This window comes from Periplaneta americana, chromosome 3, assembly GCF_040183065.1.
Source record: "Periplaneta americana isolate PAMFEO1 chromosome 3, P.americana_PAMFEO1_priV1, whole genome shotgun sequence".
Classification (NCBI taxonomy): domain Eukaryota; kingdom Metazoa; phylum Arthropoda; class Insecta; order Blattodea; family Blattidae; genus Periplaneta; species Periplaneta americana.
The window spans coordinates 132,731,361-132,988,707 of record NC_091119.1 but is presented as its reverse complement, the minus strand read 5'-3'; the positions used below and the strand labels follow the sequence as shown (position 1 = coordinate 132,988,707).

Sequence of the window (257,347 nt, the reverse complement as noted above, 5' to 3'; positions counted from 1 at the left end):
ACGAGTGCACCTCAGCACATGTGTGGACTTCGGTCCTATGTTCATAGACATCTATGACGTAGTGCAGAGGGCGGCCACTAGAGGGAACCCAAGAGTTGGAACTCAATCAGAGACAATTCTGTCCGACGTCGGGGTTGTATCCGGTGTGGCTTAGTGGATAAAGCTTCAGCACGTAGAGCTGAAAACCCGGGTTCAAGTCCCGGCGCCGGAGAGAATTTTTCTCCGTTCCATTACTCTTTCATCGTATAATTATTATGTTATTGAAACTTATGAGGATGTTGCTACTCTAACTTAACTTTTTACTATATATTTTTTTTAATTTTTTAACTTTATACCTGCTTGGTATTAAGATTATTCTCTTCAGAAAATTTCAACTGTTCATAATAGATAGAAACAGGACAGCCCAATAAGTTCAAGTCTAACAGTCATAATGTCCGAGGCGTATTTCTTCAACGCATTGTCATAGTTGCGAAACAATTGAAAATTAAATAGATATAAAATGAAGAGAAGGTAAAAGTGCGAATTAGAAATGAGGCAGTAGAACAAGTGCATTGCTTCAAATACTTGGGGCGTACTGTAAGTAATAACATGAGCTGCTGCCAGGAAGTTAAAAGAAGAATAGCAATGGCAAAGAAAGCTTTAAATAAGAAAGGAGCGTCTTCTGCGGAGTGTGGTATTGTATGGGGCAGAAACATGGACATTACAACGAAGTGAACAGAAAGGACAAGAAGAATTTGAAATAATATGGATACGGAGAAGGATGGACATTATGTAATGGACAGACAGAATAAGAAAGAAAGCTGTACTAGAAAGAGCGGGCGAAGAAAGAACAATGTTCAAATTGATCAGGAAGAGAAAAATAAATTGGTTGGGTCACTGTCTAAAAAGAAAGTGCCTACTGAAGAATACACTGGAAGGAATGGTGAATAGGAGAAAAGTTCGTAACAAAGGATATCAGACGATAGACAACATAAAGATATATAGATCGTATGCGGAAACTAAGAGGAAGGCAGAAAGTAGGAAAGATTGGAGAATGCTTGGATGTGTTGTGAAAGACAAAATTATGAACGAATAAACAAACGAGTTAGAAAGAACGGGAACTCCCAGAAACATCTTATTAAACTTCCGATATTACCTATCTGCCACAAGCATAATTTATATCAGTTTTTTAAGTTGGTTATTTAACGACGCTGTATCAACTACGAGGTTACTTAGTGTCGATGAGATTGGTGATAGCGAGATCGTATTTGGCGAGATGAGGCCGAGGATTCGCCATAGATTACCTGGCATTCACATTACGGTTGGGGAAAACCTCGGAAAAAACCCAACCAGGTAGTCAGCCCAAGCGGGGATCGAAACCGCGCCCGAGCGGAACTTCAGGCAGGCAGACAAGTGCCTTAACCGACTGAGCCACGCCGGTGGCTATATCAGTTAATGCTGGGAATCAAACATGAGTCCATGGAATTAATCCACACTTAGAATAAAGCCACGAGAGGAATATCTAACATTACTATCTGGAGTACTTTTCATTTGAGTTATCTTTACTTTTCTTAAAAACATCGTGTCATATACCAGAGAAACGCCATTTACTAGTCACATATCTATACGTTATGAAAGGCTGTAGTGCAAAACGAGAAGGCATCGGGTAAATATTTATATAAATTAATTGACGTGTAACGTATAGGTAGGCTACACCTGACGTACACTAATAGAAAGAAGTGAAAGCATTTTGTGGAACGGAAATTCGACTACGATTACCTACGAGCAAATGCTGGGTAACTTTCGGTGCTGGACCCCGGACTCATTTCACCGGCATTATCACCTTCATATCATTCAGACGCTAAATAACCTAGATGTTGATACAGCGTCGTAAAATCACCCAATAAAATAAATAAAAACTACGATTACCATAGAAATTCTTACGTGATAGAATGGTAATGTGAACGAGTCAATTCCTATACACAAGGAGAGTACGCGTATATAATAAATTATATACTTGGAAGAATTTATTATATTGATTAGGGGTTCCTATTTATTTTAAAAAATAATATTATTCAGTTGTGCTATGACATTTATGCGAAACAGACGCGAGCATAATGTATGCGTAACTATAGAAAATGAATATAAGCCTGGCATTACATACAATAATAACATTTACGGTTTATTCTTATGTGCTTATGATTCCTTAAACGCCGTAAGTAAATGCGTAAGTAAGTAACTTATGTGCTTATATATGGTTTACTTCTTAATTATTTTTAATTGTCTCTGGCTCAAAAAACGTCCTTTACTTTTCCTTTGCTTTAATTACTGTTATGATTATTATGATTATTATTATTATTATTATTATTATTATTATTATTATCACTGCGGGCTAAAGCAAGGAGATGCACTATCACCTTTACTTTTTAACTTCGCTCTAGAATATGCCATTAGGAAAGTTCACGATAACAGAGAGGGTTTGGAATTGAACGGGTTACATCAACTTCTTGTCTATGCGGATGACGTGAATATGTTAGGAGAAAATCCACAAACGATTAGGGAAAACACGCAAATTTTACTTGAAGCCAGTAAAGCGATAGGTTTGGAAGTAAATCCCGAAAAGATAAAGTATATAATTATGTCTCGTGACCCGAATATTGTACGAAATGGAAATATAAAAATTGGGGATTTATCCTTCGAAGAGGTGGAAAAATTCAAATATCTTGCAGCAACAGTAACAAATATAAATGACACTCTGGAGGAAATTAAACCCAGAATAAATATGGGAAATGCCTGTTATTATTCGGTTGAGAAGCGTTTGTCATCTAGTCTGCTGTCAACAAATCTGAAAGTTAGAATTTATAAAACAGTTATATTACTGCTTGTTCTGTATGGTTGTAAAACTTGAACTCTCACTTTGAGAGAGGAACAGAGATTAAGGGTGTTTGAGAATAAGGTCCTTAGGAAAATATTTGGGGCTAAGAGGGATGAAGTTACAGGAGAATGGAGAAAGTTAGACAACACAGAACTGCACGCATTATATTCTTCACCTGACATAATTAAGAACATTAAATCCAGACGTTTGAGATGGGCAGGGCATGTAGAACGTATGGGCGAATCCAGAAATGCTTATAGAATGTTAGTTGGGAGAGCGGAGGGAAAAAGACCTTTGGAGGATAATATTAAAATAGATTTGAGGGAGTGTGATATGATGATAGGGAGTGGATTAATATTGCACAGGATAGGGACCGATGGCGGGCTTACGTGAAGGCGGCAATGAATCTTCGGGTTCCTTAAAAGCCATTTCTAAGTAAATAAGTATTATTATTATTATTATTATTATTATTATTATTATTATTATTATTATTATTATTATTGGCTGACTTAGGTTGCTCTTAGCTTATTTCATTCCGTCCATTAGACACACTTAAATCTTAAAGAAAATTACATTTATTTATCCAAATTCCATTACCATAATATACCTTTATAGACATTACATGCAATGTTAGGAATTTTCTCAATTCGCCTCTCTCTCTCTCTGTCTGTCTGTCTGTCTGTCTCTCTCTCCCTCTCTTTTTTCTTCCTTTCCATGAATATTTTGGAACACATTTCGAAGTATGCGTAACTTTTTTTTAAGTATGTATTTCATTATTTTGACGAAGACCAGCACTGGAATAGGATAACAATTGATATTTCATTCAAGAACTTTCTGTTTATTTGTCTTGGGCAGATGACGCAATTCCTGGACCGTGGGTGCAGTGAAGCGATGGGAAGAGCTTCCTCGGATCTGCAGAAGATAGCGCAGGTTTCCGAGAATCTATTCAACGGAGTTATAATTGAAACGGACGATTGCGTAACGGCCGGCAATCCAACTGACCACTGCGGTTTTAACAAAACCTGCGTTTAGAGGCTGAATTATTTTAATCCGGGAATTACAGCAATTGATTGTGAAGGCCAGCCTCCTTTCAAATTTAACTCATTTTTATCTTCCATCTACGTCTTTTCTGAGAAGAATGTGAGAACAGACGAACGATCGGATATTTAACGAAGTTGTATCGGCTACGCAATTATCTAACTAGTCTATGAAATTGGTCAACTGAAGACCTGTGAATGATAAGTGGGTAAAGACCATATTTTTAAATGAAATTTGGATTTTAACGCGAAACGCAACTATAGCTCTTACTTCATCTATTCATGTGAAATGGTAGCCAAATACTTGGTACAAAGAGAACTAGATAGCTCTGAATACTATCATTCTTTAGATTTTCACTTTTGTTGAGAAGGAGAAGTGGACAAAGACCAGACAGACTTATGCTGTTCTCACTCTCAGCGTGACACACAACATTCTCGTATCTGACACTTTTGTTGCCATGAAGAAAGGAGTGCATGTAGACGAAATTAGTTTGGATTTAGTTGGAAATCTATACGATTCGCCATTGCCAATAAGTATTTATTTTAATGGGTTATTTAACGACGCTTGTATCAACTACTAGGTTATTTTAGCGTCGATGAGATTGGTAATAGCGAGATGATATTTGGCGAGATGAGACCGAGGATTCGCCATAGATTACCTTGCATTCACATTACGGTTGGGGAAAACCTTGGAAGAAATCAGCCCAAGCGGGGATCGAACCCGCGCCCGAACGCAACTTCAGACCGGCAGGCAAGCGCCTTAACCGACTGAGCCACGTCGGTGGCTAAACTGGGTGATATTTTAAAGCTTGAGAAGTTCATTCCTCCGTTGTATAAGCAGTGGTATGATCATATTCGTGAAGTAAGTGGGGATATTAAAGGAAAGGACACAGATATGGACTCAAAGTGACAATACTAGCATATAAATATGATATGTTTCCTGGCAGCAGACATTAATATTTTACTAAATAGTATTTATATTAATATATATAGGGTGACCAGAAGTTCTCTTTTGTCCGGACATATCCTCCTTTTTAGGCCTTTATCCGAGGTCCGGGCGGAAGAAATGTCCTCTTTTTCGTAATTTGTATGCCTGATATTTTGAAATTATGTGATTTGACGCCTTTTTCAAGTAATTTGTCTGTAGGTGGCAGCAGCATCGACGGAATATACTGTTTGTCAACGATCATAACTGTCTTTGCTCCACATTGCTATGGTCGTTGCTCATAGTTAGCTAGTAAATCGAGAGATCGTGGTGCGAATATAAATCTAAATAAATATTTTCTATTTCTTTTAATAATTATAGTTCCCTTGACTTTCGTATGTAGCTAATTGTAAAATCATTATTATTAAGTTTTTCGTAATTATTTTGTAATAAAAAAGATATTAACGTACTTTGAAGCATGATATAAGCCTAAATCTGTACAGTAAATATTTTGTGATTACGTAATTTAAAGTATAATATAGGCCTAAGCCTAAATCTAAGTCTAAGCTTATATTTTCTGTCCTCTTTTTTCGAACAATGTCCTCCTTTCTGAAGCTTTCTGTCCTCTTTTTTATCGATGTGAATCTGGCCACCCTATTTATATACATATGTTGTCTTTAAATAATTTGAGTTTTTTCCTTGAGTGTGAGAATTGAATACGTGTATTGCTTATATTTGTTAAAAATAATATAAAGGGAATTAGTAATTTTTACTACAATGGCTTGAAATTATTTATTTTTTAATGCTAAAACACATTTTAAGTAAAGTTATTAAGTTAAATAGTGTTTTAAGTTCACATTTTTGTCACTTTGTATTTAAAGAAATTCAGAATCTTGATTGAGAATGAGAACTTGACAACTCCATTGTCATTTTTATTAATAATTCATTTCAGATTCAATTTATATTTACTTTAGTGATATAGAATGTTAAACATTATCCGATATTTTTCAATGACTATTATGAAATTGATTGAAAGATGAAAGAAAATAATGGAATTAGTATTTCTCGATTATCTCAAAACTAAAGTATTGGTCTTTATCCACTTATCATTCTCAGGTCTTCAATTCAGCGTTTGATTACATGAGACCCGCCTTAGAGTTGAAGAAAAATACAATAAAATAACAAGTCAAAGGATAAACCCAAATGAAGTTCGAACCTACACCCGAGAGCAATTTCAGAACAGCAGTGACATAAAATAGAATATAGAGATGAGAAATTAAATTAATTTTACTGTCACGTCTCTCAAACTGGACAGGGCTAAAATAACTGAATAGTTCTTTTCTTCTGTTATTTAACGAAGCTGCATCGATAGTAGTAGTAGTAGTAGTAGTAGTAGTAGTAGTAGTAGTAGTAGTAATAGTTGTGGTGGTGGTAGGCCTAATAGTGGTAGTGGTAGTGGTAGTGGTGGTAGTAGTGGTAGAGGTCCACACCTGTGGAGTAACGGTTAGCGCGTCTATCCGCGAAACCAGGTGGCCAGGGTTCGATTCCCGGTCGGAGCAAGTTACCTGGTTGAGGTTTTTTCCGGGCCTTTCCCTCAACCCAATATGAGCAAATGCTGGGTAACTTTCTGTGCTTGACCCCGGACTCATTTCACTGGCATTATCACCTTCATCTCATTCAGACGCTAAATAACCTAAGATGTTGATAAAGCTTCGTAAAATAACTTACTAAAATAAAATAAAATAAAGTAGTGGTGGTGGTGGTGGTGGTGGTGGTGGTGGTGGTGGTAGTAGTAGTAGCAAAGATTCAAGGATTCCGTTCGATCTAATATGTTTAATTGGAAAATCATATTAAAGAAATCACTCCCAAACTAAATTCAGCAAGATGTAGTAAATATCAATACCTTAAAAACAATATACTTTCCATACTTCCACTCGGTAATAAGTTTTGGAATAATATTCTGGGAAAATCCTACAGATAGTAACAGAATACTCCAACTGCAAGAAAGGGTAATTAGAATAATAGTAGATGCCAAATCTAGGGAATCGTGTAGGACTATCTGAAAAAAAAAACTACAAATAATGTCCCTAGCTTGTCAGTATATTTTTTCATTAATAATCTTCCTCGTATGTAATCGTGAAAACTTTGTAACTAATTCAACAGTTCATAGCAAAAATACTCATCAAAATGATTTTCATATTCCATCGGCAAGTCTATCGTGCTATCAAAAAGGAGTGTCTCACAACGGATATAAAAAATCAAAATCAAATTATAAGATTATTTAGGACCAAATAAAAAAAGTACCTAATTTCTCACGCCTTCTATTCTGTAGGTGAATTTTTGATATTCAACAAAGCTGCATGAATATTTATGTCTTTTATTAACCTAACCTATTGTGTTGTACTATTATATTATAAAACTCTTCTGTAGGACTATATATTTCAATTAGACTGTGACTATAATTAAGACTTTGTAGTACTATTAAGATTTTTTGACATGTTTCATATTCTAGTTGTGAAGCGATGTACGAATACCATGAAATGTAAATAAATACAATACAACACAAAACAAAACAATACAATACAATACAATATAGTACAATACAACAGTAATGACACAGGAATTGAACAGATATTTGTTTTCAGGTTCTTAATGTGTAGTATGTTTATGTAACAAATGACTTAGGCTTACGAAATAAACCCGAAGAATTTAGTATATCTGTGAAACTTTAAAGAGAACACTAAGCATAATGAAACAAACATAACAAATGACTTTTAAGGAACCCGCAGGTTCATTGCCGCCCTCACATAACCCGCCATCGGTCTCTATCCTGTGCAAGATTAATCCACTCTATATCATCATATCCCCCTCTCTCAAATCCATTTTAATATTATCCTTCCATCTACGTCTCGGCCTCCCCAGAAGTCTTTTTCCCTCCGGCGTCCCAACTGACACTCTATATGCATTTCTGGATTCGCCCATACGTGCTACATGTCCTGTCCATCTCAAACGTCTGGATTTAATGTTCCTAATTATGATAGGATAGGAATACAATGCGTGCAGTTGTACGTTGTGTAACTTCCTTCATTCTCCTGTAGCTTCATCCCTCTTAGCCCCAAATATTTACCTAAGAACCTTATTCTCAAACACTCTTAACCTCTGTTCCTCTCTCAAAGTGAGAGTCCAAGTTTCACAACCATAAAGAACAACCGGTAATAAGTTATACTGTAACTGTTTTATAAATTCTAACTTTCAGATTTTTTGACAACAGAGTAGATGACATAAGCTTCTCAACCGAATAATAACAGGCATTTCCCATATTTATTTTGCGTTTAATTTCCTCCCGAGTGTTATTTATATTTTTTAAATATAATAACCTGATACGATCACGAAACGAGACTAATCCTGAATACCGCTGCTAGCCACCGGCGTGGCTCAGTCGGTTAATGCGCTTGCCAGGCGGTCTGAAGTTGCGTTCGGTGGTTGCTGACTACGTGGTTGGGTTTTTTCTGAGGTTTTCCCCAACCGCAAGGCGAATCCTCGGCCTCATCTCGCCAAATACCATCTCACTATCACCAATCTCATCGACGCTAAATAACCTCGTAGTTGATACAGTGTCGTTTAATAACCAACCAAAAAAATACCGCTGCTGATGATGGTGGTGGTGGTGATGATATTGCTTCATTATCACCAATTCATGTCTCTGAATGGGCCTTATAATTAGAATGGCGCTAATTAAATTATTAACAAATAGGTTAATTTTATTGTATTTTTCTGTAAAACTACTTTAAAAGTTGAATAATTTCAAGCGAAAAATTGTTCCGGGGCCGGGTATCGATCCCGGGACCTCTGGTTGAACGTACCAGCGCTCTACCACTGAGCTACCCGGGAACTCCACCCGACACCGTCTCAATTTTTCCCTTTATATTCACACAACTCGCGTGGGCTGACGAAACGCCAGACGCCAGAAACCCACAACGAGTGCACACAATCTCTGTGTGACTTGGAATTGTGGTTTTTGTTAACGTACACAGTAACGTATATATTATGCAAATCTAGTCTTTCAGGTGAAGCTCCCTGTAAAGCAGATTTGAATAATTTCAAGGGAAAAATTGTTCCGGGGCCGGGTATCGATCCCGGGACCTCTGGTTGAACGTACCAGCGCTCTACCACTGAGCTACCCGGGAACTCCACCCGACACCGTCTCAATTTTTCCCTTTATATCCACACTTTAAAAGTTAGTCCAAACATTTTGGTTACATCCTATGCATTAAACTGCATACACTAAAATTATCCTGTGATTCGGGTTCTGACTGATAAGTACATCTCACTTTACAGTATGTCAGAGGAAGAACAATAATTGTTGCATACTTCCCAAGTCTTATTAGTGAACTATGTTACTAGTCAGCAATGTATATGCAATGGAGGGCAAAAGGAATCGGCTACCCTACCCCCATTATCTCCTGGCTTAGTTGCCTAATTAGTGATGCCTTATTGGTATTACTTATGAGGTTCCAACCAGTCGTTGGACTGCTGGTTAAACATAACTACACTAAAATTACAGAGTCAATAGTCTCATCATATTTTGATGATTTGTATAATAAGTTACAATATAGGAGTTTCAATTATAATGTTTTCCTTCGATATTAATTCATTTCTTGAAGGAAGATTATAAATGTTGAAAGATAATTCAAGGGTGCATGATGTAGAATAAATTAAGGAGTCAGGATGTTTGTGTGTGAAGATATATTCTTGCTGAGAAAAGCAAAACAACCAGCGATGCTATTGACATTCATTGTTCAAATAATACCATTTTATCTCAAACGACTCTCACCTTCTTCCTTCCCCTTCTTCCTGTGTACCTTACCTACATTTGTCTATATTTTCTTTCCTCTCTCTTCGCTGCAAAAATATTCCTTTGAAATCTTACATCGCGGCTTCCATCCTACAAAGAGAACGTGGATTGCTGTTAAAAAATCAACTACACTGTTCGTACATCTATGGCGACATCGAACACAAGAGAATTGTTGAGTTAACGAAAACCTTGTGCAATGTACCTCGTGAAACTCTATATAAGCAGCATATTTTCCACAGAAAATTAATTCGCATGAATATTTGAATTCTTGTCTGCATCATGAAAATATGTGCTCCCGTCGTGACCGACGCTTTTGAACGAATATAGGATGAAGATAGTTGTGCACATAAATAGAATAATTAGATAGGCTATTTCAATATAAATACGAGTATCGTATTGACAATGGCTTCATTTACTGACGATTAGACGATTTAAAAAATTCAGAACATTTTTACAAATTCTTTTGACAGAATTCAGTAAAACAATGTGAGAATAGAAGTTGTATAAGGCTAATACGCACTGTTAGTAAGGATGAGTTCAAGTGAATGTCCCATCACTTCATACATCGCGTCACCAAGTGCATGGAATGTAATAGAGTGTTAGAGAACTGTTATGAAATTTAGTTTACATTATCTCCACTTCCTTACATAAATGAAGGCGTGAATTGTTATAAATCCTAAGCCATAAAGACAACATTTCAGAGGAGAGTATATTAAGAGTTTAGAGTCCAATGCTATTAGGTGCGTTATGATATGATAATAATTCACCTGTTACTCGAAAGATCATTTACTACCAGTGATGTCAAAGCAAACTCATTTTTCTGACCTTGACGTCGTGCGCGGGTATCAAGCGCTAGGAATGGAAGGAGGAATAAGCAGCCTGCTGGTTTAAGAAAACAGTGATGCACAAACTTCAAACGGAACGTGAAATTTTATGTCGTTATTTTCATATGGCTTCTTTCTACTTGATATTATCTATATTGCCTGTAAAACAAAAGTATTTACACCAATTTCTTAATAATTCAGTTTTGTTTTAAAAGTTAATAACATAATAAAGAGTTATGAAGGAATATTCACATAAATTTCATAGTACCTACAACTATACTGTATTAGGTGAATGAAACACATCATTCATAAAGAAAGTGATATCCCAAAAAATAGAGATTCAGTATGACATGATAAGTTGGAATTGATCTTGTTGATATCTTTAGCCTTATAAAAGTAATCAGTGGACTAATCAGAATAATATATTAGTACAAAGCAAAGTTACCTAGATACTGTATGTGTTTTAAGTGTAACTAATATTCCATAATAAAACTCTTATCGCATTATGCTTTGAAGGTGATACAGATGCGCAACTTCCTGTCATCAAATATTAAATTGTTTTCTCGAAATCTGCTGAAGCTATAGAGCTGACTTTTTAAAACACATGGGCACATATCTTTTGCTTATGATGTGATAGTAGTTGCTTTGTTAATTCATTTCCTTACAAACATTAATTTTCCATGCGAATATTTTCAAAATTTGTAATACACTATCTTCAGTAATATGTATTTACGGTACGGTATATTAGATTTTACGAAAATATTGTTTCAGAACCTGTAAGATTACTAAATAAATAGGCCTATATCTGAAAATTTCACTTTTCTATAAAAAAAGTTGAAAAAAAATATTCCTTTTGAATAAAAAAAATTGTGAAAAATGAGCATTAAAATTGAAACTTACATTTTTATAATTCAGTTATACTTCTCAGACAAATCAAAAAATTAACATGGCCACAGTCTTAATAAGTTCTCTTCCTTTTGTCCATTGAATCAGTGCTGGCCATCCCTGGATATAGCTCGACCATGAGGCATATACTACCTCACTCGTCTGTCTCTTTCCTTCCCGGTGTAAAGCGCTCAGGCTCTCCTGAGCTAAAAAAGCGCGTGCTTGGGCCTATGGGCATCAATTGACATGACTGTACTACACTATAGTACCGTAGGACGGGAAAAAACTATCCGCGACTGCTGGCGATATACTTGCCGAACTGTAGTGTCGAGAGACAGCGGGATTGTCGGTCTCTTATGATGAACTCGCTTTCTCTCTCTCTCTCTCTCTCTCTCTCTCTCTCTCTCTATATATATATATATATATATATATTAATTAATTAATTACTTCATTTTTCAGCATTCTCCAGTTTTTCCTATTTTCTGTCTTTCTCTTAGTCTCCGCATATGATCCATATATCTTAATGTGTTCTGTCATCTGATATCTTCTTCTGCCCCGAATTCTTCTCCCGTTCATCATTCCTTCCAGTGCATCCTTCAGAAGGCAGTTTCTTCTCAACCAGTGACCCAGCCAGTTCCTTTTACTCTTCCTAATCAGTTTCAGCATCATTCTTTCTTCACCCACTCTTTGCAATACAGCTTCGTTTCTTATTCTGTCTGTCCATTTCACACGCTCCATCCTTCTCCTTATCCACATTTCAAATGCTTCTACTCGCTTCTCTTCATTTCATCGTAATGTCCATGTTTCTGCATATGTCTATATAATATAATATAATATAATATAATATAATATAATATAATATAATATAATATAATATAATGTACAGTACAGTAACTAGTCTGCTGTCAAAAAATCTGAAGGTTAGAATTTATAAAACAGTTACATTATCGGTTGTTCTGTATGGCTGTGAAACTTGGACTCTCACTTTGAGAGAGGGACAGAGATTAAGGGTATTTGAGAATAAGATGCTTAGGAAAATATTTGGGGGTAAGAGGGATGAAGTTACAGGAGAATGGAGAAAGTTACACAACGCAGAACTGCACGCATTGTATTCTTCACATGACATAATTAGGAACATTAAATCCAGACGTTTGAGATAGGCATGACAAGTAGCACGTATGGGCGAATCCAGAAATGCATATAGAGTGTTAGTTGGGAGGCCGGAGAGAAAATGACCTTTGGGGAGGCCGAGACTTAGATGGGAGGATAATATTAAAATGGATTTGAGGGAGGTGGGATATGATGATGGAGATTGGATTAATTTTGCACAGGATAGGGACCGATGGCGGGTTATGTGAGGGCGGCAATGAACCTCTGGGTTCCTTAAAAGTCATTTCTAAGTAAGTATAGGCCTAATATAATATAATATAATATAATATAATATAATATAATATAATATAATATAATATAATATAATATATGTGTATATATGTGGGCGCTCGCGTGTGCATGTATGAGAATCACAGCTTACGAAAATTAAAAGCCGAAGCTTATACTCGAATGTTCTTGGAAAGGCAAAAGTAAAAATAAGCTTATTTATTAAGGAAATAAAAAAAGAAACAAAACATGTGCATTACAAAATGAAACTGGATTAATTACAACATACAAATTAAGACAATTTAGAATCTATTTTTTTGCAAGAGAATAATTTGCACACTTCCTTTCTAAAATGAAAATTATTCATTAATATTGAATGTGCATAACTGCTGATAAAAGCTAGTACCAAAACTAGAGCTATGTCTCATGTCAGATTCGATATTACATTTAGGTTCAACTAATGGGACAGAAATAGCTCTTCTTCTTTAGAATGAACACAATCACTTGAGAAACACTTTGTTTTGATTTGTGGTAATATGTTAATATTATGTATCATTAATTCTTTTTAAAACTTTAAAATTTATATTTGATTTGTTGGATAATCTAAATGCTTATTTAAACAATATTCATATTTAATTAATTGTATTTGTTTGCTATTCATTTCCGGATCCTCGTGGTCATCCTTAATTAAGGCCGGATGAGTTTCTCTCTCTCTCCCTCCCCTCTCTCTCTAGTAACTCTCTTATTAAGCTGATTCAAGGGAAAGAGCGTTTGTTACACTTTCACAGCCTAATATTCCATAATGAATAACCAACTTGATTAGAGCTAAATAAATAGATCCTATTACGTTACATGTCAGAAGAGATCGCATGTGGTGAAATTTATATGTAAAGTATTCATGTCTGTGTGGAAATTTGACTAATGAGAATCATTGTCTATGTCTCTGTAGAAACTTGACTAAAGTGAAGTTCATATCTCTGTTGAAATTTGTCTATAGGGAATTATTGCTTGCAACTCTGTGTAAACTTGACTAAAGAGAATTATTGTTCATATCTATGTTGAAACTTGTCTATAGGGAATTATTGCTTACATCTCTATGTAAACTTGACTAAAGTGAATTACTGTTTGTATCTGTGTTGAAACTTGTCTATAGGGAGTTACTGCTTACATCTCTGTGTAAACTTGACTAATGTGAATTATTATTTATATCTGTGTTGAAACTTGTCAATAGGGAATTATTGCTTATATCTCTGTGTAAACTTGACTAAAGTGAATTATTGTTTATATTTGTTGAAACTTATCTATAGAGAATTGTTGCTTACATCTCTCTGGCAACTTGACTAAAGTGAATTATTGTTGTTTATATCCGTGTTGAAACTGGTCTATAGGGAATTATTGCTTACGTCTCTGTGTAAACTTGACTAAAGGGAATTATTCTTTTGTTTAATATATTTGAAGAAAATTATTTTAATTGTGTATCTGTGACAATTCTTCTAAGATGAATTAGTTAGTCTCTTTGTAGTTTGTTGACATAATCGAAGGAGATTTTCGTAAAGTGTTAAACTGTAAAAATATATTTCTTGTTAGTAAAAGGTATTAGCAAGACAGGAAAAATAATAAATACAAAACCTACAACTCTCTAAGTAGCGTTTCACTAAATGACTGATCGGCAACAGGGATAATACCTTTAACTCTCCACCATATTACTATATTGATTTGTACTGTACATCTGTAAAAGCCATCATATTTTAGGGGATCAAAGTAGGCGTATATAAGAAGCATTAACGTTTACCAGCTCTACTGAAAATTAAATACCATAATGGAAGAAATGTTTTGGCAGCAGATAATTTATGTTATTTTTGTCAAATACGCATCACAACAGCAAAATATACTTTCAATGTTGTTGACACAAACGCTTTTCAATTGTTTGTTATGTTTGAATCTGAACCATGATTAAGTCTTGTTTGTTATGCAAATGTGAAAGTTCTAAAACTGCCAACGTCATTATAGAATCTAGAGTTTAATGCAGTTCAGTGTATCTGTATTCATGTGCTTACCATAAAATCGACGTCCGCACAGTGGATCCTATTTAATAGCTGCATTTGACATTAAAATCCTGTCAGTAATTTCAGTCAGTTTCTGGAATTAGTTTATTGGAGTCTGGTATTTACAGAAAACGGAATTTTCTAAGATATCATTCCTCTTTTAATTTTCTAGTTCTAGAGGCAAATTTTATTGTTGATATTGTAGTTGGAACCTCCTGGTAGAGGGGCAGAGAAGGCCTGACGGCCTTATCTCTACCTGGTTAAATAAATAAATACTAATACTAAATACTTACTTCTTACAAACTATGCTCAGGTGAGCTGGAATGAAATACTGTATGTAGAACAAAAAGTTAAGGCTATGTGTCTAGAAACTTACAAGTATTTCATTGTTTTCCAACATCGATTTCAATTGCAAATTAAAAATAAATATCTTATGTTATTTCTTTAACGTTAAAGCCTACTTATACAATTACTACCACTATGCCAACACCACTAATATATCGCTATCACCACCATAAAAATGTTACATCCCTTCCAGCACCACTACCATCATTAAGCCTAACAGGATAAAAAAAATATCAGTCAATACTCAATCTTCTGATAAGATTTATTTTGTAAATTTAAAATATTTCCCAATAAAATCTGTGTTACTTGTCTTTCACCAATCCATAATTTGTGTGAGCTGAAACGAAAAGCTAGGTTAAATGCCAATTAACTTGTAAGTATACCCAAATTACCTCACGTTTATAAATTGTAATTTACTAACAAGCTATTAATGGTATATTGATGGATTTACTAAAAACGTGATTTAATATGTGTAATGTACACATACTCGTATATGAATTTGGTTACTATCACATCTACAGGGTTATTCCCGATCTCTGATAACGAATTTGAATGACATCATGTGCGTCAGGAGTCACACGACAGGAGAACTGTGGCGCGAGGTGACAGACCAGTAGTGAGTGATTTCATAATCAGAGTGTACGGTGTATCACAGTAGCAATTTACAAGAAAATCGAGCCTTTTTTGAGAGGGGTACATAACAACACTTTCCGATGCCAAGTACAGTTAAGTGAAAATAAAAGAAGCCTGCAATAAACGAGGTTTCGTTATTTCCAAGAAAGACATCTTCTGTGTACTTAATAAGATTGGTAAAGCTCGAATGGAATTACAGTAGAGCATCTATTATCCGAAACAACCGATCGGATAACCGATCATTTACGAAAACAAATTGTACTGGTGTCATAGGAGCAGTCTGAAACAAAGAAATACTGATATTAAATACAAAACTGTACATACAATATATATTTTGTATCGCACGTCTTAATAATAACACAAAGAACTGACTACCCTAGTTTGCCAAGTTGAAAATGGCTATTAAAGTAGGCCTACAGTTTAGAAAACAAAAAAGTCCAATTTTTTTTTTTTTTTTTGCTTCAGGCCTGAGACTCCTTTTTTGCCGCTAAATCTCGCAAACAGCGCTAGCGAAACTTCTACATGGCTCGCGTGCAAATTTGAATTTGCAGTCTGGAACGCTTTCGGTTAACCGATATTTCGGTTGATCGGTATTCGGATAATCGATGCTCTACTGTAATTTGTATCATCTCGTGAGGTACTGCGACTTGTAACGGTGGATTTGCCTCTTTGGAGCTTTTTCCACTCTGGAATTAATCTTATCCGAGCTTTGCCAGTCTTATTAGGTACACACAGTGGCGTATACTGGTTAAAGGGTTTGGGCTACCACTGAACCTATTATTACACAAAATATATCTAACAATTACTTTAATTTTAATTACTATGGTAAAACTAATAATATGAAATTATTACATTATGTTATATTATAAACTTTTTCTTTTGTAGTTTCCTTGGGCTACCGCCGGTAGCCCGGGTAGTCCGCAAAATACGCCCCTGGGTACACACAAGATGCCTTTCTTAGAAAGAACGAAACCACGTTTTTTAAAGGCTCCTATGATTTTCACGTAACTATGCTTGGCATCGGAAAGAGTTGTTATGTACCCCTCCCAAAAAGGCACGATTTTCTTGTAAATTGCTACTGTGATACACCGTGCACTCTGATTATGAAATCACTCACTACTGGTCTGTCACCTCTCTCCGCATTTCAGCTGTCGATGTGATTCCTGACGCACGTGACGTCATTTAAATTCGTTATCAGAGATCGGAAACAATCCTGTAGTTCCCCAGCATTATTGCTTTGAATGTGATGAGTCATTTCACAGATTGGTAAACAAAAAACACATTTTTTATCAGGCAGTATTAGTGTCATCAACACGAATTTTAACACTCTATGGCAGATAATTGTGAAATATACAATATATATTAAATTGGCGTGTGTTTGAAGATTAGTTGAAGTTTCATTCAATAAATTGTGACCTAAATTACCTCGCTTTGCTCAAATTATCCCGACCCACCAAACACAACATACTATATCAGTAAGTTTTATCTTGACGTTACTTTATTTTATTTGTATTAGTGACAAAAAAATTCCATTCTAAAATGCATATTAATAATCCGTGGCGCTACAGCCCCTGAAGGGCCTAGACCGACCAGCCGGCTGCTGGCCTCACGCCCACATGCCGAAGCAAAGGTGGACGATCATTCAACCAGAATGGAGGTATCGTGTGGTTAGCACGATGATCCCCCCAGCCATTATAGCTGGTATTCGCAACCAGATTTCGCTACCTATCGTAGCTCCCCAAGTGCATCACGATGCTGGGTGGGCACCGGTCCCATACACTGGCCGAAATTTCATGAGAAAACTTCTCCCAAAATGCATATTACTTCACATTATTGTAAGAGAAGTTCATGTATATTATAACGATATGAAAGTTGTCGCTTTCTCCTGAGCCCTGTAATCTGTCACTTTACCGATAGAATCAATTCGGTTCTATAAAATTGTTGTGACCTATTTGATTGTACAGTCATGGTATTTTCTGGGAGTCTGAGTACTTTAGTATGAGTAAAACGGTGCAGTAGTAGATGTGGGGCAAAGCTGAAAGAGAAAGAGAGAGAGACATAGAGAGAAGCTAAAACTTGAAGTAGTGGTGAAGGACTCTTCAAACGTCGACCATCAGCGGTATTCAAATCAACCCCTCGCCTCCCCTCCCCACACCTGCGCAGTGCTGTAACATCCAACGCAAGGCTGAACCCCGTGTCGGAGTCCTCGGCAGTACGAGTGTCCTACTACACAACCAGCAGACCCAGACCTGGTTTTACACTCCACATTCATTACGCGTGCTACATTCGTTACAAACTACTTTACCTGCATGTCTGTATAAAGGATCATCAAAGAAACACAAACATATTAAGATAATAAAAAAAAACTGAACATGCAATAAAAAGGTATACTTCCGTAATTCGAAATTGTGTAATACGTAGGCTATTAGTTGCACGAGTATACATTACGTAGCATACTTACATAATATTTATATTCGATTATGTATGGATATAATTTGTTTCCTTCGTTCTGAATTTGTACATTTTTTTTTTTTTTCCGTTTTGAATTAATTATAACTGCAAGCAATATTTTGAAAATGGCTATGTTACAGCCTGAATTTCTCTAACGTTGTTTTCAATTAATTAATTTGTTAATATTCTTATAAATTTAGAAATTGTAACTCGTCAATTAGTAGTTTAATTACAGACCTACCTAACTTTCATGTATAATACGAGAGTAATCCGTAATATTAGCTAATGACTTTTGTTTTACCGCAAGGAAACGATAATCTACGGAATTTAGAGATGATTGCATAATTTTCGTGTTTCATGTTATGTTTTCATTCATTCATTCATTCATTCATTCATTCATTCATTCATTCATTCAGTGTTCTGCCCAAGGGCAGGTCTTTCACTGCAAGCCCAGCTTTCTCCAATCTTTTCTATTTTCTGCCTTGCTCTTTGTTTCCTCAATATTTGCAGTTTTTCTTGAGAAAGTTAAATGCGGTAGCTTCCCGTTGCTTTCCGCACACCACTCTCTCTTTCCCAGGGAGCCCCAGTGTGGAGGTGAGGAGAGTGGATTTGACTAATTAGGGCCTCCGGACTTCACCGAAATTGACCGCAAGGGTTAAATATCAGTTACATCAGGGTTTTTGACCCGATCAGAGACAGGGAAATCCCAAATAGCCTTTGCCCCCTGCTATTATTATTATTATTATTATTATTATTATTATTATTATTATTATTATTACTATTATTATTATTATTATTATTATTATTATTATTATTATTTTATCCCCTACTAAATTTCCATCTCCCGCATTTCGTCCTCATAGGTTGACAGGTCTATTATTACACGCGCTATGCGATTGTCAAGAATGACGTAAGTTGTTTAAGTCTGTGTTTTGTCGATACGGCTGAACTCTTGGTTGCAAATGTCACTAAGAACATTTGTTTATTAAAGTGAAAATCAGTTCAATAGTTCAAGAAGAGAGTTACGTGACACAAATTCACACTGATATACGTTTTGTTAATTGCAACCTTTGATATTTTTAAGTACAATTTCCATTTAAAACTGTTTCTGAAATAAGAAACTATGTTTATAAATTTTCCTTTTCTGGAAGGTTAAAAGTCATTGCGTCACAGGAAAACTGTATCATCTAGATAATTCTATTGTAGGCCTATTCGTTTAAAAATATAGCTACAAATGCAGAATCATGGAAGAGATAAGAATGCAGGGAATATTTATATAGTATGGAGGAAAGGTCAAAAGTAATCAAAGAGCGTAATAAGAGACAACTTTAAACGATGTAGATATATTTAGGTTATTTGATATATATATATATATATATATATATACACACACTCACACCAATGGAAACGTTTGTTTATTAAACTGAAAAGTTACGAATTAAAATACTTACACAGTAGATTTTCAAAAGATGTATAAGCATTCTATATTTATCAACTAACAAATACGATAAAATGTAAAAATAACGTCAGTAAATTACCGCAATTTCTCATTGAACTACTCAGTTTCCTTGTCGTTCTCATTCTTATTATTTTGGTCAAATAATTAAAAGTACATTGGCCCTAAACTCCTCGTAAGAATTAACATCAGAGAGGAAATGGATGATCTAACATGAATTAGATAGGAAATTTGGAGGTTAAGAAACAGAAGGAGGAACATCGGAAAAGATATATTCCCGTACAGCAATAAAAGACGCAGAGGCGATACGTATTCTACAATCTTGGCCGGAAAATGAGGAGATAAGAAAAATATTTATTGACGAGTCAATGCTAAACCTTAATGTAAGACTAGAACAAAGAAAATTATGTAGGCTACGGTAGATCATTAAATGAAGAAGTTAGGAAAACTTTTATATGTATTAAAGAATAAATGGGAAGAGAAACTGAGCTACAAGAATATAGGCTACATATTAATAATGACTACTTATGTAAGGTAAAAGGGGTAACGGTTAAGATATAGCTAAGACAAATATTATACAGTGCGATCGAAAAGTCCCTCCGCAGTGTTTGTGAAGCCATGAATCCACTAGGCACGAGAATTTAAGTGGTAGCATTACTCCATTCAATTCCATCAGGGTTATAACGTGATTTATCTTGCAGTCGCTAGATGGCATCATACAGAAATTGATATAAGTTGTCTTGAAATTGAATTAGGCTGTCATGTGTGATCAGGGCTACAACTAATAAAGCTGTAGAGAGAGTTTAAGATTGCATTGTATACAGTATATAATAATAAATAATGGGACACGTATTATGTGTCTTTCACGTGTTCAATTTGACGTTACCTTGTTAACTTGTTTCGGCCTGCTATTGGTCATCATCAGAACTCTGAAACATGTTAACAAGGTGACATAAAATTTAACACGTGAAAGACACATAATACTTTTCCAAAGTGATATAGTGTTAAAAGTTGTGTAATCAAGATGAGTCTTTGATTGAGGTGAGTACCTGGAAAACAGAAAAGTAACGGGACCACTGATGGATTATGTATACAATTTATATAATTTGATGACAATAAAGATTCTTACATAAACTCTTTGAACAGGCCTATATTTTTATACAATCAGTTTTATCCTAGAAAGGGAAGTTAAGTTACAGCACAGTCTAGTATATACAGTCACGAAGTTTGAATAGTTGAGGGTACTAGGAACAATAGACTTTGCCGGTCTATTTCGCATTGTCTGTGAAGAGGCGATAGTAGCGATCCCAGTAGTTAGCAACTATCTATAGATGCATATTCCCTACGTATTGAGCTTCTTGACTGTATATACTAGACTGTAGTTACAGGTTTTTAGACTATTTCAGATTATGAACAACATAGTAAATGCAATCGAACATTTCAGAAATGCATACGGAATACTTTTATCACAAATGAAATAATGGACATCTGTATATCTGAATAATAAAAGCGTCATTATATTATTTATACTAGCCGTACCTGTGCGCTCCGCTGCACCCGTTAGAAATAAATATAAAGTAATTACATAATTAAAATAGGACAGATCCAGGGAACATTCGTGTTTGATAGAAGGATAAATCGTTTAATATGTTACTTAATTTAAATTGCATCCAAATAATTAAAATGCGATCATTTTGGTCCAGAGACACTCATTTGGTGCAATGACAATTCCTTTAACATGTTTCTTAATTTTTATTACATGCAACCATAGTTTAATGAAGATTGACATCATTTAAATTTAATATGTATATTTTATTTTACTTGTTATAGGTTTCCATTGAATTATGGTAATAACTTAATTTTAACCCTTGTTTTCTACGTATTCAGTAAATGGCGCTTGGCCCATTATGGTTCTGAACCCTTCAAATAACTTAAATTATATTATATAATATTACATATTATATTATATTATATTATATTATATTATATCAGAAGTTACTGTAATAACATTATAGCATTATGCCCATCTAGAGAAACTACACTTTCCAATGGTGAAATAATAATTAATTATACAAATCGGTTAATTTAGTTTCCGATATTACTTCATACAAACACAGAAACATTCTCTGTGGACTATCTTTTATAGCTTTCGATTGTTGCTGTCCAAGGCCTCTTATAAACGAAGTCATTTGTTTTTTAATTCATTACACGGCCTTAGATGGCAATTATTTTAATTTTAAAACTCATTTATCTCATTAAATATCAGTCCTATAAAACTTTTTCAAGGGATAAAACGTATCGCAAATTATTTTTAAAGAAACGTTTGTTATGTAACATTTTCCACAAAAATCAATAATAAGCGAGATATTTCGATTTATTTAATTCAGGCCCCCTTATAACCCTCCTTTTAAATAATGTATTTTGAATGCCATATAGCCTAAAATCTAAGTTACAATGAACTTAATTTATATTCCAATTTTCATCGAAATCCGTTCAGCCATTATCGCGTGAAAAGGTAACAAACATACAGACAGACAGACATACATACAAACAAAAATTTCAAAAAAGCGATTTTTGGTTTCAGGGTGGTTAATTATATATGTTAGGACCAATTATTTTTGGAAAATCGAAAATTACAAGAAAAATTTCGGCTACAGATTTATTAGTAGTATAGATTGTAACGTTACATACAATTATGATGTAAATATCAAATTTTAGTGAAGTTCGAAATTTATGCTTTGTGATAAATAATGTGCTGAAAATGTAAACAAAAAGAGATTTAAAGATAATTTTTATAAATCTGTACTTAATTCATTGTTGCTATGTACAGCAAACTTAGACATTAAGGACAGTAAAACATTTTATTACGAATTAAAAAGTATACCATGGAAAATTCCTTAATAGCTATACTTTTTGCGATATTATTTTGCAGTGAAAGTAGGCAAAAGTAGATGCAGCACTAACAGATCGTCATTTAGGGGGGACAAGATAGAACATTTACCTTCTTCTATCTGAGATTAAGATAAAAAAAATAGTTGAATATTGTACTACTAAAAATATGAGAACTATACTTCTAATGCTGAAGTATTCCTCTGTCACAAACGCTTAAGAAATAAAAGATCTAGTTAATGACTTTGCCCAAATGAAACCAAGGCAGTTACTCTTTGTTGCATTAGTGATTGTTTCTTATTGTAAATAAAAGTACAGTTTCTTTTGTTAATTTAATTAAAAAATTCTTTACCAATAAAATTTTGCGAGTCTATTATTTGTCCGAACCTACATCATATTAACAGCAAGCACATGCAAATTAGGTATCATATGTATAGGTTAAGAACTTAAAACTAGATCTATTTGTGCAAACTGTGTGGAGTGTGGTATTATACGAAGCAGAGACATGGACATTACGATGAAGTGAAGAGAAATGGCATTTGAAATGTGGATATGGAGAAGAAAGGAACATGTGAAATGGACGGACAGAATAAGAAATGAAGCTGTGTTGGAAAGAGTGGGTTAAGAAAGAATGATGTTAAAACTGATCAGAAAGAGAAAAGGAATTGGTTGGACCACTGACTAAGAAGAACCTGCCTACTGGAGGATGCACTAGAAGGAATGGTGAACGGGAGAGGAGTTCGGTGTAGATGAAGATATCAGATCATAGACGAAATTAAGATATATGTATCATATGAGGAGACAAAGAGGAAGGCAGAAAATAGAAAAGATTGGAGAATGCTGGATTTGCAGAGAAGACCTGCCCTTGGGCACAACACTATGAATTAATTAATTAATTAATTAATAATAATAATAATAATAATAATAATAATAATAATAATAATCATTTTTATTTTAGTGGGTTATTTTACGACGATTTATCAACATCTTAGGTTATTTAGCGTCTGAATGAGATGAAGGTGATAATGCCGGTGAAATGAGTCCGGGATCCAGCACCAAAAGTTACCCAACATTTGCTCATATTGGGTTGAGGGAAAACTCCGGAAAAACTTCAAACAGGTAACTTGCCACGACCGGGAATCGAACCCTGGCCACCTGGTTTCGCGGCCAGACGCGCTAACCGTTACTCCACAGGTGTGGATAATGATATTAATAATGATAACAATAAAAGAGTAATAATAATAAATACAAAACAAGTAAATATCCGCCAAAAAGCAAATGTCTACACTTTCCTGGAGAGATCCTGGTCTGCTAGGGTAGATTTTCAGTTGAAAACACTGTCAATCGAGCCACAGAGAAGAACTATCAATAACAAATTAATGTCCTAAATGGAACAAATTATTCATCAACAAGTGAATCACCGATCAAGTTGGGATTGAAACTCTATTGCACCCGTCCACTCTGGACTCTGTTATATCGCATTAAATATTCAATAAACCGACACTCGAAGTAAAGTCTGCAACAACTGTAAACGTTTCGAGTGGCTTGTTACATCGCGGAATCGTGACGCAGAACGAGAGACAATTAAAATTTTGTTACCCGCATTTTATCCCCATTTTAACGAACCAGCGGTTTCGAGAGTAATCTAACCTCGTTCGACTCGTGCAAATTAAGCCAATTCTGTTTCACAGTGCAAAACTCCGACGCAAAAGGAAGCAAATCAGCATGACTCAGCATGCCATTGTCCACAAGTACATCATTTGCGACACAAATATAACAGCACATACATTTACTACTCGTTAATCATGTCATGAAGTTTTACAAAATTCATATATTATTTTTTATTGCTTTCATCATATTTTCCTTCCAGTTCAAAACTCAACAAAAAATGAATATTGATATATATGTTAGGCTGTTGTCGAACTCAAATTTAGTCCATAAAACGCGCTGCTGTTAATTAAAAAATTAATAATAATACTAATAATAATAATAATAATAATAATAATAATAATAATAATATATTATTATTATTATTATTATTATTATTATTATTATATAATCCGTAGCGCTACAGCCATTTAAGGGCCCAGATCGACTAACCGGCTGCTGGCCTTACGTACCTATGACAAAGCAGAGATGGACGATCATCAAACCAGAATACAGGGATCGTGTGGTTAGCACGATGGTCTCCCTAGCCGTTATGGCTGGTTTTCGTAACCGAATTTCGCTACCCATCGTAGCTCCCCAAATGCATAATGTTCCGGATGGGCACCGATCCCATACACTGGCTAACATTTCGTGAGAAAATTTATTTCCCCATCAGGACTCGAACCAGCGTGCATTCCGTAACGCGAGTCCTAGACATAATGCCTTACTCCACTACACCACAACGCGGGATAATAATAATACTTACAAATGGCTTTTAAGGAACCCGAAGGATCATTGCCGCCCTCACATAAACCCGCCATCGGTCCCTATCCTGTACAAGATAATCCACTCTCTATCATCATATCCCATCTCCCTCAAATCCATTTTAATATTATCCTCACATCTACGTCTCGGCTTCCCCAAAGGTCTTTTTCCCTCCGGCCTCCCAACTAACACTCTATATGCATTTTTGGATTCGCCCATACGTGCTACATAATAATAATAATTATTTATTTATTTATTTATTTTTATTTATTATTGATATTTGTGTGCTGAACAACAGCCAGAGGCCAATTATAGTTCAGCACAATACACAAACAGAAGATACAAAGGTGCAAAACAAAAATAAATAATATCATAAATAACAAAAACATACATGAATACAATTGAGTACAAACAGTAAAAACTAATAATCAAAACGAAACTAAACCTTAGAAGGATCTAAATTGTGCCCATGCAAATTGGCATATTTTATGCATCTACAGACTGGAGAAAGTGATTTTGAATTTCGGTTATAAAAAATTTTTTGAAATCTTAAACCTTTTGTAGGAATACGAAGGCTGATATTGTTTATGATAGACTCACAATCAATATCACCCTTGATAACTTTGCAAAAAAATTGATAATCAAGATTTAGACGTCTAGCATAAAGGCTACAACAGTTAAAATATTTACAGGTAATATCATAATTTGACTATAATTATATGTATGTTTACCGCCTTTGCTTATCATACAAAATGAATGAGTTAATTAGTCATATTTTCCTCATTAACGTTTTCGGTACGTAACTTGTACCATCTTCAGATGTTTGTATATTATTTTAATTGTAAACCAAGCCTGTGGGTGCATGTATCTGGACTGAAATGGTCAGTGTTTTTGTATGCTGTGCGGTGTCGGTGAAGTGTTGTCATGATTACACAAATGATCACCTTAACTCTTATATGCTATTTGGTACCACACTTTATCAAACTTGAATTGCAATGTTTCTGTCGTTGTTTAAAACACTATGTAAGACACTGTTTAAAAACTGTTTAAAACGATTTAAAATATTTAAAAGCACTTAGTTTTTACATCACTTTGACTATGTGAAGTATGTGATCACTGCTGGTTGAAGTATGTGATCACTGCTGGTTGGAAGTTAGATGAGGCACTTGTGGTGATCTTGTTTAGCGTCATGACAACACTTCACCGACACCGCACAGCATACACAAAAACACTGACCATTTCAGTCCAGATACATGCACCCACAGGCTTGGTTTACAATTAAAATAATATACAAACATCTGAAGATGGTACAAGTTACGTACCGAAAACGTTAATGAGGAAAATATGACTAATTAACTCATTCATTTTGTATGATAAGCAAAGGCGGTAAACATACATATAATTATAGTCAAATTGTGACAGCTTATCGGTATATCTTCAACATGAAATTCAGGTAATATCATAGTTAAAGTCAGTGGAATTGGGTATATATCGAAAAGCACATAAGGAAATAAATTTTCTTTGAATATTTTCCAATTTAACCGAATCGGTTGAAGTAATGGAATTCCAGGCTACAGATGCATATTCAAGTTTAGAGCGAACCAAAGTAAAGTATAGAATTAATAGTGACTGAGGAGTAGAAAAAGAATAAGTTATAGACCTTATTAAACCAAGCATTCTTATTGAATGATTATAAATATATTGAACATGATCGTGAAAGTATAATTTAGAATCGAGTAGTACACCAAGATCTTTTATAGAATTTTTCCTAATAATACAGGCGTTATTAAGAGAATAATTAAATTTTATGGAAGTAGTTTTTCGAGAGTACGAAATGACAAAAGTTTTTGTTTAATTAATTTTCATTCCATTAATGTCAGACCAAAGTTCAATGGAGTTAATATCATTTTGAAGAGTTTGGCAATCGGCAGAACTATTTATTGAGCGAAAGATTTTGAGATCATCAGCAAATAACAGGTAGTTTGAACTTATTCTTTTACATATGTCATCAATAAATAATAAAAATAATAGAGGGCCCAATGTAGATCCTTGGGGAACTCCAAATAAACAATTAAATGGGTCCGAGAGAGAATCACCAAGACGAACACAACATTGTCTATTAGTTAAATAGTTTTCAAACCAGCTCACGTAGTTAGAAGAGAGACCAAAGTTTTTTAATTTATTTATCAGAATATTGTGAGGTACAACATCAAACGCTTTGCTAAAGTCGATATAAATTGAGTCAATTTGACCTTGGGTTTCAACAACAGGCATAACAAGATTAAGGTAGGATACTAAGTTTGTAGTTGTTGATTTACCTTTAGTAAAACCATGTTGTGCTGAATTAATTTTATTCTTAACATAAAATGAAACATGTTTGTGGATTATTTTTTCAAAAATTTTTGAGAAATTGTTTAATATTGAAATAGGTCTATAATTGGAAACAACATTTTTTTTACCATTCTTAAAGATAGGAATAACGGACGCTTCTCTCCAAAGCATAGGGTATGTACCGGTTAATAAACTTAAATTAAATATAAAGGTTAAAACGGGTATTAGAATATTAGAACATCCCTTAATAATAAAATTAGGAATGCCATCAGTGCCCTTTGATTTATTAGGTTTAAGCTTTTTTATGGCTAATGAAACGTCTTCAACTGTAATTTTAGGTAAGGATAAGAAGTCAGTAGAATTATACTCCAACAAACAGAGATTAGAATTAGGCTGTTTTTGAATCGATTTGAATTGATTAGCAAATGCATTAGCAATTTCTTGCTGATCAGTAATGTGAATCCCATTTATTAATAATTCGGTGGGATAATTATTGGATTTACGAAAAGATTCTACGTATTTCCAAAATTTCTTAGGTTCATTCTTCAAATTTTCATCAATGGATTGTAACCATTTAAATTTGTCAGATTTAATCATAGCTTTAACTTGTTTTCTGTAATTGGAAAAAATTTGATAATGGTGATCAGTTTTGAATTTCTTAAAATTTCTATGTGTTTTGTTCTTTTTCCTAATAAGTATACGCAAGGTATTTGAAAACCATTTAGGATAGTGCGATTTTTTTACGAAAGTGACAGGAACAGCAAGAGAAATAGCTTTGTTCATAATCTGGGATAACGCGTTAGCAGCAACGTTAACATCAGTAGTTTGATATATGGAATTCCAAATAATAATGGAATAATAATAATAATAATAATAATAATAATAATAATAATAATAATAATAATAATGGAATAATAATAATAATAATAATAATAATAAATCATCATTATCATTATCATCGGCATTCTGTTAATGATTTCGACCACATTATCTTTTCCGATATCGCAGCATTTGTTTTTTTTCTTCCAAATTTTTCCTTTTAATTAAAATTCAAAACTCAACAAAAAATGAATATTGATATATATGTTAGGCTGTTGTCGAACTCCATAAAACGCGCTTCTATTAATGCCATGTCATAATAAATCATCATCATCATTATCATCGTCATTCTGTTAATGATTTCGACCACATTATCTTTTCCGATATCGCAGCATTTGTTTTTTTTCTTCCAAATTTTTCCTTTTAATTCTGACGAACGTTGGAACTTTTCTGAGAACTATGTTGATGCAGTTAATTCATTCTGTCCTTTACTTAAAAATAAAATTTGTTTTTAGTAATAGTATTTTATTTAACACATTAAAATATTAACATTGCCAATGTATCCTCGGCAGTAAGAGAAACTTTAAAGAAATGTAGGAACTTTGTCCATCAGGGTTATACGGAATGTGTATTTAAGAGTTGTCAATTCGTTATAACAAGTAAATCTGATACAACGTTAATATAGACGGTGTATCATATTATAAATGAATAAATAAATAATTATTACCTTAAATTCTCCAGAAATATGGTTAATATTTTAGCCCTTTTCAAGGCGTTGAATAATATTTACTTTGTCAGAAATACTCAGACGTGGACTTGTTTGTGACATGATGGCTTGTCGGTATGCGGGCGCTTGGATTCTCGTCACAACAACAGACCATGTTTTACTGTATTGCTGCTTTCTTTACACTCAAACGCATTCTACTAAATCGGCGGACCAGTGTAACTAACTAGCTACAGATGGGTCACGCAACCGCTTCATCCACCACATATATTAGAGTATGTTGTCGGTTGAAGTCTTCTCCTTATCTTAAAAAATGTTTGCTTATTATTCTGCAAGAGATCGAATTCTTGTCAATTTGGCATAATCCTGTCATTTCACTGCGCCTCGACTGAACCTCGAAGTGGGGATCGGATAGATAAGGATTTTACGAGTACTTCCGCGGCGTTGTTCATTCGCCGATAGTATGGATCGTGAAGCTATTTCGGTTTATAACGAATTTAGAGCCCCTGTATTTGAGGATAAGGATTGCATATGGAGTTATTTCAGTAACAGCAGTCGTATCACTGCTTTATTGTCTGTTTTCAGAGGAGAGCATATTTGGCATATGAATGAGAATGTCTGCCGACTTCGGTTATGCACGCAAGTGGTCGCAATTTATACCACAAGGTTAGGAAATTAAATCAATTATTCCTGTTAATGAGCTATTTAAGTACACTTCTGTAACATGCAATGACAGCGTGCTTCTGCTTCCCAAGAAACAGGTACACGTGACCTGACAAAGCACTACTTATTAACTTTTTTTATTTGAAAGAGATAATTGGCGAGCTTGGAAAAGTGTTTCAGCATCTCACATTTTATTCCTTGGAAACACGGAGAAGAAACATTTAGTAAAATACTTAACGTATCTTTCAAACTTATGAAACAATCAAAGACGACGAATAATAGTAACTCTACTACTATAAAAGAGCAGTTGATAAATTAACTATGGTCAAGGAAATAGGAATATTAGGAAATAACTCGTCTTATTCACCGTAAACGATTCAGTGAAGTTCGCAGAGATTGTGAAGGTGTCAGTACTGTAGTTATTTGTGGTAGTAACTAACTCAACTGTCAATACCAACATCATCAACATTTCTACATTACCAATACTAGACGATCACTACCACTGGCAAAGTTAAAGCCAGTTATACTACCATTACAATACCATATTATAACTAATAATTATTAACAGATAAGCCATCATCGGTATAGTTCAGGCGACAACGAGTTTGATTAAAGGTCTGGAGCTACATTAGGGCGACGGTTCGATTCCCGCTTAGGCTTATTACCTGGTTAGATTTTTTTTCCAAGATTTTCTCAACTGTAAGGCGAATGTCTGGTAATCACATGGCTAATCGTCGGCCTCATCTCGCCGAATACCATCCACGTTAAATAACCTAGTAGTTGATATATCGTCGTTAAAATGAAATGAAACTATCAGCACTATCACTTTTACTCTCAAAATAAGCACCACTACAACTATCATATCAACATCTAGATCAGTAATCGTCAGCACTCGCTGAAATGTGCAAAGGGTAAGCGGAGCCGTCCCGTGTGCCCCGTCGTGCAGCAGGAAGAGGTAGAGAGCATACCCGCTAGCAGCTACGAGTGAACCATGGTGCATTGGGTTTTCCGCGGGTAAGAGACGCTAGCTCCAGGGTGCTCTGTGCTGACGACCCCTGACCTAGATCACATTATTTATATTATCACTACGAATAGCACAATATTACTATTACCACAGTCTAGTATACACAGTCACGAAGCTCAATACGTAGAGAATTTGCATCCATAGATAGTTGCTCACCACTAGGATCGCTACTATCGCCTCATCAGAGACAATGCGAAATAGTACCGGCACAGTCTTTTGTTCCTAGTACCCTCAATAACTCAAGCTTCGTGACTGTATATACTAGACTGTGCTATTACTATCAGTACCAATATCAACACCACTGTTACTATTACTATGAACTTTCAACTCCAACATCGAAAGAGAAATTAAAATTACAATCTATTAACTTTCAACTCCAACATCGAAAGAGAAATTAAAATTGCAATTACAATTACAAACTTAGACTCAGGAGATTGAAGTGGTTGAAACACTCAGAATTAATTGTAATAGAATTTCAAACACCATTCTGGAAAGAGAAAAAATGACAGCCCAAAAATAACGTGACTAGATGGTGTATAGGAAGACCTAGCAAATGTAGGTACGAGGTGGAGATTGAAAGCTTTAGATCGGTATAACTGCAAGTTTGTAATTAGGGAGATAAACGTTAAATTATAAAGGCAGTTATGATGATGATGATGATGATGATGATGATAATGATTACCAATACCAACATCACGAGTATTACTGACACATCTACCAATGCTATTTCCAATATCCATACCACTATCACATTGAATGCCAGACGCTATGTCCACGGATATTTCGTTCATTGTTTCGTATATCCCTTTGATATTCTGTCCACTATATTTTTTCGTTCTGTGGTGATAAAACACCTATTTTTTCCTCTGAAAGTTTGGTCCACATTTTATTATGTCCTACATTTATCTTTATTCTCTTTATTAAGTTGTCCATTTTATTGTCTCGTCCAGTACAATGTGTCCAATATTCCTGATTGTCCATTTGCATAAATGGTTTAAAACTAATACACTATTACTACTATACAACTGCCACTACTATAATAATAATGATGGTGATAATAATAATAATAATAGTAATAATAATACCGGTAATAATAATAATAATAATAATAATAACAATGTGAATGAAAGAGGTAAGTATAATTGTTGTGAACTAGCATGTCCCGTTCTCTTACGGTTGTTATCATATACTTACTTACAAATGGCTTTTAAGGAACCCGTAGGTTCATTGCCGCCCGCACATAAGCCCGCCATCATTCCCTATCCTGTGCAAAATTAATCCAGTCTCTATCAACATATCCCACCTCCCTCAAATCCATTTTAATATTATCCTCATCTACATCTCGGCCTCCCCAAAGGTCTATTTGTCTTTTTCCATCCGGTCTCCCAACTAACACTCTATATGCATTTCTGCATTCGCCCATACGTGCTACATGCCCTGCCCATCTCAAACGTCTGGATTTAATGTTCCTAATTATGTCAGGTGAAGAATACATTGCGTGCAGTTCTGTGTTATGTAACTTTCTCCATTCTCCTGTAACTTCATCCCTCTTATACCCAAATATTTTCCTAAGAATGTTATTCTCATACACCCTTAATCTCTGTTCCTCTCTCAAAGTGAGAGTCCAAGTTTCACAACCATACAGAATAACCGGTAATATAACTGTTTTACAAATTCTAACTTCCAAATTTTTTGACAGCAGACTACACGACAAAAGCATCTCAACCGAATAATAACACGCATTTCCCATATTTATTCTGCGTTTAATTTCCTCCCGAGTGTCATTTATATTTGTTACTGTTGCTCCAAGATATTTGAATTTTTCAACCTCTTCGAAGGATAAATCTCCAATTTTTATTCTATTTCGTACAATATTCTGGTCACGAGACATAATCATATACTTTGTCTTTTCAGGATCTACTTCCAATTCTATCGCTTTACTTGCGTCAAGTAAAATTTCCGTGTTTTCCCTAATCGTTTGTGGATTTTCTCCTAACATATTCAAGTCATCCGCATAGACAAGAAGCTGATGTAACCCATTCAATTCCAAACCCTCTCTTTATCCTGATCTTTCCTAATGGCATATTCTAGATTGAAGTTAAAAAGTAAAGGTAATATCATATAAGATATTTAAAATGTTTTCACTTACTTCAAAATTTAACACTGAACCAATGAACTACATATTTCCATAGAAATGAACATTATTAATACATTTCCATAGCAAACCATTCTTTTTTAAATTGCATATTGGAAGCACTTGTTACCCAAAAACGAACAAAATATTCGAGGACAAAATATTTAGTTGGCACAGAAACTAGTGGACAAAGAAAACTTGGGAAAAAAATTATGGACACAATAATTCTTGACCGAAATATTAATGGACAAATTTTTTGGTGGACGAAATGTTTGATTGACTAATTTCATTACACTGAACACGAACGCCAACACTACTACTATCACTACTAATAAAATAAGGTTAATAATCAATAATCATTGTTTGTTAAATGATGCATTAAAACACATGTAGGCTACCTAAGTATTAGCAGTTTTTTATATCATAACCTATTTGAAATAATCATGTCATTGAGATACCATATCATGTTTCCTAATTTGAAAATTATAGCTAAAATAATTTATTCAATGTTTAGGAGCAAAATTGCTACGACAGATGCAATATCGAGCAATTGCATGACAAAAGGAACATAACCGCAAGGACTTGCTAACCTTGCAGTCCATGGCAAACTCACCGCGGAATTTTATTGTTACCCAATACGTGCAATTTTTCTCACTGTTTTTACTGATATAATTACGGTGGGTGTGATGATAACCGTAAGAACATTGATGACGGAACCACAAACAACTCCACAAATCGTTTTATGCATTTCTTTACGATTTGTGGTCTTTTAACATTTGAAATTGCATGTTACGATAAGTAAGTATGCTATTGACAGTTACATTTTTTTTTTCAATTTCCTTGCTGTTTCAGCGTCTTCATATTGATATTTCACCGTCCCTAGATAAAGTTTGAAGTTCAATGTTATGAATTTACTGTCAATTGTAGGAAGTAACAAAGAGAGTCTCAAAATCAATATATTTACTTATATAAAAGGATATGACGAGGTTGCTCTATTTCATTAACATCGTTCTACATATAGGTTAAAGTTGCCCAATACCGTGATACCCCTAATCCCGTGATACTTTTCTTAAACTGAATGTAAGTCAAAGCTTTGCCATTCGATCATAGCGTCAGATATCTTTCTCGAAACAATGCATCTTTCATCTACTTTTGAGACATCGGTGAACTTCCAGACAGGATACCCAATCCCGTGATATCCAGTGAAAAAAAGTATCACGGAATTAGGCGTATCACGGCATTAGGCAACTTTATCCTACAGGATGTTTCAGGAGAAATACTAAATATTTTAGGAGGTGGTAGTATGAACTATTCCGAGTAGAAAAAAGATCATATAAACATGTGTTCAGTTTTAAATGGGTGTTGAGATATAGATGTTTGAATGTCACGCATAAAAGTCAGCTATTTTCACTAATATTTTCATTTGCTCCTCGATTATATAAAGGAAAAATGTAGATTAACACTTCAAGCTATCATTTTATTCTTCGTCTACCAACATTCACTTCTTTACCTCACCTACGCTGGTTAATGCCTACATTTAGTTAAACGCCATCTCGTCCATCCATCTCATTTTGCCAACAAATAGCACAAACTTTCTTCAAATGTTATAATGATGAACAAAAACGCTACGAACATAATTAAATTGCAAAAGCCATCATAATTATACGGTAAAACCTCCCTAAAACGAAACGCCATCGTTCCAGAATTTTTTTTCCGTTTTCACAGGTTTTCATTTTACAAAGGGTTGAGTTTTGGAAAAACTAAGAATAGACTACTGCAATATGCTCACTGTAGGAAGAACACAATGAAGAAATAATTTGAAATAAAAGTTACTACAGTACATGCAAAGTGAATTTTATTTTCATAATTATTAACTTACGTAATTGCAGCCTCTCTCTCTCCCTCTCTCTGAGCCCTAATTTCTTGGCCCCACATTTCTTTTAAAGTGCATTGCCGCGACGATTTTTGAAGGAAACGTTGTAGGATCCTTCGCGTCCTGCATCAATTCAGAATGTAAATTGTGCCCTGATCCATCGGTTGTGTAACTGAAGTTGTGTTTGGTGGAAAAAAAAATTGATTGACTTCACGTTAGATAAATCAGTCCTTGGATGGCAGGTAGCATTGTCTAAAAACAGTATGACTTACGACCTTCCATGATAGAACTTGTCATCTACGCTTTTTATTAAATCGCACAGTTTTACTTTATTCGCACTGTTATTTAACACTACATTGGCATATTAACACAAAACTCAAAATAAATAAACGGAAATGTAAAACTAAATTGACACTACACTACAATTATTCACAGTTTTATTTTACTCGCACTGTCCTTTATCACTGTATTGGCTTGTTAGCACAAAACTGAGAATAAATGGAAGAAAATACAAGAGGATTGGAAGAAATAACGGTAAAGTAGGTCAGTAACCTGCCCGAGTCCTTGACAATAAGCACAGAATAGTGGTGTGATTAGAGAAGCTTCACCCCCATCGCCTGACAAAGAATAGCGAAAGTCTTCCAGATCATTGCTTGTACAGTGACACAAAAAATTATGTCATGTTTCGTACAGTATTTTCGCAAAATTAAAAATGGTTTGAAAGAATTTAGCGACAGTTGCGCTTAAAATTATCCGTTTTAGTCAGGTTTTTTACCTAAATGGTGCCCAAAAATAATTCCGTTTTCGCGTTAGACAGTTTTTCGTTTTAAAATATTACTTTACATAGGAAATCATTCCTTTCCCGAATTTATTTTTCGTTTGTGCAGGTTTCCTTTTTATAGAGGGTACGTTTTAGCAAGGTCTTACTGTATTTAATTCCATCATTTTTCAGTGACATCATTATAATCACAACTTCAGTCTCTTACTATACCATTTTATTTTATTTGTATACAAACTACACCCTCACTAACATTCATTGATCTTATCTAGACATGGAAAGAGCCTGTTTTTCCTCGTTCAAAAGTCAACAGAATGGAAGTATTTTCGGACTTGCTTTACAAGTTGTACTACAGCAGTAGTGGCTTTCACTATCTTCAAGGAAAACGAAATTCGTATACAAATCATACCCTTACCAACATCATTTTATCTCGCGTTATAAAAAAATCTGTGCTTCCCCGTTCCACGGTCAACAATACGGAAATAGTTTGGGATTTGACTTCCAGTGTTACGTGCACGTAAGATGTCAATGAGTCACACAAACAAAACAGGAAGAAATGGGAGCGTGTCAACGTAAGTTTACTTCCTTCCTCACAAAACCCCGATTCCTCCATCTTATATCAGACAAAGGAGCTTCTTGTGGTCACTGAGTCTCATCTTTGTAAGTTCCTCGTTTCGAGGAAACTAGGGTTGAGATAAAGAGAGAGATGTAGGAGGAATATTTTTATCGTATTTCTTGGAAGATGACGCATTTTGTTATTGACAACGCATATTTTATGGACCATCTAACAAGTAATATTAAGTGTATTCAGTGATCGCAACATGTTCATAATTCGTGCATTCGTTTCATTTGTAATGTCTGTTACTACGATTAGATCTTTTTTCGGTAAATTATCATTGCTCAGTTTATACGAGAGGAGAAAATAACATTATCTTTCTCTCTTATACCGAATTTTGCACACATCAGCCTCCTATTACTTATTTATTCGATTCCACAATATTTCTCTCTATCATAACTAAAATACTTCTAATGCCTTAAAGAACTGAACTAACATGTTCTTTTCTTGCAACTTGAATTTTTATGAAACACATTTGTTAGCACGTTGAGGCCTATATTGTTTGCTATAAATCATAAACAACCACTGTATTTACAAAATATGGCTACTTCGAGACTTTAAATATTGCAAATTTATGAAACAATGGCTGCTCTAATACGTAATACAAGATTTCAATGGTTACCGCTAGGAGCACTGATTTACAACATTGCTGCCATTACTTATCGAATGCCCTAGTATTTAATTTGGACTTACATTCAGAAATCTTAAAAATGCGTATGATATTCAGTGTTTGTAAATATAAATGAATTGTTAAACACACTATTCCGTTTATATGACGTCAATCCATTTTCGACCAATGAAGCGTAATGAAATTTTGAACTCTAACCAATCACAATCATATATCGCGATAATTTTGCAGCTAGATTTATCATTATCATTTTATCGCTTGGTCGTTCTTTGTTTAGTCAGTGTCGCAACCGTTTCCCCGTAAATCGATGAGCATGAATTTATTGTACTAAATGAAGTCCGAAATCCTACTTTCACATATACATCATGTTATAATTCCATTTCCATTGTATATAAAGAAAACGATACTCCTTCATAACAACTGTTCACTTAAATAATGTATTAATCATGCTATGTGTAATTATATTATAAAATTATAATGAAAATGTATTTCTGTTATAATAACAAGAGAAAAGCGCAGTACATGTAATTAACATTGTTAAACCTGTATTTCGCTTTTCTCAATTGGCATTACTGAATAACAACCAATTTCTTTATTTCAGTAATCGACATTCATCTATTCAACTTCACAATGTCCGAATAGGTTAAGTATTCACAAATATACAATTATTAACATTTTGTGAGCGAATTTTAAGGATACATTATTTACATTTTTATTTTATTCACGAATTAGTCTTAATAAATGTCACTCGAGGTCTGAGATTTCCCAGGTAAATCTACTCGCTTCGCTCGTGGATTTATCGGGATATCTCAGACCTCTCGTGATATTACTGTAGAAATGGTTAAAACAATGAGTTAATTGAAGGATATAAAAAGTACCGATTGCAATGTAGCATTCCTTACTTTAAAGAAATAGTTTTGAAACAATCATCCAACACTTTCAATGTTGAAGTTGACGTGAATGAAGCATTACGAGCTCTCATGTTGAATTACCCTGAATTTCCATCTGCTGTGTTGAGATGTGTCTGGGTTCCTTGGGTATCTGTAGACGTAGAATGATTTTTCTCAAAGTATAATTTTTGTTAGTGACCACAGGCGCAGAGTGAAAGAAAATATAATTATGACTTCTGCTATGCTTTCATTCCACAAATAAAAACAGCAGCTGCTACATAATACAATTTTTTTCAGTGTTATAAAGTTGCGTTTAATTGTAATATGTTGAATAAATTGATGTATGAATTTTTTATCATTATTTTAACGCCTAATATGTAATATAGGGTTATTTTTCAGGTAAAAAACCTTTCTAATTTATACGAAATTATTGCGACTATCTTACAACTAATTAGCTATAAAACGCGAAGAATAATATTTCATCACGATTTTTTCGAAATTAATGCGAAATTCTGTGGTCTCTAGCCCACGATGTAAGCCACTCGTCGATTGCAACACAAAGGAAACAAACAGCAAACCACTGCGGTGACTCCGTCTTAAGAACTAAGGCACAGTAGTTCAACGGGGCACGACTCACGCCGCCGTCAATGGTACACTGGCTCGCAAAACTTTTGTCTTATAAAATAATGTTGAAGTGCACTTTGTGAGATATTATACTGGCAATATGTCTACATACCCCACTCCACATGTCCTGGGAAGGGAGGTACTTGCAGGTATATACCTAACTATAAATATACAGGGTGTTTAAAAATACGGGGCATAATTTCAGGTATGTATTTCCCACATGTAGACAATCAAAATAGTTCATTACAACATGTGTCCAGAAATGCTTCATTTCCGAGTTATAGTCTTCACAACATTGAAATTCCAAATCAGCACCGGAGACGAATAAACCAATGATTTTAAATAGCCCCACAAGTAGAAATCGAGAGGGTTCAGATCAGGTGAGCGTGGAGGGCAAGCAATTGGGCCACCTCTACCTATCCATCGATCAGGAAACCTTCGATCCAAGTACCGGCGAGCCATACGACTGAAGTGTGCAGGAGCGCCATCATGCAAGAAGTGAATGTGTTGACGATTGATCAGTGGAATGTCTTCTAAAACATGAGATATGGTGTTTTCCAGGAAGTTTGTGTACGCCTGCCCCGTAAGTCTGTTTACAAGTACATGGGATCCAACTAATCGATCACCAATGATACCGGCCCACATGTTGAGGGAGAACCGCACCTGGTGATGAGATGGAACAGTTGCACGTGGGTTTTCATACGCCCATACGTGCTGATTGTGGAAATTTGTTATGCCATCTCGTGTGAACTGTGCTTCATCTGTAAATAATACTAAGGCAGGAAAGTTCGGATTTACACCACACTGCTGCAAGAACCACTGACAGAACCTAACTCGTGCAGGGTAATCTGCTGGTGACAGGCAGGGCCTGTACACGTTGCAAATGATAAGGATGCAATTGATACTCTTTCAACAGTCAAGAGACAGTCGTATGAGGAACATTGACTTGCAACGCTACCCTTCGTGTGCAGATAGAAGGAGTCATGTTCACAGCCTCCAGAATCTCCTCCTGTACTTCTGGAGTTGTAGATCTTGGTCGTCCCCTTCCCAAACCAGGAGAGTTAAATTTTCTATACTGGCACAGACGGTAATGGAGACGTACAAATGTCTTCCGATCTGGACATTGTCGCTGTGGGTACCTCTCCTGGTACAAACGACGAGCCAGCGCAGCATTGCCGTCCGCCTTACCGTACATGAAGTGTATCTCTGCCAGCTCTTGATTTGAATACATGTCGCACAGTCTAACGCCTATGCAACACTGAATGTAACCTTCGCCTCGGAATGAACTGTCAGAGTACCCTCTTAATGTCTTCTTTGACGGCAACGATCTGCGGAAAGAAAAACGTTCCGGTGAATTTCAATGTTGTGAAGGCCATAACTCGGAAATAAAGCATTTCCGGACACATGTTGTAATGAACTATTTTGATTGTCTACATGTGGGAAATACATACCTGAAATTATGCCCCGTATTTTTGAAACACCCTGTATAATATTAAAAATAAACCAAAACAATAAATTCTAGACTCAATAAACCAAAGACAACCTTTTAGAGCAATAACGGTATATGTAACCGACAGAAATATAACATTGAGTCTATTTTGCACCGAAATATTAAAAACATGTTTATTTCTCTTGAGTATTATATAACAGGCCTATTCCAGGAAAATTTTTCATCTTCCCTGCACGTATAAATACCATGTTGGATCATAAACATAGAATATCCATGGGAAAATGTATTATTTTCAGATTAAAAAACTTTCCCAAACACCAGTCATGAGCCTATTCTGGTATTTCGTCCTATTGGGTCCACAAGTTCCAGCCAGAGCATGTAACATCACACAAAGCAGTGGACGTATTTCTGTCGCTGTTTGGTGATGGATTTCCAGGCTATGATGAGGAACTCTGTGTAAAATTGAAGCGAATTTGACTTCCAAGCAATATATCCACATACTGGAAAATACTGTTTGCTACCTAGCATGCGAATGTTGCAACCTGATATAATTATATTTTTTCAACAGGACAATTCCTCCATCTACACATCTTTGTTACATCAGATATGGGTCCAATATCATGTTTGGTGTTGAAAGTACAGAAATTTGCTATTTCTATATGCTTTACTTATTTTTTAGTTCGTTACATCCACATTTTCGGTTAGTTACTATCTGAAAGTAATATGTAAACCTTTCTTTATGTGTGCAAAATATAAATTAAACTGCTGTATCCTCGGGATACAGCAATCAATCAAGTTTTAAATTATGCACATACCCATAAAAATTTGTCTTAATAAAATCATTTATCCGATTTTTTAGAATATTAATCTACTGATTGTTAGTGCCACCTTTAATCAATGTAATTTTATTACCATGCTTCGAGACTTTGGACCCGATACAATAAGTTTACTGTGCATGCACTATAGGTTGTTGACTCGCTGCAGGTAGATAGAGATGTGTTGAGGTAACAATGTTGCTATTTAGAGTAGAGTACGGTAGTATGGGGAACACACACATATGTACATTCTGAAAGTAAATATACATTACACAATGACAATGTCAAAAGAATTTGAAAAGCATTTATTCTCCTGTCTTTTATAAACATTTGTGTTTAATTATACACAGTGTTAATGGTGGAAATAAGCATGTAGCAATTTTAATTTTTTCATTTATCCTATTGGTCGTCTTTAGGAAGTGCAGTTACAGTACCGAATTGCAATGTACCTAATACAAGATACATTCTCAGTGTCTCAAACATAAACCTTTTTCGGTTATCTGTCAAAGTTTGTACTGTAGAAAGCTGCGCTGTACGTCGCATGACGTGATAGGAGCAAAACGAAGAAACCTAACAACATTGCAATCTCTAAGAGACAGTCCTTTATTCTCGGGTGACTCTATGTCCACTAATTTGCTGTTTATGTTACACAATGTTCCACAGTGGCGGCTCATACATATTTAATGCCTAGTGCCAAAATCAGTGGTAGATCCAGGATACCCTAAGGGGGAGGGTAATTCTTTTTCCTACTATTTCCTCCCTGGATCCGTCTATGATCTAAACCAAAGACAAGAAATAAGCAATAATAATAATAATAATAATAATAATAATAATTAGAGACGAGAATTCCATGCAAATGCATGTTTTTATAGGAACATAGGACATAGCTCAAACTTAGTACTTATCCAGTTCATTACTTTCCGGTTCCAAATATGTGTACTTTTCCCGTGCATATTTGCATATTTTCGACTTTTTAGGGATAAAAACATGCATAATGCATATTTAGGTAATTTTTAGCTTAATAATGCATATAATATACATTACATTCAGTTTAAATGCATGTTTTAATGGTTTTGTGTGGACACCTCAGTTTCTCGATTTTATATCCCATATTTTAGCTCGGGAATCAGGATTGAAGAATAAAAAGAAAAAAAAAACTAAATAACAGAAAAATTAAATAAAATGTTAAGATTTTTACAATAAGGTGTTAGAGGACCTTTCCCTGGACGGAAGTCCACTTTTACTACACTTTACCGACGACCCTCTATACACTGCGTGTCATAAATGAATTTATTACGTTGGATATTTTGAGAATAGTAAGTAGAGAGGAAATATAGAGGGTTCAAGGAAATTGCCGACAAATAACTTAGGTCAAAAGCATCCTCTTTCAGGGAGGTTGTAAATTCTCTTTCTTTTCTAGTACTAGTAGCAATTTAGATTATTCTAAAATTGGAATCATCGTTAAACTGTGTTTGTTGTGTGTGAATATCGTAAGTTGTTAATGTGCTTGTTTATTCTGTTTGCGCGTGTTAATGTGGTTCTAATATGTTTCCAATTTAAAGATTCCAAAAGTGTACTCTTTGCACAGTGGATTACTGTAAAGGAAAAGATTTTATTAGATCAGATGAGGATGTCGTATTTTGCGACTGTTGGAGTAAAGAGTTAAGCAATGCTGTTCTGTTTCCGAACATTTTATATGACAATTGTTCTTTGTAAAAAAATTACAAAACTTGTTTAAAATAATTATTAAATTACGATGTTCGTTTTTAAATCGTACCTAGGTAACCGTAAGGTCTATTATAATTTCGGATGAAATGTATTAAAAAATTTCAAGTCGACCAGCATGTCGCATCTGTTTCACATATTGTAAGAATGGAACAAAAGAAAGAATCTGCAAAGAATTTCATAGATCCCTCACTTATGCCCGTGGGAAAGTGAATGTAGCGGCGAAAAACAAATTGGACAGGGTCATAAATGCTAACCCGGACTGCGGATTCTTTTGTTCAGTGAAGAAGGTTATTTGTGGCGAAAACTGAATGAAGAATTTAACCTGACACTGTCACAAATATGTTCATTCAAGTTTAAACCCGTAACTTCTTGCAATATAGAGAGGTCATTCTCTGCCTACAAAAACATATTGACTGACAAGTCCAGGAAAACCAATTTAAAAATGTTGTTATGTTTTTAACTGTGCAAAAAAAGTGAAGTGAAATAAGACATTTGAAACAAAAATAAAAGTGCATATTTTAATGTATTTTTCGCTTGATCATGCATATTTCATTGTTTGATAGTGCATGAATGCATGCATATTTTGGAATTTTATAGTGCATGAAATTCTCGTCTCTAATAATAATAATAATAATAATAATAATAATAATAATAATAATAATAATAATAATAATAATAATAATAATCACTCACCAAAATTTATACAACTGGAGCACTTGAGCACTTTTGTTGACCAGGTTAATATGCGCGATAGATAAAACCCATTCGCCGATTCTTCTGACTTGAAAATAAATCCATCATTTTTTGTTGAAGTTGTCTATTTTGCAAACAAAACTCCTCAGATTCATCGTGCCCTGTTAGTGCTAAATCTAGTGCCCCACAAAATCGTATGCAATTTATTATTAAATTTAACACATATCTGTTTTTATCAACTTGCTCATTGTGTTTTGCAATCGCGAGTCTGTAGTGTGAATTTAACTGATTTTCAGTGTTCGCTTTACCCAGCATAGACAAACTGAAGACGTTATTCATATTAACCTTTGACTTAAGATGTGTTTTTATTTTACCCCATAAATGTACTAAATCTGTCACACCCACTTTTGGCCAGCTAAGTTCACCTCGGAACAGAACACACGGGAAACAGAAGAACGCATTTTTCACATCACATCCACACAACCAGTTGTCTTTTAAATAAATATATGGGTTGAATTTGCGAGATCTATTAACTTTAGCACTTTGCTGCTTTTGATGAATATTTAAGTGCGGTATAGGTCTGCCTAATTTTTTAACACGAAGTTTGTATTCATATGTTAATGTTGAAAACGGAGATTTCAATAAAGCGCCAACCGAGTTCATTTTTTCACAGTACACAACACGATAACACGACCACTATTACGATGACAACCTCACGACTTAACACGATCACACTACAATTGGTACTGTTGTAGAAATAATAAAGTGAAAACTTTCTCAAGCAAGTTTTCAAGAAACCGGGAGAGATTTTATTATCTTATTGTTGCAGTCTTCGCTCTACGAAACTTGTTCCGACAAAGTGAGGTAGTAAGGGATCGGCGTAGTAAATGGGGATGTATACAATTTTACAAGCATTGCAAAAGCCAGCGGCAATTTGTGCCTGGCACATTTTAGATCATGCTTTAGATGTTGAAAAGGACGAGCTAACATGAAGACTGCGCGCGCATCCCATTATATTTCTTATGGGATGTAGTGCCTGGCACAGATCCATCCTCCAAACACTGGTTACAACGTGTTTCGCTGCAAAGATCATATTGACGGTAGAGATTGTATAAGCGTAACTTGTTTCTCTCAGGTTTTGAGCGGAAAATATAAATTCTCCTTTTCCTTCTGTATTCTGGTAATGCCATGGCACAACGGCACTACCTCTAAAGCCGCCCCTGATGTTCCATATCCGTTATTTTTACATAAAATTAATTTTCACTTCTGTTTTACACGTTCAGTAACCGGTGTACTTGATGTCTCATTAATTTTCTGCATCATTTTCTAAATTAATTTGAGGGCTTCTGACATATCTTGCTCTGACTCTTCTAACGGTGTAATAGTTTCAGACACAGTTTGTATGAAAATCAAATTATTCGTCAGAACCTTCAAATCCAGAGCGTTTTCCTTTGCGTATTTGTTGGCACTCATTCTACAGTACCCCCACTACTTATGCTTTACCACTATACTCAGATCTAGAGACAAGATGGCGCCAAGTGAATGTTGCCTGTAAATCTGGTGTTCTCTGATCAGTGTTTGTGCGCGTAATTGGCTCACTAGTGTCTGATATAGGTGTTCAGATTGAAGTGAAACATGTAAAGAGTGTATGTTTGTGTTAGCGTAGCTCGAGATTGTCTATTTGACTGTATAAACTGCAGTAATTGTGAGTGAGAATCTGGGAAACTTCACTGCGTACTGGAGCGAATCAGTTGCTGGAGCACAAGGCGCTCCCAACCTGCGACGCAAGAAGCACGGCTTCCTCGATCGCTGCGGAACGTGATACTGCTGGGGAGAAACTGTATTGATGCGCGAAGAGCTTACCAACGGGGTGTCAGAGAGAGAACGTTGTGGTGCTAGGTCTCACGGAGAAGCTGTGTTCCTGCATCGTAGTGAGCTGTGCACAAATGTCGTCTACCGTTGTGGTGCTAGGTAGGAAAGCCAAGAAGTTTGAAGGTGTAGAACACGCAGAACTGTAGAATACAAAACCATGATGGCGGAAGGTATTGAAGACGCTATCGATAATGCTCTCAATACTGTGGTTAATACGATTGATTTAAGTGGGAATGTGAAGAAAGAATTGAAGAAGATGATACATGAAACTGTGAGTAAACTCCGTACATTGTTTGTAGAACTTAAGAAAAGCATAGAGGATAAAACAGCGGAAAATGACAACCTGCAAAAGGGGTTAGGTGAAGTAAGAGCAGAGCTTGAAGCATTGAAATCTACTTTCGGAAGGGGACATGTAGCGCCAGCTATGGATGGCCGGCGGGACCAGCGGACGAGGGGAGCAGCAGGACCAGGAGAGGGGCCGCCATCTTCCATCGGAAGGCAGAATCTCTACTCCGAAGTACTCGCAGGCAAGACCGAGAAGAAATTCAAGCTGACAGTGAAATCGAAAAAAAATCATCCACCAGAGACAACTAAGCAAATACTAAAAGCCAGCATAAACCCAGCTGAAATGAAAGTCGGAATTAACACATTCAAGTCCCTAAGGGACGGCCAAGTGCTTATAGAGACTAGTAGCAAGGAGGAATTGGAATCCCTACGGACAAGTATAACATCAAAATGCGGTGATCAGCTGGAAGTAAACACTCCTAAACTTAGAAATCCAAGACTTATAATCTATAATGTCCCGGAGGATATCTCGGCAGAAAGCGCAGCGGAAAGAATAATATGCCAGAACCCAGAACTGAACCTGAATGATGTCGATATACAAGGGAAGTATTGCTACAAAAACAAGTTCAACAAGAAGAATATGATTATAGAAGTAAGCTCGCAAGCTAGGAGAGAACTTTTGAAGACCAAAATAAAATTAGGATGGCAGATCTGTAACGCTCGGGACTACTTAGTGGCTACTAGGTGCTTCAAATGTTCCAGGTTCAATCATAGACAAGGGGACTGCAAGGGTACACAAACATGTCCACTTTGCTCGAAAGATCACACCTTGAAAGAATGCACTGCTTCCAGGAATGAATACAAATGTGTAAACTGTGTTACATATAATAAGTACTGCCGTACCGAAAAGAGCTGCGAGAAACACTCTTCTCTGGATAAGAACTGCCCTAGCTTGCAAGCAGTCCTGGGTAGATATGTGCTAAATATAAACTACTAAATCATGGCTCAACTAAAGAATCTCATAATGAAGCGAACTGAAATGGCGCCTCCATCCATCCACAACAGCACCACATTGCAATGCAATAGGAACTTAAAACCGGAAGCACAAATCAGATGTATTCAAATCAACCTACAGCACTCCAGAGTTGCAACTGACAACCTAATGAAAATCCAAGAAAACAATACAGATATTATATTTATACAAGAGCCGTACATAATTAAAAATAAAATAGCTGGTATTACAAAAATGTTCAAAATATTTACCTCGGGCGAAGGAAGAAGCCGTGCAGCTATAGTTGTGACTAATGATAAAATTGACGTCCTATTAATAAAACAACTGTCGGACGAAGATACTGTTGTACTAGACGTAATAGCAGGAAACCTAAGGATTCTCATCGCAAGTATGTATTTAGATATAAACAATGAATTGGATTCGAGCTTGGAGAAAATGAAGTCAATACTATATCACGCTAAAGGAAGAAGAGTCCTAATAGCCATGGACAGCAATTGTAGATCCACATCCTGGCACGACACACTGACAAACACAAGAGGCAGAATTCTTGAAGAATTTCTCATGGGAAATCAGATGCACGTTGTCAATGAAGAGAGTGAAATGACTACCTTTTGGACTAGAAGAGGATCCAGTAATGTTGATTTAACAATAGCCAACAACCAATTGCTAAGAGAAGTTTGTGAGTGGGAAATTAGTAGTGAAGAAAGCTGCTCCGACCATAGGATCATCAAATATTCCATAGGTCTGAAGAAAAACAACTACCATGATATAGATTGTAATCACCAAGGAGTGAAGTATATAGTCAAAGAACACAACTACAAGAAATTTCATGAAAATCTTCTTCGATGGATGGCGATAAAATTTAATCACCCAAACTGGGAACAACAGGCAGAAGAACTTGACAGCATACTATCATCTCATGTAGCTAAAGAAACTGACATTGAAAGTTGCATTGAAATATTTCACGAGGCTTTGAAATCAGCTTGCAACCGGTCATTTAGGATTAAGCTGGGCTCAAGAAAGACATCAGGAACTAAATCCGTCCCTTGGTGGACAGATGACCTCACCTTATTGAGAAAGAAAACGAACGCATTAAGACGGAGGTACCAAAGAACAAGAAACAATGAAGAATTGAGGGAACAACGTAAAATACAGTATATCGAGGGGAAAACAATGTATGAAGTAACAATCAAAAAGGAGAAGTTAAACTCCTGGAAGGAATTCTGCAATATGACTTCATCAGCTAACCCATGGAACGAAGTATACAAATTAGCAACCGGAAAAAGAAGCAACAAGACAACAATGACAACACTTCGCAAGCCTGATGGATCTCTAACAGCTGACATACGTGAAACGATTGAGTACATGTTGGAGTATTTCACACCAGAAGACAGCGAGCAACAAGAAACTGAATACCACAAGAAAATAAGAACACAGTCTCAAAAACCTATAGACACGACCGATGACAAAGGTTTTACCTTAGATGAAGTCAGAAATGCAGTTGAAAATATGGAAAAAAAGAAAGCGCCAGGGGAAGACGGGATTACCTGTGAGATTTTTCAACAAACTTTCAAAATATTTCCTAGACTCATAACGACTCTGTATGACGAGTGCTTAAAAAGAGCAGTTTTTCCTAAGATATGGAAAAGGGCGAAAATGGTTCCAATTATAAAACCTGGAAAAGAGAACAGTTTGGAACCATCAAAATTCCGACCTATAAGTCTTCTCAATATCGGCGGAAAGATACTAGAAAAAGTACTAGTAAACAGAATAAATCATCATGTATTCTCTCGTGATCTGATGAACAGCAATCAGTATGGCTTCACACCACAAAGAAGCACAATAGATGCTGCAATGGCAGTGAAGGACTTCGTAGAAGAAAGCCTAAAAGCAAGAGAAATTGCAGTCGTCGTAAGCCTAGATGTTAAAGGTGCTTTCGATTCCGCGTGGTGGCCTAGTATCTTATATTCTCTTAAAGAACTCAGATGCCCAAGAAATCTATACAACTTAGTTAAATCCTATTTTAATGAAAGAACTGTAGTAATGACAACCAACAGCGTAAAATTAGAAAGAGAAGCCAGTAAAGGCTGCCCACAAGTATCGTGTATTGGGCCGACTCTGTGGAATATTTTGTATAATTCATTACTGAACCTTAACTTCATGAAACGAACAAAAGCGGTAGCGTTTGCAGACGATTTAATATTAATAATCAAGGCAGACAATGTAGTTGAAGCAGAAAATTACACGAATATGGAAATCAAAAAAATAGCTACATGGGCTGAAAGAACAAAGATAATCTTCAATGAAGAGAAATCTAAGGTAATGTTAATATCGAGAAGGAAACGAAAAGAAAAAAAAGAAATCAACATCTACCTAAATAACAAACGGCTGGAACAAATCACGAAGATGAAATATCTAGGAATAATCCTCGATGACAAGTTTAAATTCAGTGAACATGTAAACTACGCAGTTGAAAGATGTGCTAAATTAATCCATACTTTATCCAGATCAGCCAAAATAACTTGGGGACTGCAACATAAAGCTCTGAAGACGATATATAAGGGAGCCATACTACCTCTCTTGCTATATGGAGCACCAGTATGGGCTGAAGCTATGAAGTACGATTCTAACAAAGCGAAATATACTAGAGTCCAAAGACTAATCAACATAAGGATATCAAAAGCCTTTCGCACAACATCTACCGAAGCTCTGTGTATGCTGTCAGGAATAACTCCCATTATCATAAAAATTGAGGAGGCACTTAAATTATACAACATAATGAAAGGAAGAGTAAAAAACCAAACTTATACCATAGACCGAGAAGTGGAAATCAGAAACTGGCCTCACCCAGCAGACGCTGTCAAGATCAACGAGGGATCAGAAGATAAGGACTACACCCTTCAAATATTCACGGATGGGAGTAAGAGTGAGTATGGAGTTGGAGCAGGTATCGCCATCTTCGTCAGAAATGAACTCACCAACCAATTAAAATTCAAACTAAATTACAGATGTTCCAACAATCAAGCCGAGCAGGTAGCAATCATTAAAGCACTGGAAGCAATAGAAACAATTGACATCAGGGACAACAGACCACGCACAGCAGCAATCCTCACAGACAGCAGAATAACAATAGACTCCTTAAAGAACAATCACAACCACAAATACCTTATAGAAGAAATCAGGAAGAAAGTCTTAATTTTGGAGAAAGTAAACTGGACGATAGAATTCTTCTGGATCAAGGCCCACGTCGGAACATACGGTAATGAACTTGCGGATCGACTAGCGAAGGCAGCGGCACGAAACAAGGATGCAGCAGTATGTTATGATAAAATACCAAAAAGTATCATTCAAAGTGAAATAGAGGAAGAAGGAAAACTAAAATGGCAGAAAGAATGGGACGACACCACAAAGGCAGCGATAACAAAATCCTACTTTCCTACTGTAAAAGAGCGGCTTAAGATGAAATTAAATATTACAGGCATCTTCACGTCAATGGTGACAGGACACGGGATGACTAGAGCCTACCTCCATCGATTCAAGTTACTGGAGAGTGCAACATGTCCTTGTAATAGTGGAGGTCAGACTGTAGATCACTTGCTGTATGATTGCACAATATTAAGAAAACAAAGGGGAATTCTAAGAAACAGCATCTCGAAGACAGCAAGTTGGCCACCTAACAAATATCAACTTGTAAAATTTCATCTTCAACCATTCCTTGCCTTTATAAATTCAATAGATTTTGAACAATTGTAGCAATGCATTTATAACTAGGATACACACATTTATCATTCAATTTTTATACAATTATCAATTTGTTAAAAAAAACCAATTGCAATATTTCCAATCATGTATATATACTTTCTTTTCTTTTTATTACGGTTAAGCCATATATATGTATTTGTATTAATTCTCTATCTTCCTTAGGTAATATCAATGTATCAAAATGTATATTTATCGTAGGAAACGGAAAATCTAAAACATGTAGTATTACTCTGTAATGGAGCATGTTGTTCAATTAAAAAAAAAAAAAAAAAAAAAAAACACTATACTCAGTACGCAGTTATGCGCATTTCCCACTTAACTGCTCTACTGGGTCCGAAGTCTCGAGGCCTGGTTATTACCATGACAACAGCCAAAGAAAAATAAGCTATTGGCGCATTATAACGCAAAGAACCGTGGCGTGAAGAGGAGCTACAAAATGCCGTGTTTATTAAATTTATCTATATCACTAGACTACTAAGTAAACATATTGTCTTTAAGTTTATTAAGTAGCTTAGTTCAAACTTACTGCTGTGAGGAGGGGTGGTTTGTTACCTGCGGGGAGACTACCTGCCGCCTGTCCTAGAGTGAGTACAAATACCAACTTAAGAACGAGAAAAACTGTACAATATCGGACAAAAGTTTTGCGAGCCAGTGTACACAGTAGAGGAACTCTAGAACACAATTAACCTGAAATCACCTGGCTTTCTCCCTTCGGGCACTAAGTTTCGCTGCCTGGTTATCACACACGAAGAAACTGTGCATGTATTTTGTTTAATCTGTTATTTAACTACGCTATATCCATCCCTTTGTTATCTAGTGCCGATGGACCTGACTATAGCGAGACGATTCTGAGAGCTCGCCATGGAATTACCCGACTTTTTTCCTTACAGTTAGGGAACATCTCGAAAGTTATTACGAGTTATTAAAGGGATTTGGTATTGCTTAGGGGTCAAAAATATAATTTTTTATTTTGAGCTAAATAGTACAAAACTTGCTCTTTAAAAGAATAGGCTATATAAGTAGGGATATCTTTGCAAATAAGCCTTTTAAATGGTCTCTTTAAATATGCCTGTGCATGTAATTAATACATCCTTTTTTTAAAATGCAGATTTCCGTAAGTTGTTATTTTTCAAACTTAAGTGCATTTTTCTCTGAAACTAGTGAATCTATTTACATGAAATTTTTATAGTATTTTCTGCAGTCTGTTTTCTATGAATATCACACACATAACACGAGGAAAAAATATATATGCATTGCAAAAAAAATGGCAAATATTATTCACCCAAGTTTAATACTTTTTACGTTTCATTAAAAGTGAAATATTTAATTAAAGTTTGCTTTAGAATTTACAATATAGCCTACATTAGTTTATAACTTTAAAAAATACAAAATAATGAGTGAAAATTGTAGCAAGTACCTTATGTACACCTAAAGTTTGAGGTACATTTAGCAAAGTGGGAAAATAGGTTATAAGTTACGGCATTTGTTTTTCACTTGGATAAGAGACTATTTTGGTCAAGGTATAGTATCCACCGGCCACTGAACGAATATATAACACTTTTATCACTGCCAATGTTACATTATAAGCCAATTTTCGGCAATCTAATGTATAAGACTGCCTACAAATATTCGGAAAGTTTCAAACAAAATACACAAATTCAATCTTGTAACACGATTTTTTTGCTTTTAAATTCGGTAATTTGCTGGGAGACATCGTTAGATATAGGCCACTCTTACACTAAACCTGGAGTAATTTGAGCTTATTAATCAAATATGATTCTTCTTACTGTTTTTTATATGCTCACCTGTATGTAATTTCTATTTTATACATATTTCATTGTTATTTTCCATCCAGAGATGATTAAGAACTATGAATATTACTTAATGACTCGTATCTTTCTTCAAATAGTGTTTATGTGCCATGTTAATTTTCATTTATTTTGTTTTCATAAGTTAACAATGATGCACACTAGGGCCAATATATAAGAAATTATTTTCCTACACATTCCTCGTTATATTCACGTTGTTTCAAAATGGTTAAGCGAAGGTGCTTTGCTTATTGTTTAATACAGGCACATTTGTGTGTAATTTATATTCCTTAGGTTTTTTTCTATCACAAGATCATTAAGAATGGTGAATATCAGGGGCGATTTCTCAGGGCATGCTATGCTTGCTGCGCAAGCCCAATATTTTCGTAGAATGTGTATTTCTCAAAATGGCGTTATGTACATTAAACTTTATTTTGAGTTTGGAATACTGTATAGGCGTAATACCATCCGCAGGTTGCACACCGCAAATATCGCAACGCTTGCTCGTTTGTTGGAGCTACAGGAAAGACGTAGAAATAGCGAGAATATGATGCGCGCGCAAGTGCCTTCCTCCTTGGCCCGTCCTAGGCGCACATGCTTCTATTATGTGTTGCTTGAAGCTCTGGTCCGAGAGCTACACAGACCAGTATTGGCAGCCGGAATGTGCTGTGATTTGCGAGTGCAATGTACTGTAATTGTATGAGCGGAATGCATATGTTAGCTGCTGCATGTATTATTAATTCTTAAACATTAATTTGAAGAATTGCAATGAGTTCGGAATTGTGTGTCATTGAAACCTTATTATTAAATCCATTTTCTTGAAGGACTATTCAAGAGAAGACAGACATTATAGAGAATATGTGCGCTCGTTCAGTGCAGCTCAATACAACCATGTATATTGGTTGGCAGGGTTGAAAAAACTAAATAAACTGTTTTGTTGGCCATGTTTGTTATATTATATCGAACTTCTACATCTGATAAGCGAATATGATCCATGACTCATAATGATTTCATAATTATAAAATAAATTATTTATGTGGGTCTGATTATTTTTATTAATTATTAATTATTATATCCTCCCATCTTCCCCTATGAATAAAAGAGCAAGCCTAACTTTCGTGACTAGCATTCGCCCCTGGTGAATATTAATCATGCTTGTTTTCTGTATTTCTGAAAATAATGTTATGTAGTATGTTAGTTTTTATTTGTCGTTATTTACGTAAAAATGAAGCGCCAAACAAGAAAAAATTGTAATAATTTCGTACTCACTCTACGTCCTATATTAACATTTGTTTTTCAGTGATTTATTAAAGAATGTACCGGTATTTAAAAGACTAATTTAGAAACATGTTACATAAATCATCCTTGTACCAAAAGAGAATGTTCCCTGGACAAAATTATCGTATTTTGCAGTGATCGTCAGTACTCGCTGAAATGGGTAATAATATAATAATCTAGGCCTAATCAAGTCGAGTATATAAGGACTGGCGCTCTTAGAGGTATAGGCCGGGGTTTGGGACGACTCACAAGCAACAAGTCATGCTAAAGATGTTTAGGATTAGTGTAAAACTGGCCTATGTCTCCTGTAGTGATCGGGACATGTGTAACCTTCACCATTTAGAAATATCGAACCAAACTTTTTGTACTGAATTTTTTCAATCGTACAGGCATCACTACCCACTCCCCTTAAGGTAATCAGACCAGGCGGAAATCGACCCTAGCCCGAGCGCAGCATCGGAGGACGAGTTACGCGAATGTAAAGAAAAAGTGCCGTTGATTTTCTATATCATTTTGAAAGGCGTTGCAGATTCAAAACCGGAAAAATATTTGAACAAAACTCATCGCTACTAATTGTTAGTTGTTTAAGGTATACGAATAAGATTAAACAATTGGTAAAATTTACTTCGTTGTGGTTTCACTTCTCTTTGTTAAATTTTATCGAGTATGAACTGGATTTTCTGTTTTTGAATACTTTCATTTATTGACTCGTGCATTATGAAGGCTTTATAATAGATTATATTTGTATATGTTTGTGTATGGTTAGTCTGGTTTCATGAAATTGAGGCTTCTCTAAATATGTTATCATGAGAAAAAAAACACTTGATTAAAGAACCTTTCACTCTATGTACAAAACTGCTTGAAATATTTTTTTTGTGCAAGTATTGTATAGATTCTTCTACAGCGAATAATATATTATTTCAAAATATAATTATTTAGTGCTATGTTTGGCACATTTTAATATGTAACGTTTGACCATGTATTCACAAGTTCACAGATTTACAAAAATATTACATTCAATAAAATTCATTCAAAGCATTACATTTTTTTAAACATCTCTGCAAACTGGAAATCCTGTAAATACAGTACAATGAAACACATTTCGTTATCGCTAAAAAATTATCACTTTATTTGTAGTTTAGGAGGTACTTTTTTAAAGTTATGAACAGAAAACAACCGCTATGTATCGATAAACAATGAAACTTCTGTATGATAAATTAATAATACAATTCTGCGCCTGCGCTAGAACAAAACAATTGACTGCTCACTACAGCAAAAAGGATGGAAATTCTGTTTCTTTCATTTTCTGAAACATAAATACCTAACGCGTTTCTGTTTTAAAACAGAAAATAGTAAATGAAGATCGTTCGTCAGAACTAAGATACTGAAATAGTTTAACGTAAAATTTTGAAGTTCTTATTTCTTCCATTCTTCTTGCAATGAATTACATATTATTTTCGATAATTAATCTTTGCTTTAAGAACTATTAACCTTGCAGACAGATTACGAGATCAAACCTTGGGGGACAATTCACCGGGCTTCTTTCCACATTAGTACGTCTATCTCATTCTACTAAAGATTCTAAACAAAGTGAAGTCTTAAATTATCACTAATCTAAAGAGGAACAAAACTTTGTAACTGGACATATTATGTACACACAATACCTGTTCATTTTTCTTAAAATTTTCCTGGCGGTAATTCTTTCAAAACTCTACAGAGAGTTAGTGTCACGTATCTACATTTAAGTCTCCATTCATTCACTTCGATGACAATTTTCGTTCAAAAATTGCATCAATATTTACCGAACAAGTGCAAATATATTCTATAAGATTTCACCATTTCCCAAATGTAAAAGAGTAGATTTCGCTCGTCAATGCACTTTTTCTTATATAACTGTCTTTTTCACTGCTCAAACTCCATCAATCCTCAACGACTTCATCATTTCTACTTCCTGATGACGAAACAATAATCTTATCAACTATTAGTGATATGTACTTCGCCGCTAATTAAATCATTGTGTCTTATCAATGAATTTAAGATGGAAAGATATTGGAGATAAAAACAAATATTTGAAAATAGACAATACACGAAACAGCACATTAAATTATGTTTTAAAATTTTCATGGTGTTCAATATAATGCTAGATTTTTAGATTTTCAGGACATTAATGAGTCATATATTCAGAAAAATTAAATGCATAGACTCAAAAATAATCAGGGGAAAACAAAGAAACAGGAACTCATCTGGTTGCCATGTCAACAAATTTGGAGTTATAGTACCGACTTTCGAATTGTATTGATAATAGAAACAAGAGGTTTGAATCATATTTTATATAAAATTAAGAATAATTGTTTGGTTCTGGTATAGAAAATTATATGATGTAATTGAATTAGAATAGAAAGAATTTTCACAAAAGACTTTCCACAAGTAGCATACATTTAGGCTCTCTTGTTTACTGCACATGCGCAATGCGTTTCATCTGGAACAGTAAAATTAGATGGTCTGTACATTGGCAAATGGCTTAAAGATTTCAAAGTAAATATCTGACGGTATCCAACTTTATTATTATTATTATTATTATTATTATTATTATTATTATTATTATTATTATTACTCATTTAGGTATGTTTATGGATATTTTCTCAGTAATATTTTCTATCGTCATTCTTCACATGAAATGAAAGGAAAGGCAGGAATTTTCTACATGTTAGGTTATGACGCGACAACCAGCGCCTCGTAACGGCAGTAGCAAAAACTATGGTGATTATCCAAAGTTCCACGCAAAATCCAAACAAACAGAAGAGCGACAAGTCACATGATCCTTCACGCAGCGTATTCAACTGTTGCCGCATATTTAGAACTAGTTTAACTTTCTTTTGTTAATAATAAGATACATGGAGTTTACCATGAAAATATTTAACCTTTAAAAGACAACCAACCACAACAAAGTTTAAAACTTATGGTAAATCCAATTAGTGCACATTTAGTAAACCACTGTAATGTTTGTATGTAAATGTAGTAGATAATTTTCTGAAATAATTTTATACAAATCTATATTCTTTACTAACTTTTTGGTTTGTACTACGTATTTCTACGATGTTACTGAATGTTTAAATATTGATTAAAGCAAAAGATCATATTGTGACAGATTAATAAATAAATAAATAGTGGAACTGCCGTGGGAGATACTGGAGTGTCCTGCGAAAACCGATAATCAAACACCGTATTTATTCACATCATAATGAAATACGGAGTGATAATATGCAAGTCCTTTTTTTAAGAATATATAACCAAAAATATAATTAAAGCTAGGCCTATCATTCACAACCGATTATTAAAACTATGAACGTCTAAAACAGTGCCCCTCACACCTCTTTTACCCCTCCGCCTAAGTAGGTACTTCTGGTTTGCTGCGACCATATGTCGCACATATATATATATATATATATATATATATATATATATATATATATATATATATAGGAAGTTTCAGTGACTTAATTATCAATGAGCAATATGAATAATTTTCGTATAGGAACTCATATCCAGGAATGTTTCTTTTGATAGTTACAAGCCTTAATGTATGTATTCGGGTTGATTTCTGTATAATTTGTAAACCTTTTTATTGCCATGGTGATATTTGTAAACATTACAAAGTCCAAGCAAATACTGTACGGAACCTTGTTTGGTCCGTAATATATGACAGTTAGCTGGAATCAAACTGAGGGATAGTGCACGGGAAACCTTGCCGCAATTTAAGGGTGGAGGTACATCTTTCACCAGCATAATTTTATTATATTTCAATATATATTTTTTCTCAGAATCTATAGATCCTCTGGACACAAAAATTGGCATGCTTAATATACACTATCTGTACATCAATAAATAATTTTAATGTTTTTGAAAACCCAATAGTTATTCTTTTTTTAAATTATTAAAACTTTTTTAGATTTTTTGCAGCGTTTTAATGATCAATTACTCAAATATTTGAATACTGATGTAATTCTTTCTTTTATCTATTTTTAGCAAACATGTCTATAACATATACTAAAATCTCTAACGTGTTAGTTTTAAAAATATTTTTAAATTTTTATTTCATTTTAAAATAATTTCTTTTCGTAAAATGTTGATAAACATTATTAAAAATATGAACTATTCTTCTATCTTAAAGATTTTACTATATGTTGTTCAGCCCGGCTGAACAAATTTCTCAAAAATGTTTCGTAATTAAAAAAATAACTATCGGGTTTTCAAAAACATTAAAATTATTTATTTAAATATATATATATATATATATATATATATATATATATATATATATTAAGCATGCCAATTTTCTTTTTCCAAAGGATCTATAGATTGAGAGAGGGGAAGAGGTTTTTGAAATAATAGTAAAATTATACTAGCGAAAGGTGTACTTCCCCCCTGAAACGTGTGTAAAGTTACGGTTATTTGGCTGAAGTATTATACACATGCCGTGTGTTTTTCTTTGTGTAGGACATAGAGATTTATCATTTCCATAAGAAATATAGTGTAAAGGTTGGTAACATTGTGATATGAGTAATATTGTGATAGTTCTTTTTGAAAATTTATTACAATTTTAGTGAGCGAGAGGAAGATCGGTTTTTTTCGTAAACGAACTAAGGGAATGTTCGTGGAAAAGTTGCTGCACAAAACCGGTCCTCCTCTCGTTCAGTAAAATTGTAATAAATTCTCAAAAAGAACTATCATAATATTACTCGTATCACAATATTACTCGTATCACAATATTATCAACCTGCACCCTATGTATAAAAAGTAATGAAGAAATAACTTATCAGTGGGCCACATTTACAGATTAGCAGGTTTTTATAAGTTGTAAACTAATAGAACAAGATGATTTGAATTTAGAATCATAAATGATGTTCCCTTGTTTTATATATTCTGAATTCTAAACATGGCCCGTTGACTAAGTTATTTCTTCATTATTTTTATACACAGGTTTCTTATGGCAATGTTAAATCCCTATGTCATCTATCCAGAAAAACACACGGTATTGTAATTTATGTCTATTTATTTTGCTGTTACTATGACAAGATTCACATTAAGAGAACTTACTATTATGTAATTTATATATAACATATAAATGCCACAGTGTGAGTTTCGTGTTTGGATGATTCGTGGCGACTCTGAACGTTTCTCATCACGAGCTGACAGATATTTATGTTTATCCTCTTCTGCGAATTGATATACCGGTGCCATGTCTTATATCAACAACATTGATTAGCGCGGCGAGTATAAGAAACACACTCTGAGCAATGTTATAGTGATGGGTGGGCGCATATATTCTCCCAAAAATGTTCTTGAATGATTAGGTGAATCACTCGTGGAAGAATTTAGCGAGTGCATTGTAGCTTGATTACCAGAGAGTTGCTGACGTTAACCTTTTGAATGGAACGAAAGTTAATTAGATTCCATTTATGTTGTCCTTCAAGTTAATCTTCCGACCTAGAAGTTGTCTGTACTGTAGACCTCTTATATATAATGTACATCAGCTGTCATCTTTATGTGTCACATATCGGTCGGAGATGGCGATTTCTCGGAGCTGTGAATTTGGAACTATAGTCACAGTCGGAAGCAGCGTCAAACTTGTTACAGCGACAAAATCACAGGTCTTCAAATCTTACCCAACCACTATACTGAAAAGCAAATGTATATGGAAGAAAGAAACCTCTTTTACGACATATCGATCGTACAGAAAGAGAACACTGTAGCAAGGATCATAATTGCCTGCGGTTCCGTTAGAAACACGCTGAAAAGCTGCAAACAGGTGCGAAGTAAATGAACGGTGTTGTAATTCCTGTACTAAGGTTGATGGAACACATTTTGAATCCTTGCTATAATGAATATTAATCGATATTATTTAAATTATATTATCCTTTAAGAGAACCAGGTGGTGATTAGGGATCAAAAATCCGGTTTTTTATTTTGTGTTTTAAAAAAAGTACAATATTTGTTCTTTGAAACAATATGAATATTGTGGGGGTATTTCTGTAGATAACCCCTTTAAATGGTCCCTTTAAATTTGGCGGCGCATGTAATTCATATATAATTCTTTTTTTTAAATGCAATTTTCCATAAGTTGGCATTTTTCAAACTTAAGTGCACTTTTCTCTGAAATTACTGCATCAATTTACATTAAATTTTTACAGTGTTTCCTGTAGCTTGTGTTCTACATAATAGGCTTACGGGATTAAGAATATCATACACATAACACGAGAAAAAATTATAGGCCTATATGCATTGAAAAAATTACAAAAAATATGTTTAGATTGAAAAATATTAGAAAGATTAAATTATTTACATATCTCGAATACATATTATCTTTTTTCGATGAAGTAGACATTTCACAGAAAATTTTTAAATACACCAAAACAATGGGAATAATTAACAACATTATGAAACCTTCCCTAGTACAAAGGCATACTAGAATTCGCCTATTCAAGACCTTGGCGAGACCTGTACTTTGTTACGGCAGTGAGGCATGGACATTGAGGAAGAAAGACGAAAGCAGAATAAGGCTAATGAAATGAAATTTAACAGCTAGCTATACAGCGGGATATACGGAATGGGATCAGAAACGCAATGAAGATGTAATGGAAGAATTACAACTAGAATCTCTAATTAATCACGTAAAACATTATCGGAACAACTGGATAAATCATCTGCATCGCATGCGTAGAGATAGAATCCCAAAAGTCATGCTCCCCTATCGTCCAAACGGGAAGAGATCATTCGGTCGTCCAAAGAAGCGCTGGATTGAAAATTCAACTGTGAGATCGTAACAGGCTATATGGCCTAATACTTGAAGGGAAGAAGAAGAAGAAGAAGAAGAATTACAAAAAATGTTAAACAAAGTTCAATATTATTTCACTAGGGGTGAAATATTCAACTAAATTTTGCTTTAGAATTTACAATATACATTACTAGATAACTTAAAAAATACAAGGTATATGAGTGAAGACTGTAGCAAGTAATGTGCACCTGAAGAATGAGGTACAAGTAAGAAAATATAGGGCCTTTCTTTTGCACTTGGATACGAAACTAATTAGTTGTCTTTCATACCACTGATTTGAGAATAATTGACTGTAGAGGCATGGAAATTTTTATTCCACTCTGAGCACTAAAAGTCTAGAAATATTGAACTAAACTTTTGAACTGAATTTTTTTTATCGCACAGACATCATTACCCACTCCCCTTAAATCAATATGTATTAACTGAAAGTGCGTAATGGTTAATTAAATGTTTAGGTTATTATTCTGCATCGTTACATAGATCGGTTAGCACTCACATCAAGGCTTAGAACTCTCAAAGGGAATGTTTTCGGATAAGGGATCCTCTATGAACATTATTCATATTGATCACATGTTCCATTTCTGAAAGCTTGTACCAAAATTACTAAAACACCCCGTAGAAAATTTTCGGCTCAATCGAACAGGTCTTGTGTGTACGTTCATTTCCAGTTAACAAATTTAACACACATCTATAGCCTAATTTACATTTCTTCACTCCATCCAAGGGCTCCAAGTATTATTAAATTTAGTAGGATCGGCGCCATCTACGTCGAAGGGGACGTTTAATTGACGGACAAGAGTTTGTCTCTGGTACACTAAACGGTTATAAATATTTGTTGCAAGATTTTTATTGTAATCAGCTACGTTCTTCGTCTCGCAAGGATCTGAAAGGACATTAAACAAACATGGCATTTTATTCAATGATGGATTGCAGTCGGATACGCGTTGGTAGCTTCCGCCTTTACTGCAAGTCACTGAAGCCAACTTCCTCAACTGTTGTATTTGGTTGTCAGAAACTGTTGACTGCGATGCAGAGATGGATTTCCAAGCTTGGCTATTGACCAATGACGAGATGTTATAAACTGGGTTTGAAGTGCTTCGACCATGTTCTCCAAAATATTCGTCGTAAGAGCCGTTCTTTCCAAATGAACCTGCAACATAACGTAGCAGTTTAACTTACCGAAAATATATTTGCTTGTAAAATCATATTATAAAAGCAATAATTCACTCAGGATATAAATGGCTTTACTCCCTGCCTAGTATTTTCTCCTCTTGACGTTATGAAGCAGTAAACATCCTTATTTGCAACTTTATTGTGAGTCACAGTGAATTATATGCAACCTTCTAGAGTTAAAGTCGCCGTCTGTCTGACTTCACAACTTTATTATACTCGTTTTTAATTTTTGAAGTAGTTTTAATAATTTTAATATATTTTAAATTGTAAATAAAATGTTCACAGAAGATAGAAAAGTGTGAAAATTTGTCTGAGGTGGTCAAAAAGACTGCAGGAGGAAGTGACACTAATATGTTTCATAATACGAACGGGAAGAGTAATTCTGGAAATATTTTATTGTAGGAGTTTAGATAATCGAGAGACACTTGGCGCCAATTGGTCACAGTGTTCAAAAGCTGAGATTCTTAACACAAGTATGAAATGCACAGGAATCATAAGTCACGAAAATCCCAAGAATTAAATAATAGTAATGATAATAATAATAATAATAATAATAATAATAATAATAATAATAATAATAATAATAATAATAATAAATACAACATGACACAGATCTATATAATACTTACGCACATCAAAAAACACATTTTTATTGATTGAGGAAAACATTTAAATGTGACAAATAGAAATGTACCCTGGAAATTTCAACCATTTGCATACTTTCGCTAGAACCTTTCCCAAGTCATTAATCTGACTTCGAACATTCCAAGTACTCTATCCCAAAATGTTCTATACAGCAGCCCCTATTTCCCTTTTATTTTTTTCGCAATATTATTAAATCACCCTGTATATGTAATTACGAATATACCCATTTCTACACCAAAAGAGCAAGAAAGATCTTCAGGAAACTTGAAACTGAGCGAAGCGAATCAGCGTTATGAATAATGCAGACTACTCACTTCACATTACGTCATTTGTTCTCGCATGGTATTATTTCTACTGCGCAACTAGTTTTCGCTCGGATTCTTAGATGTTGCTGAGTTCACCGTACAAGTATTTAAGTATTTTGAATAACATACATGTAATGGGACGGAGTTATGCAATAAGAGTCCAAGCGACAAAAACCTATTTTCGAGATATTAACTACTGAAGTATATCTGGTTATTTATTAAACATGTTACACAAGAAGTATTGTATCACTCATACTATTACAAGAATAGCACAAATAATAATAGAAAAGGCTAACCTAAATAATGAATTTTTTTCAACAAAATAATTTTGTTTATAAATGTCAGCACAGTGCAGATTTTTTCCGAGTTAAATAATGAAGTGAACAACAGATTTGTGAAATATCTGCATTTTTTCAAATTGTCGGTTGGTCTATTATTGCAAAACTCCGTCCAATTAGTATTGTGCGCAAGGTTCGTAATCCTCACCTATAACCAGCTTCCACTGGCCAAATCTGTAAGCTGCGGTTTTCGCCTTCTCGTCGATGTTCAGCAATACTTCTGTGCGCGGTGACTCTGTATCTTCCACAAGGCTCCTCCATTGGTTAACTCCGTCCATGGAGGTAAGGTTTGAAACATCACCACCTGCGGCGCTATACAGCGTGGGTAACCAATCTGACACGTGCATCATCTGTTGATAAGCATACATGTAGTAAAACAGTAACACAAGGGGCTCATAATTAATGTAGCAAACAATGTAGCTCGTTGGTCTCCTCTAAGCGTAACTTTGAGGCAGGGGCGTATTTTGCGGACTACCGGGGCTACCGGCGATAGCCCAAGGATATTACAAAAGAAAAAGTTTATAATATAACATAATGTAATAATTTTGTATTATTAGTTTTACCATAGTAATTAAAATTAAAGTAATTGTTAGATTTATATGCGCTCTCTGCTTTCGAAAAGAAACAAGTTGTCAAGGCGGCATCGCTGGAGAAACCGCTTGCTACGTGAGGTAGCCTGTGACCGTTTCGCTCACGCTGTCCTTCGCACAACTGCCCGTCCCCCCCGCTCCATCATGTTTCCATCGTGCACTGTAGAACGGGCGAGTTGCCGCTCTCGTGATCGGTTTCTTCGAAGGCGCGAAGCAGCAATACGCTTAGTACGCTAGCAATTGATGTGATTGTGTTCTTGCAGTGCATTATTTTAAATTTGTGATTTGTTCGAGTGTCTAAGAGTTATATTAATTGTGAATTATTAAGTTTTTAATTTCCCAATTAAGTGATATTGTGAAAAATATGGCAGAACAAGTTTATGGAGAGGTTTGTGTTGAAAATGACTGTGTAATAGAAGGTTTATTAAAAGTGCCTTTTAACCGTCGTACTTAACAACGAGAAAGTTGAAATTGTGAAAATGGAAAGACCAACTCCTGAGTTAAATTTGTCCATGGACGTAAAAGAAAAACAGCGAGAGTACACACGCCATTTCACTTCAACATCATATGGTAAGTGGAATTGGTTGTGTGGTACTTCTAAACTGTCTAAACTATTTTGCTGGCCATGTTTGTTATTTAGCCGCGAAACTAATGTGTGGTCAAAAGAGGGGTTTTCTAATATGAACTCCCTTCGAACGGCAGTCCTAGAATACGACAAATCAAAAGCTCATATTTGTAGTAGCATGAACTTTGCAAACTTTGGGAAGACAAGGATTGATTTACAGCTAGATAAGCGAAAAGCTCTACACATCAACCAACACAATGCTCTTGTGAAAAAAAAATCGGGAGATTTTACTGCATCTTATTAACGCAGTCTGCTTTCTAGGAAAACAAGAATTGACTTTTCGGGGTCATAACGAGAGTGTGGAATCAGACAATATAGGAAATTGTATTGAATATTTAAGTTCCTTAAGTGAATTTGACCATTTACTGGCCAATCATCTTGAGAGTTCAACAGTATTTCGTGGTACTTCTCTCGCAATTCAGAATGACTTAATATTTGCTATAAGTGGGGTTATGATAAAGAACATAAAACCTTTTGTGGCCATTATTGTTGATGAAACAAGTTACTGCTCTAATCAGAGTCAATTGTCCATTGTTTTAAGATACGTCGACAGTGCTGCCAATGTCCAAGAACGGTTTATAGGATTCACAAATGTCAGTTCGGATAAAACTGCTGCTGCTTTGTTTCTGCATGTGGAAGGTGTTATAGCAGAATACAATGTCGGCAATAAGTTAATTGCATAGACATACGATGGTGCTTCAGTTATGGCGGGAAATATTAATGGCTTAAAAACAAAAGTTCAAGAAAAGTATCCTCAAGCACTATTTGTCCATTGTTATAGCCATGTTCTCAATTTAGTTTTGCAACAAACTACTTCATCCATTCCAGAATGCCGCATTTTTTTCAAAACACTGTCGGGTTTAGCTGCATTTTTCTCATCATCTCCTAAAAGATCAGAAAACTCAAGGAATTTATGAACAAGAAACTCCCAAAAGTAGCACCAACTAGATTGAATTTTACATCTCGGCTTGTAAATACAGTAAAGGAATACAGAGAAAAACGGACTGCTTTCTTTAAAAATATCATTTGTAATGACTCTGAAGAAAACTGGGATGATGCTGTAAATGAGCAGGCTCAAGGATATTTGAATTTTTTCACACAGTTTCAGTATATATTTCTTCTTGAAGTCTATGCTAGAGTGTTCGCACATACAGATGTGCTCTACAATATTCTTCAGACAAAAAGTCTAGACATAGCATACTGCTTGCAAGAGGTATCAAAGTTAAAACATACTATATCCGAGTTCAGACGTAGTGGGTTTCCGTCCATATGGAGTAATATGGAAAATGAAAATTCTTCAGACAATACAATGGAACCACCATTAAAGCGAAGAAAAGGAGATGATGAATTGAAATACAGGCAGCTGTACTACAGCATACTAGATCGTATGCACATGGAAATTACTGACAGATTTTCTGATTATGGAAAGCTTCAGTTCACATATCTTCTAGATTCTCAAAAATTTTCTGCTTATAGAGAAAACTTCCCGAATGAGGCACTAAACAAATTATTTCAATCCTATAACAGTCACTTTGATCAAGTACGTTTGAAAAATGAATTAAGTGTAATATAATCAGCAGAAGTCTTTGATTTTTCGAACAAACCTACCCATGAAATATTATCTGCCATATATGAAAACCAGCTGAACCAAGTTATTCCTGAAGTCCTTAAATTGGCAACATTAATTGTGACAATACCAGCTACGTCAGCAGCGGTAGAAAGAACATTTTCTGCGTTGAAGAGAATAAAATCCTACTGTAGATCAACTCATACATAAGAACGTTTATCCGGCTTGGCACTAATATTCATTGAAAAGTTATTTCTACAGAAACTTTGCAAGTGGCCCAACTGTAATTTCAAGGACGAAGTCATCAACGTATTTTCGTCCCAATCAAGACGTCTGGAATTCACATAAATATGTAAGGAATTTTATTATAGGGATTTAAAAATATATTTTGTGTAATAATAGGGTCAGTGGTAGCCCAAACCCTTTAACCAGTATACGCCACTGCTTTGAGGTTAGGTTTCCCTAATTGTTGGTATCCCCCTTTCAAGAACTTGGTTGCAGGCGATTCCCTACGATCTCTCTCTCTCTCTCTCTCTTACAATTTTCGTATTGTATCTTCCACAATGTCCATTATAGTTTTAGAAATAAGTTCTGCAATCTAGGATAAATTGAAAAGCACCTCCTTAAGTGGAATCTCTGTGAGGACAATTTCATGTTGGTGGAAGAAGGATATTGGGGGGGGGGGAAATATTAATAAAATTTCCGAACTTCACGGAGGCCATGGATGGAAAGCAATGTGTATTTCAAGTTAACGAACCGTGGTATAAAGAGTTAGCAGAATTTCTGCACGGAAGTGTTATATGTACTGAAGTACATCGTAATAATATATATGCGAAAAAAATCACTTAGTGATTTAAAACGACGCTTACTCCGTCGGATCCCGGCCACTTAGTCACTCATAACGAGTGCACCTCTTCACATGTTGGACATTGTGCCACTGTCATACATATATGACGCAGTGCATGAGGGTAGGCCACGAGAGGGAACCCAAGAGGTGGAACTTAAACCGAGTGTTAATTAATTCACTTAAACTGAGAGGATTCAATCCGGCATCGGGATGGGAATCCGGTGTGGTTTAGTGGATAGAGCGTCAGCACGTAGAGCTGAAGACCCTGGTTCAAATCCCGCTGCCGGAGGGAATTTTTCTCTGTTCCACTCATCCTTCTTCGTATGATGACGCAGAATTTCTTCACGGAAATATCATATGTACTTCGGTACATAGTAATAACATTTCTTACAGTGTTTTGGGAAAATCATTGATTTTATTCCCAATATGTTCAGTCAATTTAAGAGAGCAGTGTATTGTGATAATAAATACGCAGAAATTTGATTCTAACAAATGTAACGTTTTAAAATTCCTTTTCAGAAAGAAAATTTACATTTGTTCAGTTGAAATTTCTGCATAGCTAAACGACAAAAACTAAATTTCTTTTGGTGATAATACATTCCTCTCTTAAATTGACAAGCATGTTGAGAATTATGTTAATTCAATGGCTTTCCCAAAATACGCTTTGAAATGTTTCACACAAAATAATTTTTTCCCGAAAATAAAGCAAAAACGAGCAAAATTGTATTAAACTTTATTTGTTTGAAATATCTCAAAGAATAACCCTTTGAAATTAATGACATTAATCGCGGTTCACTCTGTAAAATTCAGGGTATCCTTAAACCAGCGTTTCTCAAACTATGGTCCACGGACCACTTGTGGTCCTCGAGGTCTGCCCTTGTGTTCCTTCAAAAAAGACAGGAGACAAAATAAAATTCTAACGAATTGTGTATTACAATTTAGCTTAAAATCTCAGAGTTTGGAAGTGACACATGGCAATCGAATTTCACTTTTTCTCCCAGTACAGACATTTTACGAAATTTATTACCCTACCCGTCTATCGACTTCCCAGTCTACTCTCAGCAACGAAAGAGGGATTTAAAGTAATATATACGTGGTGTTTCTCGACATCTTTTCCCTGCACAACTGACGCCGCGTCTGTAACTCAGCCAGGGACCACCCGAATTTATAACAGAGGACCGAAGTAACGGACCTTAATTCAATTTTAAAATATAAGTGTACTGGTATTAAAATTTGCTACGAAAATGATAAATTTGCTTTCGAAGAGAACAAGAGTAAGGTGGTCCGTGGAACTGTTCTGACTTTAAAAAGTGGTCCCCACTTCAAAAAAGTTTGAGAAACGTTGCTTTACATCAAGATCTCCTCTGAAAAAGTATTCAATTTTGTTGCAGACGATGCCATCATAAACAAAACACATACGTATTCCGGTAAAAGTTAACTCAATTTCAATTTTCGTCGCGTCGTGACGTCATAAAATTCTGATTTCCTATTGGCCGTAATTTATGTAATATCGCGTCTCTCTGTCGTGTCACGTGTGTCCCGTCATTGCAAACTATACATTATCGTAATTTTATATTTATATGTAAGACTATTTCCAGTAGAAATGTTATTCTTCCTCTTTTATTGTAAGTAAAATACTCAAGGGAACTCAGTTCCCACGATATTGCATTATGTACTTTTCGGAGTACATTATTTGAAAGCCAATTCTGACCGCCTCATAGTCCAGTTGTAACAAGTTGCTAAATTGTTTACATAAGACTAGTTTCTAAGGCCATGATCAATAATAAAGAGTTTTGGTTACCTTTTCAGAAACACGACCAGGATCAGAAAGTAGAGGGCTCCATATCAAACCCACGCCACGGACACCTCCTTCCCACAGCGTCGCCTTGATCTGGAAGCAAGCCACGTCCAACAGGTTATCTTCAAAGGAAGCACATTAAGCTTCACATTATAAGGCGGCGAACGCGATTCGAATTCCACGACTTGCTACGGGAGCCAAGCAGCTCATCTCCAAACATATCGAAATGCTATTTGTAGTAATACAGTGGAGCAACAGCTTTATTAAGCTGGTTCATACAACCCTCCAGCACTGAGTGTATGTCAGAATAACAGTCTCAAAGCGAGTGATGATATTGGCTGAGTGAGCGGTTGAATGAGTAACAGAAATTAAGTGAAATATTGATTGTTGCTATGCGATTTACTAAGAGAATCAGTCACAGTTGTTAAAGAGTCAAAAAGTGACTCACTGAAGGAGAGAGTAGCTTACTCTACTGACTGACTGACTGACTGACTGACTGACTGACTGACTGACTGACTGACTGACACACTGACTGTCAATTGATCTGACTGACCTAACCTCTCTGAAAGAATTACTTAACCTGAATTACCGACTGACTCAGTGAATAACTGACAGACTGACAGGACCTGGCTAACTGAACCTGACTGACCGACTGACTTGGCCTCTCTGAGGGAATTATTTCACATAAATTATCGACTGACTTACTTTACCTGACTAACTTGACCTGACTGACTCACTTGATCTGACTAACTTGACCTGACAGACTGACAGGACCTGGCTGACTGAACCTGACTCACCGATTGACTTGACCTCTCTGAGGGAATTATTTCACATAAATTATCGACTGACTTACTTTACCTGACTGAAAGACTTGACCTGACTGATTGACTGGACCTACCTGACTGACTCACTTGACCTCACTGACTAACTTGGCCTGACTGACTGACTAACTTGACCTGATTGGCTGACTGGACCTACCTGACTGACTCACTCGACCTGACTAACTTGACCTGACTGACTAACTTGACCTGACTCACTTGACCTGACTGACTGACTTGAATGATTGACAGACTTGACAGACTTGACCTGACTGACAGACTTGACAGACAATCTGGCTGACAGACTTCACCTTACTGACTGACTTGAAATACCTAACTTACTGACTTGACCTGACTAACTTGAATGACTGACAGACTTGACCTGACTGACTGACTTAATGGACCTGACTGACTTGACCAGACTTGACCTGATTGGCTGACTGACTGACTTACTGGACCTGGCTGACTTGACCAGACTTGACCTGATTGGCTGACTGACTGACTTAATGGACCTGACTAACTTGACCAGACTTGACCTGATTGGCTGACTGACTGACTGACTTACTGGACCTGACTGACTTGACCAGACTTGACCTGATTGGCTGACTGACTGACTTACTGGACCTGACTGACTTGACCTGTCGAGAAAATTATTTAGCCTGTAATACCGACAGAGTTACTGACTCACCGATCTGACTTCTATTGCTTCCATAATAGCATTGGACCAGCTGTATCCTAACATTTAGTTTTAAAATCATAGCTTGGAACTTCAAAATTCTTAGAAAAATACATTATTGACTCATTAATGTTTTAATCAATTAAATTGTGGCTATGGAAATGCAAAATGTAACAAATGAAGATCACAATAATTCTTTACTAAACATAATGATGTTTTTTTTTCTCTTTTATCTGAAATATTATCATATTTATAACGCTTTAAAATTTATATGAACTTTGAATAACCATACACTTCATGATTTAAGACCTTTATGGAATTCAATGTGGTGTGAAGGTTTTTAGTTTTTTGACCATGTCATGTAGTACGATTTCCGAAGCATACACAGTGTTAAAGAATGTAATAGATAGGTTTTCCTTTTCTTGTATGGTGCAGTCGATAGTATGTATCTCCGAAATGTTAGTTCTTTTTCTATGAACTATTAAACACTGAGTGACATGTAATAGATAATTAATGTCCCAAGGATTGAGTGAGTGAATTGCCTTAGTGAACGATTTCTGTTAGAGGTAAAATCATAGGAGACGTGTCCATGTGCATACGTCGGTTTTGTTTTAAGTACTACAGAAATTCTGTTGATTTTCCTTCTGTGGTCCAGGGTAAAAATTCAACAAATAATTTATGTTCATTGGATTCAAATAAATTTTTCTAGACCAAGGAGTTTAGAAGCACTTTCCATTTTAGGTTATTTGGTCCAGAGCGCATGTATTCTTTGTTGAGAATCAGCCTACAATTTTCTGCACAAATTAAAGGAATAACTATTTATTTTCTTTGCATTCAAATATATTACCTTGGGCCAAACAAAACTGAACTCAATAGAATTTCTTTATTACTTCAAGGAAAACCGAATATATACACATACGGAATTAAAAAATGGACCGGGTCTTGGTAACAGTCCTCCCCTGTGTAGGCAACAAGCTTCGAAACACTGTCCACAAGTAGCATACATTTAAACGCTCTTGTTTACTGCACATGCGCAATGTGTTGTATCTGAAACTTAGTAAAATTAATATTAGAGGAGAAAAATTCGCTCCGGCGCCGGGCATCGAACCCGAGTTCTTGATTCTAAGTACCAAGCGCTCTAATACTGAGCTACGTCGAAGTTCAATCCACAGCACCGGATCGAATCTGTCTCCTCTAGTGTTTTTTTCCCTCAGTGGTTTTACTCCATGTTCGACATATATCTTGACATATTATGTTGAGTCAACTGCCATTATACAAGGAGCGCACTCAATTGAGTGACTTGGTGGCCGGTATTCCACAATATATGCACTGTTGGGCGAAGAATCTACGTAAAGATTAATTTTGGTCCTACAGAATCTATCTGTTATGGTTACAATTGATATTAGAGGAGAAAAATCACTAGAGGAGAGAGATTCGATCCGGTGCTGTGGATTGAACTTCGGCGTAGCTCAGTGTTACTGCGCTTGGTACGCAGAACAAAGGACCGGGTTCGACCCCCGGCGCCGGAGCGAATTTTTCTCCTCTAATATCAATTGTAACCATAACAAATAGATTCTGTAGGACCCAAAATTAATCTTTACGTAGATTAGTAATATTAGATGGCTCAAATTTTATTTCTGGTTCTGTACGTGGACACGTCTCCAACGAAATTATCCTGTAATGCAAATACCAGAGTATCTATCATTACAATCAACACTTCAAACCATTTATCAAGATTAAATTTTTTAATTGATTCGCTCTCCACTAAACTCACCCCTCTGAAAGGAAAGTTCGACCCCCAGTTCCGGAACATTCCTACAGTAGGTGCACCGTTGTCAGAGATGAAGACAATGATGGAATTGTTCAGCATCCCGTTGTCCTGCAGAGCTTCCACCACACGACCCACTGACTCGTCCATTTTGGAAATCATGGCTACAATCAGAAAAGATTTTAATGGCCTCGTGTATCAGTAGCTTGATATTGTAAACACCGCTTAAAATTGCCACATAGCACATAGTTAAGCACTTGCAAGGTGCATCAACCTTGTTTAGGACTTAAACAATCTCTAATCTGTTAATAGAGCTAACCAGTGACCAGTTGTAAAGTAAAATAGCAGCCAGATCGCAGCTGATGATTTCGAAAATTTATTACGCCACTTCTACAGAAGAACTAGACCAAAGGCGGCATTACTTTTTTAACAGTTACGTACTACGAATACCTATATAAAGAGTACTACAGTTTATACAAAACTATAACTTCGTTCCATAATGTCTGATAGGAGAAGAAAACATTGCCGAAAGCGGAGGAGAAAAGTATAATTGCTACTCAAACAATGGAAGAGGTGTTATTCGACGCTTATCTTGAAGTTGGGCGGGGTAAAACGCTCAAGTCCGCCCTACTTCAACACAAGTGCGGATTACAATTGTGAAACACTCTAAAAATATATTATTATACAGTAAAGAATGACAATTACATTCAAGCATTCCAGACACCAGAAGTAAACTGTAACAGGAAGGTACTGAAAATTTGACGCTATCAGCATTGAAAGCGGATATGTGATGGGTGATGATGTAATAAACAGCATACAAATGTACGCCACGCGAGTACTGGAGGGTTAAGTTGAAATAGATTATAAATGCCATAAATTCAGAAGTGTACAGGGGCCTATATTTTTTTATTTGAAATCGCTGGTTTCACTTGTGTCTGTGATTCTTCAATACGGCTGGAAAAATAATCAAAGCTTTACAATCAGGTGGTAGGGACGTTTCCGCCATTCCTACATCCAGACGCCACATACCATAAGTTTCCCTCCTTCAGCAAATCCACCAAGATATTTGCCTAGGGAAGAGGTTGCGGCAATGATACGTGCAAGTGAGAGCATTAGTATTTCCCAAAAATCCTATACTAACAAAACCAATTTCATGAATTATTTCATGTTGAAATTGCCATACGTACCGGCATAGGTTCTTCTGTTTGCCTCAGGAATATGCCTGAACTTGTCCACCTCCTCCTGGGGCGCCTCCAGCAGTTTGCCATCATTGCCTGCGTGCGCTGCAAGATGACTTAGGTACAAGAACAGCGGTCTGCTTTTGTCGTGTTCGTGGATGATCTTCACGGACTCGTCGGTGAACACGTCCGTCGCGTATTTGCCGGAGAGATCCCAGGCCACGTCCATGTTGCGTCTGAAGTCGTAGCCGCTGAGTACGCGGTTGCCAGGATACTAGAAAATTGTGCCACAGTCTAGTATATACAGTCACGAAGGTCAATACGTAGTAAATATGCATCCACAGATAGTTGCTAACCACTAGGATCGCTAATATCGCCTCATTACAGACAATGCGTAATAGTACTGGCACAGTCTGTTGTCTCAAGCACCCTCACAACTCAAGCTTCGTGACTGTATATATTAGACCGTGATTGTGCCATGAACGTTTCAAGATGTTTTTCTGCAACTATTTTCGTTACATAAAATACATCAAATACAGACTCTTGTTGTAAAACCTAGCTTCACACTCTAAACAAATTGCGCTAAACTTTGTCGTAATCAAATCTCCCTTATTATTGTGATTTGAAGTTCGTCACCCTTATGATATACAATACATGAATTCATTTTGATCTACAGGGACGTCATTTTATGTTTACTTACATTTCTAATATTAACCTCGCTATAACTTTGGATTAACGGTTGAGAACCGGAAACACCATTTTCTACCCCCTTCCACGACTGAGTTCGATGATACTGGCGTAAAATACAAACAAATCACTTTACTAGGTATAGGAGGGAAGAAAAGTTGTTCATCCATTTATGTAAACTAGGAAATATCGCGATTTTGAGTTTGATAATTTTCATTAGGTTTTTGTTTAATCAAAATACAGTACTGTATTAACAATAAGTGTTTTCACTCATGAATTGAGCTATCCATTCTGACGTATTCATTATTAAGTGTATATTATACTGTCTACAGCACATTAGAATACAATATAGATAATGAAGTCAAATTGAAAAGTAATCATAATACGAATATTTAAACACATTTTTGAAAATCCTGGCCGTTCATTTCGATACAGGCTTTAGTTCTTTGTGCATATTATCGCACTATAGACTATTGTACCTAATTCCAATTACCAGTTTCGGCCTTCAACTCATGTTGAAATAATTCTGTACCTACTGCATAAAGAGTAGGCCTACCTTACTAACTGTAAATTCAATCTTCACTTCTGCACGATCCGAAAAGATAAAATTACTCAGATATGCTATCTACTGTCCGTCCAAGTGGTTTTGTCGCAGGTTCGTAGAAAGGAGGGAAATCACGTGATAGTTAATTACTTAACGAGGCCCTTTTATTTAAGTTATTTTAAAAAGTTGTATATAATATTACGTAGACGTTGAATTCCTAACAGAAATTAATGTTTTCAGAAAAGAGTTAAGATAGCCCAGCCACTAGTCTTTAAAGAGGGGCGAGCAGAAGCTAGTGGGGGAACGGGGATGCGACGTAAGCAAACGGACGACAGTACCTGTGCGAAAATATGATTCAATATTGAAAGCTCTTTCGTCACTGGAAAACGCGAACTTATTTCTGGAATGTGCTATATTCACTAATTCAGTACTGTATATTATGACCGTAAGGCGTCTTTGACTGTATACGCAGCCTTGGTTCTGTGTGGAGGACCGGTTGAAAGTTTACTAGTAGAGGGGATGGTAGTGAACTACATACAAAAACTAAGCTATAATAAAAATTGAAGTAAAAATAAAATGACGTCCCTGTTCATGCATTGAAGATAGGGAAACGTTGATCAACATAATGGAAGAGCTACCTTAGAGGTCGCAGTGCTCATGCTTACAGTGTCTTCGGTGATGTGGTCGTAATAGCTTGTGAATCCAGTCCAGTAGCCGACGTGAGAGTCAAAGCCGCGATATGTGGGAGTGTACTCCTTCTTGTAAAAGCCGAGATGCCACTTTCCTACAGCCCTCGTCACATAGCCCAGATCCTTCAGGTATTCAGGCAGAATCTTGCCGAAGGGGAGACCTCGTGGCTCAGCCGCGAACATCGGAACCCCCTGCATGCCTGGAAATAAGTCATAGGGACAGGGTTTAATAACTCAATTTTGATCACCTATGGTTGAAAATAGGGAGTGGGGATGGAAATGTATCAGTATAAATGTCATAAAATCCGTCGAACATGTAGTCAAAGTCCTTACATAATTAGTTACTTAGCCGCTATGTCTGAGTGAGTGTAATTTAGTGTAATACTCGAACATGGCAATCAAATACAGTTATTATTATTATTATTATTATTATTATTATTATTATTTGTTTATTTATTTTAGTAGGTTATTTTACGACGCTTTATCAACATCTTAGGTTTTTTAGCGTCTGAATGAGATAAAGGTGATAATGCAGGTGAAATGAGTTCGGGGTCCAGCACCAATAGTTACCCAGCATTTGCTCATAATGGGTTGAGGGAAAGCCCCGGAAAAACCTCAACTAGGCAACTTGCCCCGATCAGGAATCGAATCCAGGTCACCTGGTTTCGCGGCCAGACGCGTTAACTGTTACTCCACAAGTGTGGACAATAATAATAATAATAATAATAATAATAATAATAATAATAATATAGTATTAACAATAACGATGTCTTGCTTTACCACATCATCATCTATGTTAGGAGGTGTTTTCTAAATGGTTCAATAATTTGTGAAAGAGTAGACTTACTCGTATGTTTACTCCTGGACCTATCGCACATTATGTTGGAGATTAGTTTAATAATAAGATCTAATATTAAAATGTATTTTGTCTGACAACATGAAATTCATTGCTTTGACCAAGAGAAGGCCCTATGGCCTTAACTCTGCAAGAATAAATAAATAACAAACGAACAAACAAACACACAAAATAAATAAATTAATTAATTAATAAGTAAATAAATAAACAAACAAACAAACAAACAAACAAATAAATAAATAAATAAATAAATAAATAAATAAATAAACCGTTTACGATTCACGACACCTAACCTAAAAACGTATTTTGTTTGATTAAGTGAAATGATTAGTACAAACTCCGAAAACAGAATGCCACTTTGAAATGTATGCTTAAGAATAGGCCTACTTACTCCTAATAATTTTGTTATTCTAGTTATGATAATTGCTGTCTCCATACGCATAATTTCTTCTTCATTATCTTCTTTTTTCAGTTCATTATACATATGGAATCTTGCTCTGAATGGCACACACTCTCTTTCTTGGAGGAGACACTGCCATGCTATTTCCTCTCTTTGACATTATTGTAATAAAAATTTGAACATGAAAGGAATTAATTGAAATGTGAAATGGCATTTCTATCGATCACCCAAATGGATGTATTACATGGTGTATTATATTTATTTACACTTAATATTAATATTTATATTAGGCTAATTATTTATTAGTATGTTCAAATTTCACTAGCTTCCAGGAATCGTCTCACAAATCTAGAACAATTTGAATTTTCAGAATTTATTTTACACTACCGACAACTGCTGTCATTGCAGCCAACATAACAGCTAGAAAATCAATACCAGTTCTAGTATTTCTCAGTGCTGAAATTCGAAACTAAGTTGGCAAAATAAAATTCCAACCTTCAAACTAGAAAATCACCATAATCCACTAGCATATATAGCAATTGGGGGGGGGGGGAGCGGAAATGATTAGATTACACTCTTAGGGTATTACGTAAGCTGATCCGGACAATAATAATAATAAACATCATATCATAATTTACTACAAGGATTAAGCCTGAAGGCCTATTCCGGTTTCATAATGGTTTAATATTTGTCTGATCAGCGTTTTGTCCTTCCATCTGGTTTGCAACGAAGCAGTTCATACCTATTGTATCCTGCATGGCTACATTCGTTCTACGTGTTCTTTTCATTTTCATTGTAATTTATTCCTTCTGTTTACTACCACTATCACTACCACTATTACTATTACTATTATTATTATTATTATTATTATTATTATTATTATTATTATTATTATTAGATTATTACAATAATCCTTCATGAATACGAGAAGTGGACCTATTTCACAGAAACATTTCACAAAAACATGGACAAATAACTATAAATAAATTGTTTTTAATCATAAAATTGTGTTGTTGCTCAATAATAATGACATTAATAATGACAATAGTAATAATAATAATAACAACAACAACAACAACAATAATAATAATAATAATAATAATAATAATATACATCATTAGTAAAGATAGTCTATATTTTACTTACATTATTTAGTCCATTCTTTTATGAAATAGGCTCAACCTCTCTATGTGAAGGATTATTATTATTATTATTATTATTGTTATTATTATTAGCCTATTATTATTATTATTATTATTATTATTATGCGAGAGATGAGATGTAGTTCAAAACAATGTGAAACAATGATTTACAAGAAAAATTCTCTTGTAACTAATAAAATTGTGTTCAACAAAAGGTTATACGGGTATAATACTACACTTAAAAACTTTCGAATAAATCCAATTATTACTAAATATGGAGTGGTATTACTGTACTTCACACGCCGTTCGTGTAATATATTGACATTACTCGGAAACTTTTAATATTTTTAAGATCTAGAGATTTTCCTGTAAGTGTAAGTGAATAAAGTTTGGTGAAAGAAAGTATCATTATGGCATTGGCTAAATTTATAATGCCGGTTAACAGGCACTCAATTCAGGGCCGCCTATAAGGGGGGGACGTACACTATTCTAGTGCGGGGGGGTGCGGCTCGATTTTCAGATAGTCACAAAATATTCACAAAACATTCTGAAATAATTAAACAAATACATGTTTCAGATTTAATTAAAATGATTGACGAATGGTCGTTCGTGCATATATGTGCATTTGCGCATATGCCGACATTAGGAGAGTATTTAATGTATAGGTGTACTTAATCACTCAGGATTCTGCCCAAGGCCCGGTCTTTCACTGCAAACACAGCATTCTCCAATCTTTCCTATTTTCTGCCTTTCTCTTAGTCTCTTTGTACGATTCATGTATCTTGATGTCGTCTATCATCTGACATCATCTTCTACCCCGAACTTTTCTTGTCTGTGGAAAAGGACATAACACAGGTTGTTTTGGCCCATCAGTTCTTGTTGACGAAATATCTGAAATCATAATGCATTGTGTTTGTTGCTGCTTCATATCACATTGAGTGTTTTCATCCGAACGTGTATCAACTCTCATATCTATTGAAACTGCAGTATCGTGATCATATTATTTACTGACGTCACTGCCATATTCTACTTGTATCATCACTGTGTTCTTCTGGACACAGTACTGAAGAATTTTCACTCTCTTCGTTTCACTTTATAATTCGACACCGCTGTTTAGTGAACTTGAATCCAACATATTAGACTATCACACATTGTTTATTTTTTGCTTTTTTTTGGTGGTTGTGAAAAGTATCGAACACGAAACGTTTACCAGACATGACGCACTGGAGCTACTATAAATTTAATTCATCCTATACTGTAGTAATAATAAGTAATTTAAAATATCACTCACATATTTGTAATTTTATTACAATTATAGTATGAATACAAGTAGGTCTATTGTTTAGTGTACAGTTAACACGCAATTCTAAGCTTGAAAACAAACTGTCAATGTAGGACCGACTATTGCTGGCCACTAAATAAATCTCATAACAAATTCGACTCGTAATTTCAAACCAATTAATGAAAGTGACTGTATTTATCACAGGCGTGGCAGCGTCGAATTGCAAAAATAGTTAACTCTACTGGAAGAAAGGTGATAAAAACTGACGCAACACCTTTTAACTATAAAGTTCTTTATATTGATTTGAATGAAAGAAGTCGTTATTAAATTATTACATATTTTTCCGTAAACTTGATTGAATAATATATAATAATTGAGGGGTTTGCCAGAAAAAAGGCGTATACGTCAATATGGTGAATTGAGATACAGGCAATCTAAGATTTTAAACCGCACCTGAATAAAATGTTATACAGATAGTGAACAAAATTATGCATTAAATTTAAAATCTTAGCGAGTATAAATGTTTTGTAGCATTTAGGCAATTTATATTATTAAATTTCCTTATATTTGTACCATATAAAACTTCGATCTATACGCCCTTTATCCATATAATGATTTGCTTAGGGGATTTAATGTAGATTTCAGATTTAAATTTCACACGGAATTGAAACAAAGATACATTTTATGACATTTATTATCTACTTCTAAAGTAATTTACATCATTTCAGATATACTGAGTAGACATTAAGTACGCAAAGCAAAATCTCTGAATATAACAGAAAAAGAAAATCTCCATTTTGTGTGAACATAAATAAATAAAATTTATTCTTTGTATAATCCTGATAACAATAAGCCCAAAAATCTGAATATTGTAACAAATCTCTTTATAGAACATAAAATATTTCCTTCTGAATCTACGAGTTTCATGAGTTTGTTTACTCTTAAAGCAAGGACAATAATGAACATAAAAAGTAGTCAAAGGAAACAACTGGACTGACTAAATTGAACTATATATATTTGCTTAGTCTCTACCAAGAGAAAACACACAGTACAGTATGCGGTAACGCGCAGCACTAGCTCTACTTGTAGACTGACTGACTAATTCGCGCGCGCACGCAGCCCTGTCCTGCAGGTATGTACAGTACAATCAAAACAAAATTTCGCTACTATAATTATTCACTACATTTTAAACCGTTTTCCCAAAGAAGGGCGTAGAGGTCTATCCGCCTTTCTTCCGGCAAACCCCTCAATTATTCATATTATATTTATTTTCATGTTGGAAGCTTAAGGGTGGGCTCAAATTAATTTTGGGTGGGCTCCTGCTGGCGTCGCCACTGCTTCCACTCCCAAATCTTTACCCACTCTCAATTCTACTACCACTGTATTGTAAGCTGTGACTTAGCGGCAAGTATATAGGAAGGTTACTGAAGCACCAGTAAAATTTAATATTTTACGTAATTTTCAAAGGAATTCTCGTTACTATGTTACATTTCATTTTCACAGCTAGCTTTTATAGGTTATTTTTTATTACACTATTTATAAATGTGAATATTTTCGAGGAGTGCTTCTATCTAAAGCTGTCAAAAGTTTCGTAGTTAGATTGAACTACACAAAATCTTACGAGACGCTGCTTTCAACAGCCAGTTTCCTTGAACTGATTTCTATATCATATGAGGTATCGACCTTAAACCGAATGTTGGTACTGTTAGTTTGTGATGTGAGAGCATGAACACAGACCGCTGCGCTGTGCGCTCTGATGATCGAGGTAGTTAAATATTATTAGAGGAAGATATGTCCACAAGCATCGGCAGGAGCAACCACCTGTTCTTAGAAGTATATGCGTCAATTGACTGATCTGCGGTTGAAAGGTTTTCTAAATAAAAAAACTACGAGTTAAGGTGGGCTACGTGTATTAATGAGAGTGTTGAACGTGATTGAGAATACCCTCGGCATTGCAACGGCACGCCGCGCCGCTTCAAGGTGAACAGCTGTTACGTTCCACTGACTCACGAGCGTGGCAAATAAAATGGCCTCGAGAAACAGGTACAATGCACTTGACAGTTCCGTCTGAAAGAGGGTTCCCCGATACTGCATCCTACATCCGAAGTATTTATTTTGTAGTAGTAGAAGTAATAGGTATTGATAGTAGTAATGGTGGTAGTGGCAATAGTAGTAGCAGCAATAGTAGTAATGGAAGTAATGATAGTGACAGTGATAAGGCTGATTCATAATAAACCAGGAACGGGAACGACAACGAGAACGAGAAAGGAAATAATGTTAAAATAGATGTATTTAAATGTGAGCATTCACAATAGTTAATTGTGAATGCTCACATTTAAATACATTTATTTTAACAATATATCCGTTCTCGTTGTCGTTTCCGTTCCCGGTTTATTGTGAACCAGCCTATAGTGATTCATTAATGATCGACAATTCATAGTTACAAATATAATGTCATGTCTTCACGATACTAACACTCAGCTTTATAATTTTAATAATTATTAAGCCCGTTCTCATAGAAGTTGTTTCGTAGCATTTAGGCCTACAGTTGTTTGCTTTCATATTTTCAAATCTTACTGTTACAATTTTGTGGTGCACGTGTTTATTATTGTAGGAGAAAGAAATTTGAGTAACAGTCAGTTATTATCTGGTGAAAGGTATAAGAGCGGTTAGCTAGAATGCCTAAATTCAGTAAATCACTTAAAAGTAAACATTATGCTTGCGTTAGTGAATTTGGTGCCCATGTGTTTTCAACCGATTGAACAGTTTTGTTATGTAATGTTTGTGAAAATATATTTAATCACGAAAAAAACTATTTCATAAGTCAGTATGTGTCAACTACGAAGTAAAAATGTGAGTTATGTTGGTATAATTTATATTTATTGCTAAAATGTAAGTATATTATACCTTTTTAAAATTTATAATGCCTTTTTTTTAATTCATTGCGCTTTTTAACGTTTTTATTGCTTTTTTGCCTGTCTATTTTAACTATTATAAATGCCTAAACATCCGAGCTCTACTTATTATACTCGGCAAAGGCGAGTAGAGAAGCGGCGGAACTTGGAACTACTATGCATAGGCTCTTGCGTTCGACGGCTCAACCAGTCCTGTGTACAGTCGTATTCCCTTTCAATTGTGGATTGTAGCTAAGGATCGGAAGCCTAATAATAAGATTCACGAACAAACTCGTTGTGTTAATTTATAATGTTACCAAGTTTTTAGAATATAGATTAGGGGAAAAAAATCCCCGTTGATAAAAACCAATGAAACGAGCTGTGGTGGTGATTGGTTGCGGTAGATTAACTATTTGTGGAATACGAAAGAAGAGCCATAACGAAGAAAGTGATGGCAGCAAAATAACATAATACTGTATATTAGGAAGGAAGGTCCATTCCCTGCTAACAAGACTGAGATAGACGACATGGGCGTAAGTAGGTACTCGTATCATAAGAAGGAAATTCCAGGAATATTAAGAAATTCGTAAAGAAATTCCAACTTCGCGTAAACTAAACTCGTTTTGGATTACAACGCTTGGTTTTTATAGAAGTAGAGAAGCACTTCAAAATATTGTGAAATCTATGGGGTTTACCTAATAGATGTCAGAGCCTACAGGGGGACCAACATAGATTCGGACCATTATATGATAATGACCAAAGTACAGCAAAAAATATCAAATTACAGAAAATGTCAAGAAGTAAAAGCAATAATTAAATTTAATATAGGTGAATTTAAAAGAGATTAAATAGTCATGAATTATAACCGAATTGATGATGAATGGGAAGCGACAAAGGGGGTTATTACGACCGCGGCTGAAGAAGTCCTAGGTTTTATTCCTAGAACGAAGGCGAAGGAATGGTTTGGTGAAGAATGTGAAATGGCGACTGCTGAGAAGAATAAGGGATATTATAATATGCTTCAGACATGTACCACAAGGGGAAATACAGAGATATACAAAAGTAAAAGAAGAGAGGAAAAGAGAATACGCAGAAGAAAGAAAAGGAAATTTGAAAATGACCGCTTAACTGAAGTGAACAATTTTAAGAAAACTAATGAAGTTAGGGATTTTTACAGGACTGTTAACCATGACAGGAAATGTTTTAAACCACATACTAACCTATATAGGGACATTAACGGTAATATTTTAACTGGGAAAGAAGAAATTTAAAAAAGCTGGAATGAACATTTTTGCCATCTTTTAAATAGCAATGGGCTCCACAATGATGAGCAACCTTCAGAGGAAATGGAAGTTGAAATGGAAATTCCCGATAATGGTAGCTATACAGTGGGGGATGAGGACGGCATACCAACAACTGAGAAGATGGATGAAGCTATAGAGGAACTTAAAAATAATAGAGCCCCGGGCATTGATAACATTGCCACCGGCGTGGCTCAGTCGGTTAAGGCGCTTGTCTGCCGGTCTGAAGTTGCGCTCGGGCGTGGGTTTGATCCCCGCCTGGACTGATTACTTGGTTGGGTTTTTTCCGACGTTTTCCCCAACCGTAAGGTGAATGCCAGGTAATCTATGGCGAATCCTCGGCCTCTTCTCGGCAAATATTATCTCGCTATCACCAATCTCATCGACGCTAAATAACCTAGTAGTTTATACAGCGTCGTTAAATAACCAACTAAAAAAAATTGATAACATTCAGGCTGAACTTCTGAAACCTGCAACAAAGAAACTAAGACAGATGATATATGAACTATTTCGAAAAAAAAATGGAAGGAAGAGACTTTACAAATGGAGTGGAGGATGGGTTTCATATATACATTACATGAGGGGTCTAGTATCAAAACCGGCCATATCCATTTTTTTTAAAAATCGAGTTTTCTTATGTATTTTGGAGTACTTTCTAACACCTACCATATGCACTGGCTGGCTTTTTCAAATTTGAAGTACAACCCATATATAATACATGGTAAAAATTGGAGTTAGTTTCAAAACCTGCCACATCCAAGGAAAATACTCGATGTCTCACTTTCAAAACCTGCCACATCCATTCACTAATGACTGGAAGTTATTTAATCGCGTTATCTCAGTTTTATCGGTTCCTCAACATTACATGCGAGTCAGTTGTTACAGTATTGTTGTTTAAGATGTCACCTGCACTAACTACACCGAAAACATCACGGGAAAAGGCTGTTCGGCATTCAAAATGGAGCACGACAACGAAGAGGAAGCAAAGATAAGAAAACGTTTCTTTTCACTGGTATACGATAATTGAAAATATCAAGTCACGTGCCATGTTTAGAATTGTTATAAACTGTTCCATTGTTGATGCTACAGCATGTCATTTGTGAATTGTAGGTACACATTAAAACCGCCGACTTTCCAACAATGCGACCATAAAACAAAATCAAAGGCTTTGAAATGTTCTGAAATTTCTGAGGCTGATATACTCAGATTAAATTCTGCATTCTATTCCAATAAAGAAAAAAGAGGCCAAGATGCATTCATTTTGAACCATGTGTCTGTAAATAACTGCATTAGACGCAAGACCACAAGTGAAAAGAAGAAGGTTTCTTTACACCACTTCATAAAAAAAGACAAGATCTGTGTTCGTGTTTGCCGCAAAAAGTTTCTGGCAACTCTGTCTGTTGGTAGATCACGGGTGGAATCAATTGTTACACATTGCCATCGTACAGGGCAGATAAATATTATTAATAACATTTTTCATAAACTGTAGCTTTGAAATAAGTCTTGTAGGAAGGAAACTGTCCATGGCTTAAAGGTGCTCACTGTCTACGTTTTTTAACGAAAAACTAACTAATGCAATTACAATATTGTTATTGAGTCATTAGAATTAGCGTAATAATTGGTAGACGATTAAAATATGAAATTAATATTTATATGCTTTAAAAGGTTTCCACATTAATGACAATATTACAGTTAGGTTTATTACTACATACAATTCATGAAAATACGCTATAAAATCACACAGAAGGTAAAGTGAACAATAATATTACAGGAGAAATATCGTACTCTTATGCACAGTATTGTTAATTCTTTCACGAACACACACATTTTACGTATCAATAGTGGCATCGTACTAAACATGACGATAACATTGCAAGGTCAATTTTGCCTGCGTTTTAATTTCGAAGACACTCTGACTCCTACGCAGGAACATTTCGCTGGCACATAATATGTATACTTCCTTGACCCTAGACCAGCTCACATAAACAAAATATTCAGGAAGTTCAATACAATGCACTGAGAGGTGTCCAATTTGGAGGAAACATAAGAATGATAATACCCATTGCATTGAAAGTATTAGTTCTAATGAACTCATTATTTTCTTGTACAAAGTTAATATTTATCTACTTCTACCCTATTCATAGGTCCGATATGAACACCGTTGTGATAATCAGAAGGAAGAGGTTTTTTCTTGAAAAGCAGCTGCAATCAAAACATTTATACAGTCATTTAAAAAGGATGGAGAGCCATTATTGTCGAGGATCTTCAAAAAAGAAAGTCTCTACCGCCATCTTTGAGTAGGAAGAACCTGGGGCGGATGTATTCCAATGATACCGCTGTAAAAGAGTCATATTTTCGCAAGACCTTCAATACCAATTTCAATGTTGGATTTGGAAAACCAAGCACCGACATCTATTCAACCTGTGTAAAACTGAAGAATCAAGCAAAAATGGAAAAAGATGAAGAAAAGAAGCAATCTTTTATCCTTCAGCTCAAAGTTCATAAGAAACGAGCAAAATCTTTCCATCAGTTGCTAAACAGGATCACAGATGACGAGGTACCTTTGGTGTTGACTGTGAAAACTCAAAAATACCCAAAATAGAGGATCAGTCAGCATAGTATAGCAGATAACTTTACCTACACAATTTCGCTTTTGTGACGATGCTTCCTAACAAACAACTAGGCATAAACAATGTTAGGTGCTATGTTTGGACTGAAAATGAGAGGTGTAGAGGATCCAGTGAAATAGCTTCAGCCATTTATGACAGCTTGCAGAAAGTGGATTCAGACAAAATACGGAAAATACGAATCTTTTCAGACGGTTGCACTGGTCAAAATGAGAACATGACTATGGTTTCAATGGCAGCAACTTGGTTAGTATCTAAGTCACTAGAGAACATCACTGAGATGGAACTTCACTTTCCCCGTTACTGGCCATTCATTTTTACCAGCAGATAGAGTGTTTGGTTTCATAGAAACAGCAGTACGGAAAGAACAGGAGATTTTGAACGCACAACATTATAACAACATTATCGGTAAGTATGGCAAGGTGTGCCGCATTGGAAGAGATTGAAATGTTTATAATTGGAAAGAAGCTGCTGCAAACGTTGTAAAATCCTCTCAGAATCTTCACTTTCAAATATCCACTGTAAAACGAATTAAAATACAAAAGATAGACAATAGAATTGTTATATGTGGGGAATCGACGTACATGACTGGCACTGGCATTGGGAAAACTATAGTTCGTCGTGGAAAAAGCCTCTCACAACTTCAGCCTATGGTGGTAAATATTGGTGTACCTGTATGCGCTAGAAAGATCACAGACGTTGCTAATCTGTTGGAGAAACGTTTTGGAAGTGAATGGCAACAAGACGAACGCTTGAAATTTTATGCGAATGTACTAAATTACGGAGCAACTGAGGAAGAAGCAGAGGAAGATTACTGCGAGACTGGGCAATTCATTAACCCCCATGATGAAGGCATTGTGTGAAACCTGTGTTTTTAATTTCAAAAAGCCTGAAAATGAACATTATTTTATGTGTAGGCCTATGTCCAAATTCTGGAGTAACTGAGGAAGAGCCAGAGGAAGATTACCGTACTGCGAGACTAAGCAATTCATTAACCTCCATGATCAATTCATTGTGTGAAACCTGTGTTTTTAATTTCAAAAAGCTTGAAAATAAACATTATTTTATGTGTAGGCCTATGTCCATATTCTGGAGTAACTGAGGAAGAACAGAGGAAGATTACTGCGAGACTGAGCAATTCATTAACCCTCATGATAAAGGCGTTGTGTAAAAAGCTATTTTTAATTCAATAAAACTAGAAAAAAAGCTTATTCATGTTAACAGTAAAATTATTAGTTATTTAACACATGTTCTTATTTATGGGTGATATATCAAAATCAACCATATCCATTATAAACTGTCAAAAATACAATTATTTAGAGGGGCACGATTTTCTGAATCTTATTATTTTAGTAGATTTCCACGAACCCCAATCATATGCTGAAGAAGAGCCACATACATCTTATATCAAAGTAACTGCACGTTTTTCTCATTTTTCTCGAAATATAGCAAAGTGGATGTGGTAGGTTTTGATACTAGACCCCTCACATAAGAAAGGGAACCAGATGGTATGTTAGAGGCATTGTAGTCTTTAACATGACTTACAAGGTATTCTCCAAAATCTTATATAAAAAGTTATTTCCTTATGCTGAGAGAGTCATAGGCAACTATCAAACGGTCTTTCGCAAAGAGAAATCTACGATTGATCAAATATTCTGTTTAAGGCAAATATTGGAGAAAAATATTGAGAACCATCACTTATTCGTAGATTTTAATACAGCCTATGATAGTGTTAATAGAGCTGGTCTCTATAGAGCGATGGGGGAATTTGAATTCCCATGCAAACTCATAAATCTGATTAAGGCCACAATGACGAACAGTCAATCTATCAAAATTCAGACTGATATCTCTGACCCCTTGGAAAAAAAAAAAAAAAAAAAAACGATTTAGACAAGGTGACTCTTCGGCGCGTCTGTTGTTTAATCTAGTTCTGGAGAAAGCTGTTCGAAATGCAAACATCCAAAATCTTTAATCTAGTTCTGGAGAAAGCTGTTCGAAATGCAAACATCCAAAATCTTTAATCTAGTTCTGGAGAAAGCTATTCGAAATGCAAACATCCAAACTTTTTAATCTAGTTCTGGAGAAAGCTGTTCGAAATGAAGGGTACACGGGAAAAACGAACAATGTCACAATGCTGTTAAGGGTGATGTCATTATCTAATTCACTGTATTACTACAAAATTTAGTGTTATTTTTTACCAAAATTGGTAAAGGAGAATTAAAACCACGGATACATTCATCATTTTCTTCATTTCAAGTAGAAACACCAATAAATTTAGCAGTAATATACCGAAATAGATCAATATCTCAACCTTAATGGAAATGTGACATTGTTCGTTTTTCCCGTATACCCTTCATATGCAAACACCCAAACTCTTTAATCTAGTTCTGGAGAAAGCTGTTCGAAATGCAAACATCCAAACTCTTTAATCTAGTTCTGGAGAAAGCTGTTCGAAATGCAAACATCCAAACTCTTTAATCTAGTTCTGGAGAAAGCTGTTCGAAATGCAAACATCCAAACTCTTTAATCTAGTTCTGGAGAAAGCTGTTCGAAATGCAAACATCCAAACTCTTTAATCTAGTTCTGGAGAAAGCTGTTCGAAATGCAAACATCCAAACTCTTTAATCTAGTTCTGGAGAAAGCTGTTCGAAATGCAAACACCCAAACTCTTTAATCTAGTTCTGGAGAAAGCTGTTCGAAATGCAAACACCCAAACTCTTTAATCTAGTTCTGGAGAAAGCTGTTCGAAATGCAAACATCCAAACTCGTGGGAACATATTCTATAAATCTGTTCAATTATTGACATTTGTTGACGACAAAGATGCCAAGATCGGAGAGAGATATCAGGCGAATCTTTAAGGCTAATAAAAATTCAACGGAAGCACTGGGTCTAAAAATTAAGGAACAAAAAGCCAAGTATATGGTAGTAGGTAGAAATTAGAGAACAAGTGAGACCCACATCATTATTGACGAATTTAAATTTGAGAAAGTACAGAATTTAATCTTCCTCGAATCACTAGTAAGCAATACTAATACCACTACAAAAGAATTTAAGAGGAGAATCCAGCTTGCAACGAAAGTTATTTTGGTCTACGGAAACATTTCAAATCAAGTTTGCTTTCTCGCGGAACTAAATGTGGAATTTATAAAACGTTAGTTAAACGCGTCCGAGACATGTGCCATGATAGAATTTGATATTGAACGCTTAAAGGTATTTGAGAGGAAGGTCTACGAAGAATCTTCGGACCCGTTAACGATGATATATATGGAGGATGAGGAGTAACAGGGAGTTATACAGCCTATACAAATCTTTCGACATGATACGTTCAATTAGGGTCTCCAGACTAAGATGGGCAGGACATGTCAAGAGGTTGAAAGAGAATGAGATACCAAAGAGAGTTATGGAGTACAAGGTTGAAGGAAAGAGGAGAGTTGGGTGGCCTAGACTTCGGTGGGAGGACTGTATCACGAAGGATATCAGAAAGCTTGAAGTTACGAACTGGTGGACGGTGGCCAAGGATAGGGACTCATGGCAAAGAATTCTGAAAGAAGCCGAGGCTCGACTGGGCTGTAGAGCTACTGATGATAATGATGATGATGATGATGATGTTTACATTTAAGAAATCCAAGAATAACAAAAGTTTCCTAATGAGCGCCCCGACATAGTTGCCCACAGGGCGCTGTATCTTGAAATACTGAGGAAAAATAAAAACGGAGGAAAAAGACCTATTGTGTAGGTCAAGGCTGGGCACCAAGAGTGAATTCTACTCTCTTACAGGGAGCCATATGACTTCTCTTCAACCCCTTTCTTTCCCGCCGAACATCTCGCACGTTGATGCCGTGACGGATGAATACGAGTATTAAGCGTCCCCGTTTAGAATCTGGATCCGCTCCCGGTGCGCATCCCTGGACTATAGGCCTACATGGATGTGTAATAATAGAAACATGGGCATTAATTTCATTTAGTTTGATAGTCTAACATGTTATTTCATTGACTGTTGTTATTTTACTCTAAATCTCAATTAATTAAATGAATCAGGGATTGCAGAAACAGCACATATCACTATTTGTGGCGAAATGAGTTTATTCGAATTTCATGGACTATTGATATAGGGCTATCATTCCATGCAGAAACCACATATGTCAGTATAGCCGTCTCACATTTGGAGACCTATGAAATCCTGGAAACGCACAGAAACAACTCATATCAAAGACATGTGCCGACTCATTGGTTCCGATTCCAGACGGCAGATATCTACGACACAAGGATACAAAAACTGATCCCACTGAATGACAAATGTCTCAATTCTGGTGGTGAATACGATGAAAAATAACTCAACAATTGCCATATCTGTTCCAATAAAACGTTCCCTGAAATTTTGTTCTCTTTCTGTAAACGGCCCCAGGGAAACTTATTTTTACGGCCTTCGTAATTGCGCTCGAGTGGCCAAAATTTGTGTAAGAACTTCTTTTGACATTATTAAAATGATGGAAGAAAAAAAGATTAATATTTTAATCTGCCCCCATGAGAATGTTTGATTGTAAGTACAACGGAGAATACCATATTTACCTTTTCATTGGCATATCCAGACAAAATCGTGCCAATTCAAAAAGAGAAGCTTGACGATATACGCAAACGAATGCGTTACATAAGCCTACCACACTAATTCAAGAACTTTACAATAATATTCTTCAGTGGTCTATTGTGGAAAAATAAGTTCATTTATATGCTGAACTTATGTATTAAGTACACAGTAGTCCTATGCATATATTATATCCCTAATTTGACAAATTTAATAAACTTTAGTTGTACTGAAATTATTATACTACAATTTTGATTCCTTGTAGAAACAGCACATGTCAAGCTAATATATATTGATTTAATTCATTAACAATTCGTTAGATTCCAATAAATTTGGGGCTGGCAGACAATAACCACTTTCAAGAAAAGGCTAAACGATTTCTTACGGGCGCAGTTAAATTGAAGTTATAATTGTGATCGAGTTTAATAATTTAATTTAATTTAGGTATGACTATTATTACTATTACTATTATTATTAGTATTATTATTATTACATAATTATTTTATTGGTGTTGTCAAGATAAAAAGAATTGTCATTGTATTATATTAATTATGTATTATATTGTCTTGTATTGTAGTACTGTATTGCTTTTAATTGTATTGTATTCTATTGTATTAATTATGTTATATTCATAGCAATGTAGTAATTTTCTATCATACTGGTTGAGTGGAAGAGAAGGCCGAATGGCCTTAACTCTGCCAGTTAAAATAAACCATTATTATTATTATTATTATTATTATTATTAAAACGACACATCTATTGGGCTTCTGTCTGAAGAAGCCAGTACTATAACCAATGATGTGATCTACCACCAGTAATACCGTTTTTTATGTCTACTAAAAATTTAGTTTTCATGACGTGTTGTTTCTGCAATCCCCGATTCAAATACTTCAGAGCGTTCGGCTAGGCTCCCTATCCAGGAACGCGACAATGTCATATGCGCCTATTTTGTCCTGAACCGAGCCGAATACCATTATCTGTTATTATTATTATTATTATTATTATTATTATTATTACTATTATTATTATTATTATTATTATTATTATTATTATTACCATCATATTAAATTTGTCGCCCTTTCCCATTTTGAGGTATCTGCAAGCATTGTTCAGTAGTGTCGTGTGCTTCAGTTGTCTTTATAGCCTGACTGTACTATATGAAGTTCAGTTTCAAATGTCAACAGTGTGGGTAGCGACTTCACATTCAGGATTGTACTCGCCTTTGTCGAGTAATAGGCCTACTTCAGGATTTTTTTTACTTATTTACACAATAAGTTGAAGTTACTTAAAAAACACATTCTTCAAGCGACATCTGCTACTTGCAACACATTGTTGAAGTCGCTTCTGGAAACTTGCCATGACACGAACACGTAACTCCTGACCAATGTGTTCAATTTCATGCCAAATCTTGTTCTTCAACTATTGAATATAATTTGCCTTTAATGAGGACACCCTCTTTTCAAAGAGGCTTGGAGACTTTACAGAGGTACTTCTCAGGACGCATCATCTCCCGATGTGTAATTCTACTACAAGGACTTTCCAGCTTTGTTTCTCTCCCGAAGCCATGCTAAGGACTTTATACTTACTTACAAATGGCTGTTTAGGAACCCGGAGGTTCATTGCCGCCCTCATATAAGCTCATCATTGGTCCCTATCCTGAGCAACATTAATCCAGTCTCTACCATCATATCCCACCTCCCTCAAATCCATTTTAATATTATCCTTCCATACGTCTCGGCCTTCCTAACGATATTTTCCCCTCAGATCTTCCAACTAACACTCTATATGCATTTCTGGATTCATCCTTGCTTCCTGGATGATCCTCATAATTGCGCTCCAGTGGCCAAAATTTGTATAAGCACTTGTTTTGACATTATTAACATGGTGGAAGAAAAAAATTGCTTCCTTTATCTAACTCCATGAGAATGTTTGCTTGTAAGTGCATGCCGTTTTATTAATTCAACTTTCAAAGTAAGTTTTCACACTATAATATTTAATATGGACAGCTAATTTTTTCATAGTTATCTATATCTATCTGTCATGGAGATATATGTACGTAGTATGAGGGGAAGTTTGGATATGAGCTCATTAACTGTCCCCTTGTATAGCAAGCCTGCCGTACTCCAGTCTTGTCCTCCATATAGTTCAGAAAATCTTTCCGAGAATGAACCCGGAGCCCTATAGAACAGCGCGTGTAGACACAGTATGAAACATGAAGAAAATTACACACGTAATATACTTACGAAGGCAATTTTGTTCTCATTACAAGTGAGCAGAGGAGTGTGCAAAGTGAGAGTAGAGCGGCTGCTATTCTAGGTCAGGGACGTGCAAGTCATTTGTATTCCTCTCGCGTTAAGATCTGATCATGACCGAGAGCGCTGTACCCATACGTTTAGCTGGACAATTGCGTAACATCTGGGACTACAGAAACAAAATAACACCACGCATCTCAAGGTCAGGATATCCTGCCCAGAAATCCTGTTACTGGGAAACCCTGTAAAAAAAACCGCAAATCTCCCTTCGTTTTTTATCAATTTCTATTTTTCTTAAGACACTTTTCTCACCATTCTAACTTAAATTATATTTCGGAATAAAACAATTCAAATCTGATCTACCAAACTGGTTTCAAAATGATTAATTATGACTAGATATCGGATGTTCAGGAAAATTCCTATTTTACTTGAATGTTAATATTTAAAGGCTGTTAGTAAGTGTGCACGAATCATGTGAAATAAAGCATTCTGATGAAGTTGGATTTTACCTTCGTTTGGTCTTTTTTGTCGTTTACACTTTTTTTGCTTTAATAAGTATTTTTTGCCCTTTTTTTCTTTTATAAGTACTTTTTTGCCTTTTTCTTTATATTACTATTCACTCAACAATACTGCATTTATTTCTGCGTTCGAAAATAAGAAAATTGCAGTTCTTATAATAGTCATAGAAAATGGATGTAAATATTTCAGGAAAGGCCCATTTTTTATGTTCAAAAGAAGTACAGAAAGCAAATTCTAAAAGTACTGCGTATTTTGTTAATTCGGAATTGAAAACATTATATCCAAATGATGAAGACCAATGAGTACTGTTATTGTTAACAGATTCAGCGGTATATATGATTGCAGCAGGTCAACGTTTGAAGCCATTTTACCCCAATCTAAAAAAATCTGAAAGTTAGAATTTCTAAAACAGTTATATTACCGGTTGTTCTATATGGTTGTAAAACTTTGACTCTCACTTTGAGAGAGGAACAGAGGTTAAGGGTAGTCGAGAATAAGGTACTTATGAAAATATTTGGGGCTAAGAGGGATGAAGTTACAGGAGAATCGAGAAAGTTACACAACGTGGAAATCCACGCATTGTATTCTTCACCTGACATAATTAGGAATATTAAATTCAGACGTTTGAGATGGGCAGCACTATGGGCGAATCCAGAAATGCATATAGTGTGTTAGACCTGTATTACACTATCAAATTTCTGTGTCACAGAATATGGCACAATTTTTTATCAAATATATATGATCAAATGTAAGATTTTGAGTATATTACACTACGTCAAAGCTTTTATCATATCTTTCATCACAGTTCTAATAATGGATTCACAACAGTTCTATGCTTGTTGCAACTGTAAATGCAGTATTGGTTATTGCATTAATACTAGAGAAGAAATCAAAGCAAAACGTATTTCGTCGGCATAGAGTGTAAACCTGTTAACTAACAAAAAGGAAATTTTACAGGGAAAGCAAAAAACTGAGTACTTTGAAACTTTAGGACCAAACCCAAAGTACAGATGATGATGTTTCAGAGTTAATTTATACTCAGTTTTTTTTTAGCGGGTTATTTTCAACGCTTTATCAACATCTTTAGGTTATTTAGCTTCTGAATGAGATGAAGGTGATAAAGCCGGTGAAAAGAGTCCCAGGTCCAGCACCGATAGTTACCCAGGATTTGCTCATATTAGGATGAGGGAAAACCCCGGGATAAACCGCTACCAGGTAACTTCCATCGACCGGGAATCGAACCCTGATCACCTGGTTTTGCGGCTCGACGTGGTAACCGTTACTCTACAGATGTGGACTTTTTTTGTTTTCATTGTAAAATTTCCTTTTAGTTATAGGTTTAGACTCTAAGCCGACGATTTGGGTTAGAGATTGGGGTAGGGAGAAAAGACACAAAAGGAATCCAGCAAACTCTATTGAGAGAACTTCAGTGTGAAGATGTGAAATCCTATATATACCAAGTATTTAATAATGGACGATGAAACATTTTATGTGACTCATAATGTGATATTAAAAGTGTTGTGGTTTTCACAGACCATGTGTACTTAATGTGGGCCATTTTCTTTCGTCTCAGTCACAGATTTTATCAAAAGTATGATGATGACCATAACTTTTATCACAGAACTATGTCACAGCTAGATGTGATCAAAGATGCTACATTACACTATAAAAGATTTTATCATATATATTTTATCAAACTTCTGTGACACACAAATATGCTAGTGTAATATAGGCCTTAGTTGGGAGGCCGGAGGGGAAAGACCTTTGGGATGCCGAGACGTAGATGGGAGGATAATATAAAATGGATTTGAGGGAGGTGGGATATGATGGTAGAGACTGGATTAATCTTGAGCAGGATAGGGACTGATGGCGGGCTTCTGTGAGGGCAGCAATGAACCTTCAGATTCCTTAAAAGTCATTTGTTTTGTTTGCTTCACACGCTTAACTTGTCTTGTCCATGGCCTGTATCTAGTTGCTGAGGAAGTAAGGAAGTTGTTTCCATACGTTATTTTCATCGATTAAGAAAGTTTTTCTTAAATCCCCTTCAAGGATTAATGTATTCAGAGAGAAGTTACCTGACACTCCCCTACCCCCTCAACCAGTAATTACGAGGTGGGAGACATAGTTGAGAGCAGTAAAATACTAAGCCAAGAACTTTGAACAAATAGCACTAGATTAGACGGCATTTCGGAAGGCGGTTAGCTTCTATATGCGCCGTAGCATTTCTGGTATGTGACGTCACAAGCTTTTACAGTGGAACCAATCATAATCAGTCTATAACAAGCACTTCCCGAGTTCGTTTGTTCACGTGCGAGTGTTTCAATTCATCGAATAAGTAAAACTAGCATTTACTGTGTGTATGTAAGGTAAATAAATGTAAGAAGAGACTGTAAAAAGGCAAGTATTACACAAGCAGGCGCGGAAAATAGTGTTTAAAGTGTATAATTATTTTAAAAACGTTAACGAGCAGAACGCTGCCGGCCATCTTGATGCTGGCAGCAACGTTGGCAATATGCAAGAAACGACTGCAAAAGCATGTGGTGTGGGATTGAGAACCGTGCAAAGAATATTGTTAGTGAAGGAAAGAGGTTTGTTTGGTGTCATGCTTACAGTAATCAACGGATAAAGTCATTATTGTCTTTTGATAATTTAAATTCTCTCCTGAGCTATTTGTATTGCACGTGCTATTTGAGTACGATGTGGCAATGTTGTACGCTGCCTTGCTCTCTCTATCTGTCTCTCTCGACGCAAACGCTAGCAGACAACCGCCTTCCGAATTGGCGTCGACTCTAATTGTGAACGAATTTCTGAGGAGGATTCCCTATCAATCAAAGCATCGCAGTGTGTGTTTAAAGAAAATGAACTTAAAGAAGATTTGGCATATATCGACGCACATTTCACTTTTGTAGTAGACACTGTACTGGAAGCTAGTAGTCTGTCCTTGTGTGAATCCATGTCCCTATTTTTGTAAAGCTAAACAATGTTATGGTACTTCATATATGGGCATAAAGCTCAGATGAAAAGGATAATTACATTGCTTTTTTGTTATTATTACCCCAATCCATCGTAGTTTCCCAGCCTGAATCCATACTTGTGCTGCTTTCTGTGAAGCTAACTTGTTGGCAGTATTACAACTGAATTGCATCACGAAAACAACCATCAAAGCATTTAGACTATTCTGCCTCTGTTCTCTTGAGAGTAGGTGTTGTACATAGCATATGACAGGACCTTCTTCATCACTGCATTGGAATTTCTACATAATGTGCAGGCCCCTTGGGTCAGTTTATTGTGCATTTAAACGCATGCGATTGTATTTGTGTCCGTGGGGAACGTTTCAATGGGCTCAGTGCATTTATGACGCTATGGCACTAATGAGGCATTGTTATTGTAGTGCGTCCCTATACAAAAGCGAACTTCAATAGACCTTTTGCATTTATTGAGGCCCTTAACACGCTAACGTTGTAACTTTCTATTGCACACAGATTCCGAAAACGTGATTGATCGTTTTGTTTAAGAACTTACTATCTTTTCGTAACCTGAATCAGTGAATAATTATTCCATTTGTAACAAGATATTCGCAAGATGAAATTCATTATTCCTCATCGTAGAAGTCATGATGAAAATGATAACGATGATGATGATAGTGGTGATGATTAATAACGATGGAAAGTTTATTAGGGTGATGTGATAGAGATTATCATTTTAATGACATTTTGGCGAACGATTATGTTGCTGCTGATTGAAATAATCATGACCATGTTAGATACTAAAATTGATTATGATAACGGTGATGATAGTGGTGGTAATGACAACGACGTAAAGTAGTGGTGATGATGATGGAGATGATTATGAATACATTAATTATGATGGTGGACATAGCTTTGAGTATATTAATGGTAAACATAGGGTGATAATGTGACGACGAATAACTCTGTGATGTTTATGACAATAATGACTATGAAGATGGAGGCTGTGATCACTGATGATGTTGACAATGAAAGTAAATTGGTTTTAGTTTATTACAGAAATCATTATGAAGATGAAAACTTTAATGAATGAAGTATAATTATGGGGTTACTGATGATTAGGATGACCAGACGTCCTCTTTTATCCGGACATGTCCTCCTTTTTAGGCCTTTGTCCGGGGTCCGGGCAGATTTTAAAAAAATCAAGAAATTTCCTCCTTTTCGTAACTTTTATGCCTGATATTTTGAAATTATATGATTTGACGCCTTTTTCAAGTAATTTGTCTGTAGGTGGCAGCAGCAATAACGGAATATACTCTTTGCCAACGATCATAACTCTCTTTGCTATTTCTTATTGTCGTTGCTTTCATACATGTAGCTAACTGTAAAATCATTTTATATTATTAAGTTTTGTCATAAGTAGACCTATGCTGTAATAAAATAGATATTGACATAATTTTAAGTATAATTTAGGCCTAAGCCTAAATCTAAATAGATATTATCTGTCCTCTTTAATAAATGAATCTGTTATTTCGAAAACTTAACATGTAGACTACTGTTCTGCGCAAACTACTTCAGTAGTATTTACATTAACCAAAATAAAAGTCAATTTCTTATCTATTTCTATAGATGAAATATGTGACTTTTTTATGATTTTCAACAAATATGTTACAGAAAAGAGTAAAGGGCACTCCGGTTAAAAAAGTAACAAGCGCGAAAATGTCATGTTACGTTTTCAAAATAATCGATTCAATTATAGTTCCCTTGACTTTGATATGTAGCTAACCGTAAAATCATTATCATTAAGTTTTCATAATTATTTTGTAATAAAATAAATATTAATATACTATTAAGTAGTATGATATAACCCTAAATCTATACTGTAAATATTTTGTAATAAAATAGATACTGACGGAATTTAAACTACATGTATAATAAGCCTAAATATAAATACATATTTTCTGTCCTCTTTTTTTCAAACAATGTCCTCTTTTTTTTAATTCTGTGTCCTCTTTTTTTATCGATGTGAATCTGGTCACTCTACTGATGATGAGGAGAGAGATTTATGAATTTGCAATGATATATATGATGAAAATGATGATTATGATGAGTAACCATAACAGTACTAATAAAGATGTGGTGGCTGATTATGGTGACTGATTACGAATATGTTAGCTTGTCTGACCGTACAACGAGCGGGTCCAGGTTCAAATTCTGGTTGGTACAAGTTACCTGGTTGAAGTTTCTTCCGAGGTTTTCTCTCAACTCATTAAGAACAAATGCTGGGTAACTTTCGCCGTTGGACACCAGACTCATTTCATTGGCATTATCACCTTCATTCATTTCAGTCGCTAGATAATCGCAGCAGTTGATAAAACGTCTTAAAATAACCAATTAAAAATCACGAATATGGTTATTATGGCTTATTAATGATGATGAAGATCGAGATTTTGATGACTAATTTAATTATGAGAATAATAACGAGGATGGCGGTCACAAATAAAATTATGATTATTGCGAATATGGTTATGATCCACTGCAATGTTAATGGTCATGATGAAGCTTTTTATGACTATTTATGATATGATAATAAATACCGTATAATGGGTATAATTACGGAGATTTTTGTGACAAATGATGATGAACAGTATTGTTATTATAACTCATAGGCCTAATGATAATAGTTATGAATATGGAGATTTCGATGACTAATTATGATGATAAGTAGGCCTATAGTTGTGTATTCAATAGTCTGAAGACTGGTTGCAGCCTCATTGTGACATCAACAACACATCACTCATGAGGCAACTAAGCTAGGAGATAATGCGGTAGAGTGGCCAGTTCCTGTCCCCCTTCAGTGTATACATCACTGACTAGTAATATAGTCCACTACTCTGAAATAAGATGTATAACCTATAAAAAAGATTTAAGATGCAAATTTTGATAACTGGTTATCATTATTAAAATTTGCCCTTAAATTCTGAGCACGGGTCTTTCAACCGTACGTGGTTTGCACAAACGGTCCTACTTCGTAGATTTCTCCCTCTTCACCTATGATTAAAATCCAACTACTCTCCATAAAACACACATTAATATGCAGGTGGTACCTACAAAACACATTGTATCATATACCCTAACTTTTTAAGAAAATAATATAAAAATTTATAATTCAGTAGATGATAAGTTCGATCGTGATTTTGAATATTAATTATGGACGTAATAAAGTTTGGAATGATGGTGACAATGATGATGATGATGATGATGATGATGATGATGATGATGATAAACAAAAATATGTTTACTATGACTTTTTACAATGACAATGATGTGAAGATGAAGATTTTTATACCAAATTACGATAACTTTTACACTTTTACTACGTCATACTATTTTTGACCAATAAAACGGTACGAAAGGACGTGTTTCAACCAATCATGGCTGTTTATCGCTACAATTTTATCACTTCACTAGCATTTGTTTATCACTCTCCAAGCATCTATTTCTTTGTTTGCCAACATTTCAAACTGAAAATTCTTTACGGTATTATAAAATATGCCTTGAGATAGTCATTTATTTCCCGCATATATAGTCAACTGAAAATGGCGGCTCCGTTCAAACGTTTTGGTGAAGCTAACATTAATAAAATATAATTTCAGTAAGCCAATTAATATTTTATTGTATTAGATAATATGTTACTATTTATTTCTTATAATTTTTATATTATACTTTCTTCTAACCGTGTAATAGTCAATTAAATTCCACTCGAGTTTTGATTTTCTCTAGATAAATCAAAACCTCCAGTGAGATACTTTTGATAAAAGGCCTGTGATGAAGATGGAAATAATAATTAACAATTCTCTAGGTAATAATTTTGCACATGACGGTGTCCAATTTATTACGACAATGAATATGGTTACTATGAAATTTTAGATGATATTGATTATGACACTACTCCTGCTCATGTTAAAGATACAGATAATAAGATGATATCGATAATGACGACAAACTTATCTAAAAATAAGGGGAAAATTATCAATTTAAGTTGTCCGAAATCCCTGATTTTTCATGATCTGAAAAAAATTACTTAGATGATCCATTTTGGTCCATGGTAATAGACAATGATCTATTTTAAATTATGTTGAAGATGGTAGTGTTTGGCAATGATCTCGTTTCGTGACGGTTCACAATCATTTAGGATTAAATTAATGACGTTCGTAATTATTCGACTGAAAGTGGTGTGTTGTGCCTGGTATGAAATACTACGCGCTAAAATTATATAATCCTTCCTTCGTTAACTTAAAGCGTAATTAATTATTCATAAACCCTTTAAGGCCCTTAACAGGGTTTTGTTCAGAGGCAATGAGATAGGTTTGTCAGTAGATACTTATAAAATGACAAGAGAAAATAAAACGAAGCGTTTGGGGATAACCTCTTACAAAACAGCTTCCTGTTCCTAAAGAAAATTAACAGGTTCTGTCAATTATCGAATCTGATTTTCTTCAGTTGCAGCTACATAACTGCTTCAAATTCGAGAGAACATGTTACTTATATTCGACCTCAATGTCGTTGCATTTAATAGTCAATTTAAAAATGATTTTCAGTTTTATGAAGGCAAGACTGGAACTCAAGGAGTCGGAACCATCTGTAGTTTGTAGTCCATTATGCTACATTAAGTTGAGCTAACAGATCCAGACACACGTCCTTTGAGGAAGATGAAGTACATGACAAACAAACCTTGATTCCAGGCAGATAAATATAAGAACTCTATAGAGTGTCCCACAGATTCCCACAGTCATTCAAAATTCCAAGTAGAAACTTCTTTTTAGATTTAGATTTAGATTTATTTAATAGTAATATATACATAAAAAAAGGCTACGTGTAAATACCCCGAAAGAGCAAAGCTCGTATTCGGAGACAGTTTCGTTTTGATAGAAAGACTTGAAAATGATATACAATTTTACATTGTTCACCAAACATACCTATTTTTTCTGAATTAAAATTTAAGATTCTGATTACACAGATTATACATACCGGTAATTTACAAAAATAGAAATCTCTACTGTTTCTAAAATAAAATTTAAAATTCTTGCACTAAGATCACTTTCTTAACAAGAGTAGATAGAAACATACATAAATATAAATACTTTGTAGACAAAATACTTAAGAAAAAAGGTCACATAAAGATGATAATACTAAAGTTAATAATACTAATACTAGTAATAACCGAGTGAAAAGGAGACGATGTTGAGATTGGTGATGGATTAATATTAACTTATTATTAGTAATATAATTAATACAGATCTTGTTGATATATTAAAAAAAAAAGATAGAAAAAATGTTCTTAGGATAAAAATAAACTTATTTTACAATACATGGTACATACAAAAACAGAGAATTCTGTCATATAAATTGTTTGATTCTGGATCTGAAAATTTCATTGCTTAAAGTAGTCAACTCTGAATGAAATTTTATTATCGAATTATATAGAAGTGTACCATAACTTGTACTGTGTAGTAAAGCAGCAGATATGAAGCATTTAGGTTCAACTAAATTAAGAATTTCATTTCGTCTTGTATTATGATCATGTGGCTGAGCTACAAATTTCATTCTATTTTTATGACAGAATCCCATTAAAGAGTATTTATAAATTTGGTCAATTCTAAAAACATTCAATTCGTAATGGATCAAATTTGTTGGATAATCCGGTCGCCTTTTCAAACAAATTTTGATTATACGTTTTTGCAACATAATTAGAGGAAGAAGAGCAGTTTTAAATAATATCTTTGTTTATATGAACTTCATATTCTTTCTATCGACATTTCCTACCATAACTTATTAAATCTACTCCATTTACGATTAGAACAGTAGGCCTATAAACAATTAAAATTATAGGAACATAATTCATAATAACGAAAAAGACTATATCTGGTAAATAACTGTCTAACCTAAGGAGTAATCTATCCATTTTTAAGTTATTAATTATTCTGCTTCTTTAAGGCTGTCTAAGGATACTGTCAAACCATTTTCTTTATTTGCATCTCATTTACTAGTATTCCTGTTCAAATGTGTTCAATTGATGCTCAAGCAAAATTAGCACAATGTTTTAATGAAAATAGAAGGAGAAAATAAATCTGTTGAATAATACATTCCCACAGTCTCTGTGTTAATCACAATATGATAGTATCTGTCCATGTTCGATCCCCTCTCTTTCTACAAGAATACATCCGCTAAGTGACACTGCTACTGCTGTAACTTACATCTACATGACTGTATAAAGATTATTAATTTTTGGTCCTACAAAATTCTCTGTTATATTTATGCTCTAATAGTGCAAACAAGCTATGGAGTTCCGGCCGTACAAGTCACTCATATGAGTGCGCTTCTTGTATGATGACGTAATATGTGTCGAATATGGAATAAGGCCACAAAGGGGAAGAAACCAAAGGAGAAAGATTCGATCCGATGCTGTGGATTTAGCCTCGACGTAGCTCAGTGGTAGAGCACCCAGTGCGTAGAACTGGGAATCCTGGGTTCGATCCCCGGCACCGGAGCGAATTTTTCTCCGTTATTAACAAATCTACGTGACTGGTTATATGTACTGGAATGACTGTACTGCACCAATTGGACTGGTAGACCGTCTGATCAAAACAACCGGACTATTTTATTAGACTAATTTATTAACTGATTAATTTAATGATTGACTGACTTACTAATTAACTGACTCTGACTGAATTAACTTTTGAAATCATTGATTTGACTAACATTACTGACTGAACAGAGATTTGTGGGTTCACTGGAATTACTCACTGAACTGGAATCACAATCACAGTTTGACTGAATTTATTACGTGCCTGAAATGAATGATTTGTTTGTATTACCGTTTTGTGTGAAATTATTGACTTGATTGAATTACTGAAGTAAACTGGATTACTGATTTCACAAAAATTACTGACATAATTGGATTTATAGATTTGGATTAAATTACAGGTTTAATTACAATTATATATTTGGTGTAGGGTACGTAATTACTAAAGATGGGAATTTACCCACAGACACTATAAGGTTACGTAAGCATAGTGCGTTTGTTGTTGAAAGAGAGAGTAAACATAAATAACTTCTTTTATTTGAACTACTGATTTAAATGTAATTTACTGATAAATAGGTGTGCCTATTGATTTGAGTGAAATTGCCGACAGAACAGAAATTACTTACTTTATCCTTCTGGGTCCTCGAGTATAGTATACTATACTTCGCACATGCATTTAATTTAGAATTTGTCACTAGGTGGAATCGTTATCGATCACTTATTTTCTGTGTTTGTCAAGCTCCGGACATCTCTTGGAACTTACAGGGAGCACAAGAAGATCGATTCAATCACTGCAATGTGTGTTTCAACTATTTGTAAATGAAAATGGCGACCAGCAACTCAATACCATGTTTTCGAAGTACACAGAAAACGTCATATTTTAAGAGTAAAAAAAAAATGATATAAGATTATGTGCAGAGACCCGAAGTATAGAATAATATACCTGCATTTGTGCCCTAATTGTAACTTGCAGAAATTTTTCAGCGTTTTCCTCATGTCAGTGACTTTTTTTGAAGTGTAGAATTGTATTGAACTTTAAAAATAAAACAACTAATGTCTCAGGACTTAGGAGGTTATAGGAGTTACTTGTTTTTGAATGGAATTACCGACTTAAGTGAAATTACTGCTTTCACTGCAATTACAGACTCAAGAGAAATTACGTACTTTATTGGCATTACTGACTTGAATTAACTGAATTACTCACTGAACTGAAGTTAATAATATGAATAAATGAAATTATTGATTTGACTAGAACAAATTACTAACTGAACTGAGATTATTCATTTTCTGGAAGTACTGACTTGACTTATATTACTCATTTGAATGTAATTACTGATTTGGCTGGAAACGCTCATTTCAACGAAATTACTGAATTAACTGGAAGTGGAAGTATACATAATGACACAGGCATTTGGGATCGCTGCGGCTAACTGTCTCATGGCGCCAAAGAAAAAAATTGACGGATTGAATCTTCAGGAAATACAGCGCCTTCAACTTAAGACGCAACCCTGCCCACGGCAGGCGGGCGGCCGATAGACTGTTCTCTATAAAAGGAAAACCAAGCGGTGTTGTGCGGCGACAAGCAGGCAGGGGGACGGGCTGATAGGCCGGTATTTCAAGCGGGAAAACCCAGCGATGATGTGCGACCCAGTTTGCAATTAGTGTTAGTTTGTCTTCCGTAAGGTGTGAACGTGTTTGGTCAATTTTAGTTTTCATTTAACGTGATTGGTGAACTGTGCTCTGTTTAAGTTTGAATTTATCATGGTGTTTATCACCATGTGACTTTCATCTTTATAATACGTTAAAACATAAAATCTATGTGAACAATCCTCATGCATTAGAGGAACTTCAAGAAAATATTCGGGCCATGATCTCCAGCATTTCAAGACAGGAATTGGATCACGTATTTCAGCATCTTCTTCGCCGGTGTGAGCGTTGTATTGAAGCTAGTGGAGGTCATTTTGAATATCTTATGTCTCAAGCTAAGGAATTAAACACAATTAAATTAGTTTTACGGAATATAAACTAACACTAAATACGAGTAGAAAGAATGCATGCCGGGCCACTTAGCAGTTCAATTACCGCACAGCGCCGCTGGGTGTTACAGCTTGAGAGTACTTCCCGTCTGCCGATACCTGGGTTGCGTCTTAAGTTGAAGGCGCTGTATGATACAATAAGAGACTAGTGAAGTGCTTTATGTGGAGTGTGACATTGTATGGGGCAGAAATAGGGGCATTACGACGAAGTGAAGAGAAACGAATAAAAACATTTGAAATGTGGATATGGGAAGAATAGAGCGTGTGAAGTGGACAGACAGAATAAGAAATGAAGCTGTGTTGGAAAGAGTGGGTGAAGAAAGAATGATGCTGACACTGATCAGGAAGAGAAAAAGGAATTGGTTAGGTCACTGGCTGAGAAGAAACTACTTATTGAAGGATGCACTAGAAGGAATGGTGAACGGGAGAAAAGTTCGGGGCAGAAGAAGATAACAGATGATACATGACATTAAGATATGTGGATCATATGCGGAGACTAAGACAGGGATACAGAACTGGCGAGAGAGGGGTGGAAAGCATGGGAAAAGCGTTGGTTCACCGTCCACAGTCCACCGACGTTGTTGTTGATGTTGATGTTTATTGACTTTACTGGCTTTGAGCCAGAGGCCGTTTTAGGGTCTTATACGCGCAGGATGCCCTCTCCAGCCATTGTACATAAATAACAATAAATATATATTTACATACTTGTACACTATTTCTGGCATAAGTGCCAGTAGGTGTGTGAGTGCAGTGATTGGCTTTTTATTTATTTTATTTTATTTTTACTTTATTTTTTTTTGTTTTAATTATTTTGGTGTAGGCCTAATTTGTTAATTTGGGATGCTTATGGAATGGTGAACGGGACAAGAGTTCGGGGTAAAAGATATCAGTTGATAGCATTAAAGTATTATATGGGGAGATTAAGAGGAAAGCAAGAAAGGGAAATGCTGGGTTTGCAGTTAAAGACCTGCTCTTGGGCAGAACACTGTGCATACATACATACATTTTTAAGTTTCCCCTTCCGGTGGCAGAAGCGTCTGAATCGTTATGGAGACTTTCATGGTGTGGTGTTATTTTATTCATCTGCCTCTCTGTTGCTGTCGTGTGTCCTCTCAGACAGTATTCAAATTTCCAACAGTGTTTGCGGTTTTGTTTGTGTGTTTTAGTTTGGTGGTGGGGGCTGGTGGTAGTTGTAGAGGAGTTTCTCCAGTGTTGTTCTGTTGTTTGTGTTCGGGGGATTTGCGAAGATGTGTTGTGTATATACGCGATTTACTGCCGAATGTGTGTATTTCCTGTTTATGTTGTTTAGGTGTGTGAAGAGTGGCTTTGCTTTTGTGGTAGTGTAAACTGTGTTATTTCTTGAATGACGTATCTGTGGCCCGTACGCAATCCCATACGACAGACACTGAATACAAATCCTCTCCCCTATCAAATCAATGACGCGCGAATGAAAAGAAGGGGGTGAGTGACGTATTCGATGAGTGACGCAACGCCACAATTGTCGCCCAGTTCTGCAAGCCTGGACTAAGAGAAAGACAGAAAATCGGAAAGATTAGAGAATGTTTGACTTGCAGTGAAAGATCTGCCCATGGGCAGAACACTTATGTATATATATGTATACTAGTTTCCCACCGCTCTCTACATAAGATAATGTTAGATACTATTATGACATGTAGAGATGATAGCATTACGTGTAGCGGAAACAGATCCACCCTTAGAAAGCTTGCCTCAACAGTTTTTGTTAACAAAATGACAGCTTTTCTTAGATACTCGAATACTCGTAGTGTGGAGTGCTAAAGCCAGGGTTGCCAGACGTCCTGGTTCCCAGAATTTTTCTAGATATTAAAAGTGTGTCCTCTTGGATTGAGTTATACGTACATATTTGTGCCGGAATATAAAAAAAAAATGAAAAATTTAATTTTCTGCTCATTTCTACCAAATAATTTTTAAAATTGCTTATTAATTTTTTCTTCAAGATCTGTCCAACCTACGTTCAACGTCATTGTCAATGCTGCCTGGCGTCTCCTATTGGGCTGTATTGAAATAGAAATATGTATTTGGTATTATACAGTATCTTCAGCCTTTACTATCTTCGGAAATTGATTTATTTTTGCTAAGATTTAAGCACTATATTATGCATTTTTTTCTGTAAAGATCAGACTGTAATATAATATTTTTCCAGACTTTATAATAATTCACAGAAAATTTCACACTCTAGCAAAAATGTAAAAAAAAAATAAATAAATAAAAGTTTAGGCTCTATATAATTATTACGGATTTTATTAATTTGTCCTACAGAACTGCGGAATCCCGGCTAAATAAGTCACTCAACTGAGTGCGCTCCTAGTATAATGGCAGTTGACACTAGACATATACGTCAACATATAAGCCTAACTTGGAGTCAAGCCACAAAGGGAAACACTGAAGGAGGAAGGTTCTATCCGGTGCTGTGGTTTGAATTCGGCGTAGCTCAGTGGTCGGAGCACTTGGTACGTAAAACCAAAGATCCGGGTTCGATCCCCGGCGCCGGATCGAATTTTTCTCCTGTAATATGAATTGTCTATATAATTAGTTCAAATACATAAAACGAATAAAATTAATTGTAATGCAAAGCGAATTAATAATCTAATGTGCAGTCACGTTAAGGCCTATGCAGTATCATCACCCGTCCTGGATTCCTGATGAGAGAATCTGACAACCCGGTTAAAGCTCTAATCATTTGGACTCATGACCCCCAGTTTGCCAAATTATGACATAAAATTGGAGCAGTCACATTGCAAGCGATGTTCTGCCGTTTACAACACGTTGTCAGTATGTTATACGATCCAAGGGCAGATTCCAGACGTCGTAAAGCGAACTGCGGTACACGACCACCGACAACAAACTATTGTGAGACTTCGTGCAGAGGTTTTAGTGCCGATCTCTGCGACAGACAATAAAATGTCAAGCGTATTTTGAACATAAAAAGTCTTCAAATGGAATCACAACGCATAAATGCAACAACGACCGTGTCCCACTTCGTTATTGACGTATTTCCGCCAGGAATCTAAATTAATTTTTTGAAGTAATGTCATTACTACTTATTTTTATTTCGTATAGTAACCAAATATTGAATTACAACACCGGAATTTTAATTATGTAGGTCAAAGACGATATACCGAAGAGAGCAATTAATTTTAAAGGTCTATAAAAAACCTATCATGGTCTTGTCCGGGAAGGAAGTAAAGCTGAAAGCCCGTCGTAGATTTATAGAAAATGAAAAAATTATGTCTCTGATAGAAGGCTCCAAGCAACATTTTTCGACCATTTCTCGCTCACTTTGAATTTTGACGTTGAATACAGGCTTGTTTCCGATCTCTGATAATGAATTTGAATGACATCGTGTGCGTCAGGAATTACACCGACAGCTGAATTGCTGCGAGAGGTGACAGACCAGTCAGTAGTGAGTGATCTCACAATCAGAGTGCACGGTGTACCACAGTAGCAATGTACAAGAAAATCGAGCCTTTTTAGAAGGTGTACATAACAACCCTTTCTGATGCCAAGTACAGTTACGTGAAAATCTTAGGAACCTGCAAAAAAACGTGGTTTCGTTATTTCCAAGAAAGGCATCTTGTGTGTACCTAATAAGACTGGCAAAGCTCGGATGGGATTAATTCCAGAGTCGAAAAAGCAAGCAAATCCACCCCCCGTCACAAGTCGCCGCACCCCACGCGATGATACAAATTAACACATTACATTGTTAGTGATATATTACGGGCAGATGGTAATTTAATTTAATTTAATTTATTAATAGTTCACAAATATAGTACATACGCTGAATAATTAAAACTAATCTATACACAATTAGTAATTTCACACAATAAATAGGCCTATACAATTTTATAACGCAATTTCTATAATTTAAATATTTAATTTATGTTGTCTTATCCTGCACTTACGTCTAGTTTTAGTGCAAGATTCAACCATTAAAGCTTAATATTTATTTACTTGCTTAAGTTGTATTTCTCTTTTAACTCTACAATGTGCAGTCAATATGAATATATATATATATATATATATATATATATATATATATATATATATATATATATATATAAATCATACATTATGCTATTTTCTTCCATTCCTCTTTCACAACAGAAATATTTATATTGATATAAGCACTCTCTGGTTAGCATGCCTTCATTTCTTACTTTAATTTCACAGTATTATTTTGACATTGCTTAAAAACTATTAAATTTAGAAATAAAAAGATTGCTAAGTAATTTATAACCAAGTCCAAAATGTAATCATCAGTTAGTGTTGAAAATTAGTTTCTGCAACATTTGAATTTGTTTGTTAATTCCGTGACTTACTATCATTTAACAACTCCTTTATTTTATTTCTTATTTTAGCTATTTTATCTGGAACTTTTGTTTCTGTATATCTGTTCAATATAAAGAGATGCTGGCTTGCCTCCAATTTCTCTATATTGCATCCCTTGATTATTTCTTGAATGCAAATTCTATATCTATAATACAGAACATATTATATTAAACATATTTGTATACGCAGATGGTAATAAAAATGGTCAAAAATAACAATAATTTTCTTTTAATTATAAAAAAAAATCATATAAGGTGATCCAAGTGTCACAGAAAAAAAGGTCCTGACAGTCAACTACTTGACTATAGGGTAGACGACGATAATTGTAAACACTTTTCACTGATTTCAAATATATTTCAACATTACACAACCCTCAGTAACGGTAAGCATGACAAGTAAACATTATGTTATTTTTAGACTTTTCTTTTGCCTGAAAAGGAGTTTAAAATAATAAGGTTGACTTTTTTCATCTTTTAATTGCTGATTTACATTTACCCTACCTGTTTACATTTACCCCTTTGAGAGGGGGTAATTGTAAACACCAATTTTCGCACGGGCTATCAGACACTAAACATTTTTTATTCTGTTTCAGAAAAAAGAGATGTACTCCTTCCAACTCCAATTTTAGTCACTGGTACATTTCGTCCCTTTAACCTATGATGTATGACGATGACGGAAGGGCTCAGGACCTCTCCTGAGCTTCACGATAACTGTAGTTACTATTTTTCACATCTGTGACAACCCTCTTTAAATCCGCTACAATGTAGCTGGGTGGGGGTTTCTTTGATTACTGAAAAGTACGAAATGTAACCATAGTAAAACATGTTTACAAATACCTCCAAGCAATTAAAACTATGGGGCAAATGTAAACACGTCATAAATTAATAAACTGAGGTTATGAGAGATCTCAAAACCATTGCAATAAATGTTAACTACTATACATTACTCATAAAAACAACATAGTCTTAAAAAATAGCACTGTACGTTTATTTACAATGCCAAAAATGAAGGTGAAACAAAATTCTTTCTCGACTTTTTCTGTAAACTCTTACAAAACATTCGTTCACAACTAAGTAGTTACTCCTATTTGACGCCAAACTGCTTTCTAGGTTAGCCAACATGTTAATTTAAATATTCCCCCAATTAAAATGTTTATATTGACAATTTTGTATTTCTCACAGCATTTGTTTACAATTACCCCCTGTTTACAATTACCCTCATCTACCCTATATGAAGTATGAGTGTATAAAATTTCATTTAGTTACCTTCATTGGTTCATCATATCCAAATTTCGTAAGCTATGGCACAAACCAAGGCAGTAATGAAATTTTTAGCAGCAATTTACCTACTGCACTTTCATTAACATTCCCCCTTACCATATGGCATATATTAAGATCCATTTTCTAGAGCAGTCCTGGACTTAAGAGGGGAAGTGGGAAGGACGCAAAATCTCCCGTCCATGTCCTTTTTGCTTACACTGCCTTGTAAACAAACACAGAGCAATGCTCTGTGCATCAGTGGTGGATTTTAGGCGACCAACAAGAACCGAAAGTTCGTAAAAGCCTGATAAAATCCGTCACTGACCTTTCTGTCCGCTGGTACCGAACCAAAACATATCTCAGCCTGGGAAGGTGGAGTGAGTTGACTGAACATATTGGGGATTAATTAAATAGCTTTCCCAAAATACGCTATGAAATGTTCCAAATAAAATAATTTCTTTTCTCAAAAAGGAAGCAAAAAGTAGCAAAACTGTATTAAACTATTTTATTTCAAATATATCAAAGAATAACCCATTGAAATTAATGACAAATGACATTACATACGATTCAACCTGTGTAAAGTATAAAGAATAATGGACTTAAAATTGATTCTAAAGAGTAAATTAAGCCGATGAATTTCAACAGATCTAATGATAGTCTATAGAGTTCACTGAAATTAAATTTTACATGCCATGAAAGGATTTTCATGAATAGATCACAACCGGAACGAAGAAATAAAATTAGAGTATAGAATATCAACGAAAAGGAATAAGTTTGAAAAAGCCAAGGAATGAAATGGAATATTGAGCTGAAACATACAGTATGTCGTGTAATCTACATGAAAATAACAGCAAGATTGGCATCTACCTTACTTTTTTATCACAAATCGACGACAGGAGTGGTCTAAGGGTAGCGAGTGAGACTTGAGTTCTAAGGCAGGACAAGGACGTGGGTTCGAGTCCCGCTTGAGCTGATATTTGATTTGAATATTCCAGGGTTTTCCCTAAATGTAAGATGAATGTCAGATTTTCTTCATCAACACTTAAGATGGAATAAACATATAACTATTTATGTAATAGATTACGGAAAACTATTCACAACTTTGTAACCCTTCATGCATATAAGCCTATGTTCTTCGTGTTGTTTATCTAGCCTTGTTTCAATTAGTCATTCAATACGAAATAATAGGATGGGGTGGAATGATAAAGACTGTCCTAACTGCATTAATATTACTACAAAAACGTATCATCAAAATTTGTCTGCATTAACCACTTTATTATTCGACACAATTTATTTATTCTGAATTTCAAGTACTAAAAATTGAGAAAATATATAAACATACATTACTACTTTATTTTCACAAAAATTGAATGAATTTTATAACTGAAAAACATAATCATAACACCAGAAGAAATGTCCAAAATCTTTTGGCAGAACCTAAATGCCCCACTACAGCTGGATTAAGACACATAGGAATTATGGACAAAGATTATACAATTTACATATTATTAAGTTTAAAAATAAAGTGAAAATGTTTGTATGATATATATATATATATTAATTTTATTATTATTTTAAGTGTTACTAGCATTATATGTTCCTAATATTTATTGTATTTATCTGATGCATGTAACCTATAAGATAAAACATTGTAATAAATATAAATACATCATTTTTTTAATTAATAACAGTGTATGTTTGCACATAAATGATTTCATGGCATCACCACAGATACAGTTGATTGTATTTGTCACTATCTATTTCACTAGAGAGTCCTTAAAATTTATATTTTCCCCACCATTCATAAAATATTTTTATATGATACCTCTTGGACCTAAGGGGAGATCTATAACTGAAACTTTATTAATTTATTTCAGTATTATTAGTATTTATCCTGGTAATAATGAACGATTTGACTCGTAGACACTTTTGTTTTTCAGCATTAACTTCCTATGACTGTATGATAGAAGATTCGAAGAGAACGTCAGGATGTAGACCTTCGGCTCCCCCCCCCCCTCCTATCAATATTGCATAGCACAATATCAATACGGCGGTTGCTGTCGTCTGCGATACAATGACAACGAACGTTTTGTTGATTTCGATTTCTTTATTTTTTTTTCTGGTTATTATATGCTTATATAAGTTGTGTTAACTCTCGCTAAGTGGTTTTATATTTTATTTTATCAGTCTTAGTTATTATTTTATTATTGTTAATATTTTTGTTTTATTATTATTATTAATTAATTAATTTGTATTACTATCTTTGTATTATCTCCGTCACTGTTATTCTTTTATTATTATTATTATTATTATTATTATTATTATTATTATTATTTCTGTTATTATTCGGTTGAGAAGCTTTTGTCATCTAGTCTGCTGTCAAAAAATCTGAAAGTTAGAATTTATAAAACAGTTATATTACCGGTTGTTCTGTATGGCTGTGAAACTTGGACTCTCACTTTGAGAGAGGAACAGAGATTAAGGGTGTTTGAGAATAAGGTTCTTAGGAAAATTTTTGGGGCTAAGAGGGATGAAGTTGCAGGAGAATGGAGAAAGTTACACAACGCAGAGCTGCACGCATTGTATTCAACCGACATAGTTAGGAACATTAACTCCAGACGTTTGAGATGGGTAGCGCATGCAGCACGTATGGGCGAATCCAGAAATGCACATAGAGTGTTAGTTGGGAGGCCGGAAGAAAAAAGGCCTTTGGGGAGGCCGAGACGTAGATGAGAAGATAATATTAAAATGGGATATAATGGTAGAGACTGGATTAATCTTGCTCAGGATAGGGACCGATGGCGGGCTTATGTGAGGGCGGCAATGAACCTTCGGGTTCCTTAAAAGCCAGTAAGTAAGTATTATTATTATTATTATTATTATTATTATTATTATTGTTGTTACTATTATTTCTATCATCAACATTATTATTGATGTCTGTAAAATTTATGTAGACTCTACTGGACTGTACCCGAGCACGAAGATATGCTCATTTCGGGTATTTATTGAAACGTACCATTTCAAATGTAAATTATGAATAAATTTGAATTTTTATTAGATAATTTCACGACAAATTTCGGACAAATACCACGTTACTACAGTATTATCAATTTTCAACGACACTAAAAACCGTACAGTTGATGCAATGTCGTTAAATAACGCAGTGAAAAGAGCCACGAATCGGAAAATCTACTAGTAACCGAACTCTCGTCTCTTTGGTAGAAATCAATCTTCTAAATAAGTCAGGAGTGAGATTATATGTAGAAGGTATTTTTAAAGTCGTTTTGTCTTTTAAGATTTGTATGTTCATCATTTGAGAAGAAAGTTCAATCTTGTTTGTAAATGCTACATTGTGTACTTGACACCTAGTCTACGCCTCTTCAATGAAGCGAGTCTTCCGCACTAAAAAAAACCACGTGCACGTATTTCTCAACTAGACTTGAGTGGCCGGAGAAAGTTAAGACGTTAAAAAAGAATACTGACAACAATTACGCCTACCTCTCTCTTCAACAGTGTTAATCTTTTATGTGAGGTTTTACGAGGTTGGAATGCATTTATTTTCCCCTTATCTCATGTTAGACATGCACGAAGGTTCTCGCTGCAAGAACAGTAGCCTCCATTCTTTGCAACATGTGCGCGAGGTCTTTGTCTTCCTGTAACCGCTACTCTAACTACATGGACTGGGAATCTGGGTGAACACTTTTTTCGGCAAAGAGAATATTTAACATCGGTTTTATATTGATGCATACACAGTTCATTGAACAGCTGGAGTGTCGGTATTAGGTACATTTAAGACGAGAGCTTTCTCCCGTACATGTTCGGATGTACGTATGTTTTCAGAAACGTTTGCGTTTTTCTACTTCAATGGAAACAGACAAAAGTGTAGCCTTGGTTTTTCTGAACCGACGCATGCGAGAGGGCCTTGCACAAATCCGGACTACACGAGAGACAGTGAGTGGTTTCTATAACTGCGAGGTGCGAGGTCTGCACATCTGCTGATAACACCTCTTAAGTATGGAAAGGTTTCTATACAGGGTGTTCCAGGGGGAAAATTAAATATTTTAGGGGGTGATAGTATGGACTGTTCTGAGTAAAAAAAGTTCATATAAACATGTACCCAATTTTTATTGGTTACAGAGATACAGCTTATGCAAATCTAGTCTTTCAGGTAAAGCTCCCTGTAAAGCAGATTTGATTAATTTCAAGGGAAAAATTGTTCCGGGGAAATTATTCAGAGATACAGCTGTTAGAATGTAACCCAAGAAGGTGTTGCACAATGGCAAATGATTACGTTCAATGCACTTCTGTTTCGTGTGTTGCTACTCCGGTTGCTATGGGCTTATTTATCGATTGTCATTTTTGTTTTGAAAGTCAAGTTGTGAAGTTGTGCTTTAGTTTACATAATTTAATTTTTCAACTGTGATTGTGATTTGTTGGCCAATTCTACTGAATCCTTTAAGCATGTCGCACGCATTTACAAATGCTGAGTATGCCGATATGGTATTTGTGTACGGGTTTTGTAATGGAAACGCTGTTGCTGCTTCAGAGAATACAGCAGACGATTTTCTAATCGCAGAGTTCCAGATTCAAGAGCGTTTACTCGTATTTTCACTAAACTGCGTGAGACTGGTGCAGTGCCCAGCAGTCATATTTCATCTGAACGTGTAAATGAACAGAATGTGGATGAAGTAGAAGACATTATTCAGTTGGTATAACGTAGTCCTGCAACAAGCACACGCAGAATTTCTGCACTTATTGGTGTTCCACATACAAAAGTATGGCGGACATTACGTATGCACGGGTTCTATCATTTACAACGGATTCAACACCTTCGAGCAGGAGATGAAGGTAGACGATTGGAGTTTTGCCGTTGGCTACTTGTAAATCACCATGTAATCCCATTCTTACTCTTCACTGATGAAGCCACTTTCACTCGTGACGGTATCAATAACACTTTTAACTCATATCAGTGATCCGACGAAAACCCACATGCCATTGTGAAGACACATTTTCAAGAACGCTTCTCTGTAAATGTGTGGTGTGATATGATAGACAATCAGTTGCCTGTTCCTGTTGTGTTACCTCATCGTCTTACAGGACTTTCTTCAAAACGAGCTTCCGGCATTATTGGAAGAGGTTCCTTTGGCTATAAGGTGCGGTATGTTCTTCTAGCATGACGGAGTTCCTGCACATTCTAGTCGTCAGGTGATACATAATCTAAACCTAACATTCCCCGGAAGATGGATCGACAGATATGGTCACGTTTCTTGGCCATCAAGGTCCCCGGACCTTACCCGTTTACATTTTTGCCTGTGGAGATGGTTGAAAGGCGAAGTCTACAAAAAAAGTAAACACAAGAGCCGATTTATTTGTTCGGATTATGAATAATACTGCCCTCATAAAAAAAGCCAAGACGACCTCGGAATAGCTACACATGGCGTTGTCAAGAGAAATCGAAGGTGCATTGAAGTCGGTGGTGGAATTTATGAAAATAAACCTTGAACTTAATAATTTCCCTTTGCTTAACACCTTCTTTGGTTTACATTCTAACAGCTGTAGCTCTGTACCCAATAAAAATTGGACACATGTTTATATGAACTTTTTTACTCAGAAAAGTCCATACTATCACCCCCTAAAATGTTTACTATTCCTAACAGTTGTTAGCTGTGGTGTAAAATGAATAAGTCATCATTTTGCTCTTTTGTGCAATTTCCTCAAATGGAGTTACGAGTTCTTAAATATAAGTCAACTATTATTCGATGATTGTTTCAGTCTGACAGATGGCTTTGGTGCCATTCATGATTCCGACACTGTCGAGTAGGCCATCACGCCTCAGCCCCGGCAGAGCCAGGTCCAATCCTCAGAAGAGCACCTAATAAACCCCAGAGTCCGGAGTCCCAAGTCCTCCTTATATCAGCATCGGAGAACTACGCTACCCTCAAGACTTCACCCATGTCTATTTGTAGCTACTGCGGATGACAGATAAAACAGGGCTGGGGTGAAAAGTGTTCGTGGTATGAAATAGGGAAACTGGAGTACCTCCAGAAAAACCCTCCTCTATGTCTGCTTTGTTCATCACACATTCCATCATAATCTCTCTGGGAATCGAACCCAGGCGCTGAGCTACATTTTTTGTTTCAATATCAATCAGTGCGCGACTTTTGAAGAGGGTAACGATCTGATGATTTTGGAAGATTCTTTTGTGAAATAAAAATCGATACATTTGTAACTTCAACCGTTTGGGAATAAGAGAGAAATTAGTTAAATGTGTGTGTTGTGTGTCTAATGCCTACCAGGGGCGATTTCTCAGGGCATGCTATGCTTGCTGCGCAAGCCCAATATTTTCGTAGATTGTGTATTTCTCAAAATGGCGTTACGTAAATTAAAATTTATTTTGAGTTTTGGAATATTGTATAGGCGTAATACCATCCACAGGTTGCACACCGCAAATATCGCAACGCTTGCTCGTTTCTCGGAGCTACAGGAAAGACGTAGAAACAGCGAGAATATGATGCGCGCAAGTGCCTTCCTCCTTGGTCCGTCCTAGGCGCACATGCTTCTGTTATGTGTTGTTTGAAGCTCTGGTCCGAGAGCTACACCAACGACTATTTAACGTTACATAGACAGCGGGAATGTGCTGTGATTTGCGAGTGCAATGTAATTGTATGAGCGGAATGCATATGTTAGCTGCTGCATGTATTATTAATTCTTAAACATTAATTTGAAGTATTGCAATTAGTTCTGAATTGTGTGTCATTGAAACCTTATTATTAAATCCATTTTCCCGAAGGACTATTCAAGAGAAGACATACATTATAGAGAATATGGGCGCTCGTTCAGTGCAGCTCAATACAACAATGTGCACTGGTTGGCAGGGTGGAAAAAACTAAAAAAATAAACTGTTTTGTTGGCCATGTTTGTTATATTATATCGAACTTCTACATCTGATAAGCGAATATGATCCATGACTCATGATTTCATAATTATAAAATAAATTATTTATGTGGGTCTGATTATTTTTATTAATTACTAGCCGTACCCGTGTGCTCCGCTGCACCTGTTAGAAATAAATATAAAGTAATTACATAATTAAAATAGGACGTTTGATCCAGGGAACATTCGTGTTTGTTAGAAGGATAAATCGTTTAATATGTTACTTAATTGAAATTGCATTTAAATAATTAAATTGCGATCATTTTGGTCCAAAGAGCACTCATTTGGTGCAATGACAATTCCTTTAACATGTTTCTTATTTGTTATTATACGCAACTATAGTTTAATGAAGATTGACATATCATTTAGTTTTAATGTGTAAACTTTATATTACTTGCTATATGGTTCCATTGAATCGTGGTAATAACTTAATTTTAACCCTTGTTTTCTACGTCTTCAGTAAATGGCGCTCGGCCCACTACGGTTCTGAAACCTTCAAATAACTTAAATAGTGATACAGCATAAACAGTGATATGTAATTATATTTCTTTCTTTCGAAAATGTAAGAATTCACGATATCCTATGTACCATTGCCACGGAATGAATAAATATGTTTTTTCTTCCTACTCAAAAATTTTATATTTTGCACATGGGAATTACTGCAGGAACAACAACGCTACAATCTGAGGCGGCGGTGAAAACGTATTGTATTGTTATTTTAAAAGTCTATCAGACCTACCAAATTTTGCATAGAATAAAACTTATCGGAAATCATTTTTAAATAAACTTTTGTTATGTAACATTTTTCACAAAAAAGCAATAATAAGCGAGATATTTCGATTTAATTCAGGCCCCGTTAAATGAAGTATTTTGAATGCCATATAGCCTAAAATCTAAATTACAACGAACTTAATTTATATTTCAATTTTCATGGAAATCCGTTCAGCCATTATCGCGTGAAAAGGTAACAAACATCCAGACAGACAGACATACAAACAAAAATGTCAAAAAAGCGATTTTCGGTCTCAGGATGAATAATTATACATGTTATTATATTATATTACATTATATAAAAAGTGCGTTGATAACGGATGTACTCCGATAAGAAAGTTTTTAATTTGTTGTGGGGGCTCTTGAATCTCAGAAGCAACAACTTTTACAACAGCGCAACGTAATCTGCTTGGCTCATTACCCAATTTTTTTTGCATTGCATTTATTGCATATATAGTCTATTTTATGTATTTTAACACGATTCGATTGAGCATAGTTAAAATTTGAATTATAAAATAATGGATTGCTAAGCTAACATACTATTACTGCATACTAAATCAATACACTCTCTTTGTTCGTTAATTCTCTGAGATTAAAATGAGTGTGTACATAAATATTATTTTAAGAAACACAGAAAACGAATGTACAAAAAAGCCTATCAAATTTTCTGTGCATAGGAAGCTATTTTAATCTTACCTGTCCTCGATTTTCTAAGAAGTTACTGTAATAACATTATAGCAGTATGTCCATCTAGAGAAACTACACTTTCCAATCTATACTAATAACAAATCTGTAGCCGAAATTTTTCTGGTAATTTTCGATTTTCCAAAAATAATTGGTCCTAACATATATAATTAATCACCCTGAAACCGAAAATCGCTTTTTTTAAATTTCTGTTTGTATGTCTATCTGTCTGTCTGTCTGTCTGTATGTTTGTTACCTTTTCACGCGATAATGGCTGAACGGATTTCGATGAAAATTGGAATATAAATTATGTTCGTTGTAACTTAGATTTTAGGCTATATGGCATTCAAAATACATTCTTTAAAAGGGGGGTTATAAGGGGGCCTGAATTAAATAAATCGAAATATCTCGCTTATTATTGATTTTTATGAAAAATGCTACATAACAAAAGTTTCTTTAAAAATAATTTCCGGTAAGTTTTATTCCTTGAAAAAGTTTGATAGGACTGACATTTAATGAGATAAATGAGTTTTAAAATTAAAATAACTGCCATCTTAGGCCGTGTAATGAATTAAAAAACAAATGACTTCGTCTATAAGGGTCCTTGGACAGCAACAATAGAAAGCTATGAAAGATAGTCTACAGAGAATGTTTCTGTGTTTGTATGAAGTAATATCGGAAGCTAAATTAACCGATTTGTATAATTAATTATTAATTCACCATTGGAAAGTGTAGTTTCTCTAGAAGGACATAATGCTCTAATGTTATTACAGTAACTTCTGAGTGAATCGAGGACAGGTAAGATTAAAATAGCTTCTTATGCACAGAAAACTTGATAGGCTATTCTGTACATTCGTTTCCTGTATTTCCTAAAATAATTTTTATGACCAAATGAGTGGTCTCTGAATCAAAATGATCGCATTTTAGTTATGCAAATAGAATTTAAATTAAGTAACATAATAAGCGATTTATCCTTATATTAAACACGAATGTTCCCTGGATCAAATGTCCTATTTTAATTATGTAATTACTTTATATATATTTCTAACGGGTGCAGCGGAGCGCACGGGTACGGCTAGTGGTGAAATAATAATTAATTATACAAATCGGTTAATTTAGCTTCCGATATTACTTTATACAAACACAGAAACATTATCTGTAGGCTAAGTTTAATAGCTTTCGATTGTTGCTTTCCAAGGCCCCTTTTTCGATTGTTGTTGTCCAAGGCCCCTTATAGACGAAGTCATTTGTTATTTCATTGCACCGTCTTAGATGGCGTTATTTTAATTTTAAAACTCATTTATCTCATGAAATATCAGTCCTATCAAAATTGTGTAAAGAATAAAACTTATCGGAAATCATTTTTAAAGAAACTTTTGTTATGTAACATTTTTCACAAAAATGAATAATAAGCGAGATATTTCGATTTATTTAATTCAGGCCCCCTTATAACCCCCCTTTTAATTAAATTAATTATTTTGAATGCCATATAGCCTAAAATCTAAGTTACAACGAACTTAATTTATATTCCAATTTTCATATAAATCGGTTCAGCCATTATCGCGTGAAAAGGTAACAAACATACAGACAGATATACAAACAAAAATTTCAAAAATGCGATTTTCGGTTTCAGGGTGGTTAATTATATATGTTAGGACCAATTATTTTTGGAAAATCGAAAATTACCAGAAAAATTTGGGCTACAGATTTATTATTAGTATAGATGAATTATATCCTCCCATCTTCCCCTATGAATAAAAGAGCGAGCCTAACTTTCGTGACTAGCATTCGCCCCTGATGCCTACCCACTTCACTTTGCGTGATTCGAGTTCCGCATACTGCAGAATAGATGGCAGCACTGTGACTCATTTTCAAATTGCATACCACTTCGGCGTGCCACGTTTAGCATTATGTGTATATGTGAAGAGTTACGTCGTGTAGAAGGATGAGTGTATGTTAATTGTTTATGTCAGTGTAGTGAAGGCAATGGGTGAGGATGATGATGATGAAGGTGAGGAAGGGAGAAGGGGAAACCCGGTGCCGGCACGTAGCCTTCTCCTGTCGAATAGCACCAAGGAGGCCATCAGGCTTAATGTCCCCATCCGACGGACATTTGCCTTCCCTTCATATGCACTGCGGAGAGATTTGAGATTTAACTCAGGCATATTGGTACACAATCTAATGATTAGAAGTTGTGCACCGCATCTCCCTTAGTCTCGAGGTGGAAATTTTACAAGGAAATTTCTAACCCCACCGGAAATCGAACCCGGGCCGGCTAGTCTGAAGGCAGACACGCTCCACAGAGCTAACTCGGCGGACAAATTAGTTAAATGTCTGCAGGTAGGTACTGAGCCTACAATATTATACAGAAATTGCTCAGAGTGTTCCATAACGGTCACTAGACATTACAGACTATATCCATTTACTAGCAGGTTCCATCATGACTGGTATCACGACCTTCCCCAGTAAACTATTTCTTCTCACATGCTGGTATCTTCGACTGGCAGTGATGCACGGTCGTGAACATTTAGCAGAGATGTAATAATATGGCTGGATATTCTGGCATCATAGAAGTTCGTGCGCTATTCTGATCCAATTTTGTTTGAAATAATTTGAAGTGAGATGGAAGGGATTATGGAAAGTGTTGATAGAATTAAGTTTGTAAAGCTTGGGAAAACGGAAGAACTTCGAAACCACCATCCTCCCATCAACTAGTTACAGTCAACGTCGGAGATAGAACATGAAGCCACAGAATGATGAGGCTGCACTCTTTAACAAAGGACTACCGGGGGGGGGGGGGGCATCACGAACGTCTTGACAGTCACTCTGTGGTCTGACAGGCGAAAAGTATTTGATAGATGTATGTCCTGTACCTGTTCTTATAAATAGATATTACATATCTTGGAATAACACGAATGTAAAGGTAAATAGATAGTCGTTTTCTTCACTGTACTTTATAAAAGCCTATATGGAGGATTTTAAATAATGTAACATTTTTAGACTCAAATATTACACGTACCGTACTTCATCTATGTATACTAACTCTTTCTACATATCTCCCAAATTTTTCCTTCATCAATAAATTATAACTTTGCAGCGAAGTTTTTTTTTTTTTTTTTACTTCATGTTTCTGTGATAGTACTATGTTTTTATTTCTTCCATACGTTTTGAATTGTGCTTATGTCATGATTGAAGTGTTATTAATACTGGACAACAAATTTAAACTTTATTTCTGTCCTTTAGATGAAACTATGTAATTTTAACTGAATGTGAGTTGCTGCGTTCATTTCTGAAAACCAAAATTTTCTAACGCAAACTATTTTTATGGTACATGGAATTCACTTATTTATATAAATTTGTTACACTAGCACAAAAAGGAACTTTTGTTTGGCCAAAATTCACAAATTAAAATGTCTTTTTTTATCTTTTATGTTTATAGACAGCTTCTGCAATCTCTCTGAGGAGTGACCAGCAATATTCAGCCAGCATACTTGCATTCCATCTTCCACTGAAGCGCTTTTCGAAGGTAGATATTACTTGATGACACCTCTTCCCGTGTTCATCGTTTACAGCACCAAGGTTTTTTTTTAAAAAGAAGTCCAGGTGGCTGTCATGAAAGTGTACTTTCAGTGACATGTTGCATCTCATAAGGTGAAAGTAGTGCAACATTTCACTAACATTAAATAACTTTTTATTTTAGAGAAACAGTACGTGCTGGACAAAAACTAACTGCAGATTCGTTTTTACGACCAAAAAATACATCGAATACACATATTTTCTATAAAAATTACAAATTTCATGTTGGACAGTGTAATCATAAAATAAATTGTTAATTGCCAGTGCTATAATATAAATATATACATTACTTTTACTTTCACGATATTTCACCCTGATAGCCTATATTATAATATATATTGCACGAGTAGAAACCTTAACTTGCCTTTATTCTCCCCGTCTCTACGAATGTGGCTCAAAGAAGTCGCTAGTTCCGAGAAGTTATCACTTAGTTCGTCAGAGACATCCAGAGTGCACAATAGGCGGGACAACGGGCGTAGCTCAGACGGTAACAAGTTTGGCTGCTGATCCGAAGTTGCGCTTGGGCGTGGGTTCGATTTTCACTTGGACCGATTACCTGGTTGGATTTTTTCCAAGCTTTTCCCCAACCGTAAGGCGAATGCCAAGTAATCTGTGCAAATCCTCGACCTCATCTTGCCATATGCCATCTAGTTATCATCATTTCAATCGACGCTAAATAACTCCATAGTTGATACAGCGTCGTTAAAAAGAAATAAAAAAATTACTTGTCAGTAGACCTCGTATTTTTAAGTTCTAAAAATATTAGGCTACTCTAGATAGCTAAAACTTATCAGAAAAAGAAAAAGGAATTGGATGGGTCACTAGTTGGGAAGAAATTGTCTACTGAGACATTGCAAGCTATAGAGAAGTCAAAAGAAACAACATCCGACATTCTTGTTGCTATTTCTGAGCATGAATATTCGAATGTAAAGCGCAATAGATTGTGATTCAAAATGTGTAATTTGAAGACGCATTTCCGCTATCAACATGTCCGTCTTTTTCATGTTCGTGAGTGAGGTCCACTACCTTCTAGAGATGAACAAAACTAACTGCCGCTCTCGCTCGCTGTGTTCGTTGCATTTGTCTTTCGAGTCTCGTCTCGTTATTCTCGTGCACTTCGAGTATCGTTTATCATTCTCGAAATAGCATTTGGTCGGTGTGGAAAGATTTCGTAACTTTGAATAACATACATGATTGAAATAAATAACATTATAAATGTTTAAATGACACAAAAAAAACAAAACAGAACAGTATCTTAGTTATCAAAATGTTCTGGTTCTATTATATTTTACCTATGATTATATAAATAGAAAAAAAATTATCAAATAAATTTGCATTTCTAGGAAACATAAAACATAACGTTAATATTTTTTTTACTTGAGATTGCACACTTGATCTCAAACATATGAAAAGAAAATTCCTAGCCTTTTAATAAGGGCCTAGTAATTAAATAAAGATTGGGGAACGAATTATTATACACTGAAAAGTATAAATGATGTTTCAAATAGGCTACTTGTTTGTTTATACATATATAACAATTTCCAAAGTAGAAAAAGTTTAGTCAGGTATAAACAACTGTGGGACTTCGGGAGTGATCAATCTCTGTGCCTCGAAACACTCACAAGCAGTCTTTACGTCAACGACGCGACGTATAGAACATTGTCGTGCGGGTTTTCGGCTTTGCGGGTGCTGTTAGTCTTGCTTTCTCGATCGTTGTTCATCTCTACTGCCTTCCTTTCGCTGAATTTATGTGTTTCTCAACTGTACGTGCACGGACGGAAAATAATCGTATTTCAAGCCCTACCTTACTTAACTATAACCCTGGTTTAAATCGCGGCGTGTCCGAACGAAATTTCTGTCGCATTAACACATTGCTGGGAAAGGGTTTTTCGGATACTTCAGTTTTATCATAATTTCATCATTTTTCTACAATTTATCATCATCCTTACTACCTGCAGATAAAATAATGGAAAACTGTAGCAACGTATCGCCTTTCCATGGAACCAATGAACGTTCGCCGTAACAGATAGCCACAGGAAATTCCAACCGATCGCGTTTGCTAATGAGTGTCTAGCTTCAACACGATAAAACGATACAAATGTTTGGTAGCGTAACGTTATGATGCAATTTTTAAAGAGAATGTAAGTAATAACCGAAATATACGTAATATAACCATTAAAATTCCCATACAACTCTTCAAAGATTGATTGGAGGTGCTCAGTTGTTCATTTGATAGCGATTGTCGTATGCAAATGTCAGTATGATATGATGATATGGTGAGCAGGGGACAGCTGTTGAGTGAGCATATCTATCTACAGCCTTCTTTATCCTCCATGGATCTCACAGAACCTACTCGGAATCAAAGTCAGATCTCTTTTGGAGGAAATACGTCATTATTTAACATAGTTATGATGGAATTAAAGGAATGGGACCCCGGTTTTATTCATCATTCCATTCTGAACAGAAGAAAAAACTATTTTGGGCAACTAATAAATGTACATAGGCCAAGTAGAAAATGATCGCGACGATATTCAAATACAAGAAGAAAAAAACTATTTTGGGCAACTACTAAAGTACATTGACCAAGTAGAAAATGATCGCGACGATATTCAAATACAAGAAGAAAAGACTATTTTGGACAACTACTAAATGTACATAGGCCAAGTAAGTGATCACGACGATATCCAAATACAAGAAGAAAAAAACTATTTTGGGCAACTACTAAATTTACATAGGACTAGTAGGAAAATGATCGCGACGATATTCAAATACAAGAAGAAAAAACTATTTTGGGCGACTACTAAATGTACAGTTACCCTTAAAAAGAATGAGACGATTCTTGGTCGTCGGAAGTTAAAGTTCTACAGCGCGGTTCACTCGATATCGACGTAACGATACATACCATGACAAATAGTACAAGAATTGTTACAAGGACCACAACAAGGACAAGGACCAGAATAAGGATCACGAAGAAGATAGCCATTTAAGGCCAGGATTTCACAACATAGCTCGAGTCACAAAATATCATTGCTTCACTGTACCGAATGGCAAATGCCTGCTAAGGGATCTACATTCTGGACTGCTGCTGTCACTGTCTTGTCTCGGTAGCTCATATAGTAGCGTGTTGGTTCCACTGTATAACCGAAACGTCTCGTGTTCGATCCCGGATAAAACTTTTTCTTATTGAGGTGTAATTAATTTGTTCAGAGTTCCTCGACTGTCTAATTTGTCGAAAAATATGGAATAATTTATGCCCAATTTCTGGGTTTTACAAGTTGGCTGAACCTCGTCAAAAAAAAATAAAACTTACTTGGAAGTTAAAAGTATTCTTCCTCAAACAAAAATCATAAGAAACAAAAAGAGACCTGTTAACTTAAAATCTTGTCCACATGCCATCAGCTTCTATTACAGCTCTAAGTCGATCCGGCATGGATGTCACGAGATTGTGGAATAAGTTCTGATCCCCGGCGAGATCTTCCCAGGTGTCAACAACTTGATCCCACAATTCGTCTCGATTTCGAGAGCGTCGGTGGGCATAGATGGCTATCCTTCTCTTTTTCAATTATGCCTATAAATTTTCGATGACATTCAAATCAGGTGACTTCGGAGGCCAATTAATGATTTCGATCTCGGGTCTCCTTTGAAACCATCTTTGAATGCTTGCAGCATAGTGCACGGGATGGTTATCCTGCTGGAACAGCAATGTTCCTTCGGGAAAACGATCTCGGGCGGAGGGAAGGAATATATTTTCCAGAATGTGCTCATAAGTTCCCGCATTAAACCGGCCATAGATGCGTTCTATAACGCCAGGTCCATCGTAAGACATCCACCCCCAACACGATATGCTAAAGCGCCCCGATCTTTCACGTCGGTGCACATAGCGCTGGTCATGTCGGAGACCATCCTCACGATAGACACGGACAGGACCTTCGTAATCACTCGAGATGGTTGTTTCGTCGGAGAAAATTACATTTCTCCAATCGAAATCCACTCGATTGGTAGCGAAGGCAAGACGGTCGACAGCTTGTGCTTCCCCCAATATTTCCATTTGCGCAGCCCTCCGGCTCCTAATACCGCGGTTCCTCAACCTGCTGATCACAGTCTGTGAAGAGCCGGGAAAGTTAGATACTGCTCTTATTTCGTTAGCAGTCAGAAAGGGGTCCTGTCGAACTGTCTCGAATAAGAGAGCATCCTCTTGCAATGAAGAAATCCGCGGACGCCCAGGAATAGGACGATTTTCGAACTCCCCTAAATTTTGGTAACGATAACCCACCTCGCGGCTGTACTTCCAGGAACACCGACCAAACGGCCAGCAGATCTAGCCCCATATCCAGCCTCAACTAGAGCTATAACTCGCTGTCTCATGTCACGTCGGTTCGCCATTACGATGAGAAATGAGGGATGACGATAATACTTTAGTGTAGACAATGACTATTTAACGTGATATAGAATTATTGAAATAAGAGGCATCTTGCATAGTAAGAGTTAATAAATCAACCCTAAATTAAATATCTAAATAACAGGATATAACAGGAAGTCCAATTGTTGCGAAACTGATCAAATTAAATGTAAGCCGAAGTAGCACAGCCATTGATAAATGTTTTGTATACAGAATTAGACTGAATTCCTATCCTACAGAACCTATAATCAATGGCTTGTCTGAACATGATAAACAAATCCTATGTGTTTCCAATGTCACTGAACAATTTCAAAATATTAATTTAAAAACTAAGAAAGGATCGTAAATGCTGTATCTAGTGATTATTTACATTTATGTCTACAAAATGAATCTTGGAAAAACGTATATGATACTGGTACTACTGATATTAAGAGTTAATGTATTGCATTTTTCACTTAATTTCATAATCACTTCAGTGGATGTTCTCCACTCAATGTTGTGAAAAAATTCAAAAGTAAAAACATGTAGATAACGCAGGGACTTCAGAATCTCATGTATTAAAAAGAAGAATCTATATGTAATGAGTTGCAATGTAATGATCCTCATGTTCTTAAATACTGCAAGGAGTACAGTGTAATTTATCAAACATTATGAAAGGGAGAAATAGAATATATTTGGATAGAAAAGTACAACATTCAGATAATGCAATTAAACCTATTCGGAATATTATTAAATTTAAACTTGTAGATATCCTAAGAAAGGAAATATTTTTTTATTAAAACCAATGATTATAAAGTAGAGGATCCCAAATCTATTGCAAATTCTTTTAACGTATTATAGTATATAGTACAGAAATATTATTGACAACTTAAACATTCAAGATTTTGCAAAAGATACTGCAATTGGTTACTTAACAGATGCATTTAATAATTAGTATTAATATATGTAATTAGTCAATAACTGCAACATTGCTTTTCCTTTCAATCATAACAGAAATAAAATGGAATGCATACTAAATTAAACACTATTGCAAACACGTAGATAAAATAGTTAAAATTAACTGAAGGTGTGAGAATTAAATAATCCAAAGCCATACTTTTAACAAAAATTGTTTTGTGCGAGTGCATTTCTTACACGTATGGGAAAGCTATTAATAAATTATTGTAATAATTACTAAACAAATGACATAGCCTAAGGACTCTAAACCTTTGTAAAAGTTTGTCTATTATTATATACTTACTTACTTACAAATGGCTTTTAAGGAACCCGAAGGTTCATTGCCGCCCTCACATAAGCCCGCCAGCGGTCCTATCCTGTGCAAGATTAATCCAGTCTCTATCATCATATCCCACCTCCCTCAAATCCATTTTAATATTATCCTCCCATCTACGTCTCGGCCTCCCTAAAGGTCTTTTTCCCTCCGGTCTCCCAACTAACACTCTATATGCATTTCTGGATTCGCCCATACGTGCTACATGCCCTGCCCATCTCAAACGTCTGGATTTAATGTTCCTAATTATGTCAGGTGAACAATACAATGCGTGCAGTTCTGTGTTGTGTAACTTTCTCCATTCTCCTGTAACTTCATCCCGCTTAGCCCCAAATATTTTCCTAAGCACCTTATTCTCAAACACCCTGAACCTATGTTCCTCTCTCAAAGTGAGAGTCCAAGTTTCACAACCATACAGAACAACCGGTAATATAACTGTTTTATAAATTCTAACTTTCAGATTTTTGGACAGCAGACTGGATGATAAGAGCTTCTCAACCGAATAATAACACGCATTTCCCATATTTATTCTGCGTTTGATTTCCTCCCGAGTGTCATTTATATTTGTTACTGTTGCTCCAAGATATTTGAATTTTTCCACCTCTTCGAAGGATAAATCTCCAATTTTTATATTTCCATTTCGTACAATATTCTCGTCACGAGACATAATCATATACTTTGTCTTTTCGGGATTTACTTCCAAACCGATCGCTCTACTTGCTTCAAGTAAAATTTCCGTGTTTTCCCTAATCGTTTGTGTATTTTCTCCTAACATATTCACGTCATCCGCATAGACAAGAAGCTGATGTAACCCGTTCAATTCCAAACCCTGCCTGTTATCCTGAACTTTCCTAATAGCATATTCAAGAGCGAAGTTAAAAAGTAAAGGTGATAGTGCATCTCCCTGCTTTAGCCCGCAGTGAATTGGAAAAGCATCAGATAGAAACTGACCAATACGGACTCTGCTGTATGTTTCACTGAGACACATTTTAATTAATCGAACTAGTTTCTTGGGAATACCAAATTCAATAAGAATATCATATAATACTTCCCTCTTAACCGAGTCATATGCCTTTTTGAAATCTATGAATAACTGATGTACTGTACCCTTATACTCCCATTTTTTCTCCATTATCTGTCGAATACAAAAAATCTGATCAATAGTCGATCTATTACGCCGAAAACCGCACTGATGATCCCCAATAATTTCATCTACATACGGAGTTAATCTTCTCAAAAGAATATTGGACAAAATTTTGTACGACGTCAACAAAAGTGATATTCCTCGAAAGTTACCACAGTTGGTTTTGTTATTATTATATATATTTTTTAAATTTAATTTTAATTGTTAGTTTTTAATATATATGCATTTACATTGTGTATGTTTGTGTATAAATGCATTCATTAGATTAACGTTTATAATATTATAACTTGTAATTTTGTATTGCTTGTGATCATTAACACTTAATCTCAGGACTTTGTAAAACTCTATTTCAACGTTACTTAGCTATTTCAACGTTATTTAGACAAAAAAAATCGTTGTGTAGAGTAAGAATCGAACTCGCACTCTTCTACACAACACGCAGAAGTCTTACCGTCTGAGCTATTGAAACGACATGAAAGCTTTCCTTTCTGTGTGGAGTGTCGATCTAGTCATGAAGGTCCATTGTCGATTTAACTACACGATTTATGTATATATTTATCTTTCATTTACGTAATATTATCATATTTTTTGCAGTTTTTGAAGTGAATTTCGGAACGATGCTAGTAACAAACCAAATAGTCTGAATTTAAGTAACTCAATATTCGTTATCTTGTGTATCAGTGCTCTGGTCTCCGATCATGCGCATTGTCTTACATCTGAGACTTAGGAACATTCAAACGTCTCATCCTTTTCAGGAAAACTGTACATAGGTCAAGTAGAAAATGATCGCGACGATATTCAAATACAAGAAGAAAAAACTATTTTGGGCAACTTACTTAAGGGGTTAGGTACAGCTTACAACAGTAAAAGTTTTGGAAATATTCAACATTTTTTTCCTCCATTAATGTATCTTGTACAATAATGAAAATTGGTATGTGTAAAACACTGTTCTTCTGCTATATGAAAAAAATATTATTACGATTAAAAAAATTTATATATATATATATATATATATATATATATATATATATATATATATTTCAAAATTCAAAACCGTGACAGTTCACTGTGCAGTGATGAAGCGTTTCCCTCATGGCTCATAAACTTATTAATTTTTTCACGTTCTCTTTCTTTTATTTTATTGCTGAAACTCATGTTTACAATATCATCCTCTCTCAACTATATTCCTTAATAAAAGTATCTTTTTTATTTTGTGTTAGAAGAATATACTGATATTTGACCATTTTTAAAAATGAATTTATTTTTTATCAGATAATGTATCAAAGATAGAAAGAAGTGATTTGGCATCATATTGTAGATATGGCATGCATAAATACACACAGAAAATTTCATCACAGAATGTTGGATACGTTTTGAGTTATGAGGGAAAAGCTTCATCACTGCACAATGAATTTTGAATTTTGAAAATATATATAAATATATATTTTTTAAATCATAAAAATATTTTTATCGTATAACAGAAGGACAGTGTTTTACACATAGTACCAATTTTCAATAGTGTACAAGATACAGTAATGGAGGAAAAAAATGTTGAATATTTGCAAAATTTTACTCCTTTAAGCTGTACCTAACCCCTTAATGTACATAGGCCAAGTAAAAATGATAGCGACGATATTCAAATACAAACTGCAGGGCCACTTATACCCGAACCCACTTTATGAATTCGAAATTGCGATATAAAATCTGAAAAAGTACAAGTCTCTAGGTATCGAAATTAGAAATTTATCCTTTGAACAGGTGAAATAATTCAAATATCTTGGAGCAAATATAAATGACACTCGAGAGGAAATTAATTCAGAATAAATATGGGAAATGCCTGTTATTCGATAGAGAAGCTTTTGTCATCCAGTCTGTTATCAAAAAATCTGAAAGTTATAATTTATAAAACAGTTATATTACCATCGTTCTGGACGATTGCAAAACTTGGTCTTTCACTTTGCGAGAGGTGTAGAGTTAAGGTGTTCGAGAATAAAGTGCTTAGGAAAATATTTGGGGCGAAGAGGAATGAAGTTATAGGAGAATGGAGAAAGTTACACAACGCAGAACTGCACGCATTGTATTCTTCACCCGACATAATTAGGAACATTAAATCCAGACGTTTGAAATAGGCAGGGCATGTAGCACGTATGGGCCAATCCAGAAATGTATATAGTGTATTAGTTGGGAGGCCGGAGGAAAAAATACCTTTGGCGGGGAGACGTAGATGGGAGAATAATATTAAAATCGATTTGGGGAACATATGATGGTAGGGACTGGATTAATCTTGCTCGGGATAGGGACCGATGGAGGGCATATTATGTGAGGGCGGCAATGAACCTCCGGGTTCACTAAAAGCCATTTTTAATTAAATAATAATAATAATAATAATAATGATAATAATAATAATAATAATAATAATAATAATAGTAATAGTAATAATAACAACAACAATGACAATCATTATGATCAAATATTCAGACATTCATTTCTTTTATTTTCACTTGTGTAATAAACCAACATTAGTTATTTATGTAATTGGTCCCGCAAGGCCATCACTTAAGGGGAGTAGAGCGTAACACGTCACAAAATGCCTTTCTTAATTGCATGTAGGTGTGATAATGTAGAGATAGTGCATATTTTGCGATTTTAAAAATCCTTTATGACTTTTTAATGGATATTTGTTTACACTCTGTACAAGTTTATTCATTAAAACAAACTTGTTGACAATTACGTATATACTTTATCACAAAACAACACAGCTATTGTCTTGAAATTTTCGCTCATTAGGAACAATACAGTACTGTACGGAAGAAAAGCACTGGGTAATTGTTAACACCACATGTCAAAATGATAAACGTATTTGGAGTGTGTTGTAATAAGAAATTAATTTAATATTCGAATTAAAGGTCACTCGATTATATGGTCTTAATCAACCTTTCAGCGACGGTAACAATTTCTGTTTTTTTTTTATGCGAAGAATTCGGTAAGCCATCCCTTTTCAATGGTTTCCAAGTTTTCAAAATTTCTTCCACGTAGGAAAGAAGTGACCATGGTTCGGAACAGATGATAATCTGAAGGAACAAGATCAGAGCTATACAGAGTGGAAGTTAAATAACCTTGCAGATTAAAAAGGACGATAGGGTACGCGTAAATAAATAGGAACCTTTGTTACGTTTTGTGATTAAATGTACGGTTAATTACAGAGTTAAATTTGAAATTTGAGTAGTCCGGCAACATCGTCGCTAATACGCTCTACTCAACAGACAGATGTAAGAGGTCAAGGAACTTGGTAAGTCTCCGTACGTAAGTTGCTGTCTGGCCGAGACATTGCCACAAGCTCGCTTCGTGCAATGCCTTGAATTTAGAGGGTTTTAAAATTAAATTTACACGAAAACCGTACACGCTATTGAAATACGCCAGACAGATAAATTATTCTTTATTAGATTTCCTATTGATATGGACAGAAATCACGATTTTATTCGTAATAGTTACCGAATAAGAGATTGTTAAACATTTGGGGGGGGACATTTTTTTTCTGAAAAATCTATGAACTTTCCACCAATATGATATAGTTTTTTGTTACATACTAGTGTCCTGCAATGTTCGAACATGAGAGAGACAACCAAGACATTACAAACTTCGTCTTATTTCATGTGAAATTCTAATCGTAAGATCTGTTGTAAAATCCTTAAACGGTCAAAACATAAATGTTTGGGAGTGGAGGACAGCGAAAATTTTTATAACAAGGCGAAACGAACATGGCAGTCTTCCTTCTGCAGAGCGAACATCGACGAATATCGAACTTGACCATACTCGACAAACTGGAACCGAAAATAACGTCTGTAATCCACGACGCTATTACAAACAAAATGAGTTATTCGCTCTGGAAATCTGCAAGACTATTTCACTTCCACTCTGTATGCCAGGTGTGGTGGTAGCACTTCGATTTTTCCCAGTTCCTGAATTTTTTTTCCATGGTTGATCAAGCGTATATGGTCTTGTAAGAGCATTCTATCTCTGATAACGAATTTGAATGACGTTATCTGCGTCAGGAATCACATCGACAGCTGAATTGCGGCGAGAGGTGACAGACCAGTAGTGAGTGATACCATAATCAGAGTGCACGGTGTATCACAGTAGCAATGCCCAAGAGAGTCGAGCCTTTTTGGGAAGAATACATATAACCTAAGCTGTTGATAAAGCGTCGTAAAATAACCTACTAAAATAAAAAAAAGAATACATAACAATTCTTTCCGATGCCAAGTACAGTTACGTGAAAATCATAGGAACCTGCAAAAAACGTGGTTTCGTTATTTCCAAGGCATCTTGTGTGTACCTAATAAGACTGGCAAAGCTCGGCTGGGATTAATTCCAGAGTGGAAAAAGCAAGAAAATCCACCTCCCTCACAAGTCGCCGCACCCCACGAGATGATACAAATTAATTCCATTCGAGCTTTACCAATCTTATTAAGTACACAGAAGATGCCTTTCTTGGAAATAACAAATCCTCGTTTATTGCAGACTGATTTTATTTTCACTTAACTGTACTTGGCATTGGAAAGGGTCGTAATGTACCCCTCCCAAAAAGATTCGATTTTCTTGGGAATTTCTGCTGTGACTCCCCGTGCACTCTGACTATGAGATCACTCACTACTGGTCTGTCATCTCGCGCCACAGTTCAGCTGTCGTGTGACTCCTGACGCACATGACGTCATTCAAATTTGTTATCAGAGATCGGAAACAACCCTGTATTTCGATTAATTAATACCGGATATCTCTTTCTTTAAGTATCATGAACTCATTCTAGGTGTTAAGAATAAAGATCCGTTTGGAACAAATTCCCAGTGAATCACATTTTCAAAATTCCACCCGACGCATAACATTACTTTATTGCAGAACCGATTTTGTTTAACGACGACTTTGGCAGGCTGGCGGGGATCGAACCACTACCTTGTGGTGTTAGGGTTGCGTAATATGTCCATTTTTCATCACATGTCGCAGTTCTCCTGATAAATCTCTTACACATGAAATTAGCGATAAGCTGGCGATGAATATGCGTTCTGCATCGAGTCTGTCCAGATGCCAGTTCATGAGATACAGATCTAAAACTTCAGTATGATTTTCTAAGCATCGTAATGCGGTAATGTATTGTATATTTTGAAGCATTAAATTCTTGTGACAATCTAAGAGTACTTTTTTGTGCATTTTCTTTCAAAACTCTGCGTACATTATTCAAATCAACTGAAAGGAAAAGTTCTAGAGAAGATGCCGGATATGGCCAAGAAGAAAGTGTAGTTTCATCACGACAATGCACCTTCTGACACGTCTGCAATCGCAGTTGCTAAACTACACGAACTACGATTCGAATTGTTGCCTCAACTCACACTCCCTACTCACCAGATCTAGCACCCTCAAACTTCTTTCTTTTCCTAAAGTTCAAAACTCATTTGGCTGGAAAGAAATGTTCGTCAAATATAGAGATTATCGCAGCAGCATAAAGGCTTTTCTTGCAGACCTCGAGGAATCTGTGTACAAGGGCGTTATGGCAGCATTGCAGCAAGTGTGTGAATCTTAGGGGGATTATGTTGAGAAATAAAGATTGTTTCACAATAATCCTACTTTAATTTCTATGAAAGTCTATTAACTTTTTCAAACAACCCTCGTACATTACTTGATTACATTAAAAAGTACAAGGAATATCAGAGAATATTGCAGCAAGTAATATGCATTTAAAGCTTGAGATACCGGTACGTTTAGCATAGTGGAAGAACAGGTTAACAGTTGCGACCTTTTTCATTTGGATGAAAAATAAATTAGTAATCTTTCATACCACTGAATTCAGAATGATTTATTGTATAACAATGACAAATTTATTTCACTCTGAGCAATAAAAGTTAAGAAATATTCAACTAAACTTTTGTACTGAAATGCTTTAATAATTGTACAGAGGAAGCACTGACCAATCCTCTTAAATTTTCAAAAATCACCTTTTTAAGGACACTTTGTACACTTTACCAGATGTTCCATATGCTTTTTCCTTACCGTACCTCAAAATAAATTTAATTTTCTCCATAACTGTAGTAGACAGACAAACAAAATTCTCACCAATCATAAATGTAACGATTTGATTTTTACCCACAATAAGTAACTAGGATTATTTCCTTTCTTACTTACATACTTACAAATGGCTTTTAAGGAACCCGAAGGTTCATTGCCGCCCTCACATAAGCCCGCCAGCGGTCCCTATCCTGTGCAAGATTAATCCAGTCTCTATCATCATACCCCACATCTCTCAAATCCATTTTAATATTATCCTCCCATCTACGTCTCGGCCTCCCTAAAGGTCTTTTTCCCTCCGGTCTCCCAACTAACACTCTATATGCATTTCTGGATTCGCCCATACGTGCTACATGCCCTGCCCATCTCAAACGTCTGGATTTAATGTTCCTAATTATGTCAGGTGAAGAATACAATGCGTGCAGTTCTGTGTTGTGTAACTTTCTCCATTCTCCTGTAACTTCATCCCGCTTAGCCCCAAATATTTTCCTTAGCACCTTATTCTCAAACACCCTTAACCTATGTTCCTCTCTCAAAGTGAGAGTCCAAGTTTCACAACCATACAGAACAACCGGTAATATAACTGTTTTATAAATTCTAACTTTCAGATTTTTGGACAGCAGACTGGATGATAAGAGCTTCTCAACCGAATAATAACACGCATTTCCCATATTTATTCTGCGTTTAATTTCCTCCCGAGTGTCATTTATATTTGTTACTGTTGCTCCAAGATATTTGAATTTTTCCACCTCTTCGAAGGATAAATCTCCAATTTTTATATTTCCATTTCGTACAATATTCTGGTCACGAGACATAATCATATACTTTGTCTTTTCGGGATTTACTTCCAAACCGATCGCTCTACTTGCTTCAAGTAAAATTTCCGTGTTTTCCCTAATCGTTTGTGTATTTTCTCCTAACATATTCACGTCATCCGCATAGACAAGAAGCTGATGTAACCCGTTCAAGGATTATTTCCTTTCAGTTGGCTATAATAAAGCGCTGGAGTGACAATCATTCTTATTTTCTTGTCTGGTACAATTTACTCATTAACTATTCTTCAGAACTTAATGAAAATATAAACACAAGTAACACAGATCAGCCTGTAATAGAGGAAGACAAGTCTCAATTTTTTCAGGATTCGAATATGTTCCTGCTACTTCTGTGGCTAGGAATACCACTGCTTAAACCACAAAAATTCCTCTATAAAACGAATAAAATTTCCAATAAAAACTCGCATACTGTATGTAAGATATATAAAGTTATATTTATTAACTAAAAAGTTAGCTAAGGAAAAACGCAGCAACAGAGAGCACGTACCTGTGTGGATGGGGTACCGTCCCGTCATGAGAGCAGACCTGGTGGGTGTGCAGACAGGTAATACGTAGTGGCTATTGAGTATGACTCCATTGTAGCCCAGGGCGTCCAGGTTGTACGTGGGGATCTGATCGGCACCGTGGAAACTCACGTCGTTCCACCCCTGAAATTATTACAATCATAATGATATTATTTATTGAACAATGATCTAGGTTTTCTCAATGAAAATATCGTTATGTGAACAGCATTTTCCTGTACAGACGAATGGCTGTATTAGTTTTGACTTTGCAAATGGGAAGTAGTTTTGAAGAATTTTGTCATATTCATTCATTCATTCATTCATTCATTCATTCATTCATTCATTCATTCATTATTTTCTGCCAAGAGTAGGTATTTCACTGCAAACCCAGCATTCCCCAATCTTTTCTATATTCTGTCTTTCTATTAGTCTACGCATATGACCCATATCTTAATGAACCTTTAAATGATTTGCATACCCAGAGCAAAATTACACCAGTATCACAGCACTCAGTTCTGTTAGATCTGTTGTGCGCCTCATTTACAACAATTAAATAAGCAGCTCAGATTCAAGTGTGAACATGCGTTAAGTTGACTTGTTTAACTCAATTAAGTGTGCTTAAATGCGACAGGCTCATGTCAGTAGATTTACTGGCATGTAAAAGAACTCATGCGGGACAAAATTCCGGCACACCGGCGACGCTGATACAACCTCGGCAGTTGCGAGCGTCGTTAAATAAAACATAACAAACATTTTAGAGAAGAAGGTAAAAGGAAAATTAGTGGAGAATATGAGATTGCAGAGGATAAAGGTTAAGTTCTGAATTTTGATTAGTGAAATACTTAGATAGTCGGCGATGTATGCAATAGAGGGGGAAAAGAACTGGTCATCATACCCCATTATCTCCTGGCTTAACTGCCTCATAAATTGTGCCTTGTTGCTATCACTTGTGAAGTTCAGACCTGTCTTTGGACAGGTGACTAAACAACAAAGATTAAGTGGAAGAGGGGAAGAAGTAGAGGGTGATGAAAACGTGGAGGTGGTGTATGAAGAGCGAAAAGGAAAGCATGATAAGGAGAACGAAAAAAAAAGAAAGGGTAGAGGAGATTATTAAAAAAAATTATGGTTTATTTAACGACGCTTGCAACTGCAGAAGTTATACCAGCGCCGCCGGTGTGCCGGAATTTTGTCCCGCAGGAATTCTTTTACATGCCAGTAAATCTACTGACATGAGCCTGTCGTATTTAAACACACTTAAATCGCATCGACCTGGGCCGGGTTCGAACCCGCAACCTCGAGCAATAAGGCCAGCGTTATACCGATTATGCTACCCAGGCCGACAAGAGGTTATTAAATTTTATTTATTTTATTTTAATAGGTTATTTTACGACGCTTCATAAACAGCTTAGGTTATTTAGCGTCTGAATGAGATGAAGGTGATAATGCCGGTGAAATGAGTCCGTGGTCCAGCATCGAAAGTTACCCAGGATTTGCGCATATTGGGTTGAGGGAAAACCCCGGGAAAAACCTCAACCAGGTAACTTGGCCCGACCGGGAGTCGAACCCGGGCCACCTGGTTTCGCGGGCAGACGCACTGACCGTTACTCCGCAGGTGTGGACGAGGTTATTAAATGTAATATGAAATATGAAGTAATTGGTACGAACGCAACCGTGAAGTGCGTACTGTATAAGCACTCACCATGTCGTCGGCCACCATAAAGATGATGTGCGGCTGTTGTTGGCCCTGCGCCGTGACCGCCAACAGCAAGACGAGGCACCTCGCGCCGACCAACATGTTGCCAGCAACCCAAACTGCAAACTGCAAGAAGTGCCCGTGAGAGCCGGTCTGATACTTTCACTACGAGGAGAATACTCCGCCCCTCAAGGTAAGTTCAGCTTATGCAACGCAAGAAGAAACAAGACTTGATTAACGAGCGATCACATTCATGAAATACGACTTGACAGCAGGAATTGAATTATATTAGAATCTACACTTCAAACACCTTTCCAATAAAAATCCTCTTCAGGAAGTGTGACCTCAGAGTATAGAGATGATAGGGAAGTTGTGGAATGACTGTCAAGAGAAAGGATGTCGGAGAAAATCTGGCTTACAGGTGCCTTTTTGTTATAATTTTATAGAATCTGCCGAGAATCGAAGAAGTTTCGTTCACGTAGAGGACGAACTAAGAGTAAACTTTTAAGTGTGACTTGAATTCAAATGCGTTACTCTTCGCTAAGATGCGCACGACAGCGACTGAGGAACACTAGGACTGAGTTTTACAAAATTCATTCATTCCTAGGTTTCTACTCAAGGACAGGTCTTTCACTACAAACCCAGCATTCTCCAATCTTCCCTATTATCCGTCTTCGTCTAATTTTTTTAATCGGTTATTTTTACCTTTTTGGAGAAGAATGAAGCGGGTAAAATGGACAAGCAAAATAAGAAATTTAGCTGTGATGGAAAAAGTGGACGAAGAAAGAATAATGTTGAAACTGATCAAAAAGAGAACAAGAAATTGACTGGGTCACTAGATAAGGAGAAACTGCCTACTGGAGGATGCGCTGGAAGGAATGGTAAACGGGCGAAAAGTTCGGAAAGTTTGTATAATACAATATGACATTAAGATATATGAACCATGTGCGGAGACTAAGAGAAAGGGTCCACCGCTGTGGAGTAACAGCTAGCAATCTGACCGTGAAACCAGTGTATAGGGAATTACAAGTATGCACACTTCGCGTCGGTAACTTTGATGTAACAGGACTGATTTCAATTACCTTCAAACCAGCTTGAGTGTGAGATAATGTTTTTTCCCAGGAGTTGGCGCTGTTATCACAACAGCTAGCAGTCGACACAGCGGAATATAACAGGTACATTATGTACTCAAATAAAATAAATTGGACCGATGACATAATAATACCGTCATTATCTATAATTTCTACACTCTAAAGTTTCTTTATAATGAAAGTTGAGACGTTGACCCCATCAACATTTAAAATATGTAATAATTTGATAGCGCTGAAAATGGAAAAACAAAACTTCTATGAGAAGTAAAACCATATGCCTAGACTATATATTGTATAAAAATATTAAACGAATTTGACATATAATTTTATAATATAATTTATTATATATAAAACATAAAAATTATTATTACAACTAGTTTATAACTAAGAAATAAGGAGAAGCTGTTAACTTGAATTTATTTGAAGCAAAGCGTTACTGGATTATGCATTAACATAGGCGATGTTTGGATCCTGCGTCTCTTCTTTAGTAGGTTATTTTACGACGCTTTATCAACATCTCAGGTTATTTAGCGTCTGAATGAGATTAAGGTGATAATGCCGGTGAAATGAGTCCGGGGTCCAGCACCGAAAGTTACCCAGCATTTGCTCGTATTGGGTTGAGGGAAAACCCCGGAAAAACCTCAGCCAGGTAACTTGCCCCGACCGGGAATCGAACCCGGGCCACCTGGTTTCGCGGCTAGACGCGCTAGCTGTTACTCCACACATGTGGACTTCCTGTGTCTGAACTCTTATATTCAATTATTATCTTAGCGTGTGCTCGATTATACTAACCTCTAGCGCTTGAAAGTGGAACTAAACGCCGGCGCACAGAGAAAAGAAACAGAAAAATTCGCTCAGTGTCCATTCTCTATAATTCCTATTCGCTGGTGAAACGAGCTGGTCCGGGTTCAAATCTTGGTTGGAACAAGTTAGCTGGTTGAGGTTTTTTCCGAGGTTTTCCCTCAACCCATTAAGAGCAAATGCTGGGTAACTTTCGACGTTCGATGGACCCCGGATTCATTTCGCTGTCATCTCATTCAGACACTATGTAACCACAGCAGTTGGTAAAGCGTTGTGAAATTACTAACAAAAATAAAGAAAAAAAAGAAGAAATCGGACTACTCGTGAGGTGGGAGTCTTAATATCCCGTCACTCTGAGGACCACGAATGGGGTAGCCTGCATTTAGCAAAACGGCCACCTATTTGCTAAATTATATAATAAAAATTATAGTTTGAATTCGTCAATGTTTTTTGATCCAATGGCAGAACTTCGCTTCGTGTCATTCACCCTAACGTTCGCATATAGAAGTGAAGCTCCGAAATTGTAAAATTTGTTACTAGTTATAAACGACACTATATCAACTACTGAGTTATTTATATAGATGGAACTGGTAATAGCCAGATGATATTTTTGACGAGGTGAGGCATAAGATTCGCCGTAGATTATCTGACATTCGCCTTACGGTTGAAAAAACCTCGAAAACAAAACCAACCAGGTAATCATCCCAAACGAGAAACGAACCATGCCAAAGCGCAGCACTGGATCAGCAGGCCATAAGTATTGATGATGATGATTCATTCATTCATAGTGTTCTGCCCAAGGGCAGGTCTTTCACTGTAAATCCAGCATTCTCCAGTCTTTCCTATTTTCTGCTTTCCTCTTTGTCTCCTCATGTGATCGATATAATGATGATGATGATGATGATGATGATGATGATGATGATGACGATGATGAATGAAGTGATGGTGCAATGCTGGTACAGGAAATGGCTCTACTCCGCAAAAATCTACCTACAAGTAGGCCTATTGTTTGGTTTGTCTGTAACTCAGTACTAAAGCGCTGGTCTTTCATCCGCACGACTCGGGTTCAGTTCCCCGCCAGTTCGTGATGGAGTTTGTAGTCCACTTCCCTTTCATTTTACTTATCCACTGCAATAGTTAAAAATAAGCTGGGATGAAGTCTTGGGGGCTTGAGTTTCTAATGCTGATATAGGAAATGCTTGGAGTTCCGTACCATGAAGCTTATCAGTAGGCTTCGAAACTTCGGACCCGGTTCAGTGGGAAATCCGCATAACGGAGTACTGAGTATAGTGGTAAAGCGTACAGTGGGTGGGGATACTGTAGAATGAATGCCAACAAATACGCAAAGGAAAACGCTCTGGATTTAAAGGTTCTGACGAATAATTTGGTTTTCATACAAACCTATTTTCAGACTGTGTCTGAAACTATTACACGGTAAGAAAAGTCAGAACAAGAGATACCGGAAGCCCTCAAACTAGTTGAGGAAATGACACAGAGAATTAATGAGACACCAAGTACACCGGTTACTGAACGTGTAAAACAGAAGTGGAAATCAATTTTATATAAAAATAACGGATATGGAACATTGTGTAATATAAACAGTCCACACCTGTAAAGTAACGGTTAGCGCGTCTGGCCGCGAAACCAGGTGGCCCGGGTTCGATTCCCGGTTGGGCCAAGTTACCTGGTTGAGGTTTTTTCCGGGGTTTTCCCTCAACCCAATATAAACAAATGCTGGGTAACTTTCGGTGCTGGACCCCGGACTCATTTCACCGGTATTATCACCTTCACCTCATTCAGACGCTAAATAACCTAAGATGTTGATAAAGCGTCGTAAAATAACGTACTAAAAATAAAAACTAAACAACAAATTAGTGGACATGGAGTCACCCGAGAATAAAGGACTGTCTCTCAGAGACTGCAATGATGTTAGGTTCCTTCGTTTTGCTCCTATCACGTCATGCGACGTAGAGCGCAGCTTTTCACAATAGGCTACAAACTGTGCTTGGCAGATAACCGAAAAATATTTACGTTTGAGACACTGAAAATGTATCTTGTAGTACATTGCAATTCGGTACTGTAACTGAACTTCCTAAAGACGACCAATAGGATTAATGAAGAAATTAAAATTGCTACATGCTTAATTCCACCGTTAACACCATGTATAATTAAACACAAGTGCTTATAAAAGACAGGAGAATAAATGCTTTTCACTTTCTTTTTTACATTGTCATTGTGTAATGTATATTTATTTTCAGAATGTCCATATGTGTATGTTTCCCCATACTACCGTACTCTATTCTAAATAGCAACGGAACTTATAGGTTCATTATGTATTAGTTTGTGTTATATTTGTATTGAGAGTGATGGCGGATTAAGAACTGGAATACATCTAATCCGCCATGACGTGAACAAAGATTGATGAAATAAATAAATAAATAAATAAATAAATAAATAAATAAATAAATAAATAAATAAATAAATAGCAACGTTGTTACCTCAACACATCTCTACCTTTCATTACCTGCAGCGAGTCAACAACCTATAGTACATGCGCAGTAAACTTATTGTATCGGGTCCCAAGTCTCGAAGCCTGCTTATCAGGTACAAGTCTGCAGATAGGACATATTCCGTCAGGGCTCAGGCAAGATGGCCCACCTCTCGGCATCGGATTCACGATTAACATCCAGGGCTATATTTCACAAAACAGAGTAATTTGTGAGTATAGAGTTGCATTTTTCTGTTCCAAAAAATTATGTGCAACACCATACATTATTAGCAGGGAGCGAAATTTGTTGCCCTGTGAAACAGGTTTGCTGTTATAACTCGACCGAGGCGAGTGGAGCCGCGGGCGTAATGTGAACTATCGCGATGCGGTATTACGAACGCATGAGCAGTAGCGCCACGGCTCCGGGCTGCAGGACTCCACTGGCCTTGGTCGAGTAATTCTTTACTGTAGGTACGGGTTTTACTTGCGTGAGTAGCCATGGTCAGCGGTGGAGAAGGATTGGTAGAAATCACAGATTTCTGCATAATGGCATGAAACGTAGAGTTACATCAAGGATATAAAACGTACGATTGCAGTGTAGCATTTCTTACTTTGTAAGATATAGTTTTGAAACAAGCTTCCAACACATTTTCACTGTTACGAGCTCTCATGTTTTTTAATTGATTATTTAACGACACTGTATCAACTAATAGGTTATTTAGCGTCGATGAGAATGGTGATAGTGAGATTTTGCGAGATAAGGCTGAGGATTCGCCATAGATTACCTGGCATTCACCTTACGGTTGGGGAAAACCTCGGAAAAAGCTCAACCAGGTAATCAGCCCAAGCCGGGATCGAACCCGCGACCGACCACAACTTCAGACCGGCAGGCAAGCGTCTTGACCGACTGAACCACTCCGGTGGCTAGCTCTCGTGTTGAATTACCCTAAATGTACACCCGCTGTGTTGAAATATATCTGGGCTCCTTGTGCATCTGTTGAATAAACTGATATATGAATATAAAACCTTTTTTTTCATCATTATTTTGACTTATTTGTTCTATTTTAGTAGGTTATTTTACGACGCTTTATCAACATCTTAGGTTATGTAGCGTCTGAATGAGACGAAGGTGATAATGCCGGTGAAATGAGTCCGGGGTCCAGCACCGATAGTTACCCAGCATTTGCTCGTAATGGGTTGAGGGAAAACCCCGGAAAAAACCTTAACCAGGTAACTTGCCCCGACCGGGAATCGAATCCGAAACCGAGCCACCTGGTTTCTCGGCCAGACGCTCTAACCGTTACTCCACAGGTGTGGACTATTATTTTGATGCCTAATGTGTAATATAGGGTTTTTCACGTAAAAATTTCTTTCTAATTTAACTTATACGAAATTATTGCGATTATCTACAACCAATTAGCGATAAAATGCGAAATATAATATTTTTATCACGACTTTTTTGAGAAGTTAATACGGAATTTTATGGTCTCTAGCCCACGAAGTAAGTTACTCGTCACAGTTAATAAAGCGTCGTAAAATAACTAATTGAAAAGGTTACTCGTCGACTGCAAAACAAAGCAAGTAAATAGGAACTAAGGCACAGTAGTGTGTACGACCCTGTCGTCTTCTATTGTACACAGTAGAGAGACTCTTGAACACAGTTAACCTGAAATCACCTGCCTCTCCCCCATCGGGCAACAAGTTTCGCTCCATTGCTAAAAGTGATATAATAATGATGACGTATATAAACGTTGCTTGTATTAGTAGGCTACTTTACGCATATAATAATAATAATAATATTAATAAAATTATGTTAATTTCTCTTATTTCTAACATCGCATTTAAGGAACTGTGCAAAAATTAATGTTACTAAAATATTTTTCTGAACTCTGTTTTCATATTACGTTGCAATTCTGATGGTTTATAGTGTATTTTTTTATAATAAGTTTAATGTGAGAAGAGTTTTTCTCAAGGCAATCCTAGTTCTTGGTTACATATGAATTGCGGTATCACCAATTTAGTCAACAGACTGTATTAGCAATAATCTTCTGTTCTTCCACCTCTATAGCACTTAACCTAAATCGTTCATTATACTCAGATTCTCTGTTAAATTGTAAATTTATTCTTTCTTTATAAACTCTATGATTTTAACAATCATTTCCTTCACTTTCACTGCTCTTAGATCACATTTGTAATAAATTGCATGTTGATATAACACTAATGGAATTTAGGGATACCCTTGTATTAGCAAAATTAGTTTCACTGGTTGAGAAAACTGTACAATTGTACAATCTCTTACATTAATGCCGTCACGTTTTGAAGTTAGGTTTACATTTAGTACTTTATCCCCTCTCCCGCAATGCTTTTTTTAAACTTGGTTATTTAACGACGCTTTGTCAACTACGATGTTATTTAGCGTCGATGAAATTTGTGATATCGAAGTCATATTTGGCGAGATGAGACCGAGGATTCGCCATAGATTACCTGACATTTGTCTTACGGTTGGGGAAAACCTCGGAAAACCCAACCAGGTAATCAACCCAAGCGGGAATCAAACCGGCGCCCGAACGCAACTCCGGATCGGCAGCAAGCTCCTTAGCCGACCGAGCTACGCGGTGGCTCCCGCTATGCTAACTAATATCGGTCTTACTAATAAAAACTCTATATACAGACGTTTAACTGTCTTATACTTATACAATGAATAGCTCATTTATACGTCGTGTGTAAATTCCTTACTAATAATCACTACATACGTCGCGTATAACAGTACAACTCTTACACAGCTACGTCATAGTTTCGTCATTACTTCGTTACGAAAGATAATGGAATATCTGAGATTCTCTATTGCATCCGGTAGAGCGCTCTAGTGTGGCGTGTTAAGTATCGATAGTACAACTGGCTCTAATCGATTACCATACCACAGTCTAATAGATACAGTCACGCAATTCATACGTATAAAATATGCCAACATTTGACAGCTGGATCGACAGTAGCCCTCTAGCGGCAGGCAAGTTAAAAGTGTGCACACGACATATGATAACATATCAGAAAACGGGTTTTGCGTAATTTATTTTATATTTTTATGCTCTACAATAAGTGTATATGGTTCTTACTAATTCTACTTTAGAATCCTGGAAGAATTTCACACGCAGTTAATCTACAAGTTTCAGAAGCTGGGAATAAACGTAATTCCTTCTGCTCCTTACAACTGAATCATGGCCCTGATCACGTATCATGGTTTGAAATAATATAATTGTTCGTACGTGGACGGTTAATTCAATTCATTCCTAAATATATTTATAAACCATTGGAATTCTATATTTCCTGTGAGAAGAGTCAACATTGTAGGGCATATCTCGTAGGGTACATCGCGTGGTGAACTCCTCTCCCTATTTCCTGAGAAATTAACTATTTTCCATACCGCAAATTGGGGTAAACTCGGCCGCTGAGGTAAACTTAAAAATAAAAAAGGGGAAGATTTAAACCTTAATTTGACAGATATTGATTTATGAAGTTCATTATTTTTCAATTTTTTTTATTATTATTTTGAGTTGCTAATAGTGCTGATATTATGGTTTAAATTTTTATGGAACGTTTACCGCATTTTACATTACATTTCCAGTTTTCACACATAAGCTTTATTTTAACTTACCCTACCTATATAATACGTAATTTACGTGCACTTACTATTATTATGACGTAGGTGAGAAGAAATGAATACACAACTTTGTTAAAAAAATTGTAACTTCAATTAACTCAGAAAATGTAGGCCTAATTTTATTTTCAGAGCAGAAGTGGTGTAAGTAAAAAATGGGTAATGAGGGTTAAAGTAAATATTCTATAAAATACAGCGCAAAGTAGCACTTAATATTGAATTTATTTAAACTATTAGTAGTCAGTGAGTAGCACAAAGGATATATTAATTGCTACTTTGCGCTGTATTTTACAGAATTTTTACTTTAAACCTCATTACCTAATTCTGACTTCTACCACTTCTGCTCTGAACGGCTCAAATAATCACTGGTAATGTAAAATCAACACCAATAACAGTCATGCAAATTATTACAGAAAAGATTGCTTTTTATATTAAATTTAAAAAGTCTCTTGAGAACTTAATATGTCTGCCACATGAATCTACACCAACACATCAGAAATTTATCGACACAGTCTGGATTTATTCAAGAAGTGAATATTTTGCAAAAGGATTATAATACGCCATGAATTCTTGAAAAAATTAACACCATAATCCCTACTTGAATGCAATATAACATTCAACTTTTGAAAAATATAAAGAAAAAAACACGAATACAAAAATTATGGAATTACTTGCATTAAAAACTGTAGATACATTATCCAAAATCGGAATGGTTACACATTTACACATGATCTCTGCAAAACAATAATATACTCTAACAGGTATTTACTTTGTTTTTATTTAAAGTCTCCTTCCTGACATACAAATAGGCAACTGATAACTAATAAATGTTTTATAGAACACAATACGTAGGCTACCTGAGTTATGATTTTCTCTTGGTCTTTAGGAAATCTGAAGAACGACAAATTCGGAGATTTAAACTTGTTCTTACTGCAATTTTCGTCATTGCACACATTGTCTTTATTCCGACGCATGACTAAAACGTTATTATAACATCTCGCATATAGTACGTCCGCTCAAATGAGAGCCACTTGCACCTACCTTGAGCGGGAAGCGTCAGGTGTTTCAGTCTTGAAGCACGCGGCTGCTTGCTGGTACGCCAGCGCTGTTGACAGATCTAAGTCAGTGCTCCGAGAACAAGTTCATATTGTATTCTGTTTCAGACGAGTCCGCAAGTGTAATACAGTTACCTCAGAACAAGGCTGAAGAGCGTAGGTGTACATTGTGGCTTTTGTGTTCCATATATTGTGATTGTATTTATAATGTAGCGTCCTTGGGAAACGGATGATAATAGTCGTAGACGCAAACCCACACAATCGCCTTTAGGACGTGGTAAGATTATACAAGAACAAACTGTGTTAATTATTATTAATATTTATACATATTTCAAAGACGGTGCGGGTAAGTGCCGGACACCACTGAAAAATACCAGTGCTGCTACAGGAGTGTCTCGCGCAACAATAAAGAGAATTATCTCCGGAAAAGGTAAATCAACAAAAGAAAACACCGATCGAAATCTGAAAGAAAAATTTCGTAAAATCGATGGTTTCTTAATGGACTTACTACGACGAACTGTGTATGAGTTTTATCAACAGTAATCTCACTAGACGTTTCGATTTATCTAGAGAAAATCAAAACTCGAGTGGGATTTAATTGACTATTACACGATTAGAGGAAAGTACCGGTATATAAAGATTAGAAGTAACGAAGTACTCCAATACAATAAAATATTAATTGACTTACGAAAATACAACTGTCTTCAAATGTATTATTGTACCATCTCAATATTACAAATATTACGCTAGATGCATGCTAGATGGCTGTAGTGAGCAATGCCTTCTCGTCGAGAATTCTCGATCTATACATGATGGCAATGTTACTAGTCAAGAAGGCTTTGTTGATTCAGTTTCATTTTTATTAAGACAGTTGCATTCCACTTCAATTATCCGAATCCCAGTAATCAACGTCAATTGATAGATGATTTTCAATAAATCTTAATATTAAACAATCTCTGATACGTGACTATCCATAATAACATATAGCAGAAGCTATAACATAACCTAACTAATATACACAAGTGTTAGAAAAGTTTTAATTAACGACGATGACATAAAAAATAAACATGAATAATTTTAAAAGGAATAATTATTGAATGTACAATTTTCAAATTTGGATGTGGTTGGTGGTTCAATTGATGTTATATTGGACGTGTGCGTAATAGAAGTGGAACTCGTTGATCTAGGCCTACATGGTGTATTCAACTTATTCAGGATTTCCGAATGGTGCTCTTCATTTATTTGTAAATCGACTTTCAGAAGATGCATAGGTATGAGCAGTGATTTTTATTAATTCTTGTTCTTGAATGCCAATGCGAGTCATATTTGAAACTGCTGTGCATCGACTGGAGTGGTTTGTAATTTTATATACATTTTTTTTTTGACGTCCAGACCAGCGCAGTTTCAAATGTTGGCAAACAAAGAAACAAATGCTAGTGACGCGATAAAATTAAACAAATGCTAGAGACTCGATAAAATTAAATAAATGCTAGGGACGCGATAAAATTTTGCGATAAGCAGCCATGATTAGTTGAAATACGTCCTTTCGTACCGTTTTATTGGTCAAAAATAGTATGACGTAGTAAGAGTGTAATAGTCAAAATAAAATGGCTCCAACGTTAAATAAACTTCTCCATGCAATGCGTAGTAAAACACAAGGCACCGAGTATGAGTTCCCATACCAAAGAACTACTTTAATGGAACTCTTACATTCAATAGGGTTTAAATATAAAATCCATGGATCTCAACCAGCAGCAATGGAATCATTACGAATACGGATGTGGCGTTCCTCGTATTTACGGAATATAGAGTATTATCGAAAACTGGGTTATGAAGAAGTATACTTAGACGAAACATGGTATGATACTCATGACGGACTAAAGTATCGTTGGTCAGATGGGTCAAGTTACTGTGATGACAATTTTTCTTCGGGTAAAGGACAACGAATAGTAATTTTACATGCGGGGGGAAGAAATGGTTTCATTCCAGGAGCATTATTCGTTACCCACCAAAGTATGTGTGATGCTCCGGCTGATTATCATGGGACTATGAATTCTAAAATCTTTGAAGAATGGTTTGAGGAATGTTTGCTAAAACGACTGGAATAACCGTCTGTCATCATTATGGATAATGCCCCATACCATTCCCGTATTGTGAATCCTGTACCTACCACTAGATCAACAATAGATGTCATTAAAACATTTATACGTGAAAATAACATCCCTTTGCCCACGCCAGTCCCAACAACAAAGTTACATTTGCTACAAGAGATAAAACGTAGCCATCATAGAAAAAAAGATATATATAATTGACGAACTATCATCAAAATACGGCCATGTTGTACTACGACTGCCCCCCTACCATTGTTGTCTCAATGCCATAGAACTCGTTTGGTCGGAACTGAAAAGAAATATCCGGTCAGAAAATGCATTGGGAAACAAACCTGTTCAAGAAGTACGTGATTTAATAGTAAATGTGATGTATGATATTAATAATAAAAAGCATTGGGTGAAGTATATTGAACATGTAAAGACAAAAGAAAGTGATTATCGCTCCTTAGAAGCTAGCTTGGAGTCTTGTGTAATTGATTTAAATAGTGATTCATCGGACTCTGAATAGGAGGTGTTCGTGTTTTAGTTCTGTGTTTACAAGACGCATACGAAGATTCACTTCAGTCTTCAGAAGGGAGAGATGACAACGCAGCGTTGTTTACATGGAACCTGTTCCGAGTCGCGTGCCTGCTTGCTTCCTGCGGTAAGTGTGTCCAATCGCAAGTTCCAAGTGGCTCTCATTTGAGTGGACGTACTATACCTTTAAAGCACGTGCTGGCTGTATCAACCCTATGACCAGTGCCTTGCCTGCCGCTTGAGCGCTAGTGTCGTGAATGTTGGCAAAAAGAGTGTTGAAGTTCCGCGACTGTATATATTAGACTGTGACCATACTATATTTTGGCCAAAGAGTACAAGCTACAGTAATATTATTCTAATTATTCTGTGCTCTTTGGTTTGTTCTTCTTTGGTTACTACGCAACCATCATCATAAAATGACAGCCAATACGAACAGCTGTTAGAGGGGCGGCCATTTTTTCTCTATATACAACGCTTAAACAAGGGGTTTCGTGTATATAACTACTGCAAAGCAATTCCCACTGTATAATTACAGGCTGTTTATACGTCCATCGCTTCTGTATGGTTCATTAGTAGTTTTCTGTCTCAACTCTGCATAAGTCTAGTATAAAAACTATACACAGTTTATTAGTAAAACTGTATGTATATAAGATACAGAGATAGTCTTTCCTAAGAGCAGTGACTTGCCCCTGTACCTCCGAAATGTTAGCATACAACGCAAACGAGTTCGAATTGTGATGACGGCGCAGCTTCTACTCTAACATGAACACAACTGAAAAGCGGAATACACAATAGAGACGAGTTAAGCCCCCCAAGTGAATGGTAGGGGTGTGGATTGAAGATGTATTTTGGTTGTGAGTACGACTAACATCTAGATAGTATTAATAGAATTCCAGTGTACTACGCGACCAAGGCGGGACCCGTCGTGGCAGAATGAGGAACTTCGTGCTCGCTGCGTATGTTTACTGCTGGAGTGTCGTCACATCCAATACCAATTCAATCTGGTCGCAATGCCGCATGTAGAAAGACGTGTGTTTCGTAGCCAAGCGCGGAGCATTATTTATAATGCCATAAAGTTTTCTGATGAAGAAAAGAAAACTGCTTTATTCGTACCTCTATCGAAGACAACAGAGCGTTCTGCAGCTATTGTGAGGTTAAATAAGGAAACAATTAGTAGGATTAGAAAGGAAGGTAGAGAATGTGAGGAAAAGGGTGTAGAAATATCGACACCAAACAAAGTTAGACGACCTCCTGTAAATAAGGTTGAATTAGACGACATGGATAAATGTATCATAAGAAGAGAAGTTCATAAATATTATGGTTTCTACAAAGAGCTTTCAGCATTAGGAAAGTTGCATAAATCTTGTAAGAGAGAGATAGGTTTTAAAGGGTGCAAGGAAACTTTACGAAAACTCATACTATCCATGGGGATTGCATTCAAAAAACATAAAGATAAAAGGAAATATCTAATAGAACGCTCTGATATAGTAGCCCGTTATTTACCTGGACGAAAAATGGTTCCATACCCATTACACTGTCCAAAAATGTTGGCAAGACGTAAACGTGTCAGGAGTTTATGCAAATAGCAGTGCAGGTCAACGACTTATAGTAGCCCATGCTGGTGGTAGTGATGGTTTTATACCGGGTGATTTCCTCATATATGATGTCCGAAGTCCGGCCAATTTAAGAAATGCATATCAAATGAAATATTGTATAGATTACAGTACACACTTTAGTTTACGTTTCTTTCGATTCATGTTCCCTCCTTTACGAACACCGATTTGTTGTGTTCTGAATAGATTCCTATGTGTATAAATATGATAAAATAAAAGTAAACAATAAAGTTAACTATATATACGAACATATAACATATAAAGCGTGTTAATAATAATGAAACAAGAGCGCAATTCAGCATGTGCTTAATTTTGCATCTGATGCGGACTTTACAACACGGCCTGTATTGTGAAGCGAATCGCAGCGCCACCAAGCAAAACGGTTCCAGTCTTGGTCGCGTAGTACATAAATGAACTAATACAACTCATTTAGTGCAACAAAACAGTGGTGATTTTTCTTGTAATTATGGAGTAATAAAGCACAATCGCAGAGCATTCCTTTGTGGTAGACAATCTTCATAATTTATATAAATTACAAGTGAATTCACCCGTAATGCATTATAGGTACCACACTTTTCGCCGAGGTCACGTATCGAACTTTTACAATCATCGCATAGAATGCATAGGACTCTCAATGGACCAATGTTAGCCTATGAGCAAAAATCAGCTCCGAAACGCCAGGCTAAGCCAAGCAAGCATCGTCATTGTCCACCATGGGTTCCACTTGGACCCGGAGGGACTGGAATCCCAGCTACCAGCATAAAATGACGACACTTTACCAGTTCTATTAACGATGCGCCCGAATACATTAAATGTGATTGCTTCCAACGGGAAACTTTGAGCAAGACCGAAGATTGAGGGAAGGGGGAGAAACAGTATTATTGAAAACTTAATCATCTCCTAGTAACGAGATGAAAAAGACACTGAAACCCTACCTATCTCTTGTGAGAGAGTCATTAGAACTATTCTTGGATCTACGTTTTTATGTTACTTATATCACAAACCCGTACAGTGCTACTCATAGACATTCCGCTAGCCCACGCTACGAGCGTGCTAAACTAGCCCCGGCTATCGACTGGTTACTTGTACAGGATTCATATAATATCATATATCATATCGCTAACACTGATTTAGGAATACGAAAAACGTTAGTTCGCTGATCATTCACCGGAAGCCCGCGCTAAGAATGTCTATGAATACGGCCCCAAATGATTAAACGAGAGAACGACTTACAATATTGAACCACACTTTCTTCACATGCAAGACATATTCTGACATAAAAAAATTATCATGTTTTGTTCTTAGACGTAATTATAATGTTTCGTGCTGGCCATGACAAAAAAACAAACTCCTTGTCGCAGTAATTTTGTTCTAGGATAATCATAGTGAAAATAAATAACTATCTTCAATCAAACTACTCAAATTAACAAAATTCGAGCTCTTTTACGTGAACCTATTGAGGTAAATGACAGACACAATCATAGTGAAAAAACGCCCTAAAATAATTCATATTCTTTCTTGTTTTAGTCTGAATATGACTTATTAAAGATCAACCGAGTTGGATAATGAAGAAGTAGTAGAAGAAGAAAAAGATTATGTTGTCTATGATGGCATTTATTGTCGCTTGTTTACTTACAAGTACTTACAAGATTCCAAGTATTTATAAAAATAGACGAACTCCTTTTGAAACGTAATACAATTGCATATAATCATAAAGAAAATATAAAGAAATTGGTAATAACCAGGCTTCGAGACTTTGGACCCGATACAATAAGTTTACTGTGCATGTACTATAGGTTGTTGACTCGCTGCAGGTAGATAGAGATGTGTTGAGGTAACAACGTTGCTATTTAGAATAGAGTACGGTAGTATGGAGAACACACACACATGTACATTCTGAAAGTAAATATATATTACACAATGATAATGTCAAAAGAATGTGAAAAGCATTTATTCTCCTGTCTTTTATAAGCATTTTTATTTAATTATACACAGTGTTAATGGTGGAAATAAGCATGTAGCTATTTTAATTTCTTCATTTATCCAATTGGCCGTCTTTAGGAAGTGCAGTTACAGTACCGAATTGCAATGTACAGTTTCCCTAGAAAAGGATGAGACGATTGAGTATTCCTAAGTCTCAGATGCAAAACACTGCGCATGATCAGAGACCAGAGCACTGATACACAAGATAACGAATATTGAGTTACTTAAATTCAGGCTATTTGGTTTGTTACTAGCATCATTCCGAAATTCACTTCAAAAACTGCAAAAAATATTATAGTATTACGTAAATAAAAGGTAAATATATACATAAATCGTGTAGTTAAAGCGACAATGGACCTTCATGACTAGATCGACACTCCGCACAGAAAGGAAAGCTTTCGTGCCGTTTCAATAGCTCAGACGCTAAGACTTCTGCATGTCGTGTAGAAGAATGCGAGTTCGATTCCTAGTCTACACAACGATTTTTTTTTGTCTAAAGAACTTTGAAATTGCTAAATAATGTTGAAATAGAGTTTTACAAAGTCCTCAGATTAATTATTAAATTAATTAACTTTTTTTTTTTTTTTTTTTTTTTTTTTTTAATAACTTATACGATTCCAGGCCTAGGATTCAATATAATACAAAATTACATGGACAAATCACAATAAAATAATACTTTAAAAATTAACATTCACTAACAACAAAGTGCTTACATACTCGTACATTATAAAATTTAAAACTGTTTGAGTTACAAAGATGAGGGTATTTCTTTATTAATTTGACTGTATGATCTGAAATATGTGTATAAAATTTAGTAACTCATTTATATAAATTTGATGTACAGGACTTCAAAGAAGAGCTAATGAATGTTTTAAAATTCAATAAACACAGAATCACGTGTTTTGATAAGATGCAATGTATCTTTACAGACTCTGACAGTAAAATTACATTCTAAGTAAAATTAATAATAATATAATAATAATAATATTTATTAATACTATACACTTGAGCTACATTAGGCATTGCAGCCCGAAAGAGCAGAAGCTCGTGCTCGGGCGCAGTTCAGATCAGTTATACAAAATATATCACAAAATTACGAGAGTTCATTGAGCACAATCACATTAACAAATGGTAAAATACATACAGCATGTAATAACAGGTCTATATACAAATAGAAAATACAGAAGTACATGAATGTTAAGTAACAAATTGCAGTATCTTTTGCAAAACCTTGAATGTTTAATTTGTCAATAATATTTCTGTACTATATACTATAAGATGTTAAAAGAATTTGCAATAGATTTGGGATCCTCTACTTTATAATCTCTGGTTTTAATGAAAAAATATTTTCTTTCTTAGGATATCTACAAGTTTAACTTTAATTATATTCCGAATAGCTTTAATTGCATTATCTGAATTTTGTACTTTTCTATTCAAATGTATTCTATTTCCCCCTTTCATAATTTTTGATAAATTACACTGTACTTCTTGTAGTATTTAAGAACATGAGGATCATTACATTGCAACTCATTACATAGAGATTCTTCTTTTCAATACATGAGATTTTGAAGTCCCTGCGTTATCTACATGTTTTTACTTTTGAATTTTTTGTCACATTGAGTGGAGAACATCCACTGAAGTGATTCTGAAATTAAGTGAAAAATACAATACATTTACTCTTAATATCAGTAGTACCAGTATCATATACGTTTTTCCAAGATTCATTTTGTAGACATAAATATAAGTAGTCACTAGATACAGCTTTTACGACTCTTTTTTAGTTTTTAAATTCATATTTTGAAATTGTTCAGTGACATTGGAAACACTTAGGATTTGTTTATCATGTTCAGACAAGCCATTGATTATAGGTTCTGTCGAATAGGAATTCAGTCTAATTCTGTGTACAAAACTTTTATCAATGGCTGTGCTACTTCATCTTGTATGCTGGTGGGAAAACGACTCTACGACTAAGGTTTCCAGTTTCAAGGAATGAATTTAATTTACTTTTACGGAAAAGTTCCGTCACTACAGATCACAAATTCCATATGAGATTTCTAAAGTCTTTTCTTTACAAATTCAATGTTGGCTATAAATATTAATAAATAATGTAAGAAATATGAATGATTTTAGTTAGAAGTCTGATTTACATTATAAAAAGCAAGAAGTTACATTCCTCGGTAAGATTCGAACTTTCGATGTTTGGTTTTGTCGTCCAACGCATAAGCACGGACCTATTTAAGGCTTATATTAATAACCTAGAATTTAGCTGTAGCAATGTGGTGTCATAACTTGGGATTTGTTTACTTAATGTAATTAGATTTAATTTGATTAGTTTCGCAACAATAATTGGACTTCCTGTTATATCCTGTTATTTAAATATTTAATTTAGGGTTGATTTATTAACTCTTACTGTGCAAGATGCCCCTTATTTCAATAATTCTATATCACGTTAAATAGTCATTGTCTACACTAAAGTATTATCGTCATCCCTCATTTCTCATCGTAATGGCGAACCGACGTGACATGAGACAGCGAGTTATAGCTCTAGTTGAAGATGGATATGTGGCTAGATCTGCTGGCCGTTTGGTCGGTGTTCCTGGAAATACAGCCGCGAGGTGTGTTCATCGTTACCAAGATTCAGGGGAGGTCGAAAATCGCCCTATTCCTGGGCGTCCGCGGATTTCTTCATTGGAAGAGGATGCTCTCTTATTCGAGACAGTTCGACTGGACCCCTTTCGGATTGCTAACGAAATAAGAGCAGCATCTAACTTTCCCGGTTCTTCACAGACTGTGATCAGCAGGTTGAGGAACCGCGGTATTAGGAGCCGGAGGGCTGCGCAAATGGAAATATTGGGGGAAGCACAAGCTGTCAACCGTCTTGCCTTCGCTACCAATCGCGTGGATTTCGATTGGAGAAATATATGATGGTATGTGGACAAGATTTTAAATTAACAGATCTCTTTTTGTTTTTTATGATTTTTGTTTCAGGAAGAATACTTTTAACTTCCAAGTAAGATTTATTTATTTTTTGACGAGGTTCAGCCACTTGTAGACCCAAAAATTGGGCATAAATTATTCCATATTTTTCGACAAATTATACAGTCGAGGAACTCTGAACAAATTAATTACACCTCAATAAAAAAGAAGTTTTACCTGGGATCGAACACGAAACGTTTCGGTTATATGGTGGAACCGACACGCTACTATATGAGCTACCGAGACAAGGCAGTGACAGCAGCAGTCCAGAATGTAGATCCGATAGCAGGCATTTGCCATTCGGTACAAAGAAGGAATGATATTTTGTTACCCGAGCTATGTTGTGAAGTCGTGGCCTTAAGTGGCTGTCTTCTTCGTGATCCTTATTCTGATCCTTGTCCTTGTTGTGGTCCTTGTAACAATTCTTGTTCTATTTGTCGTGGTACTTATCGTTATACGTCGATATCGAGTGAACCGCGCTGTAGAACTTTAACTTCCGACAACCAAGAATCGTCTCATTCTTTTTAAGGGTAACTGTACCTACTACTAGATACAATCTCAGTGTCTCAAACGTAAATCTTTTTCTGTTACCTGCCAAAGTTTGTACTGTAGAAAGCTGCGCTCTACGTCGCATGACGTGATAGGAGCAAAACGAAAAAACCTAACATCATTGCAGTCTCTAAGAGACAGTCCTTTATTCTCGGGTGACTCTATGTCCACTAACTTGCTGTTTATGTTGCACAATGGTCCATATCCGTTATTTTTACATAAAATTGATTTCCACTTCTGTTTTACATGTTCAGTAACCGGTGTGCTTGATGTCTCATTAATTCTCTGCATCATTTTCTAAATTAATTTGAGGGCTTCCGGCATCTCTTGCTGTGACTTTTCTAACCGTGTAATAGTTTCAAACACAGTTTGAAAATAGGTTTGTGTGAAAACCAAATTATTCGTCAGAACCTTCAAATCCACAGTGTTTTCCTTTGCGTATTTGTTGGCATTCATTCTACAGTACCCCCACCCACTATACGCTTTACCACTATACTCAGCACGCCGTTATGCGGATTTCCCACTGAATTGCTCTATTGGGTCCGAAGTCTCGAAGCCTGGTAATAACCCTATCGTCTATGGTGTTTTGAGACGCTAGTCTATGTGAAGTGTACTTTCTGATACAAACTAATTTTCCAAAATAAATTCTGAACAGTTATTTTTGGTACGTATGTATTGAAAGAATTACCTATACGGTATTTAGTATCATATTGGATGTCCGCCGCTAAGGTTACTCGAAAAGAGCCGAAACTGGTCGAACTGTGATCCCAGTATAGTCAAGGTCGACCGTCTCGTGTCATGTCAGCTGATGACTGGTTTTATACGCATTTGAGTTGATGAATGTGACGCTAGTTTGAAACTTTATTTATTTTTGCGTGGTTCATTGTTTAATACAGTAAGATTGAGATATATTTTAGAACAAAGGATATTCATTTGCGAGTGATGTGAAACAAATATTCTTACAAATCTTGCAGAAGGAAATTTCATCGTAATTACCTTGGGACACACGATCCATCATTAAAAACAATTTTTAAGTTAATGGAAAATTACAAAAGCATGGCAATCCCTGTCATTTTTATTTTTATAGGCTACTCTTACATAAAAATTTTATGCAAGCATTCTAAATTTAAAGAAAGATATCCGTTGAGCAATTTTTTTGATACAACATAATGAAGTTAATGCAGTTTCTAGCAGTATTTTCAGCAGAACTGACGCATATTTAAGAGCACATTGTGAACAATTGAATCATCTGAAGGTGTAGGGAGTAGCGTGCCATCATTTCTAACGAGTAACTGAAAACCTCTGTATATTAAGTTATTAAAACAATAACTAACATTCTAGCAGCGCAGCGCTTTATGAACAGCTAAACACTGTCGAATAAACCTGATTGATGGACACTTGTTAGTTTTACGATATATTGCAATAACCCGTTGTAATCTACACTGATGATAAGCAGTGTAGTGAATGTTGGATATTTGTCTAATTATAGTCGGAAAAAAAACGACAATACTTCAACATATTCGAACATCGTCTTTGAACATCACAAATTCTAGTTTGTACCACCGAGATTTCTACCCAGATCTTTGACGCCGAAAATCAATGAACTAGCCATAGTCTCATAGGTAGGAAGGCTTACTATAGTTTCAGACACGAATTTTATTTCAGTCGGCGAAGACAAAGAATTTTTCTTTTTCTGTGAAATAACTGGGTATAAAAAGTGACCGCATTGTGTTACTGGTCATTCACCTTCTTACTGTAGCACTTATCTTGAAATTATGTTTACATACAGTACAACTTCGTGTCCCTTTAATACATGGGGAACCTGTATGCAATTACTTCCAGCTTCTAGAAAGTTTCCTTTCAATTACAATACCTCTGTGACCAATTGCTCAATGTTCTCACTTGTATAGTCTACATATCAATTAGTGGTTATTTGCTCGTACTTCCTGGATCGTTTACGAGTAGTCTCGAAGTCTACAATTTGAGCTTTCTCGACCTATGTTAATGGACATGTGGTAGGGATTACGGGATATGTGGGCTACACGATGCAAGATATTTAAGAAATACGGAATTTTATATTAACAGTAGGATAGCTAACTTGTCCTGTCCGGGATTCGAGTATGGCTCCCACTCAACTGAACAATTCAAACCGTTGCATACACCTCGAGCAGTAAGTATTGATTTTTGTTGTTTTTTATAAATAGTAGTTACGTTTTTTTTTTACTTTTTTTTTTATTAAACAATAAATTTAATATAACAGTATACAATACTAATAATGGTGCACATGTACATTCCAAGTTATACAGTAAGCTAATATATCAGTATGCAGTACTGAAATAATTTCGTATGTATACTTCAAACTAAGCAAATTAATGATTTTACCATTATACAAAACTGAAGCCAAAACACATATACATTCAATCTGAACAGATAAGCTAATATAATCAGTATACAGTACTGAGAGCAAATTTCCATTACACTTTTAGGCTAAACAATTTAACTGATATTACCAGTATGCAGTACTAAAACGAAATCACATATACATTTCAACCTGGACAAATAATCTGTTATAGCCAGTATGCAGTACTGACACAATTTCACACGTACACTTCAATCGAATCAATAAACTGATAGAAAATGTATGCTGTAGTGACAACAAATTCCATGCATACTTTTTCCCCCGTACATACTTTAAATAACCTTGTAAATACGTATTAACCATTATAAAATAACATAAAAATCTGACTTGCACTATTTAAGTAATTCCTTCACTCTATAATAAGCAAACAGTGCATGTTCATTCATCCAATAACAAAAGTCATTCATTCCGGGAGAAACCACCCACTCTATACTCAGAAGGAACTTTATTTCATTAAGACAAATTAAAATAAAGACATGTATTTAAATTAGGCTTATATGTCCTATTGAAAGTGTTTGTACTATCAAATTTAATTAATCTAAGTGCCCGAGATAATTCCCAAACAAAAAGTCCCATTTTCGATAGAGAATTCTGTTCCTTCTAGCCTGATTAATATAAGCTACATATTGTGTTTTAAAGGTATTCTCTTGGTTCTGAATAAGGAAAGTTACTGTATGACCTATCAACCACAGTGCAGCATTTTGTCTTTGCTGTGGCTTGAGATTAAAGTCTGGTAATTGAAACATTGTAGGATGAAGAGTGTCGTTTCCAAATATATTATTGTCCTTCACATATTTCCCAAATTGTTCTCGTATGGATAGGTTCCTTGTACAAGTATTAAGACGATGATGCAAGGAGTCTTTTTGTTGACAATACAGACACACATCGTTGTTTACTCTGTTTATTTTAAATAAACGTTCTTTTGTTGCGATTATATCATGAATTACTGTATACCACACAGAACGCACTGTCACCGGTAGTACCCGAGAATTTATATTCTTCCAAAGTTGAGTGAACTTGGTATTCTCTGGTACAATACGCTGAATACGTAGAGGAGCAACAGGAACAGTTGGTACTAATGTATTGTAAATTGCCTTTGATAAACTTTTGTTTACGATAAACTGAGCGGGGTCTAGATAACTCCATTCTTGTATATAAGTCCAAAGGTACTTGAGATATCGTGGCACAACACGTAAATCAGGAGGATTTCGCAAATCACCTGCTGTCGTCCAAAACTGTAGCCAGAAAGCGGAAAAACACGATAGAGTATGCTGTATCTTCCGTCCGCGACTTAAAAATAAGGCCATACACTTCAGACGAATATTTAGTAATCCTATCCCCCCTTCAGTGGGTTGGAGAGACAGAGTTGACAGGGGCACACGAAAGGTGCTTCCTTTCCATAAGAACCAGCATATTGCACTCGTTATTTGCCTTGCAAAGGTAATTGTTATTGGAAGCACCTGGGCCAGGTACCAACATTTCGATAGCAGAAATGTGTGCACTATCCAACTTCTCTGATGTAAAGTGAGATCACGATAATAAAGCTGTTGAGCGGTAATTTTAATTGTCTGGGAGACAATTTTCCAATTTTGTTGTTGCATTTCAATAATGGATGGTGCAAATAAAATACCTAGAATTTTTAAGGATGTAATATTGTTGTGAAAGGAGCAACTTGAGGTTGAATATCCCAGGGCCCAAGAGGTAGTATGTGTGATTTGTGATAGTTTAGCTTTAGTCCAGACATCGCAGAATATTGATGTAGAGAATCCGTCATGTGTTGAATATCCTCTTCATTTGCAAGGATTACGTTCACATCATCAGCATACGCCGCCACAGACAGATGATAATTATTAAAAGATACACCAGTGATATTTTCATTTAACTTCAGTAGCAGAGGATGTAGGGCTAAGATAAATAATGTCATAGATGCTGGACAGCCCTGACGAACTGATTTAGAAACAGGAATCTCTGGTGTTTGAAAACCATTAATTTGAATAACTGATACAATATTAGTATATAAGGTCTGTATATAAGATATAAACTTCACACTAAACCCATACCAAGACAAGCAGTGAAACAGGTATTCATGACTAAGATTATCAAATGCCCTATGAAAATCCAAGGAGGCTATAAGATATTTGTTTCGGGAGTGATTGGCATGAGCAATGACATCTCTTAAAGAACATATGACATTAAATATATTACGTCCTATTATTCCGCAATGCTGTTCTGAATGTAAGAGCTGACTAAGAAGTGGTCGTATCCTGTTGGTCAATACCTTCGCTAACAGTTTATAGTCATAATTTAGGAGACTGATTGGTCTATAATCATTCACATGGTCGTGCCCGTTTTTCTTTTTAATTAGGACTACGATCCCACGTCTTTGGGATGTACAAAGTCTCTGTCTAGTAATAATAACATTGAGAACTTCAGTAAAATCGGTGCCTATTAGGTCCCAAAATTTAAGGTAGAATTCCTGTGGGATTCCGTCGCTGCCAGGAGTTTTTGATTTTTTCCCTTGCAAAAGAGCTGCATAAACTTCTTCCTTACTGATATGTTGTTCCAAATTTTCATTTTCCATTTCCGAGATTCGATATGGTGCAGGTCCATAAAAATTGTCTAGATTAGTGTGCCGAACTGTTTCGTTACTGAATAAATGACTATAATGTTCGTAAAACACACGACTAATTGAATGTTGTGTAGTATATTCTTGTCCATCGTTATTATTAATTTTCAGGATCATACTTTTATTACGACGTTTTTGATCAGCTAATAGGTGATATAGACTCGTCTTTTCGTCTAACACATTTAGTGCCACCCGACTACGTATTTTGATTCCTTCAAGTCTCCTCCGGTATATATTTGTAATTTTTGCTTTAATACAACTCATATCAGATCGACTTTTCGCTGTAGGCACATAAAGCTTCTGTATGTCCGATAAACATCGGAAGTAAAAGTTTAATTTATTTTCTTCTGCGTGATGTTTATTATACGAATATTGTTTGAAAAGGTATTTGATTTTGGGTTTTACTAGTTTTTCCCACCATTCAGCTATATCAGAATATCGTGTTTTTTGTAAAGTCCACACTTCCCAAGATTGTTGTATGAGATTTGTAAGTTCTATATCTTCCAAATAACTTATATTCATTTTCCAATATGTTCGACCCATAGGAATAAAGTAGGCATTCAATGCTATACGAAGTATAACAGCAGCATGGTCAGAGAAGGGGACGGCTGAGGTTTCTACCCGACTAATTTTCTTTTTAATATTCTTCAATACATAAAATCGATCCAATCTTGCAGCAGAATTGTGTGAAAAATATGTATATTCCATACTGCGGGCTGTGTGTATCCATGCGTCTTCCATTTGCAGTTGATTAATTAGCTGTTGTAAAGCAACACTAGGCTGGTAAGCACCGGTACAGTCCTGGGGCCTGAGAACACAATTGAAGTCCCCTCCAAGTATGTATGATGGGGGTAGGTCACGCATCAAATAAGGAACATCATTTTGAAAAAAGTCATTCCTTGCTAATCTTTTGTTACTCCCAGAAGGTGCATAAATATTTATAAAAACATGTCCCCGATAAGTACCACTGATACCTCTACCAGAGGGGAGTTTTTCAATATTCTCCAAATTTAACCCGGATTTAGTTAAGAACCCTGTACCCAAATATTCCGATCCAATATTGATATATGAATTATAACCATAAATTGAGCAAAAACTGTCACAGACGATTTCTTGTAAAAAGACAATGTCTATATCATTTACATTTAAAAAAGACTGTAACATTTTCATTTTTGTAGGTGATGAACTGCTATTAAAATTCACCGTTGCAATAGTCAAAGTCAGTGCCATAATAACACTATAAATTAGCGGCGAAGCTATGAAGACTAATATTGATCTGCTTTCCGTAAGTGTAAAGTGCCTGACTTGCTTTCGTCAGACTTGTAGGGATGTACACGTTGTTTCGTAATCACTTTCGTTAGTTTTTTTGAACCATGCGTTTCAGTTCGTGAATCAATCATGTCTACTTCACTTTCCATTGTCTTTCCTTCCATTTCTATTTCGTCACTCCAGTTATCACCTTCCATCCGCGTCCGAGATTCCTGTATACTGGTTATTGCATTAGACTGGTTACTGCTCCCCTTTGTTAATTTAACTTGATTTCCATCATCTTTTATATGGGAATCCAGTTGTGATGAGTTTCCAAATATTTTGTTTTTTTCTATGTTCGTAGATTGACCATCATTTTTGACTTGATCAAGTTCAGGATTTTTCTTACGGCGTTTCTTCCCAGGCTCTTTAGCTTCAATATATATTTTAGAAATTTGTCCATTACTTGTGTCACTTTCATCCTCATCAGCCGTTATAGTATCAGAATCTACAATTTCAACGAGATTGTTCTCTATATCGTCTTGTATGGGGTCTTGTCCTAATAACATGGTCGGTCTGGTAGTAGTTTCAGTAGAAGTTCCATCTTCTCTTGTGAACTCTTGTCCACCTTGCCCATCTTCTCTAGTATTCGGCTCAATCGTACGCGAGCTAGCACTGGTGGTTACCTCCTCTGAGATCGGAAGAACGGTCGAAGGATGATTTTCATCAGGCAAATCTCGTATCGGTTTTAGAAGATCACTCATCAGAAAGGGTCTGTTATTATTATTCCCAATTTGACGCGAACCTTTACCAGGACAATAACGGCGAATATGAGATGCACTGCCACAAAGGAAGCAAGTTTGTTCTTGACCTGGATAGACAACATTAGCCTCATAGCCAGCAATATATAATGTAGATGGAATTTGCTTGTTAATTTGCATATTCACTAGTCTAATACCAGTATCCACCTGAAATCGATATTTTTTGGACCACTTTTCATTTATTATTTCTTGCACTTTCCCGTAAGTTTGCAAAACATGCATAATTCTGTCATTTAGCACTTCTGGTGGCACGTTTAAGATTCTAACTGTAGTAGTATCAAACTCACCTGCTGTTATGTTTACAGTTGTTGTTGCACCATTCATTAGCTGGATTGTTGAAGTTCCGGTGTGTAGTTGAAGATGTTTCTCGTAGCTAAGTTGATTATTGAATTTTATGTACACTGCATTCTGTTTGCTCACTAGTTGTAATGTGTCCAATTCATCTTCTCGAACGTTGATATTTTCTTATAACCATTGGTGTATTTCGTATGCAGTAGGACGTTGTTGATCTTTATTAAAAACTGCTTTAATAGTATTCTTCCTACAGATTTTACTTGCCATTGCTAATCAAAATAATTCAAACAAAACAAGAACAACAAACCGCGAGCACAGTAGTCGGAACACCGCTGCTCAACAAGATTGAGAGACGAGACGTCCGTCCACCTCAAGGGTTGGAACGTAACTGTATTGAGAACTGTAAGTGAGTCTTATCTGGTCGAGAATGTAGTTTGGGAAACCGAGACCTGAAATTGAATTTCTAAATTTTGCAATAGATTCATTAATTCAAGTCACACATGACTTGGTTGCTATCTTACTGTAAAACTTTTTCTGTGAATATTTAAGACCTGTCAAACTAGTACCACAGTCTAGTATATACAGTCACGAAGCTTTAGTTGTTGAGGTTGCTAGGAACAATAGACTGTGCTGGTACTATTTCGCATTGTCTGTAATGAGGCGATAGTAGCGATCCAAGTGGTTAGCAACTATCTATGGATGCATATTTATTACATATTGAGCTTCGTGACTGTATATACTAGACTGTGCTAGTACTGTAAGTATTTCAGACCTGTTCAAGAATTGTTGCCATGGCAATTAAGAAATTAATTATAAATTTTACTTTCAATGCCAAATACATGTTAAAATAATTAACTTACATATCAAGTCACACAAAAATGTATTTTTTTTGTAATGACAAGTACTTTGTTCTTTGTTAACTCATCTTGTGTATCCCGTTCTAGCAACAACGCTTCGAAATTTGTAAATTACTTAGCCTCTTGTATGATGTCCGTGATGCACCATGAGAGGAAAAACAAAGTTACAAAGAAATAATGATAATTGATCAATTTTATTGTGAAATTCCTTGAAGACAAACGAGAATTTGTCCAAAAGACGGTCTCTGTTCTCCGTAAAATTCTCTTGCATTTAATATAATTTTAACCTGGGACTTCAGCATAAAAAGCCCAATTTGGATAAAATATGGGGTTCACAATCATAGCAACCTTTTACATTTTTAATGTGATGCATCGTTTCTGATTAGTCAGAATGATTAGACGAGTTTATAAGAGAAACAAAGTTTATTGTATGATTAAAGATGTTCATTATGTTGAAGGTGGTGCGAATTTTGACGTGTATAATTATCTGTTCGAGATATGACTTAAAATGTTTAGTGTAACACGATGTTGAAGATTCAGGTACATGCTACAAATGCCAGAACTCTTTGTTTGCTGTCGAGTGTTACGTAATCTACTGCAAAATAATAAGCGACTAGCGTTATCCACATACAGTCCGATGCTGTCACACAAGTTATGTCACCGAACGAGTCCATTTAAGAAAGGGAAGTCAATGAAAATTGAAGAGTTTATCTATCTGAAAGGGGATAAACTAAAAATGTAAATATTGATTGAATTCGCATTGCTTACAAAATAGAACCTGAATCACACCCTTAATAACCAAACATGAAGTACAATAAAATATTAAAGAATAAAAAAACTATATCGCTAAATTAAAAAAAAAATAATTATAAAATACAACACAATAAAACAAAGTCTATTCACATAATCATTAGGACTCTGTTAATCACCTGTTTTTTTTCAACGTTTATAATAGGGATACAGAACTGGCGAGAGAGGGTTGGAAAGCATGGACAAAGCGTTGGTTCCCCGTCCACAGTCCACCGGCGTTGAATGACGTATCTGTGGCCCGTACGCAATCACATAAGATAGACACTGAATACAAATCCTCTCCCCTACCAAGTCAATGACGCGGGCGTGGAAGGAAGGGATGAGTGACGTATTCCGATGAGAGACGTAACGCCATAATTGTCGCCCAGTTCTGCAAGCCTGTTTTATACATTCAGAAAAATTAGGGATTTCAGAGCTACATATTTCCATCATCTTAAACAAAGGAAAATGAACCGAAGGAACCACCGTTGGAAAAGTAACGAAGAATTAGTTCAGGTAACTGATTTTGAAATCTTGGTAACGGATGAAACAGATAACTTTCCCATTCCTTGCCTCTATTATGACGGAGACGATAATCTATACTTTCGAATTATTTTCCATGTTTTCACATCTATCAAATCATTAAAAATATTAATGTTTCTCACCAAACTATACTATTCTTACATACTCGTAATGATCTTAAAATCCCAAATTATTAACGTTAAGAATACTTCATAACAAGAATTTGATTACCTCACTAATCAACTAAAACGTTATTCAATTTTTGGAGGAATTTGTGAACCACAATAAGTGAAATGAAAACACGGCATAGTTATAATTAGACTACGGAACTTCATTCACCACAGAACCTGAAAATATGCATGCAACTATGTAGTGAAAACTGTTGAAATATGCATTCACTTACAAATGGCTTTTAAGGAACTCGAAGGTTCATTGCCGCCCTCACATAAGCCCGCCATCAGTCCCTACCCTGTTCAAGATTAATCAACTCCCTATCATCATATACTTTGTCTTTTCGGGATTTACTTCCAAACCTATCGCTTTACTTGCTTCAAGAAAAATTCCCGTGTTTTCCCTAATCGTTTGTGCATTTTCTCCTAACATATTCACGTCATCTGCATAGACAAGAAGCTGATGTAACCCGTTCAATTCCAAACCCTCTGTGTTATCCTGAACTTTCCTATTGGCATATTCTAGAGCGAAGTTAAAAAATAAAGGTGATAGTGCATCTCCTTGCTTTAGCCCGCAGTGAACTGGAAAAGCATCGGATAGAATCTGGCCTATACGGACTTTGCTGTACGTTTCACTGAAAGAAATATGCACTAAAAATAGAAATATATGCAGTAAAAATACACTTTATGGGTTTGATTTAATAATGTGTTATAAATGAAAATAATTTAAAGAAATCATAATCATCGAACCATCATCATTTTAATAAGTCTGTTGTTTATATAAATGTATTAATTACTCATTTTACACACATATTTAAATTGGTACAATTTTAACTTTCTAACTTTCCAGCTTTTTTAACTTTCTTTGTCTATTACGTAATTATTATGGCAATAAATAACCAATGATTCTCCAGGTTCTCTACTGTGAAACTTCTTCTCTTATCTGTAAAATTTGTTTAAATTTCTAGAACGACTTCTCGACATCACGTCATGATGTGACTGGTGCATGCTTGTAAGTTTGGTTGTGCAGTAAATCTTGTTGAAACTGAACTTCACACTACACGCGACCTCATTGCAGCGTTGCCAACCCTGCTGCTTGACTGGATCGCACAATTTCTTCCAAATTACCGTACTTTTCATTGGAGGATCGTACACTACATATAAAACTAGGCCTGTTTGGATTATTTTATCTAAACTACCTTGACAATGTTTTATTAAACGATTTTTTAAGTTCTTATAAGCAAATAATTGCTAAAAATTAAATATGGGCATATAAAATTATTTTTAAAATACTCTGTTTTCTGCTTACCTTATAAGAATGCTAAAAAATGGGAAATATAATCTTTCTCCTCAGGAGAAAAGCAACAGAAGAACAAGAACCCCTGATCACATCGAGAATATACAATCTGTGATGTCAACGAGAGCGCAAACGTGCTCATAGCCGTATGCGCTGATCAGAGCACGTAAGACACGCAGGTGTATAAAAGTCGCTGGTCAACACAAGGGTTGTACATTACACATTGACGAAGAAGTCGTTCAATAGGTTTCAGGCTGACTAGACTCTTGACTTTTTATGTAAGTGAAAGATGAAGTGATGCTCTTTGTTGGTTTATGGAAATTATTTAGTTACAAAGAAAAGCAGTGTCGAGCGCCTGAAATAATTAGTTCATCTACAGAATGATATAATAATCAAATTAGTTTCAGACATTATAGCCATCGATCGCCGGAAACAAAGAAGTCCATTCTTGACCCCACTGTCCGTTTTGAGAAGCATCATCAACAAGCCAATAAAGTTAACGATGAAAAGAAGTCTATTTACAATCCACGTATTCCTCACTTCAGTGAGAGATACAAAATGAATATTAATATATGGGAAGTGAAAGGACTTCTTTTTGGCGCCAGGGGAACTTAAGTTAACCAAAACCATTCTCCTTTCTCTTACATTTTCTAATGAGGACATTAACAAAATTTGTCTAATGGTATTGAGAGATTCATTATCCATTTTACACAATCACTTGTATAACACTAAGTAAAGTTATTTTTTTTTACTTAATTTCATTACTCTAAATTGTACTTTCATCTCATGTTTCTCCGAAATCAAATTGTACTTTATTTTTAAATTTATCATTGTTCTGTATTCTCTCCGCAAATCATATTGCATTTTATTTTTAAGTTAACCTCTGCTTTGTATTCTGGATCCTAGTGGTCAGCCGTAGATGTCGGCCAGATGTCCAAAATTGGGGAATTAGTAGTAGGGGAGAGTCGGGTAGTATCGGACATCGGGTAATATCGGACAGTGCGTTTCTTTCATCTACCACCATATCGTAGTACCTGAATGACATGGTTACGTTTCTCTATGCGACATCACAGAAACGTAACCATGTCAATCAGGTACTATCATCGTGTGGCAGATGAAAGAAACTCACTGTCCGATATTATCCGATGTCCGATACTACCCGATTCTCCCCTATTCATTTAAATATGCAAAATAAAAATATACATGCACTTAAAAGGGAAAACCTTCGAAATATGTATTTATGCAAATAAAGTTGGCTTCATTCGAACGTAAAAATAATGATCGACAAAAATCTACTTGTAACTTTCAATATGCCAAATCAATAAAAACATACAATTGCATGAGGTTCCGCGGTCTAGTTATAATAAATAATTCACGAGGATAATTATAATGACAAGATAATACCTTTGAAACAAACTTAACCTATGGCAATTTGTCCCCAATAAATCACAGAAAAAATCTAATTGAATAACTCATTAGATCAGAAATATTCAACTTACAAGAGTTACAAGAGAACCCAATAGTTAAAAATAGTAATGTTACTGTATTTCTTTGTTGTTTACCAATAATTATATCTGTTTGCTCTGTTTACGAATAAGTATAAAAGAAAGCAAGGTGTCCAGTATGGGAAAATGTTCACAGTTTCATGAACGATATTTTCTGCTTGAAATGGAGCTTCCGGGCTAAGATGCCGTGGTCTACTGGTGAAGATATTCCCAGACGTTTCGTCTACTACTGCGGCAGACATCTTCAATGGTTAGGTAAACGGAATTCTTAGCCCGGAAGCTCCATTTCAACTAGACACCGTCCGCAAAAGGCTACATGCTAAGATATTGTCTGCACTATTACATAAGTTCGAGAAGTAATAATATTCACAAAATCATCATTCGCATAAACTAAACTTAAGCGTCACTATAGAAACGATCAACCTCCACGTAGAGTATATTTAAGTTCATAATTGGACGGAGTTAAGCAGCAATAGACCAACCGACAATTTAAAAAAAAATGAGATATTTGCACAAATCTGTTTTAGGCTGGATTATTTAACTCGGAAAAAAATAAAAAAATGCGATATCTGCATTTTGCTGCTATTTATAAGCAAAATTCATTAATTGCATAAATTTATTTATTATGCTTTGCAATATTAAATCAACAACTCGTCTATTATTAAAAATCGGTTAGCCTTTCTTTTAGTATTATTTGTGCTATTTTTTTTTGTAATAGTATGAATGTTACAATAGTTATTTCATAAAATGTTTAATAAAAAACAGATTTAATTCAATGGTCAGTATCTCTAAAATAATTTTTTGGCGGTTGGTCACTTATTGCGTAACTCCGTCAAATTAATACATAACTGTAGGATGAGGCCGAATGAAGACACAAGCTGCAATAAGTTCTTACTTGCTCACTCTTGTCCCTTGCTCTGCGCACACTGGTTCAAAAACTGTACATTGCGTTATATAAGTATGTTTGCTTTGTTTATCTTTTTCCGAAGTTACGATAATTCATAGTGATGTCATAGGACATTATTTTGTGCAATTTCACAGTCTTATCCATCACCTCCTAGGGAGTTTTGTGTGATTGTATTGTATTATTATAGTTGGAACAAAAGAAATGTTAAAAATAAATGGACAAATGGTGTTCATATTTAAACAAAAATGTACGTATTTATGAAGGCTATGATACTCTGCAAAAAAAGAGTAAACTACTATTTCTTTTGTAAGACTCAATTATCAGACCCCGAAACAGTCTAACTCAGGGATCGGCAAAAATGTCATAATGATAGTGACGTCGCAGGGACACCGCAGACCGTGTTTGCTTCACCCCCTCCCTTCCGTCCAACTCCCCTACAACTCCAGTACATAGGCATCTATCAGTGGAGAGTTACCCGATTACATTTAGATTGCTTCTTTCTTAAACCCTTCAACGTTTGTTCGGAAACGTGTGTTTAAGGATGAATGGAAGGAACAGTATTTGTTGTGATTGTGGTGACAATGTAGACGCCTCTTGTGTTCCAAAATTATAATAGGCATTTATAAGTCAAACATCTAGCGACATTACGACATGTCATAAGATTATCACGAAATCATACGTAAGCATGAACATATCCAATATAATTGAAGGGCCGTATTCATAGACATTCTTAGCGCGGGCTTTCGGTGGATGATCAGCGAACTAACGTTTTTCGTATTCATAAACCAGTGTCAGCGATATGATATGAATCCTGTTTAGCACGCTCGTAGCCCGGGCTAGCGAAATGTCTATGAATATCACTCGAAGAGTCCACTGCAAGAATGATGGATGTCACTTTCTTGTCGAAAATGAACCAAGACTGTCAATGCATAGCTTAAGACATACATATAGAATGTACATAGAGAGTTATAAAGCATTAACACTGATAGTCATTGTCCAGTAATGATCGGAAAATCACAGTTAAGCTTTGAGCACTAAGCATTTCAAACTTTCAATTGCTTCTCCTGCAAAATGTATTCTTAATGGCATCCATCATTCTTGCAGTGGACTCTTCAATTGTAAACGGAAATGTATACAGTAGAAAAAAGTATAAACATAATTTTCTTTTCGTATGGCTGAACGGGGCGAAGCAATTAAAATATTAAAAACAACTAAATTCGAATAAGAGTTCCGATACTAAAATATGATGAAACAAGCTATGAGTCAAAGGAAACTCCATGCATGTTATGTTATTGCTTTGGAAATCGCAAAATAATTGAAGTGCTATAGTCCACACCTGTGGAGTAACGGTCAGCGCGTCTGGCTGCGAAACCAGGTGGCCCGGGTTCGATTCCCGGTCGGGGTAAGTTACCTGGTTGAGGTTTTTTCCGGGGTTTTCCCTCAACCCAATACGAGCAAATGCTGGGTAACTTTCGGTGCTGACCCCGGACTCATTTCAGCGGCATTATCACCTTCATATCATTCAGACGCTAAATAACCTAGATGTTGATACAGCGTCGTGAAATAACCCAAAAAAAATTGAAGTGCTATAATGGACAGTTCATTAAAACATGTCTGAATAAAGTTGCTAACATTATCTGTCCCGAATAATCTGATGTTTTTAACATTAAGTAATTATCCACACGAACAATACAATGGAGGATAAGGGATATTGAAACACTAGCTGAACGAGAAATAAAATCAAAGATGTGTAAACAGTGGTCTAATCTCTCGTTTCAGGTGGAAACACAGATATTGATACAGTAGAATCGGTAATGTTCACTCTCGTAGTAGAGTGAACATTCTACGTTTACACGGCGACAGTTTAGAGAAGAGAGCTGGAGATTATAGCTGAGTATCACCGTGTAAACGGTTTTGAGAGCAGGTATCTCGTTGACTCTAATATCTAAATAGAGAGTCTAAATAGAGCGGCCTTGAAAACTGCTCTCGCTGTGTAAACACCCTGAACAGAGAACTCGCATATACTGTCAGCTCTCATTATAGCCACTCTAAATTAGTCAGCTAAGTTGAACTTTTTCATTAACTCTCGCGACTGTTGCGTACGAGATCATACAAGCTTGCGCATAACTCTTGAAATACAAGTCTAAAGTAATAATCATGCTACGTTTGCACGGCGACAGTTCAGAGCGAAGTTCTGAAGAATCATGAGAGCTCTCTAACGGAGTGTTTACACGGTGACAGAATATAGCTTCTCTAAACCCATTAGCGAGCTCTCATGAGATTTATATAATTCTAAACTCTAAGTTACTCTCCGGACCGTTTACATGTTGCAGACTGTTTAGAGTGAGAGAAAGTGTTGAGAGAGAGCATTTAGAGAAGAATAGGCTGGTCAGTGCGTTTTTATGACATCATCACCCATCTAACTTCTGAGCAGTGTGTCAGCAGTTGTGTAACCTGACCGCGCATAGCACTTGCGTTACTAATATTATTGGGTGAGTCATTTATTTATTCGTATAGAATACTATAATTGCACGAAGGGCGGAGTTGATAGTCTTGATCAAAAATGTGCAAATTATAGCTCAAGTCGGCACACATGTAATTTACATTCTATGAATCAGAGATGCATGAGAATAGTACCAATGGAAAGAGAAACTAAAAAAGTTTAGTTGTGTTAACATTGTTTCCCTACTTGATAACATGCCTCATAATAGCGCATATAAACAAATTTGTTCATTGTTGAGGCGAAATGGCTGCTATAGACGACAGAAGAGCTTAATTTTCATGTGAACCAGTCGGTTATTAATGTGCAAAAGCATTACCGAACAAAGTTTGATGCAGATCCGCCCATTGGGCTTAAAATCCGTAAATGGTACACAGATTTAAAGGCACGATTCTTCGCAAGCGGTTGCGACTCCATCCATACCTACTACAGTTGCTGCAAGCCCTAATACCAGAGGACAAAGTGCTACGAAGAAATTTTTGCACAAGTATGTAGACTTTAATTGAAAACGATGATGAATTTATTCGTTCCGTGGTGTTTTCTGACGACGTCACTTTTCAACTTTCTGGTAAGGTGAACAGACATAACCTCAGAATCTGAAGATCGGAAAATCCGCGTACCTACGTGGAACTTGACTATAGGCTTGATGTGTGCCGTGTTACTAAGGAGGGGGGACACATTGAACATCTTTAAGTCAAGAAACTAAACGTTTGGAGTTTCTCTTTCCATTGGTACTATTTTCATGCACCTCAGATTCATAGCACGTAAATTACATGTGTTCGAAACCGGAAAGGTCTTTTCTAGGAACCCTATATAAAGACAATTTTCAGGCTTCCTGATGAAAGAAAGGCAACGGATGCACTGAAGAAGTGGTTCTTGAGAAGAAGAAAAAGAAGACGAAGAAGATGTGCTTTGTGCTCCCCAAAATTAAAGAAGAAAAAACTATTCTTGCTACAAGGGCCAAAGTCCAATTTACCTCCAATGTTAAAAAAAAGTGTGCAGCATTTGCGATGAAAATGACTGATTGCGTTCAAGCTCCTCAAAAGAGACCGAGTGTTCAAAGAAAAAGAAAACAATTTTTCACATAACATTGTTCATCTTCTTTGATTATATTGTGTTAATAATGGTTCTACTAATACAGTGTAATAGTTGTGCTAATTTCGTTTTGTTAAATTATAACTAGCCTATATTATTCAGATTCCGGTACAGACCCCACTGTACCAGTTATGTGATTTGTTTGTAATGTACTAGGTGAGCGTTATTATTATTAATATGATGCATTATCAATAGTATTAAAGGGATATAGCAAATATTCCACATCAAGTGAATGGTGATAATTGCACAGTAATAATAATAATAATAATAATAATAATAATAATAATAATAATAATACAATAGTGATAATAATAATAGTGATAATAATAATAATAACAAATAGTGATATTAATAAAATAGTGATAATAATAATAATCATATTATTATTATTATTATTATTATTATTATTATTATTATAGTTCGCACTTACTGGAGGTTATGGACCTTTCGCTGTACCTCCTCCAGCAAATAAATAAGCAAGAATAAAACCCACAAACAACTAAAACAATGGAAATTGCTAAAATTACGGCCAAATTACAATAAATGAACAAAACTAAAAGCCAAATTCAGACGCCTCAACAGTCTCAGCTAATTTTGACAATGCCTTATTTCTCAAGGTCCTTATTCTTGTAATTATTGTTAAACTCATTCCACAAACAATTTTCCAATTCATATGCTTCAATCAATCTTCGTGTCTTCGACACTCCATTGTTTTTGGCCGTCATTTATACTGCTTCTATCGCGAGAGTTTATGAAAAAGTTCAACTGAGTTGAATAATTTAGAGTAGCTGTAATGAGAGTTGAGAGCATATCCGAGTTCTTTGTCCAGGGTGTTTACACGGCGAGAGCAATTTTCAAGGCCGCTCTATTTAGTCTCTCTAATATCTAATTAGAGTCAACGAGATACCTACTCTCAAAACCATTTACACGGAACCTGGTGAAGCTTGACCTTGATGGAGAAACCAGTTCTACGGGCGGTTAAGAGTGGAGGGGTAAAGCTTGTTCAGTCTCGTTTACATCCGAGCCCCTACCACGCCGTAGCGGAGAACTGAGAAATATGTTCCCAAATTGAAGCAGCAGAAAGCCGCCATTTGTTTGTTAGAAAACGCAAGGGATTTCGAAACCGCTATTTGAATACGTACTGTATTGCGTATCCGAAAGCTAAATGTTTTTGTTTACAGGAACAATACTTCCTTTGCGAGATACCTTTAATAACGTGTGTCTGCTGTCAGCAGAGTTACTAGGTTTTCTGCGAGGGAAATCGGGATATCAGAAGCTAACTTAAGTCATTAGATTTATCATCATTTTATCATAAGATTTATAGTTGTTTCTGCAAAGTAGTATTCGCCTGCTTTTAATGTAATATTCGCCTCCCTGAGAAACACTAAAATACGAAAGACACACAGTACAGTGAATACTACAGGCTAATCGTTTTTTTTTTTTCTTTTATTAACCACGAATATGTTTTAATCATTCGCTACTAAATTAATTTTGCAACTTTTTTTTTTCGGAACCGGTACTGCAACAGTACATCTGACGGTGAGTCCATGTTTAAACATAGTTCAGTGCACTACAAAACGCAGCAATTATATGTGTCTGTTATTAGTGTAAAATACGATATCAAAACGCTCTTTTGTTTTGGCACTCAACGCACTTAAAATACACAATGTTGATTATTTGCGAGAACAGCAACTAGGTACCGAAACGGATTAATCAACAATGCGATAGAACTAGGGAACTATTATCTTGCGAATAGAGTTGCCTTACGGCAAATAGCTGGATTACCTCACAGACTTACTAAATTTCCGCGGATTACCTCTATGTTTACAATGTAACCATTTGAGTCAATATATAAATAAAAATATCGGATAATAGGAAATGCAGACTAACTTGTTTAAATTACGTTCTAGGCTATTATCCCTCAAATCGGGATTTTTATCATTCTCGATCCGCTTTATCGGGATTCAATTAGGCTGTCAGGCTTGCACATTTTCATAGGAACTCCGAATTTGAATATTCATAACCAAGGTTAATAATGTCTACCTTTTAATTTAATCTGTAGGTTAAACTGTTGTATAAAATCAAAAAGCATTATTATTATTATTATTATTATTATTATTATTATTATTATTATTAGTAGTAGTAGTAGTAGTAGTAGTAGTAGTAGTAGTAGTAGTAGTAGTAGTAGTAGTAGCATAAAAACTGTTTCATTAATCCGTAACTAAGACAAGAGTTACTTTCAATCAGGCATATTAAAAAATTAACTTTTTGTAGTTTATACAGTTTCTGTTGAGTCGTCCAAAGGAACGATGGTGTGAAAATTCCTCTAACAGGCTATGTGGCCTAATACTTGTTCTGGGAGATGAATTTGAAATGCGTTATGCCATTACTTAATGAGTGGATAGTACAGCTGTCAAAAGAAAAAGTGGCCGCTCTCCTCAAACAAAGTTCCCTTCGGGTATCTTCGCTACAATTCGGAGCCAGGCGATGTTACATGTTGTTGGACCACGTTGCCTGATATCTACAGTTATAATTGAAGTATACTGTGTGTTATTCGATAGCATAATGGTAGCGTTCAGGCCTCTTATTCATGAGGTCCTGCGTTCGACTACAACCTCGTGCTTTTTATGTTCTTTTTTGTTCTGTTTTTGAGAGAGACAAACTCCTTTCTCTTTTATGATTATTTTAGTAATTAACATCAGGTTCATTAATATATTATGCCATGACTTTATCATTATCATTATGATATTGTGGCTGCAAATGGAAAGAAAAAAGATTTTATTCTCAATAAAATATCTTTCGTGGCATAAACATAACAAATTTACTGGCGTCGGCCTTAAAACATTCAAACAATTAATCGTTCAAAAAACAAAACAAAAAGCCACAATTCAATATTTAGTCTATCTTCCTCTTATCTCGATCATCTTGCAGTCGAGTGGGCATGGAATTGACTAGTCTTTGCAAATAGCGACTGTTCTTAGACACGATATTCCAGGCATTCTGAACATACACACATAAATGTTCTGTCCATGGGCAGGTCTTTTATTGCAAACCCAGCAATCTCCAATCTTTACTATTTTCTGCCTTCCTCTTAGTCTCCGCATATGATCCACGTATCCTAATGTCGTCTATTATTCTTTTCAACCAGAGACCCAACCAATTCCTTTTTCTCTTTCTAATCAGTTTCTGCATCATTCTTTCTTCACTCACTTTTTCAAACACAATTTTATTTCTTATTCTGTCTGTCCACTTTACACGCACCGTTCTTCTCCACATCCACATTTCAAATGCTTCAATTCGTTTCTCTTCATTTCGTCGTAATGTCCATGTTCTTTCCCCTATAATGCCACACTCCACACAAAGCACTTCACTAGTCTCTTCCTTAGTTCTTTTTCCAGAGGTCCGCAGAAGATCCTCCTTCTTCTATTAACAGCTTCCTTTGTTCATGTTTGCAGTTTTCTTGGGAAGGATAGGCCTAAATGCGGTAACATCCCGTTGCTTTCCGCACACCACTATCTCTTTCGCATCTTATTAAATTCCAGGGGGCCCAAGCGTGGAGATGAGGAGAGTGAATTTGACTAATTGGGCCCTCCGGACTTCACCGAAAGTCACGGCAAGGGTTAAATATTAGTTCTATCAGGATGTTTGACCCGGTCAGAGACCGGGAAATCTCAATTAGCCTTTGCCTCCCGCATCCTGGACTAGCTTCTACGAATCATCAGAAAATCTTAGAGTGTGATTGGGCCAATTTTTCCGAAAATGTTTCCACACTTTTGCTCTCGTAGCTCAGCGGACGAACGTCGGAATTTAGATGTCAACGTCTCAGGTTCAATTTCTCGTTACTCCTTTTCATTTTATTGTGGTTCAAGATAGTATAATGTAATAATACAAAAAGAAAAACTAATACCAATATTATGCAACTGGATTTTTCCAAACCTAATATTAAATTTATGTTACTTATATCGCTAAAGAACAATTACAATATAAATAACTTGAATATTATTTATACAGTATCACTAAAAAACGATAACAGAATATAAATGATAAATATCGGTTTGTTTAATTAATATATTGCGAAAGAACAATAACAATATAAATAACTTGAATATTGTTTTATAATGCTAATGAAGGAAAACAATATAAATGATAACTTGAATATTATTTAAATCGCTAAAGAACGATAGCAATATAAGAAACGTGAATATTATTCATATCGGAATTTCACAGATTTATTACAGATGTATTTAAGAAATTGTAGAAGAATAGTAATTAGTAACAGTGTCCTACTTATTCTTCTTGGAGCCAAATTTGTAACTTTTAAAAGTGTGGTTACTATGTTGAAGTGTATGTGTTGTAACGGATGCTTGATTTGTTATGTATGTGAGTCAGTTATGGGATGCTTGATGTAGTCGCAATGTCGTAATTATAGTTTGATTGTGTTTGTGTGACTATTGTGTATTAATTTATTATGTATGGTACAGAAAGCTGCATATTTTTGTTACAGAAGTGTTACGTATGTGTGTTGTCAATGTTTTTGTATGTTTCAAATTGATACCTGATATTTGTTTTGCAATCGCAATGCCTAATTTACGGATTGCTTATGTTTTGTTTACATCGCGTAAGCTAATTTAATTTTCTTTTCCATTTCTCTTTATGCCTATCTTTTTTGTGTATAAAACTATAGCCCTAACATACATATGTAAAATAGGCCTAACCCCCATTGGAAATACAATAATCATTATTATTCATATCGTTATAATACGATAACAGAATACAAATGATGACCTGAATTTTATTCATATCTCTAAAGAACGATAACAAAATATAAATAACGTGATATCCATAAAGAACGATAACCGGATATAAATGATAATTTGAATATCATTTACATCGCTAAAGAACGATTAACAAATAAAATTAAAACTTGAAGAAGGCCCGAACCCACGACCTTTGAATCATTAAACAAGCACTCTACCGCTGGTCTACGAGGCGCAGATATGGAATACTCTCATAGTTCCGGAACTGCTTGTACAAGCACATGCATCGTGTAACATCGCCGCGACCTGAAGTGGACTTTGAAAATATTCGCTGTTCACGAGTGCGGCCACTTTTTTTTTTTTGACAGCTGTACATGCAGTATTAATGAACATGTTTCAGCTTTTAGGCTCTGAAATTTGTTTATATACTTTTTTTAAACAGGATCTATTTGTACCGTCCCGCGCCGTGGCGTCGTGGTCTAAGGCATGCGTTACGGAATGTGCGCTGGTTCGAGTCCTCATGGGGGAAGAAATTTTGTCATGAAATTTCGGCCAGTATATGGGACCGGTGCCCACCCAGAATCGTGATGCACTTGGGGAGCTACGATAGGTATCAAAATCCGGTTGCGAAAGCCAGCTGTAAAGGCTGGGGGGATCACCGTGCTAACCACACGATACCTCCATTCTGGTTGGATGATCGTCCACCTCTGCTTCGGCATGTGGGCGTGAGGCCAGCAGCAGGCTGGTCGGTCTGGGGCCTTCACGGACTGTAGCGCCACGGATTATTATTATTATTATTATTATTATTATTATTATTATTATTATTATTATTATTATTAATTCTGTATCTTCGAATTCGGCGAATAATTTTATTATTCATGTATGCATTGATGCAACAGCTGTTTGAAGAAAGGGAAGGATATGAAGTGGATGAAGGACAATAACAATGTATACGGTAATAACTTAGTTTGAGAGGTAACAACTATCTTCGAAATGAGTTGAAACACTGAATGATTCATTGTAGGGTAGAAATTCTCTCTGCGGATTGCACCTATCCATTTTCGGTTAAGGAAATCTTTACTCAGAGGAAACCTGAAACACAAACAGTCGTAAAAGTACAATAGTTTGTCTTCTGTAACATAATATGGGCCAAAAATGTTGTAGAAATTAAAGATTAACTAATCAGTGAAATGTAACATTCCTTCCTTCTTTATCTTTACATCTGTGCGCATTACTGCAATTAAAAACAGCACACGAACGAACCATACTTATTCAGCTCAACCAAACAAATGGCCGGCCGTTGGCTGTTCAATTTGGGAGCATACCACTAGCGCCAGTGAGCGGTCTAGCGGTTATTTAGTACCGGTAAGTCTATGTTTACATCTCGTCACATAACATCGGTCGGTAGTCGATCCCACACCACAATACTGTTCTCTCCGTCCATGTTTCACCAGGTTCCACACGAGCTATACTCAGCTATAATCTCTAGCCCTCTCTTCTCTAAACTCTCGCCGTGTAAATGTAGAGACGCAATTCCGCCGCTCAGAGCGCTGTTCGGTTCTAGATATTTGTAGCAGAACATTATTGACATTGACATTTGGGGCTTTTAAAGGACTCATCGTTGCGTATTAAATGCTTCGTACAATATTTTATGGTCAACAGACGTAAGTTCAAAACTTCTACGTATCAATTATATTAAAATAAATGGTTGTCATTTTTGATATGAAAAGATATTACATATTATAAACTCAGGCACTACCTTCCTGTTGTTCAATTCATTCACCATACCTTTTCGAACATAATGAAAGAAACTTAATACATTTTACATGAGCAATGTACTCTACCATTTTCATATGTTTATTTATTGTTATTATTATTGTTATTATTATTCATAATTTATTCTGTTAAGAACTATAAAATGATGTGTTTAGGATATAAACCTGATGCTAGGAAGCGTAATGTGACCAACAGCCTTTCCTTTATACTAATGACAAACCTCATAGTTGTGTCTTTTTTGCCAATTACAGGTCCGATGTGTAAGCTCCATGCGTGTTCCGGCGAGATCTCCAGGGTTTTTCCCACGTAGATCTATTTCTCCTATGCCTTCTTCAATTCAGAAAAACTGCACACTACAGCGGCAGAAAAACAACGTGTTTCTGCAATAGTTGTAAACGCACTGACCAGCCTGTTCTTTTCTATATGCTCATAACACTTTCTCTCACTCTAAACTGTCTGCACCATGTAAACGGTCCGGAGAGTAACATTAGAGTTTAGAGTTATATAAATCTCATGAGAGCTCGCTAATGGGTTTAGAGAAGCTATATTCTGTCACCGTGTAAACACTCCTTTAGAGAGCTCTCCTGATACTTTAGATCTTCTCTCGCTCTAAACTGTCGCCGTGTAAACCTAGCATGAGAAATATTTGCTAGATGTCATTGCACTTAAAGGAAATACAACAGGAGAGGAGTTATTCTAAGCATGAAGAAAATATATACACGAAATGAATCTGAACATAAAGCAATTTGTATCTGTGGTAACATACGAGATTCGAAATACGATTAGGTGAAGTAACGTGTTATTAAGAGAGCTGGAAATAAGTGAGGACATAAAACATTGTCTTTGTATAACACACCAGACTGCGTTGAATTTATTTAAAATGCTCTCCATAGAAAATATGTGTAGTCTTATTATAGGCCGCCCACCGCTACCCTATGTTTGGCTCTATAGTCAATACATTTCGGGACACTTATTTTCTGAACGAAAACTTGCAATATCTAGATAGATAGATAAGTGCATTTATTGATGCATAATAAATTATACAAACTCATGTACACAAGATCCTTCGCATGAGCCCGTACGGCCATTCGTGCTTATAACTATGCACAGTTTGAATCTTCAAAACGAAAATAATACCTACTAATAATAAAATAGTAAAACAACAGTTATTATTATTATTACCGTTATCATTAATTATCACAATTACAACTAATCTAACTTCAAACTAAATTTCACAAAAATAATAGAAATAAAATACATGTAAAATATGAAGAGAGAAAAAAACACAGTGAAACCTATATATATATATATATATATATATATATATATATATATATATATATATATATATGTATATATATCAACAATTCAATTTCTTATTGAGATTGTACCAAATAATCCAACTAATAAATATAAAGGTAATACATAAAAAAACATACACAAGCAATAAAATACAAATAGAAAAAAAAAGACACTATAAATACAAAAAGAACATTACCCCTAATTACTTCATTCGCTCAGTGTTGATCCTACTCATTACAACACTAATAAATAACTCTTTCCCTTATTTCCTCGGCTCCCTCCCCCTCAGCCAGTTCCACCCTCAACTGTCGAACTTTTGCCATAAATTTTCCCACACTGTCACAAAATTTAACGTTATTTAACATATTGTATGTTGCCAAGTGCCCCCTGCTAGATGTAATGAAGGACTCCTGCAATATCTAAACAAAGATCGTGACTAGCAGACGAAAATTTACAAGTTATATTAAGAGTGGCAATTTGTGACGTATTTTCCTAGGTTGTTGTAGCACAGTAAAGATAAAGGTGAAATAAAATATAATCGGTCCATCTATAAATCAATATTGTGTAGTCTATGTCAGATGCTTGTGTTGAGAGTCCGCCACTGGGATCCGAACGGAGTGTTCTATACTCCTCGATTGATATTACATCTTATGTACTGCGGGTTGCGTTCAGTGATGTAATCGTCAGTACAAATTTTCCAACGGTTGGTCTAACTGAAGTAAGGTGCATTACGTTCGGTATAGGTCGTTCATTATCTTGTGAAACCAAATGCAAGCGAGCGCCGTAGCTTATAATAAGAACCTTATGATGGGTGTAAGCGAGCTAGCTAACTGCAAGTTGAAGCGTAGCGAAGCTTCTGGGTCCACTTTCTGCTTCCCTTCACGAGCAGGATCTTTTACTGCCATCGTTTTGCCAATTTTTCAATTTAGCTGTGATATCATTCTTTCGAGTCCCGCGCCGTGGCGTCATGCTCTAAGGCATCCTGCCCAGGATTCGCGTTACGGAATGCGCTCTGGTTCGAGTCCTCATGGGAGAAGAAATTTTCTCAGGAAATGTCGGCCAGTGTATGGGACCAGTGCCCATCCAGCATCGTGAGGCACTTGGGGAGCTACGATAGGCAGCGAAATCCGGTTACGAAAGCCAGCTATAACGGCTGGGAGGAAAATTGTGCTAACCACACGATACCTCAATTCTGGTTGGATGATCGTCCATCTCTGCTTCGGCATGTGGACGTGAGGCCAGCAGCCGGCTGGTCGGTCATGGTCCTTCATGGACTGTCGTGCCTCGGACTGTTATTATCATTCCTTCGACTTGAAAATACACACAGAAATACCTAAAATGCCGTATGAGTTTCAACAAATGATTTAAATGCCACGCAGAAAAACAGACACCGACAGGAATAAACCATAAACCGAAGGTGCATTGTTTGAACTTATGTATACATCACTTCATATGTATCTTGTCGAGACAGATTGGTCGTAAAATGAAGTTTCAACTAGTGACTAAAAACAGCTGATTGTCAGGGACCAATGTTAACAAATGACGATGATTGATAGTGATTTTTTCTAACGCAATTCTCGAGTCCCAACATCATAGGCAGAGAGAGAACCGTTTCCTTGGGGGGGGGGCAAACCAAAATTATAGAATCCCGATATAACGAAATTATGGGGAACATCATTTATCTCCTCTCCCCGTTATAGCTTGACCTTGGTACAGTATATCGGAATATGATCATTTAATAAAGGCATTGAAAAAAAAGTAAAATTTTAACAAAATATGAGTATGCAGACAATTTTACTTTTTTTCCCTCTTGTACAGAACTGAGGGACACGAAGGCTTGCACTACAGCCCGAGATTTATTGTGTTTACCACTCCTATTCTGTGAATGGTTGGGTAGCCGAACGGTCGCGTTGTTGTACAAGTAAGCACTCCGCACCGTGTACTTAACCCGGGCTATTGTATGGATGATGATGATGATGATGATGATATGTGAATTAATGATGGCGAAATGAGTTCGAGGTCCAACACCGAAAATTACCGAGCAATTATGCTTCAATTGGTTGAGGGAAAACCCCAACCAAGTAACTTGTCCCAACCAGGATTTGAACCTGGGTTCGCTCGTTTCATGGCCAGACGTGCTAACCATTACACCACAGCAGTGGACCAATTTCATATGTACTTTATCTGTTTATTTAAAAGAGCAAGATATATGAAATGTAAATCTTAATTATTTTATTTAATCTCGTCTTTAAGTTTATACATTACACCGCGATCACTTTTCTTTTTTCTGCATTGTTGTGGAGTAGGCCTATGTTATTCATATTTCTCCAAGTGGCTGCTTGAACACCTGCAGAGTTCTAACACATCAATACAGGCTGTTACAAAAAAAAAAACATTACAATGCTTCCATTCCCCAAATGAGGTATAGAAATTCTTATATATTCAGAAATTTAAAATGAATATTATTTTTAATTATCCTGATATTAATTTCACAAATTTGTATAGCTTAATGAAAGTATGCTTGTAAATTGAATTAATCTGCTTACTTTGTATTGTATATGTTTGTATAGTTTTGGCCGATGAATTTTATAACCTATGCTTTAAATTGAATAGTAATATGTATAGCTCTATTGATAAATTGTTTGTGTTTGTAATTTGAAGTAGTTTGCATGATATATATATATATATATATATATATATATATATATATATATATATTATCAATGTCTGTATATCTCAACTGATTGAATTGTTTACGCCTTAAATTTAATTAACTTGTTTTATATTACACATATAGCTCAACTGATGAATTATCGTTTGTGTTTCTAAATTTAATAATCTGATTGGCTATGTATTGTATATTTTTAGTAAAGCCATCGATGTAGCTCAGTCGGCAGACTCGCTGGGCTGCTGATCCGGAGCTGCGTTCGGGCTTGGGTTGGATCCCCCTTTGGTCTCATTGAATGGTTTCTTCCGAGGTTTTCCCCAGCCGTGGGACTGAAGCCGGATGGTCTATGGAGAGTCCTCGGGATCACTTCATTTCACCCCTTTGATTTGATTACCTGGTTGGGTTTTTCCGAGGTTTTCCCCAACCAAAAGGCAAATGCCGGGTAATCTTTTCGCGAATCCTCGGACCTCACCTCATCTCATTACATCTCGCCAAAATATTGTAAAAAATTGTAGAAAATTACTAAATTTTAAAACTGTAAAAATTGTAAAATATTGTAAAAATTTGTAAAAAAAATTGTAATTGTAATATTGTAAAATTTTGACTTGTTCCACATCTTAAAGCTTCATTGCTCATGTAAGATCTATGGAATATAATAAATATATAAATAAATAAATAAATAGTCCAGACAGGGTCTGAAGACATTAATTGGTCAATTTAAGCACAGCAACTTAATCATAAACAAAAGGAAGAAAAATTTTTTGAATTCAATATTTTCTAACATTAATAGAAAAAAGAAAAGAGTTCGGCCAAGTTTGGGGGGAACAGTGCCCCCCATACCCCCCCCCCATAACTTCGTCTATGCCCAACATCCTCAGCTGGCCACTCGGATGAGGTTCTTCTATCAGGCTACTATCATCTTTATTGAAACGCTTGTACGAAGCAGACGAAGTGCTTCTTTGTGGAAGAGAATTATGGGTCAGAGTTGCTCGATTACTTTCGTTTAATTTACCACCTTTACGTCATAATCTCATAAACGACAGTACTTTGTCTCAGGAATCTAGAAAATTAAATTTACAGATCTTATAGGGAGAACATTGAGTGTGCCAAAACTTTTCTTTTTGGTCCCAGTGTAGATACTGTATGTGTTCACTAAACTTGTAGTTCAGTGTGACCAAACACCGGGCTCTACTAATCACAAAGTTTGCGTAACGCATTCTCTCGGAGATTTGGTTTCCAAACTTAAATCAATGAAAATTATGCCCTCTATTGTACAGTGTTGTTGTAGGACGACATTTTATAAACACAATATATTGCAATCATCACAGGTCACGTTAAAAGTCTAGTCTCAGTTACCTATCGTATGCCAGCTGACCTTGACAACTGTCTATTTGGGGACCAATGCCCACACGTTTGGTAACGCACTGCGAGGTCACGTTTTCGAATGGCATAAATATGGCGGTGAGAGGATTGATATATTGTTATTTATTTATTAAAAATAAGTATATGTTGGAAGTTTGACCGTGGAGTTCGCAAGGACTTGGACTCAATTTAACGCCGCCGTGTAGAATCACGCACGCAACGAGGAAGTTCATCTGTGAATTGAAGCAGTAATTAGGAGAGGGAGAGACCGATTTATCAGCGAAGTGATATCTCCATATTTTTATTACATGTATTCGCGGGGATGTTCTGGCGACTTCGTTAGAATTAGCTTCCCACACAGGTGTTTCGTCACTTGTCAGCATCGGACAGATTTAGGGCCACCTTGAGCGGGGTTTCGTATAGACTCGATGAAGCATAAAAGCCGGAGTCGGACTAGACCCGTGGAAAAGATACTGCCAAGCTTGGGTTTTCCAAAGAACGGGTATTCTTGTGAGATATACAAACTAATTAGATGTTATGGGAAATCCAAAGTTTAAATTTAGAGATGACATATTTCGCGCCCAATAAGAAGAGATCTTGGTCCAGCTTATGAGGTCACTTTGGACCAATAGGGAATAGATTTTAGGCCAGTTAGTGACGTAGTTTTTAACCAATAGGATAGTTAGTTTTAGCGTAGGATAGGTTTTTATAAATAAGGGTGACGGGGAGCGGAGATCATCAAGACGACTACTATTCCGCTTCGGAGCGGAGATCATCAAAACAACTTTACACCGTGTCGGCGGCCCTACATACAGGGCAGAATAACTACTTCGTTTGGTGTCGACCGGACTACTATTTCGCTTCGTGTCGTAGTGTACGGGACAGAGTATTGAATTTATAGTATCGGATAGAGCTTATTCAGAGCTGCAACTGAGTCGATACAGAATTGCGACCAACGATTGAATTATAAGTCAGCCGGAAATACATACTCTAGGGTTTACCAAGTGGATACGACAATAAACTTATAGTTTTGAAGTTTACGCTGCCTTTTATTTAAGTAGCCGGCTTGGTATTATTCCCGACTTCAACCTACACCACAACCGTACCTCGGCTACCCTGGGTGAATCTCACGCAACATCGAGACGCACCCACCCTCAAATGGCGCCCAACGTGTGGTCCCAATAACCACTCACCCTCAATCGGCGTCCAACGTGGGAACACAATAACGACAACCACCCTCAATCGGCGTCCAACGTGGGAACTCAACAACGACCCCACCCACAGAATGTGATATCTTTCTAGGTGAAGGCTCATATTCACACCAACATGAATTTAATATTACTTTTATATTTTCTTCTGCATCATGAAGTAGCAGATAATAATACTAGTAACAATTGTAATAGTAGTGGGAAGAGAAGTAGTAATGCCAGTGGCAAACAGTTTACCAATGACTAATAAATACATCTTGATTGCGCAACTTTTAACACTTCGGAATGTGTATTGTATGTCTTTCTCGTGTTAAATTCTATCGTACCTGGTTAACATGTTTCGGCCTTGTATGGGCCTTCTTCAGAACTGGTTGTTGCTGGTCTTGGTGCCTTTTGTTTTGTTTCCTGTGGGGGTGTGTTTGTGTAGTGTAATGTGGAGTCAAAAAGTGTGTGTGTTCTGAAATTAAGTTGTGTGTTGAGAATTTCATTTGGATGTGTTTTTGTGTGTCTGCACGTTTCGTATTGTTCTAGCGTGTTTAGTTTCTGGCTTTTTGGTTGGATGTGTAGAATTTCCATGTCTGTGTTAATGTCTTTGTATGTGTGATTACCAGGGACGACACTTTGTCCCAGCATGGACGGGTTTTACGTTAGTTGTTGCTCGCCTATATTGACGTCACGGAGGCCATGGGTTCTAAGGTATTGAACTGTGAGAGGAAAGGGCAACCTGTGTGTGCTGCACCGGAGAACGAACGTACGTTTGATTTGTTGCTGCTATGGTGTTGTAAATATGTGTAAGTAATATTGTAAACATGTAACTAATCAAGGCATATGCTACGCGCATACATACTATAAGGCAGTGGTAACCTGTAGAAACGTTGCATTTTCGTTCCGCCGATCTGTACCAGCAAACAGTCGCGTGTTGTCGCTGGACTGCTGCTATCAACTAGTAAACACAGGTACTCTATACACCAGTACAGTGAACCTCGTGGCGAACTGGGACAAAGTGTCTCCCTAGTGATTACCATTTGTGACGTGTTCTGCAAACGTGGAAGTGTTTTGTAATTTTGTTATGGCTGTGATGTGTTCCTTGTAACGTGTTTTTAATGATCTGCCTGTCTGTCCTATGTAGAAGTTGTGGCAGATGTTACATTTGAGTTTGTATACGCCTGTGTGGTTGTATTTGTTTGTGTTATTTGTGTGTTGAGATGTTTTTGTAGAGTATTATTTGTTCTGTATACGATGTTGTAATTTAATTTCTTGAATGAGGTTGCAATCTTGTGTGTGTTTTTGTTTTCGTATGTTAGTGTGATGTATTTTTGTGTTCTTGTGTTTGTGTTGTATTCTTATGTTTTGTCTTTCGCTATGAACCCATTAGCTTTACTTAGCTTACTTTTCTAATATAATGTTTCGTTTGGAATACATTTTGGTGTATGGTGCACAAAAATTTGTCTATTATGTTGGGGTTGTATCCGTTTTCTTGTGCTATGTATTTGATTGTGTTTAGCTATTGTTTGTGATCATGTTGGTTCATTGGTATGTTGAGTAGTCTGTGTACCATTGCTCGGAATGCAGCTTGTTTGTGTTGTGTTGGGTGGTTGGATGTGTTGTGTATGTGTGCTGTTATTGTTGTGGGTTTTCTGTAGACTTTGAATGTGTGTTTGTTGTCGATTTTTGTTATTTTGATGTCTAGAAAATTTGTGGATTTGTTGTTTTCAATTTCTAATGTGTAGTGTAGGTTTGGGTGTATTTTGTTTATGTGCTGATGCAGGTTTTGGATCTGTCTTTTGTTTTCTTTGTATAGTATTAGTATGTCATCTACGTATCTCTGCCAATATATGATGTCTGCGTGTTTGTTGTTGCCTTTGTTTAGTATTGTAACTCTTATTTCAACACAACAATGTAACTTTTATTGTCAACAATAATAATCACTTTCTATACTGAATTTAAACACTCCCGTCAACAATGGGTATTTCACTCCACACATCAACACAGTATTCGTTATTGCACTCCACAGACAACAATGACCATTCACTTGGATTATTGAGAACAACACTGTACTCCTAATCTCAACTAATGCTCACAAAGCACTATTTGCAACACTAAACTGTCAGTTCTCAGTTCACAGTTCGTTTGCCTTGGCTAGTTCTTCTAGCTCAGTCACTCAAGTTCACAGTATATCGAACCCAAGACTTGCAGAGTCAGTCCACTGAACTTCGAACTCAAGACTTCTGGAGGCAGTCCAATCCACTCGAACTCAAGTCTTCCAACTGCGTTGCTTCCGCCTGGACGCTGCTCAAGTTCACTCGCGTGTCGAACCGTAGATTCCTGGGCGCTCTGATTCACAAGCTGAATTCGCTGTCCAATACCAACAACAACTAACTGGCTCCTTCTTCGCGTCTCCTATTTATCACTGAACCATAGTTTCCAGAAACTACGATTTCGGGAACAATCTACAGATGCCGAGAGGATGGCGCTTCCTGAAACTTCTCTGGATTTCTCCCCTCAGTCGCAGTCGCTTTACTTCCCCCTCTCTGCCGCGGCCCAGCGTGCCGTCGTTCCCCTTACTTCCGTCCCCTCCGGTTTGCAAGGCTGCAGCCTCCTCTCTCTCCCCACGCCGCCCCCCAGTGCTCCGCGGAGTTCGTTTCGTCTCCCGCGCGCCCTGTCGGACGCGCGTTCGAATCCCGAGGCAGCTGCCACAGTATGTATGTCTGTTCTATGTAGTGTGTAAATATTTCTGCTAGTATGCTGGAAATGGGTGATTCCATGGGTAGGCCTTCGGTTTGAGTCTAATATTTGTTATTGTGATGATGTGTGTGATGTGGACAAACACACCCCCACAGGTAACAAAAGAAAAGGCGCCAAGACCAACAACAACCAATTCTGAAGATAGCCCACGCAAGGCCGAAATATGTTAACCAGGTACGATAGAATTTAACACGACAGAGACATATAATACACATCCCGACTAATAATAATAATAATAATAATAATAATAATAATAATAAATAATGACAGCAGATGTAGTAATTTCAATAGCACCAATATAGTAATTGCAGGCAAACCTGCGTACAAAGAAAGCCGATATAACTGTAAACCATGTTGCAACGATAAATTTGATCGGTTCCAGAGCATTTCTTTTACTTTCAATATGTCTTATCCAACATTAGCGAAATTTTGGAGATATCCTGATGGAACGATAAAAACATTATAAAATATATTTTTAATTTACTAGGTTTTCATGTTCACTTTTCACTTGGCATCTCTCTCTTCAAGATATTTTCAGTTATTTCGTCTACACACTTTCATACTTTTGTTCACTGAGCTTGCATTCTGTGCAAGGACTGTGTTACAGTATAATTCCACCTGTTCAAGGGCGCGTGAATGTTAACAGGATTTGTTTTTATGGTTTCCGCCACTGTCTTACTGACCGGTTGCCGCCTTTAACATTCGAGTGTTATATATTTGTTAATGATGACAGGCGTATTACGAAAACAAACCAGTTTGGCGACTAAATTAGCTGCATTTAGTAATTTATACAGTGTAATGAAGCAGAAAGTCGCGAAATGATATGGGATTGCTCATTCAACAATCGCAAAATTCATTAAGAAACGTAAGGAAATAGAGTGTCACAACAGTTAAAATTAATCCTGAATGTAATCGTTTCGAACTGCGGCAGCAGAAGACGTTGACATTCCTAACTTCAAGTGTTTTAATGTCTGTGGTATTTGTGCTCGAAGAAATAAGAATACATTTGTAGCTGAAAATCTTGAAACCAAAAGACAGAGCAAAATTAATGATTAAAAATACATGAAAGTTAAATGAATTTGTACGAGGTAGAGTCAAGAAGTAACCATAATAATTGTTTTATTAATTGAATGTATACAATAAGACTACAAACACCACTATTTTTCAACTTAGTATAACAGGAACACTTGCATTGAACATAGTGAGGACTATGAATAATTTCAAGGAAAAATTGTTCCGGGGGCGGGTATCGATTCCGGGACCTTTCGCTTAGCGCGCGAACGCTCTACCAGCTGAGCTACCCCAGGAACCATACACGACACCGTCACAATTTTTCCTTTGTATCCACGTATCACAGTAACGAATTTATTATGCAAATCTGGCTTTCAGGTAATAGCTCACTGTAAAGTAAAGCAGGTTTGAATAATTTCAACGAAAAATTGTTAACAGAAAGCCACAATATAAGTCACGCAGAGTATTGTGTGCACTCATAGGTGAGTTCTGGCGTCTTGTCAGCTCACTTGAGTTGTGTGGATACAAAGGAAAAATTGTGACGCTGTCATGTATGGTTCCTGGGGTAGCTCAGCCGGTAGAGCGTTTGCGCGCTAAGCGAAGGGTCCCGGGATCGATACCCGGCCCCGGAACAATTTTTCCTTCAAATTATTCAAACCTGCTTTACAGGGAGCTATTACCTGAAAGCCAGATTAGCATAGTGGGGACTATGTTGAAAAGTGATGTAGTGTTTGTGGTCTTATTGTACATAGTCAATTAATAAAACAAATGTGTATTAAGGTTACTTTTTGACTCTCCCTCGTACATCAAGTGTAGGGTAATCAAATGGTAGGTAGGTATTTCAAAGTATGCAACGTTGTTTATACTTATGTTCAGTACATTCTCTTTCAGGACATCAAGATGGGAAAATTTCCATAACCCGTCAATACAACAATAACCCTGGTATGACGATACGATTTTCCTAAATCTAAAAAAATGTTTTAGTTTGCTTAAACTGTATATATTATTTAATAATAGAATACTGGAAATATGTGTAGTGGTGACAGTAGCAAAATTATAGTAATAAACTAATAAATTATTAACATAATAGTGGCAGCAGAAGTAGTAATGAAAATAGCACAGTATAGTAAGGACTAATAATGAATAGTGGCATCAGAACTACTGTAGTAATGAGAGTATAGTAATAACCAATAATTGGTAAGTGGCAGCATAAGTAGTACTGATAGTTGCAACAGCATAATAATAACTAATAACAGAACAGTGGCAGTAGTTGTAATGATAGTAGCAACAGTATAGTAATAACTAATTATATAATAGAATCATGGACAAAAGTAGTATTGACAGTAGCAGCAGTACAATAATAATAATAATAATAATAATAATAATAATAATAATAATAATAATAATAAAAATAATAATAATAGAATAGTGGCAGCAGTTGTAATGATAACAGCAACAGTATAGTAATAATGACAGCAGTAATATTAGACTACAGTATAAACTAATAATAAAATAGTGGTAGAAACAGTGGTAATAGCAGTAGCAACAGTATAATAATTGTAGATTAGTACAAGCAGAAGTAGTAACGACAGTAGCAACGGTATTGTAGAGTATAATAACTAATAATAGACTACTGGCAACAGAGTAAGCAATGGCAGTAGAAACAGTACAGCAATAACTATTAGAAAAGTAGCAGCACATTTAGTAATGACCAGGGAACGGATTTATATGGACTAAAAATATATGAAATATGTAAATATATATGTAGTTATTTTTACCAAAATATGGAATTAAATATGGATTTTTACCAAAATATGGAATTAAATATGGACTTAAAATTATAAAAAAATGACTATGTACGTTAAATATTGGTACATTTTAATCAAACTAAACAAAAAATATAGTGGACGTACCTTATCTTCCAATGTAGTTTCAACAAAACACAATTTTTATTGTCTGTTACCATAACAATAGGTTACAAACATTTCTTTCAAGTGCTGAAAAGTGAATCTTCTTCTATTGTCTCTGAGGATAGATTTATACTGACTAAAAGAGCGTTCGACGTCACAAGAAGTAACTGGTACATAATTCAATTTCACAATGTCTGCTGGGGATAAGTCCAAGTTAATCTTCACTGTTGATTCACCACTCATCACAGCAACAACCTTTTGTAGTTCTTCATATCCAGGGTTTTTTGAAAGTACAGTGTCCACCTTAGCTCTTACTGCATCTGCAACTTTACCTCTACCACGATTCAGTTGTTCCACAGTACTATTTATAATTTCAAAACTTTCAGATAGTGAAAGGTGCCTATTTTGGAGACTTTTGAGCGTTTTTATGATGCATGAAAATGTATGCTGAATGTGAGCTAAGTCATTCTTCACACTTATGTCACAGGTAACTGTTTTCGCAGTATCAATTGAGACTGCATCTTCAGAGTCCAATGCAAGGAGAACATTGTTAATAGAGTCTATATGTTCGGCATAATATTCAACTGCTTCTAGCCATGTACCCCATCTAGTTAAAATTGGCTTTGGTGGCAATGGAATTTCAGGGTACATTTCTTTCAACACGTTAACTCTACTGGGAGCTTTGAGAAATACTTTTTTCACTGATGAAATCAACAAATCTACTTTAGGGAAATTGTCTCTGACCACTTCTGCCACACGATGAAATGCATGCGCCACACAAGTAAAATGAGTCAATTTAGGATATACAACAGATAATGCTTGTCCAGCTTTGACCATATAAGGGGCAGCATCGCTAATAAAGAATAACACATTATCGTACATAATACCCTTTGGCCACAGGATACCCATAGCTTCGTTGAACAGTTTAACTATAGTTTTGTTATTGCACTTTTCTAGAACATCACAATGTAAAAGAATTCGTTCAGAATATTGTTCACTTAACAAACCGATAACTACATTACCAACAAGTCTACCTTCTTTGTCGGGAGTCTCATCAATGGAAACCCAAATTGAACTATCTTTAATTTCATCTCTTATCTTCTGTATTGTCTCATCGTAGATGGATGGAGCATACGTCTTCCTAAGTGTTGACTCATCCGGGATTGTATGTTGAGTATATTTTTCAAGGAATTCCCTGAAGACCTTATTCTTTAGTTTGTAGAGAGGAATATCAGCAGAGATGAGAGAACGGCACAGGTCGATGTTAAACTCAGATCTTACATTCGATGTTGTTGGTTGTGTTAAAAACAATTGTCTCTGCTTGGAATTTAGTTGTTTGTTGGCCTGATGTTTACTAGTTGTAATGTGTTGTTGCACCAGGAACTTTTGTGTAGATGATACTGCACACTGACACAAATTACAAAATAATATTTTATTGTCAGTTGATAAACCATCTTCTTTAAATTCTGAAATGTAACTTGTTAGTTTTGATTTTAAATTGACTGAATGACGTACTTTTGGCATATTTACCGTCTTTATAGTATGATTTACAAAACTGAACCTATGTGTACTCTGACTGGCATTTAACTGTTGAGCTGCACAACTGAAGTCTGTTAAAAATTTTAAATTAAATTAATACAGTTTTGTAACTTACTTTCCCATTGTTGATAGGACTGCTAATTTTCAAATAACTCTGATGTTAAAGGGATTACTGAACATGTGTTTAAATCTCTATTGTTGAAATGTATTTTTAAAAGTTAATGGAATTTTGTTTTGTTTTATTGTTAAACCTAATATAATATGGACTGTTTTATATGAAATATGGAAAATATATGGAAATTAACGAAAATATGTACTAAACTCTAAAATATGGAAAAATATGGAAAATAAAAGTAGGATTTTTCAACCCTACACATTGTGAAACATAAAGATAATGCAAAATATAAATTATATTAGCTTTATAAGTAAATATGTATTTACATATAAATCCTTTCCCTGGTAATGACAGTAACAGCAGTGTAGTAATGAAGGAAAAATGACATCAGAAGTAGTAATTATAGTAGGAACAGTATTGTAATATTAATGATACATTAGTGACAGCAGAAATAGTCATGGCAGAAGCAAAAATATAGTAATAACTAATAATACATAGAATAGGGGCAGCCAAATTAGTAATAAACGTAGTATAAGCACAGTAATAATTAACACTAGAATAGTGGCAGCAGAAGTTGTAATGACAATAGTACAGTATATTAATAACTATTAATAGATTAATTACAGCAGTAATAAGTCTGTAGCAACAATAAGTGGTAATAAACAGTGGCAGTGGTAGTAGTGAAAGTAGCAGCAGTATAGCAATACAGTAGTTACAATCAGTTGTAGGCTAGTGATTTCAATAGCTGTATCAATATACTAGTAGCAGAAGTTGTAGTAGCAATAGTAATATTGACAACAGCATTGGTAGAAGTTAATATAGTAATAATAATAATAATAATAATAATAATAATAATAATAATAATAATAATAGCAGGAGAGACCACAGACTTGATCAAATGGTTAGCGAGTGTAAATCATACCTCAAAGGCTTCTCTTGAGGCAATTAATTGGTTAGATATTTCCTGATATTTTCGCGTCTGAAGGCGAATGCCATATAATTTCATGGTGAATCAGCGGACTCATCTCCAAAGTATCACCCTGTTGTCACTAAATCCAATGACACTAGATAGCCCAGCAGATGATAAAGCGTCATTAAATAGCAGATTAAAAAACTGTAGTAGTAGTAGTAGTAGTAGCAGCAGCAGTGATGGTGGTAGTGGTAGTAGTATTAGCAGTGATGGTGGTGGTGGTAGTAGTACAGTAGTAGTAGTAGCAGCAGCAGTAGCAGTGATGGTGGTGGTAGTAGTATTAGCAGTGATGGTGGTGGTGTTGGTAGTAGTAGTAATAGTAGTAGCAGTAGCAGTGATGGTGTTAATGGTAGTAGTAGTAGTAGCAGTAGCAGTGATGGTGGTAGTGGTAGTAGTAGTAGTAGCAGCAGTGATGGTGGTAGTGGTAGTAGTATTAGCAGTGATGGCGGTGGTAGTAGTAGTAGTAGTAGTAGCAGTGATGGTGGTACTACTACTACTACTACTACTACTACTACTACTAATAATAATAATAATAATAATAATAATAATAATAATAATAATAGTAATAACTAGGGCTAGAATTTTTATGCCCCAAACATCGCCAAAATATGCAGTACAAAATTTGTACTTATGACCTAAAATTCCAGAAATATGCTCTATAATATAAAAAATAGCCCGTAACAAATTTAAATATCTTTCATAGTTTACTTTGGAGGTATAAACTATATCTAGAATGACAATCAGAAGAGACAAAAGTGAAATTTAAGGGATTTCAAGGCATATAAATTTTATTCAACACAGAAAATTCTAAGATACTCGTATTTTCATAAACTTTCATTGTATCTACAGTATATTATGAGACCAGAGTTCAAATGTACAATGAATACCTTGTGCAAATTTTCAAATGAAAATGATTGTCTATTGTCATCTAACAAAATTTTGTAGCATATAGAAAAGCTTTTTCTACTTCTACTGATAAAATGAGAACAAATTTAAAATGAAAAACATCACTTGATTCTAATTCTGTCGCTCTCTCTCACACACATCCTCCTCTTTCTAAAATTTGGCAACAAAGTGGTTTTTCCTACTCCCACATCCAGTTGCTTCAAGTCAGACTTCTAACTACTCCTTTCTATATCTGTATGAAAACAATAGACAAATTCTGTCTTGTAACCATTAAGGGTCAAATCCATTTTGCACATTCCACAAAATAGGGGAGGAAGAAAATATTAAAATTTTACCAGAGGAAAATGAAATAACATAATTCAATTGTTTCCCTGTTCTAGATATTCTGACGACTAAAAGGACACAGTAATTAAATTCGATTCACATCTATTTCAAAGTTATATTTCCTTTAAAATGGCAGAAGTGTAAAGTAATTTTGATATAACGAGCAAATGAAGTTATATCTCTTAATTAAATACATGATACTAACAATGTAATAATCAGTCTTAGGATCCGAGACAACTTAAGAATGAAGTGAAGTTATAGTGCAACGGAGTACAGATGGAGTGAGGTGGCGCGTTGAGTTTTGTTTACTTGTGTGTTAGTGTACAATCCTGTTCGTGATCAGAGGTACAGTATTCTTCCGTCTCTCCCTACGAAACGAACTCAGACCATCACAGTGCATTTTCAGTTCATAGTGAACAGTTTTTTCCAAACTATTTGCAAGTACGTACATGGTTGTTCATTGTAACGCTAACGCCTACAACGTCGCCGAGGGACATGAAAACTTGTGAGGTATGTATTCTACTTCATTTTGCATCGTCACTAGATTGTACTATTAACAGTAGAATATAACGCAGCACATTGACGTCGTTGTTTACATTCACAGTATGTCTGTCTACTATGTTCAAGGAACTCTATAGTAAAGTTGTGCGTTCATTGATTGTTGAAGTGTTCCGGCGATCCTATGCCTTGTAATAATGCTTTTTTGCTACAATTATCTCCAAAAAAAATTACAACACTAGATTTACTGAAAGAAAGATCAAAATTACCTGTAAAATACTGCACAAATAGATAACATTTTTTTCTACAAATCAACAACTGTCATGAAATGTGTTCGCAGCCAGTGTCCTACTGCCAAAACAGCTTTTGCGATTAGTAAGCAGTTTTCAATGAATCAACAATACAAACCAGTCTTGTATCACTTTGGGTCATTCACTAGTGCCGAACACGATGTAAACGCAAGAATCAGTACAATCACTCTTACTGGTAGGCACTTGTCTCACCTTTTAACCTGCGTCTCAACAAGTGACTTCCTTATTTTCTCCTATTTACATAGCTCTCCAACGAGATGTCAAAGGAAACCTGCATTTCCTCACAGTTCGGTTTCTTCACTTCCTCCTCTATTTTTCTTGGTTTACGACACAGCAACATCTGTATCATCTATTACCACATCCACCTCATCATTAATCAACAACCTAAATAATCAAATTTCCACACTAAAGACTAAGATGCAAATCAGATATTTCAAATGAAAATCTTTTTTGTGGACAACTTTCCTCGCTCAAACTCCGATTTCCTCTTCTTCATCAAAGATTAAAGTAAAGGCTATTACACCGTTTCTCCATCCTTGGTCGTCTAGCAATTATCTTGTTTGTCATTGGATCCTAAATTCACGGGTTCAAACACAATGGAAAATCATGAGATTTAAGAGGTAAAATCCTTACTGAGGTTTACTTTAAAAAATAAATAAAGGCAAGTGTTCCGCATTAAAAATGAACGAGAAGCCTAGGCAAAATTACCGGCCGGTTATTTCTCGCTGCACCAAGTTGTCAACTTTATAAACAGCAAAGGAATAATAATGGTAATTAGCGGAAAGAAAATATCAGATATGAAGTCGGGCACAGTAAGTCAATAGCCGTCATTGTATTCGAAGCAAAAGGGTGAATGTGTTCTAGCAACACATAAAAGTTTTCGTTTTACACACTTTTTAACAATTAAATTATTTAACTCGTTATCAGTAACCCTTGAGGGTAAAGGCGACGGGCACATAGGACTGACACCTCTACTGCCATTAACTTTGCCGATTGCCTGTAAAGGTGGGAGTCACCCTCTGGGCTGCCCTAGCCTGTCATATGGTTGCCTTTACCTTTTACTATTATCAATATCATCCCTGCTCAGAATTTCTCTTAAACGTCATTAGAAAAGCTACTAAAAACAAGAAGATAAACTTCAGTTTTAGTTTTTCACATAAAAATGACTTTTATTATCCCAAAAGTAAGGCATCTTTTTTGACTTAAGTACATAGAGAGATTCGAAGCTCGGTCTTTGTAGCGAGAAAAGAGAGCTCTATCGCTAAGCCATAAAGGCTTCGTAGGAAATATTATATTGCTTTGTGACATACAAATATGTCGCTGCTACGACTTGATTTCATCCTTGGACCTCGATGCTTATTATTTCCCGGTGTGGATGTCGCGTGATTCCAAACGACACTTAAGATAAATTCACGCAAGAGGAGAGCTACCATTTTCCGTGGCAAAGGGTGTACTTATTTATTTCTTTACCTATTTACCTACTTACTTCTCCGCTCCTTCCTTCTCCCCCCCCCCCCGCCTGCCTCACTTATCTACCATTCATTGTATTTATTTTATTTATTTATTTACTTACTTATTTCATTAGCCTATATATTCATTTATTCAATCATTTATTTATTCATTGATTCATTTAATTAATTAATCAATTAATATTATTTATTTATTTATTTATTTATTTATTTATTTATTTATTTATTTATTTATTTATTTATTTAATACGAGGTTATTCGATCTACTACATAAACCAGGCTTGTCAACCGCTGGTATTTCTTTAAACAAGGTGTAACAGTGACTTAGAATCTCTTTTAAGTGTGAGCCTCCATGCGATTCTGTAAGCGGAAGGTCTCTAGGATCCTTGTCAGAGATGAAGGATGGGTAGCACAGAGAAAAAAATTCTCTCCGGCATCAGGACTCAAACCCAGGTTTTCAGCTCTACGTGCTGACGCTTTATCCACTAAGCTACACCGGATTCCAATTTCGATGCCGGATTGAATACCTCTCAATTTAAGTTCTACCTCTCATTTTCTCTTAGGAGGCCTACCCTCATGTACTGTGTCACAGAATATGTGACAGTGGCACAATGTCCAGGGCACTATGTACAGAGGTGCACTGAATACGAGTGACTAAGTGGCTGCGATCCGACGGAATGAGCGCCGTCACTAAGTGATTACTTGAACGTATCAAATTATTACGATGTACCTAAGTACATATGATATTTCTGTGCAGAAATTCTGCGTTACCACATGGGTAGAACAGAGAAAAAATTCTCTCCCGCACCGGGAATCGAACCCGGGTTTTCAGCTCTACGTGCTGACGCTTTATCCACTTGTCAGAGGGTATAATATGTCCGCGCTTAACATGCTGACTTAGATCATTAGTGGTCCATTGCTGAAACCACTAGCTAAGCGAATTCCTACCCACACCGACTTACTGTTCTGAGCTCATCTAAGTGTACATATGGCAACTCCACATGTCCATAGACCAGTGCTCTCTGCACATTACCGAACTGTAATCGGAGAAATTCTTTAAATAAGGTAATGGATTATTGTCTATGTTCAACTTCGATCTTGTTCTCCGCAACTGTCACTATCAATTTTCAAATGAAAAATCCCTGGACTAACCGAGAGTCGAACCCAGACTATCTGGTGATGGCTTAGACAACGCAACCATCAGCTGCGAAGTTATTTCACTGACCGATTGACTCAGTCACTCATTCATTGATTTACTGATTCACTGACTTTCCAAGAGCCGGACTCAGAATGAATCAATCCACTTAGGCTTACATTCGCCCATTGTGGGAACTTTATAATCATTATCTAAGTTCGACAGGTGACAAGGGTGGCATTCATGGATCTGATGTTGACAGGCAATCCATCCTGTCTCAGGCCTGACAGCCAGCCCCATCTCCAGACAAACAACGCTAAGCCCTTAAAGCCAATACCTGCATCGGAGACCCGTATTACTCCCAAAATTTCATTCTAGACTATTTTTAACGATTGCACATGATAGATTAAATGGTGGTGAAGTTACGAGTATTGGTAGAATGAAAGAGGGTAACGGAAGTCTCCTAGGAAATAAAACATCTACAATAAATGCTTCATTGAGCACAAATTTCACGAAGACCAAACCGGGGATCGAACCAAAAACGTAGTCTGTACTAATCTCCAGCTAGACGAATTCTCACTTACACTGGCCGATTATGCTGAGGTTGGCTGTGTGTACATACAACCTCATCTGTCCCTAGGCCAGCATCCTGTGCACTTCGTCAATGGGTCACCGGAATAGTAAAATAAATGTACTGTAATAATTGAATGGCGAGATGCTGAATAATAATAATAATAATAATAATAATAATAATAATAATAATACTGGCTTTTAAGGAACCCAAATTGTTGAGAAAAACTCTCTGTAAAACCCCAATAAGACAATTTGTTAAAACAAGCATTCCAACTCGGGTCTTCTATACTTCATTCCATAATGTCTCACTTGAGATGTAAACAGGGCCGGCAGAGAGAGAGAAGTATAATTGTATTGAATCCATGGCAGAGGTCTCATTCCACGCTTATCTAGAAGTAGGGCGATCTGAAGCGTTCTACCTCCCCCCAACTTCAAGACAAGCGTGGAATGAGACCTCTGCCATTGGTTGAAAAGAAATTATCCTTTTCTCTCTCTTTGCCGGCACTGTTTACATCTTCTGTCAGACATTATGGAACGAAGTATAGTCTCATAGCAGACATGCGGATCACGATCACTACTTCGTAGCCGTGGACTACGAAGCTCTTTGCCACGTATTTATAGCAAACTGAAAAGCCCTTCTTCCTCGTGACAGAACTATCTATCCTGCGATCACAGGCTGTACAGATTCATAATTGACACGGTATTTGTAGCCGCTCTTGAGCGGTGGATCAACATTTGCAGTGTGGTCAAGTGACTCTTTCCGATGTCCGCGTCACGCGCAGGTTTCTTTGCCCCCGGACTCCTTGTTGCTACCGGGTATTGTCCAAACTCAATTCTCTGTTTGAGGTCAGTCAAATGTTTCACTTCTGCATGCAGGCGTGTTTACTTTTAAGGGATGGGTCGCGAGTATTATACAGTTTTCAATCACACATCCTATACCATATTATACATAGGGTTCACATTTTATATTTAAAGTATTAGGCCTATCGTGAAGATGTATTCAAAATGTGTCACATTTTACACAGACACATAAAATTAAAGTACTTGTGATTCTCGACAACAAATTAAATTATTATAGGATATCAAGTTACCTAGTTTTCGCAACCACGAATTCGGGAACTACGGCTTCTCAGCTCACAAAAACATTTTATGTTTCAATCCCTTCCAGGTAAAAATATCATGTTTGAACTAGCGAAATAACGCGAAATTGTCCACAAATTGTGGAGTAACGGTCAGCGCGTCTGGCCGAGAAACCAGGTGGCCCGGGTTCGAACCCCGGTTGGGGCAAGTTACCTGATTGATGTTTTTTCCGGGGTTTTCCCTCAACCCAATACGAGCAAATGCTGGGTAACTTTCGGTGCTGGACCCCGGACTCATTTCACCGGCATTATCACCTTCATATCATTCAGACGCTAAATAACCTAGATGTTGATACAGCGTCGTAAAATAACCCAATAAAATAAAATAACGCGAAATTTTCTGTATCCGCGAAATTTGTTTTTATCACAAATTTATTGGAAATTAGTTTTTTCAAGAGAAATTTTTATTTATCTCTTTCAAATGTTTAATTTAAAGTGCCCAAAAGATATACTCGTATTTATTGAAAGTCACTTAAATATGTGCGTGCATGAATACAGTGAGCTTTGATGAAGCTGAGTTCCTTGCCCGCTGTACTGTTGACTGGTAGTACTTGGAGTAGCTGGAATTCCATTTTTGTTTCAATTAGATAGTGAAATTTTCTTTAAAATTGTAAATGTTTAAAATGTAATCTGTTCTTTATTGATATTTATTTAAAAAATCACATTCTACCATAAAATAACGTACGGTGCAACATTACTACATAACATTACTTTCAGTTAAACATGACTTAGATTGTACGTAAAGATTACTCTGTGTAACTGCACAGTACACTACCTCAAAATATTCAAAGTGTGTTCCATCTACTTTATCCTGAGATTCCTCTGTCACTCTTAAAAGTGTTATCTGTGGAATGTGTTGGTTAACGTTCATTTATGGATGCAAACACTGTCTGAAAAAATTACTGTTTCACATACAGGCACTGAAAAAGTCTTTAGGAGTGAAGTCAGGTGACCATGGAAGCCATGACTGAGGTCCACCTCGTCCAATTCAGTGCTCACAGAACATGTTATTTAATTTCTCACTAACTGTCACAGCATAATGTACTGTGGCCCATATAGCTGATACTACCACATTCCTATCCTTTTATTCACTGTTAAATCGTACAGGAAGTCCATTTTCTGAATGTTTAGTGGGTTACATTTCCATAAAAATGTGGTTCCACAATATTAGCCTCTTTTTTTGAGCACTAAGATTACATATTGGATTCACGCATGCATCTTGGGGGCTAACTGTCTCTCTAAAAGTCTGCTTTGTTCATCATAAATTTCATCACGATCTTAGCCGTGGCATTCTCCTTATTAGTTGAATATGCTATGTATATTATGTAGGAGCCCGATCTCAAGATACTGGAGACACAACGTGCATCTCTCCGAAGTTATATCGTATGAGTATAAACTCTGAACGTGACTTTGAACGAACCAGGAGAAGATATTTGAAAAATATAAAGAAAATTAAAAACGGACATTAAGCGAGTTAGGAGCAGGAATAAAGCACGAGAACAAAATGGAGAAAAATAGAAGGAAGTCACAGACGTAGCTCTGGCGGCAGCACTTTCGCCTGTTGATCCGTAGCTGTGCTCGGGGTGGATTCGATTCCCGCTTGGACTAATTACCTGGCTGGGTTTTTCCTTAGGTTATCCTTAACTGTAAGGAGAATGTCAGGTAATCATGGCAAATCCTCGAACTTATCTCGCTAAATACCATCTCGCTATCACCAATTCATCGACGCTAAATAACCCAATAGTTTATACAGCATCGTTGAAAATCTGACTAAAATCGGACAGGTACATAGTTTTACTATGCTAAATATCTTTACGTAGAACTACTTGTGGATTGTGGAGGAAATGAAATAAGAATAATACACAGATAACAAAAAGACAAGGAGAACAAGGGGAAGACAAGAGGAACAAAGGGAAGACAAGGATAACAAAAAGGAAACAAGGAGAACAAAATGGAAACAAGGATAACAAGAGGTAAACAAGGAGAACAAGGGGCAACAAGGAGAACGAGGGGCAACAAGGAGAACGAGGGGCAACAAGGAGAACGAGGGGCAACATGGAGAGCAAGGGGAAACAGGGAGAACAAGGGGCAACAGGGAGAACAAGGGGCAACAGGGAGAACAAGGGGCAACAGGGAGAACAAGGGGCAACAGGGAGAACAAGGGACAACAGGGAGAACGAGGGGCAACATGGAGAGCAAGGGGCAACAGGGAGAACAAGGGGCAACAAGGAGAACGAGGGGCAACATGGAGAGCAACGGGCAACAGGGAGAACAAGGGGCAACAGGGAGAACAAGGGGCAACAGGGAGAACAAGGGGCAACAGGGGCAACAAGGGGCAACAGGGAGAACAAGGGACAACAGAGAGAACGAGGGGCAACATGGAGAGCAAGAGGCAACAGGGAGAACAAGGGGCAACAAGGAGAACGAGGGGCAACAGGGACAACAAGGGGCAACAGGGAGAACAAGGGACAACAGAGAGAACGAGGGGCAACATGGAGAGCAAGAGGCAACAGGGAGAACAAGGGGCAACAAGGAGAACGAGGGGCAACAAGGAGAACGAGGGGCAACAGGGAGAGCAAGGGGCAACAGGGAGAACAAGGGGCAACATGGAGAACAAGGGGCAACAAGCAGAACGAGGGGTAACATGGAGAGCAAGGGGCAACAGGGAGAACAAGGGGCAACAAGGAGAACGAGGGGCAACAGGGAGAGCAAGGGGCAACAGAGAGAACAAGGGGCAACATGGAGAACAAGGGGCAACATGGAGAACGAGGGGCAACATGGAGAGCAAGGGGCAACAGGGAGAACAAGGGACAACAGGGAGAACGAGGGGCAACATGGAGAGCAAGGGGCAACAGGGAGAACAAGGGGCAACAAGGAGAACGAGGGGCAACATGGAGAGCAACGGGCAACAGGGAGAACAAGGGGCAACAGGGAGAACAAGGGGCAACAGAGAGAATGAGGGGCAACATGGAGAGCAAGGGGCAACAGGGAGAACGAGGGGCAACATGGAGAGCAAGGGGGAACAGGGAGAACAAGGGGGAACAGGGAGAACAAGGGGCAACAAGGAGAACGAGGGGCAACATGGAGAGCAAGGGGCAACAGGGAGAACAAGGGGTAACAAGAACAGAGTAAAATAAGGCTAACAAGGGCACACAAAGACAGTAAGTGTAATACAAAGAGAAGGATACGAAGAGATGAAGAGGAACAGAAAGAGAACAATATGAGGAGGACAATAGGAATGCAAGGAAAACAAGGGAAAGGAATTGAATTTTCAAGTGACGGTCAATTTCGAAATCATCCCTTCTCCATAATTAGTAAGGAGAAAGGCGTACAGTAGTTTCTACGTCAAAACAAGAGAAAGTGAATTATTTCATGTTAGCTATGAAAGGCAATGTTTAACACGTAAAATGAATTGTTTTAAACGTAAGTTATTGTCAAATTTGTCTGAAAATAAATAAAATGTGATAGCATTCTCATAAGAACTACTTTTTTCTTTTATTTGGACTTTTGTGTTAAAATTTTACTTTCAGTTCATTTTCTGAATTTCTGAAAGCGGATCGGCAGAGTGCCTGACTTACTCTTAAACTAATATAATACAATAAAATTACATTTGTCACGCAGATAATATACGGATACAAACACCAGTTTCCTTGGAAGTGATTCCAAACGGCTTGAACACTATACTTCAGCTCCTGCGTTTCCGGAGCCACAACCGGCAAGACCTCGATTCAAGCGGTGATGTGGCTCGAAGCCGTAGAATATCCTGCCTGGAGGTTGTCGAAAACAACAAACACATCATAAAGCCTTAATAGCAACATCATTCCAATTACATCATATAAACATCGTGCTGGCTGACATCACAAGGTCACCGGAAAATCACGTGGGAAATTCACGACTCTTGAGTCGAATTACAAGCCAAATAACAAACAAGTAAAATTAACACGACCGACTTGGTTGAAACCCAGCAGTCTGTGCCATGTTTCATCTCTGTTGCAGTGGTTTTTGTTGACAATTTTATTACTTATAAATTGCATAAGCCATTTCACGACCATCTGGTTTAACAATGCAGAAAAAATGATACCATATTAAGTACGACGCAAAGCGGAAAATAAGACAAAACATAACCATTTATAACATCGAAGTATAGACACGCCAAAGGTGTAGTATGTGGTCTGAAAGATACCCCAGCGAATAGAGATTATAATATAGAATGGACACTCAGCGAATTTTCCTGTTTTGTTTTTCTGTGCGCCTGCGTTTAGTTCCACTTTCAGGCGCTAGAGGTTAGTGTAATCGAGCACACACTAAGAGTTCCTCGATAATAATTGAATGTAAGAGTTGAGGCACAGCATCCAAATATCGCCTACCTTGTTGTATAATCCAGTAACGGCTTTGCTTCAAATAAATTCAACTTAATAGCTTTTTCTTATTTCTCAGTGGTAAACTAGTTGTAAATATATTTCTTACGTTTTATTTATTATATTATAAAATAATATAATATATTATAAAATTATGTACCAAATTCGTTTAATATTTGTATACAACATAATAGGCATATGGTTTCACTTCTCATAGGAGTTTTGTTTTTCCATTTTCAGAGCTATCAAATCATTACATATTTTAATTGTCGATGGGGTAAACGTCTCAACTCTCATTATAAAGGAACTCTAGATTCTAGACTCTAAACATTGCAGATAATGACATATTTATTATTTCACTGATACAATTTATTTCATTTGAGTACATAATGTACCTAGATGTATTAATTGTATGTCTGTTATATTCCGCTGTGTCCACTACTAGCGCCAACTCTAGGGAAAAAGCAGAATCTCACGCTCAAGCTGGTTTGAAGGTAATTGAAATCAGTTCTGCTACATCAAATGTACCGACGCTAAGTGTCCATATTTGTAAATTCCTATACGCTGGATACCCTTTGCGCTGACAAAAGAGTTGTCAGTAAATCTTGAGAAACGCCACGCATTCATACCCAGTCCGCTGCAGGCATGTCCTCGTCATGGCCTCTAGATAACGCTAAGACATGCATGGGCGAAAGAGCGAATTCCCACCAAGATTGGACCAAGTCATCTGAGGGAAGGAAAGTGTTATCATATAGTAATATTCATTTCTCAGTTTTTTGATAATGTAGGTCCATAATATGAATAAAAATAGAACTATGGTCTAGACACATTTGTATGATAGTTTTCAATGGAGAAAACATTACTGGACTATAGTTGGGCAACTTAGAATGTGACTATGTGCTAATGGTTACAAATTTTTATTAAACTGTTAACAAAGGTAATTTCAAATCTTTCGTGGAATTTCTTTTACCATGCCATTCGAATATCCAAAGTCAAAATATAATTCATGATGTGATATTTTCTGTTAAAATATGTATAAATGTGGAACACAGTTTTGGAAAATTACGATACTTTAAATTTGAAACATATGTATAGGCTATTAAACTTTTTTTAAATGAAAATGCTAAGGTCACATACTTCAATACCTGGCATACCCTTATGTAATATATCATTCCTTGATTTTTAATTAAATATAAGACATTTCATAAAAATAAAAGTTTGGTTTGCTACAGTTTTTGTTAGATTACGGACTTTCGGTACACACTGTATAAGTATCGATTTGTAACTGTAGTGGGCTTGGTCGTGATGAAGATGACGATCTGAAACATTGATTCACGCTGAACAAATTTGAGCAGGTGACACATCACCGCAGGGCGATGCAGTCCAATTCCTCTCCAACATTCCTAATCGCAAGTGTTTACCCTCCGCTTGTGTGTTTGTCAGTGAACTCGTGTATGTAAGCTTTCGACGCAATGCAACTCAAGAATGCAGATTATTACGCTCATCCAATAGTAGTCCAATTCCTTCATTTATACAGATGTAAAGCAATCAATTGAGGGGTTAGCTGGAAGAAGGGCTTAACTCAGAAAACATAGTTTTGAGATAATCAACAAAAACTATCTGTACCCTGCATCTCTTCCTGGAATATGACACTATTCATATATATTGTAGGGTAATACGTTCTCTTGTGATTACAATGAGTGCCATGGTTAATGTTTAAATATTGTACGAAAACGAAGCTTTCAATTTATTTAATTATTATTTAATTCCATAAAAGAAGGTTGAAAATACTGCAATACTGTTAACTTTTCTATATTTCTATAGGAAAGGCTAGATATAGGTCTACACTACAATAATGAAGATAATTACAATGTATGTTCTACAATATATACTGGATGTTCAGTTCAGAGTGTGTCATGGCTCGCTGTATGCCTAGAGAATTCAATCTTCCTACACTTCCGCAGAGGTGTATAACCTATGAGGTAGAAAAGTTGCCTAGCAAGTACGGCGTTCATTCTGAAGAGTACCTACCGATACGTACGGTAACGCCGGTAGTGGCAGGAATGTGAACTGTTTGGAAATACGTACTGTCGGGATATGTGGAGAGGGTTAAGACGATTACTTACGTATTTGTTGACATTAACTTCGACGGTCAACATGGACACGGAGCATTTGATTTGTGTTGTGGAATGTTACCGTACGCAACGGATGATAACAAATATCCTGCGTACGATTTGCCGGCGCAAAATACAGTTCGAAAGAGGTTATGGTAGCACACAGACCGTACAGACTGCCATCTGTTGCTACGACGTTCAAGTTATACCGTACACGTTCTCAAGTTCAGATTGAAGAACGCCTTAAATAATAGGCAACTTCTCTAACATATAAGCTGAAACTCGCTTCAAATCGGTGACCCAACAACAGTGACGTCATGACACACTTTGAAATGAACACCCAGTATATGTTCGTTTACTAAATTGTTATCACATCATTAAACATAATTAATCTCACTTATTTCACGTTATCATTTTGACTGAAAGTATCTAGAATATGGGTTCACAAACACTATACCACTTGAAGTGATCTAATAACCTAACATAAACAACATCTAGAATCTTGTGAGGCTTATTGGAGTGTTTGCCTCTCATATGTCATTAGAGTATCACCCAGTTTCAGTATATTTTGTACAGTTATCAGTCCTTTCTTACATATTTTAAACAATGACAGAATAAAGGACTTGCATAAAAATTCTTCTCTGTCAAGATACTGTATACCCAAGAACATTCTCGGTGCTGTGGTTTTACAGTTGTTTGACGTTGCTTAATGGTCCTCCTCTCCAAATATCCCATAAGAAATGTATTCTGTTGGTTTTTGATTCCAGTTTCCCAAAATCCTCACTAGAAAATGACTTGTTCGTCAGTAGACAACTCATATTTCTTCTGGCAGCAATTGGCTTAAATGTTTTGCTGCTAACCTGTCAGAAATATGGTCGTTCCTAAATGACTGACCCCTAGCCTGTATCTAACATTTTATAGAACTGCATACGCCTATACATATTATTATACCTTATATTCATTCTCCATTGAAAAAGGTAAATAGTAATACTGTATTTCTTTCACAATTTTTCCTGACCTACTTGTGTAAGCTTTACCGTAATTTCGTCGTCGCTTGCTAGATTATTCTTTCATAGTTTGTTAAACCGTTTCCGTTTTCAACCTTTCCGTATATAATTCATTTTCAATGATACTTTCAACATCAGAAAGGTTATATTCGCTTCCATTAGGCGAAAGATAGGATAGATCAGAACATTCGTCAGACAACGCGAATACTTTTGCAGTTACCTTCGCCGGTCCTCGAAAACCACAGTAGTGAGATGGAAGACGGACGCAATTCAATAATACCTATCTATTGCAATTTATTGGGAGTAGAGGCATAATATTTTAGTGGTTGGTAGAAACATTGTCAAAGAACGCATATAGCCATTTTAGGGATAATTCGAATTACGCCCTTCTTCCAGCCAATCCCTCAATTCCTCTTTCTTACTTCCAACATCAACTTCAACATTTTTTTTCCTCACCTCCAGCTTATTTTACCACATTTATCTCCTCATTTTCATATCTGCTTTTGATCTCCATACTATTGAAATCAATTTACCACCAGCACCACAATTGATGCCGCTACTACTACTACTACTACTGCCGCCACCCTCGTCACCACCATCACCACTACTACTACTGCTGATGCTGCTATTAGGCCTACTGCTCATGCTGCTTCTGCTGCTACTGCTAATGCTATTTTCTCTATCTCTTTTACCAAGTACTTTTCTTTCTAACCCTTTTTATAGTACTAATTTTCTATTTCTTTCTACTTTTCTCTGTGTTTCTTTCATAATACTCTCCTTTTCTTCTCTTCCTTTCCTGGCTACTCCTCTGTCTCCCCATCTCTTAATACTTATATATCACCGACCTTATCGCACCTTTAATTTCCCTTCCTACTTCAATTACATTTTCTCATGAAATGTCGGCCAGTGTATGGGACCGGTGCCTACCCAGTATCGTGATGCACTTGGAGAGCTACGATAGGTAGCGAAAATCCGGTTTCGAAAACCAGTTACAACGGCTGGGAGGATCATCGTGCTAACCACACGGTACCTCCATTCTGGTTGGATGATCTTCCATCTCTGCTTCGGCATGTGGACGTGAGGCCAGCAGCCGGCTGGTCGGTCTTAGCCCTTCATGGGCTGTAGCGCCACGGATTTACTTTTTACTCCTAATACATTTGAAGAGTCTACTACAAGAATGATGGATGTCATTTGGAATACATTTTGCAGGAGAAGCAATTGAAAGTTTGAAATGCTTAGCGTTCAAAGCTTAACTGTGATTTTCCGATCATTACTGGACAATGACTATCAGTGTTAAGGCCATGTAACTCTCTATGTACATTCTATATGTCTTAAGCTATGTATTGACAGTCTTGGTTCATTTTCGACAAGAAAGTGACATCCATCATTCTTCCAGTGGACTCTTCATTTATCTTATGAATCTGTTCATTATTCCCATTATGTTTCTTCCTTTCTTCCGTTCAATTTTTCCCCTTCTCCTCTTGTTTTTCATCTTGTCCTATTTTTAAATTTAGGTATTATTTCCCTCCTCATTTTGTTCACGTCCTTTCCCTTTCTACTTTTTCCCTATTCCTTCTATTCCCTTTCGCTTCCTCCTTGTACTTATTTTTCCGTCCATCTGTTTCTCCTCTTATCTCTTATAGTCCTCTGATTTTATTGACTTGTCTCCACTGCCACTCTTCTCTTCAAGTTATTAACCTGTCATCAATCATTTCATATCCTCTTCTCTTAACTTCTTCAAATCTTTCCCTTCCTAATCTTCTTGCATGATACGAGTATGTATTACACGTTCTCCTTCTAATCATTATATCCATCTCTCCTTCTATCTCTCTCACTCTTAAACATTACTGTAATAACACTCTTTGGAAATAATCCTTCAGTGACTTTCCTCCTCTTTCTCACTGCTGATGAGATTATAATGACAATTAAGAGGCTTTGGTGGAATTATGACAAAGCGAAACGGAAATACTCCGTCCTGCCACACTCATTGCCACCAATTCCAAGTTGCGTTCCCCGCGATATAAACTGTGTCTCCTCCGTTTAACAGTACATTAAATAACTGGTTTACAAACTCACCAACTTCCGACTGCCGGTTTACGTGCGATATTTTTACTCATAATTTAAAATTTGAGTCCAATTTACGGCCTCTTCCGTCTCGTTGTGTAACCAGCATTATATTTAATTTCAGACGACAGCTTGCCTTGTCCTTCCGAGCCGGTGTGACGTCGATGCTGTAATCAGTTTGGCAGAGCAATTTGCCTGTTATTATGCAACAGCCGTAGCACCATCACACAAGGTGCTTCAGCTCTCGTGGCCATCACAACAGTCCAGGCTTGAAATATTATACACACATGCGCGATATGTGCCAAACGTGTAATTGGTACATAACTGCGAATTGTTACAGGGTCTTCTTTACAAGTCAAACTACATTTCAAGAGCACAGCATAAATATCGGTCGACATCTCAAGGAAGTAATATTCAAACGTCCCATCAATCTACCAACTTAATTGCATCTGTCAATTTACTTCCTTATTTACCTATCTATCTATATACTATCCACCTACGTACTAATTTCTATAACAACTTCCATATCTCTCAATCTACGAGTATTGATCTCGCTGGTCTTGATTTTACCATACATCCTTGGCCCAAATTCCACCAAAAAGTATGTAGAACTCGCTGCGAAGGGGAAATGAATTTAAGTTCGTGATATTTACGTATAAGAATCCTTTTCCTAATGACAATAGGGTAAAGGTTGGTGATTTTGTGATGCGAGTAATACTGTGACTGATCTCTCATCCGGGGAGGCCTCCATGTCCTTGTGTGGTCAAAAAAGTATGTATGTGATCCATAGATTAATTCCTCTCCCGACAGGTCGCGGCCCTGTAAGGTCCGTGTGTCGTGGGGTCGCGTAAATGAACCTAAAAGGGAGAGGTTAAACTGAGATAAAGAAAGAAAGTGTAATACTGTGATAGATTTCTTTGAGTATTACAATTTTACTGAGCCAGAAAAAGATCGGTTTTGTGCAAAAACTTGTCCACAAACATTCCCTTATTCGTTGACGCAAAAAAACCGATCTTTCTCTCACTTAGTAAAATTGTAATAAATTCTCAAAAGTAACTAGGCCTACCACAATATTACCAACCTTTACCCTACTTCATGCAAAATGTACCACACATTTCTTGCCATTTCCAAAATATGAATGCTTTAAGAGAGTGATTGTTTCACCCCAAGGCCAGTCGCACTGGCAATTCCGTGGTCTCTCGACACTACGGTTTGGCAGGCAAGCAGATCGTCATATCTCGCGGATAACTTACCCTTGCAGTTTCAAGGCACTACAGCCTGGACACTCGCGTAATTAAATAATTGTTTATTAAGAAAAGGAATAGTACATTACCTACCTACCTACAGTAATTTCAGAGCTCTGTTTAAAATGTCCTCCATTACAATTTATAAATGTCGCAGTGACGCGTTGATAATTGTCCAATTTTATAAAATACTAGCAGAAAGCACACGGCGTTGCCCATGTTGTCCCTTTTTTTTTTTTTTTTTTTTTTTTTTTTTAAACTGGTTGTTAGGCTTTTCGGAAATCTCAGAAACTCAACTATAGACAACCAAAACGGATTGTCTTTAATAAGCTTTCCTCGTCCATAAAGATGAATCTTTACATAGCGTCACTTACATGAATTAATGAACTTTTTAGCCAAATGCCTGAAACGATTAACTCAATTTAAAACAACTGCAGATCAGGCAACGAAAGAAAGCATTTCATCATATGCCTTACTTTCAAATGTTTTTTTTAATTTGTCTGTGTATACATATATATACATACTATATACATATATATGTGTTTATTTATTTACTCTGGCGTATTTAAGGCCATCAGGACTTCTCTTCCACATCACCAGAAATACAAATAAAATAATAAAAAAAATCAAACTATAAATAAAGTAAAACCAAACGAACATATATATATATATAATATATACATACATATAAATATATTACACACCCCTCGGTCTCTATAGGCCCTCTTAGCAGTGTATTAATGCAGTGATTATTAAATTTCAAGTGACTTAACTTAGTCATGGGAGTTAACGTATTAAAAAGCATTACGATCTTTCTTTCGTCTCCTTCCTTCCCTGCAAATGTGACGTTGCACAGAGACAGAGATAAAATAATTATAAGATATGTACATTGATCTGAAGCTGTGCATTTCACGTAATTTTATGTCTGTGTGTGCTTTCACTTGAATTTCAGAGACAGCTGACGATAAACATGGAATTCCATTGTTCCGAGTTTGAACCCGTTGGGATGTCCTTATGAGCCAAAATTTATCTCTCTCTCGATCATACCAAAGAACCAATATAATATACGTAGGTTAATATTTAATTTATGCTGGAGGATTTTTTACCCCTTAATCGCTGCACATCCGCTTATATCATACCCATTTTTTTAATATGACTTAATAAATTATATCTCACAAATTCAGAACATATTAATTATATTAATTCTTATTTTATATAATTACAGAATACAGATACAATACAAAATGGCAATAAGTCACTTTTTAACATAAATACTAATATTCTGGGGGATGTATACAGGTATTTTAGAAATTAAGAGATTGTTCTTTCCACAACGCGTAACATACTACATTGGCAATGTCATTATACAGCTAGAATTTCACAATAATACATTTTCGGACATGAACAACAATATTTTGAGAGACATATTTTAGAATTAATGCAGTGTTATTTTCAGTCGTATTACGTACTCGTACATTCACATAATCTACTACATTAGGAACATGACAAAATTATCATTGAATTAGTTTTTGATATGTGTAAAATCTTTTTTTTTCCCCCACTACTTTGTATAAAATATACCGGTAGTTTAGAATGTGAAAAGCACGCAGTTTTTAAGTTAATGTCTGCTACTTTGAGCGACTGCTCTTATGTATCATTTTAATATGGCCATTACAAATGTTAGTCGCACTGAAATTGCAATTGCTTAAAATCGAGAGGGATATTAGTGAGTATCATAGCAATACGTGGGATAAAAACATCTTCTACTTTCGTTTTTTCAGTTAATATTACCACTTCTATTAGGTTTTGCTCAAGTTTTTCCACACCGAGTCTGCGAACTTGTGTGTACGTACATGCAAACAAAATATGGTATTGATTCTTATAAACGAATAATTTTTGTTTTGAAGATTACATAAAATGCTCTGTGGTTAATGACATAAAGAAAACTGGAACACGTGCTGTGTATTCAAAACCTCTCTTTGTAACTGATGGAACTTAATTAATTGACAAATTTAGTCAATGAAATTCAAGAAGGAATGTCAATATTGTTAGTGATGTGTGTTTGAAAATAGAGAGATTTCTTAGAATCTCATAATAAATAAGAATTTGTTTGTTTATTTATTTATTTATTTATCTTTCCAGACAATTCAAATCATGATCTGAATTTACAGTTCGTTCTTTCTTAGTAATATTATTATGATTTATTCCGTGATAAAATAAAAGCTAGTGTGGCATAGTTTACATTTAGCTATTATTTGAGTTACAGAATTCCCAGTGGATCGAAACATCACAAAAGTAGCCTATTTGATATATTTAATTCTTGCTTCCTTTGATACACACATTGTTCGGACATTGTATTACAATAATCTTTCCCGACTTTTTAATAACAAAAAGAGGATTCAGACAAAGCCAACAACAGGCTGAGTAATCCTGTACTCGTTGCATTTATAGGGCGTCGTTCAGTCCAACTTCGCCTCATACAAAAGCCTTCACAGTATATGTATTCGTATTCATAAATCCGTAAGCTCAGATCCAGTTGCATCTTCAACCTATTTTTAGAATTGAAATTAAAAACTCGTTCATCAAGTTAGAAAGAGAGAGAGAAATCCTATCCAAGTAAAATCATTACATTTCACAAAAGTTAAACGTATTGAGATGTCTAACTATTCAAGTAAGTTCGTGGGATAAAACATTATTTTATATGTTTTGTTGTGTAATTTCAGCGTAAAAATTTAATATCAACCAACCTTAGAGTAAGTTAGTTTCCAAATTCATGCAATGAAACTGTAACTATTTCCATATTTATGTAACAATAGACATTACTTTAACAGTATATTCTGCAACGAGCCTATAAGCCCTAATTGTAGTAATTAACACGCGAGTATGTTTATGAAACTCGCTTACACTCGTTTCATAATTTTCATACTGGAGCGTCTTAATTACCATTAAAGGCAAGATACATACGACTGTTTTTGTTCGACCATAATTAAATGTCTAAATTTTGAGTTTTTACAAATATCTTACCCCTGTTACTTTACTGATAATGAAATGGTGAAAATGCGTGTATTTCCAGCGTGTTCTCGACTATTGCAGCAGATGGCAGGCACGCACCATGATTAGATTGATTAGATTTTATTAAAGTCATGAGTATTATACAAATACTATGGACATAGTCATAATAAAACAAACAGAGTAAATAAGATTACATTAGAAACATAAGTTATTAACAGAGGACTCAAAGTATTCACTAATACTATAAAAGGGGTGATTAACCATCCAAAGTTTTAAAACATTCTTAAATGTGTTATAGTTAACAGTGTGTGCAGATTTATGTAATCTATTAAACATAGATACTGTCATGGACATAAATTGTTTTTCATGTTGTTTCCAGTCTAACATTAGATTCAGTCAAGTGAAAATTGTATCTTTTAATAATTATGATGATCAGATCTGAAGGGTACACGGCAAAAACGAACAACGTCACAATTCCTTTAAGGCTGATGTCGTTATCTAATTCACTGTATTACTACAAACTTTAGTGTTATTTTTACCAAAAGTGGTAAAGGAGAATTAAACCCACGGATACACTCATAATTTCCTTCATTTCAAGTAGAAACATCAATAAATTTTGCCGTAATATACTGAAATAGATCATTATCTCACCCTTATTGGAAATGTGACATTGTTCGTTTTTCCCGTGTACCCTTCATCTGTGATAATAATTTGCTAAATTTTTCTTTACCTTCAGCAAAGAAGTGAAGATGTAAAGATTAATAACAGTCAGAATAGCCTCATTTATGAATAATGACTTACAGTGCACATCATAAGCAGAACCAGTTAAATACGTAAGATTTTTTTTTTGTCGAAGGAGAACATTAGATACACTAGAACTATTTCCCCATACAGAAATACCATAGGTTATTATACTATTGAAGAAGGCAAAATAAGCACTTCTTACTTATGTTTTAGGCACCAGTGACTTCAATTTGCTTAAAAAATAAATAACCCTTGAGGGTTTAGTACAAACATAATCAATATGTGGGGCCCAAGATAATTTGGGATCCAGTACAATTCCTAAAAGTTTAGCAGATGACGGAGTTGTAAATTGTGAGTGTCTTTACATCGTGTTCCCGAGTAGTTCAACAGATGGCAGTCGTGTACGTAGTATTTATTGATTTTTTGCAGGGCTTGGTTTGGAGATTTTTAACCTCAAAGCAACACACATTAAAACACAGGAAAAAGAACTGAATTTATTAAAATATTGAAATTAACATGAGCGAATTAACTTTATTTTAAATACATGTTGTTGAATGTGCAGTTTGTGAAATCTATCTGGGGAATGGTTTCCAGTGAAATGTTTGAAGTTCGGTTAATGTTTACGTGCTTAACGCATGAACCTCCTCGCACGGTTCGTATTTAACTAGATCATTCGCGAAAAATTGTATTCATTTGCTGAATACATTTTGTGTGGATGAATTTTTATATCAGTGCGTCGAGGAGACTGTCCAAAATTGAAAGCATCGAGCATTGTGCAGTCATTAAATATTTCGTAAAAAATGATATGATTCAAACCGAAATTAAAACAGACGCGGGTATGACTTTGGGGGATCAGTTCCTTCGTTTTCGACTGCGAAAAAATAGGCAGTCCTCCACGAACATGGCCGAAAGGACTCGGAAAACGATCCACACAGTGGTTGACTGGTAACAGTAACCAGTGAGGGAATCATCAACAAAATCCACGACATGGTGTTGAAAGATCGTCTACTAAAACTGCGCAAAATATGTGAAATTATACGTGATTCAACTGAATAGGTGAGTCATATTTTATTCAGTGAGTTAGATATGTCGAAGGTCTTTGCTAAGTGGGTGCAGCTTTTAATCAGTCGAATGTGAAATTTCGAAATACTGACTCGAGCTGAGAAAAAAACATCCGATTTTTGAAGAGATTTCTGACGAAAGATGAAACCTGCATCCATCACTATGTAGAGCCCGAACGAGAAGTTATGGCACCAGCGTGAGGGACGCATTTTAGTTTGTCTGCTTGGACTCGCCCTCACACTTAACTGGAAGGGTGTTGGTTTAGTTAGTTACTAGCATTCCGAGTGTTCAGATGTTCTGCTACTACTGCTATCTACTGAAAACGTTGTCCTTCTGAGCGCCCTCATTATGGCATTGTCTAAGGTGTGAAATTATAGAGTAGTTCATAGTCAAGGACATGAAATAGCGTACAAAATATGGAAATTCATGCCAGAAGAGGCTGTAAATGGAATAGCAATTTAATTGAAAAGTGTGTGTGGAAGAGTACTAGCTGTCACTGGTATTTCAAAGCAAACCTTGGCAACAGGAAAGAAGGAAAAAATATTGATGCAGGAACAGCAGATTTTTTCTCCAGTCCGGAAAAATCAAAGCCGAAGAAGAAGATTGTTGCAGCTGTAGACAATTTTGATGAGGAAGTTATAAGAAGACTCGTCTATAATTTCTACGCTACGCATAAGCAGAGACCGTCTCTATAATCGCTTCTTCCAAGAATGGATATCAGTGTATGATCATGTGAAGAAAGTAGAGAAGAGTTACAGTGAAAGTGATCACGTGATGGACAATATTTTGGAGAACATTTCCATAAACTTAGGGACATCGGATTCCAGCACAGATCAGTCGTCTGATTCGGACGGAGAATAAGAATATAAAGATGGAATAGCGGACGTAATTCTATTAGGTGCCTTCGGACTCTGAGTAGGAAAGTGGTGATACTAAGGTAAGAGATATGATTTTAGAAAGAGATGAAACGAAAATGCCTGCGCGCTCTGAGCTTGAGAACCGTAACCCAAATATCCCCCACTCCTCTACCCTGCTGGCCGGCAATTTAAAACTCCGCGCAGGTTGGTGCCGTAACATCTCGTCTCGGCTATATCAGATACAAAAATATTGTTGAAACAATGGAAACACGGTGAATCTACACTTCCAAAGAAAGCAAAAGCTACTCAATCGGCTAGAAAAAGTTAAGGCGTCAGCGTTCTGGAACTCTAAGGGGATAATCATGATTGTATATCTAACGAAGGGAAAACCCTAAAGCGAAGTACTACTCAAATCTCCTGCAGCAATTGAAATGAAAAATTCGTGAAAAAGCCAGATATGACCAAGGAGAAAATGTTGTAGATTTGTAAATGCGCCTAGCTTGAGAGTTAGCGCAATAGAACTTGAAAGGTCGCAGTGCTAGGTCGTAGTGCCCCTCCCGATATTTCATTCCATTCAAAAGTTCAAATTATTGCCGCATTTTCTCTATTCGTCTGATCTGGCACCTCTGACTTTTTCCTCTTTCAAAATCGCTTAGTTGGGAAACAAATTTGTGAGATGAAAAGATTATCAAAGCTGCAGAAGGCTTTCTTACAGACCACTAACAAGATATTTATAAGGACAGTACGTACAATGGCATTGCAACACTAAATTAATGAATTCCCTTGTATTCTGTGCACCGCTGTCTCCTCTGCACTTACATTATTTATTTATTATTGGTTCCCCTTTCTACCCTCGAAATTCAAGCACTTCTTTACAAACAGTCCATGTGCAAAATTATAAATCTTCTTAAATCAGTACTGAGGGCAGGATTGCCAGATGATTCCAGACCAATGTCGCCAACTATACACCTACAAGTAGCCAATTATCTCTGAAGTTGATAGTGAAAGGAGTAATAAACTTAAAAAAAACCTACAGTGTAATTATGAACATAACCATTCATATTCATTCATAAATTTGTAATAATTTTATTGTTAATAATATTATTTAATACAAAGATTCAGGACCATTAGGCCTAAGTGGCATTATTAAGCTATGATCCTTCCATTTTGTTGTTTGTTTACAGGTATTACACATTTTACAAATCGCTTTCATTCGAATTTTTCTTAAAATCTGTAGCTTCTTGAAGCCAGTCTGGAAATATTAATTTTCTGCATTAGGTATGTTTATAGTCTAGTGGTGCATTTTTTTAAATGGTAGTGATTTTGAATTATGACTAAATACCGGTACCGAATTTTGAGGGTTGAATATATCATTTTAAGTAAATTATAATTATCTTTAGTCCAGGGCCGCTTCTTCCACTCCTTGTTTTGCTTTCTGCACCTCTCATATTTCGGCATCTTCTACATAAACGCTATCACAGTTAAAGAAAGCAACCAAGTGAAAGAATCTGTTAAAAGGCCCGGTAAACTGCTGATTTCCCGCTATTATTAATTAACGGCTTACTGTTCAGCATCGTTTCTATTAATTTTGTCAAAGTTTAGAAAAAAAAGCACAGAAATGAATTACATGTATTTTAAACTAAAAGTTTAATTGGTAATAAAATCCACTTATTTAATCCATTAATTTAATATATTTATAAGCATTCATTCCACTTAATGTTATTAAAGAGATCGTTGTAAATCACAGATCCCCGTGTCATTGCCTGGGGAAGTTTTCTATGCAACCTTGAACGTTAGTCTGCCATCTTTTGAAAATTAAGGGGAATACAATAACTGACGAATATTTACGTTCAGAAGAACGTGGAAAAGAATGTTTAATTAAATTATTTTTATAATTTTAACATTAAAGACACCAGAAAAGTAGCCAGGTTGCCAAGTGGAAATTTTCGTTGCCGCAAGGAACATAAAAGGCGCCAGAATGGCGACAAGTAACCATATCTGGCAACTCTGACTCAGGGTCCATATTTCCGACCCACGGCGAAACACTTATTCCACTATTGCATACAAAGCTTCAACATTTTCTTTTCTGCATCATATGACAGGCATCATCCTACAATTGCCATTTTTAATGGAAACCATTTTCAACATGTGTGAGAACAATGTCAAAAATCTATAATGTATATAATTATTATAATGTTTTCAATTACATCACAGATTCGGAGAAAGGGCTACACAATTTTAAATTATATTTCCTTAATTATTCATTTCATCATTCATTTCTCCATGTCTCCATTGCAAGAGAGACAGATAAGCTATCTGACATGCATGTCTTTCAGAATATCTGCATAATAAACTTACTGTAATTCATGAGCTTATGACTCAATCTTTGCAACGTTGTTTATTTGTGCAATTTTATTTCAACATAATCTTTGACATAAACAGGGTGATTCAGACCACCCGTGACAGTCATTCATTTCGGAAACTAGTGTATTAAAATTTTCGAGAAAAAAAATATTTGTAACTAAAACACATGTGAACTTTCACTTGAGCTTGATTTCATCAATCAGCCCTAACAGGAAGTAGGGTCAGTGGCGTATCACTTTAAAATTTCCAAATGCGAGTCGAGGCCAAATAGGGTATCATTTGATAGAGCTCTTCAAAACAAACAACTTTCATAGGAAACGTTTTTATTAATTTCTACTCTTTCAATGAGAAAACGTGCGAAAAGGCAATGGGTAATTCATTTATTTCGGAAACTAGCGCATTAAAATTTTCGAGACAAATATTTCTAACTAATTCTTTTCAGTAAATACTTAAATTCTGTACATTATGTTGAATACATATGAGCAATTATTTGTAAGAGTTTAGTAATACTTCCAGAAGTTTGCGATGGGCAGGGCATGTAACACGTATGGGCGAATCCAGAAATGCATATAGAGTGTCAGTTGGGAGACCGGAGGGAAAAAGACCTTTGGGAAGGCCGAGACGTAGATGGGAGGATAATATTAAAATGGATTTGAGGGAGGTGGGATATGATGATAGAGAGTGGATTAATCCTGCACAAGATAGGGACTGATGGCGGGCTTATGTGAGGGCGGCAGTGAACTTGCAGGTTCCTTAAAAGCCATTTGTAAGTAAGTAAGTAAGTAAGTAGTGCCCACTGGCAATTAAAGTTGTCACATGATTTCACAACACTGTACGTATACTCACAATAAAACCATTGCCATAAACTAGCTTTGAAATATTAAGTAAACATTCTAAAATGTACTTTTGTGAGATTTGAAATAATGAAGTAAGATCACAATCTAGTATACGTACACAGTCACGAAGCTCAATATGGAGTAACTATGCATCCATAGATAGTTGCTAACCACTAGGATCGTTACTATCGCCTCATTACAGACAATGCGAAATAGTACCTGCACAGTCTATTGTTCCTAGTATCCTCATAAACTCAAGCTTCGTGACTGTATATACTAGAATGTGGTAAGATTTAACAACAGTAATTACATTTTAGTTTCATGTATGTAGACACATTCAAAATCACTACAGAATTTCGTGTCTATACTAGTCTGACTAGTGTAATATGTAGCTAGTCAGCGATGTATGCAACGGAGGGGGAAAGGAACTGGCCATCCTACTCTATTATCTCCTGGACTAGTTGCCTCATAAATGGTGCCTTCTTGGTATCACTTGTGAAGTTCAGACCTGTCTTCGGACAGTTGATTAAACAACAACTTCACAACAATTGTCTTTGAAATGAAGGATTGTCCCTGAGATGACGAGAACATATGTCTAGAAGAGCTTCCGTCACAAAAAACAGTGTCAACCTAATCCTAATATTATATTTATTACAATTTTTTAAAACAAACAGCAACTAATGTTCCCACTGAGCACTAATTGGTTAAGTGAATTCTACAATTTTCCAGGTATGACTTATTACTTTAAGTATTCTTAAATTGAAAATTAGTAAAAACTTTCAGTTCCCAGCAATAATTCATAAGACTTTACTTATTTTTCTTTTTATAAATGAACTCCATATCTCATCCAGGTCATAAACTTTATTGCTTTCTCCCTGATATTTAAAAGAAATATTCAGAATTTTTGTTTTGTTTTTTCTATGCAAACGAAAGAAAAATTACCCCAATAAAAGAAATTACCCTCGGAGTACTATCATTTTTAACATAATACTGTGCAAATATCTTCATTATTAATTAACAATGATTTTGACTCTATTTATCAACACACGTTTTATCATTTCACGGTAAAACTCTGTAAAACGGGCATTGCTATTCAACGACCCAAAATTCAAATGTCACGCACGAAAGTAATTAAACGAACGAGAACTACAACTTCTTATAGATATTGTTCTTTTTGTCCTTAGGTATTCGGCGATAAGCGACACAACATTCTTACATTATCGGGCTACAAACTCGAGGTCAATTGCCTCCCCCGTGGCGACCTCACTGCGACACGCCCTCAAATGCCGCATTTGTATATTTCCGCAACACTTCAGCAAAATATAAGTCATTACTCTCGTGAGTCTAAATTTTTATCATTTCCTGATTTTTGTACTGTCAGCTCACTATTTTTACTTTTATCGCTTTCTCGCATAATTTATTTTGAATGTTTCTTTATTGCTTGCTTCGTTGTGACATGAATATAATAATATATAAAACAGATAAGAAAATCTTTTCACAACAATCCATGTTATAAATCTGACACAAATTAATTATTTGTGGTTTTTAGTAGGTTATTTTACGACTCTGTATCAACATCTCAGGTTATTTAACGTCTGAATGAGATGAAGGTGATAATGCCGGTGAAATGAGTCCGGGCTCCAGCACCAATAGTTACTCAGCAGTTGCTCGTATTGGGTTGAGGGAACTCCGGAACAAACCTTAATCAGGTAACTTGCCCCAACCGGGATTCGAACACGGACCACCTGGTTTCGCGGCCAGACGCGCTAACCGTTACTCCACAAGTGTGGACCCTTCTTTGTGTTAATATGCATTTTAACAAATTCAAAAACCTTAACAATGTTTAAATACTTTGAATGTTGTTGCATTTAGACCTGTTCGAGTACAAATAGTCACATGCACGAAAATAGGGCCTACTATGTACAGGGTGAACAGGTCGAATGTACCTAATTTCAATTGTATGTGACTGGTGAACGGCTGAAGATAGAACCTTACGGTAAGGTTTATATGAAAGGAAAACTCAAGAAGTTTCGATATCCACATCACCATATTTCTAAGTGAGCTTCAACTGTCACTGTGACGATATCGAGGCGATGAACGATTTCTTGCCAAGCACGTTGGAGCATGTCTTCTGGAATGTTCTCAATAGCCTCTATGATGCGCTTCCGAAGATCACGAAAGTCTCTGACTGGGGTGGCGTATACTTTATCTTTGACGTAGCCCCAGAGAAAGGAATCGTATTGGCGAATTCCATTCGTTTGGGTTTGGCTCCAGGCGTTGCATTAACCGCATTGCATGTACGCATACAGTTTGAGACGTTTGTGGACAATTCGTTGCAATGTTGATTTTGGTACTTGAAGTTCCCGCGAAGCTCCTCCTAATGACTTCCACGGGCTTCGTTCATACGCTTGAACATTTGCAACCATTTCGTCGGATGTTCTACGACTACCACCATGCTTTTTTCAACACCGATCATCTAGCTAAAAATGTATCGTGCCACTTCTTAATGCTTTTAGCAGTTGGATCATCATGGTTAAACACTCGCCGATACTCTCTTTGAACTCTAACAATTGATTAAAAAACTCCGCATATCACAAAACACTTTGCGCTTTCATCTGCGGTGTCGTCATTTTGACAATCGATACAATCTACGAAAAGAAACCGTGTCTGCGCACCATCTACCGATAGGATTGAAACTTGTTGAGTTTTTCTTTCAGATAAACGTTACCGTAAGGTTCCATATTCAACCGTTCACCACTCACATGCAATTGAAATTAGGTATATTCGAGCGGTCCACTCTGTATTTAGAATCATATCCGTCAATCTGCCTATCCGACTATCTACTAATCATAATAGCTTACACAACATCTATCTATTAAGATTTCCCATAATGAGTCACAATAAAAGGAGTAAAATTACCTGTTTAGTTACGTTTCCAGACGATATACAAGTCAGTGTAGTCTTCAAAAAGTCAACAGCACTCACTCAATCTTGGGACATTTAACAACCTATAATACAACTGATGAAATTAACAACAGGCTCCAATTCGCAAACAGGGCTCAGTATTCTTTATTGAACATACTGAAGATCAAGATAGCTTCAAGGAATTCCAAATTACACATGAGCATAGTAATCCTTCCCATCCCTAGCTCAGTGGCGGTTCCTCGGGGGAGGGAAGGGAGGAATGTCCTCCTCATATTTTTCTTCTTTTGAAAGTAAATACCAAATAAAATATGTGCCTTGAAATTCGAGGGGGATTCGATAATTTTTAAGTTCTCTGCTATAAGAAAACCTCGATTGAACGAGTTTTAAACGACGCGCGCTCATGTGCTGCTAGAAAACTGTGAGAAAGATGCGAGATTGTGTGGAGGAAAGCCAATCTATTCCTCCTTTACTGCAATTAACACACATAGACAACAGCGCACTAGCGGCCAGAGAAAGAAGCAGAGTTTTAAAGCAAGTAAATAAACGGATAGGGAGGAGATCCTCCTCTGAATCAGCGCATGGGCGGGAGATAGAAACAGACTGGTCGTGCAGCAAGTAGGCTACCGCTGCCATCTAACGATCTTGCATTCAACCAGACTATAACACATGTAGGAGGAGGCACAATAAAAACAGTTTTAATGCAAAGCTATGAAAGACACCATATAAACTTTTTTTTTTAATTATAAATCAAAAATATTATTCATTGCACTTTATATAGGCTACCATTCATGGTTTGAAGCTTTCAAGGATATTTTAAAGTTAAAGTTGGGTTTATATAAAACAAAGAGGAAATAGTTCTACGCTAGTATCGCAGATCTTTTTGGCCCCTGAAATTCATTTCCATTCATTGTCTACTAGACAGAGCAACGGCCAAGTTGTCAGTTTTGTATAAATATATTTGAAATTGAAAGTGGTACTCCAAATTACATTATTTTTAACATAAAAAATTAATCGGCCACCCGGCAGCTTTGAACAATAATGGTAGTATGACTTTACAAGAACTGACATTCTTCAAAAGCATATGATACTGAACTTGTAAAATGTATATGTCAACACAGACCACGTGGGTGTGTGCAGTGTTCTCGCTTTCCTCAGATTATTTCCCATTCCCATTTCCGTAAAACGGATCCGATTACGTGTTAGTAACTATAATCTCTTCCAATACGCGTGATGCCGTAGTGTGCTCGAAAAATGCTGCGAGTTGTGAATTTCCTTATAATTGTTAATTTGTGCAATTATTCAACAATGAATGGAAGTGAAAACATAATATATTTATGAAAATTTAGGAAACTCAGTTTACAAGAACAGATTATTGCAATACAGAAGGGAAGGCCAACCCCAACACTACCTGGTCTTACATGTATGCATGTAGGCTAATTTGTAGCATGTTTCATTCAAGAAGGTGTCATTTCGTGCTGTTAACTTCTTTCCTCCTCTTAAGAAATACGCAGGAGCCGCCACTGGATCCTTCCCATCCCTAGCTATACATCTGAGACTAATCTGAAGAACCCAAATTCAAAAAAATTTAAAGAAAGTGTTCAAGAAAATATTTAGACCACTTCAAGGTAATATTAGCCAAGAAAGAAGAAAAATAAAAAAAGACTAGAAACTAGAAAAAAGATTCGTGTCACAACATTAACAGCATTTATTTATTTATTTATTTATTTATTTATTTATTTATTTAATTATTTATTTATTTATTTATTCTGGTATAGTTAAGGCCATCAGGCCTTCTCTTCCACACCACCAGAAATACAAATACAATAACAGAAATAAAAAGGAAAAAAAACACTATAAACAAAGTAAAGTCACACAAAAATATACACAGGTTGCAGTCACACAAACTTTAAATGAGTGATTAAGTACAATTAATTGTAGCCTAATTAACTAACATAAACAATAGACTTGCGATTTTAATCTAGAGTAAAAAACACAAATCAACACTTCTAGCAATACCTAAAAAGCATTAAACAAGTTACAGCGCCAGGAAAGCCAGTAATGATGAAACCACGTTGAGGATATTGCATAACACAAGCAAATTTCCACAAAGTTTATGTTAACAGTTTATCACTAAAAATGCTGATTTGTATGTTTCCGATATATATTTTAGCAATTTTTTTACTTCATTTGACTTTTATCTTCATTGCAGTTCGCAATACCAATAACATTGTCACTTGCAAGTATGAATTATGACATAACACACAGGAAGGTAATTTTCAAAAGTCACTGCAAAATTAAGAAAGATAATGAAAACGGTAAACTTATTGTCATGCATTGCAAGTGCAAAAGTAATGTTACACATAGGTAATAATCGATACTAACGTTTTCGTGCTGAACATAAAATATTAAATGTCACTCTATTGTACTTAATAGCTACAGTAGATCTCATAAAATCGACAAAATTATGACGAAATAGAATGCTGCTGTCATATAAACGTTTACTGCTGAATGATGAATTTTGCTGACCATTGGAATTAATGCATAAACAATCTTTCAATGAATGGCTCCATAGATCGTTCCAGTATTGCCTACTGAATGGATGTACAATTATGAGTAATACGTTGCTGCTGGTGATACTGAAACATTTCGATAGATAGCGTCCTTGACAGCTCTCCAAAGAAAAAAAAATCAGATGAACGTGCAGTCCAACTAACTGATTTACCACGTCCAATCCACCTACCAGGATATTTTCGGTACAGAATACGAACTGTTCTTAAGGTGTTACGTGCTGGACATCCATCATGCTAGTACCACATAGCCATTTTGTTCCTGAAATGTATGTTCTCCCAAGATCAGAAAAGATTATTCTTACGAATCTGGCATATAGTCTGCTATTTAGGTACCACTGATAAAATTAAGTCCAATAACGATATTGCAATGCTACAAAGTGCAATTTTATTTCGAACTTGCAGTAAACATATACACTATGGTCCACACCTGTGGAGTAACGGTCAGCACGTCTGGCCACGAAACCAGGTGGCCCGGTCGGGGCAAGTTACCTGGTTTTTTCCGGGGTTTTCCCTCAACCCAATACGAGCAAATGCTGGGTAACTTTCGGTGCTGGACCCCGGACTCATTTCACCGGCATTATCACCTTCATTTCATTGACACTAAATAACCTAGATGTTGATAAAGCGTCGTAAAATAACCCAATAAAATAAAAATAAAATATACACTATGAGTTCCATATTATTTTCCATTTCTCAATGTTTTGGTTATTAGAATGGTATATTGTGATGTATTTTTCAACAGGCTTTGAAGAGGTTAAATGATTCATTGAATAAAATATACATGGTGCCATTTAAAGAAATGAAGCCATTACTCTTATCTCCTTAACGAACAACACTATGAGGAAGATACGCCCAGAGTATTAATTTTCCATTGTACTTAACAACTTTTGTTTCAAACAATTTTTCATTTAAAAATGATTTTGGGTGAGCAAGATAAGTGGGACACTATGTGTGTGTGCGTGTAGTATAGATCGGCGGCACCCGAACCCACTACACAAAGTTCAGGTCTGTTGTTCAGTGAACATGCGAAAACAAAACAAAGCTAGGCGCTTGGTGATCAGTGTTCTAATAGAAGAATTTGGTAGCCAGCACTTCATTAACCTTTAGGAGCCGTGCGTCCATTATAGTGGCCAGCTAGTATTATAGTCATGACGTGATATAATATGTTACAAATTGTATGTTATATATAAAATACCTTGATAATATTTAATTTTATATAACATTAAGGACATTGCACTTGATTAAAACAATAATTTTTTGTAATTTTTTTTTTCTTAAAAAAGGAGCAAAATCATTTAAACTGCATTCAACTGAAACCCTGTCAGCTTCCATGCGTACCATCACACTGATTGCTTTACATGGGCTCTCCCCATCCTTTACCACAGGCTCAATTGACTGCAGTGGCCGACGCGAATCTGCGATCTTAGGCACGATATATCTTAACCGCTCGGCTAACGAAACCAACACGAATTTACTCGATTATTGCAGGTATACAAACTCCTGGTTAAGAGTTAGGCATATGCGTGCAATAGTGGCAAAAGTCTTCCGGCCTCTAAGGGTTAAGAAAGAAAAAAATCTCTTTTAGCAGAAAGAAGGAGATATTTTTTATTAAAACACACAAAATGTTTACATCGTAATGTGTAGAGACTCTAAATCACGCACTCATATATAACATATATTTAGTTTGTGCTGACATTTGTGCTTTTTTTTCATTTGCTAATTCCAACCTTTCATTAGATCTAAAGTAGATCTAGTTGTGTTTCACTTATTGTAAAAATCATACGTAGACAATTTCCGGCCAGTATGTAGCCACGGCGACTAAAATTTTATGCGGTTCCTGAATTGTTTATTCAGTTCAAGTTCCTTTAAGACAGGAGTCATCATCTCAGTGCACTATGGTGCAGGGACAGCTTGCTCGCTGCTCAGTTCTATCCCTTAGACATCAACTGTGCAGCAGGAGGTGGGGGAAGGAATCGGGTGATGGCAGTGGCGTTCGTTCACTTGTTCAACCCTTTTAATCAGTCTCTAATAATTATAATAAACACGGAAGAAGCATGTACTTAATTTATTTTAAGAGGAACTGTGTAATAAGTAAACCACTTTTCAGTTTAAGACAAGAAACAATATATATTTTGCCGTTATGTATTGTATCGGTTTTGAAAATAGTTTCTTTTTATATTAAAGTAATTGAGAACTTACAGACCTATAGGCCTAATGCATTTTCACTATTACGAAATATTAAACAAATCGAATCCATTAGTAATATTTAAATCATGTCATCCTATTCCTTTTTTCAAGTGTCGTCAATAAAATAAAATTAATTATCAATTTTTTATCTGACACTATATATCACAAAACCAATTATTTGTTATTATGTATAACATATGAAACAAATTATCGTTTCTGTTACAAGGCTAAAGTAGGCTTAAATTATTTTATTACAATGTAAATAACAAATTATACAATTTATTTTCGCTGTTCGTTAGCATTGGTTTTCCTGGATTTTTAAATCACTTTTTAGTTTAAGACAACAAGCAAGTTGTACTTTTTCGTTATGTATTGCAGCGGTTTTGAAAACAAATAGTTTTTTTTTTTTCATATTAAAGTAATTGAGAACTTACGGACCTATAATGCATTTTCACTGTTACAAAATATTAAACAAATCGAACCCATTACTAATATTTAAATCCTGTCATCCTATTCCTTTGTTTAAGTGTCGTCAATAAAATAAAATTAATCATCCACTTTTTATCTGACACTATATATCACAAAACCAATTATTTATTATTTTGTATAACATATGAAACATATTGTCGTTTTTGTTACAAGACTGAAGTAGGCCTAAATTATTTTATTACAATGTAAATAACAAATGATAAAAATTATTTTCCCCGGTCATTAGCATTGGTTTTTCTGGGTTTTTTAATTCGTTTTTCCCTCACTAACTGGTTTATGTTAGGTGTCAATGCTCGTGTAGAACATACTCGAAGAAGGCATTGTAAATTATGGTCAGAAAGTTGGCTTCTGTGATGGGATACTTTGGCTTGGCTCGACACACTGCACACTACTACCTCCTCAGCCAGCGTCTCGGCGATCCGAACTAGTATGCAGGCCAGTTAACGATGGCTGCTTTAAGATTTCGATTTCTTTTATAGCTCTACGAATAATACATAATGTCAACAAAAGCGGTTGTAGGAAGAAATTCGAATGTGCTTCTTAAATTAATATTGTTACATTTGTTGCACAACTCAAGGTATTGTCACTACAAAGTTTCAATGAAGAGCACAAAGCTCCTCTGAGAGCGTATGTTTACACTGCACAGATATTTAATATTGTTTAATATATTTCCATAAATGTACCATCTTAACTCGAATGGTTTCCTCATTGCATCTGTGCGAAAAATGTGATTGATCCTGAAAATAAGGATACTGGCTCCTGAAAATGTTTAGTTCTGTCCAACCGTTTAAAAAAATTACCTTTTATTGCATATGTCTTCTTTAAATAATTGTTTCGTTATTGTTATTAAATCCATTGTTATATGTCTCTCAAGCAGGGAATACCAACGGAAGGAATGCGAATTAAACAATGCGATAAGGAAGAGCAGACGACAGGAAAGGTCACGAATAGCTTGAAAGATATTTAAGAGTACAGCTGGAAGAGAACTGAGCGATAGAATCAGTCTTGCGTTGTGATAGTTACATTACGACTTTAGTTTGTTCCATTGCATGTGAATACGTGTCTTGTATCGCACGGTATTATTATTTCATTCTTAAACATATGTTGCGCGTTTAATTAGCTTCGAATTTTTCTCTTGTTACGTTCTTTATTTCCTCAGCGATGTCCTCATTTGTTCATCTTCTTGGAAGAGACAGTACTTCCATCGGCCAGTACCTCTCGCCCCATCGGCGTGCCTACATACACACGTCAAAACAGACAGCAACGCCATCATTGCTTTTCGGTAATCGTTCCTTGCGCGAGCTATATAACTGGGAACTCGTTCTACGTACGAAGAGAAATTAGTAGGATCGACGTGCACCTAACTTGTATTCAAAGTAACCAAACGCAGGACTCTAGGAATCACAATCTATCTCCAAGTTTTTGCCTGCCTGGTTTATCAAGTGAATATGACACGATACGTCTTTAGAGGCAGCATGCAATAGATTTAAAATAACGTAAACAAATCCAAAGTCTACTATAAGATCATAAATGCCTCCATCTCTTCTGGTAATCGAATTCGATCCCGCTTGATCCCCACTTATAGAGGTCAACTCTCCAAATGTTATTGAAGACTAAATTACACACACTATACAGTGAACTGAATCTACAAACTAGTAAATCGAATCACCTTATATTAATGGAAGTCTGCAGATGAGATCGTGTATCAATAGATTTAAAAACAGCATCAAGGTTATAGTAAATCTCCATACTTGCCTGATCTGGTTGAAGGCTGATACGAGCGAGGCGATCTGTGAGTACGTACTACTTCTTCTCCCTGACCATGACTGATGGAAAGCCTTGCTACTTAAACGCAGTGGCTGTTAGTGGGATAGTCTCCCGTCTCGCTTCGCAGCACGCTGTTCTAACGTAGATTAGATCAAGGCACGATTTCTATTATAGGACTCCACACGGATAAACAAAATGGAGAGTTGTAATGACGTACTGTCTAATTTTCTTGATAGAAATGCGGAAATTCATTTAAGTAACGAGATTTGGGAATTTAAATCCCGAATTGAAAATTCGACGCCTGTTTCACCTCCCTTTTTCCTTGTACAATTTGCATATCAGCGGTGCGTATTATAAGTTTGTGTTTCATAGTGAGGTCAGTATTAGAGTAGATACTGATGCCAGACGGAGTGTATTTTGAGTAATATCAATTCTTATATGTAGGACTATATTACAATAGTAATTTAAATAAGTCGCTAAAGGGAACCTTTCTTTTTACGAATTTGTTAGCCAATGTCCTAAAACCACAAGTAAAGAAAAGCACCGATCTGTCATGAGTCATGTCTGTACCTCAGAGTATTGTATGTGAATAGGGTGATCAGATTCACATCGATAGAAAAGAGGACACAAAGCTTCAAAAAGGAGGACATTGTTCGAAAAACGAGGACAAAAAATGTGCACTTAGATTTAGGCTTAGTCCTATATTGTACTATAAGTTACGTCAATATCTATTTTCTTACAAAATATATACAGTACAGACTTAAGCTTATATTATACTTAAAAGTATGTTAATATTACAAAAATAATTACGATAAAATTTAATAATAATGCTTTTACAGTTAGCTACATATAAAAGTCAAGGGTACTATAATTATTAAAGAGGACAGAAAATATCTACCCTATTTACATTCAGGCTTAGGCCTATATTATACTTAAAATTATGTCAATATATTTTTTATTACAGTATAATCATTATAAAACTTAACAATAAAATTATTTTAAGGTTAACTATATAATATGAAAGCCAAGGGAACTATAATTATTATCAAAATACTTAAATAAGACCGCACAAAATGTAAATTAAATATTACTTTGTATGCAAAGAAAGTTATGATCGTTGGCAAAGAGTATATTTTGTCGATGCTGCTACCACGTACAAGAAAATTACTTGAAAAAGGCGTCAAATCAGATAATTTCAAAATATCAGACATACAAATTACGAAAAGGAGGACATTTCTTCATTTTTTTTTAATTCGCTCGGACCCCGGACAAAGGCCTAAAAAGGAGGACATGTCCGGACAAAAGAGGGCGTCTGGCCATCCTATGTATGAAGTTTATTTTATCAACTTCAGATTAAAGCCAAAAAAACAAATTTCAGTTGTTACTTCTTTCATTTCTGGTAAAGTTACAAACTATTCCTTTATTTTTTATATAGTGGAACCATAGTATACATTGAAAATTATTACACATGGAAGTAAACAGAATTATATGGGATTTACCGTAGTGTGTCCCTAATACGTTTTCGTCTTCTTAAGAAAAAAACATTAAATCTGAAATCAGTCGTCCCAAGACTTAACAGAGTATGCCTTCAGACAGAGATCTCACGCTAAAGAATTCAATAGTGCTATAACCTAAAACTGATAAATTTGGACTTCATATTTTACCTCTGAGGTACACAAAAAACGTGGCAGAGGAAGGTTCCACCTTTATCCCTAGAGTTGGCGTTGATATCGCACCAGCAGTCGCAAGCAGAATTACTTTTCAGCAGACTTGTCATCGAATCAGGATTGCTGTAACACTGTTCGCGGGTGCTCGAATACACTGACCTCTAGCGTTCGAAAGTGAAATTATACGCTAACGGAGCGCATGCGTGCAGAAAAGCAGAGCAGGGAAATTTGTTTGTTTCATTCTGTACAATTGTATTTCTATTCGCTGGCTTCACTGCCATACAAAACTGTGGGCCTTACCGAAACTTTATATGTTTACTTATACTTTTTTGCGCTTTAGTTGTTGTATACTCTTGATTGATGACTCGAAGGACATTTCTGAAACTCAATTTTCTGTGATATTTCATTTTTGGTTTTGTATCACAAATTGTATCTTGATTATTAAAAAGGACTTACTTGTTCTAAAATACAATCCCCAATGCAAATGTTCGGAATTTTGCCATCAAATGTCACTATCTTTGTACAAATTTCCACAACTATACTTTATGCTGTTAATTTACAACTGTTTATTTGGTGAGAAATCATTTGCTGATTGAGTTATTGACGTTGAGAGCGAATTAATAACACAAGTTCATCATTTTACGCACCCCTGGTTAATACATAAATATTAAATAGGAAATATGTCATTCATTGAGTTGTTGACAATGACACTGTCATACTAACCAGTGCCTAAGATATTTATCACCACAAACTAGAACGAAAATAATATCGGTTCAAACTGTAGTCAATGAATTCCTAATGCGCTCACGCAGCTTGATAATTTTTCTCCTCCAAACCGGACAAACAACACAGGTGTTCTTGCAAAATAACTCTGTTGGAAGAGCTGATATAAAAAGATTCATTTTTTCTGTGACATGAAATGGCCTTCAATAGATAGCTATGTACAAGGAAGTGGCTTTCTTATCAGTATTCTTTGTGGTGATATTACACAAATAAATTCGAAGAGAACGGATATCGGTATCAGTGAATAAGTAATTTCTCATTATATGATTTGAAGCATTTCACAATTATTTAGTTCTCTCAACATGTTGCTAACGATATCACTGTTTATGGTTTATGTACTAGCATTCAAAAGACAGAAGTGAATTCATTTATTATGTCCAATAGTAGTGGTAATAGTGGTAGTGGTAGTGGTAGCTGCAAAGCGGTGGTGGTGGTAGTAGTAGTAGCGTTGGTAATGGTAGTAGTGGTGGTGGTAAAAGACAGTAGTAGTAGTAGTAGTAGTAGTAGTAGTAGTAGAAGTAGTAATAGCAATAGCAGCAGCAGCAGTAGTAGTAGCAGTAGCAGTAGCAGCAGTAGTAGTACAGGTGTCCGCAAGTCTGGAACCATAAGTCAAGGCCTACTGTACTGTATTCTTCTCAGAAGACGTTTACTAAGTTTACTTTTGAATAATGTTACATTTACATTTCAACAGTCTCTTCTTACATGGCATAACCACATATCGGCTATTGTTAAAAGAATTAGACACATAATTTATCTGCTAAAACACATTATTCAAGACAGGTCTCCATTGCCTCTACACTACAAGAGACTTATCTATATTTCAATTGTGTGCCCTGTGTGGCAATATGGATGTTCAAATTGGGGATCTGTTTCTGCATCACAAATAAGAAGAATACAGGTCATGCAAAATCGCTATTTGAGGCTGATGTCTGGTGCACCTTGGTATATCAGCAACAAGAACCTGCACGATGATCTCTGTATTCCTGAGGTGATGGAGGTCCTAAGACAGAGCTACATCAGACTGTATCACTCCTTTCTAAACCACATGAATCCGCTACTTCAAGTCATTATCACTAATCCACCGCAAGATCCAGCAAATAGAAAACTAAAAAGAAAACGTCATAATGATATGAGGCTATAGAGTACTGTTGGGATTACCAGTGGGCAATACCCATAAACAAGTGTCAAGTTATTTTATTTTATTTTATTTTTTTGTTTGTTTCTCCTTTCTCTGTGCTTGTTATTCTCAACTATAATGTATTTATTTATGTACAATAAAGTTTACTACATTATAAAATAACACTCTCTGATATCACTGGATAGGGTATTCCACAAGCGTGATAGCGAGATTGTGTAGTAGTAGTAGTAGTAGTAGTAGTAGTAGTAGTAGTAGTAGTAGTGGTAGTAGTGGTAGTAGTAGTAGTAGCAGCAGCAGCAGTAGTAGTAGTACTAGTGGTAGTAGTAGTAGTAGCCGCAGTAGCAGTAGTAGTAGCAGTAGCAGTATCAGCAGTAGCAGTAGTACTAGTAGTAGTGGCAGTAGTAGTAGCAGCAGTAGTAGTAGTAGTAGTACTAGTAGTACTAGCAGTAGTAGCAGTAGGAGCAGTAGCAGTAGTAGCAGTAGGAGCAGTAGCAGTAGTAGTACTATTAATACTAATAATACTAGTAGCAGTAGCAGTAGCAGCAGCAGTAGTAGCAGTAGCAGCAGCAGTAGTAGCAGTAGCAGCAGCAGTAGTAGTAGTAGTAGTAGCAGTAGTAGTAATAAGTCAGTAGTAGTAGCAGTAGCAGTAGTAGCAGCAGTAGCAGTAGGAGTAGCAGTAGGAGTAGCAGTAGCAGCAGCAGTAGTAGTAGTAGTAGTAGCAGTAGTAGTAATAGGTCAGTAGTAGTAGCAGTAGCAGTAGTAGCAGCAGTAGCAGTAGGAGTAGCAGTAGGAGTAGCAGTAGCAGCAGTAGCAGTAGTAGAAGTTTACTTAGCAATGCTTTCTGCGTCAAAATTGGATGAGAAATGGTGCACAAACTTTGCTTGCAGTTATTTAATTTTAGAGACTAGATTCTTCAACGTATCGTAAATCTTCGACACGAGCTTATCAATCTTTGCTTCCCTTCGGAAGAAACCATGTTATTGAGTTTCACCCGCGAATTTCGTATCTAAGGACTCAATTGCTAACCATTAAGCAGCCAAGGACAAGAAATTTCAGTATTAATAAAATAGTTATTCAGTGTAACAAATATAATAAACGGTCAATCTAACCAAAATTTGTGATACGATTTCTAAAGAGCACATTGTGGTGTTAATGGTTTATTTTAGACAGACCCTCGTTGCGCTCTGGCAAAGGGGATCAGTACGACATTGTGTTTCCACCCGGATGTCACAATAAAAACTGACGAACATCCATGATGTAGGCGGGATTCGAATCCATGAACATGGCGTTCCCCCATAAAATTAAAACTGTGCAGTTTTACGCATACCGCAGCTGACATAATATGTCATTATGGAAGACAAACGATCAAATTTCGTTGCGGACTGTATTATGTAATACCGCAGACCTCCTGGAGAGTCTTCGCAGCGGGATATAAATTAGTGACTTGCATGTGTTAGGAAGAAAAAAAAAGTTTCGTGGGTGTTTTGGTTTCATGAAACAAACTCTAGCACTTAATTACCAAAAAAATTCCATACTAAATACTAGAAAATACCTCCTTTCAAGACTATTACTTTCAGAGACAATCATTTTGTTGAGTAGGGATATAGCGTAAGTCACACAACAAAATAAGTAGACAAAACTGTGTGAATAAACAGCTGCAAAATTAAAGCAAAGCTTTATTTCTTTGTTTCGAGAAATTGCATCGAGTTTGTCCCTACTCAATATCCATGTTTTCACCCGGAAAACTGAACTAAGTGCATATTATGCTTTTTTCACAGTATTACAAATTATGGGATTATATTATGGGGAAACAGTAGTGGTGCTAAAGATATTTTTATTCTACAAGAAAGGGCTATTCGCATTATTCTTCGATGTTCTCCATGGGAGTCTTGAAAACCCTTATTTGAACAATTATTACCTATATTAACTCTTCCTAGTTTATATATATTTGAATGTGTAAAATATGTACATTTGAATAATTTGATGTACCAAAGAGCTGAAGATATGCAAAATTATAACACAAGAACTAGAATTAACTTGGCAATTCCTGCTTGCAGATTAACTTAAACACTTGATTTTTTTTTTTTTTTTTTTTTTTTAGGTGTTAAATTTTATAACAAATTACCAAGACACTTAAAGAAGCTATTAATTTTAATAAATCTGTTAGGACTTTTCTAATTGAAAGTAGTTTTTATAGCATAGATGAGTTTCTTAATAAGCATAATGATTGATTGTTAGATGTATTTCAATAATGACGAAGCCTATTATAATTGTATTGTTTAATGGCTAATAAAGATTATTATTATTATTATTATTATTATTATCATCATCATCATCATCATCCACTACCTGGGTAATGTAGTCGGTAGAGCGCTGGCCTTCTATGTTCGAGGTAGCGGTTCGATCCCGTCCCAGGTCGACGGCATTTAAGTATGTTTAAATGCGACAGGCTCATGTCAGTAGGTTTACTGACATATAAAAGAACTCCTGTGGAACAAAATTCGGGCACACCGGTGACGCTGATATAATCTCTGCAATTGCGAGCGTCGTTAAATAAACCATAATTTAATTTTTCATATCCACGAGTCAATTTATCGGAGAATGATTCAGATGAAATGTAATTCCTTTTACTAAAAATTGATAGATGCATAGCTTTACATGTAACTACGTGTGGGACCGATCATCTGTCAATAGCTGCATAGCTAGTTTTCTTTTGTCTTCCCATTGTTCTCTTCGTCTTTCACTTTCTCCTTGTATTTCTCTTGTTCTCCTTGTATTTATTTGTTCTTGTTTTGCATTTGTTCTTCTCGTATTCCCCTTGTTTTCATTATCTTGTCCTTTACCCTTCTTCTCCTTATCTTATCCTTTTTCTTTGTCTGCCTCTTGTTTTTCTTATATTCATTTTCTTCTTCTTTCATTTCCCTTCTTCTCTTTTTATTCGCTTGTTCTTCTATTCCACATGTTCTCCTTGTATTCCCTTGTTCTCTTTACATTCCTCTTATTCTCCTTGCATTCATCTTGTTATCCTTGCATTACTTTTATTCTCATTTCATTTCCCTTGTTCTCTTTGTCCTCACGAGACTTTCTTTATATTCCTCCAGTGCTCCTTGTCGTCGTTGGTTTCCCAAGACGGGATTGAATTTATTCATGACGATCAAGTCCCAAGTTTTTCCTCTGGAGAAATACGTAGTTCGACATCATAAATGTATGTTTTTATTTGAAACTGAAGCGAGACCACCGCGGCCAACAGATTCTCGGTCATCTTTGAAGCTACGACGTCACAATTTTATCATGTCTTCACTCGTTTCATCATTCCCGAAAGCACTCTTCATCATACTTACTTACTGGCTTTTAAGGAATCCGGAGGTTCATTGCCGCCATCACATAAGCCCGCCATTCGTCCCTATCCTGAGCAAGATTAATCCATTCTCTATCATCATATCCCACCTCCCTCAAATCCATTTTAATATTATCTTCCCATCTACATCTCGGCCTCCCCAAAGGTCTTTTTCCCTCCGGCCTCCCAACTAACACTCTATATGCATTTCTGGATTCGCCCACACGTGCTACATACCATGCCCATCTCAAAGGTCTGGATTTAATGTTCCTAATTATGTCAGGTGAAGAATACAATGCGTGCAGTTCTGTGTTGTGTAACTTTCTCTATTCTTCTGTAACTTAATTCCTCTTAGCCCCAAATATTTTCCTAAGCACCTTGTTCTCAAACACCCTTAACGTATGTTCCTCTCTCAAAGTGAGAGTCTAAGTTTCACAACCATAAATAACAACAGGTAATATAACTGTTTTATAAATTCTAACTTTCAGATTTTTTGACAGCAGACTGGATGATAAAATCTTCTCAACCGAATAATAAAGGCATTTCCCATATTTATTCTGTGTTTAATTTCCTCCCGAATATAATTTATATGTGTTAATGTTGCTCTAAGATATTTGAACTTCTCCACCTCTTCAAAAGATAAATTTACAATTTTTATATTTCCATTTCGTACAATATTCTCGTCACGAGACATAATCATATACTTTGTCTTTTCGGAATTTACTTCCAAACCTATCTCTTTACTTGCTTCAAGTAAAATTCCCGTGTTTTCCCTAATCGTTTGTGGATTTTCTTCTAAATATTCACGTCATCCGCATAGACAAGAAGCTGATGTAACCCGTTCAATTCCAAACCCTCTCTGTTACCCTGGACTTTCCTAATGGCATACTCTAGAGCAAAGTTATAAAGTAAAGGTGATAGTGCATCTCCTTGCTTTAGCCCACATTGAATTGGTAACGCATCTGACAGAAACTGACCTATACGAACTCTGCTGTACGTTTCACTGAGATACATTTTAATTAATCGAACTAGTTTCTTGGGAATACCAAATTCAATAAAAATATCATATAAAAAATGTCTCTGTTAACCGAGTCATATGCCTTTTTGAAATCTATGAATAACTGATGCACTGTACCCTTATACTCCATTTTTCTCCATTATCTGTCGAATACAAAATATCTAGTCAATAGTTGATATATTACGCCTAAAACCACACTGATGATTCCCAATAATTTCATCTATATACGGAGTTAATCTTGTCACTCTTCATCATATCAATAGAAAAATAAACAATTTTATGTATTTTTAATCTATATGTACTTTGAATAATGATTAAAACACAACCTCCCACCTCAACATATTCAAACCCCACTATAGCCAATTCGCTTGTCGTCAGCACGACACCTCATCCTGCTCAAGGTTTTCCCGTGGTTTCCCTTGAGCAATAAGACAAATGTCAGGATGAGCCCTAAAAGAAATGGGCCACGGATCACTTCCCTACCCCCACTCTTTCTCTTCTACTATCACAAAGAACTTGCTAATTTCTTAGATAACAACCTTGTATTATGATAATAGGGGAAAATAAATGTATTGTAAGTTCACAGGGCTAACGGCTTCGAAGATGGGTACCTGGTTCTAATGAAGTGCACTGGTAGCAATCTAAAACATGGGGGCATGAGATAGTTACTCTGCCTGCCATTAAAATTCACTTCAATTAAATCCCCAAGGTAAAAAAGAAACTTTCGTCTAGTAATTGTAATGCGTTGGTTAGAAAGTACACTAGCTCACTCAACGGTGTCTCATTACTAACTGAGTAGCTCCACAAAGTACTAGAGAAGAGAATTTTCACTCAGGCCGATTAAGGTTCCCTTCGGCGGGCTTCTAATTTACAACAAAGCTCCGCGACCGGTTCCCGAGAACATTTTTAAAATGGTTCGATATTTTCCGGACACTCTTCGTATTGAAGGAATAAGTGTAATTTTTATGACATCGTTTTCTTTCGGTGTTACTTTGCAATAATGTGTCTCCAATTATTTATTTAGCAAACTGAAATATGCGGTGAGTATATTTTAAACTCGTGAAACTTGTAATTTCAGATATCACTACATTTGCACTTTTATATTGTTGTTGATGGTAGGTTAATAGCGTAAAACCTTGGATTACAAGCATAATTCGTTTCGAAAACGTGTTCTTAATCCGCATCACTCGCATATCAAAGAGACTTTCTCTATATAAAAAAAAGCAATGCTAACTCAGATTAATTCGCCTCACAAGCTTTTAGTCATATAGAATACAGTATAATTGAGGTAAAATTCAATACAATAGTGCAACACAAATTACTTTACTGTATTTTGTTTCTGAATATCTTTCACCCGTTTTACTGCTTAGTAACCTTCATGAACATTTAAACAAAATTTTTTCACTATTACTAACGGAATCATTTCTGACTGCTTGACTGACTGGAATCTTTTGCTCTGACTAAGAATCTACGCAATGACACCTGCTTTTACCTCGTTTTTGCGTAAATATGACATGCGTTGTCGTTAAACAGATTTATCGCACGCGCTGCTATAACCTTATCAGGGTGATGAATTTGAACAAAATTTTATACTGCTTCCCGCTTTTTACACACGTCTTTAATCTCATTTGAAGCGAGGAATTCATCCGCTCTTCTCTTTCTTCTCAGATGAGATCCCCTCTATTGCCTCTTGCTGTTGCTGGCAAGCGAAGCAAGTTACGTACAAATCGTGCTGCTCGTTTATCAAACATACATTTTTCCTCATTGCTCGCTCGTTTTGCAAAACACTCGCAAACCAAGTAACTCGTAATCCAAGGTTTTACTATACATGCAAATAGAGAGTGTAAGTGTAGTGTGTTGCTGGAATAAATGAGAGAAACGGAAGTACCTCGAGAAAAACCCTTTACAACGTCTGTTTTGTTCACCACAAATTCCACTCAGACCTGACAGAGCATTGAACCCTGAGTCGAAGGCCAGCGCGCTAGCATTGTAGCCTGGGTCAGTATTAAGTTGACTGAAACTCTGCGTCGAAAAAGGAATCTCTAGTGAAAGAAAAGAAATTTTCACGAAAGGATTTGTGATCAGTCATCACTAGGGAAAGAAAGTTCATGCATTTGCATATTTGTTCTCTGTCGTGTGAATATGGTGAAAGATTATCTGCATGAATCACAAATTCCTGAATACAATGATATTACTTTTATTGTGCATAAAAGTGCATATTTTGCCTTTATTTATAAAAGGATCATATTTTAACATTTATGCCAGGAAACTGCATATTATGTATGTTTATTTGACCTTCCCTCATTTTTAAAAGTGTGTAACCTCGTAAACATGACTAAATTTATGTTTATGAATTTTGAACGCAACGATAACGCCCTCATAGGGAGCCTCTCAAGTTAGGAATTGGTATTCCTTTGCTGCAGTCTTTAGCAGATTTCGATAGAACACTATCAGTTCCAGGAAATGTAGGAGATAAAGTCAACGAGAAAACAGCAAATATTCTTTCCAAAAACCCTGGCTATTGTCAAGTTAAAGAAATTCAAGATATTTTCGAAGGAAAAGCACCCCAAAAACCAGCAAAATTTTCTATAGAACAGCTCACAGCTTTTGTGCAAGCCCCTCTTACTTCATGTGACGTAGAACGAAGTTTTTCACGCTACAAAGCTATGGTGAGAGGCAACAGGCGAAGAATGACAACAGAAAACATACGGGTCATTCCATATCAAATCAACAAGGCACTCAACCCGACCGACTCAGATTTCTTTCAAAATTTGAGGGTTTGTTTGACCTGCCGCGCTAACTAAAACTGCCGAGTTTCATATTTCCTGTGCTTTTCGTTTTCTGTCAGTGGCGTTTCAAACATGAAGAAAAATCACATTTTTGTAAGCACGCCGCTTCAATTAAAATTATATATCTCAACAACGTCTCCAGATAAATTTACAAAAATTGGGTGATACATTCTTAATATGTGATAGTTTTTATTATATTGTTTTCTGCATGTATTCAATTACACTAAAAAAACATGGTGAAACAATTTTCATATATTCATATTTAAAAATGCAGGGTTTCTATTTTAATGAAAAAAATATATAGTACGCCTCAATTAGTGATACAATGAACTGATAATTTTCAACTTGGAATCTTCATAGGTTATAAAGATAAAACTTATTATGTCACTGCAAGCGTAAGCTAACCGTATAAGTCGCGATAATTATGTCCCACACATTCGTTGTATTTAATTATATTTGATCATATTCTTGAATGTCGCTATGTACATAATTGGAATTTTTTAAATTATTACCTGAAATAAATTATTGTCACATGGATTTTGTTAAATCTGAAGTTCTGTAAGAAATGCTTACCTTTCATTGCTGAGACGAAATAGCCTGATCATCTTTCCAGACAGGATGTTGCGTTGTTTCAACTGCATTTTAAAACTGCTTAGCAAGTATAATACCCATCCTAAACAGCAGGACTGTATGAAACTTGTGTTCCAGGCATTGCGGTGGGTTTTGCAAATCGAAGAGCAAGCATTTTTTCCTCTTCAGTATAGCCTTTTTTAGTCACATAAACGGTATTAATGTTTGCGAGATGATGCCTTGTCCAGTCGTACAATTCCCTAGGTGTAGTTATTTGTTTATCGGATGGTCTCTGCAAACTAGCACAAGCCGCAAACCTTTTAAGTGTCCCACCTACAACGTCGCATGCTCTTTTGCCATGCGATATGCAAAAATAATGCAATTCTGTTGGAAATCCAAAATCTTCTTCATGTAATGTGAGGTTCAGGAAATTTTTTTCTATTTTTATACTGAGCAGAGAATCCATCGTAGAAATACATAATTTTTGTGGTGAATTACAGATGTTTGTTTTAATGACTCCATTAGATATTTTTGAAACAGATGTACAGCTGTAGTGTCATATTTCGGGCAGTGTGAAATTATTGCCAGATTTTTAATAGAGACTGTATCGGATGACGATTCTTTATGATATATTACGAAAGTATGAATGGTTGTCTGCACATTAGTCCTGTGATATGACTGAATTTCATCTTGGATTACGAAATAATAGTTTTCAGCGAAGTCGCATAACACAACCAGCAGGCATGGCTGTAGAAATGATTTCATATCACGTAGAAACTTACTTTTTTCAGATGATATAAATGAGTGAGTCAGTAAATCACCAAGTTTCTCCAAGAGACAGTCGAAAAATTTGTCTGTGGGTTTCATTATAGTCTCAAGCGTTGATCGGTCAGTCGTCATCCACTGCTTGTAGGTCACTGATTCACTGCAGTTTTATACGAAACATTTCTCTAAACCCTCTCTTATTTTGAATGGTTCAGGACATTCTGTACATTTCCTGAACAAGCAATTTATATGAGGAGGATTGCACACCACAGTAGCCAAGAAATGTTAAGTTGGAAAGTATAAAGAAAAATTTTCTTGAAATCCACGTAGACCTGAAACTTTAATAAATTGCTTCCGGCATAAGTTTTACATTCTGATAGGACACAAACACAGACAGTATAGTCCACTAACTCCAGCTAGAATACAATTTCTTGGTCAGGGTTAGAATTTTTAAACACTGCATGTAATTAATTTCTGCTCATGTGATTTACTCCCTGATTCTTTAATCACAACAAATATTTCTTACCAGGCATCATTCTGCTTATCTCGTCATAACAACAGAATTCTTTAACTTTACCGGCAACAGCCGCGAGCAAGGGTTTTCCAGGTTTCGGATTTGGTGAACACAAAATTCCCTTTCCCTTTGCCAGGACTTTGGCTTTCCGAATTATGTATTCGAAAGCTGAAAGAAACTCTTTTTTATATTATTTACTCTGCAGCTTTTAGGTAGTAGTGTTAAAATGGTGATTGTCTTACTTTTACCTGAATTTTGAAAATTTTCCTGCAACTGAGATAAAATTTCAGAATCAGAAAGGTTCTGGTTCCTCGGCATCTTTATATCGAAGACTTTGTCTTTTACAATATTTTCAAATTTCTGTCTCTTATATTTCTCTTGTTCTAGCCTTTCTTGTTTAATAAGGAACACGCCTTGGTCAAAAAGACTTGTATTTAATGAACTTACATTTGCTGTAGAGTCGACGTATTCTTCATTACTAGAGTCATTATGAGGATTCTGCGTAATAGCATCATATTACATTTTTATTTCTTTGCGACACATAGCGCACACCTTTTGTTCCCGTTTTAAATCAGGAAATACATTAAGCATCCACGATATAACACTTCTTAAATTTTTCCTCTAATTACAGTGCCCTAATTTCTCGAAGGGATTGCAGCAACGACACTGCACTTGAAACAGATTGCACATTTTGTATAAATTGAATGACGGCCTGACAGATCGATGACGCAGCTTATCAGACAAGTAGGAACTCGTGCGCATGCAGTGTTGGTGTAAGACGGGGTTAAGTGCTACAAACCAATACATTGATATATTTTTTTACTGATATTCCTGAAACGTTTCCAAAATGAAACTTACACCAAGGGGAGAATATTCTTATCTCTATAACATACATTTTTCGCGAAGTAATTTATGTCCCGCATTTATAGATATTCATTGTTAAAATGTGTTTCACGTGACTATTCAATAAAGAATTCATTACTTTGATGCATACCTATTTTTATTGAAACGTATGATCCCTTAGCTTTAAAATAAGCCCAAGTTTAAGATTCTACCTCAATTAGAAGAGAAGTTATGAATTATTTTTGTTGACATAGTATGCGACATTTTTACATTTTTTCTCGTATTGACAGAATTGCTGTATGGATATCGTGCATTATTGAGGGCTAAAATTTTACATGATTACTTAACTTAAGGTTCTTTACCATCCTATCAAATTTAATGAAAATCTGAAGTGGTCGGGTTGAAAAGTCCACTTTTTTGTGTTGATTTGACATGGAATGCCCCATACGTCACTTGCTTAGTTGTGAACTGTAACAGCATAAATGGAGCATTCAGCAATGAGACAAGCACTTCAAAATCCATAGACTAAACGTAAGTTACCTATACCTTATTATTCTGTTAAAATAATCTCAGACTGATAATGCATATTTTGTAGAATATTCATCTATTTTATGGCATAAATGCATACATATTCTTCACGTTTTTAGGGAATGAACTTCCTTTCCCTGGCCATCGCTGTATGTATCACATCATCTGCCCTCCTCTAAAACTCTTCCTATCACAGTCTGTTTTCTACCAGCAAAATAAATAATAATTAACAAACAACTCATGATATTTCACTAAACAAATAACACGATATTCAATTAATGTGAGTAGACCTACGTTTTGCTGTTAATTCATTAAAGAAGAACTGAAGATATTTCAAACGATACAATTTAGGGGAGACTGTTGTACCTTCAGCATAGTGTACATTTGAACTTTTTTTTATTTTTTAAATATTTTATTTTATTTATTTATTTATTTTTTGCTGCTACCTAGAGGACTCACACTGAAGTAGATTGTAGAGAAAGCCGTTAAGTAGCTCTGGTCGTAGTTTCGGTTTGATTTACTGCAAAGTATGAGTTCCGTGGATAAAAGAATTTTCTTTAGTACCAAAAGTAAACATTTCTTTCATTGGTATATTATGTTTTCTAACACAAAGCCAAATTGTATTTGTTAATATCTTTCAAGTACGGTGTGTTCCCTATCATCTGGTGAGTAATAACCAGACATCGGATTCTAGGGCAAATGCCTATTTTGTTTCTTTAGGAGAAAAGTAAAAATAATTATTAATATTTGTGTTTCATGGAAATTGAAAGGTATTCAAAGAGTTTTATAGTGCCCTAAAATGCCCTAAAACGGTTATTAGAGCCTAATTTGTTAATATTCGCCTAAAAATGCCTAACTCACTGTAAAGTTTCGCATTTTACTCTTACTTTTTATAATTTATACATGCATTCACTGCGAAATTTAAGGCATTTGAAAAGTGGAAAGTTTGCTTCACACCGGCCATGAAACCATTGATAAAGGAAACAAAATGTTTTGAATCTCACGACACTCGCAATAGATTTCACCGAATTTAACGTGTTTGGAGGCATAAATGCCGACAAAGAACCAACCTTAGTTTTGAAGCAGGCAACAATCACAACATGTGCTGCTACCGATTCAGAGATATACTATACTATAAAAATGACTGTTTTCGGTATGAAACCGATTAGCTGTACTGCCCTTCAGAGTGTCATAAAATCACAATTTTTGGAGAAAGAGTGTTTTTGAAATATTTATGAAAAGTCGTAAAACTGCGAATTAGTAGGGTAAACCGTTACAAAATATTTAAAAGAATGGCCCTCCTAGTGTTAACACTACCAGGAAATGCAACAATAAGTGGAACTTTGTATTTTTGTCCAATTGAATCTCAGTAACAACGGTTCATTTGAATGCTCGTTAACAGTTGCTCTTTCCCTCACCTTATTTGTGTTGAGAAGTTTTGAGCGGTAGGACGTTTTCCTGTGAAGTTTAACGCGATAATGCCGAAAAATATAAGTGCAAAATCTACATTGATCCGGCAATGGCTAACAGAATATTCAGAATTCACTTATGATGGAAAAATAATATTCTGCAAGATTTGTAGCAAACAGGTATGTAACAATAGTTGAAATATATAAATTCTATTAATTTTAATGAGTAGGCCTATAATATTTATACATTGACTGAGCTATCCTGAGGTATAATTCTTTTTAAGACCACTACACTTTAACCTTTTAAATTCCGATAGTTTAAGTATTTGCAGGTCATTAAAATTTTGATTGTTCGAACCCACTAACTTTGTGATAGAAGTACGGCAATACAACAATTAGGATTTTATTTTAATTCAGTTTACTTTACATTTTTAGATTTCGCAAGAAAAGAAGTGCCACCTAAAGCAGCAAGTGCAAGGAGCGGCTCATAAGGCTAAAGCTCAGCAGAAAAATCAACTGCAACAAACTTTACTAACATAGCCTACTTCATCCAATCTCAGCAGCAATTTCTATGCTGATTTAACCAGAGCGTTTGTTGCTGCTAACATTCCCTGGAATGCAATTGAAAATCCGGTTTTAAGACAGTTTTTATAAAAATACTGCAAAAAAATATATATATCCCATCTGAGTCGACCCTAAGAAAAAAATACTTAGACGGAATATACAATGAAACTTTAGCTTCCATTCGGGAGGATATAGGTGATTCTTACATATGGGTCTCTGTGGATGAAACCTCAGATCCTATGAATAGGTATATAGCAAATATGGTAGTAGGAAAACTTAGTCCTGATGGACCTTCGATTCCACACCTCGTATGTGTTAAGGAACTTTCGAAAGTGAATAGCCAAGCCATTGCTTATTTTGTAAATAAATGCCTACAGTCTTTATACTCAGGTAATATAGACGATTCTAAAGTTCTGTTGTTTTGTACTGATGCTGCCTCATACATGGTTGCTGCAGCTCCACTTCTTAAAACATTTTATCCTGACCTCACGCATGTAACCTGTCTAGCACATGGCCTTCACAGGGTTTCTGAAAGAATCCGGAATGAATTTCCTCTTGTCAATTCGTTTATTTCTAACACAAAAAAAATGTTTTTGTAAAGCCCCATCCAGGATTTCAATATTCAGAGAGAACTTTCCAGATATCCCACTCCCACCTCAGCCGGTTGTTACACGATGGGGAACCTGGATTCAGTCAGTGGTGTATTATTCTAAGTATTTTAAAGAAGTGGTCACAGTTATTGATAAATTACCTGAAACTGATAGTGCAGCGTGTGTGAAAGCAGTGAAAGATTGTCTGAATGACTCACGAGTGAAAAACGATATTGTCTACATAACATCAAACTTTTCTTTCATACCTGCAAGCATTGAACAATTAGAACGTGAAAAACAATCTCTTTGTAGCCAAATAGCAATAGTAAAGGAAGCTGAAGTGAACATACATTCTGCTTTGGGCGAAACTGGGAAAAAAGTTAAAAATAAGTGGGACAACGTATTAAATAAGAATGTAGGATTTTCATTGTTGGAAAAAGTATCAAGAGTGATATCGGGGGAAAGTGTAAATGTTCCAGTAAGTATTGATGTTTCTATTGTACCTAATTTAAAATTTGCGCCTCTCACATCAGTTTCGGTTGAAAGAAGCTTTTCTGCTTTCAAAATGATTCTCAGTGACAAAAGGCAAAGGTTAACTGTGGAGAATTTAGAAAAAATTCTGGTGGTGTACTGTGCAGATAATTATAATAAAGTCTGAGCGTGGAACTGAATTTCAATAACTTAATATGAGTAATCTTGATATCAATAATCATTATTTCATTAGTTTCAATACATTAAATTTGTGCAGCTATGTTTATAAATATAATATAGTATTCTTTTTTAACGTTTAAACATACTTTTTTGTGCGTATTTTAGTGTAGAACTAAAAATTTCAATGAAAGAAATAAGTATGATATCTTGATGTGCCTAAAATGCCTATTTTCATTAAAATAGAGCATAATTTTATAAATTTTGAGCTTATTTTAGGCGCCTAAAACTGCAATTTTTAGTGCCTAAAAATCCGATGTCTAGTAGTAACATATTTTAATTTTCATGATTTATTCGAATCTCTAGTTTTGGGAGTCATATTTGTTTAAACTTGCACAACACAAAACATCTTGTACCAAGGAACATGTTCCAAAGTACACGATATTATCGGTTTTTGTTTTTCTTTTATTTTAAGATCATGTCACGAAGTAAGTCTGGAGTTAAGAGGCCCCCAATTGATCCGGACGCCTTGAAGAAAGCTGTTGAAGCAGTTATTGCTCCTCCAGGAAATAAAATCTAAATCAGAGAAGAATGCTCTGGTTTACGATGGCAAATACATTTTAAGTATGATTGTCAGTTTTTACAGCTATATTCCCACCTATATTCCATGTGTTCCAACCTACAAGAGGGTATGTTCCAAGGTACATGAACCTGTTGTACCTTTGAACACATTACATATCCCTTCATTTTATTTTTCCCATCCTTAGTAGATCTGTAAAACAGGAAAATACATACAGGAAGTTGTAAAGGAATCTTAAATAATTATTTCAAGCATTTTTTCATTTAAAAAATTTAATTTCCCAAAATAAAAAAAAAAAATTGTGAAAAGTGTTTAAAGGTACAACAGTCTCCCCTACACTTTCCACACTTGTCTTATTTATAACAATATGATTTCTCTATAATCCCGGACTTCCTCACTATTTATATTTCGGCGACCTGGCACTTCATTTAAGTCAAATATCAAATATAAAATACTAAGGCTGTGTAACTTTTAATTCGAGAAATACGTCGACTAATTCAATATAGCCTATTGAAGAAGAATGGAATCGCGGAATCCTTCGTTTTCATATACGACTATAGCGACTTTTTCCTTCAACTATTGGATTGAACTACTTCAGATTTAGGAATAGTTCATACCAGTTTCTCAAATTTTCTACTCGCTCACAGTTAGGAAATTGAGAAATAAACTATCATAACTATCATACTTAAATATAGTAATAGATATGCCTGAGTGATAACAATTCACTTACTCTGGAAGCATTCTGCAACAAACAGGACAAAGATACTGAGGGAGGATGGCTCCTATCCTGTAATGCGCCTGCCGGACTCCTCAGTAATGGCTCAAAATGTTGAGAGACTCCGCGTCTGTGAACGAAAAAGACAGTAATTATATTATCACGGATGCGTTTAAACAATTCATCACAGCCATTTAAAATGTACCTGGAACTACAGGGTTGTTTCCGATCTCTGATAACGAATTTGAATGACGTCATGTGCGTCAGGGATCATACCGACAGCTGAACTGCGTTATGAATTGTTATGTACCCCTCCCAAAAAGGCTAGATTTTCTTGGGAATTTCTGCTTGAGTGGCCGTGCACTCTGACTATGAGATCACTCACTACTGGTCTGTCACCTCGCGGCACAGTTCAGCTGTCGTGTGACTCCTGGCGTACATGATGTCATTCGAATTCGTTATAAAAGATCGGAAACAACCCTGTAGATGTCTAACTGTGAAACAATCGTGATAATATTCTAATGACAGTATCACACAATATTGAAAAATATTAAAATTAAATTAAGTATATATCAATTATAAAGATAATAGTTAAATAGTGATACAATTAAAATGAAATAAAATTATAACACTGAGATAAAATGTAGCCATAGTGTAATTATCAGTTAGACGAACTCAAACAGGATACTTGTCCGTAAGTTCATTCGATCATTAGAAATCTTAAGACAATCTGCGAGAAATCAACACCTACAATGAGTAAATGAGTGAATGAATGAATGAATGAATGAATTGATTGATTAATTAATTAATTAATGAAAAAGAGTAAACGAACTATTTAAATAAATTAATTAACGAAAGAAGGAATGAATAAAAAATAAAAAAGAAGACATATGTGAACACCTCGATGAAGAATGTACGAGTGACAGTAGAAACGTTAAGAGTAAATGGTTACGGAGTGGATAGAGGAACGAAGGAAGGAACCAAAGAAGGAGTGAACCGAGGAAAGAAGGAATGAAGGAACGAACTAACGAGTAAACGGAGGAAAGTAGAGAACGGAGGAAAGTAGAGAACGGAAGAAAGTAGTAAACGGAGGAAAGTAGTGAACGGAGGAAAGTAGAGAACGGAGGAAAGTAGAGAACGGAGGAAAGTAGCGAACGGAGGAAAGTAGAGAACGGAGGAAAGTAGTGAACGGAGGAAAGTAGAGAACGGAGGAAAGTAGAGAACGGAGGAAAGTAGAGAACGGAGGAAAGTAGAGAACGGAGGAAAGTAGAGAACGGAGGAAAGTAGTGAACGGAGGAAAGTAGAGAACGGAGGAAAGTAGTGAACGGAGGAAAGTAGAGAACGGAGGAAAGTAGAGAACGGAGGAAAGTAGTGAACGGAGGAAAGTAGAGAACGGAGGAAAGTAGAGAACGGAGGAAAGTAGAGAACGGAGGAAAGTAGTGAACGGAGGAAAGTAGAGAACGGAGGAAAGTAGAGAACGGAGGAAAGTAGAGAACGGAGGAAAGTAGTGAACGGAGGAAAGTAGTGAACGGAGGAAAGTAGAGAACGGAGGAAAGTAGAGAACGGAGGAAAGTAGTGAACGGAGGAAAGTAGAGAACGGAGGAAAGTAGAGAACGGAGGAAAGTAGTGAACGGAGGAAAGTAGAGAACGGAGGAAAGTAGAGAACGGAAGAAAGTAGAGAACGGAGGAAAGTAGAGAACGGAGGAAAGTAGTGAATGGAGGAAAGTTGTCAAAGGAAGAAAGTTGTCAACGGAGAAAAGTTGTCAACGGAGAGAAGTTGTCAACGGAGGATAGTAGTGAAGTGAACTGAGGAAAGTTGCGAACGGAGGAATGTTATGAACGGAAGAACGAAGGAGTGACCAGAAGAAAGAAGGTGTGACAGGAGAATAATGAAGTGAAACATGGAACGAAGGCCTGAACCAAACAATAAAAGAGTAGGCTAAACCGAGGAAAGGAGGACTGAAACAAAGAGCAAAAGAATGAACCGAGGAACGGAGAATTGAACCAAAGAAGGAATGAAACTAGGAACGAAGGGTTGAATCGCGGATGCTGAACCGAGGAACTAAGAAGTTAACCGAAGAACGATGGAGTGAACAAAGTAGTGAACGAAGGAGTGAGCTGAGGAACGAAGAACTGAATCCAAGAAAGAGTGAACAGAGAAACGAAAGATTGAACCAAGGAACGAAGGACTGATCAAAGTAGTGAATGAAGGTAGGTCGACAAGGAACGAATGAATAAAAAACATACACAACTGAAAGAACAAAGGAAGGAACGAACGAAAGAATGACATCGAAGAAATGATGGAACGAACGAATTACGAAACTGAGGGAATGAATAAGCGATCGAATTAATCATCATTATCTTCGTCGTCATCACCACCATCATCAACTCCAATATTTGAGCCAATCCGGCCTGTTTCGCCTCCATGGACAATAAGTGAAAGTATGCAACTACGAGTAAAATGACGAATGGAAAAGTGGTGAATGAACAGATATTTGAATGAATTAATTATAAGTGACGAGCAAGAGAAAAATTGTAGTTAAAACGAAAATATAGGCACTTGAAACCCTTTCAACGACTCATGAATCTGACGCAAATATCCATGTTAGTTCTAAGATCGTAATCTACTACTCTGTTCCAAGAATTGAGTGTCCAACTGAAGGGATTTAAAAACTTCACAGAGGAAATGGCTGAAAAGTGTCCTGGCGTAATGAAAGAAAGAGACAGCAATTTATTAAAAACAATGTAGTTCACAAGATATCGATTTTTCAGCCACAGATCGTCTCGCCTAATTATTTTATCAGCGAAAACTCTCAATTGTGTCTGAGATTGAATTTCATAATTCCTTTCCGCGAATGTATACTTGTGCGGTCTTACTAATTTATATAGACGTTAAATTTCTTATATTTATACAGCGAACAGCTCGTTGATAAGTCGTTTATCATTTCCTTGCTAATACTCACTATATACGTCGTATCTAAAAATACAACTATTATAATCATAGTTTTCTCATTATTTTATAATGAAAGGTGACAGAATAAGTGAGATTCTTTATTGCATCCGATAGTGTGCGCTAGTGTGTCGCGCTATGTATCGATGGTACAACTGTACCTGATCGATTACCACGCTACATTTTCATCAAAGAGCACAGCTACAGCTATATTATTCTAATTACTCTGTGCCCTTTGATTAGGTGTTCTGTGGTTACAAGGTAATCAATCGTCATAAATGACAATCGATACGAACAGATGTTAGATAGGCAGCCATTTTCTCTCTGTATATAACGCTTAAACAGGAGATTTCGTGCAACTACAGCAAACCAATTCCCCATGTATAGTTAGTTACACACTGCTTATACAACCATGGCTTATGCATGCTTTATTAGTAACGATTCTCTGTCCCAACTCTGCAAAGTCTCGTAAGGTCCCCCGAGACAAATAACGCCATGTATACCTTTAACGCCACCCTATTAATTTTTGTCAAAGACACCAGTTTTCGGTAGTGCACTACTGCAGCCTGCATTCGTTTACAATCTAATGTTGAAATGAGTTACTGCTGTCCACTCACATTTACGAGTTACATAATATTCCACCATTTTCCTTTGTATGTTGATAGTGAAAGGCTGTTCTTTAAGAGGCAATATTTAACGACGCTGTATCAACTACGAGGTTATTTAGCGTCGATGAAATTGGTGATAGCGAGATGGTATTTGGCGAGATGAGGCCGAGGATTCGCCATAGATTACCTGGCATTCACCTTACGGTTGGGGAAAACCTCGGAAAAAACCCAACCAGGTCATCAGCCCAAGCGGGGATCGAACCCGCGCCCGAGCGCAATTTCAGATCGGCAGGCAAGCGCCTTAACCGACTGAGCCACGCCGGTGGCGGCAATATTTTGTTTTGTGTGTGTTGAGCAAATAATAACTATATTAAACTTTATATTTTCTTTATCCTTAAACATTCTTCTATGCATAGAAAGTATTTGCTATCTATAAAATTTGAGAATGTTAGAGAAACAGGCGTGTCATGTTATATAGTACTCAGTAGCGCTTTAACGCCATGTGGCGTTAAAGGTCTACAGACAAAATTTTAGGCTATGTTAGTACGGGACTCAAGTACTCAGGCTGACAGTATAGCATCAGCAGACTGTTTTGGCTAGGAGAGGTGCAAGAAAGAGCATCTGGTTGCACCAGAGCACGCAGAAAATGTCACAGTCAATTTATTGTTGCATGCGCTAATGCTCTTTGTACACCTATGATTATCTTCAAAGGCCAGCGTTTGAAGCCGGAGTAGGAGAAAGATACGCCTACTGCAACAGAGACTGTCATGAGTACCAAGGGCTCTATGACAACTACTATATTCATCCATTGGCTTGACCAATTCGCCCGATATAAGGTGACAAGAAAGGTGGTGTTGAGATTTGATGGAGCATCATCTCATCTACAAACATTGCAAGTGCCACTGATAATTACGGAATCACACTGTATTGCTTTCCCAGTAATGCAACGCATGAGCTGCAACCCATGGATAAAGCGCAAATACTAGTTGGATGTGTTTTATATGTGAAGAAAATCGCGTTGAGAACATGTCGTTATGTTCATATTGTGCGAGGTATTTACATGATAAGTGTGGAAACATCAGGAAAAGCACTAAGCTTTCAACTTACAAATGTTCAGAATATGCACAGTGATGATATTGGTTCAATTGCTTATCGAACTCTTTTCTTTTTATTTTACAGAACTTAATTTTTTTTTTTTTTTTACTTATGGGAAAACATTCATATTAAACTAAGGTAAATGCTTTTGTTTTTAATAACTTTCTACTGTGTCCCATTGTCTTTTTTTTTTAAGTAAGGATTTGCTGCAAAACGTATTTTCCTAATCCATCTGGTGTTTCAGTTTCAGATAAAGAATCTTTCATTAGTATTGTATTATTTTGTACCTTTTATTAAAAGAAACTCAAATTTAGTTGCTTAGTTCAATTTATGTTACTTAGGAAACATAATTCATTAATAATTAATTATTAGTGCATACGTTACTAGAAAATAGGTGGCGTTAATTCGACAAGCTGTTCCTAATAACGCCAGTGTACAAAGTTTTCCTATTTGAGTCCTAATTATTCTTAAGTGATAAGGTGGCGTTATTTGGTACGTTGCAGTGCGGCTTTGTCACCTACGAATATTTCGTTCTATAAGAAATCCTCACCACAATAATTATGAAATGATAGCCGAATAAAGGGGATAGTCTCAAGAAACATACTCCAGCATCGTCTTTGTTCATCAAAAACGTTACTTAAACTCACCACGACTTGAATCAATGTCTTCAATATGGAAAGTAGTTTAGGTAAAGATGCGTCTTGTCAAGGGTTTGTATCTTATTTGAATCTGGATCTGAAGACCGCTAATTCCAGGATCCTAGTCCCAGTGAACTGATTGGATTATAGTCGGTGTGAAGAAGCTTAATTGCTTGTACGAGCCACTTCATTGGGATATAACGAAGTCGGCACTCGCTTATTGCTGTCACGTGCTTGTTTGAAAAACTAAACAGCTGTGTTCGATATTCGGGCTGCAATCAGCAGCTCAGCCACGTTGTGTAACAAGCATCTGTTTGTGTTTGTCAGCAGCGCATCATATGAAAAATTCAGCGTATTTGCACTGCCGCGTGCAAAGAACCCAAGTCAAATAAACCGCCTATTCAAACACATTAGCAGGTTTGCTCACCAAATAAATTACATTTCAGCCTGACCATAACCCGCTATTAATATGGTTCGACTCGTCATAAACCAGCGTTTTAAATGTTAATTAAGACAAACCTAGAGTACAGCAATCCAATTGCCGGCCACTTCATGCTCAACAAAGCGGCCTTGAAACAGTCCACATCTGAATAACTAGATTTCCCTGTCTGTCAGACGTGACCAATAGCTGATGACTAGTCACGAATGGATTAAAGTTCGAAACCGGATATTAAAAAATTTTGAGGACAACTCTATGTGAAGCAAGTTATTTACAAGCAGTCGTCCATGTGACCTCGCGCTTATCATGCTGGCCGCCGGATTCGAAGCTCTTGGTTCAAACCCGGTTTAAGATGTTGGTACAGCTTACATAGTAAAATTTTTGAAAATATCAATTTTTTTTTTCTCTATTACTGTATCTTGTACAATAATGAAAATTGGTATGTGTAAAACACTGTCCTTCTGCTATATGAAAAAAATATTTTTACGATTAAAAAAAATTATTTGTATTTTTTCTAAATTCAAAACTGTGGCACTTCACTTTGCAGTGATGAAGCTTTTCCATCATACCTCATAAACTTGTTAACTTTTTCATGTTCTCTCTCTTTTATTTTATCGCTGGAACTATGTTTACAGTATCATGCTCTTTCAACTATATTAATTAATAAATACCTAATATTGTTATTATTCTGCGTTAGAAGAAAATACTGATTTTAACCATTTTTTGAAATTAATTTATTTTTTATCAGACAACCTATCAAAGGTAGAGAAAGTGATTTTGCATCATATTGTAGATATGACATGCATAAATACACACAAAAAATTTCATCACAATGTTGGATAGTTTTTTAGTTATGAGGGAAACGCTTCATCACTGCACAGTGAACTGCCACCACATTGAATTTTGGAAAAAAAAAAAATATATATATATATACAATTTGCTTTTAAATCGTAAAATATTTTATTATATAGCAGAAGAACAGTGTTTTACACATACTAATTTTCATTATTGTACAAGATACAGTAATAGAGGAAAAAAATGTTGAATATTTCCAAAATTTTACTGCTATGAGCTGTACCTAAACCCTTAAGTAAATGTTCGTGTGAGTGTGGTATAGGGAATGTGTGAGGATGATGATGATGAAGGTGAGGAAGGGAGAAGAGGAAACCCGGTGCCGGCACGTAGCCTACTCCTGTCGAATAGCACCAAGGGGGACCCAAGTCTTAACCTCCCCATCCGACGGACGAATCACTATCAACAGTGACATTGCCTTCTCTTCATATGCACTGCGGAGAGATTTGGGATTTAACCCATGAATATTGATGCACAATTTAGTGATTAGAATTTGTGCACCACCATCTCTCCTAATCCCGCGGTAGAAATCTTACATGAAAATTTCTGACTCCGCCGGGAATCGAACCCGGGCCGGCTAGTCTGGAGGCAGACGTGCTACCACAGAGCTAACTCGATGGACTTAGAAGTGAAACTAATGAGTTGCGTGTTGTAGATTTATGGACCACTTCTCACACACGTTGAATTTCGAAGGTGAGTATTTTCTGAAGTTAAAATCGTTATTAAAACCACCACCACCACCAATACCACCACCACCACCACCACCACGGCTATAATGAGCAGGATTCAACTCTTTTTTAAACTGAAGACAAAGATAGAGCTAAGCTTCGAAACGTAGTAATTTTTTGTTTCCAACACCATGTTGTTGTTTAGTCAACTGTGCGAAGACATGTCTGAACCTCACAAGTGATATCAACATAATACCACTTATGAGGCAACTAGGCCAGGAGACAATAGGGTAGGGTGGCCAGTTCCTATTCGCCTAATAGAAGACAATAAATCTACAGCTTTTCTAATAAATAAAAAAATCGCAATGACATATTAAGTCTAATATATATTGTTCAAAATCTCGTATAGCAGAAACGCGGACCCTAGTTTAAGAATCAATGCTTTTATGAATTTCAAAGTAAACAGTTATGTTGGCGATATTTTAGGTGACTACTTTTATTTCCATTATATTGCATGTTGAGAAACCCAAGATCTCTGACGTCAGAACAGAGTTAGATTGGCATATGGAACGTGAGTGGATTGTTGAGACGACATGGAAGAATTCGTAGATGGTGATGCGCTTTGAGGGGCATGAGTTTAGGTCAAGATGCCACAGAACTTTAACGAGTTCCTTTCAGAACGTCTGGACTTCCACTAAAAATTTATACTTGCTCCCAGCCTTCATCCCTTCAAGCTCGTAATTTATAGTTCACAAACTTTCGATGGTTGAAATATTCTCACTTCCAGAGATTAGTCGTAAGAGAACAAGGTGAAAGAGGGAGAATCAGGTGACTGTGAACAAAGTGAAAATGAGACAACAGAGAGAACAAGATATTATTATTATTATTGTTATCCAAATACTGAAACCATATTTTACCCTTTGGTATATTAGGGTTGTAGTTTGTAGTTTGTTACAAGTGAAATACATAATATACAATTTTAAAGAAATAGTAGTAGGAATGAATCATAGTTGCCATATAAATACATTAATTAATAGACAGTAAATAATACTAAATACATTATACAAAAATTACGTTTAGTTAAAAAAAATAAATATATAAATTAGAAATTATAAACGAAGTTGTAGAGATATTGCAATAATATTACATAAATTCGCAAATTTATACATAATTTTAAACAATAATAAAGAGATAATGTACAAAATTGACTTAGTTACAAATTAAACACCTAATGCATAGGTAGTAACAATAAACAATATAAAGGAATACGGAAATGATATTCAGTTGCTTTTGATTATATATAAATACATTACTTAGAAACATTGAAGCAATAAACAGCAGCAAAAAAAATAACAGAAGAAATAACTTAGTTACAATTTTCGATGCATGGTTTGCGACAGTAAAGAGCTAAAACAAAATTACTTACGGTTACAAACTATATACCTGTCATAAAACACTGAACAACAGTAAAATCCATAATACAAACAAAATATGAATTCTCTGCGTTTATCTGAACCTAAAGTGTAGAACCAATGCAGCTTTTTATCATAGCATAAGTCAAGGTCCCAGATTATTTTTTTATTTATTTTATTGGGTTATTTTACGACGCTGTATCAACATC

The 257,347-nt window shown here is 35.9% G+C and overlaps 1 protein-coding gene across 1 annotated transcript; it reads right to left on the bottom strand.

Annotated features, from left to right (window-relative positions):
• Positions 1-59,754: 59,754 nt before the first annotated feature.
• Positions 59,755-169,108, bottom strand: LOC138696545 (arylsulfatase B-like). The gene is made up of 9 exons (XM_069821643.1): positions 169,048-169,108; positions 136,819-136,938; positions 135,104-135,263; positions 73,855-74,078; positions 71,968-72,232; positions 70,787-70,944; positions 67,522-67,611; positions 62,240-62,441; positions 59,755-60,780 (listed from the first exon to the last, which is right to left on the bottom strand). Exons 2-9 carry the CDS (start codon positions 136,912-136,914, stop codon positions 60,341-60,343), a joined length of 1,635 nt encoding a protein of 544 aa, XP_069677744.1. The 5' UTR covers positions 136,915-136,938; positions 169,048-169,108; the 3' UTR covers positions 59,755-60,340.
• Positions 169,109-257,347: the final 88,239 nt, after the last annotated feature.

Bases quoted from the DNA above. Each gene is read 5' to 3' on its own strand.
- LOC138696545 (XM_069821643.1), bottom strand. From the start codon at position 136,914: ATGTTGGTCGGCGCGAGGTGCCTCGTCTTGCTGTTGGCGGTCACGGCG. The intron at 70,945-71,967 runs GTACGTATGGCA...TTCTGATTGTAG, and splicing joins AAACAGAAGAACCTATGCCG to CCATGATTTCCAAAATGGAC. The intron at 67,612-70,786 runs GTGAGTTTAGTG...GCTTGCTTCCAG, and splicing joins CGAACTTTCCTTTCAGAGGG to ATCAAGGCGACGCTGTGGGA.